Below are 284,180 nucleotides of genomic sequence, written 5' to 3'. Positions count from 1 at the left end.
GAAATCAGCTCCAAGCTTTTGGTTATAGGCTATTAAAACAGTTTCAAGGCCAATTGTGCAGTGAATTTTAACGAGTTTATTGGGGTTTGGATAAGTTCGACTGCTTTGCTTCACGCTGTAGTCTCATAACTGACAGTTCACCCTGCACAGACTGGGGTTAAATGTTATATTTGCATCTTGGTGGCAGATTTCAGACCCCAGATGGGAGCTTTTTTGGATTCCACATTCACCATGGGATTTGGGGTCAAGGTGCATTTCCTGTGGAGCAAAGAGTGCAGAGCGAAAACCTGCTCAATGCTCGACCTCGTCTGGATCCACTACACACTTACGGTCACATGTCTTCAATAGCATACGACCCAGAGGGGGTTTATAGGCCGTCTGTCTGCATGTTTCCAAGGAATTTTCCTGCACCACATGGGAAGGATGTAGCCGGGTCTTTCCTCTGCTAATGCTATTAATCAAACCACATGCATTCTCAAGTGCATGTGCTTGCTGCGAAGCCTCTCTTTGAAGCCAAGGGGGGCTCATACTGCACTGTACTGCGAGGGTCTACGAACATGTGAGTGTATTAGCTGTAAGCCTGCTCACAGGAGCAGCTGCAGTTCGTCTCATATAAGCGAAAGCAGCTTTGAGTAAACAGATACTGTGGTAAAAGCAGTCAGCGGGCACACCTTTCCATTCAGTAGCTGTGTGGGTGGAGCTCTGGGGGGGATGAGAGGAGGGAGGGAGGGAGGAGAGAGGAGGCAGTGAGTGGAAGAAGAGGCTCAGACAGAGGAGCTTTCAGGTCTCTGCACAAAGAGAGCGTGTTCAGGAGGCCATCCTTTGTCACATTGTCAACCTGGAGTCAATAATTTATCATCACTGGCCAGGATGGTGCGTGAGCTATCGAATGACTCCGCTCTTAAGCCGCCTCAGGGTGTTTCCCTCCTGCAGCATGCTTGGTCTGTCATTGTGTGCGGCACGTTACTTAAAATATAGTAAATTACTCCTCAATATTAAAGTAATACCATTGCTGAATTGTCAAGATGGCAGCGCTCTAGTCAACGTCTCGAGTTTTTGGTTATTTCTGGTGTGGTTGGGTTTTTTTGTGTGTGAAACTTTACATTCAGTAGAGCATTGCAAGCTGTTTTATTGTACTTATTTTTCAGTCCAGTACAATAGTTTCATGCACATGTGTATATATTTTTAATGTGGGTTTTTTTTTTTTTTTTTTTTTTTTTTTTACATGTGTCATTTCCCTTAGGGGATCAATAATGTGTCTCTCTCCATCACTCAACAGGAAAGTGATTTTGGGAAATATCCTCACTGGCTTTCTGAGACGACTGATACGTCATATCTGTTAAATGTAAGGCTATAGCCAGCAGCTGCTTAGCTTAGCTTTGCTTAGCTTAGCTTAGCTTAGCTTAGCTTAGCTTAGCAGAGAGGCTGGAAACTGAGGGAAACCTCGCAGTCGCCAGACAACCGGCATAGACTTCAGGAAGTGACAGCTCCTGGTCAAGAAAAAGTCTGACTCATAACCACGTGTGAAACAGCAAATTGTCGTTTTCACACTTTTAAAATGGGTTAAATCAAAAAAGATATAGTGTCTTAATTAGTTAGCTTTAGATGTGTTTGTAGGCCGATTTGTTACTTCTGGACAGAGCTAAGCTAACCGGCCGCTGGTTGTTACCTTATGGTCAACGGACAGATCCAAGGGTGGTGTTGCTTTTCTTTTCTTAGCAGGAAAAGCAAATCAGCCCATTTCCCTCAAATATCAAACTTTTCCTGAAACATTGGAGGCAATAGAAGTTTTAAGAAGCAGACAGTCTCCTGTTTGGTGGCGTTTGCTGTCCGTCATTAGCTGGCTTAATGTTAGCTCCTGTGACTGTGTGTCCTGAACACACAGCATGTAAATACGATAGCTGTGGTACCGGAAGGTGCAGTTTCTCCTCTTTTGGTTCAACCAGCGTACGTTCAGCAGCGTGTTTCTGAATGTGCTCCTAATGATTGTTTCTGTGTCTGCTCAGCCGCGGTGGCCGTAACTACCCAGCTCTTCTTCTGCTGTTTATCTAAAATCAGCCACTGCCGCTTCTGTCGGAAACTTATCAACGCATCGCTTCCCATGTGGCACAAAAGTTCTTCCCCGGAAGAGTGAAGCTGACTCTGGGAGTGCAGAACTGAAAGAGCCTCAGTGTCGATCAGTGGTGGAGAGTGAAAAACATAAAATAGAAGTGCTAATAAAGTGTCTTCTTGCTCTTTGTCTTCACTGTCGATCTGCACGCTGTGTCTGAGCGGCTGGGCTGCGATTGTCGTTGAAGGAAAATGTTTTCTCTTGCATTAGCTTTAGCTTTAGCACACCTCCCTCCAGCCTGATCAGCCAGCCTGTCTTCCATTGCACAGAGGGTGCTGCGTCACTATTGTTTGCTCTGTGAGTAATAAATAAGCAGTTGCAGCATTTGAAGAAGGAAGACAGGAAGTTTTGTAGGCTTTTATTTACACTGGAGGCAATTAAATGTAATTCAGAGGGAGCTGAATTCAATGCGGTGAATCAGCCTCCCTTGGTGGGCAATGTTACAGGCGAGAAGTGAGTAATAAGTGCAGCCGTTAAAGCAGCGGTGAATGGAAAGGAGATAAAACCAGAGTTCCCGTGGACCTCGAATGAGGATGATGTTGGAAATAAATCAATCCATGTGTTTGTGAGAGCTTGGGAAGAGAGTGTTCTGATGAAATCTGAGGCCAGAGGCTGTTCGTTCTGCTGCGCTCGTCCACTTTTCTAAAGTGGGACAAGTATTGAGCGTCTGAATTTCAATCAGCGGCTGCTATTGATCGCCTGGTCCGCTGGCGCTCGTGGTCAGTTAAAGTTGACTCCCCGCAGGCGAGTTGCATTACGCGCTGATGACTCTGTGCTGTTTGCGATACACTCCGCGCAGTTAAACTCTGCAGCAGCGGCAGCAACAAACACTGACCGACATTTCTTTCCCCTGCGCTACTTTCCCGCCTTTGTTTACCGCTGCAGGATGAGCCCGCACGCCCCCGACGTCACAGTAAACAACAGCAGCCACTGTGAAGTGCTCACGGCGGATCTCATTACAAGTTGTAACGGACACCTCCCCTCGACAGCCCCACCCCTGGTAACCCAGCACGAGGGGAGAGCCGGCCTGCTGCTCGTCAGTGTGAAGCTGAGAGCCCTTGGCAGAGCGGCGGGGCAGCAGAGTGGTTTGAGCCGTGTGAAGTGCTGGCAGGTGCTGTCGCTGGTGGACGGACACAGGCGCACAGGCGGACAGACGGACGGACAGGGAGGGTGAAGCAGCAGCACTGCCAGCCAAAGCAGCTGATTGTGCAGTTCATTCGAAGCTGTGGTCGCTCAGAAAACACTGAAATTCAGAGGCTGCGATGTGAACTGTTCCCATCGTCGTCCCTTTGCGTTTCCCTCTGACTTCTCCACGAACTGTTTCCTCCTTCTCTCTCCCGTCGTAATTACAACCTCCGTGACCTTCCCCTGCTCCGGCTCAGAGAAGAATCGCAGATGCCCACAGGATTTTTCTTTGTCCAGTAGAAAGTACAGTTCCCCTCTCAGAGCCTAATGTTATGTTTCTGCTGTCAGTCAGAGTCTGTTCTGGGTCAGGTCTCCTGTGAGGCTGTTACTGTGCACCTTTGGTACCCTGCAGCATCCTCTGTACAGTCTGTTGGCAGGAATAAATAACAGGAGATTCCACCCCAAAACTGAAAAGAAGTCAAATCTCATGCTTTTTTTTGATTCATCACCACAAGGGGAACATAAGATGAGACCGATCAGTCAATCATCTGCTGATCTGTGTCAGATTGATCCTCCTGAGTTTCATCTCAGTGTTAATGTGGTTTCTAAACAGTCGCCTCACTCTTTAAAAGGCCTCTGCTGCGTGAAGCTGAGCCTCTGCTAGCTTTCCCTGCAGAATAATAAGTCGTACAGATGTTAAAATTTCTTCTGGTGTTAGTGGAGACGATGTGACTTCAGGTGAGACTGGCTGCCTCCACTGTCACACCCTGCAGCACTCACTTCCTGATACAGCACCTCTAATGCCAGAGAAAGACACCATCGTCCTAAAAGTAACAGCACCTTAAATATATTAAGACTCTTCATGAGTTTGAGTTAAAAAAGAAGAAAATAAATTCTTTTTGTCAGATTGATCAAGACATCTTGTCTTAATCTGTCCAGTCGGTCAAATGACGCCCAATTCCTAATCCCTCCTACCAAGCTCTGATTGGTCGATTGTTTATCCAGCTGGTGCACACAGCAGCGATTCAGAGGACTTTAAGAGGATAGTTTTCACATGATCACAAACCAGAGTTTAATTCTGTGTGTGAACATATATATATATATATATATATAAGACATGTCATGACTCAAAGTCCTCAAAGTGTATTTTTGACATCATCACGTCCACTGGATTTTTCTCTATAAGGAAGTAGGAATTTCAAACACCATGATGTGTTTATAAAACAGGGTAAAATGTGTTATTTATGATTAAACAGCCTGTTTGCCTGGTTGTTACATAAAAGCATCACTCTGAATGGATGTTTCGTATCAAGGCCAGAGGAAGTCAAGTCGCCAGCGGAGCTCAGCTGAACAGGTGACTCACGATCAAGGTTTCAGTTTGCTTCACCTGGACTTCTGTTGACGCGTGCGGCCCCTGAAACCAGCTTTCATGTCGGGTGTGTTTGCTGAACTGAAAATGTTCCCGCTTCTGTCTTCGACTCACATGCGGAACTGATGATCAGGAAGCTTAATTTTGTGTGTTTGGTTTTCAGAAGGATCCCACGTATAAACAACACTGAGGCCAAAGCAACAAGCCCCCCCCCACTCTGCCCTGTCCACACAGGCACATATTCTGCATATCAGATCTAGTTTGACAATACGTGCTGAAGTGAAGAATTGAATGTCAGCACGTTCATTCTTGACCTTTGAAAGTTTAGAAACGACCTCACCACACGGTCCATTCAGCTGCTGTTCTGGAGCTCTCGCTCATATCACATGAGCTTCATCAGTAGGTGGAGTTTGCCCCATTGTCAAGGAATAGTAAGTCAAAGTTTCTAAGCGCTTCTCGTCCATGGTGGCTTTAAATCTGAGACAACTGTGTCTGCTGATGAAGCCCGTTAAAGGACTCCAGAGCAGCTGCTAAATAGACCTGATGGTGCTCGTTTATCGTGGAATTGTTAAAGAACAGAAAACCTCTGAGGCGTCCTGGTACAAGAAAATAATGGACAGTTGAACCTGCAGTTTAAAATATCTCGTGTGCAGATATAGAATATGTCCTGGTTTACAATGTTAATGAATGTTGGCCAGTCAGAGCGTAACATATACGAGCCATGATGCAGAAAGTGTTTTAACTCCTTTGTCCTCCTGTGTAGTGGGAGACGTCTGGTTTGGAGGAGCCTGTAAGTACAATACGTACAATGGCCTTAACAGGACACGTACAGTACAGTTGATGTGTGGATGTGTTGAAAGCATCCTTTGTTCGAGTGCGCTGTAACTCCTCCCAGCTCAGCACTTCTCTGAGTCAGGTGACGGTCAGCAGAGAAAAACGCTGCTCCGGCACAAAGCGGCGCGGCGTCCGAGCCGCACGCTTCCCATCACACGACCGCTGCGGGCAAACCGAGCTCCAGCTGACTCATGACTTACTGTGTTATGACTCGGGTGAAGCGGGCCACTGTACTTCCCATCACACTGTTTAGATTGGCGTCCGAGTGTTGTCAGAGAGCACAACAGCTCGGGCATGACTCAGGAAATGCGATTGTGCTGAGTCGCTGTGGTAATAATTTTGTGCAGTGGAAACATGCAAATCCCTCTGTCCATTTTAAATAAAGTTCTGTTGAAACTGATTAATACTTTGAGCTTACAGCGTGGGACATCTCGTAAACTAATCAACATACTTACACAGTACAGTCTGCCAGCAGTGGGCACCAGGTTGGCCCATAAAGCCGAGCTGTAGCTTGAGTTTGGACACATACGGGACAGAGAGCAGGCGTCTCTGCAGGCTGGTCTCAGCGCAGTGAGACATTCCTGCTTACAGCCGGTGAAGCGGGGAGATACATGCTCACACTGGGCTTTTGAGTGACTTGCTGCTCGGCATGGCCTCTTTGATGCCTGCGGTCCATTTGAATAGCATCCGCACATGGATTTGCATCCAATTTGTGTGCTGTGAGATCACCAGAAATGCTGCATCCTATCAGCTTTTGTCAAGCCCAGTTAGACATTTGTCATGGACATATTTGGTTTTGTTCGCACCAAAGAGCGAAGCGTAATGGAAGAGATGCAACATCAGCGAGGCTTGAAAATCCTTGACAGTTTGAAAAAAATAAAAGGGTTTTCAAGTTTTTTGTTTTTCGATGAATGGGTAGCGACTATCAAAGTACTTTGTTTTCAGTGTGGAAAGAACTACTCTGAAGGAAAGCTGCAATACCACAAATTCAAATACTGAAGTATCACCAAAATGTACTTTAAGTATCAGAAGTAGAAATATTTATTATGCACAATTGTTCTTTATTAGAGCTTTCTGTTATATGTATAGTTGGATTATTTTTATTATTAAAATGTAATATTTATACAAAAGTACAAGTTTAAGTGAATGTATTTAATTAACTCCTTATGGCTGTTCTTTATTAAAACATACCACCAAAAAATCCAAATCTGATGGTTATCTGATCCAGAAGCAGTGATTCAAACCGTCCTTCGCTGAGTTTGAGGTGCAGGTGAGCAGCAGAGGAAACGACACGCCATCCCTCGCCGTCGCAGACGTTTTTGTGTTGCGGGGGGAGGCGAGCGAACGTGCATGTGTAAGCTGACATGTTGGATCCCAGCGAGCGCGCGGGGAGCCGCGGACGTGGGTTTTGAGAGCCTCGCCGCCGCCTGGCTGTTTGTTTGTGGGTCTCCAGGCTTTTGTGGTTGTCATAGCAACCGGCCCAGTGTTAGGTGCTCTGCGGCATTTTCACAGACGAGCCGCTCTTTGTTGAACGAGCTGAGCCGAGGAGTGAGCCGCTGCCGCTGACTCCACGCTGTAGCACACACACATGAATATGCATCAGGGCGGCTCTGGGCCACGAGAGAGTAAATATCAGGGGATTGGTCACAATGGCTGCCGTTCTTTGTCAGACTGAACTTTTTGGCCGGCGCACTGCTCCATCAGCACGCGCTTGAACTGTGGAGAGTGTGCGTGCGTGTGAGCAAGTGTTCCAGTGCATTTGCTTGCATCTGCAGCCTGTGTCTGCACGTGCACACGCTGTCTGTCGTGTTTCTGTATTAGCATATATATTTTTTGGTACTTTGTGTTCACGCTCTGGGGTGCATTTGCTTGCACGCACTCGCACTCGTGCACACGCGTGTGCTGAAGCAGCAGCCGAGGCGATAGATAAGTGTAATGGGATGACTGTGCTGAGTCGGCAGTTTGCAGAAACTGCCTGTTTGGACGGATGCTGCACCTGAGAGACTGTGTCGCACTCCATCATGGCTGCAGGAAGGAGAGCTTCCTCGTCTCTGGTGGGCAGGAGAGCTGCTATGGGACACTCTGTGTGTGTGTGTGTGTGTGTGTGTGTGTGTGTGTGTGTGTGTGTGTAAGTGTGTGTGGTCTGAACCGAGATCGGGGCAACAAACGATGCAAGAACAAAGAAAGAGAAGCAATGTTAACAGCTTCATCAGCCCACCTCATTGTTCTTGCTGCTTCATGACTGTGAATTAAATGGAAATTACTTCTTCTGTCTAATTTTATGCACATTAACTTCTAAATTAGTGCAACATTTTTGATATCTTTCGTTTAGAATAAAGAATAAAGTAATTGTAAATTACTAAATAATGAAGCACCTTTTGACGCAGTTTTGAGGATAAAACCAGGAACATCACCTGGAACAGGACTGGTTATCAACCTCAATGTTTTTTTTTCACAGCAGAGACTTTGAAATGAGGACAAAACAAGTCATTTGTGGATACCACTATGTGCTCTGGAGAACAGTGACGAACATTTTTGACTTTTTTTTTTTTTTTTTTTGCCTTTTTCGAAAAGGAAAATCAAAAGTTTGTTCAAGTGCTAACTGAGTTCCTGGTTGGCTTGTTTACTTTTCCTTTGTTCGTATTTTTCCTGATTTAAATCAGAAAACTATTCTAGCTGTAGTCTATGTATTTTTTTTTTTTGGCATAGTTTCTTATTTAACGCTGATGTATTTAACAGTTTGGCATATTTGTTGAATTGTGAAAGGGGTTAAAACACGGTTATATAAACTAATTTGTCAGCCTGTCTTCGAAAGAATAAAAGATTTTCACACTTGGCCATCCAAATTTGTGGTGGAAACCGGATAAAAAGACGTAACACTGAGAGCAAAAGACAGAGAGAGAGAGACGTCCAGCTGTGCTGTTCTTGAAGGGAAAATGAGGGAAGCCAGAGAGCCGCAGTCCTGGAATTATACTGGCCAGTGTCAGCTAACTCCACCAGCTGCAGTGGGAAAGAAAGAGTGGTCCACTCGCTTCATCTCGCCCTCCTCTGCACGCACGCACGCATGCACGCACGCACGCACGAACGCATGCACGCACGCACACACACACCACATCTGCCTGGCAGCCTCAGCTGAACCTCGTCTACTTCTTCTGGCGCCGCAGACATGTGTGTTTTGTGTGTGCGTGTGTGTGTGTGGGTAGTCAGGCTGTATCCTCCAGTGAGCTTTTAGAGGAAGGAGACAGGGAGGGATGAATGATGACCTTTGACCCTTTCTGCACTCTCCCCTTGTTAGTTGGCAGGTCCCCAGACTTCTGTCCTTCCTCTGGTACAGAGGGAGCATCTTCTGGGCTGTAACTGAGAGAGGGAGGCAGATATTTCCCCTTCACCCCTCCAGCATGTCAGAAGAAAAGGTCATACCGTTCTGTCCATGACTCACTCTGTGCACGATAGACGGAGCAGTGGCGCTTATTATGCGGCGGCGTCGCGCTGTTCGTGCTCGAGGTGTAAATGTGTACATGTTTGGGCGCCTCTGTGGACGTTGGTCCGTCTCTTTCTGTTTGTTTGTCTGACTCAGGGTCAGATCTGCGATGACTCGTGGCATTAAAGCCTCCTAAAAGGCCAGTGAAATAAATATTGTGGTTTATTCTAGCTTGGGTGTTACTTTTGTGGTTCTGGTCATCTGTGGGTTTAAAGGCCCACGGGAAGATTTTTCATAGAGTTCATTGTTTTCGTCATTGTAGACACTTCTCAATCCTACTTTTGTCCGCTGCAAGCCACTGTAGGTGATTCGTAGGAGACTCTTTCCAGTGTTTTCTTGGACAATGCAGCTTGAAAAGGCAGAAAACATCAGTTTTTGAGCCCTGTTGTTGCGATGTATACTATGATTTATTTCGATCAAATTCTGTAAGAAAATGAATTTACTTCCTCACATACAGTTAAACAGTGTGTGCTGGAAACATGGTGATGTGGTGACTGCTCTATGTCGTAACAGACAATAAGTTAATGCAGGGTTTTATAAAATGGTCCAAATGTCCAATTTATTGCGAATTGTGGAGACATGTTGCAATAAATTAACTTCATGCTTCATAAAAATGGAGCTCTGTGCCAAGCTAAGCATGGGCTTTCTTTGCCTTCATGAGTACATCCACTGATTTCTCCGGCTTCATTTGAAAATAATTGATTTTGGTCGGAAAATTTGCAGTCGTGCATTGTGTCATTAGACAAATTGAGCGTTTCTTTGCCAAGAAAAAGTGCATGGTACGTTATATTAGAGTTCAATAAGACTCTTGAAAACATCTGATCATGCTGGGAAAAACAAAAACTGCCTCAGAAGTGATTTCTTTTCGTCTGTCTGTCTGTCTGTCTGTCTGTCTGTCTGTCTGTCTGTCTGTCTGTCTGTCTGTCTGTCTGTCTGTGTTCTCATCTGTCTGACTCTCTGAACATATGCAGCAGTTGTTCTGCCCTCTCCCGTCACTTTCCTCAGACTTTGCATCACATCTCTGCTCTCTTGCCTCCCACTCAAATGCTGAGATGGAATTTGTGTTTTGAGTCTCTCTTGTTTGCCAGATGCACGGAGCCACAGCACAGCGGTGTGCAGAGCATCCAGGCAGCAGCTCGGCCCTGCATCCTGCACGCTGCGCCTCCGAAAACTGAAGGCAGCAGCAACCTCAATCCTCTTCTGTTCACGCTGCCAGACTTTCATTGTCAAGTCTTATTCACCTCTGAGTTTTTGCTTTTTGGATGACAGTTCGTTTTTATTTTAGGATGTAACCCAATATCTGATATGTATATCAGCCGACAGCGGTGTCAAAAATACTTCACACATGAGCTTTTCAGGTACTTTTCGAGCTTTTTTTTGGAAGTTGTTCTTATTCTCTGTCCTGTTTCTGGCTCAGTCGAGCTGCAGTAGGTGTTGAAAGTGCAACTTTATTGTCCTTATAAATTGCATGTAGGTTGCTGGAATACAAATGTGCCACATACGCTTGAAGTGGAGCTTAGACTAGAAACAGAAACTACGTTTTGTTATTAAACTTGATTAGAAAATCACATTTGTATTCATATTCGTTCAGGTCTAAATATGGGGATTTTTTTGTTTGTGTCCAACTTCTAAGACTTTGTCTTAAGCACCAAAAGTCATATGATAGAATTCTGCTTGCTAAAGGCTTGATATAAATGACTGTGCCAGTGAGTGATATGACTTCATAATAGTACTTATTATGGTATTAATATTGCAATATTACAATATATGTTTGCAATAACAGTAAGAATATTGTGTTACATAGTGCTTCGGCTCCTCTTGTCTGAAGTTTAAGGCTTAACACTTGATCCTTTTTGGATCCAACTCAGAAACTATGACTTCACCTTCAACATTTGTTTCTGTATGTAGCCGTGACATAAATATGTTAAGCTACATAACAGTCATCATCATAATATGACATCTTTTTTATTTCATGAGGATTCATACCAGTATTATCATGAACAATATGACATGTAGTGACCACTTGCGGGGCTTGTTTCTGAACTGCTCCAGCCGAGCTTACTGCTAACATGCTAACTAGGCGGGAACATGCTTGCACCAGTCAGTCACTCCTCAGATCTTCTTTTTGTTTTCTCTGTACTGTGCTGTTTACATCTTGCTGGCATTTTGTTCTCAGGATTGTACGTTTGTTCCATAAAGAGTGATTCAGAGGGGGGGAAAGCTTTCAGAGCCAGTGAGCTAGCCATACTGTTAGTTAGCGAGCTAGTTAGCAAGCTAGTTCGCACGCTGTTTGCTAATGCTTGATGTAGCTGATGATTAAGTTCACACTATATTGTGGTGTTTGTAGGTGTTTGCACCATGTCTGCCTGTCTTAAAACTGTCTAAAGGCATCTTTTGTGAGGTTAATATTCCAGCAAAGGGAAGGGGGGTAAATAAAATGTGATGTTTGCACAGCTAATAAGATACGATAGCATCCTCCATTTTAGGCTCTCTATTCCCTTAAAAGTCAGTATTGTAAAAATGGCTTCCTGTTGGTCAGTTGCGTAAATTTGTGTGTCAAAATCCACCAATTTCTTCATAATGTTTCATGTTTAAAACAGGACAGGGCTAGAATGCAGCGATCCAAACCTCCAGCACAGTCTGGAAAGTCTGAGCAGCAGAAACAAACGAGAGAAGTTCTTCCCTTCCTTATCATTTAACGCTGATCCACCCTTGAGCAAGGCATGCCTCACGCACAGCTCTCCCTTCCCACGCAGCCGCCCCTCCTGGATGCCATTTTAAATCAGAACACGCTCTCCGTGAACCCGTCTGGTGAAACGCCTAATCCATCACACATCAGGAAGTCATCTGGGAGTCTGGGAGGGAGGAAGGTGCTGTGGCTGTTAGCAGCTCTGTTTTCCTGGCACACGAAACTCTTTCCACCAGCAGTTTCTGGCCCCCAAGAGCCTCAGTGAGACAAAAGCAGCAGAGATAGACTTAACAGGAGAGAAACAACACTCTTACCCCCCATGGGCTGATTTCCCACAACTCAACCAGACTTTTATTCTCATTACGGCTCGAGCTGTGGGTGGCACTGCGGTTTTTACGTTGTGGATGTGAGTCTAAAGAGAAATGTTTTCCCCTCTTCAACCTTCACTCGGCGCTTTCCTCCCCGCTTTGTTGAATTTTCTGGAGGAGACGCTGGAAAGATATTATTTCTAGGAGTTTTTCTTGCAATTTATCTGCCTGTTTCTGAGGTTTCATCGGGACATGAGAGGCCCTCTGGTACCCTGGGCTGGAGACTCGGGCTTAAGAAACTGGCCGCTGTGTTGAAAACCGCCTTCCTGTGTCAGACGCTCTGCCAGCAATGTCTGCCTTTCCTCTCTCCCCTCGACTTGTCCGCCTGCCTGTGTGTTCGGATATGGCAGCGGCTCGCACTCATGAGCTGGCTTGTTTCAGTAAAAGGATTGTACTAATATGGAACTGGCAGAGAGGCAGGAAATATTTTCCTAACTGAGGCTGATTAATGGGGTGGGAGGGAGGCGATGGTGGAGGAGGGGGGCAGGCTGGGAGCTGAGTGAGAGGTGGGGAAAGGAGCAGGAGCGTGGAGAGGGAAAAACTATATGTGATGGGTACCAGCAGGAGGAGGTAGAGAAAGGTAAAGCTTGTCTGAATTGTCTAAGATGGTTTATGTAATGAGGTTGTGCGTTATGTCAAAATTTTCCACATCGGCTCAATAGCTGGAGATTGCTGATATACTGGCGCAGGTGTGTGTGTGCGGCGCCCCCCCCGTAGAGTCAGCTGGGAGATGTGGAGGCGTTTATTTATTACAGTAATAAATAAACAAAATAAACATATAAAATGTCAAGAAAACGTTATTAAACAGAAAAATACAACCATACGCCTTCTGAATTCAGGTTTCTATCTTTCCCTGAACCAATACTAACATTACCTTTAACTCATCATAAAATACACTTCATTCAAGCTCGACAGAAACCAAATAAATCTCACCAAACCATGTTGGTTAGTCTTTCCATTGTTCCAACAATCACTAGCTCTGGTTTGGTGGGAATAAACCCTTTATTAATCGAGTTGAATGTGAAAATATTCTGTCTCTAAAGGCTGTTTTTCCTTTTTTTTTGGTTAGATTTGATTGAGATTTGTTGCCTCTCTCTGGTGTTTTTGGCCTCTTTATGCTTCTGGCTTAGCTGAGCCAATATATATTTGCTTTCTCTAGAGCTTTCAACAGTGCAACACTGTCCTCGTAGGCCTTTAACATGAAAGATCAAGATTGAAGGTTCATGCTTCACTTTAAGACAGCAGGCCTATAAGGTGCTATAGATGAAATCCGAACAGCTTCCGAGCTTGAATGTTTTATCTTCTTAGACATATGATGCTATCTTTGGCCAGGGCTCCCTTGAAAATAATATTTTGTGATCTTACCTGGTTAAATAAAGGTTTAACTATAATGTTAACAATCCATCTCCATTACAACTGAGCGATTGCTGATGAAGATTGTGTATAAATCAGTGGAAAAAGCTAGAAAGAGGACCTTGAATTGGGATTGTTTTGACAGCTCCCAAAGCCAAGAACAATCCTTCATGCGTCATAGTTTTTAATGGGAGATATACTTAGATACACTTTTTCACTTTCTTGCCAACAGTCAGAAATAGATACCAGGCTCATGTTTGCATGGTAAATATGAGCTAGAGCCCACAGCCGGTTAGCATAGCTTAGCGTAAAAAATGGAAGCAGCTAGCCTGGGTCTGTCCAAAGTTAACAAAATCAAGCTATCAGCACCTCTGAACATCAGTAATCAACAAGTTATGGCTTATTGGTTTAATCCACACAAGAAACGAAGTATAAAAACGTGGTTTCAGGGGCGCTTTGTGCCAGATTACATGGTATGCTAACTGGTGTATTTAGCGCACAAACACGAAAGTCGAATCATCTTCTCATCTTACGCTTATCAAGTTAGTTGATAGCTAATTTTTTTATTACACAAAAATTCCAAACAACCACCAGTTTCAGCTTCTCCAGTGTGCTGCTTTCCAGTGTTTTGTGTAATTGTTAATTAAATATCTCTGGTTTTGGACTCGTCAAGCAAAACAAGCAATTTGAAGACATCACCGTGGGAATGGAACATTGCGATGGTCATTTTTCATTTTTTCCTGGCATTTTTATAAACTAAATGATTCATGTGTTTGTATAAACGCAGTTAAACACACTAGTGAGCACTTATATAGACAGCCTGAGCAGAGAACCAGGGCTAGCTGGCTTCAGGTAGTGTGCTTGCTGAGCTTTGCGTTCAGGGGTTGCCATGGGAAAAATGTAGCTGTAATGACGCTGACTGGCAGCTTTCCCTGAAATTGATGCGGAGCAGATTCCTCCTGCTCTCGACCCCTGTTGTTTTTGCAGCCCGCCTCAGTTCTGGGAGGCTGAGGCAGAGACAAGAGAGAAGAGGAGGCCCTCAAAATTTACGACCCTCCAGTTCCCCCCGCGGATGCAGTCGGCCGCGCTTTCGCTTAGCTCCGTTTACACATGTTGTGCCGAAGCTGAGACAGACTGTGTTTAAGCCGCGGTAATGAGAGTGATTTTCACTGGCACGTTGTGGATGAACAAACTCTGTGACTGTGGAGCAGAAGACATGTTAACAGCTTACAGAGCTTCACAGCACATACTGTACTGACACAAATTGTACAAGGATGACATTATCACACAGAGAGTGCACATGGATCACATGACACGCTCCATACACAGTAAAGCACTGTATGCATCACGCTGTAAGCTGGAGGTAGTGTCGGTAAACTGACGTCAGATTGAGATATTCTCCATGCAGCACAGCTACCTTTACTTTATAGGACCTACCTTACCTTCACAGCTTTCACTCACGAGACCTGCCAATTTGCAGCCACCTTGGAACAATTGTGCAGACAGAAACCTAATGCAGAAGAGACAGAGAGACCGATTTCTCCACCATCAGCAGCCTCAGTAAACTACAGAGCAATGCAGCTTTCAGACAACTGGAAAAACTCTCACTTGTGCTCTTACTAGGGACGTCCTGATGAAGCAGTTTCAGCCCAGATCCTGATCCTTAAATGTTAGGTATTTCCTAAACCAACCCTGATCTGATGCTTACCTAGATGTTGATTAAATATGTATCTGACACATTGAAATGACAGCTGCAGCCGACTTAATCTGACAGGGATTGGCTCGGACATCTTTAGGTCTCACTGCTGATTTTGTTGATTTTCACTCCAGTCCTCGGATTTGGAAATGTCACAAGTTATTCTCTAAAGTTCAGGTAATTCTAAATGAACACAATTAGATAAATTTGGCTGGACAAAAGTAGGTTTATTAGTAATTCATATTTCATATTAAAAAATCCATTTGGCTGCTTCAGTGGATGTACCTAACTGAATTCAGTTACATCCATACATTTGCCAAAGACTTCGAAGTCTTTGGCAAATGTATCTCTCTCGCGAAACCTTGCAGGCATTGTTTTAGTGTAAGCCTCCCAAAGTTTGTTTATATTCCTCATACTTTTTGTGCAAAGCACATCATTTAGAGATTTAGTGAGATTAGATTTTCATCCTAATGCCCTGTCGGACTGTCCTGCTCATGCAGTAATCTGCCGCTGTGACCGGTGGACCGGTGACTCAGTGTCGTGCCCTGCCAAGAGCCCCAGAACACCTGAAGGGCCTGGGAGTGTTGACCATAACACAGCCTGCGGGTCATGTGACCGTGCAGGTGGCTGCCAGCCTGGGCAGTGCGCTGCTGCCAAACTCCACAGTGACCCAGAGAGCTAGAGGAGCTGCAGGAGGGCCGGCTAATTCTTGTCAGGAGGAGGCCTGTCACCCAGCCCCGAGCAGCCAGACTTACCCTCCTTCCAGCACATTTAACAAGCTAACATTCCTTCTGTGAACTTTTAGTCGTTTTCACAACTGTGCTCTTTGCACTGTGGAAGCCCAGATAATTTCACTACTACAGTAAGAAGAGGTCAAGGGCTGTCTTACTCCTTAAGATAGCACAGTGTCATCAAACCAAACCTGGCCCTGACAGAATTCAGACAAAGCAAACTGAAGAGAAAAGTACAAGCATTTTGTTTTTTTTACTGTCTTTATATTTACAACTTCTCATTTGGACTGATATCAGTTTATTTATTTTCATGCTAATAAAATAAGGTGAGATAAGATAAGACTTTATAGATCCCACACTGGGGAAATTAAGTCGTTACAGCCAGCAAAAACAGTGGCAGAGAAGGGTCAAGATTAAGAGTATACAGGACACAGAAAAAAGAATCAACTATACTCTGTATCTGCACATTATGTACAGATTATAAAAATACCAATTGGCATAAAAATACTACTGCAGTATTCTTATGAGAAAACTACCAATGCCATATGTGGAAATTGCACTCGAGAAATCCTGTTGCATAAAAAGAACATTGAATTGCACGAGTCTGAAGAACAAGAACCCATAAACATCAGAACAGGAACAAAAAGTCTTGATGTTACACCTGGTGACTCTGGGAAAAGACCTGACACATGATCACATGGGAGAAGTAAGCCTTTCCAACACGTGGTTAACGTTGTGAAAGGATCTATTTTAACTCCAACCATGATCTTTTCCGAACATAACCAAGTTGTTTTGTAGGTTATACCTTCATCAACTTTTTTTTTATTTAGAAAGGATTGACAGGTGATATGTAGATGAGAATGGCCACTTCAGAGCTTCAGAGTCTTTGAAAATGAGTCGTCCGACGCTGTTTTCATTTTCATTCTCAAATTGTCAGAAATGTGCCTTTTCATTCTGTCACTTCAGTGCATGTTGATAAGTAAATGTATTTTCAGTAGACTGGCAACGCTGTTTCTCTCATTGCATTCGAATATTGTCCACTTCAGAGCAGAATAAGCTTTTCCGTTTTCATTTTAATATGGTCGCCAAACAAGCATATGAGGAAATGAAAATGCACATTGGGTTATTGTGTTTTCATTTTAATTATGACCCAAATAACACACGCATAAATGGAAAATTGTAAGGCTATCATGGAATTACATTTTCATTTTCAAGTTTGCATTATCATTTTCAATAAAGTCCCCTACGGGCTTCCATATTCCACTCAAAGCCTTTTAACATTTTCAGCTGTCCGGTCCTGTTAAGGCTGCACTAAGCAGGAGTTTTAAGTAAAGATACTCTCATTGTATCTACTGAACACACATGTCCCGCTCGCCTTCATACCTTCTACCTTATTTTAAATTATGGTATAAGGAGGTCTCTTTCATTTTGTTATGCTTCTGTTCAAGGCTTTGTGCAGTTTGCTGATGGTATGGTAACAGGATATCAGTGTATTATAGGTCAACGTTTTCTGTTACCTCTTGCGGGCATTCGGGGTTGCAGAGTTTGCAAGAGTTTTCCCTCATTTTTTTAAGGCTATTTGTGTTTAATTAAGTGGTGGGAAACTGAACGAAAAAGGGAAGGGAGAGAGGAAAGAATCTGACACATGTCAAAAATTACCTTGTGCACTAAAAAACAACCCCAAAAAACACAACGCTGTGAGAACCTGATTCAGCAGAAGCAGAAACAGCCTTATCTCAACACTTGATTAAATGATACAGTTTTCATGTTGGCTGCTGACACCACAGCCCTGCCTCAACAGTTTAAAATCTTTGGCAAGCCGCTAAAGGGACTATTGATTAGGATTAATTGAAATATCTTAGTGCCTTTTGGAGCTTGTCTTAAATCATGACAAACTTTAGAGGAATACAGAATGTTTTAGAGGGCGTGTGCCTGCCAGTGGTACATAAATCCTCAGTGCTGGTCTTTTTCTGTCAGCTCTAACCTTGGAGATAAAACACCATGTAATCTGCCCTTTTCCCTCCACATCTTCTACAGTATCCTCAGTTTCCTTTGGCTTTTTCATTGGTTGGAACTCCACCACATGCCAGCGCGCTCGTACCCATCTGAAAGCCGGCTCTTCCACACTCCAGTTTATTGATAGTCGTGTAAACCTCATGCCGCTCCACTTTAAGAGTGATCTCATCACGGAAGTTCCACGAGTGCTCTGGACCAGCTCGCCACTGACTTTTAAGTGGCTGTTGTTCCCCGGCAGAGGAAGGCAGGCCAGAGAAAGACAGTGCAGGCTTTCATAAAAGCCTGGCTCTGCTCCTGCAGGTCCTCCTTCGGCTCTCTGGTGGAAACATGGTGCCTGGTGTTTCGGCCCTGGGTGTAATTAACCCGGGAACTCATAAAGAGGCGTTCACAGCAGGGTGCATGGCGGGCCCACTCCTCATGCCAGCTCCTGTTGGGCAGCTGAGATCCTGCTCCAGATGTTTTCCATTAGCATGTTTGCATGCCAGCAATGCCAGAGAATCCCAGGCCTGCTACACCTACTGTATACAGTACACAATGCTCCAGTGTGCTAAGCTTGTTAGGAAAGACTCCCATGAAAGGGCGGGAGCATGTGAATGAACCAACAGGAAACATATTTATCAGTAAATAGGCCTGGTTCAGTGAGCTGGTATTGATTTAGTGTTTTGGTAAAGCAGAGATTTTAGCTCGGCATGGTCAGTCAGTCAGTCAGTCTGAAATATGTCATCAACAACTGGATGGATTACCGTGAAATTTGGTATTGATGTTCGTGGTTCTCAGACAGTGCGTCCTCTTGACTTTGGTGATCCCTTCATTTGTCTTGTAGCACCACCATGAGTTTGACATTTGTAGTTTTGAGTTAGGTTGCAAAGAAATCCTGATATTATCCCTCAACTAATGACATCCCCATCAGTCTCAGCTGTGATTAGCAGATGTAAACATACTAAACTAAAGTGGTGAACATGGTCAACATTGTGCCTGAAAAACTTGATAAGGCTTGAAGTCTCATTTCAAGCTGCTACCCTAATGTTTACTGACCCAAACATAATTCTGCCTTTGATGAGGTCAGCCCTGCTGGGCTTAATGCATTGGAGTGCTGCCATTGTCAACAGATTGTAGAATATAGTGTGAAACTGATAACTCACTATCAACATAAAGAGACTCCGGTGGCCTCACAATCAAACTTGGCTGCTGCAACAGATGATATGACTTTTAAGTGCAGTGGCTGATGATTGTTGTTCTCCCTTTCTTCCATCTCTGTAGACATTTACAGCTTGGTGTAACTCTCACCTGAGGAAAGCAGGCACGCAGATTGAGAACATCGAGGAAGACTTCCGGGATGGACTGAAACTCATGCTGCTGCTGGAGGTCATCTCAGGTAAACTCTTACTCAACAGGATTACCTGAATGAAAACAGTTTGCATGGACAGTACTGTCCCATGCTGAGTTTGGATTAGCCTTAAAGGAAATATGCTCGTTTGCTTTCTTGCTGAAGGTTATAAGAAAAGATTGATACCACTCTCACATCTCTGTGAATCTGAATTTACATCTTTAGTTTTTTAATGTGATGCATTTCTAAGTGAAACAGAACATCTAGGCATCAAATTTCAAATGTGATTGGATTACTGAAAAACAGGTGTGACTCAATACACACATCGCCTACTGTGATATACCTACAACTCACCAGCTAACGGTCAGGTGTGGTTTTATGTATATGATGGCTTGAGTTAGCTAGTCACCCCAAATCACATTAGATTCAAGAAATGTATGTTCACTATTCAAGATGAGTCATCAGAGCTATTTTAAGTTGTTTCAGTGTGTCTTTGAATATGAAGCTGCAGCCAGCAGCCAGTTAGCGTAGCTTAGCACAAAGACTTGAAACAGAGGGAAACAACTGTCAGGCCACCAGCACATCCGAAGATCACTAATTAACACATTATATCTTGCGTGTAAGTGTTAAAAAGACAGCTGATAGCCTGACCTATGGACAGAAACAGGATAGCTGTTTTCAGTCTTTATGCTAAGCTAACAAGTCGTCTCCTGGTTGTAGCTTTATTTTCTCCGGATGGATGTGAGAACGGTATCAATCGACGAAGCACATTTCCCAAAATGCTTTAAAACAACAAGAAATACCATGAAATGTTGAAAAACTTATGCTCGTTTTGAGGAAAGCTGTGCTCCAACATAGCCTACAATCTAATGCATTTGGTCTTAGAGCCATTTTTTTTTCTGTTTGATGTATTATTCCAGAACAAAATCTTATTGGTGTTAAGGACGAGCACTTAGAGAACCTGCCGGACATGCCAGCCATCATCTATCTGTCTGCCTTTTTGTGTTTTCCTGTCTAGGCGAACGCTTGGCCAAACCAGAGAGAGGCAAGATGAGAGTCCACAAGATCTCCAACGTTAACAAAGCACTCGACTTCATCGCCAGCAAAGGAGTGAAGCTGGTGTCCATCGGAGCAGAGGGTGAGTGATGTCACACCTGTCTTATAGTGACATTTCCGTCAGGAGATGAAGGTCAGGGATTTTTCACAAAGTCACCTGACCTTCTCCAAGTTTGTTTACATCTCAGATGGCCACCTATTGATTTTAGTGAGGCCATCAGCCACATCAGTCTCTACCAATCTGGTGTACATAGTTATGTATAGCGTAGACTCTGGCCCTCTCTCTCTCTCTGTCGTTCCCATGGCAGTGACACTGGCTGCTGTGCAGTTTAATGAGATCCTTATTCCAGAGTGTTCCGGCCCGGTTGTGCTTTGCAGTGCATTTTCTGAGAGCAGATCTTAGGATCAGCAATCCCCTCAGGGGCTGAAGCTGCTCATTGTTCAGCACAAATAACTTGGGGATGTCCGTCCTCCTCCCATCGGAGAGTAAACAACTCTTTAGCCGAGTAAACACTCCCATTTCCCTCTCACTCTCTCTCTCTCTCCGTCTTCCTCTTTCACAGCCACACACACGCCTCTGGCATTTTCTGGAATTGACAGAGTTTGCAAATGTGTGTCGCAAACAGAAACTCCCAACTGTCCACTAAGTGATCTCTGAATATTTAAATGCTCTTACGGGGTCACTTGACACAATATACATGTTTTTCTACTTACCCCTTGTGGTATTTAGCCATGCAGATATTTTCTGTTTGAGTGCCAAGTTTTTGAGATATCGGTCTCTGAGATTTCTTCTGCAGCACAATGCAGCAGAACAGACATTTTATTGTGTTGCTCAAAGCACTGAAAGATGACATTTGAAAAACTTTGCAGGAATTTGTGTTACCAGAGACAACGTCCTGGTTTCTCTGGACAATTCAAACCTTTGCTGACCACAATCCCTGCTGGAACTACTTCAGCACATGTAAGGGAGGAAAACATGCTTCTTTGGAATTTTTTGTTGAACTGAGCCTTTAAATAACCTCTGACCCATCTAACGCTGCTGTTCAGAGGCTTTTTCTGCATCTTTCATTGTCAGATAAAACCATGACAGAAGAAATCCTTGTAAGGAAAATGTTTTGATAACAAATGCTGACCTGCAACTGAAAAAATCTGTAATCCTTCACATATTTTTACCTCTGCGTGGATTTATGACTCTCCTGTCTGCCTGCTCATGCAGCGTGTTTGAACAGTTTTGTCTATTATTAAGTTTTTTGTCTCCAATTCAAAACAGTATTTTCATATTGTTTCTAATCTAGCCACCAAAAATTTAATTTTGCCAATTTTAACTCCTAAAGGAAAAGCCTCTATTACGGTAGTTTACATGTACATACAACATTGAGTAGCAAGTTATCGTTTTAGTATCGTTACTAAAATTCAGGTATCATATTGACAATATTATTGACAGATTTGAAACGACAAAAAGCTCTAATCTTGACAGAAGTCAAAGGAAGTCAACAGAAATGGCTCTTTAGGACTTCATCATTTGATCTATAAAATGTCTGAAAGTAATGAAACATCTTCCCAGAGCCCAAGGAGATGTCTGTATTCTCCAAACAACACACCAGTTTTGCCTTCTTAATTTTTTCTATATCTTTTAATTTATAAGGACACCAGACCAAACTTGCAAATTCAAGGTTAGATCTCACACAGATAATTTCCTTACACAAATTTTCAAAACTTCTAATATATTATTATAATCTTTTCTGAAATATGGATGTGGAATTCAAGTAAACCGCTCACACTAATTGCTCAGGCCATGGAGGTGTTCTTGTGTCCGTGTCTTTAGTAATTATTCTAAATATTATTATGGTGCTTGCAAAAAGAGAAGCATCTGATGAGCAGAGGGCAGAGGGCCCAGCACAGATCCCTGTGCAACTCCAGCAGCACAAAAACTACAAACATTTCAACTACTATCTCAGTGGAAGGCAAAGAAAACCAGCAAACATTCACATCTGAGACTGTTTGATTTAATTTGAATTAATTAGATTTTAACTAAACATTTCAGCTACTTCATTTTTTTAAGATTATTCTTCTAGTTTCCTTCACTCTTTTTTAAGAAAACAAGACTCTTTGGCTCAAAAAAGGACAAAAATTACTTCATAAAATGGAGATTATTTTGCAGTGCACTGAGGCCAGTATAAAAGCTCCTAAGCCAGACCAGCATTCCAGACAGATTAGTTGCCTGGAATCCCCTCCTGGTGGATCGGCCCAGCAGCCAAGCTCCCTGCTAGCTGCGGCGGTGGGATGGGGCTAGTTGAAGGCTCAGGTTCATGCGACTCATCAGGGGGGTTTGTTGTGGGTGAGGGATGAAGGAGGGTGAAGGGGGGGGTTGTAGTTTGAAATGGATTTAACAGGATTTGTGTTCCTCCCCCAGGTTGATCAGTCATGTTCATTAGGACTAATCTCAGCATGCATCTGCATGTCAGGCCGAACCAGCGAGCGCAACTTTTTCTGCCTCCTAATTCAATCTGAGCTGTCTTTCACAGCGCGTTACACGTACAGACGTCTGACTGACAACTCGCAGTCCAAGTTTGTCCATCACAGTTGAGCGGCTGTGGAGCTGCCGTGCCCCATGCCTTATTGGATTAGAGGGAGAAACGAATGATTATTGAAGGCGGGCAAACAGAGCGACCTGTTAGAGGGGATTTTCATTATCGACAACACAGAGAGGACTGGATGGAGGCAGTTCATTCACAGCCTCCAAGTCCAGGCACACAGCTGATCGACAGCTTAACAGCCTCGGCCTCAAATGATTGAATCATCACACGTTTCATTCATAAGAGCTTAGCGCTCACAGTTGTAGTTCCCCCTCACTGAACCTGAGCCTGTGTGGACAGTAGTGTACTATACAATGTGTGTTTTGGTGTTGAATTGACAGATTATCGGAGTGCCAAAAGGCCTGTGAAAGGTGCTCTTTAACACATCGTACAGTTTTAAAAACATGGCTGTAATTTTCAAGAAGATGCTTTGACAACATTACGGACACGTTTTCTTTCACATTTGCTTTCCAAAAGTTGTTTTATGCCCATATTTGTGTATTGGGGCATTATTTCTTTCTCCTGCACTCGTTGTTGTTGGCAGTAATAATTAAAATCCAGAAATTTGAAGTTACTCTACCGTTCAACATATGATAAATCTCTGTGGAAAAAAGTCAGCAGTGGTTTTCATGTCAAGCGTCAGACATTAAAACTAGCATTGGACATTAAAAGCTAGCTAGCTAGCAATGCAATACATATCTGTACACACTATTATGTACTATCTGTCTTTCTCTCTTCCTGTTCTGTCGTCCTTCATCCTCCACCAGTGTAAAGACACAGCATGCTCACAATGACAATGCTAACATGCTCATGTTTAGCAAGTATAACGTTTGCTCTGTTCAGCATCACAGTTTCCCATGTTAGCATACAAACACTAAGTAGAACTGAAGACAGGGTACAGCAGAGGCTAATGGGAATGTGATTAGTTTCGCACGTATTTGTACACAAGCCAACCAGAATTTTGACCTGATGATGGTGCTGGATGAAAATTCAGGACATGACCTCGATTGTCTGTACAAAATATATCCATTAAATACCTTAGGTGTGAGTGTGAGTGTGAACGGTTGTATGTCTCTATATGTTGCCCTGCGATCGGTTCAGGATGTACTCCACCTTTCGCCCAATGACAGCTGGGATAGGCTCCAGCCCTCCTGCAACCCCGAAAGGGATAGTCGGGTATAGACAATGGATGGATGGATAGTTGAGACGTTTCAGTTTGGACCAAAATATGCAGATCAAGGTGCCGTCTCAGCCCGCATGGCCAAAAGCCTAAAATGTTATTGCTTTGCCCTTCTTTCAGAGATCGTAGATGGCAACGCTAAGATGACCCTGGGAATGATCTGGACCATAATCCTCCGCTTCGCCATCCAAGACATTTCTGTGGAAGGTAGTGTGAGTGTGTGTGTTTGTGCGTGTGTTTGTGTGTGTGGGCACGTTTCCACATGCCTCTTATTCATTCACTTGATTGAAAAGAGCTCCCGCTTTGTGACGCATCTCACAGACCTTAAGAAAACAGCACGGCACCACATACAGACTCGGGCTCATGCATGTTCATTTGAATGTGAACGTTTCACTGCTTCTTCCTCTGGAAGTGGAAATGTTTATGTTGTGCGCCTCTCCTCCGTTAACGTATACTGTATAATGTGCTTACGATGTAATCCAATTTAAATGTCAGGAGTGATCATCCTTGATTTGTTAAGCTTTAGATTCCAATGTAGTGAGTTTTGAACTATTTAACATTTACTGTTTGTGTACAAACCAATACCAGACACCGCTCTATGTCCCACACGAGAGCATGAAACATCCCAACAATCACACATGCTCCCCATTCGCTTCACCTCCACTTAATCCACCACTAAACAGGGATTAGCCGACAGTCGGTCAAAGTAAAAGCCTGAGAGTTTCTCCAACTTCACAATGATCCCTTTTCTCCAACCGCAGAGACATCTGCCAAAGAAGGCCTCCTGTTGTGGTGCCAGAGGAAGACTGCGCCCTACAAGAATGTCAACATCCAAAACTTTCACATCAGGTACGGCTTTGGGGAGGAAGACATAATGAGCAACTGAAAAGGTTATTTTACACCACATGCCGAGACGCAGTTACACTTAACGAGGTGAGAGTGTGGAAGTGTACGCAAAGAGGTCAAATATCCGCGTCAAGCAGCGAAAATTAGACCGAAGAATGTGAAGAGCAGGGGTGCATCATCTCACCTGAAGTTTTATTTGGTCTGAACCTCCTCACTTTGGATGGGAAGGCCACAATGAGCCAGCGGTTCAAAACAAGCAAGGATATATGAATGCTTTGTCTTCAATATGTAACTGCTGCATTATGAGCCACTAATCCAATAATCACCGAATATTTTAAAGATTTTGTTTTTAGCATTTTTTGCCTTTATTACACAGTAGATCAAACAGGAAACGGGGGTGTTAGCATCCGATCCTAGCATCCATGTTTCACCCCCGTGTGTCTGTTCCTTTTGCCACAAGTGGGTTTAGTTCGGCCTCAGTCGGCGTCACAGGAAGCCTCCATGCGTGTTGAATTATTGAAAGAAGACCACTCCGATCCTCAGATGTGGATGAAAGCTGAGGCGAGAAGAAAGGTGGAGGGGAGGTCATTTGAGAGGAAGGTAAAGGGAGAGGCCTGATGATCCCGGGGCAGACGCAGCGGCCAGGCCTTTGATGTGGCTCCTCTCTGACAGACGAGAGCGGCACATTTAGTCTTTTTTATCCAGCACTCAGGTGCTGCAGCTTCAGGTGTCAGAGCCGCCTTGTAAAAGAAGCCCCTCTCTCTTTTTATGGCAAGTAATACATTTAAATAACCCATCCCACTAATTTGTTGCCATGCGAGCAAGAGAGCGCCAGTAAATCCTCCAGAATGCCTCCAAATTGAGATTGAGATCGCACTGCACCATCCCATCATGCTGCGTTTACAGACAGACTGCTTTCAGCATCAAGGCCATTAATCAATGAACCGCAGAAGGCTGAACTAAGAATATGTCTTCCATCTAAATAGACACATGATCGTTGATGTCAAGACGAAATTTGATTTAACAGTAATGTTCTTGACCTTTTGGCAGATTTTAAATTTAGCGGCTTCCACATTTAAATATACATTTCAACATTTACGAGTCAAAACGAGGACTGACATTCATAATTCTTGTTGTTAAACTTGGCCGCTCTCCCATACGTCACATCTGGTTTGTCTTTTTTGAGGCGTAAATAAAACTACAAACACAACTCCAGATGTCACTGCAGCGTATACTGTATATTTCCCTGCACATTGATTCACTCGGGTCTCGATCCTGCAGGTTTCTCTTCAAGCACTGAATCTATCTTTCTTAACCTTCATTTCTGCAGATGGAAATTAGTGCTTAAGCAAATTTTAAAGCTGCTACGATCAGTATTTTTATATTAATAATAAGTTAAATCACCATGTTTGATGTGAAAGGTGTCGCTTATAGTGACGAACCCACAGAAAATTTGCAGCTCTGAGCTTTTAAGCATCCTTTAACTCTTTGTTTTGGTTTGACAGTGTTAGATGTTTTGGTTGACTCTCTCCGCTCTCATTGTGTTTTCGGCCACAGCCGGCTGCTGTTTTTAGCTCTGTACACTTCCTGCTCAGCATCAAACTGCAGACAGACACAGCTGGTTATAGGCCTGTGAACAAAGTGGAGCATTTAGCGGCTAAAGATGTTGATATTTTCCTCTGGGTTTGGCGGAGACCAAAGCGGAGCTTAAAGGGGAGAGAATGTGGACAGAAACATGGCTTCAAATTAATGCTAATGTTGCTCTGTGTCTGCTGCATGTGGAAATGGTCAGCTGTTTTGTTTTATTGTGTTCCCTTTTAAGGTGATGATATGTCAACATTGTGTCTACGCAAGTGACCTGAAAAAAATCACTTAATACATCTTTAATTTTCTGGCAAAACACAGCGATGTGTAGTATTAATGTCCAAAATTCACAGCGTAAAAGTGTTGTGAATACATACAGCAAATGTCTAAATAAATATTGTGCTGGAGCTGAAGCATTCTGAAAGAATTGGATCACATCTGTAAGTCAGTAAGTCGCCCTGAGACCACGTGCCAAGAAAATTACTCTGGAAAATGAAAGTAAACCAGTCCCCTAGTAGCGTGTCTGTTCATTGTACAAAGTGGCCGAGCAAGAATGTCTTTGTCTCTGAACGTGTTCCAGAATCTGGACCTCAAAAGCCAAATGATAGCAATTTACAATTTATTCATGGTCCTTGAAAATAATTTGAGGGGTCAGTTTTCCTTCTTCCAAGAGTAAAACACTGATTTCCTTTGACATCGTAGACTGTAGATTGAATTTCTTCCAAAACACTCACCAACATTGTCTTGTTTAACATTAGACCTGGATGTCAAATCTATAGATGTCCAATAACTGCGTTTTTTCTTAAAATGAAACAAAGAATGCACGAGGTGAAGAAAACTTGTCTCTTGTCAGAAAATAACTTGACTCAATTCAAGAACTTGACCTCATCATGACAAAGCATCTAAGGCATGTCATTTCTCCAGCTTCAGAGTCTGTGGCGCAGCTTTAATTGGAGACTTGGACTGTGTGGTACATTAGATAACCTATCCTCCCTCATTTGTGCTGATAGCGGTCAGCTTCCCGCTGTGTTACAGTAACACACCGCGTGCTGCTGGGAGGATGTGGGTGTGTGACTTGAAGCTAATTAGGGAGACAGATGGAGGGGAATGATCTCGATCAAAGATTAAAGTCAGATTCCTTTTTCCTCAGCTTGGTGTTTAACTTTTAGCCTCATCGCAAGTGTTTCCCTCTGTGTGTGTGTTTCAGCTGGAAAGATGGTTTGGGTTTCTGTGCACTCATTCATCGACACCGTCCAGAGCTCATTGACTACGGAAAACTGCGCAAGGTGAGTGAGCGTTATGGCAAACACACGGAGAAACCACAATGAGTTCACCACATTTCAAATGGTTAAAAGTGAAACCAACACAGGCACAAAGTGGAAGAGCTCCTCTGATCAAACCAGGGGAACAACAGCTGTCAGCTCTCCTGTCTTAGATTATCCTGCTGAGACACAATCAGCTTCACAGAGATGCATAATAATGTTATTATCTGACTGTGAAGTCTGTGCCCCTGAGTAACCCCATGTACAGTATCTGGTAGCAAAATCATTAATATGTTGGTTAAAACTGAGCGTAAAGGAGCACAAGTGCTTCATTTTGTGAGATTTCTGTCATCTTTGCTACCTTTGAAACAGCAGATACAGGCAGTAAACAGTGCTTTGATTATTAAAACCAAAGCGTTCATCCTGGTAAATGATAAAATATGAAAAGGAAAGAAAAATTATTTCTCATTCATTTATATTTTCATTTTTTTGTCATTGCACAATTGCCCATTTGTTTCTTATTGAGTGAATGTGCTCCTACAAAACAAGTCTACTGCAGATTGTTTTTATTATTATTTCCTCAATTAAAAAACTGTTTGTTTAAAATAAATTGATAAAACCTGTTCTGACGTCCTCACACTTTATCTGACTAATAGTCCAAAGCCCAAAGATCTTCAGCTTACTCTCATAAAACGAAGAGAAGCAGCACGTGGAAATGGACACTTTGCCATTTTTGCTAGAAAAACAATGACAAATCAACTGACTGATCAGTTAATTGTGAATTGTTAATGATCAGTTTGTTAATTTTGAAAATGTATTTACAATAAATAGCTCTGTTGCTTAAAATGTGACAGGATTTTATTGAGTCTATGAGCAACAAAAAGTAGAAAAACAAGTTTATCTTTTCCAAATGACAACTTGCTGCTGTAAAACGTTCGCTCTTTAGAGCCAGGCTGCTTCAGTGACTTAAGTCTAAAGGTGTTGATGGTCTGCTGTTGACAGGACGACCCCATGACCAACCTGAACACGGCCTTCGACGTGGCGGAGAAGTACCTGGACATCCCCAAGATGTTGGACGCCGAAGGTGAGCAGGCCGGGAGGAAGAGTGTCAAACGATGATGAGGAGGAGAAACATTTTCCTGTGTTCAAAGACCAAAATATACTCTCTCAGACGTGCTGTTCAGAGGTCTAAAAGGTGATGAAAACCTCCTTTCAGGATGTGGATGAAGCCTGCACCACCCATTTTTTATAGCTTCCTGAAACCTACAATCTCTCAGCCGCGCCTGTTTTCCTGCAGCGATTAGCCAGGTGTGCATGGGTGTGAAAATGGGCAGAGCCTCACTTTACGGGTTTACTGCTGAACCGCAACAATTGCCTCTGTCTATGAAAACAGACCCAAAAATTGACCTTGATGAAGTTCTGAATATTAGCACCAGACACGTGATGCCAGATGACAGACGGACTCTTGCAGCTCGCTGGTCTTCGGGCAGGTTTCTCTGAGAGGTTATATTCTGGTCTTAGCGCTCAGACAGGCGGCTGTGCACACAGAGGGAGACACACACATCCTTTTTTCCATTGAGTGTAATGATGCAGTTCTCGCCTTATGAATACATGAAAGCCTGTAGACGTTTCTGCTGATGTGTGTGTGTGTGTGTGTGTGTGTGTGTGTGTGTGTGTGTGTGTGTGTGTGTGTGTGTGTGTGTGTGTGTTTCTGTGTTGAAGGCTGCAAACGTTAAATCAAGTCCTCCCCGTTAGGCACATCTGGACAGTGACACAGCATGTTTTTCTTTCCACTCTGGATATTGTTTATGTGAAGAGCTGAACCCCGGCTCTACTTCCTGTGTCTTCATTTATCAGCGCTCTGTTTAACAACCTCAACCCCTACCCCCACCCCCCCACCCCACCCCCCTCCCTGACCTCCTCTCTTCCCCCGCAGACATTGTGGGCACTGCCCGTCCGGACGAGAAGGCGATCATGACCTACGTCTCTAGCTTCTACCACGCCTTCTCAGGCGCCCAGAAGGTATCCTGGATGCAGCGTCTCCCTCTTCCTCCTCCTCCTCCTCCTCCTCCTCCTCTTCCTCACCCCTCGTTTCTACTTCCGTGTGTTTCTCCTAACAGCACCCTTCTCTTTCTGCAGTGCACAACGAACCCCCTGCAGGGCTCACCCTCTTTCACTTTCCGCATGGTTCACGACACCAAATGCATGATGGGACCACAAACACTCTGTTCCTAGAGGCAATGAGCACAAGCGTATCTCCAGTAGACCTCGTTACGGTGCTGCAGGCCGCCACGTTCACCCCTGATTAGGGTTTTGTTCGGCTGAACAGAAGCTGAGCGGAGTGGGAGGTGCTGCGAAGTTTGTCTGATAAATGATGATGATTGCCCGTGATAAAAGCCATGGTGGCTGACGGAGAGAAACAAATTAGCCTGAAGTTTGGCGTGCTGGGGGAGATGTAACCATTTAAATGGATGGTTATGTTCAGCCTTGAGAGCGACAGCTTAAATGGAGGGTGGAAGAATGAACGAAATTAAAACCGGCACTCCAAAGTCGAGCAGAAAGCTGTCTTTTAATTTTAATAGCTACGTGCTGTCGGGCTTAAGTGGGAAGTCTGTTTCCTTGTCCCTCTGCAGAAAGAAGTGTTGTGTCGGGGAGACAATGACTGATTGTCTGTTAGCTTGACGGCTACTTTGAAGCGGAGCACGAACACTGAGACTGTGCCGCCAAGTTTATTTATGGAGCTCATTTGAAAACAATATGATTTGACCGAAGTGCAAAGAACAATGAAAATGTGAGAAAATGAGTGAAGACGTTGGGTGGCAAACACAGCTGAAGCAATGACAGTCAGCTGTATGAGACTGACAGAAGGGCAGAATTCAGCTGGATGCAGATGTTAAGGAATAAAGGAGCGGGTTGTAAATGAGCTCAGGGAGGGGGGGCGGTCGAACAGAGAGTGGGAGGTTGTTCCAGGGTTCACCACGAAGGTGCCGTCACCACTGAGTTTGTAGCTGGATTGTGGGATGGAGTTGGGGCTGAGGGTGTTAGAGGCCAGTGGAGGGTCATCCAGCCTTTGTTGTTCTGTGGGATTCCCTGAAGCAGTTTAGGTCTGATGGGCAGCAAAACACCTGTTTGGATCATCCACAGGTAAACAGGTTGATTGGTAACAGCTGATAGTGTCATGATTGGGTCTGAAAGGGGCATGCTGAAAGGCTCAGTCACTCACAAGCGAGGATGGAGGGAGGTTCACCGCTTTGTGAACACATGATTGGATGAAGGATGTTACTGCATGGACTCAGGAACACGAGTCCCAACTTTTTTGGAATTGGGTTTTATATTTCTATAAGATTCTGGAGAGCGGAGAAAAGGATTGGACCGATTGTGGCCAGACCCTGTGCGTCCTCTCAGACAGTCAGGGGAGAAGCAGAGCATCAGAAAGGAGAGGTTATATAAGAGCCAGGTTCATTTAAGAGGCCCAGCAGCAGAGAGAGCATTTCAACACAGCTGTGTTTAAGCAACTCAGATCAAAAATGTCTGTGTTTATAACTGCTGCGAGTGGAGAGGTGTGGTCTGCCTCACTGAGAGCAGCCAAGCAACAGCTGGAGTCTGGATTGCATCATAGATCCGAGAGGACGAGACATGACTGGGTTTTAAATTAAGCTGGACTGAGTTCAGTCACAAAATACAAAATTCAAAAAGTTATCCCTCCGCACAAATTGAATGATATCACAGAATTGTAATTTTGGCCGCTGTTCGACTGAGTTAATCCTCCATATTTTACAGTCACTGTCAGATATTTGAGAGCAGATCGTTGGCTGTATTTTTGCTGGAGGCACTTTATTTAAACTGCATCTTGAGCTGACCCTGAACTTCTCGGCTACTTAAATACTCCTGTGTGTACACATGAATATATTTATGCAAAACTCACTCCACTTCCCACTTAAAATTCATTCACTTTTATCACAATATTTTGTCCGAAAAATGAAAACCGACTTGAAGGCAACCTGTAGGTGGACTGGAGATGCCTTGTGCCCCCACTCTTGCCTCCTCCTGTGATTACACCCCCTGCTGGCCCTTTTGTCTCTGCACTCTTTTACTCTTGTGCATTTTTCTCTTCTCTGTCCTCCCTCCCCTTCCTCTGTTCTCCGGGCAGATATCATTAGCACCTTGAGGCCAGATGAGAAGGCCGTCATGACTTATGTGTCGTGTTACTACCACGCGTTCTCAGGCAAGCAGAAGGTGAGAAACCAAACGCAAAAAAAAGAAAAAAGAAAATGTCTAAACAATAGCCGGATACCTGCCAAAGTGGCTGGCAGAGAATGACAGTTGTTTCTGCCAACAATCATTTTTTGGCTGCTGACTAGTGATACCATAATTTGACTCTACAACACTGTATGACACCCAAAATGACCATATCAGGCAGTGTAATACCTGAAGTGCTTCTTTATTGAAGATTCCTTTTGTTTGGATTTGTCTTTTCTCGTCTATCAGCAATTCTGTTGATCCTATGAAGTGCCAAAATCTAATATATGACACATTTTGAGGACTTGATGTTGGTATTTATAGCTGCTATAATAAATATTTTAAGATTAAATATGAATCAGATGGCTGTCTAATGTCTGAGGGGTCGTGATGAAACCACAGACAATTAGCATTTTGGACTCTTTCAGCTTATTGTTTTGGTTTTGCTGTTGAAGGTAAATGTTTCGGTTCACTCTCACCGCTCTGAAAGCATCGTTCCAGCTATAAAAAGCTTCAGTAAACCCGCTGAACACTGCCTGCTCAGCTCCAAACAGCAGACAGGAACAGTTAGCACAACTAGCCGGTGAACATGGTGAAGCATTTAGCAGGTAAAGTGGGTTATTTCACTTATTAGGCGGTGGAGACCAAAAACAGAGTTCAAAGCGAGGGAATATCAGACTTACATTCATCAAGGGTGACAATGTTGCTTCATAACTGCTGGAGCAGCTGTTTGCTAATAAGTTAACCAAATCAGCTTCATAAAGAATAATCTATAAATGATGTGTTTCCAACTGCAAATCGAACGCAGACAAGTTTGGTTCCTGCAGTCAGTGAGCTGATGGGAAAAAAGTCGAGGTACCAGTGTGAGAACTGGTCAGTCAGGGAACAGCTTTCTTTACCATCAGACAACGAGTGGAAATGATTTAAACGTGTTTTAAACATTAATTGGACACGTTTGCACTGCCGTCATCTGCAAGCAGACCTTTCATTTTATGTGCCTCAAAGTGCTGTAACTTTACATTTTTAGTGTGAGCGGCCCCGACAGGAAACCAATCCCTCAGTTACTGGGGACCTCCTTATCTGCCTTCCTTCAGCAGCGTATTGATCCCTGATAAAGCACACCACCTCCTCCTCTGCCAGCATCAAGTTCTTCCACCCTCAGTGGAATACATGATGCCAGGTCCAAGATCTCTGCAGAGAAAAGCCGAGACTTATCCCACAAAGTCTCCTGTGCTTAAAATCTTTATTAGGATCCGGAAACCGCTGCCGGCTAGCTGCTGGTGTTACAGCACTGACATAAATTTCACCTAGAAACAGGCGGTGGAGAAGCAGTTACTCCTCCTCTGTCTAATAGCTCAGATTGGACCCTCCAGGCCACCATTGTTCCACTGTTCCTCCACTGTTCCTCACTTTAACTTGACAAAGGAAAGGTCGGCGTTCACCCCAGTGTTATATTAACTTTACAGTCAATTTGAGTCAAGATTTTAATTCTTTTTCTTTCTGGAAGTTAAATTATTATTTCTAAAGTGTAGAAAAGGCAGTCAGAAATGAAATGTCTCCTCTCTGTAGTAGTAAATACCAGTGAGGTCACTGAGGTTGTGTCTTTGGAGATATCTCTGGGAGCATGGGGTGGTTTAATGAGCTTCACTTCTACATACTCAACATGTTGGGTGCTGTAAAGCTGATTCTGGTATTTTAACTTCTTGAAATTTGACTTGTTTTTATGTGAAACAAAATCAATTAATGGAAATTAAAAAAACTGGATTCAGTGTTTTCCACTGTGGGGAACGCTTTGAAACCATATTTAGACAACCATGTGGGGACCATAGAGCAGATAAATCAGGTGAGATAAAGTGGCTATCATCAGTATGTTTCTGTTTTATTTTACCTGTCAGATCTGTAAATGATGCAAAAGAAAGTGACACAACTACAAACTGGCAGTAGTCTGACACTGACGGAACAGGGAAATAATGAACTTCACTATAAAGTGTTTTAGTTGCATTACATTAAATGTCACCTTAAAGCTACTCTAATCAATGTTTTTAGGCAAACAATGAATCACGTGACTACTTTTATGTGAGAGAGACGAACCCACAGAATTACCACCATTGTTTCTGCTGCGGCTGATGTCAGGACGAAGTAATTCATGACGGCGGTCCCGGCTGTCCGGGCTTTCAGTAAAGCGGCCCAGCGTGCAAACATCAGCTCACAGAAGCACGACCTGCACATCCTGGCTCTCCTTTTAAGGCAGCTCTCCTGCTGCTCCTGGTGGAGCCCCGGAGCATGTCTCCGACCGAGCCAAGTTTACCCCGTGATCTTTTGACAGAGTGGGCTGGAAGCCGTCCTCTGAGTGGGGTGCCAGTGTCTGAGCTATGAGATGCAGTGGGAAGGAGCTTCAGGCCTGTCTTACTGTGTCTCTGTGAAAGGACACTGCTGCGAGTTGACTTTTAAATGGACTCATTCACTTGTCCAACCTTTTAGAGGGACATCAGTAATCTGGGTTGATCCGTGACAGTTGCAGATCTCATCTGAGGCTTTTCAACGCTCTGAACTACTGCTGCAAACTTTCACATCCAGCTGAACACGTCGCATTTCTGCCACACTTTGTGCATGCTGCTTGAATTTCTCTCTTCGATTTCTCCTCCTCTTGCTCTTGTTTTCAACGAGCTTTCCTCAACACATTTACTCGTCTTGAACCCAACGGGTTAACTGACTACACGTTGTCATGGAAACTGCTTCACTCATGCATCGCCAGCCCAGTGATGAAGACTGACAGGCCATGTTAAGGAAGTGTTGTGTCATGGATGAGCCCTCCCGTTATCCCCACCGGACATTTTTTTTTCCTCACCGGAGCCTCGCTCTCCATTTCCCCGCCGTCTGTGTGTAGGTTGAGAGGCTAAAATAACCCACGGTGCACTGCTGTTCTATAAAAACAGTGGTGCAGAGGGAAAGGTGCCCTACACCTGGCAACAGGTACAATGTGGTATGTCCTTGTTGAAGCTCACTGAGTTGTCACTGTCCCCCTCCAGAGTCCCTCCTGTGAGAAAGAGACATTCGATTATTAATCTTCGGTGATATTTAGGTGACATTCACCGGGCAACACACAAGCCCAGACAGAGACACAATCAAACACTCGCTGTCCTCTTCTTACTTGCTCGTTTGATCCATCACTTCATCCCCAAAATGACCCATTAGGGAAATCTTTGCCGCCAGCATAGATGGATGCATGCATTTAAATGGAGGAAATAAATGTGAATGTAAAAATAACCGGTCACAAGTAGACGTCTGCTTGAGTAAGAGGAGCGAAGAATTAGCAGCAAAATGTTCTGCAGCCAGAAATGTGTTTTCCTTCTTGTTGAGTTGAATGTTTGCGCTTCGCTGTGCAGAAGGATTAATGTGCAAAGTTTGACACGAGAAGGCTGTTTTCACATTCATTGCTGAGGGTGTAAATTTTGCTAATTGACAAGCTGATTTTAAGAGGCGGGCCTAGGAGCCTGATTTGTGACATCACAGATAGTTTGGAAGCCGGTCCAATTTTCAGCATTACACAAGTGTGAAGCCTCCAGTGCACAAACAGTGAGAGCGGACTTTACAGTGAAGTAGCACATTCATATATTCTGCAGTTTGTAATGAGGGAGGAGGAGCGGCTGCCATTTTGAGGATTTTAATGTGGTGATCACACTTTTTTCCCTGCAAAAACCATGTCAGAGGCAATTTTATGGGTGCCTTAATACATTTCTGCCACTAAAGATATATCGCCGTAACTTCATAGAGCTTTCAGTACATATCCATCCATTGATCAGCACAGATGACTGAACACCAGCAAGCTCTCGCTCAGCTCTGCTTTCACACTGTTTCTCCCCTCGTCCTCGTCATCCAGGCAGAGACAGCGGCCAACAGGATCTGCAAGGTGCTGGCTGTCAACCAAGAGAATGAGCAGCTGATGGAGGACTATGAGAAGCTGGCCAGCGATGTGAGCACACCCTGATTTTTCCTATAATTGTCCTGCGCCTCCTCTACCCCTCTGTCTCCCCGTTCTCCTTTTAAAGCTGCTCCCTCGCCTCCCAGCCCCCGGGGGTGTTTGTGCTCCATACAGGTGCAGGGTCAGGACCACGAACAGGGTAGATCCAGATGAAAAGACAGACTGGAAGTGTTGGTTTCCAGCACAAAACAGTATCTTGCTAGTAATTTTTATGTAAGACTGTGTTTTTGCCTGTTTTAACAGCAACGCTTGATTTTAGATCAATGTGATAATAAAACAGCGGAGACATAAAAATCAATTGATAATAGCAAACTAACAGATAACACAAAATTAACTGGAAACTATTTGGATTATTGATAAACCATTGAAGTGATTCATGCAGTAAAAATGCCAAATAGTTGATTGTTCCAGCTTCTCAAATGTGAGGATTTGTTGCTTTTGTTCGTATTAATCGATGAGAAGCTTTTCCACTTCTGTTTGAACTAAATAAGATATTTTCAGACATTAGGTTGAAATTCTGACTTTATGCACCAAACAATTAATGAATCGAGAGAAGAATCTGCAATTTAAGTCATGAAAAGTCAGTGTTTGAAAAGACTTTAGTGTGGTGTGTTTAAGTGTCTGTGGGTAGCTGAATATCTGAGACCCAGCACTTGAACACACCAATTAGGACTATTTTTCAAAAGCAATGCCTGGTTCAAGCTGCACTGTTATTCAAACTAAATGTTAAGTTAAGAAGAAAAAATGCATTTTGATTGTGATGGATTAGCTTTTACGAGCAAGTTTCAAAATCGACGTGTTGATTTTTATACAAAATTCCTCTTGAAAGAGTTGTTGCATGAAGTAGAACTGGCAGCTATTAATCACAGATACTGGATATCAGTAAATTGCTGTAGAAAATGTGAAAGTTATGTTTAAGGTTTTTCCAAAAATGTCTCACTTAGTTCGTAACAAAACAAATTTAATGAATTTTCATTAAAAAAAACAGCTTATGCACCTTTACTGGATTTAAAAAAAAATCCTAAATATCAATATTGGTATCAACCTCAAAGGTCAGGCATGGGTCAGGCTATAGTAGTTTGAAGCAGCTGTTGGTTCTAAAAAAAAATAATATTTTCTCTGGAAAATGTTCAGAATCAATGAGAACAACACACAAATTGTGTTAAGTGGGATAAAACATGCAAAAACGAAGACATGGTCCTTTTAAAACTGCCATAAAATGTTTTTAGAGTTAATTTTGTGACAAAAATGATCAAGAAACCAATTAGCTAACCAATTCTCTCAATCTTCTTTTGCTGACACACATTAATTTCATCCACTACACCTCCCTCACCTCCTTCTCCCTCTCTCCTTTCATCGGCATGGTTCTCCATTTTCTTTCCCTTGAATGGTTTCTCCTCCATCCCCTTTTTCTAATAACTCACCCTTTAACACACACACACACACACACACACACACACACCACCACCACCAACACCCCAGCTGTTGGAGTGGATCCGTCGCACCATCCCTTGGCTGGAGAACCGCCTGCCTGAGAACACCATGCAGGCCATGCAGCAGAAGCTGGAGGACTTCAGAGACTACCGCCGCCTCCACAAGCCGCCCAAAGTGCAGGAGAAGTGCCAGCTGGAGATCAACTTCAACACCCTGCAGACCAAGCTGAGGCTCAGCAACAGGCCCGCCTTCATGCCCTCGGAGGGAAAGATGGTCTCGGTAGGTCGAAGCAACTCGTGCAAAAGCTTTTTTAAAGAAAAGTTTGAGATGCACTCCTCCCCCATGAATGACTGTGAAACTCTTCTGTAATGATTGGTGGTAGTCAGTGGCCAAAGCGTTACCTCAGCTCCATGAATCATGACGGCGCATGCTGCCAGGGAGCGTTTGAACCCATTTTTAACCTACGTCTCGCTTGGTTGCTAGTTCGCTTTGAAATGTCAAATTTCAAACCTGCAGCGCAACCCAAATATGGTGGAGAGTCGTTCCAGTGCAGCTTCTCCTCTTTCGCTCCTCTTCCTCTTTAATTTAAAAATGTACAGTATGGAGTGAATTATTGCATATTTCTTTTTTGTAAAGTCTCCAGAAATTAACAATATGGACTATTTGCAGATATTTTTTTGTAACTTCCATCCAATTTAAAGCTGCGATGATCAATAGTTTTATATTAACAATGAATCAAATGGCTCAGTGTGATGTGAAAGGGTCTGCTCGTGGAGGAAATTATCGCAGGACTCTGCAGTTCCCCTCGGCTCTATGCAGCGTTTCAGCGTCTTTCAGCACTTCTTTATTTACTTTTTCTTCAGTCTTACTGCTCCCATCAGCGTTGTTGTCAGACGCAGCAGTGAAAAATCCCACCGCATCAAACAGCAGACAGACAAAGTTAGCGACTAGCATTTAGCTAAAGAGCCAGATTTTTCCCTAAGAAGCTGGTGGAGAGCTAACGCAAAGCTAAAAGCAGAGTTAATATTGGAGTTGCATTCATTAGATGTACAGAAACACAACTCCAAATGAATGCTAATGTTCTCTGATAATGCTTGGTATGTAAATAAGTTTGCTAACAAGTTCACTTCATTAACTGAAAAGGTGGAAATATGTTAGCGTTCAGCAGCAAAAAAATCTGTAAAAGCAGCTTTAGTTTAAGTTTAGTGATCATGCATGTGTGACAAAAGCACTCAGCATTTGCAACAGATTTTTGCAGCCGGAGCCTGAAGTACTCGTGACGGCGTCCTCATGTGTGTCTCTCCCTCTCTGCTTTTTCCAAGAGTTAATTCTGAAGTACTCTCCTTTGCCTCGTTCAGGACATTAACAACGCTTGGGGAAACCTGGAGGGAGCAGAGAAGGGCTATGAAGAGTGGCTCCTCAATGAGATTCGCAGGCTGGAAAGACTCGATCACCTGGCGGAGAAATTCCGCCAGAAAGCAGCCATCCATGAAGCGTGGACTGAAGGTACGGAGCGTTTGAGAGGAGCTCACAAACACTCGCTGTCTGCATACAAAGATCCAGCTCCTGTGTTTTAGCCTCACGCTGGCTGCTCACGGCCACAACAAAGTGAAATGGAAATTACAGCCTGTAAACATTTTTAGGATGTTGGCTTGTTATAACGCAGTATGTAATTGTCCTTTGTTTTAGTATCACTTAACAAGCACTCTAAACAGACAAATGACGCTGTTGATAGATTTGAGATACATTTTAATTTGATCTCAGCTCGGCCGACACGTTAACCGCGTCTCCCCCTGCAGGTAAGGAGGAGATGCTGCAGAAGCGTGACTACGAGACGGCCTCTCTGTCGGAGATCAAGGCCCTGCTGAAAAAACACGAGGCCTTTGAGAGCGACCTGGCCGCGCACCAGGACCGCGTGGAGCAGATCGCCGCCATCGCACAGGAGTTAAAGTAAGAGATGATGAACAGGAGGCAGGACCGTGCTGCTGCCCCTCTGTGGATCAGTAAAGCATAAAGGAGAGTAGGAAAGGTTGAGGGCTGCTTGTAGGGGCATTTAAATGTTGTTCTGCCTCAAAAACAATGAAAAGGTGGACAGAAAACCTAATGAGTGAATCAAATGAGACACAACAAACAAAGACACAGCAGGGTCATAGAGGCACTAAAGTGCATCTGAAGAAAGGCGACCATAAAAACCACCCAGTGATTAACAGCAGAAGTGAACAATGTAAACTGCCGTGATGCAGATAATTATAATGAAGCTCTCTGTTTGTGCTCCAGTGAGCTGGACTACTACGACTCCCCCAGTGTAAACGCTCGCTGCCAGCGGATTTGTGACCAGTGGGACACGCTGGGAGCTCTGACCCAGAAACGCAGCGAGGCTTTGCAGGTGAGACGAGTTAAGAAATAGACTGTAACCCCGAGAGAACTGAAAATAAATGAGTTACTGGGGAGTCAAATTTCTACCCTTCAAAATCACTCACTTTGTTATCCTTGTTTTTAAGTTCTTTTGTCCTTCTTGGTGCTGGTTAGAGCAGAAATAATTACACATTTAGACATGAAAGAGGTCTCCTTCACAGTGAGAGGCTGTGAAGAGACTGTTTGATTTTCAGGATTCCCGCTGTCCTTGAAAATCCTTTCAAAGTTTGGAGATTTGATGAGATTGTTATTTGTGAAAATATGACCCCAATGCCGTGGATATGCCACAGCTCTCTGGAAGATCACAAATAAAATCAAGCCGCCAGAAATTCTTTGCCCAACAAGACTTTGAAGGTCAATAAAAAGCCTGTGACTTTGTGTGATAACCTTGTTTTTGTGCTCGACAGAGAACCGAGAAGCTGCTTGAAACCATTGACCAGCTGTACCTTGAGTTTGCCAAAAGAGCCGCTCCATTCAACAACTGGATGGAGGGCGCCATGGAGGACCTGCAGGACACCTTTATTGTCCACACCATCGAAGAAATCCAGGTGAGCACAGAGCGGACTGACGGGGACGGAGGAGGCTTGATTTACCCTAGAATCAATAACAGTGCTAACACGCAGCGTGTACAGCTGTGGGGTTTTATGCACTTTAAAAAGATTTTGCTGAGAATTTCAACATTTGACATTTTTGGAAATGTGTGTATTTGCTTTCTTGAGTTCGATGAGAAGATTGATGCCTCTCTCATGGGTGTCTGATAAAGGCAAAGCTGCAGCCTGTTAGCTTAGCTTAGCATAAAGACTGGAAACAGCTGGCTGTTACTGCACTCGGTCCAGAAATAGTCTCTTGCAACTCCCAAAAACGTACTTTAATTCAGAGGTGTTGGTTGCCTTTTTTAGGTTTCTCCCTGCTGCCAGTTTATGCTAAGCTAAGTCAGCACATTTCAGGCTGTAACCTTACATTTACTGGACAGACACAGGAGGCATTGATCTGCTCATCCAATTCTCAACGAGAAAGAAAAAAAACATATTTGCCAAAATGCTGAACTTGTCTTTAAGTCAAATGTTATGTTGAACAGCAGACAACAGACATGGATAACTAACTTTTATGTAGCCGTTACGTACAGATGTTACAAGGAAAGTACTGTAGGTTGAGAATATTCTATACATGTAAGTGAATATAACTAAGTAAATTATTGTTCCAAAGCATGTGACAGACATGAAACAACAGAATGACCAAGAATATGTACAGTAAATGTATGAATTATGCCAAACTGAATGTGTGCTCAGCTGCCTCTTTTCCACAACTAAAGCTATAATTTAGCAAACCGTTAATTGTTATTAGTAAGTGTATTTCTCGTTTAGATGTAAAAATGAAAAAAGCCTTCATTGTTGTGTTTGTGGTTGAGATTTTAACTTTGTTTGTGTGTTGCGTCTCAGGGATTAAGCACAGCCCACGAGCAGTTCAAAGCCACGCTGCCAGAGGCTGACAAGGAGCGCCAGGCCATCCTGGGCATCCACAATGAGATTAGCAAGATTGTGCAGACCTATCACGTGAATATGGCCGGCACCAATCCCTACACCACCATCAACCCACAGGAGATAAACAACAAATGGGACAAGGTAATCAAAGGTGTTTTTAATCTTTATTTATCCATCGAAGATCGAGTCCAGCAGAGAGGGGCTCAAGCTAGCCCGGAAAAGCTTCCACCTTCCAGCAGTTAGACTGAACCCAAGGGCCGGGCATATACTCTTCAAGGGAAAGTTCGACAGTTAGCAAATAATTATTCACCATCTTTCAGAGAGTTTGATGAGATGATTGATACCACTCACATGTTCGTACACTGTGAAATGCTATCAGCGGCAGCCGGCTAACTTGGTTTTAGCGCATAGACTGTAAACAGGGGAAACAGCAGGGTTCATCAACATTATGACGAAAGGAAGAAAGAAGTAGTTTCTGTTTGAGTCTAAGTTTCATTGTTCCGTCCTCATAAGAGCCGCTTTAATGTGTGTCCACACGGCTCTCCTGCCCGCTGTAGGTCAGGCAGCTGGTGCCTCAGCGCGACCAGGCCCTGATTGAGGAACACGCCCGGCAGCAGAACAACGAGCGTCTGCGCCGACAGTTTGCCAACCAGGCCAACGTCATTGGGCCCTGGATCCAGACCAAGATGGAGGTCAGTGTGAGCAGAAATGACCACGTTACAAGTTCAGAATGAGGCCAGCGTGGCGACGAGTGCTGCGCTGTCAGTACATTACAGTGTGTAATTGAGTTTTATCGCGTTTTTGTGTTGAGTTTAGTCTCAAATTGAAGTTTAATCACTTCCCGGTCCTTTCCAGTGAAGAACTTCAGATGCAGAGAGTTTAAAATAAAAATGGTAAAACTTTGTGTGTGGTTTATTCAATCTGAACCCAGACTTGATAAGCAGAAAATTAATATTCAGTTTCTCAAAAAGTGCCATTTCAAGTTCTGCAATGCAGCATACAGCATATGACAAGAACATCTCAGTATGACAGGGTAGATTTTGGTCTTATTACAGGGAGTCATAACGAGCGTGTGTCTCTGCAGGAAATCGGCCGCATCTCAATCGAGATGCACGGCACCCTGGAGGACCAGCTGACGCACCTACGCCAGTACGAGAAGAGCATCGTCAACTACAAGCCAAAGATCGACCAGCTGGAGGGAGACCACCAGCTCATTCAGGAAGCTCTCATCTTTGACAACAAACACACCAACTACACCATGGAGGTAAAACCCGGAGCCAAGCTTAAAGTCGCGTGATGTGATGAGGAAAAGATTAGTTCATATCCAATATTTCTGCTTCCCCTCCTCGCTGACGTCTGTTTGACGTACTCATCTGACCCCCCTGAACACTGCATGGTTGTGGTTTGCCACAGAGAGCAAAGCAATGGGTGGCAGGATGTTCAGACAGCCGCAGGGGAGTTTAATACTGAACTTTGGTTACAATTCACCCTCCAGTCTCCAGTGGACATAATTAACTTTTTGGTTCATAAGCCACATGCTGAAAAAAAAACTAGACATATGACTCTTGTTATTGGGAATTCTGCACAGAGCTGTTATGTAGGTGAGCGTCAGGAATCAGCTTCTGTGCAAATCAAGTAATTACAGTCTATTGAATGTAATTGAAAATCCCCGGCGCGGGATAAATAAAGTCTTTTCTTAAAGTGACAAGAGCAGATTTAAAGTGTAAATGCCAGACCTGCTGATGTGTCCATGCAAAGTTTTTGTCTGCATCTTTCTTTTTGCTGCCCATGTGCACCCCGTCTGTTCAGGTTTAGCCACTAAGTGAATACATACAGCAGCATGATTCTCACTGTTGTGTCTTTTTGTCAGTAAGTTTTGTCTAGTTTGTATTCATGCGACTCCCACTGGTTGTAACTGGATGCTTTAAACCTGCAGTTCAGAGTTTTTGTCTCCCCCTTCTGGCAGTGAGAGTAATTACATGACCAGCTTGTGACGCCATAGACTCTGCCATACTCACCGCTTCTGTAGCCTGCACCGCCTCAGCTCTGACAAACCGATCATCAACGTTTGATGTAAAACGCATCACGGAACAGACGTTCATTCATATCTGAAAGTCTCATTTTTCCATTTACTTCCAGCAGTCCTCTCTGACTTAAATGTTAGCATGCTAACTAGTTTCATGGATGCTTAATCGCAAATGAGCTTGTTTAGGTGTCTCACCTGTTTGTGAGGTCATTTGCTCCCGAAACACAAGAACACACAAAAACAGAATTTATACACAGCATATAGGTTTTTCTAATCAAATCATCATTTTGTTAGTTTTTCCAAATTAGCTTAGCCGCTGAACATGTTTCCAGGTGCATCCTGCTGAATGATGGTTTAGATGAGCCTGAACAACAGACTCGTGTAAAGAGTCTGACTGATTGACAGTCATCATTTTCTTTTTTCCTCACTTGTTGTGCTCACAGCAGCTAAAGACTAATCTGTCCACAATCAAAGCATTCAAATTAAAATGTCTTCAAATGTCAGCTGTCGGTCGACGTAAATGTCAGAGCATCATAAAATCCCAGTCATCTTTTCCTCCCTGCAGGTTAGAACAAACGTTTTATTTTCAACCACCTGAAGCAAAGACCAGTTCCCCCGAGGCTTCACTCTCCGTCTCTTCCTTTCTCTTCTTTAAACGTCCTCTGCCTTTGTGTCTCTCTCTCCTCTGCAGCACATCCGTGTGGGCTGGGAGCAGCTACTCACCACCATCGCCCGCACCATCAATGAAATCGAGAACCAGATCTTGACGCGAGACGCCAAGGGCATCAGCCAGGAGCAGCTGAATGAGTTCCGGGCTTCCTTCAACCACTTTGACAGGGTCAGTACTCGTACTGAGTCACCGCGCAGACACACAGGCGAGCAGAGGTGTCGTAGGTGGTTACTGCTCATTAACGTCAGCCGCTTGGATTTGGTTTGCGGGCAAATACACATGCTGTAAACTAGATTTGATTAGGAACAAAAAGGTTTTTAAGGAATAGTTCAACATTTGGGAAATAGGTTGCTGAAGAGATGGACACCACTCTCATGTCTGTCCCTTAAATATGAGGCTAAAACCAGCAGTTCGTTAGCTTCGTTTAGTTTATGTTAGCATGAAAACTAAACCACATTATTTCCTGGACTTTGCCTTGAGATTGCTAAATGCTAAGCTAAGCTAACTGCTGGCTATAGCTCTTCTCACCTAACTCACAGCAACAAAGCAATTAAATGTCAAACTACTGCTTTAAAGGTGGATGTAAACCTTCCTGGCATGTGGAGTCACAAGTTTGTCTTTCATGTATTTAGACTGCACCAACAAGGCGAAGAAGTTCAGGTGAGAGTGCGTCATTTCTGGGTCTGAGCCGTCGTGTCACGCTGCCTGAGGTGTGGCTAACGGCAATCCTTTAACGGTCCTGTAACCGGAGCGTGCCGAGCGCACAGTCGGGCTGTGTGCTCACCGCTCGGTTGAAAGGGGACTTTCAGTTCAGTGACACGATATTCACCTTTAAAAGCTCAGACGCTTTCAGGCATATCAAGGAAAATGACAGCTAAACCCTTCTATTGTGATACAGAGCATGTGGAGGGAAAGTGAGGATCTGGTTCAGATACGTCTCCATTGAAGGCTTTCTTCGCCCCCCCTCCTGCCTCCAGAACTTAAGCGTTTACACTGGGGCTCATGTCAGGAACAGCACCAATTATGGATGAGTTTTTATTTAGCTGCCTCACCTCCTCCTCCTCCTCCTCCTCCTCCTCCTCCTCCTCCTCCTCCTCCTCCTCCTCCTCCTTACCCCAGCTCTCCTGCTGACTCCACCATTACCTCATGCATTTTTCCAGAGCTGCCCTATCGTTAATCAATACCCAGGGTTGATGATCGGAGTCCACAGAAAGACAACTGTGGACCTGAATTTGTGCTTTTGTTTCATATTTCATTCGGGTTAATCGTCCCCTTTGAAGACCTTAAGCCAGACATTTGTTAGTCGGTGTGAGGGAAAGGAGTCATTTCTCTTTTCAGTTTTAGCCTGTTTAGCCTCTTTTAGTTTATAGTCAGTGCCAGAGTTGAAACAATTAGTGGAAGCAGTTGGTCAAAAAGTAATTTATAAAGCAAGTAGGTCAAACATTTGCAGATTCTGGCTTCTCAGACGTTGGGATTTACTCGCCTTCAATGTGTTACATGAGTGTAAATTTAATATCTTTGGGTTTTGTCTCGATATGATAAAACAAGCTCTTTGACATCGGCTTGGTTTCTAAAGAAGTGGAATGTACGTTTTCACCATTTTCTCACATTTTATATAAGCATAATCAAACAATCAGATTAATCCGTAGTAGAAATGGTCATTAGTGGAGCGAAGAAGATCAATTGCTTAATCAGTTAGTCAATTTATGGAAATATTTAAGAGATTTTGGAAGCAAAATTAGGAAAAAGTGATATTAATTTGAATATATTTGGGTATATATATTATATTTTAAGATGCCTCCTCTGGGAGCTCAGAATCAGTAAATGAACTGGTCATAATCAAATCTACGTATTTATGTTAATGTTTTATGCCTATATGGGAGGATGAATGTGAGTCACGAAGCCTTTCACTTTGATGCTGTACAGAAAAGGTAAAGAGATACTTTTGCATCCAAAGGAGCATATTTTGTGCCGTCAGTGATATGAATAACCTCACCACAGGGCCTGTAGCCTGCCTGCCACACTGCACATTAACGCCTCTGAATGCCCTCGCCCAGCATGGCAGCACTGCTGCCACCGTGTGTTCACCTGCCAGATCCTAATGAATATGCACTGTGTTCTCTGTTCTCTATCTCGTGCATGGCCCTCTCCCTTCACCCCCCTCACCTCCCGTTCCCTCCCCGTGCATGGTGCACTCCCCCCACCCTCCTCCTCCCCCCCTCCAACACCACCTCACCCACCTCCCCGTCCCACCTCATCCACCCCTCTCCGTCACTGACACCGCTGTATGTGTTGCTGCATGGCCTGTGGCCCCCGACGCCTCGCCTGGCACTGGCCTCCCACACCCCAGGACCACTCGGGCACTCTAGGCGCGGAGGAGTTCAAGGCCTGCCTGATCAGCCTGGGCTTCGATATCGCCAACGATGCACAGGTACATAATCGTAGCCGCTCCCCCGCTGTGAGAAGTTTAACTGGTTTCTTTTTTTTTTCTTTTGTACTTCCCCCCCTCGTATTTCTATCCTTCCCCCTGCTCTCCCTCTGTTCCCTCCTGTACTGCCGATCCCTCCTGTCTAAATGTCCTCTGTGATTTCCCACACTGTGAAACGTCCACATTGTGGATTGCTGCGGCTCTCCTCCTCAATTCTACTCCTTATTCATCCTTTACTCTCCCGATGTTTCTCCTCCGCTCTCCTCCACTCCACTCTTCATCTTTCCTCTCCTCCTCCTGGCATCCTTTGCCCATCGCTGACCTTGTAGAAGAGATCAGGAATCATGGACGCTGAAGACTTCAAAACCTGCCTTATCTCCATTGGTTACAACCTGGTAAAACCATGCGCACTCTTCAAGTATGAACATTTGTTTGTGTGTGATTAACGAGACCAGTCAGAGATGGAAGAGGACAGACGTAACCTTGATTTCATTATTTTCTTTATGTTTATGTTTAGACTTTTTATGATGATCCAGGTTAGATGTTTCCACTCAGCAGCGCCTCAAATGCATTTACAGCTCACTTATGTAACATGAATTTGTGCTACGCAGCGACACGTTATCCCAAGTTACATCACACCTTAAATCTCGTTATGGACAATATACGCTATTTGCTCTTTGTTTGTGTTGCTGTGGAGACTGTCACCATGGCGACGGAGCTTCACCGTCCCTCTCTGTTGTCACCAGGGTGAGAACGAGTTCTCCCGCATCATGAGCATCGTGGATCCCAACAGGATGGGCATCGTCACCTTCCAGGCCTTCATCGACTTCATGTCCCGCGAGACGGCCGACACGGACACCGCCGACCAAGTCATGGCCTCCTTCAAAGTGCTGGCCGGGGATAAGGTACAGCCTCGTGATGTCTGTCACCAGAGAAAGTAACAAGAAGCAGAGCAGAAACATTTCATAGGAGATTAAGCTCCATTTGGTGAATAGATGAATATTTGATACACTGTTAGGGAAGCAGAAAAGAGATAAGAAGAATTAAAAATAAGGGCTTTAAAGCGGCACATTTTAAGCTGCTATAATCACTATTTTTATCTTAACAATGCACTGCAAGTACAATCCGTAGAGTGAAAGTAGTTGCTTGTAGTAAGAAGAATCGCCCGCCTCTGCAGGTCCCTTCAGCTCTGCAGAGCTTTCTGGCATCTTTCAGCTCATTGTTTTGGTTTTTCCCGGCCAGCTTTCCGGTTTTGGTTCACTCTCACTGCTCTCTTCAGCAGCAGCCAGCTGTCTGTGAAAAAGCTCTGATTCACCCACTGAACACTACCTGACACGCACCAAATGGCAGACAGACAGAGTTAGCAACTAGCTGGTAAACATAATGGAGCATTTAGCATCTAAGGAGCAGATATTTTCCTCAGGAGTGGTTGAGGCCCAAACAGAGCTAAAAGGAGAGTGAGTATTGAACTTGCAGACACAGGTTTTTCTGAACAGCCTAAAAGGTGATAATGTGTCCATGTTGTGCTTACATCTAGTTTACACCTGCTCTCACTGTTTCATGATGTTTTGACGTCTTACATCTGCGACTCTAATGGAAAAATTCATAATTTCATTGTTCTCACCCTCGACAGAACTACATTTTAGCCGATGAGCTGCGCCGAGAGCTGCCTCCGGACCAGGCCGAGTACTGCATAGCCCGCATGGCCCCTTACAGCGGCCCCGACGGCGTGCCCGGGGCCCTCGACTACATGTCGTTCTCTACCGCTCTGTACGGAGAGAGCGACCTCTGAACACTCTGTCGTCAGTCGTCCTGACTCGGGACCACCAGCCTACCTGCTCTGATCACCGCCACGTCCTCCGACTGCCCCCTCACCACACTCCTGTCCTACTACGCTCATTTTTTGTATGTCTCTGGCCTTATCTTTTTGTCACTATCCTCTATCTCCTCCTCCTCCCACCTCTCCAGCCTCTTCACTGCTCCCTCACACTCTGTCTCCGTTGTATTTGCTCCCCACGCAATGCAGCAGCTCTCCAGGTTTACAAAGAGGGAGAGAGAAAAATGTTTGTTTCTGTTTTTATTTTCTTGTTGTCATTGTTTTTCTTCATAAAATGAATAAAGTTAACATATTTTATTATACTGAACAAAAAAAGGTATTTTTCTTCACCTGATTGAAAATAAGAGACAAAAATTGTAATAAAGAAAAATTGCTATACATTCTCTTCTTATTCTCTGTTATAAGCTTATCGCTTTAATGCATTTACATGTACAGTTTGTGATTCGCCGACTCAAAAATAACACTAGAAAAATGGCAGTATCATAAAACCGTATGTACATATCCCTTTGGTCCTGGAAAAGCAGGTAAGAACTGGACCCACACTCAGTAAAATGATTATGGTGGCCTAAATATATGACGTTAGTGACTGCCTGCATGAAGAGAGGTGGGCTTGAGGAAGCTTGAGGATGCTGGTGGTGTGTTGTATCTCTGTATGATGTTAGAACCAGTTTTAGACCTTCTGAATGAAACCTGGGCACATTTTCTTCAGTTCAGGACATACCAGGGTTTTTTATATTCTCTGCAGGTCAAATATTTAACATTACTTTTGACTATTTTCTAAGCCATGCCTCAGTTTTTAGACTTTGTAAGTAAGTTTTGAGAGATGAAATCCAAGTTTATCTGAGGCTAAACTGAGGCTTCAGATGTATTTTTAGTCCAAACTTCTCTCTTCACTATCTTTACTCTCCCTCCAAAAAGACTTTGGAAGTTAATCACTTGATTTGATTAGGATGAAAGCACATTAGGAAAGGATCTCTTAAAGACCTGTATGAGCAGGAGGAATAATTACAGAGCACAAAACCTGTTTAAATGTGCATATGGCCATCCAGTTATTGTTTCGAGACAGAAAAAAAAAGAATAAATAAATAAAAATGCAAACGTCCATTCAGGAAGTCCTCTACAGCTGATATACTGCCAGTTAGTTGCCACATAATGAACCTGGAGAATTGGGCACAGAGGCAGGTGTCTGCTCAGTTGGTAACCCAGCTTTGGTACCTTCCTTAAAGGCACAAAAAACACCTGATGTCATTTTGGCACAGCACACACTCAAAAAGTGCTGCGAGAAACTCTAATCAGGCAAAATGATTGACAACACCTGAAGGGGCCAACAGACAGGAGCGTCAACTGAAACCAGTGGCTGCAGAGATGGTAGGAAAACATTAAAATGTGACTTTTGAAATGGTCAGCCGTAGTGTAACGTGTGTGTACTCGAGGTAAAACATGCAAAGAGACACCGATGTAGAAGGTGAAGGGTGTGACTGTGTGTGCAGACAGCATACGGCCCACGTTAGTGCTCTGATATGTACAAAAGCTGTCAATACTGAACTGTTAAAGGTTTTACGAACTTTCGGTGACAATGAAACACTCGTCCACCGTTTTCTGTTATTTTCTGTTCGCAATTAAAAAAAAGAAAAAATCACCATCGCCAACTTTGAGACGGACACACACACCGGAACCTTAGTCGTGTCTTGGCTATACGGACAATTTACAGCGCCGGACCCATTCAGGAAACGCGTCCCAGCTATGACCTGCTCGGTGTTTGTCTCAGGAAAAAGGACTTGCACCTGGAAAGAAGAGTCATGTTAAAATTAAAGGCGTTGCAGAAAAACAAAACATTGAGATATGGGATCCCGATGCTTGTAAGTTACTTATATATTACGTTTTTATCGTGTTTACTGAGCGTTAATAAGGGCTAACACCTTTGCTAGCAAGTTAGCACTTTCATGATACATAACGCCTCTGTCAAACGTCAAGGCGAGATGATTTGTCAGCTTGCTCAGGTTTTGACCTCACAGCACTGAGTGATTCTTCTAGTTTCCCTAAAGCTGTGTTTTAAAGCACGGTTTAGTTAGTAGCTTTGAGCATTACAGTTGAACATTATCACGTTTAATTGGAGTACAGGAGTGTGTGCTAAAGGGTTTGTCTGTTGAGGAAACGTCTGCATATCCAGTAGCTTCAAAGCAATGTGGATGTTATTCAGACCTTCAGTGACCAGTTCACCAGGTGCTGAGTTAGTTTCTCCAGCACTGATTGTTGTGTCAGACATCCCAGTGACAGCCTTCACGCTCTTTAAAACCCACTGTCAGATATGTGAAACCCGAACAAAATCCGATTTCACTGCGTTTTCTCCATCCAGACATATGCTTGTCGAACCTGAACTTTATTAACAAGTAGATTTCAGCAGTAAATGTTGTGTGTTGAACCTTCATGAAGGTTATAATATGAAACCCTTATGGTCATTTAGAGGCTGTACAGTAGGTTGTGGTGATGTGAGATTTTCTGAGATGATTGATGCTCTAATTATAAATCATAAGCGAAAGTTACAGTGGTTAACTGGCAGAGTATTACTGTGATATCGTGTTTGCATTATTCAGAAGAAACGTCCTCCAAGTGGTCTGCACTGTCCTAACATGAGGGTTTAGGATGAAATGGACTAACCATTTCTACTTGAATGTTTTTTTCAGTTGCTCATAGTTGGAGGATCCTTTGGCCTGCGAGAGTTTACAGCAATTCGGTATGAAGCCCAGAAGCACAGAAGGAAGGTTTGTGCTCCATTAACTCTGATATCTCACTTATTTCATGGCGTGTTGCTTCTGATAAATGTAACGGTAGATTAAGTTTAAATCCTCACATCTTCACCATCATATGAACCTTGTGGAAAGAGCCTGCTCACAAGTGCTTCCAGGGTCAGACACAACCAGTGTGCAATGACTCCTCCTAGTGGTTAGACACAGAATTGCATGTGAGAATCAGGATTTCTTCCAACCTAATCGTGTAAAAATAGCACACATCTAGACATAATTTCTCGATCTGTGAGGCTGGAATTTCACACTTCAGAGTGGTTGATTTAGGCTTATTTGTATACATGTTTCTAAAGGAACCCAATTAGAGTATTTTGTCTGTTCATGATTTTAGACACTGCAGGCATACAGCCATGACAGGCTTTTGTAATTCATCAATACAAGAGCAAGAAGTGAGAACAAGCTCTAATAATTCATCAAATGACAGACCCAATTGATTAAAACGACAGAAGACTGGGCCTTTGTTAGAAGCCATTACAGTCTGATGAGCTGGCTGCGAGCGGTAGTAGCTGTTTTGTGATATTTTACTCTGACATGCCGATGCACATCATCTGGGTGGGAGCCAGATGGCAGGGGCATCTTTTCTTATTACCGTCGATGTGAGGCGGCACTAGACTGTGGATGACGATGGTGGAGGGGAGGCCTGCGCCCCTGGCACCACGCCTGTGCAGCTGCCCCCACACTGCTCGCTCTCTTCCGACGGGGCCCGCGGCACACCGAGCCTCTCTCCTCTCAGACCCTGTGGAGCAAAGACTCAGCTCTGCTCAGCGTGTGTGTGCGCATGTAATTTAATGCATGGCATATCTAAACAGTTGTCAAAATGCACATGATTAAAAGCATTCTTCCAGTTCGTACTTGGAACCGTTATCAGCCGATTCCATTACTTTGTTCTCGCAGACCACTTAAATGATTAAAACCATTGTCTGAGGGTTAAGTCACTGTGTGATCCAATTAGCAATTTCTCCTCAACGGTTTCATTTAGCCTAGAGGAAGAGATGAACCTGAAGGCCTTTTGTCCTCCCTGTGCAGGTTTTGTGAGTTCTTGTTGCCTTTGATGCTCCCAGTTTGTTTTTGAGGCTCGGGTTTGTGGTGGTTGAAGAAAGCTAATAATACCTCCACAGCAGGTATCACTCTAATTATGTTGGCTATTAATTCCCTGGTCTGAAGGCTGTAAAACATACCATATATTATTTATTTGCTGTAGTAATGTAGGTCTAATTAAAAATCAATCATGGAATTATGAAACTCATCAGTCAGCTAAGTAACTGCGGCGTTATTGCTATGAAATATTAGAACTCATTAAAAGTAATGATTCAGAATGGGATTCATTTCAGTCCTATTCTCGGGCAAAATCAATTTGAATTGCAAAACTGAGATACAGTAGCTCCACTGGACTCCATTCTCTCTCCCAAAACCCTCTGATACTTATTTTTTTGTTTTTTACTTTTTACTTACTTTAACCCGGTGATGTCGATGCCAAACCGAGCAGAATAATTTAGAGTGAAAACAGGGTGAATTGGATCCTCCCTCTGGGTTTGGAGAGGCGAGACTTTGGTGAGAAAAGCCTCCAGTGCTGATCTCAAACTCACAAGGTTAGCGGCCCGACTCGAAAACTGCTTCATTTCTTCTGCAGATGTCATCATTTATACATTAAAGAAATAATGCACAAAGAAGGGGAGGGGGAAATGCTGCCTGAAGGGGCTTCTCACTGCTTCGGTTGAAAGTTGCAAACACACAAACCTCATTAATTCGTTATTTGTATTTTCTTTTGTAACACTGGTGACTTTGTTTAAATGTCGCTACCCACCGATCCATCTCTCCAACAAGGAGTCCCCTCCACGTCTTTGCCCGTCCTCTCGTTGGCTCTCACTGTCTTTCATTTCCTCCGTGTTGTCGTGAGCGCGACTTTCTGCCAGAACGCTCCGTATGGTAACATTTCTTCTCCTCCGCTCTCGCTCAGCTGGATCCTTCACTGGAGGCCAAAGTGAACGTCGAAAGGCAGTCAATCATACTGGAGGAGGAGTACGAGGTAAGGAGAGACAGGCTGGGACCCGGAGGGGGGGTGGAGGAGGTGAAGGAAACTGACCGGTGCGGTCTGTGTGCAAGAATGTGGTGCTGATGAACAGAATGAGCTGTTAGAGGACGTCAGCAAAATGCTTTTCAGAGTGTTTAAAAGAGCACATTTTCTAGATATCTGTAAACGTGCATGCTGGCAGGTTAGAGAAGTAAAAGCATTGATTATATATGAAAATGAACACAATTTCATTTTAGATATTTAGGAGAAAATTGGGACTGCAGGCATTTGAGTGTTTCAGCCTTTGGTCAAATAATATTTGCAAATGACTCAAAAAGATTGGATCAGCGGTAATAAGCTGCAGACTTAGCTTTTTTTTTTATCTTTAATACATTCAACAAATTTTCTTTTTCAATTCAAGTGTTTATTTGTTTTGATTTTAATGAATTTAATATAATTCATGTAATATTATCAAGTATATTATATCAATATTATCATCATCAAGTGAGTGAGTGAGTTGGGTTGGGAGGGTTACGAAGCTTCTCGACCATCTGACGTGCTGCCCTGAGGAAGCACACTGGCAGCTTCATTCTTGCCTCCCCTCACCTGCGTGACGCAGCAGATGGTCAGAATCTTCCACATCTGGACATTTCAAAGTACATCAAGTAAACTGAGGAAAGTGTCCTGAATTGGCTTTGAAGCGTTTGTGTTCATGCAGACTTTTTTTTTTTTTCCCGCCTCTCTGCAGAAGATGAAGCAGTTGAATTTGGCGGAATGGAAGAACATCCGTGGTCCTCGTCCCTGGGAGGACTCCAGGGAGTACCAGGAGCAGCAGCGCAACAGGCAGAAGGAGAAACACTGAGGTCCAGAGCGGCAGGCGGAGCAGACCGGAGTGGACGGAGTCTGCGGCGAAGGTGCTGCTGAGCCCAAATTTCCACTTCATGGACTCAACTTGTTTTGGCTTGTGTTGGACTTTAAAGTGGAAATGTACCACAACAGCACTGGTTACTGCTGCTGGTTTAATGATGCACATGAGCCCAAAACCTTTAAATAAGTTAAGGTCGGTCCTAAATTTCTGGTTTTATACACATGCGTGTAAATCGCTCGGCCACCTGTCGACAGCTCGTTCTCCACTCTGTTGATCAGGAGTTTGTCATTAAAACCAACCAGCAGGTGGCACAGCTGTGTCCTTTCCCACAGAAAGCAAGGAGAGAAATATATATCAGAGTATGATTTCCATGTCCTGATAAATTATGTACTATTGATCCAAATTGTTACTTTTACTTTTATTTTGTTTTTGACAAAGGCTCGTAGATGTGGTGAGTCTTTGTTTACAACAGTGTTGCATTGATTTACCCGTTGAAAGTATAAAAGAATAAATAACACAACAGTCCAGCGTCTCCTCGGGCTTTATAGGTCTCGACAGTAATCTGTTTCTCTGACAGTTATTACTTTGCAATGCGGTGGATTTATTACGTTTTTAATGGAAGTAGTATTACCTTTTGCTTTTTTCGTCGTACAAACCGAAAGAACATGATTTTTGCTGCGAGTCTTCAGATTGTGAGTAATGTTTGGGTGATTGACAGATAATGCATGTGCTGCGTTCCCTCACGCGCTCTGCGAAATGGGATGTAATGAATACTCCTCACATTTGGAGGTCTGGTCTGTATGAAAATGTCCTCGGATACATTTTCCACAATCACATTTTTTTCATGTTCGTGATTTCACCCAGCGTTTCTCGGCCTGTGGAATTTATGGGACACAAACAGGAGCTCCTGTGTGAGGGGTGAGCTGCCGTGAACGACGAAGCGCAGTAATCAGGACTGGCAGATCAGATGTGTGTGCAGAGAAAAGTATCTGGTGTATGCTTCTGTCTGAAGAGGCCTCTTTAAATTTAGAGCAGCCACATGTTGGTGCATCTGTAGTCTTAGAGGTCAGTCACACACTTACAGGCTGCAGTATTAAGACTTCAAGGCTTGCATTCAAAACCTTAAGTGCCAGTCATTCAGAATTGCACTTCAGTCCAGAACATGAGTAAATGCGCCTGCTTTAGTTACCTTCCACCACCAGTTGGCTTTACTTTGCAGCACCGTGCAGTTAATAAACATTAACACTGTCTGAAGTGTCCTCGAGCTCAACGCCGAACACCTGCCAGCACCAAGGAAGCTGTTGTGCACCTGACCTCTGACCTCTGGACAGTTCTGCAGGAGCGTCGGCAGGTCAAAAGAGCAGTTTGGTACAGAAATTGATCACGTCTCAGTTATTTTGTGTGGTTTACAGCAGATGTAGGCGTAATGCTGTGAGCACGTTTTCACATAATACACATTGATTTCCCTCAGGTGAAATCAAACTTTGACAAAGCAGTGAAACTGACTGCAACAGTTGCAAACTAATAAAGGTGTATTGGAGAAGGTGGGTTAAATTTGTGTTTCAGTGATTATCAGGCAAGCAGCCAAAAACACAAAAGTTTTACTGTGAGAAAAGCAATAATTTTATTGACATTTTTCCTTAAATGCAACATCTGCACAGAACTTACTCCACCTGTTGTGGTCAAGAATATGGTAAAAAAAAACAAACAAAAAAAAGTATTCAGTGCAATAAATAACTGTGTGCATGTCAAGGTAGGCTGTGTCCACTGATGGACATGTCCATACAGGCTAAACTCGTCCGTGTCACACACTGTGGACGTCCAGTGAGTATCATTTCAAAAGAGGTAACTTGAGTAGCTCAAATAAAACTACATGGAGCCACAGCCAGAGGGACACATAACTCAATGTACACTACTGACTGGCAGCCGAGTCCATCTGCCATCAAGTGTCACCATTAAAGGACCCCCGGATCTTTGCAAATTTACAGTGTGAGACAGATGAGAAGCGCCGAATCTCCTTTAAATAAAGAGAGGAGACTTCATCACTGAGCCACTTCTTAAAACACGGAGGGGAGGCAGATTTCCGTTCTCTCAAATAACCCTTTTAGCTTTAACTTTGCGAGACACTCAAGCCTCTCGTGGAAGTTTAAGGGAGTTTTCAGAACAAGTGAACGCTCTTCAGATCTCCCAATACTGTTAGTAAGTAAACAAAGCATTTGACACAGGGCACGTGGCTGATTTAAATGTTGGTAACCTCATTTATTTTGCTGACCTTTGACCTCATGCACATTACATTCACCCTGCACATTGTGCACATCAGCAAACAGATAGACGATGACACAGCGTTTGTTTCATATGACTCACTCGAGCTTGTTTCGCATAGTTGGCAGTACATTCGTTTCTATTTGCAGCGCACGTTCAGTTCTGCTCCGTGGACGCTTTAGTTTGCTTTAAGTGGTTCTAATTTCTTATTATTTCTTGAGTTGCTGGTCTGGAGGATGCTCACCTCAGAGCCTGGCCTCCACCTCTCGGTCCAGCCCGACCCAGCGACCATCAGGTCCAGAGAGGTGGAGCTGGACCACCCATGTGGCTCTGCAGTGAGCAGTACTTGCTGCAGTGGGGTCATCTTGACAGGAAGCACAGCTGCTAAATACAGGAAGTGGCCAACTGGACTGTACCAAGTATCTGCCACATCGGGGGGGTTATATGAATTTCTAGTTGAGAATTTGATTTCTTTAGATTATTTTAATTTCTTGGTGTTTTGGTTAATTATACAATAAAATATGATGTACAGTATACAATATAATATCTAGAACAATAGACCAATTGTCCTGTTTTTGTTTTTATTTATTTATTGTAGTTTAATTGAGGCTCACTCTCCCGGTGTGGCGTGGAAGAAAAAGACAGGTACATGTTGGTGCTCTGAAAACACCGGGAAGTTAGTTCGAGTTGACCTGCTTATCAACACGGTCAGCAGTTGGAGCTGCAGCAGTGGCTGTGACACACAGCTCATGGACGATATAAAAACACTTAGTGCCCTCAGTGCTGCAATTTGCATCAGCATTTGCACTCCTTCCCAGAGTCATAACTCTAAAAAAAAGTGTCCATAAATCCACTTAGAAATCCTAGAAAAAGAGGCTTCCACAGAGTCAGACTTGCTGGGATTTTACGGTGGAAATCTCCATATTCTGCAGACAAACCTTTGTGTGACCATGGTGTGTAATATTCCACTTATTTAGACATTTCTCTATATGTGCACTGTGTGGGATTTATTGGGTTGTGTATTTGGTGAACCATCCGTAACCTCACTAATTGTGCAAAGCCATACTGCCTCACAGCTCCTCCACAGAGCCCGTTTCAAATGAACCATGTGAAGGAGTCTTGAGAGCACTGAAGCAAAAGATATGCTAACAGCACACTACAGTTCTAGTAAATGGCGCGGGTGTCGTCGTCAGAGGCCAGCTGGGTCAGTCCTGGAGGCCTCGCCATCGTAAGTGAGCCGTCAGGATGCATGATAAGTTGGAGTCCTAATTTCAAGAAGTCCTGCCCCTTCACGTGCCGTTGAATTTTTCATTTGTGAATGCAAGAAAACGCCATCAAATATTCATTGGACACGGCTAAGAAAAGAGGAAATCAAATTCAATATTTACTACGTCGTTCTACGAGAGGGAAGACTAATGAGGATCTGAAACACAAGAATCATGTAGCTGGTTCAAATTCAGGGCCCTGTGACAACTGGGGCTTTGAAACACTAAGTAACTATAATCCCTCTAATCTCTCAGGGGCCCTTTCCAGCTCTGGAGCCCCAGAATCTGCGGCCCTGCGAGTTGGTTTTCCCTGAATCAAACTGGCTCTCATGTGGGAACACTCTGCGGAAGAACCAGGCAGCTCTCAGTCTTCTTGGCCCTTGATGAATGAAAAATCCCTCCTCCCAAACACACTCACACACACTCCAGATGATGATTAATTATTTCACAAGAAGACATTCTTCACAAAGATTAGCGACACGATCAGTCAGTTCCACAAGAGAAATTCAACATATTCGATCACATTCTGGGAATCAGCTGAGGTTTCCTCGCATTTCTTACTTCCTTGATGTGAAGTGTTTCCTTTTGAATCGGGGTGTTGGGGTCCGACAGTAGACAGTGAGGCGTCAACCTCGACTGTAAACCAGCATGTTAACACAAAGGGATGACTTCATTCTCAACACTGAAGAGAGAATGTTTCAAGTGATTTCTAGTTATAATTCTTAAGAATATAAAACCTTCAGTATAAAATACATAAAACCATGTTTTGATCATATTTGCTGGCAGCATTTGATCATCTACAGCCATTCAGTGTATCTGCATTCTGTCATTTCAACCCTATATAGTAGCTGTCAGTGTTGGTGGCGGAGTCCGCCATTGCTGCCCTGGATTCAATCTGCCTCCACATGCATGGGATTTACAGGAAACAATGCATGTAACATAGTGTTACTGTAATTTTATCTCTCCTACAGCCGCATCACACGCTTTGAGTTACATGTATACATTTAAAATGATAACTGAGATTAACCAATCATAAGACGAATCCTTCGGTGCAGGTATAACCTTCTCCCTCGTCCCAGATAAGCCGATGAAGCTGCGGTCAGTGAAAGGCTCGACCTTCACCACTGACTCACTTAAATGTCACTTACAGAGAGCTACAGACTCAAATGACAAAAAATAGACTTATTCTACATGCAGGAGGGGGGAGAGAGGGAGGGAAGTGAGCGGGGAAATGGCCCCTGTGCTTATTTTATTTCCTCTCTCTCTCTCTCTCTCTCTCTCTCTCTCTCTCTCTCTCTCTCTCTCTCTCATTTCATTTCTATAAATAGACAGACGCTTGGCAGCTGAGGGGTAGTCCACGCAGAACAAATGCACCCCCTGGCTGTTTCACTTCATTCCCCACATAATGAGCCAGACGGAACGCGTGCAGATCGCCGCCGTCACTTCCACTCTTCCCAGGACCCAGGCAGGGGCCACACGTTGCCATGGAGACGTGGCTGTTGGGCAGAGGGGCCCGGGCGGCGTCGGTCTTGGCCACGCAAAAGGCGAGACCCTCGGATGAGCTGCCCTCTCCGCCTTGATCTCTGCCTCATCCTGCCTCCCCCTGCTTTTCGTTCTTCCTCCTTCATCCTTCCCTTCCTCCTCTGTTTCATTCAGCACCATGAGGCACGGGGGGGGGGGGGGGGACGAGGAGATGAGTGTGGAGTCCAGTGTCCTACACTCGACTTCTGTGTCTCTGATGTAATGGAGTCGGTGCGGGTATCCCTCTCTCACCCATCTTCCTCTGCAAATATATTCCAGACCAGTGAACCACTGAATGCTCAGCTCCAATAGCTGCAGCTGCAGAAGGGGCACTCTCCATAGATGAGCTATACTGTACATGTGCAATACTGGTCTCTGTGGATATTATCTGAGCTGAAAGTACATGCAGAGTGGAAGCTTAGCCCTGAGCTCCTCTCCATCTGCATTTCTCTTTGTATATTTATGAACTGTCACGGTTTTATCTGAGATATACTGGTACAGGATACCCAATATTATGTAGCATTATGCATGTATATAAGGTATTACCAGCTCTTCTCTGTATGAATATGTGCATATCCACCTATAAAGCCAATGCATGCACATCTGGGATGACGATGGTGTTTGGTTAGATACCACGAGCGTGTTTTCTCTCTTCTGACCTTTTCGGTGTGTGCCCCCTGAAAAAGAAGCAGCTGTTTGTTGGAAGTTACGGTCTGAGACTTGACAGGAGCTGTTAAAAGTTCCTTCTCTCATTTTGTTTGTAATGATTTTTATACACTGGAGGGGGAAGCTTAAGCTTAAAGAAAAGAGGAAAGTCAGAAAAATTAAACATTTTGTCTGATGTTTCTTTTTAGAAACCAACTACAAGGAACTTTCATTTTGTGTTGATTTTGGCGACCCCTGTGGACACATGTGGTAGTGCATCCCAGAATGAAGGCTGCATTTCCCATGAGCACCGCCACCTCGCGTCGTAAAGATCTTGATCTGACAAGTGATGTATCGTGATGAGGTTATGTATCCATTTGTGACTCTAACTGAAATATGATGATGATACAACAAAAACATTTTCTTTTGCTCAGCAGTAGTAATTTTATTGAGAAAGCTTAAGTTAGACATTCTCCATATTACATTCCTGTGTAGGAGGAGGAAGGTCAGTTCAGGATCTGCCCTGAATCCTTTCCTGGTGAATGACCGACCAAGGCTGACTCGTTCTGTCTCCTGTGCTCAATCACTATCGCTTTCCTTTGTTGAAAAGTCTTGTCTTAACTGTCTTACGTCACTGTTGAACTTCGAGGGGAATCAGACGTGGTGACAGGCATGAGGAATAACTATACAGATTTCAGCTGAGATGATTTCATAAGCAGTTAAAAACTCCTTGTAGCTGCTTTAATCATCTTCTGACCCCCTTCAGATTTATCTTGGGGCCCCGTTCAGAGGAGACCATCCCCAGGTTGGGGCTCACGGCTCTAGTGATCTGCTGCTACAGTGGTCTCTGGTTTTGGTTTCTTTTATCCAGGTGAATCTGGCGGGTTGATAAATGATAGTAGAGCAGAGGCCCGGTCACGCCAACAGTGGATTCTCAGGCTGAAATCAAATAATTTCAATTCTTTGCACCTAAAAGTTAATCAGTGCAGAGCTTTCCGGCAGTTTGAAATGTGAATTTGTGCCACTGACCAGCGACAAACCACTCTGGCCGACCTTTGAGGGAACAGAAGACCTGAGAATCCAAAATTTAGGATGCTATCATAGTAGCTGCCACTCATTTTCATACGAGCCTCCTCTGCTGGAGTGCGAACAGCCTCTGAAGAAGGTGCAGCGTGGTTTGCAGTCAGTTGTGCTGCAGGAATCGATGCATGAATACAATGAAGTTAACTGTGGTGACTTAATGTCCTGCTTGTGGCCAAAGCTTCCAGCACCAACTTTTCACCAGGATGTAAGTGGAAAAAAAAGTATTATAATGTATTTTATCAGATTTTTCTCGTGTAGTACTGCAGTTTTACCTCTTTAGGGTCTTTAAATTATTCAGAAATCCATCTTCAGTTGAACTGTTGACAACAAACAAGCTGTGACAAGAGGTCTATGAGGAAACTATTTTCCCAGACTGATTTTGTTGTTAAGGTTTTGAGCTCCACAAATTTAATTCCACTCGCTGGCCTCACACCGGGGTAAAGGCACAAATCTCTGAGACAGACGTTTCCAAACCTGAGCAAATACACTGTTTTCATGGGCAGCTAGCGCCTGGTGAGAATTTCTTTTTAGAATTTGGGTGAACTGAGCCTTTAAAAACAGCATTTTCATCCATCTCAAATACTTCATGTATCTTTTAGACCTGAAGGGACTTGGTGCTTCGCTCTGTCTGACCCCCACCACCACACCACCCTCCAAACACGCACATTCACCAGTGACAGGAAGTGGCCCTGCAGCCTTGAGGCCTTTAGATCCTGATACGAGGTGACTCTTTACCTTTCTCATTTCACAGCTTCACTATTCATTACTGACCGTCATAAGTGGACGTCGCCCAGGGGGTGACGTCAGCACTGACTCCCCTGACCGCCCCCCTCCCTCCCTCTCTTACCATCCTACTGTGTCATTGCCCGACTGTTTTTTTCCACTGAAGTTGTTGCAACTCGAGCCTACAAATTATCAGCATGTGCAGAGTGCCGAGCGCAGCACGGGGGGGAGAAAATACAAATCACAAAGTGCGAGTGCAGCACTATTCTCTTGTGCTATACTGTATCCTTCCCTGCTCCAGATTCTCTGCTGCTTACACGCCAGGCGTTTTAATGAAACTGATCCAGGGCCGCAGCCGCCATCAAGCGTCCCTGTGAAGAAAATTTAAAATAAAAAAACAGGAAGGAGGAGAAGGCAGGAAGGAGAGGAGAGGTGAAGTTGCTTTACTCTCGGAGAATCGATGCAACCAGTCAGTTTCAGGGCTACCGCCGTCAAGCCGCCTGCCCTTGTGTGTAAGTGCTGCTGCTCTCAGTGGGTAGCACAAGCAGGCCTGGTGTGTTGATTACAAGTATAATCCATTAATCATCACTGAGCGCATGGAGGACTTTGATGCGAGAGGCAAGAGCAGACATTGAATTCCAATCATATGATGCACGCTGGCTGCCGGTGAACTTAAAGAGCCTGCACACCAATCTGTCCAGTGCCTTTTCTGCCTCCACCCTTTTTCCTGCAGATAAGAAAACTTCATTAAAACATCCAACCATATTCTCCATACTAATTACAGCATTACATGGAGAGGAGCGGAGGATGGTGCATGGGAGCGGTGCCTGTGGTGGTGGTGGTGGTGGTGGTGGTAGAGGTGGGGGCTGACCAGATTGGTCCGTCTCATCCTCCCCCCACCTCGCCGTCCATTTGAGAAGTGATTGTTTTTGAATTTCATATTTGAATTTAACAAGCGTGGAAATCTGAACAGGCTAATAAGATTCTGTACCACAGTGCCGGACTATGTAATTAAAATCGGATCCAATTGATTTTTTCCTGCTTTGCATATAGGCTCCATCCCAAAAGAAAAGGGACTCTGCACACTGCAATAAGATGACTGCTCCAAGTCTCTCCATGTTGGTTCTGGGTGGATTAATGATAATTCATTATTGATTAATTGCTAATTAATTTAAAAGACTTTTAAATACTTGTATTAATTTTACATACAGTTGGCTTTGCCTTGGGACTTTCAGAGTTCCTTTTCACGCCGCTTCGGGCCTGTATGATTCTGTAATTAGAGGTGGTGGCAGTGTCAACATCCTCCTGCTTTGCTCCGGTCTCTGGGGCTTTGTCTGTCTCGTCAGCGGCAGTTATGGGTGATTGTGCTGCATCAAGGACTGCGTGCCCAGTCAAGCTCATTATCTACTGTAGTAATGCATCTAACTGGGGTTGGAAGATCACTGTGCTGTGCAACGCTACTGCAAGACTGGACACAAAGAAATGCAGGAGGTGGCGAGTATTTGGTGATGTGTTTAAAGGAATTATTAGACCTTTTGGAAAATTCACTACAGGAGAGGAGAGAGAGAAGATAAATACAACTCTTATTTCTGTAGCCTGATGCTAAATATGAAGCTTCAGCCAGCAGAGCGTTAGCTTAGCTTAGCACAAGGACTGGAGGAAGGATCGAACTGCTAGCCTGGCTCTGTCTGAAAGTAAAAATTGCATTCATGTTAAATTACATTAACATGTCATATGTGTCGTTTAATCCGTTCAAATAACAAACTGTGGGCTCGGGGGATTAATATGACTTTGCTTGGCGCGGTGACTTCCTGGAGTTGGTTGTCACTGTCACTGCCAGGCAACCAACAACAAGTCCATATTAACTTTTTATACTTTGCATGAATTAAACAAACGAGAGAAAAGTTTAGAGATGCTGGTGATGACAAGGCTGTTTCCCCGTTTCCAGTCTTTGTGCTAAGCTAAGCTAAGCTAACTGGCTGTAGGTGGCAGAGGGTAGTTATGACAGGCCCAAGTGCATGCTAGCTATTAGTCTCATCATATGATCGAATAGAGACTTGATATTGGACATTAGTCATTATGGCCCCCGACTGTGGAACAGCCTGCCGGAGAACCTCAGGGCCGCAGAGACCGTTGATGTTTTTAAAAAGAGGCTCAAGACTCATTTCTTTAACCAGGCTTTTAATTGATATGTCTGATTTTTCTCATTCCTTTAATCAGGCTTCTTATCTTATCATATTTTAGTTGTATGTTCTTACTACATGAATATTTACTATTTATTTCATTTACTCAGTTTATTACTAGTTTATCTATAGCTTTCATTTATAGTTTATTTACTATTTATTCCTTTTATTCCTTTACTCATCTCATTTCACTCAATGTTCATGTTTTATATATTGTATTATTTTACTCTATCTTATCTACTCTACTTATTGTCTTATGAACTTTTCTTCTTTTAAATGTTTATTTATTTATTTATTTTTTCAACTTATTTATTTATTTATTTTTTAATTCCAGTGTTTCCTCGGTGGGTCATCCACACTGAGAGATGTGTCTGATCTGTTGCAAGGGGGGCTGTCCTCGGGCCCTCTTGGCCTGGCTGGTTGGGGGACTCCCTACCTTGGTGTGGGGCCCACCGGTCTGTCGGGCTCGGGTGGGCCGGGTGCGGGTGCCCCCTGTGCTCACAGTCCCTGATGTCTCTCGGTGTGGACGACCCGAAAGGTGGCCTTTTCCTCAGTCATTAGTGCCGTGCCATGTCTCGTTACCCCTGCAATCGTCTGCAGTAAGAGTGTGTTGTGTGTGTGTGTGTGTGTGTGTGTGTGTGTGTGTGTGTGTGTGTGTGTGTGTGTATGTATGTGCGTGTATGTGCGCATGTGTGCGTGTGTGTATGCATATAGTTGAGGGTGGGTGCTTGTACATACGGAGGGTGGGAGGGATGGGTTTTTATTGTTGCTTTATTTTGATTTCTATTGTTTTTAAATCCTGTGAAGCACTTTGTGTTACATTTTATTATGTATGAAAAGTGCTATATAAATAAAGTTTGATTTGATTTGATTTGATTAGAATGAATTGTCATTTTGATAGATTTCTACTGTCTATCTGACCAAAAAGGACAAAAAGAAGAGAAAACCATAGTGGAGATGGGTTTGCCTTTTTCAGGGTGTATATAACAATAGCACCAGTTATCAGGGCATGTGCTTTCTTTGAATATGGGCATACTTTAGCATTAGCAATCTCAAAACTCACATTGTCTTATTCTATATTGTAGGAGGGCCACAGTCCATATTTATGCCCCTGGATTAAAGCCTATTTTCCAAAATGTCAGCTTATTCTTTTAACTGGCACACTTAGCCCTCTACATGCCTTTTGTGTAGCAGCTTCCGTCTTAGCTTTATTCATCATATTTCTAACACTTAGACAAGCACTAACCTGGTTAAAAATATCAATTAAGATGCGTTCGATCACATAACTCCTCTGTGGATTGACTGCACGGTCTGGGCTCCATCTGATACTGGTGATGCAGAATATGTTTTAATGTGCATTACATGAAATCCTACAGAAGTTGCTTATTGATGTGCCATTTTTGCACTCTTGTTTGTGTGTTTGCATTCGGTTAGAGTTTCTCAGAATACACCTGCGTGTGTGCGAGTCAATCTTACATCAAACTCCATCTTTTGTGAAGTGTGTGTGTGTGTGTGTGTGTGTGTGTGTGTGTGTGTGTGTGTGTGTGTGTGTGTGTGCGTGTGTGATATTTGTGGCATGTGGCCGAAATAAATGTCAGTGACTCAGTGATCATCTTCCTCCTGTCTCTTATTATTTCTGTGTCTTGAATTAGCAGCGTGTGGCCAACAGGGCATCCTCATCTCATGGAGGTAAAATAGTGGGTGATACCTCAATTCCAAGCTTTTTCCTCCTCCCCCCTCCCTCCCTCCCTCCTTCCCTCCCTCCTCTTGTGAACATTTGTCATGGTGGGCTGTGGGCCTGGATGATATTCATGGTTTGTGGTGCAGGTTTCTTCTCTCAGCCGATGGTGACGTAGTTGCGCGCCTAACCGAGCCTGTGTGACTTTTAAAAAACGGGAGGCGGAGGGCTGTAGGGCGCAACCATTTCACACCTCTGCCGGCGTGAGAATATGCCTCAAATTAATAATAATTCTCCGAGGATGACAGCTCATCTCCAGCGATCGCTGTAAGCTCCAGAAACCGACTCGCAGTCAGCGCAGAAGAGACAAGTCTTGGTCATTCCGATGGTGCGCAAAGTCCAGCTGACAGCCTGGGTAACTTAAAAACCGGTATGCACAGCTGAGCGCGTTTCAGGCGTGAGGCGGTGTTTAACATTGATTGCAGTGCCGTTTGTGCAGAGAGGACAGCCGGGAAAGAGGAGCTCCACGGCAGCCTACCTACAGGAGCGACATCATAGATTTCCTGCGCTATCGCGGCGGACAGAGGGGGGGGAGGAGAGCGCTGATTCACGGCTTGCAGGAGGAGGGAGAGCCGTGCGGACGGGCTCAGAAGATCCATCTCTTATCTTAAAATACCGACCCCCCTCCCCTCCCCTCCCAACCTCCTCCTCCTCCTCCTCTCTCGTCATTGACAGCTTTGCGACCCGGTCAATCCGTCAGACAGGGAGGATCTGGGGAGGAGGGCGCCAAGGCAGGAGAGGACGAAAGGCGATCACCTCTGGCCGGCTTGATCCAATCGCCAATACCGAGCAGGCTGGAGACCTGCCTCTCCGTACATGCGGACGACACAGTGGCTTCGCCGGGGGGTTTTGGTTCGAGGAGCAAAGAGATCCAAACAGCCAGAGTATTCTGAGACTGCTGGCAAGCTGATCTGAACGGCAAAAACAATAATAAAGGGGGCGGACAGGAGCTATTTAGCAGCATCTACATAAACTCCAGAATACAAATCCAGGTAGGTTAAAATAACGCATGATGCAAACTCAGTGATAGGAAATAACCAGTGTATTAATGCGTGATGCAACCCGGCACACCATCAGCGATGAAGAGCAAGACTCAGACAGGCTTTCTAGTGAATGTGTGACAGATGATAGAAACCATATTAGATGCATTTCCAGATCCATGTCGCTGATATGGTCTGACATCCCGGAGCGCACCGCTCTGCTCAGGGTTTAACCTCTACCCGCGCTCACTGCTCAGCATTGTGCAGATATGATCCATTGCAACGCGCTGAAATGGATTCGTGATACCGTCTAATGGGTGTGCCATTAAAATAATTGGCGTCCGTCAACTCAAGTATCGGATTCAGCCTGCCGAGCTGCTGATTGGCTGAACACCTGGATTTCCAGTTTTTATACGAGCCTCTGGCCCCTGCTGGTGTGTTCTGGCGTGTCCTGCGCGGAGCTGATGTTGGAGTGTTTCCTCAGGTCAGTGAGGGCTTTTAGTTAAAGAACATAGGCTCGTGTATTCTGTGCGCGTCTTTACACGTAGGCCTGTGCGCACCCGTCAAGTCAACGCGCGGGCCTGTGGGTGCTCCAGCAGGGATTCCCCCCTCAGGTAGCTCTGACATCGGCGTAGCGAGCGGCGAAATGATGATTAATCAGCAACAGCTGAGGCTCTCCGTGTGTCTGCTGAGTCCATGTTTACGTGCATCTCAAATAGCCTCCTTAAACAAGACCCCTCTTCCCTAAATAGGAAAGTGATGTGTGAGCAGAGCAGCCGCTCTCACCTCTCAGCCATAACGCTGTCTGCATCAGTCCGAGAGCGCAGGAGGGTGGACATGGTGACCGCTTCAAGACGCTGGAATCAGACATCAGTGTGCGCTTTTCTCCTCACAATCCTCCGTCATCCAGAGTCAGACTGGTCAGAGCGGCTGCTGTCTGTCAGATGCTGATTTTATTGATCAAACAGAGCCATTAAATGTCCAAAAATATTTGTAAAAAATTCCCAAAGTCAGGGTTGACATGGAGATGGCTTGAGTGGTCTGACCAAGAGTCCGCAGATAATGTTCATTTAGTTTAATATCAGGAGAAAACCAGGAAATATTAACATGTTCAAGGTGGAACCAGAGATTTTTTGTCATCTCTGCTTTAAAAAAAAAATACTTAAACAAATAATCAGGTATCAATATAGTTGCTGATTAATCTTCTGTCAATTGATTAATCAATAAATCGGCTTATCATTTCAGCTCTAAGACTGATCTGTCTGGCCATTCATGAAATGAAAACTAAAGTTCAACCAGTTAGGCCTTAAATAAGAATATTACTGTCAGCTGATGATGGTCTCAATGATGTTTCAGCCTTTTCCCATCTGGACAGGAATGGAAATTCATGAAAAACATAATAAAAAATAAAGAAAAGAAAAACTTTTTATGTTTTACTTGTGAAACTAGTTACAAACTACATGTAGATTCAGCATAATTATATTTGCACCGGTGCCTCCTTAAAAAAATCAGTGTGTCCCACTTTATTAATGATTTTTTTTATTGCTGGGAGGTACAGTTTATTAATAAACAGCATTATCATGATTAATGTATGAAAGTAAAAATATTTTGCTGTCTTTAACTTTAGAATAGTAATAATAATACTAATAATGTATTATGTCCTCAATAGTCTGATATTGTGACATAAATTCAAAGATTCTGTGATATTTAGTAATATCAGTGAGTTCTACTTATATTTTCCAAAGAAAAAAGTGGTTAAAAGTTATGTTAATAGGGTTTAAGTGGGTTCACCCTCAACTATTTGTGGTTGAGGGGGTCAGTGTTGGAATAATTGGAATATGTCAGAGCTGAACTCCACCCTTAATTCAGGAATGTCAGTTGAAATTTCATGTGCAGTTTTTGTCAACAGCTTTGTCTTTGTCAGTTGATTTTAATGCTTTCTGGTGATTACAACTCTAAATTATAACTCCAGTGATGGTCCGCCCCTACATTCACAATGCAAAACACAATAATTAAAACAATAATTAGTATGCAAATTGCTTTGTGTAGCGCCTAATTTCAGGGTCATGGCTCTAATGTTGGTACACGTGGAGAAATGGAATCGTTCGCTCTCCATCACCTGATGGCGCCTGATGCAATTTGTGTTGAGATGGAAAATCAATTGAGAGGTCATACACCTGAACAGTCTGTCTGAGTGCTTCAATGTAATTATTTTTATGAGCTTTACATTATTGCTTAAGACTCTGTGCTTGTGTCCCTTAAATGGTTTCTCAGTCCATCAACCGACTAATCCATCAGTCAACCAGTCAATCAATCAATCAATCAATCACTCCGTCCCTGTTGGCGATATTACCAGTGTTTTTTGTAATATTAAGATTTTCTTAAAGGGCCACTCATGATATACTGGTGTAAAAACAGTGGTGTGATGTCTTCTTTGTCTCTGGAGTCAAGAGAAAATAAACCTGGTGACGTCATAGTGATGTCATCAGGGTTATCTCAGATTTACCAATCAGAGAAGGCCAGGTACACCGTGCTATCAGTTGCATTATGGGAATCGCAGGTTCCAGCATTTGCTTCGCTACCTCAGATTTTACATTAACATGCGATCTCTATCTGGATATCATATCTGGATGAAGGCATTCTGCTTACGTTACTGCATGCAGGATGCATTGTGGTCAGAATGCGACGATTGGCTACAGCACATCTGGAAGCGGACTGGTATAAATGCAGTTTGTACAACATGACTTCACTCTTAAGATAAAAATCCAGCCAGTAAGTTAAAAGGTCACTTAACTCCACCTCCTCCTGCTGCCTTAAGCTGCATAACAAATCCTGCTTGTAGTAGCAGTCGCTGCAGAGTCTTTCCTCACAAAAAGTGAATTGAAACTGAATGACGTGCATTGATTTTCTTCACCTGGGACGTGGCGTGCTTGTCGACAGCTCCGCCAGCCCTCCCCGAATGATTTGCATGTGGAGATCAGATGTGGGCAGAATCGATAAAAACAGAACACTTACTGATGCCAGGTGTAAATGTCATTATCCAGATAAGTGTCCCGATACCGATCGCATGTTAATACCAGGCGTAAATGGGGCTTTTAAGTCGGTGTATAGGTGAATAATGCTTTAGTTCTTGTGAACAGAAGTTGTATCGGATGTCGTTGACAAAAAAAATGAAATACATTGTCAGTCTGTTGTCCTGCTACTTAACATTTCCTCATTATGCTGATGAAAAGATGGCATCACGTTTCTTTTAAAACTGAAAATTAGTGGTACTCGCAGTTTTTTCGGGGTCTCACTGAGGTGAAATTCAATTGAGGATTCGCATTTTTAAAAGTGATTAAGACCACTCGGATCAATGCAAACGTGTCTTTCAGGAGACCCAGAAATCAGCACAACTAGTTTACAATTACAAAATAATCTTTCTCAGCACAATTTTATTCCGCTTGTAAAATTTATATGTCTAATGGGACGAGGCAGCGGGTACTTACGAGGCAATTGACTCCCTCTGTCCAGCTTTACTGTACGGCCTTATATCTTTAAAATTCTCCGTGCCACTCTGGTAGTTTACTCTTGGATTTATGGGTATTTGGCTTGTTTGCCATTTTGTTGTACGTCTGTTTATCCAGCGTAGGCTGGCTGAGCTCATTTACTCTTTTTCATCACTGTCCTCCTTCCATGCTCTGATAACACACATTCACACACTGAGACACAAGAGCCTCCAACTGTCTGCATTAAAGCTGCAGGAAATTACAGTGAAGTGTTGGAGGGATAGGACAGTTCAGCTCATTTAAAGCTGCTGTAACCAATATTTTATTATTAACAATGCCTCACATTACTACCTGCATGCGAAATAAGTTTGCAGTGATGAAGCCAAATCTCCTCAGCTCTACAGAGCTTTGCAGCCTGAAATTAGCTCTAAAAAAACAAGTGCACACCACCTTCCCATATCAAACAGTAGGCAGACAAAGTTACATGTAGGTATTGCCAGCAGATGAGCATTATGCAGCATTTAGGAGCTAAAGAGACAGATATTTCCCTCAGGAGGTGGAGACCAAAACAGAGCAAAAAGAAGTTAATATTGGATTTACATTCATCATGTGGACAGATGCATGACTAAATTAATGCTATGTTGCTGTATGATGAGGTGATAGTATCTCAGTGTCAACAAAAAAGAGTAATTGCATGATAAATGGAGTAATCCTGAATCATGTTGCTTTTTAAATGCCCAGTCAAAAAATAGTGAGTTTTGAACCTGCTTACAAATGTAACTTAACCAAGTATAAAACACTTGAGTTGAGTTTGACTCCACACTTTGGATTTAGGACCCTCTTCCTCTCGTATATCACCTAACAATTAAATGACCAGTCATTTAATCATTCCCATGCCCAGGTTGTCACATACTGAGAGCCTTTAAATTCCGGATGCTTCGCCTGTTTCTGCCTCATTGCAGTTTCTGCCCATCCAGCCCAGCTAGCCACAATGCAATAAAGAAGACAGGGAGAAGATAGCAGGTCAGCAGTGCTGCTCTGATTCTAAAACAGGAAGGAACATTTCCCTTTGCCTCCCAGTGCCTTCAAAAACTTATCCCTGTTGCCAGTTTCTCAAATAAAACTCATTTACTGTACATTGATAAAGGTTTATGGCTGCAATTTGAGCACTGCACGCATTTTCTTCATTCCCAAAAGTTTACTCTTGCAGGTGAGAGTCTGTGTTAAACTTTCAGACGAGATACAAATGCCAAAAAAAAGCAGCTCCAAAATCCATAGTTTTCAGACTCAACCTTTCCCTCATTTGGTTACAACTTTATCACTCAATTATTTCCCTGTTGTTTTTGTTTGTGCTCAGCGCAGCTGGTTCTCACAGGGATTGTATAGCTGGCTCCTGTCCATATAAATGGCTCTGCTGATTCAGTTAAATTTAAGTTCCTCATCTCCCCGCTTCTGCTGTCATCCTTTTCTATCTCCCACATCAGCATGCTGCTCTGCAATCCACATCTTTTTTTTTAAGATCGGAGGAATTTTATTTCAAGCTGAGATATTCTTAATTTTTCAGTTTTATCACCTCTAAGAAAAGCACTTCTGGGACGACATACCTTTCTGAAAGTCATCGAGGTTATGATCCCTCAAAAGACATCATAAGAATACTGCCAGTGATGCAGTTACTGTATGTGTACCTGTGAACCATAAAATTAGAAATATAAGGAATCACTTATTCCAGAATAGATGAATCGGTTTTGTTAATGACTGAATTTGCGCACAAGACGTTCATAGAAACTTTGCCAGGTTTTCTGCAGACATTAGGTGTGTGTTGACACCGCTCAGACAATATTTGGCACTTAAATTGGCACGAGGGCTTCAAATATGCCAGCTCCTGTTTGACTATCCACACCTCCATTGAAAATTTTGTCAGCCATCCAAACTGGCCAGTGGTCTGTCTGGATGATAGATATCATTTCCAAAAATATCACCTGGGAGCTCAAGTGGTTGGAGTTATTTTAAGCCTTCAGATCCAGTGTAGTGCATAAGAGTTAAATCAAATAAGAAATCTGCATTATGCGGCATAACATATGCCATTTAATGGATGCTTTTATCCAAAGTGCCTTAAAGTGCCAGGAGAGCGTACTGTACACATTTTAGTGCAGGCGGCCACAGAGGTAATCAACCCTTTAACCAGAAATCAGAACACAAGAATGCACTTCTAGGTACAAAATGTGGAAAGACTTGAATTACACTTAGCTCAACAAAAGCAAAGAGAAACAAGTGTGACAGTAATAAAAAATTGCAATTCTCCAGCGAATTCAGGCCAGAATGATTAACTTACACGCTCTGTATCTCTCTGAAGATATTATTTTAATTCAGACTAAACTGGCTGTGTGTCTCAGGGGCCCAGAGGTGTAGTGGAGGCTGCAGAGAGGCCCCACCCGTCCTCCTGAACCACTGAATAATCACAGGTACCACTGAGAAGAGAGCCTCTATAATAAATCCCCTGTGTTCTGTCTTTAAGCAGCTCACATCTTCAAAGTTTGGGCTGGTTAACTTCACGCTCCCGTTGCCTCTGGCCTCAGCTGTTAGCATCAAAAGAATTGTCAAGTCCTGTCTCATAAGAGCTGAAGAGGTGCGTAAGATGCTTAGTCTGAGCTTTTATGATTTTGGACAATGTCTGGATTGTTATTGTAATGCTGCTTTCTCTTGCGGAAGTGGTAAGTGTGCATTTAGCGCTCGGTATATAATGAATGTGGACGGGACATCTGTAGCCTTTGTTTCAGTTTGCCTCTTGACGGTCTCCTGCCTCCCCTCTGCTGTTTTTTTGCCAATGCGACATTTTGGACAGTGCTTAGTTTGGCAACATTGCACGCCTGCTGAGCGAGCTGTTTGGTTCAGAGCTGTGTATTACCCCCGAGACTTCAGACAATCACGCTCAAATCCACATTACTGGGCGCACATAGCCACATCTGAACTGAAATTAAACTTTATGATAGGAAATGAGCCCACAGGCTCTGATTTTATTTAATAATTGTTATCTACATTGTTCACACAGTGGTTTACAGACCTCTAAGCATAGGGAAATATTTTCCGGCCCGCCTCTTGTACATAGCATAAAGGTCTCATGACTATGCTGTTTGTAAAGCAGCAGCAGTAGCTCAGTGAAGTCTTACAGAAGGACAGTGGGATAATTTAAATTCTTGCACTCATATAAAATTCAGAAATTCTTCTCTTGCTTCAGACACGGTGTGTGTTTCTCTCTGAAATGCAAACACACAGTCTCAAACTTGGGATTTAAAACAATGTGGAAGTACCCTAAGGTTGGATAACCATCCCATTATGTGATTCCATTAATTATTGAATTATTATGTGACTAAAAATGACTGCATTTTAAAACAGTTCAGTATGTAATGCATTAAGTAAATACAATACATATTTACTGATACATTTATGTATCTAGTAAATAGATACAAAGCAACATGATGCAGTTGTTTTAACACTGCTGTTCCTGTCTGAATCTATCATATGAGACTAAACTCTTTGTGTCTTGTCATAAAGATATAATATAACATCCTCATCATCTCTGTTTCTGTCTGCTGTGTTTAGGTGGTGGGTGGAGAAAAGCACAGCCCAGTGCTGGATCCCAGAGGGACTCTCAGTGTGGTAAGGACCCTTGAGACGAAGGAGGGTGCATGGAGGGTTCAAAGCCTGTAAAGCCAGGGTCGTCAGCCTGCCTCTGGTTGGGGCTGGTCTCTGTGGCTGTAGCCTTCCTTTGTACAGAGGCCCGGACCACTCCGAGCCCTCCGGTAACCCCCAGCAATGCGACCTGTTCGGGAAACTCCAAGTGTCATGAAGGAATCATCCTGCCCATCTGGTATCCTGAGGATCCCTCCATGGGAGACAAGATCGCACGGGTCATTGTGTATTTTGTGGCAATGATCTACATGTTTCTCGGAGTGTCCATCATCGCTGACCGTTTCATGGCGGCCATTGAGGTCATCACCTCACAGGAAAGGGAAATTGTCATCAAGAGGCCCAATGGAGAAACAACCACCACCACCATCCGGGTGTGGAATGAAACCGTCTCGAATCTCACCCTCATGGCCTTGGGCTCATCTGCCCCCGAGATTATGCTCTCAGTAATTGAGCTTTGTGGACATGAGTTCAAATCTGGTGAGCTCGGGCCCTCCACAATTGTCGGCAGTGCAGCCTTCAATATGTTTGTCATCATTGGCCTCTGCGTGTCTGTCATTCCCCAAGGAGAGGTACGCAAGGTCAAACACCTCAGAGTGTTCTTTGTCACTGCGGGCTGGAGCATCTTCGCTTACATCTGGCTCTACATGATTCTGGCTGTGTTTTCTCCCAATGTAGTCCAGGTCTGGGAGGGTCTACTCACACTGGCCTTCTTCCCCATATGCGTACTCCTTGCCTGGGTAGCAGACAGACGACTCCTCTTCTACAAGTTCATGCACAAGAAGTATCGTACAGACAAGCACAGGGGTGTCATCATCGAGACGGAGGCCGAACGCTCCAAGGGGATTGAGATGGACGGCAAGATGGTCAACTCTCACTTCATGGACGGAGGTGCGGCAAGCAATCTTGTTGGTTTGATCGAGAGCAAAGAGGTGGACGAGTCCCGGCGCGACATGATCCGCATCTTGAAAGACCTGAAGCAGAAGCACCCAGAGAAAGAGTTGGATCAGCTGGTCGAGATGGCAAACTACTACGCTCTCTCGCACCAGCAAAAGAGCCGTGCCTTCTACCGCATCCAAGCTACCCGCATGATGACAGGCGCGGGAAACATCCTGAAGAAGCACGTCGCAGAGCAGGCGAAGAAGAGCACCAGCGTGCAGGAGGTGCATGTGGAGGAGCCAGAAGAGTATGTGTCTCGAATTGCGTTTGAGCCTGCTGTCTACCAGTGCCTCGAGAACTGTGGCGCTGCCATACTGACCATCGGCAGAAAGGGTGGCGACATCAACAAGACGATCTACGTGGATTATAAAACAGAGGACGGCTCAGCTAACGCTGGGGCGGACTATGAGTTCACAGAGGGAACAGTAGTGTTCAAACCAGGAGAGATGTTCAAGGAAATAAACATTGGCATCATAGACGACGACATCTTTGAAGAGGATGAGCACTTTTTTGTGCGGCTCAGTAATCTGCGCGTCCTGGAGACTGAGGACGAGGTTCTGTCCGCCAACAGTCTCCCGTATCCAAAGGCCATGCTGGGCTTCCCCAGCGTGGCCACGGTGACCATTCTGGATGACGATCATTCGGGCATCTTCACCTTTGAGAGCGGCTCCGCGCACGTCAGTGAGAGCATCGGTATAATGGAAGTGAAAGTGCTGAGGACTTCTGGAGCAAGGGGGACGGTCATTGTGCCTTATCGCACCATGGAGGGACTCGCCAAAGGAGGAGGAGAGGACTTTGAAGACACATACGGAGAGCTGGAGTTCAAAAACGACGAGACCTGGTAAGACTGCTTTTGTCATGATAATTGTGTGGCAGTTCCTTTTTGTTAACGTGCCGTTAAGCGATTTTCTTCTTGGCTCTTGCCTGATTTTTAGTCAACCAAGGTTATTGAACATGAAGTGCATTTAGTTTAGAGTCATAAATAAGATTTTTTCTTTGTGTGCTTGTTTTTGCATCCCTTTGATCTGTGTTTTGTTTTTGAGTAGCAGTTTGATGGCGATAAACTGTCAAGAAACGATAGCTACAGTATATATGATATGATAGCTAGCTTCAAAGCTAGTCAGCAATCTGCCAGATAGTGTCTCATTTAGCATTTGCTTTTGATACAAAGACTGTTGTCTTCTTTCCTCCTGACATCATTTAATTTCGAACATACTTTGGTAACCTATTCATGTGCTGTTTGCACTCATGGCTCTGTGACTTTTAAAAGCATTTTTCTTTAAGTGGTTACACACCGTACCCTCTCATCTGAGCGTGCACTCTATATCCCCTTGTTTTCCTGTCAAGAGATTTTGCTGTCATCAGAGCGCAAACCTGTGTGTGTGGCATGCAATTGGGATTCAACTTTAGGATTCGTCACACAGCTGTGGAAACACGAAGTCCTGAAGTAACCCCTCCTTGCTTCTTTAATCCCTGCTGCTTTTGTTTTGTTGAACTCTGGATTTTTGCTCTTGTTCTTTTTTGTTGTTGTTTCTGTGTCAAATCTGCATCAACTGAAAGGAAGCAGTATGGGAGACGGTGCAGGATAACAAAAGGAGAGAGAAAATTTCAACAACAAATGTCATAGGTCGGGCTCAGGCCCATGTAGTAATCAGAACATGCGAGACTCTGAGGTTGAGTAGGCAGAACAAATGATGACGAGTGACAAGAATCCTTTCGGGGGCAGCCATGCTAATAAAACATGCAGTTTGTTGATAAGCATACATGAGTAATAGTGAAGTTTTATGTAAATTGTGTTATGTTATGTAGCCTTGTTAGCTGTGCCATCTGTGTACAATACTGCACAACAAAACACATAGGCTTACAGCTGAGTGGGCAGATTTGGCTGTGTTGCAGTAATAACAACATACTGTACTGTAGTACAAATAAGACCAGGGCTGAGTATTGTATGATACTACAGCCTTTTGCCCGATGCATGTCCGGAAGTGCTCTGGGGTACTGGCATGTGCACAGGTCTATACCTCTTGAGAAATATCGATTTGTTTATTTCACAGCTTGCATCCACTTGCATCTCACACATTGGTCTGCAGGCGCTGAATCAAAGTGACATGCGTCTGTGACATACCCTTCTCGCACCAATCAGGACCCTCTCAGTGTGCTGTGGCTCACTGGCATGGGCTGTGCTCCAGGGTGTGGGTTTCTGAGGGCTGAGGCAGCCCAGGAGACCGGCGGCGGGGGAATAAGTGTCGGGGTGATCAGCATGCTCTCGGGGCCTGCTGAGCTCTTAGGGTTTTGCTTGATTTATGTTAGAGATGCTTTATGGGCCGGGCCTGACAGCTGCCGGGGGAGTCGAGGGGAGAGATGTGGAGAAGGACTATCATTATGAGACTGCTGTGATGTTGTTGGCATTGTGAGGGAATGCTGGGCTATTGATCTGTTCATTGTGTTGCACATCGTGCTACGAGTTAGATGTTCTTACAGTGCAGCACCGCTCCTTTGTGAGAGTGCACAACTTGACACGCTGTGAATTGATAAACGCTAGTATCAGTACCAGTAGTGATGTGATGGAAGAATCAGACTTAATGGCCAAATAATTATCACATTAGAACATTTCAGAAAACACTTGGGACCTGTGTTAAACAAATCTAATTGCCTCTCTTATTGAATCGTGTCAGTTCCGTCATCATACGTCTCATAAATTTGAAAATTACTGACACCGAGTCGTTAACATGAGTAATCTGGAAGAAGAATCAGAATGCAGATTCAAATAATTAGTGCTTTAAAAGAATAGACAGTTTGGGAAATGTTTGCTTTCTTGCCAAGAGTTAGATGAGAAGATTGACACCACTCTCCCACTGGTACGGTAAATATATAGTTGGAGCACTTAGCTTATATTAGCTTAGCATAAGAACTGATAACATCTAACCTGGCTTTGTACAAAGGTAACAAAATCCACATATAATCACCTCTAAAATCAATAATTAACACTTTATATCTGGCTGGTTTAATCAATGCAAAAATAGAAGTATAAAAAGGACATAGTTTTTATTGATTTGTTATTATGCTAAGCTAAGCTAAACGTATGCTCGCTGTGGCTTCATATTTCTTTACTTCATATTTAACGGGCAGGCATGAGAGTGGTCTTAATCTCCTCATACGCCTCTCAACAAAAAATTCATTTTCCAACATGCCGAACTATCCTTTTAAACCATCCCAAACCAGGGAGTGGCAGCATGAGGTGCGTGAAGGCATGTCCTAGCTCTATGTTTTAGCTCTGTTATGCATTGAGGATGTGAGGATTTATTATTTAATCAAAGTACTGCATGTAAATGGATTGTTGACAGTCGGGTGACAGACTGAGGTTAAGGGCCGGGCCAAAGGTCATAATGTTTCACCTTTGATCCTTTTAGCAAGAACTAAAATCGTACTGTTGCTTTTTTATCAGCTGTAAATATAAACCATGACATTTTCATTGACATTGAAGAGGCTGTGAGATTACACAGGCTGTGCTATTACAAAGAAAAAAATAATCAAAATCGCCATCTGTGCAATAAAAGCAAATGTTCTTGTTGACATATAGTACGCGCAGTCATATTGACAATATACATTTTTATAGTCTGTTCATGCAAAGGGACCTCACGAGACATACTGTGCATATTGACTAAACATACAGTCAGTGTTGATTAATGCGCTGGCTGTAGAGTAATGATGAATATTATATGATTTCTCAAAACATACAGGACATTATTCATCTGAGCAGTTAAAACAATGAAAATTGTTCATATGCATGAACACGCTTGAGTATTAATATGAAAATCTTTCCTTCCCCCTTCAGAGACTTCTGGATCTTTTGTAGAAATGGCAGACTGCTGTTACAGAACTCCCAACAAATCTCCAGAAATTTCCATAATTACACTCGGATAGTGATGAATTAGATTCCGTGTGCATCCATAAAAAAGACAAAGAGGAGCAGTGGAAGTGACAGCTTCATCCAGAAGCATACTAGAAGATTCATGAGAACATTTCCATACACAAAACAAAGGGGATGAACGTGTAGAATATTCACTAAAGGCATAATTACAATGATGTTTCTTCCACTGCCTTGAAAGCTCTCCTCAGGGTCGTTTTCACACTAGCGACGAGAAAAAACACAGAATTTATTTGCCTCCATTGCCTTCACATTCGTATTCCAACTCTGCTGTGCATGGAAATTGACAATGGAAATGTTATGTTTATTTCCATTTTGCATAGATGTTGAAATAACAGAAGGATTCCCGTCTTGGCACATGCTTAAGACAGTTTTCCTTCTTGCTGCTCAGTCAGTGTTAATTGCGACGGCTAAATGAGGCTGGAGTGTGCTCCCCGGTTAAAGTGCAGGGGCTTTTTTGATGTCCTTTAGGACAATTAGACCTCATAATGCTTCAGCCCTCATGTTCTTCCTTTCTCTCGTCCCCTGTTTTATGAGGCATTGACTCTCAATCTCTTTTGACACACTTTGGGTCCATTGTTATCAACCAGAGTGGAAATTTATTACAGTCCTAATCTGGAGCTCTGGAATACATCACTCCAATTCTTAGCCAGACAATAGTTCTCAGCACGAAGTTTAATAGTTTCTTGGTGGCGGTGCTTCTTCTCTGAGCTAATGGATGTGAACCTCGTTGAGGCACCGTGAACTCCTTACATGTACACTTTATGATGGTCAAAGCTGTGAAGTGGCTCTTGAGTTAAAAAGTGCCTCCTTGCAGGTGAGACGAGGCTAACAGGAACACATTTTCAGGTGGTACAGAGCAGTGGCTCCTGCAGAATAAAGGCTGTGCTTGGATTTTTTTTTTAACACCGTTACCTCGAGATAAGGAACTCATTTTCTTGTGATAATGGGTTAATATATCTCGTTATCTCAAGAAAACAAAAGGCAGATTTCTCGAGATCGTAAGATAATTTATCTCGAGAAAACGACTTTTGTTTTATTGGAATCGATCGAGAAAATAATCTGCAGATTAATCAGAGGTGAAAATAACTTTTTTTGTAGCCCTAAACTCTTTGTAATCCTCTTGTGACCCTTCAGATTTATTCTGAGACCCTTTGGGGGGTTCCGACCCCTACGTTGGGAACAACTGGTACAGAATATGTTTGCCTCTGACACAGTAAAAAAACTGAAGGTTGCAGGCTTCTGTTTCCTTTGACCCAGTGACGATAACACAGCTGCCAGGTGGAGAAGCTCCATCCCCGGGGAGACGGATGTTTAACTAGGCGCTGATGGGTTCGTAAACAAATGAGTGGTGTGCAGCAGACGGACCAGAATCAGCTAAAGTAATTGCCACTGCAGTCACGCCTGTATGAGCACGACTCTGCCGTGCTCGTAAACCTCCCGTATGTTTTTTTAAAATAGCGTGACATAGGCCGCTGCATTATGGTCACGGTAAGATGCACGGATTTGCCCTTTCCCCTCCTGTCTACCCCACCTCCTCCAGCTCAGGCAGCGCCCTCACCCAACCTTTTTGCTTAATATCTCTTGAATGTGTAGCTGTCACCCCTCTGGGCATCATGACTGACAGAACACATGTCCACGCTGATCCTCGTCCTGCTGACCATACAGCTTTTCCCCCTGCCAGCACTTTTCCAGACACCCTGGAATAGACCCATGAGGTTTACCTTACCGCCCTGCAGCCAGCCCTCACACACATCCAGGACCATCTCAGGCTCAGCTAATCATATTCGGTGCTGTACTTCTGTTGTTTTATTCATGCAAGCCTCATACTTTCTGTCCTCTCGATAATTGGAATGTGTCTTTGTATTTTTACTGTGCCTCGGGGTGCAACCACACTTTGTTTTCTTTGGTAATGTGGTGAAGTTTGTTTTGTAGTATTTTTGTGTTTGCTTCATGACAGTTTGGTTCAATTTTAAAGTGAACCAGAGCTCATAATGTTATACTGACTCACATGTGGCCCAATCAGGTCTGAGGTTTTGGTAGACAAGGGATCAAAAGAAATCAAATTCCAGGTGTACCTGAAGAAAAGCATGATGGACTGATTTGACGACTTGCAGACATTGTCTTCAGTTTTTGTACCTTTGAAGAGCACACAGAGGCAAAGCTGAAGATGATATGAATAACTAACACGACTAAGACCCCACAGCCTTGCTAATGAGGCATAGTGGTGCTTTGAGCTTAATGCTAACATATGACCGTGCTAGCATGCTGGTGATTTTCTGGTATTATGTTTACCAAGCTTGCAGTCTTAGTTTAGGAGGTTAGCATGCTAACATTTGGTAATTAGCAATTAACACAAGGTACGGCTGAGGCTGATGGGAATGTCATTAGTTTATGCATCTATAGAAAATTTGATGCCAATCCATGTTGTAGATGTTGAGATGTTTCACTGGACTAATGACAACTTTGACCTGCTGGTGGCGCTAGATGTAAAGTCTCTTAATCATCAAGATGATAAAGATTTCATAGCAATCCATCCAATAGCTGAGATATTTCGAACTCGAGGAAAGGCTGTAGGATTAACATTGAGCAGGTTCATCCTCTGTGGACCATGAATGTCTGCACAAAGTTTGGCACCAGTCCATGTTGTAGATCTTGAGATTTCACTGAACAAATGATCAACCTTTGACCTGCTGGTGGCGCTAGATGAAAAGTCACTGGATCACCAAACGCAGTGGGATTCATCCTCCATCCACCATGAATTTCTGTACCAAATTTCATGACAACCCATCCAGCCGATGTTCAGTCTGGACCAAAGTGTTCGTCCATGGAGCCGCACTTCCACCGGGGCTACAAACAAGTGAAGTGAAGGCATCCTTAGAGGCAATTACAGGCCATAAAATGGCATGAAATTGTTTTCTGTATCACCAACACTTTCCCCTCTGCTATCACCTGAGATCAGTTTGTTAACACACACTCATAAAAAAACAGAGTGTCTCACACAGGTTCTAACACATCCACAGACATACAGTACTGGAAGATTCATGAGAACATTTCTTATCTCAGCAAACTTATTGTAGCTTTTGCACTTTGGCTGCTGCTTACAAATACTGTACAGAAACACACACACACACACACACACACACACACGTACACACACACGCACTAACTCACACACAGGTTGAGTGGCAATAAATATGCTGGCCCTGCGTTTGTTCCTCCCAGTTGGGGGAATGCAATTAAGTTAAAGCTTATTTATAACACAATTCAGTGCAGGGCATGTCGCCAGCTCCGAGCCTCCCCCTGAGTGTTTGTGTGTAAATCTGACTGGGGATCATATATTCAGGATCCCCAAACTTTTGACAGCCTCTCCAGCCTAATAGAGTTAGGATGGAAGTAAGTGCATCAGTTTGACCCATTTGACTGTTTGAGTGTTTGGCTCCAGTGTTTTAACAAATAAACACGGCGTGGTTTTATAATCCAGTTTTATTCTGGAAAAGATGACTTACAAAGTGACTGATGGTGCAAACTTTCAGTAAGTTGTAAATGGTAGTACTTCCACAGACTGGATCCTCTAGAGAAGTTGTATTTTAAGGATCTTTTTGCCTGAACTGTATGAGTCTGCTTTTAAAGCGTTTCAAAAGGTTTAAATAATTGAGAAATATACTTATTAATAACATGATTATTTGGCTTAAAGCAACCGGCTGTTGTGAATTATCCTCATCAAGGGAAAATGAAGGTTGGCAGTGTTTCTAACTCCTTTCATGTCTCCATTATCCATTAAATGAATGAATGAACTCAGCCGACGCCAACAACCAGTGTTACTACTCCATATTGAATTACGATGATTTCACTTTACCTGTTCGGTGAACATGCTTCTTTCTTCTCTCTCGCTTCCAAAGCGATGTTGATCATTTCTTGATGGAAATTTGGAAACAAATGTACTGTGTCTGGGGTTTTTGTAGTTGCTGGCCTCAAAGGAAAATGGGAAGTGATCTGTTTGTCTTTGCGAGATAGAGCGCCGTCAACAGTGTCAGAGTTGTCTCTTTCCACTGTAATATGGTAAATGTTACCTGCTAAACCTCAGCATTTTAGCTTTGTACTTTCATCATGCTACGCTAGCATTCTGACAGTAGCATCCAGTCCAGCCTTACAGCTTGTCTGCAGACTCTTAATGTAATTTTTAGTGCATTGTATTTTGGTGGGGGCAGATATCTTAAAACCTGGGTAAATGAACCCAAATGTATCAGCATTTTTTATTTGTTATTTGGTTGAACAGACTTTTTGAACAGCATTCAGCCCCAGAGGATAATTCTTCTCAGTTTTTAAATGGTTGCATCTGCCGATTGATTCTGATCCAAATCCTGCTGAAATCTTCTCTATTTCTCTGTTTTACGGCCCTGAATCCAAAACTCCTTTGCAAAACACAAACGTGTCGTATTCGATGCTGTAACACCCGCACTGCATCAGGACCTGTGCACTGCTGATGTTGTGATCATCGGCAGCCTGAAACCTGAGCATGCAGCACAGTATTAGAGATGCTTCTTTAATTAGTGTGAGCTGGTTTGTGATGATGCCTTCAGTCATATCAGATGTGCTGCAAATAGGAACTGCCTGCTGGGAAAACTCTTCATTTCGGCCTCCTAGAGGTGATGAGTAGGATCTGTGGGAACTTCTCATTGGCAGTGATATCTGCAGCTTTAGTTAAAGGGGCGCTCCACAGATTTGCCCCGGTTTGGAGGCTGCATGTTTTTAGTACAAAGCTTGTATTACAAACTGGAGGTGTGGTGTTTGAAGGGCATGGGTGTTTATGCTTTGTTTATGTTTTTGAGGTGCACTATGGAAAATGTAGGATCCAGAATTTTGGGAGCTTACTAGAGACTCAAAGTCAGGATATCTCGACCTCTGCTGCTTTGATTTTGACTTTTTTCAAAAAATATGTTTGTTGTGAGATGCCTGGCTTTATGGAAGTGCAGATTAAAGACACATCCTCCTTAGTTTTAGAGCAAAAAGTGTTTCAGACGAGGCAACAAGTTAAAACCCAACAAAAATAAAAGCAAATTTTGAAGGATTATAGAAGTGATCATTCACGGCTATTTATGGTAGACAGTGGTTTGGCCTTCAAGCTGAGGGGTGTGTTTGAAAAGGAATTGATAAGTAAATTTATTAAGTTGATTGATAGAAAACATAATCAACAACATTTTTTGTGCTCAACTAATTGAAAAAAGTTTTAGATCGAGCAAAAATTTTTTAGTTTTAGCATCTACTAGAACTAAATATGTTTAGTTTTTGGATTCTTGGTCGGACTGAGCAAAGAATTTGATACGTTACTTTGGTCTCTGTGAGATAGTGACTGACAAATAATCTATAATCTAATCTATGACAGAAAAATGTTTTAAAATGCTGCAAATAACAGTTTTTTTCATTGTTTTCACGGTTAATCGATCAGTTATTTGGTCCACAGATTGTCAGCTTATAGTGAAAAATACAGATCATAAGTTGTTAAAGCCCATGGTCACCTTTGTAAATTGATTGTTTTTTCCGATCAACAGTCAAAAACCACATTTGACCAAAACAAAAACAGCAGATCTGGTCATTTGAAAAGCAGCAAATAATCAAAATAGTTGTCAATTATTTGCCTGACAAGTGACTGATCAAATAATTAACTAATCATCTCAGCATTAATCAGATCTCTAACCAGAGTAAGTGCCTTTAAGAGGCCGGTCTCTATCGCTCCCCACAGCAATTCTCTTTGGTTGCACTTCGGCTTGCACTTGAAAGAGAGATGAAGAGGGTGCGTTCAATACAGGTCGCTGCTCTCATTTCATTCCCTGCCTGCCAGGGTGACAGTCTGAGGTACCAGTGGAGGTGCCCCTCCTGCCCCTGCACCCACATCCAGCATCTGCATACTTTGATAAAGGTCAGTCTCGCTCCACAGCACCTTCCTCCATGCACAGTGCAGCAGCATTAAGACGAGAAATCGATGAAGCTCACAGCGAGAGGCTGCACCGGGAGTACTGGGGGGGGGGGGGTCTCGGCAAAAGGCTGCAGGAGATGAGAGACGCTGTCGGCTTTTAGGCTTTTTATTCTCTGCTGTTGTCTTATTTTTCACGCCTGGAACAATAATAGAAAAGCATATGAGAGCGAGGGGTTATGTTTGCAAATTTCCAAATGCTGAATGGTGATTAGAACGTGTGAATTCAGCTCATGGCGCTTGACGCCTGACCAATATACGAAATGCTTCAGTGAGCAACCCTGAAGGAAGATGAGCGTCAGTAAAGCTGAATGAATGAATTCGAATGAGGATCTTTTTTCAGTTTTTTTTATTTTTTTATTTTTAAATAAAAGTCTGTGAGCGTTTCCGTAAAATATTAATCAGTGTCATCCCTTAAAACTGAGGCTGCTGAGTGCTCATCGCTGCGGCTTTTTCACACCACGTTTTAGTGTAGGTCATTCATCGAGCAAAAATGTGAAATATTTACTGGCTCCAGCTTGTCAGATGTGGGGATTAACTGCCGTTCTCTATTTATATCATTGTAAATTGAACATTTTGGTAGAAAATTAAGCTGCAATTTAACAATTCTGATAATAAATTAATTAGTTCAGGTCATTTTTCAAAGTGACAATTCCAAAGTTTTTCTGGTTGTACCTTCTGAAATCTGAGGATTTCCTCCTTTTCTACTAATATGATAACAAATGAAATATCTTTGAGTTTTTCAAACAATTTTTGAGAACTTGTGATGGACATTTTTTACTTTTTATAGCCCAAGCAATTAAAAGCCAAAGGTATTCATTTAAAAGTTATATACAACAAAGAAAAGTAGTAAATCCTCTCAATGAAGCATCTGGAATTTGTCTATTTACTTGAAAAATACTTTAAAATGATTAATCGAGTATCAACATTATTGTTAGTTTGCTGTCAATCGTCCAACTGATGAATCAAGTGCATTCAGCTAATTTATCTCTAATTAAAGTGATCGTTAGCCTAACTTGACTAAGTTACCTCTGAGAAATGTTTCGGTGTTTTCTGTCATTTTAAACTATTAGTCTGCAATTTATCATAAAATTGACCATTTAATCAGTAGGAGAAATAACCATTAGTGGCCCTTCTTACTCATTATTTAATTTTATATTCCTTTAGAAGACTCATAGGGACAAAAAAAGGACATGGACCTCAAGTTATGCCTTTTTCATTTTCTAGATAGAAAATATTTCTCTCTGTTTGCGGTCCTGTCTAATCCATCACTGCTCTCCTCTGGACCAGTCAGTCAGTGGGTGACATGCAATAGTGCTGTGAGCCCTGGAGCTGATGCCCCCCTCCGTTTGCCCTTTGACCCCAGATGAGTGTCGTGCATTGGTGCGTCTTGTGGAGCGTTTAAAGAAGCTCCCCGTTCAGCTCTGCAAAGTGACATTTTTTTCTTTATATGATTTGTGGACTTGACAAAAGAAGGGTTTGAAAGTCAAAGGAAAGGAGTCAGCGGCTCCTCGCTTTGTTCAGCGTTAAATCACAAGGGGGGCTTGTACCACTCGAGGTTTTTTTTCTATTTCCCGTCTTTGATTATCAGCCTTGTAGCAGCCTCCTCTCTCCACTGCCCTCCATCTGTGCAGCAGGGGTGTTCTTTCTCTCGAAACACCCTGAGCCGATGCTCGCTGTGATCTCACTCCAGTTTCATTCTGTGCGCTCTCCACTGTCCCAAGGCTGCTCCTCTCCTCTGCTCTGCTCTCTCGCTGTGTGTCGGGCCGGACCAGCATGCTCTGCGGGCAGCTCAGGGGACCTCCTTCAGGGGGAACTCGCTTCTCCATATTATTCCCAGGTTGCTGCAGCAGAAAATGCGCCAGAATGCATCAGTAGCTCCTCGCTACGCTTCCCTATCCTGTTCCTGCATGTCACCCCCGCCCTTCATCCCCTTTCCCCGTGCCTCCTCTTCCTCCTCCTCCTTTCTTTCTCATCACTTTCCTGTTGGGGCAGCACCTCTGTGGAGCAAAAGCAGGCATGGATCTCAACATTCATGTATCAGCTGTTTTAAAAAAACCCTTGATTTGTGTTTCAGAGCTGAATTAACTCTCGCTTTGCAGGAGGACTTCTACAGAGCCAGCAGGAACCCTGACATGACTTTTTTGTTTAAAAAGCCACTTTTATTTGCAATGTGGTTTCTATATTTAGGTTGGCTGTTCGGTTCAGATCCGCTTATCGTGGATTCGTTGCATTTGCTGAGAAACATCTCCCGTCTTTGATGAGCGTGTGTGATGGTGTGTCTTAAAGAGAGCAAACGCAGCACAGACACAGATGAATCTCAGAGCAGGGAGGCTCGTAATCAGTCGAGGGAAATCTTTATTTCGCATCCCTCCTCCATCCTTGACTTTTTTTCTCCGTCTGTCTCGACTTTGCCTCCCAGAGGAAAGTCTGGTCCTCGAGGCACAAGCTAGCCAAACTCTCTCCCCGGTGCCTCGAGGACAGAGTTGAAGACAGGCTGCATGCTCGACAAATATTGGATGCTTGTGTGTGTGTGTGTGTGTGTGTTTCTCCTTGATGCATCTGTGCTGGTGGGAGTGAAGGCTTCACTCAGGAGAGGAAATGGGTCTTTTGTGTTCCTCCTAATCCTCCCTGTTGATACTCGAGTGGCAGACTTATTAGGCGACTTATGCTCTGCAGCAGGGGAAGGGTTACTCTCAGGGCTTTCCATGCTCTCTTGGATGATCATATTTACATCAAACTCAAAGCGGTGGGTGCAAAAGGAGGGGTCCTTTATGCAGAGTGCACATCCCTTAAGAGGTTGAAAAATGAATGTGGTAATAGCGCAGCAATCCCTCCCATTTACGCTCACAACAGGGGGAAGGCTGTCTGATAACTTCGAGCCCGGAGGATTTTTGGCAGACGGCACAATGCAAATCATGGCAGGAGAAGTTGAGCGCAGGATGATGTTCGTGGCATCTTGACAGGAAGACGTGAGCAAAGGCTGCAGGGTGGTGTAATCAAGCTGAGGTCAAAGGTTAGGCCAGAGCTCTGCAGAACAAGAGGATGATGCCAAAAGTCCCAGCTTAGATCGGCTTAGCCCTCAGAGATTTTATCTGCTTCACCTGCCGCAGGTGTTGGACATCCCTTTTTATCTGTTTGGGATTTTTTTTTGAACGTCGTCAGAAAACAGGAGCTGAATGTATATCTGTAGAGATAAAATGTCTGTTTGTTCCCCATCTGTTGTGCTTCTTGTTTGCTTATGATGGTTTTGTCAGTTTGCCACTTCTTTTTTTTTTAAGTCTATTTTCTTTTCTGTTTTTTGTAAATGCTCTCTGGGTTATTTTAGTTTGCCCATGCAGCCCTTTTTTAAAAGTAATATAACATCAGAAGAGTCCAAGACCTCTGGATTCTTCTCTTCCCCTGCATCAGGTGTTACACAAGGTGCGCTGAAATGCATCTGTGTCAACAAAGAACTTGCATCTTGAGTTTGTATTTGCATATTGCACAGCAGAAAAAAACACTTTATCGCAGCATATCTGTGCATGCTTCAGCCTCAAAATCCTTTTTTCTTAAAACACGTGAGAGTTTAGCTGGTAGAGAACAAAACAGAGTTGAAAGGAGATTGAATATCGAACCAAATGAATGCTTATATAATTGAACATTCACCATAACAGCTTTTATAAAGTGACAAGGAGATACGGAAATATGTCAAAGATTGTTTACAGTCTGTCTCTTGATTCATGATAAAAATACTTAATAAATAAGGCATTTTTTTCAGTGTGCCTTTGGTGGTAAATTGTCAAATCAGTGAGTGAGGTTTGGTTGGTGCCTATGTGTGACATTAGCTTCTAATAAATGTCAAATGACAGATTCCAGTGCATCTATGACACATTGTGTCAATGCAGTGGTTTCGGTCTGGAGTCCTTCTAGGTGTTGGCGAACCTTTGGCCACATGTATGTTTGAAGGCCAGATATGCCAGCGGCCTGGTAATGGAAGTGGAGGGTGGGTAGGAGGGTCGTAGAGGGTCAGTTTGGCAAACAAATGTGCCCACGCTGCCCCTCTGGGGTCCAGAGATGGGTAGAGCTGTCATGTCGAGGGAGCTGGCGAAAGATGAAGAGGTTACGCTGCTGGGATCACAGCTCTGCCAAGGCCCGCGGGACCTCTTTCTCTTTACAACACTCAACCTAATCTCCTCCACTATCGCTCCTTTCATTTCCCTCTCCTTTTCTTCTTTTCATGTTCTTCTGTCCCTTATCGTGTCAGGGGCCCTTGTTCCTGGCTCGCTTTCACTCTACACCCCCCCACCCCTGTCGCATTTTTGCCTTGGCTTTATCTCTCCCAGTTTATTTTAAGGCAACCTTTCGTGGATTTTTAGCCTTCTATTTTCTCTCCATCCTCCCCTCCTTTATCTCAGCCGTAATTTCTTTTCATTTCAATCGGTCTAATTCCATTTCATTTCTTCTCAACCCCCCCCCCCACTGTTCATATTTATTATTTAAGCCCTCAGCAGTGCCTCCGTATGTGCTTCCCCCACTTTATAGATGTTGGCCTACTTCTGTCTAAACCTGTAATTGCACTTTGGATTGAGAGTGTCACAGCATCGGGGCTGAGGTGTCAAACTTGTGGGCTCCAACTGGTCGTGCACACTTGACAGAACGGATAGTTTCATCATCACAGTAACATGCACGGACGGCTGTATATATATTTTAGGGATGACCCTGTCCTACAGCTTACTTTTGGATTTTACAGTATTTACCATGACCTAACATTACTCAATTTTTAAACTGAATTAGTCATTCTGTGAAGTTAATGCTAACGTTAGCCGCACCGGCTCCCTCAGAGCTCTGAATCTCGACTCATTTCAAACTATGAAACGTGCTTCCTGAGAACTCTCCTCTGCCCTACGAGCCAAAATGCATTAATGACACATTTAGTCAAGATTCAATAAAAACCAGAATCTGACTTGACATTTATTTTTCCATGTGAATTTTTCAAAGCCATAGAAATGCATAATTCAAAAGAAAAAAATGCAGCTAAAAAGCAAACCAGAGTGCCAGCTTCACTAACTAAAGCAAGAGAGGTCTTTAGCGTAGCCTAAGCTAAATTTACTTGCTTATTACAAGCTGTGCCAGTAGTATGAAATGATATAGATCTCCTGTCTGCTGAGTGGGTGTGGTTGCCTATTACAGATGGCCTGTTGCTTTCCATGTCAAAACAATACAACACCTGAGCCAGTCCAGATTTAAAGTTAGCGGCTTATTTTGATGCTCGCTCCAGATCCCACCTCAATATTTGCTCCAGTGACAAGGAGTGAAATAATGCCATTATCCGCACTCATGGTCTTTTCTCCCATTGGAATAAATGGACTCAGCACCTGCTGCTGGCAGAGGCGAAACCCACGTGACACAGATACAGGAAATGACTCCCAGTAATCACTCACGGCTGTATTTAGTATGCTATGTTAGAGATGGAGATGGTCAAAACATGGCTACACATGACAAAATCCTAATTTTTGATTTCACATATTTGACATGGTTTAATTGAAGTTGTTTTGAATCCAGTGGAGTTTCTGTATGATACTATATTTAGACATTAGTCACATGACATTACTCATTATATATTTTTCACGCTGGTGAACTAACGACTAAAAAAATGTATTTTAAAAGAAACTTGCACTGCAGCTTCATACTTTGACTGAAGAATTTTCAGTGGATTCGCTCAAAATACGGCATCTTTCGCCCATTTCTGTTTCCTGTCAGTGACCAAGTAAAGCTTTTTACTTTTTAAAACACAAACTTAAAAATAAACTGCCTCACACACACAAAAGGATGAAAATTAATGAGGTAAAAAAAACACATTAGAAGTATATTTAGTATTTTCTTGGACTACGATCTAAAGGAAATAAAGCTGCTCACATGTGATGTGCTGGGATACATGTGAGTCGAGCAGGCTGTTCCCAGCCCATCTAACATTGGAGTTATTTTTGAACCGCGGTATTTATAGGGAATAAAACCTTTCTAACCTTCGTACCGACGCCAACAGAAATGAGAGGGTGTCACTTCTAGATGTAAACTCCAGAAAATACATCTGCCTTTACATTACAGTCGTGGAACCTGTCATGTCAGATTTTATCCAGCTCAGTGTAGCAGCGTCCCCAACATGCCACCGACTGAGGCAGCGACAGGACAGCGAGGAGGAGGAGGAGGAGGTGAAATGAAACATGCAGGGAGCAAGAGGAGATGGAGGTGGATAAAGAGGGAGGGAGGCAGACGAAGAGGGAGATGGCGAGGCAGAGAGGGTGTGCGGCAAAGACGCGGCATCAGAGGCAACAAGGTGCAGGAAGATAATGATGGAGAGCCAGAGAAAAACAGAAGGAGAGAAAAGAGCGAAGAATGTGGCTAAAGAGAGAAAAACAGCATCTGAGACGGAGGGAGAAAATGAGAGGAAAAGAGCAAGCGGGAGTCAGATAAAGAGAAGAGTGAGAGCGAGTGAATAAGGAGGGAGAGAGAAAATGAGACCCCCAGATTTCTGTGCAGCGTGCTGGCAGGTTTGATGAGGCTTGACCAGGTGTGTGGAAGAGGAGGAGGAGGAGGAGGAGGAAGGGCCTGGTTACTCTAGAAGGGATTGAATTTCCTCACGGCAAACACTGATGATAGCAGCCAGCGCCGTGAAAATGTCCAGTCGTGGAGATAAGAGGAGGAAGTCAAGCCCGATCTGTGTGCGAGATCAGCAGCATAATGTGTGGGAGACTGTTTGGTTGAAACAAACTGAAAAGAGGAAGAAAACAATAAGCTGAACACCAGATTGATGCACCATATTCTTTATTTAAAAAAATCACCACCTACTCAAATGTAATAATTAAAAACACAAATCCAAACACTTTATAAGACAGTGTCTTAATTAAGCCTTTGGTTGATGAGATAAAAACACTTATGTTTATTTCACATGTTCATATTTTTAAAACATATAAACAGCTTAAATGGAACGAAGCCTTGAGCTAGTTCAGGCACAAAACTCGTGTATGCTGCTGCACGCACGCTCAGATGGCTGCAACAAATATCAAAGGAAGTCACTGCGAAAAAACATCTATTTCAGTCGCAGATGCTCTGCCTGTTGTTTCATTGTGTTATGGAGGAGCTCTATGCTTTTGCATGACCTCCTATAAACCTGCATGCACACTGCAAACTGCAACCCAGGTAACGACTGTCACTGACTTCATGTGGCTGCCAACGCTGCTCATTATGTAGCATTTCATGAGCAGGCTTTAACGAGCAGATCATTTTGCTTTGGAGCGACGTGTGTTAGTGATCCTTCCTGTCGAATTCTAGTTACCCACCCATGGTTAGATGAAGGGTTGGGATAAGTTTCTGGTTAGCTGTGGCAGAAATGGCTGGATGGGATTAAGGCTGAAGTGTGATTTTGTAGATTCAGCTCTAATATTTTACCCATAAGGCTTCACTGCAGTCTGTGAGGTCTGTTCATAGAGTGACTTTTTGGTACAGAGGTAAGATTGGTTCAGATTCGGAAAAACTTTGCTGCAGTACTAATTGCTCAATGAACAGTTACAAAGAAGGATGAAGATACTTAAAAAGGTAAAAAAATAATAAAATTGTTACATAACATTAATAGTACTAATAATAGTCAAAAATGTGCAAATGTGTGTGTGCCAGAGGTAAATGCAAATGCAGTAAATTAACAATAATTTAAGAGTGAAGATAAAAAGTAATACAAGGTAAGAGCTCTACTTCATAATCGAATGGTTATGAGCTAAATGCTAGCAGCAAAGATGCTAGTCTGTTAGCCCCTCAGTATCCCCTGAACTTCATGACAGTAAGAGTAAACAAGTTTGCTGTTCCTCACCAATCACTTGTTTACTCAAACATGAAGCAGTCGACGCACATCCACCTCACCGTACCGCGAGTGCGTTCATTTGTACCACAAGTGGCTCTGGTGGGGAATGAATGCGGCGCGCTTCCCATTGAACTATACAGGACCGTACCAAAGTGGGTGTCAGGAAGGAGCCAGGTCTTTGAAAGCTGGAATAGACAGGCAGCACGTGTTTCTTCCTCTCATTGTCAGAGACCTCAGAAAGAGAACGCGGCGAGGCTTTAGACAGGCCTAATTAAAACTTCCAATGCTGTGAATTCTCTTTGATCTCTCCATACAGTCCCAGCGGAGAGGCTTCAGTGTCACATTCCCCTCTGTACTTCTGTCCTATAACCCACTATTTTTCCTCTTGTACTAGTCTCTTTTTTCCTTTATTGTCATCTTCATCAGAGTAATATCTGTCTGCTTCTTGCTGGGGAAGAGATTTCATAAGAACATGTGTTCAGAACGTTTCTGTTGAATTTTCCAGAGAACTATATATCAACATTTTTACCAGTTTAAGCGAGCCCCTTAGGATGCTCGCAACATCAAAGAACCTCTCACACTAGATCTGTTAATATTAGCATATCATTTTTTCTCCTAACAAACTTTGTACAATTGAGCGCCCGACTCTTAAAGCATAAGTGTGACATTGTGGGAATTTTGCTGATTCGCTTTCTGGCGGAGAGTTTGGATGAGAGGATCTGCACCACCCTCGTATCTGTCCGTTAAATATAGCGAGCAGACGGGTAGCTTAGCTTGGCACAAAGACTGGAAACAGTGAACAAAAACGACCGTGCACCATCTCAAAAGCTTTTTTTTTTGTATGGATTAAAGAAACAAGATGTAGCGTGTTAATTAGTGAGATTTAGAGGTGCTGGGAGGCGGATTGTGTTAACTTAGCTGCGCCCCCGTTTCCAGTTTTTATTCTAAGTTAAGCTAACCGTGCTGGCTGCGATTCATATTTAACCAACAGATAGATGGTGGTGGTACCAATCCTCTTATTTAACACTTAGAAAGCAAATATGAGTGTAGATGTTCATCTGCTTCTTTAAAATGAAAATCAGTTTAAGTGCAATAAAGACCAGAAGTATGAATGCCCCCATTCTCAGCCATTTCTTTATAGATTGATTGTAATAATTACAACTTCAGGATTTTTTGAGTGGAGGATAATTTACTTCCCAAACTACAAAAAAAAGAAGTGACCCTGCTTTTTTCTAACGATGACATTTGTTTTCTGTGCAAACTGGACATTTTAAATGATGTCATTAGACTTCAAACTTTACATGATAAGTCTGAATCTTTTTTTTGTGAGACATTTTCATGATCACTGTTCAGGGACCGAATTAGAGGAAAACAAATTTCCCCTCTCAGTCACCAAAAATAAAAACTGCGATTTCTGCTCCTACACGTCGAGATCAAAGTGAGCGGACGTGAAGGCATCTCTCATTTCTCACATGTTGGGGGGGCACGCTCAACCTTCACCCTTCGCGTTCCCTCCAGATTTTCACGGCTCTGGTTAGCGAGTGTCAGTCCTCAGAGACATTAAAAACAGCTCGTTTTGAAGCCTGCCTTGTTTTTCATCTACCCTCTTGTGAAAATCCGTCCTTTGATGTTTCCACGCCCTCAAAATTGCTCTAATTCCGTTTGCCACTATTTATGAAACTGTTAATTGAGCAATTACTGCAGCGTCGATCCGTCAAAATTACCAGTTGTAATCCTACGCTTTCCCCTTTCTTTTAGTTTAGTTTAAAGTGTTCTGGCTCCTCATTTGAGCGAACAACCAAGCGGACTCTGACAAGGTAATTTGGCGTCAAGATAAAGGCAGAAGCAGACACTTTTAATCTTGTGATGTTTGAAGTTTGGCCTGCTTCTGAGTCAGCCCAGATTAAAGATGGAGTACAAGTGTGTGGATAGAAATGTGTGTGTGTGCGACGGATGAGGTGGAGGTGCTCCTTCCTTGATGGGTCCTGGTTAAACATGGTATATCTTGTCTTCAGGAAGCAGCGCCCTGCATGGCAGCCCCGGCTAATGGGAATCTGCTGCCTGTCATCTGCGGCCAGGCCATTTCATCAGAATGTCAATAGGGGGGGGGGGGGGAGCAGTATAGAATTTCTGTTGCCTACTGATGAATGCAGCATTGGTCGAAGCAAAAGGAGAACAGAACAATTGTGGTGCCTGAAGGGTGTGGAGGGCCGGCTCCGACTTTGGGGAGATATAGATTGATGAGGGATTGTTCACTGGGAATGAGATTTCATAAGAAGCTGTAGATTTTCTCCCTCCAGCTGCAGGTATGAAACAGAGTTGTGTCACAAGAACAGTAATACAACCCCCCACACACACACATGCACGCACGCACGCACGCACGCACACACACCCTTGATGTTTACCATTCAGCACACCGACAGGCCTCGGCCACAGAGGAAACTCAGACGTTTACTGGTTGTGTGTGTGTATGAACTGATAGGGCTCTTTTGCCTCTGACTAATAGATGAAAGCTTGAAAGAGCTGCAGCTGAATAATTGAGGTCTTATGTAATGATAATTGCCGCCCATAAATAGGGATTCACCTTTGGCAGAGCACAGACTCCATTTCCATTTCCGTGTCCCCCCGTTGTGAAGCCGAGCAAACTGTTTCCGTCTGAGATCATTCCCTTTTTGGCTAGACTCTCTGTCTCTCCTTCATCTCCTCTTTATGTCTCTCTGCCTGTCTTTATGTCTTTCAGGGGTTTTTTTCTTTGTCTGTCTCAGTCTTTGTCGGTTACACACAGACAGACGCACACACAGAGAAGTGACAGTTTCAAAGCAGTGCCTTGTGGAAGAGCCGGTATTGAACAGGAGCCTCAGTGAGATTGGCTGCTTTAATTGCTGTCAGAGGCAGGATGGGAGTGGCAGCGAGCTGGAACAGCTGAAAGGTTTCATCCAAAACGCTGTATAGCTGTTTCATAGAAGCAAAAAAAAAGTCTCAACACCTGAAATTCACCAGCAACGGTTAAAAGCACAGGACGAGCGACTGCAAGCTTTAAAGGGTTGATTCACTCAAATTAAAGTCCGTCTCACCATCATGTCCGTCAGCCCCCTCAGTTAACGTAGCAACACCTGTCACGATGTCCATTCTGTCATGTTTACAGTGATTACCACTCAAAATTCGTAATAATTTTTAAAACAATGGTCCTTGATTTCACACAGATACATACTGGATAAGAACTAGCTTCCCAGCTCACCTGGGGACATCTGATGTTGTTGGCTGCAGTTGTAGCGAGCAGGATTTTATCATAGCTAGCTAGCTAATCAAGTTAACATTAGCTCCATGATTTGTTGAGAAAAAAAAGAAAAAAAAAAAGACCATTGAGTGACTTCTCAATGTTTCCTACTGACCCCTGAAAAAGGAGTCTTGAAATATACACTCAACGGCTAAATACATGAGTTAGGCTAGTGCTAAAAGCTAAAAGGTCCCAGGGAGAAAACCAACATCTTCATCATGAAGATGTGAAGACAAACACAAGACATTGTCCTTTTATTGTCGCATTGAGTCAGTCTTATAAGCATGAGGGCAAATGCAAGATCTGACTGTTATTCCATTGTAATGTAATCCAGTTTAACTTTTTAGCTCACATATCTGTAAACAACACAGAGGCTAGATTTATTGAACGCCTTATTGTTCCTGTTTTTTTTTAACAGAGTTTCACTTCTAACCTCACAGGAAAAGGCTCTTAGATTGAGGACTAAACACTGTGTTTGTGGGACCTAACACTATCTTGTTTAATGTGTTTTGTTGGGGTTGCTGAGGTGTTAACAGGTCCAAATACAACAAAGAGCAGGGAGGGACTGCTAATGTTAGCCTATACTGTGGCATCTCCCACACAGTGGAGAAACACTGGTCACAAGGTGGAAGCGTGAGTCGTAAACAGTCATAAGCAAATATTGTATTAGCTAATTATGCCCTTTTTGGCTTTGGAAGTAATGCCTGGTCACTGCTGTACTGTAGGTAGGAAGCTAGTTCGCCGGACATGCTAATGTTTGCAGCTTACATTAGAGCAGATAGACAAGGTCTAATCCAATCCATACTGTACTTTTTGTTTTTGCTTTTATGAAGGACAAAAATGTAGTATAAATTAGGAAAGGCAAATTAATGCACAAGTCCATCCACTAGTTATGCTGTTATTAGTTTATTAGTTATAGATTTGTCCAGATAAACTGGTGGTGCTAGTTTTCTAGTCCGGTGCCATTAAATCATTGCAGAAGAAGAAGCGGATGCAGCAATCTGTGAAAAGTAACAATGGAGCCTACGTCATAATTTATTTGTTGAGTCTGTTTCCATCGCTCTTTGTCACATTTTGCTTTTATTGATGCATTAACTATTCCACCTCAGCCAAGTGTGAAAACCTTTTTGCGATCCTGTGAGGACAACAAATGGAATTTAATTCATTCTAACGCACTGAAATGTTTTAATAGTGACCTGCTTTGACGTGAGCCTGTAATAGTTTTGTAGAAGGACTTTTCATTTTTTTCATGTCTTGTTTTGGCCTCTCTTCAGCTACAGCAGCAGCAGGGCCATTGTGTCTGACCGGACGCCTGCCGGGTCACTGGGTCTTTACCCATCATGCCCCACTTTCTGGAGCAGTTTGGCAGTGTGGCAGGGATGTTCCTCCCGGCCCTCAGTCTCCCAGTACTCACCTTTTTGCCAAAAAAATATCAGAGATGTGGCCTTGATGGATGTCTGGTTCATAATGGTGATGTGACTGAAGGACGGGGGGGTGGGAGGGTGGGGGGGGTAATGATTTAATCGTCATATAATGGATGGAGGACATCATTCAGGCCCGGGTTAGTGCAGGTGTTTGCCACCCCACGTATACTCCGGCTGATGAATCTCATTGTCGGTGCTGAAAGTGATGGTGTGGTTTAATCTTCACTGTGAACTGCAAACACAAGCTATTTTTGAAGTGTCAACGATTCATCTCCGGCAGCAGATGCATGAGAATTAGCTCAATTGTTCATTTGTGGAGGCATCTTGAGATCAGCTCGTACACTCGTACGACATTTTATTTGACTTTCAGTTCTGCGTCTATGCCAGCAAATAATGATTATTTTCATTATTGATTAATCTGTCTAGTATTTTCTCAGTTAATTGATACATTGTTTAGTCCATGAAATGCCCATCACAGTTTCCCAGAATTCAAGGTGAGGTCTTCAAAGTCAGATAATCCTCACTTTTGAGAAGCGGAAACCCAAAAATATTTGACATTTTGCTTGTAAAATGAATCAATTATGAACAAAGTTATTGATTCATTTTCTGTCGATTGACTTATCTGATAAATGAACGGATCATTTTAGCTCGAACTGTTCCAGGTGCAGTTGTGTAAATGTCCAGGAAGGATTGAATAAACTGCATAAACTGTACAGGTATGACATGTGTGACAAGAAAACCACGTGTCTACAATTCAGAGTGTTCCTTTGTTGAGAAAATTCTCCTACTTCCTGAGTTACATTAATCATTTAAAACCCCAGTGGGTTGGCGGAAAAGTGCATTGTCACAAAGCTGAAAACAAGGCTGCTTGTCTTAGCACTTGAAAAGTTGACATTTTGGATGGTTTTAACAGGACAGCGACAAAATAGTGAATGACACCCAGACAAAACAGGGAAAATCTGGGTAAAGGCTGTGGAGTCCAGCATGCAATTTTTATGGATAAGATGAGCTTTCTGCCTTGATTTTGTTAGAATAACCAGTTGGCTTACATTTAGGGTTTTTGGTTGTTCCTACACACATTTCCAAAAAAAAAAAAAGTCTTTTTATGTTACACTTACATATAATGTGTGCATGAAAGCAAAGAAAGCAGTTACAAAGCCATATAAACTATTGAATCTGATAAGTTGTAACTTGATGCAGTCAGTGATCATTATCCACCATAACTGAAACTTAAACATGGTAAGAGGATGCAAATACCTCCACACCCCCCAAATACTGAGGACACGACCTCAGTTTTGGCTATAGCCAAAAAATGAATTGTTGCTAGTTCACTCAAGAATGAATATAATGATGAGCTGCAGCCTGAGTAAACACTTTCATTCTGAACTGGTGAATGCAGCCTGTGTTTGTGAGCAGAAATCATATAAACAATATACATTTCTTATTATTTTTGACATTTAGAGTTTTCAAAGATGTTGTGCCATTGTTGAATTGAAATGATTTCTTCCTCATTTGTGGCATCTGTCATAAACACTCTTGCATACAAACAAAAATACATTATGACATGCGCCATTTCTTTTTTCTTTTTCCCGTCTCTGAACACCCACTCTCTCTCCACTTCACACAGAAAAATAGAATAAAACAAACATGTAAGACTCCCAGTCAATTCTCACGGGCCTCAAAGTCATTTTGGGTAAAAATGAATGGAAAATGAAAGTCTATAAAGTGCTCTTTGTGTGAGAGTCCGGTCTTTGAACGTGGCTATAATTGGAGAGCTCGACAAAAGGGATGGAACGACAAGGGAGAGCTCGCAGGACTCTCCAGACTCTTGATTTGGTTTGGAGACGAGCTTGTGTGACAGGGCGGGAAACACAGGGAGAGAGAAAGGCAAATGTGTGATGTGATAGATGCACACAGATACATAGAGATAGGAAAAATAAGACCTGCTGGTGGGGTACAAGCTTCCTCCTCAGCTTGAAGTTTCCATGCCAAATCAGGTATTTTTAGACCATCTGCGAATAAAATCTAAGCGCCTATTTTCTTTATTTTTGTCAGCCTGTCATGATGTCAGACAAGCCACGTCAACTTATGCATAACAGGCTGTCTGCATTGTTCACAGGCTGTGAAATCCTCTGAATGAATAGCTTCAGATGGAAGGAGACGAGTCGCTGTATCCTAGAAGTACGTAGATGGCCTGCGAGTGCCTCTGTCTGCGCATACTGCCGTGGCAGCATTTAACAGTCTGTAGAAGAAGACACTTTGGGATGAGTAGTAAAATGTGTAGATGGCTGGCCATGTGAGAACGGCTTTGAGGTGCCATGCAGGCTTTTACTGGCAGCAAGAGATGAAGTGGATTTTTGCAAGGTGAGCCGCATGGTTCCAGTTACAGGGTGTGTAAAAAGAGGATACGTGTGTGAAGGCCTGTGAGTATGTAGACATGCCTACAATGTGTTTGTCTGTGAACTGTATCTGCATAAGTGTATGTGCTTAAGTGAGTCCACAGGCTGAAGGAGTAAACTCGGCACATTCCACAAATGTGGTCCAGGGGCCGCCTCGGAGGCTATAGGGTTACAAGCCGTCCAGAGTCGCCCCGTGACCAAATGTGGATGAGTTCTCAGTGTGGATTCATGCCGAGGCTTAATCATATCTCCTGAGGATACATTATACGCTACGAACATCATCTGTGGTATGTAAAGAGCAGAGAGTGAGCAGTGAGCAAACATGGTTTAAAAAAGCATTCATATACTGTGGGGAAGCATATATTACAATAAATAATGTTTTTCTGTCACTTGCAGGTTTATGCATTTCTTTATAGGAGGCTTTTAAGCCATATAATGTCCCCTCTGGTGACATGAAGGTCCTAAGGTCTGGGCCAACAGTGACTGTCAGTGTCAGATTGTGTTACTTAACTTAAGACGTGGCTGTCTAAGGAGAAAATTGCATTTGACGTGGCTAATTTCTGCGCTAATTTAGCCTGGAGCTTATCATTTTGCTGCTGACACATCTCATCAGAGCTGATTTGATCATTTTACCCTGTTAGCAATGTTAGCTAACTATCTATTAACTAGTCAGTGAAGATCATCTGATTCTGTCCAACTATAATATCTAGCAGAGGGCATCGCTGCAGAAGTGCTAGTGTTCGTTCAATGGTGGTTAAGTGGCATGTTGATGTAAAAGGATGTGGCTGGTGTTATTCTATCATTTATTTTTGTCAACAGGTCGTCCCATGAAAAGACCAAAACCAGCCAAGTGTCTGCTCTGAGGCCCAACCCAGTGTTTCTTACTTAAGGCATAAATCTTTAAATCTTTCAAATTATGCATTAGTTGAGGACTATTTTCAGCCTTGCGTTTTGTGGATTATAATGAGTCACGAATTTAAAATGCCTTCTTGTAAAAAATGCTCTTTATATTCCAAAAACAGGTGGGCACAGTAGAGTAAACAGTGAATTTGTCGGGACTATTTTCATCCTCGGATTAATATGAATTTGATACTCTTACGCGTATTCACAGCAGCAGGATGTTGGATGTGTCATCTCAGCATCAGTGGACATGTCCATCTGTGCCACAGTGTAATTTATTGATGTGTTTTTAATAGATTTTGGACAACAATGGAGCTCTGCGGCACAGAGGAATAAGAGTATCAGGCCTTGGCTTCACAGACAATCCTCGTTAATTGGATTATGTCTTTGTTTTTTGGTCTTTTTGTGGATTTTTGTTTCAGTAAAAAAAATGTGGATTATCACCAGACTTTTCCTTTAGCATGTTGCTTTCCGACTAAATTAGCTCCCTCTGGCAGCTGGCAAAGCCACAACAGTTAGCAGCAGATTCCGCTTAAAATACACCCTAAACAACAGTTATTAAGAGATTGCTCTTTTTCTCGCCATATTTTTATATATTCAGACATTATTTTGAGTGCGGGCAATTTTCCAGTGGACCTCCGCGATGTCAGCAGCGCAGCAGTTGTTGCTAGGGAATCTGTGATGTAACTGCAAAACCTCTATAAAGTGAGTGTGTGTAAATATAGGCTGTGTGTGAGTGTGAGACAGAGGGGAAAAAAAGAGTGTGAGTGCATCTACTGTACGCGCCTCATGATTATTTTTGGGGAGCGTACATGCAGAGCAGTGGTTTCCGGATGTGAGCGTTGGTGTTTGTATGAATGCACGTGTCCTCATTTTGGGGAGGAAAAAGAAAAATCACCTGGGACCCAGCTAGTGTTTGGGTCACTGCTCTGTCGCCACAGCTCCAAATGTCAGCTGGATGGTTCACATGTTTCCAGTAACAGTACCCTTCCCACCCAGCCTCTGCACACCCTCACCTTCCTCAGGCGTCCTCCTGATGGAAGTCGATGTGATAGGGTCTTGGGCCGCAGGAGTGGCGCTGCTAAAACAGATGAAACTGGCTCTAAGAGGCCCTTGTCTCCTACCTGCCAGGCGCTTATAGAGATGGATGGAGGGGAGCGCACGAGCACCACATGAGGCGATTACTGATGAAGGTGTTGAGCGGCAGCCTCACAGCCTCATCTTCAATTCTCTGGTGGCATCGCAGCCTCACCCCGTGGCACCCGGCCCCGAGCCAGCGAGGCCTCTCCAGAGGGCGGATGATGGGACTTATGAGTAAGCGGGGCGGGGGCGATCAAATAAACACACACAAAAGGAAAGAAAATGAAACGCTGATGACGCCATGAGAGGAGGAAATTAGACCGAGAGAGAAGAGAGGAGCAGAGAAGAGGAGAAATACTGAAGAGCGAGGAGAAGGGCAGGGAGGATGATGTGATGCATGCTGGTCGTGGGAGCGCCTCTGCTCTGCTCTGCTCTGCTCTGCTCTGCTCTGCTCTGCTCTGTCCCTCCAGGAAGTCATACCGCTTCTCCTCTCCATCTGAAGGAGGCTATGTCGCCATGGCAACCAGAGAGAACCTGCGCCGGTCTCCTGGCTCGCCGGGCTGGGCTGTACGTGTGCACGCATGAATGTGTTTTGCGCAAACACATCGGCTCATCGCCCGCCGCATGTGTGCCTCCGTCTGATGCGTCACTGTCATTCAGTCGGTGTGTGTGTGTGTGTGTGTGTGTGTGTGTGTGTGTGTGTGTGTGTGTGTGTGTGTGTGTGTGTGTGTGTGTGTGTGTGTGTGTGTGTGTTTATGAGCGTCAAGTGCAGGCATGCGTGTGCGAGAAGGAGATACACACTTGTGCAGACACGCAAACATACACACACACACACACACACACACAGCCTCACATTCACAGTTTGTACTGCAGGCTTTATTTTTAGCACGTGGCACTTATATAATCAGGGTGACACTGGGGGGAAATAAAAGGAAGGGGAAAAACATCTCTTGCATTTTCTTTACCCTCTATCTGCCGCTTTTACTCTCTGTTTTTCCTCTTTTACATTTTCCCTCTCTTGCTTTCTATCTTTCCCCTCTTTCGTCTGTCTCTTCTCCCCGGTGCTCCCTGCCTCATTGTATATTTGACTCCACATCTTCTCTTCCCGTTTGCCACTCCTTCTCCTTCTCCTTCTCCTTCTCCTTCTCCTTCTCCTTCTCCTTCTCCTTCTCCTTCTCCTGCATCTCTGTCTGTTTCCCTCACCCGTCATCTGTCTTACTCTTTTCTAGCCTCACCTCCATCCCCCTTCGCCATGACACTCTGCAGCCATGGCAGCGAGAGGAAGGGAAGTAAAGAGGCAGGGCAGAAAGACAGAGAGGGGAAATGTAGACAGAATGACGAGCAGAGAAGAAGGAGAAAAGACAAGAAAGATGCAGAGAGAAAGGAAGAGAGACTGAGGAGAAAAGAGGTTGAGACACAGCAGCAGGAAGAGAAAGAGGGATGTTCAGAGGGACAGAACCCCTGAGCTCTTCTTTCCAGAAGAGGAGAGCAGGAACCCTCTCAAACAGGATTCCTCGCTGCGCTTAAAGACTCAGATTCCCAAGTGGGCTGTGCTCCAAACTCTTGTTTAGCCCCTCTTTTTCTTCCTATTCTCCCTCCTCCTCTTCCTCAGTCTTGGCCCGCTCTTCAAGGTAATTTGAGAATAGATGACATGTCAGGATTACTTAGTGGGATCGGTGCGGAGTTGGCTTCTGGAATACTGCTGCCAAGTCGGCGGGAATAACCCGCTCGGCCTTTCTCCTGTTCCATTCAAAAAAATCACAGCTTCACTGGCAAACGGCCTCCCTGTGGATTAACGTCGAAATAGCCGACACGTGCTGTACTATATAGCAAAGATGTGCTTGACGTGATCAAGTGCTACACAAGCTGAATGCCACATCTGAGGAGTCATCAAAAAAGAAACGGTCTCTACTATATGTACCGCATCCTACTGCCGCTCTGGAAAATTGCTTACGCTATCACCTCTAATTACTTTTTGCTTGACAAACAATAGTGCCAGTATCTCCCATGAAGTGAGTGAAGCACTGTGGTTGGGGAAACGTAAGCATCTGCTGATGTGCAGCTATTTTAAACAGCTAAATTGCATACAGTTGCATTTGGTAATAGAAGAGATCTTCACGTGATCGCAGCATGTATTAGCAAAAACAGTTGGGATGCTGTTTAAAAGGTAAATAAAACAGAATGTCATCACTTGCTAATCTTTTTTTACATCAATTGAAAACAGTACAAAGACAATATATTTAAACGTCCTAACTTTTTGGGAATCAGAGAAGTCTGTGCTTCTTGGACAGGTCTGATTTATCTGTGATCTGAAATATCAGCTCCACTCTGCTTCTCCACCATGCAAGCCATGTTTTTGAACAAGCAATTTCCTCAGCTAAAGGACAGGACTGGCAATATTATATTTATTTTTTATAGTCAGCAAATCCCATGAAAATCTCTCAACTTCCCCCAGCCAGTCTGTCGCTCCCAGCCCCCCGCCCACTGGCTCCTACTGAAGACGTAAACCTTTAATAATGAGTCACAAATATATAATTTAATCTTTTAACAAGGCTCACTAATTTTCCAAAAACAGCTGGGCGCTGTAGTTGAGTAAACAGAAATAAATAGTGAATGTTTTGAGGGCTATTTTCATCTGCTCATTAATGTGTATCCTAGATATTTGCAGCAGCAGGATGGTATAAGTGGGGTTGACTTAAAATAAACTACTGTGTTCATTGTAATGAAGGAACAGGTCAGCCTGTGCAACAGTGTGGCTCACTCACTGAGACACAGTGGGATCATATAAATCAGGCTCTGTAGAATCAAATCATTACTTTGGGTCTTTTCATGGGATTCATTGACAAGAAGAGAAATATATAATATCATCAAGCTTATCCATTAAACAGCCTTTTCTTACCTAAATCTGCTGCAGTAGTTTGAATCAGCGACTGATGAGAGCAAAGAGTTTTCCCCTGCTTCTTAACACAAGCTCAAACTGTGTAATGGGGCAAGATTTGGGAGATGATTTTTTGTAATTATGTCATAATAGATATGAATGCATTTTAGTAAGACCTGTAGATCTGCTTCCAAACCTGCGTATGTGTGTGTGCAGACGTTAAATATCCCCCTGTGTGTGGTTGCAGGTGTGTGCAGCTATCAGCATGAGTGAGTTTGTATGAATGTGTGCCGACATCTGTGTACATTTATGTTTGTGCTTACATGTGTGGTTGCATGAGCTTCGTCCAGCACCTCACATATCCGAGACAGCAATGCGTCGGTGCCTCAGGGAGCGCGTTTCACTTCGCTTCCTCAATGGCTGTTTGGTCCAGCCAAATGCTACCAGAGCACAGAGGGAATCCTCCGCTAGCTGCCGTCCCCCATACACTACTGTGACTGCAATATCTTCAGTATGAGGGACAAAAATCAGTTTTGTTCAGAAAATGTACCTTTACCCAGTTCATAAATACTTTACATATAGAATATACACATACATACATATGGTAGCTGTCGATTCAGCAGCATATAAATGACAGTATTTCAATTTGAGGTCTAAAACCATTTTCAATCATAGTTTGGTCCAGTTTTATTTTAGATGTCTTCTTACCAGAAAATCATCACACGTTGTACCTCATGCAGTGCAGGAAACAGTCTGTATTTGAATGCAGATAGTGTGGATCGTACTTTAATGGATTGGGTCTTTGGAGAGGTAAATACCACGTGTCCTGCTCCTTTGAACATTAATTCAGGTTTTTCATTTTTCTCTTTTGACACAATTCAGTTAAGGTGGTTTTAAGCCCCAGCCGGCGCAGCGATTGTGTCTTTGCCAAACTTCTACATTGCTGGCTTGGAAGCCTGCCTCTTTCATCATTGTTGTCTTACCCAATGTACAGACCTTGCATGCCTGTCACAAGCTCTCAAATCTGATAATATGCAAAACTATCTCAGGTCAATCAGGAAATTACACCTGGCACCAGTCCAGGGATTACAATGGCAGGCGTGGACAAAGCAGTCTAGTATTATTGTTGATCTTGGATTGCAGAGCGAGGCAGCAGAGCGATGACCTATCACGTTGTTGTTGATACAGCTTTTTGGTAACGGCAGTCCTGCTCTGGCCTCTGTTGTACACACAGTTATTTCATCCGGCTCAGTCATTGTGTGAAGCCGCGGTTGATGTTCACTGTTGCAGCTGAGTCGATGGAAACCGCCAGTTAGCGAGCGTCGTGGAGGGGTGTCAGCGTCAGTGATGTTTTGTCACAGGCAGCTGCAGGTGGAGTTGTGTTGTGTATAATGCATAGGAGATCGACACATTATGGATACATGAGTTGGGTTTGCCTAGTGAAAAGCAACGTGAAGCGCATGAATGTGGATGTTTACTTGCGTGTGTGCAGGTGTTGTGCAGTTTCTGGGGGACTGACATGCAGCCACAGAGAGGGTTTTCCAGAGGCTGTAGTTTTTAGCCTGACAGCCCAGTGACACATCGTTACATATTGCTCAAGGCAGTGCAAGCAGCATTGACCTTTTATGCTGCTACTGACTTCCCTGCATGTGTTCTTGTGTTCATGTGTATGTAGGTATGTGTGGGAATGCTGCTGTATTTGTGCATGTATGTGTATCATGCACTTGTGCTGTCTGCTCTTTAATTAACTTTCTCGGTTCATACCTCCTCTGACATTCACCACTGTTTGCTGGTGTGTACTATGAGTGGTTCGGCCATGTGTACGCACACACAGCATGTTTTCTTGGCAACCCAATCCCAGAATCTATTTGCCATTTTCGCATTTAGTTTCACAGCAGAACACCGTTCTTTTAAAAGATATTCCCTCATTTGGTGTTGTGATGATGATGGTGGAGAGGACTGTCAAGGAGGACTGCCACAGTATTCATGGCTAAAGCTCCTGCCATCCTTACCCCAATAACAAACCTTTTTTAATGTCATAAATAGCTGATCCATCCTCTCACCATCTTCATCTAAAATCCAGGTCAGTTGGGCCTGCTCAGCATTGCTATACATGTCACTGAGCATGACAGGATTTTAATTGCTTAATTGTATTATGCACTACCTCTGTATGGAAGCTTCTGTATTTGTTGTGTTTCTCACCCATTTGTCCAGGTCTTCGTCTCGCTGCAGAGCTCAGGGTCGAATAAGGTTGATGAGCAAGCTAATTGCTGTGAAAAAACAAACAAAAAGTGTCTATATTAACTGAATTAATTAAGCTAGCACTTTGCTTTAAATACATGGGCCCACTAACAACATTTACTGATGCTATATTTATTATAGTTAATAAAGTTGATAGGTAGAAAATTCTCTTCAGCTGGTGTCATGACACAAACAGCTTCCCAGCTTGCATAAGGCTAACAACGCAGGTAACAAACCCTGCCATGTATAAACATTATGATGCTAGCTCCAGCAGCTAGTTACTGTAGCTTAGCTAAGCAGAAGGTCTTGAAACAGGGGTGAATAGCTCTGCAGTAAAACACAGTGTTTTGTTTCTATGCTTAGATTTTTGCACATATTAAACGAACAAGGTGTAAAATGTTACTTAGTGAGCTCTCATGGTGCTGGTAGGTGTATTTTGTTGCCTTTGGACAGAGCCACTGCCAGCTGTCTCTGTGCTAAGCTAAGCTAACCCTCTGCTGGCTGCAGCTTCATATTTACCAGACAGGTTTGAGAGTGGTATCAGTCTCCTCAGCTAACTCTCAGCAAGACAGCGAATAAGCATATTTACCAAAATATCACACTATTCCATTAAATTAAAACAAATTGATGCTAACATGTGCGAGACAGTTTATCACCACAGCACAACTCTCCCTACGGGCCTCTCTTTGCTCTCACTGGTTTTTACACAAGGACGTTATTGTCTTTTTTCTTTCAGTCCTTTCATTCAAACAGGATTGACCTAATATTTTGGATGTGAGTGGTCTGGGATGGCATCCTTTGTCAAAATTCAAAGCGCATTTGTGTGTTTTCCCCCCTCTCGTCTGACTGCGAGGCAGGGCAATATCGAGCAGAGAAAGTGTTGACTCAGGGGGAAGGAAAGTGTCAGATTAATAACGAAGACAGGCCACGAAAGCCAGTGCAGGAAGCAACAAAAATTAGACAGCGTGTCCTCATAGTTCAGCCGGCTGAGGTGTGTGCCATGCAGGTTTAAATCAGGTTCATATAGCTGTTTGTCATCCGGCGTCCCTCCCTTTGCTCTTGTCTTTTTCCCCACTGCGCACTGTCTAATGAGAGCGAAAAGGCAGACAACATTTTAATTTTTAATAACAAAGATGGGTCATGACAGGCAGTGGAGGAAGTGGGGAAATTAGGTGAGGAAAGAGTCCCTGGGTGAGGCAAGAGGGTGGAAAGGGAGAGAGGCAGGTAAGTTAGAGCTGTAACCAATGATCATTTTCATTACTGATTAATCTGTCACCAGTGCTGGAAAGTTACTAAGAACATATACTCCAATACCAAACACTACTTAAGTATAATTTCGAAGTACCCATACCCTGTGTGAGCACTTTCATTTTACAGTTCTTAAAAAACCTCTCTGTTTCTGTGAGAAATGCCACACTTTTTTACCGCAGTCCTTTTATTAATACTTTGCTTTTATTACTCTATTCACAGTCTTTATAATGTGGCAAAAACATGACAATGACCAGTGCAAGTTCCCAGAGCCGAGAAACAGCAAATCCTCGCACTGAATGAATTGGAAGTAGTTGTTGGTAGTTAGCATTTTTGCTTGATTAATGACTTAATAAATCAAAATTGTTTATGAAGGGTACGAAAGACGTATCAAACAGAAGGACGGAGGGAATGAAGGTGGAAAGAAGGACAGGGAGGAAGTGATGAAGGAAATGTGGAGGAAGAGGAAATAAAGCAGCAAGAGAGAGGAGGACGACAGCATTATTGGATAGGTAGACAGTTGAGAGAAAAGAAAAGAAAAGAAAAGAAAAGAAAAGAAAAGAAAAGAAAAGAAAAGAAAAGAAAAGAAAAGAAAAGAAAAGAAAAGACAGGACCTAAGGGAAGACAGAGTGGGAGGATGGGTGTGTGTGTGTATGTGGCAGTGGGGCTTGGGGGTAGGGGAGGGTGTACGTGACACATACCATCAGACAGGATCAGGCAAAAGCAAATGAAGTACATGGCATCGCTCCCTGCATCCTGCATTATGCTAATGAGCCTTCTAATGCTGCTGCTGCTGCTCCTCACTGAGTACATGGAGTGAATATAGCATGAGCACACACACACATATATACACACATACACACACATGCGCCCATCCTCCCACTCTGTCTTCCCTTAGGTCCAGCAAGAAGTCCCACCTGAACATGTATACAGGCAAAGATACGTGCATGCACATGTCGGCCTCAGCAGACAGTCTTATATAATCATGCATGCACACCTTTCGCGTGGTTGCACACAATTTGGTCAAAAGAAACAACAGTCCACCCCGACCCCTTCCTTCACCCCCTCCACCCACACAGCTTCCTTCTAATTTCTTTTTTTTTTATGAGATGTCTGATTATCAGATACATAGTTCATTACTCATGTTTGTTAATAGAAAAGTCAGTCGCAGTGACATCATCCACCTCCTCCTCCTCCTCTTTGCCTTCCTCTCCCTCCTCCTCCTCTTTACCATTTTGCTGTTGGTCACATGACGTTGTGTCACTCTCTGAGTCAGGATGTGCAGTCACAAGCCAGATTTGTTGCTGGTCAGAAGCAAAAAAGCTAATTTTTTGTAGTTTATAAGGTTTGTTTTTGTGAGTGGCCCACATACTGTGATGTGTGACTTAGGCAGCAGGGATTAGTGTATCTTAAAAGTCAAAAAGATCACATATTTACACCGCACAATGCTCTCATATGCCGTACAGAAGCTGTTTACTTTTCCCTTTACGGTAACAGATATACTGTACAGGTATTCTGGTAATCATGCAATAATAGCTGGGTGTTTATGTTGGGGGCTGCACGGTGGCGCAGCAGGTAGTGCACATGCCTCACAGCAAGAAGGTTGCCGGTTCGATCCCCGGGTCAGACGGGGCCTTTCTGTGTGAAGTTGGCATGTTCTTCCCGTGCATGCGTGGGTTCTCTCCGGGTACTCCGGCTTCCTCCCACAGACCAAAAACATGCTCATTAGGTTGATTGATGACTCTAAATTGTCCGTTGCCCATTGTAGCTGGGATAGGCTTCAGCCCCCCGCAACCCCGAAAGGGATAGGCGGTATAGATAATGGATGGATGGATGGATGTTTATGTTGGGTTGTGCCTTTATATAAAGAGAAATACTAACAAGATACAACTGAATAAAGGATAACATATGTATACGCCAATTTCACCCATATGCAGGAATAGGCACAACATAATCAAGCGTGATACAAATGTGACTGCATGTCTCTTGAACTCCAATAACTACAAACACAGGAAGTAATCAAATGGCTCCAATCACTCCAAGTTACTGCTGATGTTGACGTAACACTTCCTGTTGTCTATGACTCGTGTTGAATATTCCCGCGGACGAACCGGCAGGATGCTTTTATTGTGAAAACCCTCCAGGCATGCTATGTTCTGTCACCGAGTTAGCGAAGCCTCAATAACAGCACAGGTAACAATACTTGACACCAGCCTCTTTGTATTTAGCTCAACGTTCAGACACTTAACAGCGCTAACAACAAGCAATAAATATGAACATGTTTCAACTCGACATATTTCCATCTAACGTGGTGAGACAGATGAGCCGAGGGCCATAGACTAGCATGCATGAAACGGATATACTTAGCGTCGAGATTACACGGCTAACTCCTAATCGTCATCCACGTTAGGTACAGAAGTTATCTACAGCTGCATCAGTGTAAGGAAATACAGTACCACAATCACATGACCAACCCCCCGAAGCCACATGAAGGGACAGACTTGCTTCCCCTTTCTGTAATTGACAATGTGTTGGGTGCCATGTGTTTGCCCATAACATAGATTTTATGTAGATTTAGTCCCTAATTTGATCCAGATTTCATGAAGGTGCTGCTGAATGTATTCACCAGGTGCCGTTCTGTTGCTGGTTTCATTGAGGCCAGAGATAAGAGGGCCTGTGTCCATGTGGTCGTGGTGGTTTGTTCAGATCTTGGTCATGTGGGCAGCAGCGTTTGTTCAGCTGTCAGAGGGAAGCTCCCAGTGAATGTTCATTCATATCCCGTTGGTCATATTAACAATTTATGCCAGAGCGTTTTTTTCTTTTGCTTTCTCAGGCTGAAAAAGGTTGACATGAATATTGACGATAGTAAATGTGGGGTGTGTGTGTGTGTGTGTGTGTGTGTGTGGACTGGAGAGAAAGTGAATTACCAGGCTTGTTTGAGTGAATGAGTGGAGTTGGCCTTCTGAAACGTGTGTGGCTGTGCAGCGCTGTGTGGATGGAGCTGGCTGAACCTGCATCACAGTGGGAATTGGAGAGGCCTGGCCCGGTCAATCACTGTGTCTTACACAACTGACAGCCAAAATATGGAGGCTTTGGACAGCTCATCCAACAGAACCAGGGGTATACTCAAAGGCTCACCCATATATCTAAAATACCTCAAATATTGTTAATCAACTCACATTAGGAATCATAAATGATCACTGTTCCTATTTTATAATGAAAAGGTGGCCTGGTGGTTAGCAAGGCTGCACCATTTTCTAAATCTGACACGTTACACATGTTATTTCAGTGTTAACAGAGTTGTCTGGTTGCTTTAGCATTAAAGACTGAGTTGAGTTGATTTCTATTCTAAATGAAAATTATTTTTTTACTTTGTTTAAACCTTGCAAACCTATGGTGATCATGAGCAAGATAGAGAGCATTCAAATACTTCAAGGTGACCAGCAACCTTTACTGTCAGCAGTAAAAAGAAAATATTCCCAGTCACACACATGTAATATAAAGAAATGCGTTTTATACCATTGTTTTATGCCAGTGTGGTGGTGTATCTCATGTGCTGCGTGGTAACAATGCTGCCATTGTTGTGGTTTGATTCCCTGCAGAGATATTCATTAAAATAAATTGCAATTCTTTGGAAGAATTGTTCACTGAATGGACTGAACATGTTTGCTCAGTATCTATAGTGCTGTTGAGTCCAAGAGGGAAACAACTTTGAAGGACAAACTCTCCGCCCTGATCAGATGACACTCATTTAAAACATGTCAGCTAGCTCTTCCCCGCCGGCCACCTTTTTGCCCGCCATGTTCCTATGTCATTTCTTTGCCTCCTTGTCACGTGTCGCCTCTGTTTGTGTTGATTTGCATCAGTATATGTCTGGCGGCCTTCCTGCGGACAGGCAGACAGATAACTCTAATAGTTACTAACTAATGACGGCTGGCTGTGGATTTGGCTCAAATTGAATGAATGAGGGTCTGTGTGCGAGGAGTGGAAAATCCAAGCGGCGGTTGCATGCCAGACGGATATAGCAGGCAGGCGGTCTGTGCACCTCCCCAGCAGATTGGAAGAGGAGGAGGAGGAGGAGGTTTGGATGTGTGAACAGCTGGTGACTGAATAAAGAGGGGTTTGGGACGATGGTAAGGAAACAGTGCAGAGAGGAAGAGGTGAGAGGTCAGGCACATGAGCCTGCTCTGTCTTCTTTCTGGGCGTTTGGGCTTCTTCAAGGCTACCAGCTACCAGATACCATCACAGATTCTGACAACAGACCAGCAGGTCAGAAGAAGAAGAAGAAGAAGAAGAAACATACTTTTATTATCACATCACACAGTTAGTTGCACACTACATGCACACGCCATGCTTCTTGTGAAATTATTTCTCCGCTTTTAAAACCATCCTTGGTCCGTCCTTCCTCCACGGCGACCAGGAACGGTGGGCTGCCAGCCGACAGCGGGCCCGGGGACCCAACTCTCTTCATCACCATTGGTCAGGTGCATGTTTTTAGTGGGGGTATATTTTATGGAGGATAGCCCAGGTAAACAGGTGGGGAGAACATGCAAACTCCACACAAAAAGGCCCCTTTCCTTGAGCAACAGGCACCGAAGGCATGGTGGAGGACATGCCCGCGGCTGTGCCCCCACAGCGAGAATCAAACCCAGGACCTTCTAGCTGTGAGGCGACAGTGTTACCACCGTTCCACCTAACCCTAACCCTAACCCAGGAGGGGCAGGGACTGCTCATGTCTGCCGGTGTTAGTCCTGTGGTGGGCCGGCAATCTGTCCAAGATTCCCACCTGCTTCCAAGACTATGAAAAGGATCAAAAGTGCAAAGACAATGAATGAATTACACTCATTACTACTAACATTTAACAATGATTTTTGCAGTGTCTGAGTGTTTTAGGAGTGGTTAGTTAACAAGGCCATATCTATGTTAGCATTTCTGTGAGGCTGTACATGGGCACAGCAGTGTTTTGAGCTAGATGACTGAAGTGGTGTTACAACCAGCCGACTGACGACTGACATTGTTGAGTTGTTAGCGTGGCTAAAAGCATTGGCAATGACAGTTGCGTTTAAATGTAATCCATGGTTTTGCAGAATCATTCCTTAAATATTCTGTTTGATTTGCCAGTTTTCTTTGGCAGCAGTATTCAGGAAACCTTGTCGTTACACTCAGAATCCAACGATTAATGTGTGTGAAGGCTCTTTTGCATAACGGCAGATTAAAATTGTCTGAGGGAGAAATTTTAGTCTTGAGAACAGACTATTTTTGTCTTGTGATGCCGGTGACTTTGACCACAGCGGACGTGCTATCAGTCAGGAATAAACTCACTTCCACACCTTTATTTCCGACTCTTGTCGTTGTTCCAGTGGCTCTGACATTGACCCTTTTTTGATAGAGGTTAATCCCTCAAGCATGCACACTGAATGAGCCATCTCCAGCTGAGTGGCAGGTTCCGCTGTGGGGGGTCGGGGCAGCTGGAGGGGGCTGACTTCCTCACTTCTTCTCCTCCCAACTACTTTCTTCCGCCCCTGACATTTCCCCTCCCTCCTCCCTTCTCCGCCTCTGTATTGGACCCAGCCGGCACACCTAGGGGGCTGTGAACAGGTGTTATTCCCCTGTCAGGGGCCGCACTTAAAGGAGATGCCGGGAATGAAGTTGGCATGTAGATGACTGGGAAATCAGGTCAGCATCCCGAACTCACACACGCAAACATAGCTACACACTGCCAAGAGTGTCTAAAAATAACGATGTCACCAACAGGGGGTGGACAGGAAAATGAAGTAAATGAAAGCAGAAGTATTTGCTGAAGTACTGTAGAGGATGTGATGAGCGCAAAGGTGGCCTGGAGAGCAAGAGATATGAAGGAGGGTAGAAGATAAACATAAAATGAGAGAATGGAAAAGGAGGAGGTAGAGGAGAAAAATGAGACTGGGGATGAGGACGGAAAAGGAGAAGCTAGCTGGATAGGGCATACCATGTCCCCCATGATTGTGCCTGCCACACCTTGTTAAGGCGTCCTGCTGCGTCCCCCCCACCCCACCCCCCACCCCAACCCTTCCTCTTTCCCCGGGCACTGACACACTGTGTTCCTGACAAACACAGTTGGGGGGACATGGGGAAAAGCACAGGAGCGGAGGAACAACGGCTGCGGGATGCAGTGCCGTATTGTTCAGGCTGAATTGCACGGTCACGCAGGGTGGGCAAAGAAGAAACTTGACGAACAAGAGAGGAAGGAAGAAGACACATACTGTAAAGAGGGATTAGCTCAAACAGTAGGGGAGGGGTATGAATATGGAAAAGAGTCAGGCCTGGGTCAGATAGTATTTGCAAAAACTTCTTAGCGTTTGCTTCAACTTGCACGATGGGTGGGAGGCTGCTCGAGTACCATGAGAATGCATTTATGCAGAAAAGAGCAGCCTCCTAATGCTATAAGTGAAACAATAAGAGGCAGATTGCACTTTTGAACTTCAGAAGTTTTTCCAGGAACACAGGAAACCTTTTACGAACTCAGGAACTATGTATTTGACTGGAGAAAACACAGCTTAAATTTATTTGTTGCCCGACAGTTAGTCTGTCAACAAGGGGTATTACTTTGTGATGGCCTGTAGGAAATATGGGAGCCATCCCGAACTTGCTGAGTATAGACCTCAAGACTGCTGCAAGCCTGTTTGGTATCAGCATTCGGACAAGGAACAGCATTATCTTGTAATGCAAGGGAAGCAAGTGGAAGCGAGGGGAAACGGCTAACCTGCCACAACAACCCACCGATCAACACCTTCTAGTGGGTGTTACATACTGTAATTGCTACTTGGTGAATAGTTCATGAGAAATAATTACACGAGGAAACATCCTTTGGCCTCTGGAAGTATTTTTGAGCTGTGGAGAAAGCCAGACTAGTTCTTTCAGTTTTTATGCTAAGCTAGGCTAATCTGCTCCTTCCTCTAGCCATGCACTTAACGTTCAGAGATGAGAGAGTTTTCAATCTCCAGGAGTGAACATGAATAAATGCACTTTCCAAAATGTTGAATTATTCTTCAAAGGGAAGCTGAAAAGCAGACTCATTAACTGCTCTGAAACACAGTGGGATAAAGAGAGAGAGAGCAACATAAAACACAGCTTTATTTGCTGATGTTTCGAAGTGGTTATGTACTAAAACAGAAGAGAATCACTCAAAAGTTCATCACCCGATTTGAAATGGGGCATCTCTCCTTCCTGTTTCTGCTCCTGCAGGTCTCTTTTACGACATCAGAGCCACACAAGAAAAATGACAACAATAACAACATTATGAATCACTATTGTCGTTCATAGAAATAAAGCAGTACTTCGCTTAATCTTCACAGTGTCTTCAGATGCAGCGGAACCACAAACAGCAGTGCACAGAAAGGGACTTGCATGCAGTTCCTGAGTCTTGAACGTGGAAGATGCAGTGATAGAGAGATGAAGAGAGGGTATGCTGAAGGAATAACAGAGGTGAACCAAAGCAAAAGATCAGGCAGGCATCTTAATTGAATAGGCATGTACAGCTGTAGAGCTCTTCCCCGAGAGGTTTTCAACAAATGTCACAGGGAATGAGGAGAGTGATGGAGGACAGGATCGATCGTTTTAGTTCCCACTGATCCCCCCTACCCCTCTCCTACCCTTCTCCTCTCTGTACCAGAGAACTTAAATGCCCCTCCGCTGTGAGACCAGAGGCCCATCTGACTGACTGACTGACTTACTGACTTACTGACTGACTGACTTGCCGGCTGATCTGTGTCTCCCCTCTTCCCCCCGGCTGGGAGAGCAGCGTTAGACCTCTTCACTGCCCCTCACTTCCTCCACTGTGAGTCCCTGCCCTTTGCATGTTTCTTCTGCATGGCTTACTGTTTTAGATATCTCACTGCACACCATCTAGCCTTTTAGTACACTTCCCATTTAACAGCAGCAAAGAGGAGGTTGTCGAAAGGCTTTAATGGTCAGGAATTAGCAGTGGATCTGCATTGAGGACTGATAGAGCAGATGGACAACTGGGCTTCGTGCTAGTTTCTCATATTCTGCTCTTAAAGGAGCACAGTGATTCATTGCGGCTCGGCTTTTATTTTTGTTGCTTTGGCTGTCATTTCTGTTTCTTGTGCATCAAACTGGTGAGATGTGGCAGCATGGCGACATTGCTACAACCAAACCTAACAGAGCAAGAAACACATCTGGTCAGATGATTGTAAATGAGCCATTTTTGGAGGAAGAAAGTAAATGTACCCAAAATATTTGTAGAAATTCCTCTATGCACAGGACCATTGAGAGTGCGCTCAACTACAGCAAGTACCAGAGGGCAAAGTTGACTGAGAGTTTGGAGTTTTGATTGTGGGAGACTTTAGTGTGGAAAAGTTCACAAATTACCTGGACGCTTGATTTTAGAGGGCCTTGTAGGTAAATTGGGAGAATCTTGAAAGTGATTTTATATTTCACGGACAGCTGGTGAAGTGAAGACAGGATTTAGGGTCATGGGAGTTCTACAGCTGGATTTTCAATCGACCATGTGGTTAATAATTTTACAGTTCACCAAATAAGTTTTGGTAACCTGAGGGTTGTTTAAAAACTGTATGATTTGTGCATCCGGTCAGCCTAGTGGATGGGATAATATATTAAATGACTGCAAGCCCTCTTATCTTGTTCTCTGTTTCTGTTCTGTATCACTGGTTTTCTGTCCAGTGAGGGTGGAGACAAAAATAGGATCATCTTGCATGTGTCCCATTGGATCTCGCCATGCTTCCAGATCTCAGCTATTTATATGGTTAACATAATGTTATTAGTGCCAGTGGAAATGATGGATAAAACCACAAGAAATAGAATAGATAGTTGTCCTTTAAAGGACCATGTGGGGTGTTTTGCAGGTGAACAAATTGCATTGCGACCAACTTCAGTTGTTGCCAGTCCAATAAAAAAATAATATAATTAAACAAAAAACATGCTATTTGATGATCGCATTGAGGACACATGTTTTCTTATTGATAATATGAGATGAGGCTCATGTGAGGTGTTTGCCTGGACTTGGATGGATCTCAATGGTTAACTGAAATGTTACTGATTTGACATGGCATTATGATAAACTGTGATGAACGCTCATGATATCAGTGGCTTATCAGCCCATGCAGCTCATTATTTTTAATCAGCCTCAGCTTCCAGTATTGCCGTCATCTGTCAACTGCTTGCACCTGCTGATAATGATAAGCTACAAGGCCCTCGCCTTTCCTAAAGAGGTACAATACAACACAATGACCCCCTAGGTCTGTGCTTAGTGGACAGATTGCATGACTCCAGCATCCAATCCGATCCCCTGCACTGTTAGCTAATGGTAATGAGGATTGGGGAGGACGGATGATGGCAACATGCTCCATGGGATGGAATTAGCGCTGAGCATTTCAACTTTCCCTGTGAGGCAGTGGTCCTTTTATCCTGTCATTATTGGTGGAGACAATGGTGTGGTTAATCTTTTTAAGACAACACAGCAGAGGGCCAGGAGGGAGGGAGGAGCCACCCAATAATCTCATCAGAGACCAGAGGACATACACTGAGATGGAGGAGAGTTCCTCCCTTACATGTCAAATCATCCTCCTCTCCCGTTACTCCGCCGCCTCCCCCTTCGCTTCCCTGTCACTGTGCGTGTGTGTGTGTTGGTCTGAAGCTGTGCGAGCAAACTGGGAATACACCATGCAGTCATGTCTCCTCTGTGTGTGTGTGTATGTGTGCCAGCATCCTTCACTGTATTAAAGAAAAGTGTGATGTGTCAAGGGAGCTGTAAGATGTACAGCGAACATGCAAGGTGAATGTGTGACGGTAACTGAAGATGTGCGAGTGTACAAACTGCAGGTTGTGATGCCATACAGTGAAGACAGTGATCAGCATAGGGCAGATTTCTTCTCAATAACCACAAAACATCAGAATTTCCACATTTCTCTGCATGTTTCAATGCATGTATTTTCACCAAACACACTATAAATAGACAGGTGACAGGTGACAGGTGGAGCAGCCATAGGCTCTGACAGGCTGACAGCGAGTTTCTTAACTCGTGTCCAACCATTTTCAAAGGCACACAAGTCTGTCCTAAATTGTACTGGAATTGTTTCTACAGATGCCAAATTATATGGTATTTTTATAATAATGTGTCTAACATGATGCAGAAGATATCGATTTCCCTTCAAAGGAATGTTATGTATGAAAACACAGTCATGAGCCCCAGTGACCCCAGTGAGTATAGAGGAAAATGTTCAGGCTGAGCCTCGAGACTTCATGCAGTTTTTTAGTCCTCCAGAGGACAGAAATGAGACTGCTCTCATAAGCCGGTCAATGGAAATTCATTGGCAAGCCGCGTGACGTTTATAGTGGTTCTATGCAGCCCAAAGGCCATTGGAAGACGTTCCACAGTCATTTCTGTATAATTAGGAATTTATCAAGGGACCCATTTTAACATCAGAAGACACTGCATTTGTTGCCAGCCCGAAGGTTGGGAAACTGTGATGTACTGTAGAGAATTGCAGTGTAAAACCTAGCTGTAGGCGTGTTATGTATGTGTACTGTGGAGCGTGTATGGGAGCATTGTGTGTACAGGACCCCAGGCTGTGAATAGTGATCATAATTTCATGGTGTGTTTTCACTGTGTTTTAATGTGTGTGGCTGTATTATGTGTGTATACGTGCAGCCATTAAATGGCGGAGAAGTTGAGGTCTCTGGATGGCACACAAACAGACACACGCACACACACACACAGTCTCACAGCCCCCCCAGAGAAAATCCATGTCCCTGCCTATTTTAAGAACTGGATGTCTCCTCCTTGTGCCATCCACTTCTCAATCAGCGATGTCTTTCTGTCTCTGCAGCAAATCAAATGCACCCCCCACAGCCAACCAATCACACGTGCACACATACACATGCACACACACACTCGCAATTCTACACAATCCCAGTGAGGACCTTAATGCATTTGCTAATAGTGGTTCCCAACCTTTTTTTGCCTGTGACCACTTCATATAATGTTATGTCTACATCAACCACCAACTGAGGCCTGCAGAGGTAAAACTACCAAATATTTTAAAGAGAAAAAAAAGATTGTAGACTGAAAATTAAACACAGTTTTGTGTCGGAGAATTTTTTTTCCTTCTTATTTCGCAGCCCGCGTGATGGTCCCAACACCTAAGCGGGGAACTAATGTCCTGTAGATGGAGGTTAAACTGAAAGTGACATACAAAGTAATTATTCGCATCATAAAAGTGATGGGCTGAACTGAAAGAATTACAAGAAAGGCCCCAAGAGCATCTGCAAAGTGGTTTAGAATACCAGAAGAGAGGATTTTAGGAGAAAATATAACAGCAGGCACAGAATAGAAATACACTGTTCATGGTACGAATGACAGATAGTGCACATATTTGATGACGTTTCTGTATCAAGACCCTTGCTGCAACCTTAATAGCCTCAATGAAATAAATGAGGAGGCTGCAGACGAGGAGCAGCGCTAGCGTTGAGCTGAAGATGGCCTCAAGCCATAACCTTAAGTCTTATGTCACATTTCCAGTATATCATATGCGATGGATGGTAGAGAGGGGAAAGACTCAAGCGTTCACATTGTGAGACACTTTCTTACTCTTAAAGTAAAGTAGCACACATGCAAACACACACAGTAACGCACGCTCCAACCCCTCCCCCATCTGCTGACTCCACTGTAACTGTAAAAGCGGTGACATCCGCCAAACGCACAAAAAGACATAATGCACAGGAACATTTGCACAAACTCACACATTCTCTCACACTCATGAATGTGCTTTCTGTTGCTTGATTAGAGATTCGCTGAAGCGTGGCGCTGTGTTTTTTGTTTTTTTTTTCTGCTTCCCTGCTGAAATAATAGAAGCATGTGTAGTAACACCAATGTGCAGAGCAGATCAGAAGGGCTGTGGGATGCGTGAAACATGTGCTGTGGCTTGGTCAGCTGCCCGGGTCCTGTGGAGAGCAGAGCAGCCACAGAGAGGTCACTGTTACAGACTGCGATCGGACTGTAAGCTTTAATTCAGACAGAATATGTACTTATTATAGTTTTTCGCAGTGACAGGGTGACCTAGAAACTAGTATTTTAACTTAATGACCCAGATTTAGGGCTCATTGCTTTGGTTTTTATTTTTAAAATCCAGAAAGGGGGGCAGTGAAGTTCATCTGAGCATCATCATGAAAACACAGCCGTGGCAGCAATAGGGGCCACTTGCAGAGCTAGTTGACCTACTGTATCTACAGTATCTAAGCAAGCCAGGAACATGCTAATATTTCTACTCAGGATTGTACATGATTTTGCTCAGTACATAGCGTATGAGATAGAGTATGATCAGTGTCAACTTCTGGGTTTGTGTGGACACACAGTCTGGGTGAAAATGTCAACCTATCTTTAAAAACAAAACAATGTGCTTTGCAGAAAAACATCTTAAGTGTCCTTGAGCAAGTCATCACTCTGACTGTGTGAAAAGAGTATTTCTGCACAGGCATTGATAATATATCGCATTTAGCCCCTCTGGGCAGTATCATGACCTTTATATTTGGTTTATAAATTACAATTTGTGCAGCCGAGGTCAAATATGTTGGTGCAGTAATGTTTTATAGATAGTTATGGTCAATTTCAATGAAGAATTGAGGCCCAGAATGACGAATGAGACAACATGTTGCCTTTTATCTGGTATGACAACTGTGATACTGACCACGACAGTGTGGAGAAGTGATTCTCAATCAAGTGGAATTGACGCTCAATGGCCTGCAAATTTATATTCCAACCAAACACTTCAGCAGCTCATTTAACTTCTTACCACACCTTCAACCAGAAAAAAAGTAATTAATTAGTGAAATCAGCCACTGTAAAATTTCGGTGGAGTGAAAAACCACTGCTTCTTCAGCCATGGTGTAACATGGTGTAAAGCATTGCTGTATCTTTACATGAAAAGCGTAGAAAGAATTAAGTCCATGGAAGCTGATAGGGCTTCAAGGCTAATGAATGGTGAGAATATATTAGAGTTATTACTCTTCAAATAGAGCTTGTAGGACAGAGTGACATATATATGGGGTATATATGATTTATAAATCATACAGGAGGTTCTAGACTTCAGACCCCAAGCCACACATAAAGTTTAATTCACTCCTCTGTTAGAAATGAAGAAGAAGAAATAAAGTTCTGAAGAACTCAAGTCAGAAAAGAGATATCATAATGCAACACTATGAATATCCTCCAGGAAAGTCTGTCTGTTATGCTCATTTTTAAATGATTATCGCGTCTCTCTCCCTCTCTGAGACGCCCATCTTCCAGTGAAACTTCTCAAAACATTTTTGCCTTCCAGCGAGGTCGAACAACTCCTCAAAGATACGTTTTAGCTTCAGCCAGCCTTCGTGATGTGTTATAAGATATATATTAACTGTTTTCGCATGCATAAATTCGATAGATCCTGAGTAACTACTAGCTAGTTTCACAGTGATTTACTGAAATCAGGTTACACCATAGGAATGTCTTAGCGAGTGAAGACTTTGTTGGTTTGTAAATGTGTTTCTAGAAATCATCTGAGGAACCTTCTGAACATATGAAGCAACCAACTACTTGAAGTCCTTTTAGCATCACTAGCTGCAGCCATAGCAGTCATAAATAGCAGTTTTAGGTGCCACTAAAAGCTAACAACTAGCTAGCTAGCTATGCAGCTCGTACAACTGTTGGTTACTCATAGTAAATATTCAATCACAGCTAATCTCCATGTAAGAACTATCGTGTGGACCAGCCTTTATTCATTTCTAATCTCGATTCGAACACTTTAACTACGGTAACAAGGCTAACGTTACAGCTATGCTTAAAAAGAGAAGGAAAGAAACGTAAACCTTCATGTCGAACTACAGTCCCACAGCCTGCTCTCTATTTTTGGAGCTTCAATCGTTTGCCTTGTTTCTATACATGACAAGAAGAATTGTGTTTCATCATTTTTTCTATTTTATTATATTTCTGAAACGCCTGGAGGGAATTTCATTACATCTGGCACTAACATCTGCTTGGACTCCGGGATGAACTGATTAGATTTTGGCGGTCAAAGGTTAAAGGTCTCAAGAACTCATATGATTATTATGACAAAATTTCACAGAAATGTCTCATAGGATAAAGGCCAATGTCACTGTGACATCATAATGTTCTGCAAATACAATTTTCTGCCCATTATTTAACTATAACTCAGGAACAGAAGGGAAGATTGTGGCCATATTTCACATTTGGTCAAATACTGAATAGGTGACGCTAGTTGTGGGCGTCCATCTTGAAATTGTAGAGATCTCCTGTGCTGCCAGATTGAGCATCCACATTTTACAATCTGTAGCTCCTTTGCAGAAGCATCCATATTTGAAGCATTATAGCCCACCACAAGCTGACCGGTTTAGCTGATGTTGAGCTTCAGGTGATTGTTGTTGCTCCATGTGATGATGCCCTCTATCAGTCCTCTGTGCTCCTCTGTAAAAATAGTCTCCAAGTCTACTTATTACATTTCTAGGGGAGCTTGTTGTTCTCTTAAGTCATTCATATACAGTATGATGGCGTTCGTCATTTGGCTGCAGGCAGTTTAACTTGGCCAGCGCCGGCTCTTGACACCCAGAATAGCCCAACCATCTCTTTTGGCCTCACCAGGGTTGTACTCTGGCTTTCATTCTGGAGGCCTGACTGCATCCTCTATTACTTCCCTCTCTTCCTCCTCTCCCTCCCTTGTCGCCCCCTATCAGACACTTCATCTCTGAGTGTTTTATTGCATTGTGTCCTTGTAGAGGAGGACCTTTGGGCTCGCTCCAGACATCCAAAAAAATATAGCTCACTTTTTTCCACCTCCTCCTGCTCGCCTTGCTCTTGGCTCAGAAAATATGGATCATGGCTGTCTGTTTTTTCAATTGCTCCCCCGTCCTCTCGCGTACCTTTGAGTGTCCTCTCCGTTTTTTCATCTTCTCCTTTTGTCTTTTTCTCCTTCAGCACAGCCAGTCAGTATGTTTTTATGGAGACTGTGTTGCAAGGGTGCATGACAAGTGAAACCAACCAACTCCACTCCCTCCTCCCCCCATAGTCGGGCCTCTCTGTTTAGATCAGTGACAGTCTCTTGCCTCTCTAGAAAGTAGATTTTATTCTCAGCCATGCCCCCCATGTCTTTAGTATTCCGGGTTTCACAGAGCTCTCTGTGTCTCTGCTTTCTGTCCAAAATTCTTTCTCTGGTCTTCTTTCTCTTTTGTATTGGAAAGTAATTATTATTGTATGAATCAACCTGTTTCATTTCAGATGGGAGGCATTTGCCACAAAGCGTGAGGGGATGAGTTTTAAGACCGGAGCCACGGGAATCACACGAATGTTATCAAGGGCTGCTAGTAGCAGTTATTTTCATTATGGATCATTCTAATGATTATTCACTCACTCCATTCAAGATATTCACAGTCATATGTGGCGTGTAGTTACGGATGTATATGGCAAAAGAGAAGAAGCCGTTTGGCCATTTTCCTTAAAAATTCTTAAAACTATTCCATCATCACAATAGATATCAATCAATTTTCTCTCGATTTGCTTGGTATAAACAGTTTTAATTAACAGGCACTCTGTTGGGTTTTCTTATACACAAGTTTATGTTTCCATTCAACGTTTCTCACCAAAACACACTCTGCGTATCCTTGAGGTGTGGAGTACATTTCCTTCCAACATTTGCAAAGCTATTTTGAAAGCTGCATTGTTTACATCCGGGTTTATTTGCCAGCAGTCATCTTCCCTGCCTTTTGTCGTCGCTTTGCTGTGTTACTGCCACCTGTCGATCTGACAAGTGATGTAAAACCGCTGGCAGAAATGTGTATAGTGTCACCTATGTACCTCCATGTCTTCATGCATGTGCACAGGACAAACGAAACACTCAGGTAAACACTGCTGTTGAGCACCACAAGTGGCCAAAAACTCAACAATGTAAAGTCATTTTTTGATTAATCTTTCAGTGTTTTTTGATCCATAAAATAGCATTAAATGATAATTGGATACAATAAACAAGTGACCGTTTTCTCAGAAGCCGAGGTGGCATCTTCAAATTCTTTTCGGTCAGCGGTCTAAAACCCAAAAACATTCACTTAACAAAGCTACTATAAAGAGCGGAAAAGCAGCAAATCTCCATACTGGAGAAGCTGGGAAGAATCAAACTTCTCCTGATTAATGCAAAAAATAGGCTGAGAGGGCTTTATCCTCTGCATCCCCTTGTTGTTCACTGTGTTATGAATCCTTGGGGTGAAAGGGATGTCCCTGTTGGACAATGAGAGAGTTACAGTTGCGGCACAAAGGCGGGATATGCACAGCCGTTCTCCAGTGTTATTGGCGTGTTTGAACAATGGCTTTCAGGGCTGGAGTACCACTGTGTAATGTGACAGGACTCAGGAAGCGAGCTGCCACGGTGTGATCTCCTCGGTCGTCCCTTCCTCCGCCTGCACCAGGTTTATGTGTGTGTGTGTGCGCGTGGGTTTGTCAGAGGAGTGTGCAGATGAAGTAACAGACTGTGCGTCAGCAGGCAGAGGTAAACCTGTTAGGACGCTTTTATTCCCTCCAGGGACACTTTCATTGTGCTGTTTAGCTCGGTGCAGCCGAATGAATAGAAATGAATGGAAAAGGTTGAAGTTTTACGGAAAGTCGTCGCGTGTCATGTGTCGCATTCAGAGAGGGAGCCGGGCTGGTGAAAGGGGTTTTGTATCCATGACAACAAGTGAGGGAGCGAGAGCAGCGAATGGGAGCGGGTCGGCTGCGTTAGAAATCTGAGCCCCAGACCTGAGAATGTGAGAGATCCACGGGATCAGGGGGGTATCCTGTCACTGAGGGCACATTCGATCATGCCCCTCCTCTCCTAAATCTAACCCACACTGTAATCTGAGTGGCTGCCCACTCGCCATGATAAATGAGAGATTTACTGTTCCCACAGAGATGGATGCAGGTTGGTGTGTCAGACCACGCGGCTGGGTTGAAGGAGGTGAGACGGGCTGAGGAGGGACAGCTGCAGTCCTGCCTTGGAATTCGGATAATTTGATTCCTTGTCCAGCTTCGTGACGACCCATGATTCCTCTGCGCAGCAGTATTAATAAACCTCGCTGTGAGCTCTCATCGTGAGCTACACGTCTGTCAGTAGCAGGAGCACGCACCTCACAGCGAGGCTTCACCTTTCCGTCTGCTCATGTGTATCTGCGTGTTTATGTGAGTCTCTGTCACCGTCGTAACCCCGATGAGACACCCACCGCCTGTGTCCTCTAACTGATATTGTAAAGTCATATAATACTTTATTGATCAATCTGTTGCCGTGACCCTTCACCCCTCCTCCAGTGTCAGCTACAGCTCTGTGTCCCTTGAGCTCGTAGCGATTTAGGGGTCGATTGCTCAGGCTGAAGGCTGAACACACAGCGTTTTTTCTACTGACAGTAAATAATAGTGGAAGAGGTGAATGTGACATCAACCACCGGTTTCTAACTGATTGTTTTGAAGCCGACAGACTGTATTTATCGTCGCTTTTTGGGAGCCAAAACAGGCAGAATGAAGCCAAGATCAGAGACAGAGGAGAGGGAGTGAATCCAGCTCAACGTGGGGCTGCAGCTGTTTCATTATTAGCTAACATGTCAGAAGTGAGTCAAAAATGGCAATCACAGTTACCCAAGATGACATCTTTAAATTGCTTGTTTTATCCAACCAAGTCTGCCTTTTATGTCTTATGTAAAGATCTTAAATTGCCTCGTTGTTCAAAGGTGCTATACAAATAAATTCCCAGGTATTACATCCATATCTGCACCCCATGAGCCAAAACAGGAAGTAGTGTGCCTCACATGCAGTAAGGCAGAAAGTTGACTTTCAGGAAATGAAAGTTTACCCCTTAATTGAGTGTTTAAGTATGTGTGCACGTACAAGGAATCTGACTCCAGTTTAAAGATTTCTCTCAGTGGACTTGCACAGATGAAAAGGACATACAGCTCGATGAGGACAAAAAAAAAGACGACTGAACAAGTTAGAAATATTAAAAAATATTCGTCAAACAATATATGCAAAGAACTGCAGGAAGTCGGCTTATAACATTAAACATTAAATAATGTTAACATGAATCATTCAAAGGTTATATTAGCTTAATTGTAATGACTAAATATTAGATATGATATCACTGTTGTTGCTGCTGTTTTCTCTTTCACAGCAACTCTGCTTAATAACGCCATGAAGCGAAGGCTTTGTATTTAGTTAAATTAATGTTCATGTCTCTAATGAATCATCATTAACAGCAACTCTGTCGGAGAGCCATTTTTCTTATTTCAGAATCACCACAAGTCCCATCTGTCGCCTGATCTGATTGGACGGTAGATACAAAACAGTGAGTGATTGTGAATTGATTCATTTCTTCAGACTCCAGACGCAGAGACAGCTCACAAATCAATCGCTCTAAAAAAAATAAATAAATAAAAACACTCCCAGTGTGATCGCACCCTTCACAAGCTGCTCAAGGACACTTCAGCGGGGAGGATTCTTGCCAAAACGGGGGGCTTGAATTTGGGCGGTCTGGATGAGAGATCTCCTCTTTCAGTGCGAGGCCACCCCGCCGCCTCAGTGTGACTCAAGGGAAACTTAAATCGGGTCTTGAATATTGGTACATTTGTGATCATAGTGCATACGTTTCCTGCGTTCTCTCTCTGGGTTGGGCATCCAAACTGGAACTCACTTTGGCAGACACGTATTATTCAAACAGCATCTGGCGCCTCTGCGCTAACGCTCCTTCTTTTCGCCTTAAACAACTCGTAATCACAGCTTTCGCATCTGGCTCAAGCTTGGCCATCAAATTTGCAAGTGGCCAAGCGGAGGGTTTTGTGTGATTGCGTGACTCATTTTCGTTTGGTTTATGTAATATTGATGTCCGACTTCAGCAGGTCGGCCGCCGCCTCGACGGGGATTTTACTTCCCTGTTTTGAAAGTTTTACCTCTTTGTCAGTTGGTCAAGTGTGCTTTGATTTGTTTGCCTCGCCGGATGAAAATAAAGTAGATATGGAGAGAAAGAAGGCGAGGGTGAGGGGAAGAAGCGGCGTGCAGGCCTTGTGGGTGTGGAATATTAAATCTGATGTGAGTTTGTCATCAGATTGGCAAGAAATCATTGACAAATGTGTTTACTGGCTTTTTTCTGTGATTGCTGGGGAAAAGCAATAATCAGGACTATAATGAGCGAGGCACATAATCCCTGCGCTTGGTGACAGAAACCAGGCCTGCTTAATTAAGGCACTGATTTCCCACGAGGCACTGGGGCCTTTTTTTCCCCTTGTCCTCTTCCCGTCTTTATTGGCTTGACTTTATTCTGGATTTTGAGTGGAGTCGTTGCCATGATCTGACTCGGCTGAAATGGTTTGAGATTGAGTGGTTGCAAAGCTGATGATTCTTGTGCTGTTTTACGCCACAACATTTTCTTTTCTATAACTCCTTCCTGGCTTCTGTTCAGGCCGGTTTACTTCCAGCAGGATGCAGGTGATGTTTTCTACCAAAACTTTTGAGGAACAGAACTCCACGTAATCCCGTCGCCATCAAGACCTCCTTACTGTGGTGAAGTGAAAGCAGTGCGTGCTGTTTAAAACCCATGCTTCAGTCCCTCCACACGTGCTTCGGCAGCGGTTAAATGCAGTCTTGCGTGAGAGTGAAAAGCAACTGAAAAGCCCTCGGTAGATTAAGGAAGGAGACGGAGGCAGAGGGAACTTTCAAGAGAATTTGAAAAGGTTGTTCTTAGTTCAAAACAGAAAGCCCAGGGCCCAGGTCAGCGGCAGCAGGTGTTTCCTGCAGACGACCAGCAAGAGAGAAAAGAAAGGTCAGATTTAATTGCAGCACTTTCAGCTGCTGCTCCTACTCTAGCCTGGAGTACATGAGTCCTCCTAGTTTTTGTGCAAATCCTCACAAAAAGCAAAGGCTTTGCAGAGCGAAAGCTGAGCGATTTTAGGGTCACCAGCAGAGGAGACAACATTGTCAAGCGGCGATTGGATACAACACATATCACTTCCCCGGATGTGTTACTCCACCACAGTCGTCTCACACTTCTAGCGGTTACACAGCATTATTTAGTGTTTGTGGAAAGAAAGCCAGAGAGGAGACCAAAACAGTAAATCTGCTGTCGAAGAAGAGGCATCGGAAAATGGAGAGGAGGCGAGGAGCTAAAGCAAATTTCAGCCGCAGTGTGGTTTTTGGCCACAGAACAGAGGGAGAAAGAGACACTCTGCATCTGCCTCTCCATCTCTCTCCTGCACCACCTCCACTTTCATGTCTCACTCCCTCCGCTGTTTTCGTCTCTTCTTCCTCCTCCTTCTGCTCTGGACTTGGAGAAGGCAGAGGCCGCTGGCTGCAGGCAGCCCAGTGCAGCGGAGGTGTGAACCCTCTAATCGCCTGTCATTACCCAGTGGCTCTTCCCACACTAATGCTCAACTTAAGGGTGCTATGTCTAGCATGTTAGCATCAATAAATCATTAGCACGTTCATTTTGACACATTAGTGTAATTCGGTTTAACAAATGAGAAGATTGACATCCTTTGGGCTTCTTTGTGCTTGCTTTTTTCTTTGCTGCAGGTTGGATTTTGTGGGATTTTTTCAGCAGTCTGCTGAATTTCCTCACAGCACAGAGGGCAACTGCCTGATGCCATCAAAGATTTTAGTTTCAACCTTGTGTTTGCTTCTTGTGTTCAATTTCATACTGGTTCATATTATATTTTACCCTTCAAAGTAAACACACTTACCAGACAGGAAGTGAGAAGAGATGAAACATCTTCTCTGCAACAAGAACTAATGGGACTTCTGTCCTCGGTTCTCAAAAGATGCTACGCATAGCATCCATAAAGGAACAGCTGGACGTTTTGGGAAATGCTCTTATTGACGTTCTTGCTGAGAGTTAGATGAGATGATTGTGTCACTCTGTCTGCTGCAGAGCTGAAGTTGGCTAGTGTAGCTTAGCATAAAGACTGGAAGCAGGGGGAAACTGTTAGCCTGGCTCTGTCTAAAAAAACTGTCCATTTCTGCCTCAGTGTGGATTAATTTAGTTAATAATTATGCTCAGCTATGCTCCTGGTTACACATATCCAATCAAAACAGCCTTTTCTCCTAATACTGTAACACCTGTGTCCACCTGGCAGAGGAGGGGATGCCCTTAAGTCAGGCATGTCCAAACTATTGCACAGGGCCAAGTGGCTGAAGGTTTTCTTTCCAACCAAGCAGCAGCACACCAGACTTGACTCATTTCATCAGCTGATCTCAGTCTGCAGACAGCTGATTGGTCAGGCTGCATCCTCTTGATTGGTTGGAGGAAAAACCTGCAGCCACACAGCCCTTTGTGGAATAGTTTGGACATGCCTGCCTTAAGTGATACCGTTTAGCTAAAATAACAGATTAAAGTATGTAGCTCCTCCACCATACCCTCCTCTGGCTCTCTTTACTCCAGAGTGGTGCCTTTTTTCCCCATGTTGTCCCTGAAACTGTCTGTTACGCCTGTGATAGAACCAATATCACAGCAGCTCAGCTAAGAAATAGCTAAAAAATAAAGAATATCAAGACACGGTAAATAAAAACAGTGAAGTGGAGAACTGTGTATACACCTGTGAACCCGGGTGAGCATATATGAGCACGCCATCTGCCGCACACTGTCACACCCTCTGTGTCTTTTCTGTCAACACACCACAGTGAAACCGTTCGTAGTACGCTACCGTGCACCGCAGCAGCAGCAGCGAGACAGTCCCTGTAAACACTGCACTGTGATTTGTGTTTGTGTGAACAGCAGGTGTTTGATTGTATCCCTATCACTCCACACACACACACACACACACACACACACATGCACACACACTCCTGCTTCGCTCAGATTGGCTTTCTGCAGCTTCCACAGCGGCTGATGCCAGATGTTGGGATGGATGGATGAATTATTGATGTTCGTCACAGACAAATGCAAATGTTGCTTAATGTTCCCCACGCACTGTTCCACGTGTGTGGCCGTGTTTGCTGAGTGTGTGCGATCGCAGGCGGTTTGTGAGTGGTTACGTTCATGTTGTGTTCATGTTGACTCTTCATGAGGTACAGCTGTACTTGACAAATACAGCGCATAAGACTACCGGTGTTGGAATGTAACTGAGTACATTTACTCAAGTCCTGTGCTTAAGTACAAATTTGAGGTACTTGTACTGTAGTCTTTTCTTTTCATGCCGCTTCATACTTCTGCTGCACTACACCTCAGAGAGAAATGATGTCTTTTTCCTCCACTACATTTATCTGCATCTTTATTAACCAGTTGTTTTTCAGATTAAGATTTTTGCACACAAACGTATGAAGAGTGTATAAATATGATATTTTGTTGTAAATTTAACTACGCAACAGTCAATACAAGCACAGCTCAAACCATTACTCCAGTAATGAAAGAAACAATTAGTCCATTACTCAAATAATCAGTCCATGAATGATTAAGTTGATTGGCGTAACATTAATTGCCAACTATTTTGATAATCGTTGTCATTTTTCATGTAAAAGTATGTCATGGTTCCAGCTTCTTAAGTGTGAGGATTAGTTGTTTTTGCCTTATTTTAACCAATTTTCTTATGAATTTGTTTTAATTTTGAGGTTTCGGCTGTTTGTTGGACAAAACAAGATTTGTGAATGCGTCACTTTGGGCTCTGGGTAATTGTGATAGCATTTCTTACTATTTTCAGAATTTTCACAAATCAAACGATCCATCAATTAATGGAGAAAATAATCAGCAGATTAATCCAGAAAGAAAATAATCAGTAGCTGCAGGTATACAAATATTCGCCAGCAGCCTGGGTTTTTGTTTTTGTGCATGAGATTTAAGTCTTCTCTAGACTTTCTCTCTCACACATGCACTCAAATGGACAGCACATCAAACTTTGCGGTGTCAGACAGAAACAAAATAAGCACTTGTGTCATGTCGTTGGATTTTTTTTCTATCACTGTAATCTGTCACAGTCAGTTAGAATTACAGAAAGGCTTTTCCACAGCAGCTCTGTTAGCTTTCTGTACATCATGGGGACAAGTCACAGGTAGCTCGGCCTTGTTGAAGTGGAACACCGGAGTGTAAAATGTAGGTGGCAAGTTAATTTATGTTGTCAGGCTCCAGAGTAACATCACACAAAGGTGCAGCACACTGGTGAACTCTGCAGCTGCTTTAATATATCCACGACACAACATGCCTGTTGAGTATTACACGATTGAGCCCCTCTGTTAAATTAGACCAACATCACCAAACTGCGGAACAGAATCAGATCTAATTGGCCTTTTATGGTGTTGAAGATATTGTCACCGTGTTAAGGTAGTAAGCAGGCAACTGCCCCGGGGTCCCTGAACTCAAGGAACTCAAAAAGCCTGTGTGTCAACTGGTTTGTGCTAATTTAATGCAATGTTTATGTGCATCACTATAACACAAATATCAGCTGACATGATAATTGCTGCACAGTAGGTTCTGCTTTATTACTCTATCTTGAAGCCTTGTCTTAAAGCTGCTCTAATCAATATTTGATAGTGACAGTGTATTATGGATTGTGTGAAAGAGAGCACCTCCAAACTCTGCGTATCTTTATAGCATCTTTCAGCTCATTGTTTTGGTTTTGTGGCCCACAGCTTTACTGGTTTGGTGCGCTCTCGCTGTCATGAGGAGGAGGCTGCTGATTTCAGTGAAAAGCTTTGATAAAAGCCAGCGGTCACTGCCTACCTAGTTAGCAACTAGCTAGTGAATATAGTGGAGCATTTAGCAGCTGAAGTGCAAAATATCTACATAACAGGGACCAAAAACAGAGCTGAAAGTAGAGCGAATTGCACTTAGATTTGTCAGGTTGATCCAAAGACGACCCCAAATTTATGCTACTTCTGTATCTGCTGGATGTGTAAAGAGACCGCATGCCAACCTCTGAATGCTGTGCTTATTTTCTATAGCTGTGTTTAATCAAATACAGCTAAGGCATACACATACACATTGCACAGAAAGGGAAAGGAACCGTTAATAAAGGCCCAGCAGTTCATTTTTCCCCAGGGCGCCTCCAGCAGGTTAATCAGCCATGTAGTTAAGTGTATGCCTGCTTTTTGCATGTGTGTATGGCATTACATAGTGATCGTGTGATGCTAGATTTGCGGTTCCTCCGTGCCCACATGCATGTCAGGCGAGAGCGCCGTTCCTCACTGCAGCCAGGCGGTGAGTGTTTGCCAGGTCCCACTTGTCCATTAGCCTCCAGTGCTTCCTCTTCTCAGTCCCGATGGCGGCGGCGGCGGCACTGCAGACATCTCGCCCAGCAATCTTAGGAAAGCCCTGCCGGTGGGATGTGAAGACAGAGAAAGAGAGATGGATTGCTCTGCTGGGTGTAGTGCGCTAACATGATCTCAGATAGTCGACCTCCCCCTCAGCGAGCAGCATTTATATCCAGAACTACATGTACGCCGGCCAGAGAAAGGGATTTAACTATGCATTACAGCAGCAATAGAAATACATTTTAATTTCTCTAGAGATGCTTGGATTAATAGTATTATTTGCATGGTGTGTGCGGTGTGAGCGTGCACGCGTATAAATATCCCTGTTTGAGTTTGTGTGGGTGTATGAGAGATTGTGCTTTTGCTTGTGTGCGAAAGTGTGCGTCAGTGCTTTGACTGACACCAGCCACGCTATATGTCACGGTGCTGGAAGTACATCAGCGCGACGTCAGGGAACGAGCTGCTTTTTGACTCGATACATGATACATGAGCAGCTATCCATAATAAATGCTGCCGTGCCACTTATCTTATTAGCAGAAGTCCTGCTTTCCAAGCACCCCCCCTAAATAACATGCGGAAAAATGGTGTTTTTGCTTGGATGAAGAGGAAAAGCGCCTTCCCATGCGATGTCAGACGCATAATAAAGTATGTCATCCCCATTTCAGGCCTAGCTGCGCCCCTGTCGACTATTGTTGCCTTGTCTGCCGCTCGCAGGGAATGCTTTCTGAGGCCTAAGAGAGCGGATGCAGCGATGGCTTGAGCTTTGTCGGCTTGTTTTCGTTTGCATGAATCCAATTGAATTCAGCGAAGCTATTCCTCGAGGAGTTCCCGCTGTGATATGGCGAGGCACGGAGGCATCTGGGTACCTACTGACCACTTAACTGCCTGCACTCGTCAATAACTCTTTAAAAAGATCAATTAGGGCGATCAGTGGCGAGAACGCCGCCGGGGCCGAGGTGCCATATTGAGCTGTTGCTGTGAGATGATGTCACACGCGGCTCCTTTCCAGAGAAAGAGCCTCACCCCTCCAGACATTTGACTTCATTAAAGGGGTGTTCTCCTCAAACCGGAGCAATAAACTCGGCAATAAGCTGCCTCTCTCTTATCTGCCTCGTCTGTGCCTCGAGTGGAGGAGGTGGGGAGGGGGAGTCCTCGCAGTGTCCAGCCAGCCGTCTCATTGAAAGTGTTCTGACTGAAACATCGAGCCATAAAAATCGATTTAGATAGCGACACTTTCTTTCATTTATCGTTCGCTCACCTTTTTGCCCTTGTGAAATGTCCGTTTACACATTTTACAACCTGATTGATTACATGCTGCTGTTTTCACTTCATTGTGTTCTTTTATCCTCCCTGCCACGGAGCGCTTTTCACCCTCCGTTTCGCTTGTATCAGACGCTGTGATAAATGTGGTTGTCATGACACCCGTGGCAGCCAATGAGCTCACTGGAACCCGCGAGCGTGTCGAGTCCAGCCGGTGACAGACAGGCCGGCCCACAGCAAGCTGACCTTTCACCTCCTAACCTTTCTTCCATGCTGATTATACTTACAGTGCACTTCCTGTGTCCCTCCATCACAAATTAACCTTTCTCTTCTTCTCTCTCTCCCTCTTCCCCCTTTCCTTTCACGCCCGTTCCCTTCCTGTTTCCTCCCCTGTTGTTCTCCCTCTTGCAGCAAAGTTATTCACGTGAAAATTATTGACGATGAGGAGTATGAGAAAAACAAGAACTTCTTCCTGGAGCTGGCCGAGCCTCGCATGGTAGACATGAGTCTGCAGAAAGGTGCAGTAGTGAACCTATTTCTTTCTCTCTTATGTCTTTGTCTCTCGCCCTCACACGTTGTCACTGTCTTTTCTCTTGCTGTTAGTAGCCTCCCACTCTCCCCAGGGCTCCTCTTTGCCCAGTTCCTTTACCTGAACTCTCACTCTGCTGTATCTTGTCCACCTGCGCCTGCCTCCCTCTACTTTTACACACCGCTGTGCATCCAGGGACTCTACATCTTACAGCCATGTTTTCATATTACACCCAGACGTCCCGCACAATCAAGCCACAAACACTCCATTCCCAGATGATGCTGTCATCTGCATAAAAAGACAACAGGGAGTCGAGGAGCTGCTGTGATTTTCCATCTTAAGTAGCCGTTATTATATAAGATAAGACACCTTTTACCTAAATGCAGAGTCTAGTAGCTATTTTTAAGTTTGTGCGCCTTCCTGGGTGAAAAATTCAAGCAAATTGCTTGAGATTATTGGTTTATTTTTTGCTCGTCAGCCGTATAACTCACTGTCTGAATTAAATAGTTCGTATGAAAGTCTAACTTCGCGAACCTCTTTTTCTGATGGTATCTTGTGTGCAGCTCATATTGAGGTCATGTGTTCTGTGGCAGGGGCCATGTTACTCACTGCAAGATTATTCCTCTGCACAACAAGCTTGTCTTTAGGCTTTTTTTTTTTCAGCTAGGTGAATACAAAAATAAAAGTAGGACGTAGAAGAATTCAAATCAGAGCAAGTTTTAATCATAAGTTTTGTTTGTTTTCTTGTTTCCGGCTTGTCGTTGGTAATGTCTGCTGAAAGAACCCAGCAGGCATTTTCTTAAGATTTGTGCACGGTTATCTAATGCAGTGTTATCTAACCACGCTCAGGGCCAGGGGATGGGAGAGGCTCACAAGCTGGTGCGGAGGGTGCAGAATCTAACACTTGGCTTTTGCCTCCAAACATTACAGCTCATTATGTTTACGTTATTGGGTCTGGCAGCGCTGTCTGACTAGTGCCGGCTCCCCGTGTTCTCAGAGTCATGATGAAGAGCAGCTACTATGCAGGTCTTTATGAGTGACGGCTGCATCACTCCAAACACTCCTCCGCTGCTCTGTGATGCTTCTTGTGTTTTTCATTCTCTGTCTGTGTTGGGTTAGGGTTACACGCATGCTGATAAACAAACACGCGAACTGTCTGTCACACTTCTCTCTTTGGCTCTTTGTAATATCAGTAAAGTCTGAATTCGTGCAAGAGTAGAAAACTTAGTGGTGTCTCTGATCTAAATCTAAGTTCAACAGGTGTAAATATAATCACATATAAATGCATTCATATTGTTTTACTATGCGGTTCCTTATTGGTCATTATATGTCCATCCTCAAACAACTACCTATAACCAACCTGTTAACTGATCTCTGGCTTTAGCTTTATGTTTATAGCTCAGACTCTCTACCAGAAACAAAATAACAATATTTTCCAAAATGCCGAATTTTTCCTTTGACACTAACCTTGGCCTAAACTTTAATTTAGGTCTGATCATAACCTTAATGCCAAGTCTTTAATCTCAATTAACTTTAGCACTCCCCATAACTCAAAGACTCTCCTGCTCCTGAATATAAAAAGTTGAATTCATAATAGAAAAAGAAAGCATGCCTTTGTTCAATTCAGCACGCTTACAGTCAGGGTTACCTTACTGTACCTACTTGGTTGCACTTGGTCTGGTATGGCCAGTAGCTTATGGTGGCTAATGTTAGCTAATGCTTGCGAACTTAAGACAGATATTCGCTGTGTACTCGATTACTGAGTCTGTTTACTGACTTTATTTTACTCTTTATTTGTGCTGCCGTTAAACTACAATTTAGAAATTATTAATATGTCATCGGACTTTTCATGGAAAAGTTAGAGGATCTTGCTTTAAAGTGAGACTATGAAAAAACGAAAAAACACAATCTCTCTTCTACAAATGAAATGTTGAATTAATAATTACTGAAACACGCCGTTTGATGCTACAGCCTTTATTGGTCTGGTTTGATGAGTAGCTCGCTGATGCTTCTGCTGTGTGACTCACATTACTGAGTTATTTTTCTGTCTTTTTCACTCTCTCTGCGTATGCTTACTGTGTCACAGATAAACATTTCAGTAGTTTTATCACAAAACTAAAACAAGAAGCACACATCTCATGCCAATTTGTGTCACATAATTGCCATTTGTGGCCACAGGGGCTGTTGTAAAGCAAAATGTCTTCACTTCCACACTCTTCGAAGAGTGTGAGAACATAGATACACTAGTCACTGATTGATTTGGTCTGCAGTGTCTCTCCAGTAACCCTGAAATGCTCCAGAAATCATTTTTTTCCAGTCAAAAAGTGAAACAATCACATCAAGCCAACAAAAAAAAAAAAGAGCCGCACAGCGAAAACGCGCTGCATTCTTCATGAGCGCCCTTCATTTCTTGCAGCCATCGAGGTTTCTGCAGCAGGATTGTTGAGTTCAGTGCACCGAACACGAGTCGGGATTGTTACAGACAGGAAAGGTGTAGAGGAAGAGCAGGAAGAGAGAGATCTCTGCTCAGACGGAGGGAGAGATGAAGATAGGTAACGACAGCTGGAGCTAAGGAAGACACATGCCAATGGCCAGGTTTAGTCTGAACAGATCAAAACAGCTGCTTTGTTTGGGTCATACACTGACAGGGGAAAGAAAGTGAAACCTTGTGTGTGTTTTTGGCTCTGGGAGCTCAGACGATCCTATGAAACACTGGATTTCAAACTGCAGCCAGTTAACATAGTGATACACCTTTGCACCTGTTGGCATAATTATGTATATTTACTGCAAAAACTGATTAAAATGTTGCTCAGTCTGATACTAGAAAGAAGAAACACAACAGCGCCTCTAATGACGGCGCAGCCAGTGTTGACAATGAATAATACGTCCACTTACTTTTTTTTAATGCAGGAGGTAATGAATGTTTGATCAAGGGTAATAAATGTTTGATCTATATATGATGAGGAGGTAATGATAAAGCTATTCTGTATTTTTTCCCGTGCAGGATAATCTTTTATGAATGCGCTGATGAAATCGCTTCGATTCAAGATTAGAGAGCGAGCCCGTGTTGAGCACGAGGGTTACATATATCGTCCCGTTGCCACAGTAGGTGCTGCTGGATCGCAGTGACATGAATGATATGATAATTTTTCACTTTTCATATAATGTGGCGATTATATTGTTGTTCATAACCGCTGATGTGGGGCTGATTGGGTTTGTTTTTCTCCTTATTAAAGCCGGAGTGGAGCAGCAGAATTGATGAATATTCCATGAGAGTCTTTGTTTTGTTTGGCTTTTTTTCATATGCAACAGCCTTGCTCCATTTTCCTATGCAGCCTTTCCACCAATGATACTTTGCAACCAAAGAAAATTCTTTCTTTACCTATTATTTTCCTATTATAGGAACACAAAAACAACTGTCAGGGCTCATTTTAACTATCTGGTCTTTTTTATTCATTACCAGCCGTTGCATCATTCATTGCAGCTTTTCTGGATTTGTTCATGGGACGCTAACAGCAGAAACCTGGCAGATGTGAGCAAGTCTTAAGCTGGCAGGTCTGACTGTGGACACTGTTTGAGTAATGAAAGCAATCAAGCCAACAGTCACCCTGACATGTCAGTCTGGAGTTGTTTACTGTCGGCTCCATCTATGCCCTTCTCTAACTTATACTGAAGTGGTCAATACCATTAGCACCTCTGGTGAGGTGGCCAGGCAAGCTGCTCCACTGCTGCCGCAGCTGAAGAGTCACAACGAGAGCCACTGCCAAGTCTGGACATGCCATTATAGGACTTTATTGTGGTGACTTTGGGACATGTTGATGCTCATGCCAGATATGTTTTGGATGTTTTATTCATGAGACATTGATTTTATTCTCTTGGTTAATTTGGACAGGTGACAACATTTCCATTTGGCACCAGCTAAACTAAGACTGCCTGAAAATGAGTTCTGAGCAAACTGTGGTGCAGTGTATTATGGAGGGACAATATAATCGGAGCCAACTGCATAAAATAAATCCAAAGCACATTTTGTTCATACAAAAGAGTGATGTTGACATCTGGTAGCCAGCAGTAACTCGTGCCTAGAAAGCGTTGCATTACAGTTGAACTGAGCACAAATTGCAGCCTGCAGTGGTTCTTGTATTTAGCAAAGTCTGAAGGAGTTTTGAACTGGTGTGAATACTAAAGAAGTAAATTCAAAGAGACCACATAAGTAGGTTTCAACTCACACTTTTTGTGACCAAACTTCCATCAAAGGGTCACCAAAACAATCTATGAGGCCTTGTCACAGTTAAAACAAACTGTGGTTTTCTTGTTGGGGGCCAGTTTTAACCAGATTTGGCCAATATGCAACCAACTAACCGCTGGGATTATAGTGTGGACAAAGGAAAGCAAAGCGTGGCTTTGATTTTGCTTTAACCAAAACTAAGCCTGACACATTAAGTGCAAGGACACCAGGACAAGACCTCATACATACACAGACGATATGTTATTTTACATGTATTTAATACAGAGCGGCACCATTGAGGATTATCGTTGAACCAGACAAACAGGGTTCATGCCCACGTGTCAGCAACTATCTATCCCGCTGTAGTGCCCTCAAGCAAGGCAGTGGACCCTGCAGGGGTACTGCTCTGTGTCTGACTGTGACCTCTATCGGACAAAAACAAAATTACCCTTCAGAGAAATCAATGAATATTCAATAGCTGCATGAGAAATGTGGCTTAAAATGTAGGAGAGTCATTATAGCATTAATTGTTAAATTGATAAAATGTGAAATATTGAGAAATTACCATCACCTGTCCCCCATGGTTAACTCAGAATAGTATAAGAACAGGAAAAATCTTCACATTTTAAAGCTGAACCGAGTGACTGTTTGGCATTTCTGCTTGATAAAGGATCAACTAATCAACTGATCGACTAATCTTTTTAGCAGCCGAGATTAAAACGTCCTGAATGACCGTCATTTATTGTTCTAGTTTGTTATGAGCAGGCGATATTAAGTAGAAGAAGATGCGGTAAATAAATGATGAGAGTCCTCTTCCTGCGGATGAAAACTGTCATGGTGAGGTCTGAGGTGCACACAGTTGTGCTGAAAACATGATAAGAATGGACAGATTGAGAAAAAGAGGAAAGAAAGGACAGAGGAGAGAGTTGCTCTACAGTGTCGAAACAGATCAGGAGATGAGGGGAGGGGACGGCTGGGGGGATGGAGAGGATGGGTCGGAGATGTAGGACCTTCATATGACACTGCAAAAACTGTGCTACAAAGCAGTCGTTGGCAGCGTCATCATTCATGCACGGTGGAGTGTTAACGCTGTGCCGTGTGGTTCTCGTGCACTTCGGTGTGTTTCCTCCGCACACGCATGAAGCCGAACGAGGAGCGACACTAAAGTGAGTCTTCTGTGCACCAGCGTGAGTGTTTGGAGGTATTATATTATCATGTGCGTGTGTCTGCATGTGTCAGTGTGTTTGTGCATGCGTGCGTGGCTGTGGGATTAATGCCCCTCTCCCCCTGCAGTAATCCATCTCCCACCCTGCCACTTTCCATTCAAGTCATGCCTAGCGTGGGGAAATGTGCCACCCGTCAGGCCCCTCGCTCAGAGTGAGCTCTCGTGGCAACTAAGGGCACTTCTCATGCTGTTGTTTGAGCTCAGCCGGGTCCTTGTCCCAGTCCTCTCCATGTCTCTCTCTCTCACACACACACATACACACTCATTACCTCTAAATGAGCCGTGAGTCATATTGTTGGAGATTGGGATGCTAAGCCAAAGCAACTCTGAACTCCAGGACTGATGGAAGTTCGAATTCATCCAGAAAACTCACCGTAAGACAGTGAAATGATTTAGATGATGCCTTCATTACAGAACATCCTCCTGTGGGGTAAAAATAGGTATTCAATAGGTATTTGAATAGGTTTGGGGTCATTGTAGTGGGTGTAGACCAAAATGACTCTGCAGGAAATTAGATCGGCCTTCAATCACCCAGAGCCACGACTGCAATTCAGCACCCACCGAAATGTTCAAATGACAGCGCTGCTCATTGTCATCATCATCTACACCAACAGCCATCGTTCACTAATTGGTGCAGGTTCCAGATACGACTGCTTCAATCTATTCCCAGTAAACTGTCTCCAAACTAATAAACAGCGGTCAGTGCATGGTGGAAGAAATATTCAGATATTTTACTTAAGTAAAAACAGCAATACTTACAAGTAAAAGTCCTGCATTGCATGCTTTCATTTTGCCACTGGTGTGTATTAGTAGTGTAAACCTGCAAAGTAACTTGTAACTAAAAAGTGTAGTAGAAAAAAAAAAGTGCAATATTTGCTTCTGAAACGTGATGGATGAAGTAAAATGGAAATACTCTCCAAAAAACAAGTGCTTCAGAATTGTTCTTTAGTACAACACTTGAGTAAATGTACGAAGTTACATTTAGGCAGTAGCAAAAGCTGTTCCTGTGAGGTTTGGGCTAGTTTCTATGAGGCTAACTAGCAAAAATGCTAACAGTAGTAGAAGTAGCTGCAGCTGTTGCTGGTATAGAGTAGTAGTAATAGTAGTAATAGTAATAGTTGTAGTCATTGTAGTAGTAGTAGTTCTAGGAGCAGAAATAATGGTGTTAGCCATTAGCAGGATGAGTGGCAGCTGTAGCATCAGTAGTAAGCGTTTGCAGTGCTTTTGGTGGCAGTGGCACAAATGTAGGATCACTCAGAGTAACATCAATACTGCTTACAGCACAGGCAGAGGTAGTAGTATAGCAGTAGTGGTAGTAGAGGTGGCAATATTAGTTGTATTTCAGCGATGGGAGGCCTCACAAGTGAGCAGATAATTGATTTCAGCAAATGTGTGGTGTTGATCTTGTCAATTAAATCAATTTATAACCAGAAAATCCCATAAAGTGAAACCGATTCAGGAGATTTCCCCCCAGGGAGCCAGAGACGGCGCCTTCATGCGGCCGCTGCCCGGACTCACCACATGCATGAGTAAGTGCGTGTAAGTGTAGATGGGGAAGGCTTAACCACGACATTTCAGTATTAAATATTGATTAGATTTTAAAGAAGCATGCCTCTGAGGTTTGGTTTACTCTCACACCCTCAAGAAACCGCTGGAGGTTTCATGTGAGCCTCCACACGCTCCCCTCCAGCTCATCAGCTTATGAATGATGTCTGCCCTCTCCAACGTGATTGGCCCAGGAGCGGACCACGTCTGAGCTTAGAGCTCATTACCTTCCCTTTTTGCCGGGGTCACGGGCTGCATAAATCTCTATGACTCAGAGAGTTTCATGAACCTGCCCTTTGTGTTGCTTTAAAAGTCAAGTTTCTCATCCCTTTGTCCACAGTCAACCTGAATTTGACCTCCAATGAATCTCCTCCTTTCAGCCTTGTGTCGGTGTCAAGGAAAAGTGCTGTTTGCTTCCTCAGAACAGAGAAATGGAGAGTTAGTGGTGGTGTAGGATTAGCACCATGTTAAGTGAAAGGCCACCTCCTCCACTGTAAATAGTGCTACTCCTGTGGTTGCAAATAAAGCTTCAATACATCAATAATTAGTTGGTTTTAGAGGGTTTTTTTGAGATTTGGATCAGGACAAATTTGCCAATAGATCAATATTTCTGCCTGAATTGATCTTCTCTGATAGAAGACAAAAATTAGTCTTTTAAGTACAGTACTTTATATAGCATTTTGCTATTTCCCAGCACTGGAAAATATTCAATAAATGTAGTAAAACTTTATTTTTTGGATCCCGTAGTTTCCTAATAATTTCCAAGAAACTGATGTGTTGCTCTAAATCCTTGCGAAGGTTCCTGGATATATAAGATATTTGGTGATCTGGACTTCAGTGCTAATTACAGGAAGAAACAGAGACAGTGTTCAGCTGGCACACTTCCAGTTAATTAATTGAAATTAAATGATATAGTACAACCAAGAGACTGTTTTAGTGGGTGTACAGCAGGTCAGCTGAACATGCAACAATGACAGATGTGTCTGTCGGCAAGCCTGCAGCTATTAAATCAACGCTTCATTGGGTTTAAGTTAGAGTCAGATTTTAGCTTTTAATGAAATTCTTCCACTGATAGTAATTATAGAATTTTGTGTTTATTTTTTGTTGTACTAAATTCCATTTTTCATTTTTACTAATGGAGGAAACATCGAGGAAATTTATAAAAAAAATTGCAAAATGTGTAAAGTTCAGGGTACCCATAAATGGAGTGTCAGTTTTTAGCTTTAATTTTCAGAAAATTAAGGAACATCATCACAGCAACTGAATGTCTTTGGGTTTTGGACCTTATTTTGGGCTCTGAGAAGTTGTTTTGTAGATGCTTTGTAGAATCAATCAATCAATCGATTAAGAAAATATATATATATCATAATACCAGCCACCCCTGTGGAATTGTTCATTAAATGAACTATGTGATTGGGTAACAAATTTCTGTAACTATCAGATTTATCCCTGATGTAATTTATTAAGTCATTAAGATTCTTTCCATCCGGATTATAATCTGCAGCCTTTGTGGGGTCGTACACCCTCCCTCCCTGGTTGCTGCCCTCCAGGGAACTCATGTCTGTTCAAAGGGCTGAAGTGCTCAATCCTGGGCCTGGAGGAACTCTAAATGACTGGTATTGAATCAATTAGCTGCCTAATTGGGCTGAGATAAAGACTCCATTTCCTTATCACCGGCCCCACCAGCCATTACAGATGCCACTGGGGATCTCCCAGTGGATGTGCCAGTGGGTCATAGTGAAGCTGCTGATGGTTTCGGCAACCTCACTGTAATCCAAGAAGGAGGAAGTATGCACTGAAAAACAGTGGAATCAACTATTTTGCCATTAACTTAAATATATAAGTTTTCCTAATATCAACACTATTCAGTATTGGCAGACTTGCCAGCATGTAGTGTTGGAGAGTTTCTCCTCGTGGTTGTTTTGTTTCATAATGAAAGCTAACCGTGATGAAGGTCAGCGTTTGCCCAGTTTCATGTTTCCAACTTTGAACTAATTCTTTCACTTTTGCTCAGTTATCTCTCATTTTTAAGGTAGCGGGGACATTTTCAATCAGCTTAAAACACTTCACAGCGTAGAAATGTTGAGGCAGCGAAGTAGCACAGGACAACAAACGCTGGATTAATTCATGCTGACCTCAGTCGGTTTGTCTGGAGGACAGGTGGTCTGGAGGACGCTGTCTGCTGTAGATTTTCCACAAAGTACTTCTGTGCTCCCTTCTTTTTGTGTTTTTATAAGCTCATCTGATTAAAAAACAAGACCTCGACTGTAGCATCCTGTGTACTGGTTAAGTGTGTGTGTGTGTGTGTGGGTTGGATTACAGTACCATTTACTTGATGGTACAGTGGAACCTCCCACAGCAACACCAGCGTGTAAGGACACATCTGTTACCCTGCATCCCGTGGGAAAGGTATGGAGACTGAGGATTTCTGCCATTTGAACAGACATGGAGAGAACAAGCTGCTGCAATCCTCACAAGGACAGACAGGAAGTGGTAATCTGGAGATCTGTGGATTAAATGTCATTTGCTGATCAAATGACACATTTCACGTGGGTCTCACTTTATTCAGTATAGGGCCTTTTAACGAGGGCTTAGCATCATTACACTACAGACCCTCCCACTAAGCAATCCATCATTACCTGAGCTAATGGCACCGGAGCCACTCATCTCCTCAAACCTGCCGTTTTGTCAGTCCCCTGGTGCTTTTACCATCAGTTTCCAGAGGCTCGCCGAGTTCTGCCCTTGTTTCGGCAACTGACGGCAGAAGCACAGACACCTCGGTGAGTGAGCGATGGGGAACAGCTGTCGCTCCCCGCAGGAGCAGCGACCTCGCCGCCTGCCGGCAGACAGTTCAGGGACGTGACCCCAAGACCTCGGCCTGCTTTTGAGACCACAGCTCAGTTTAGGAAGAGCAGAAAATGGGATGGTGGATGGACGGTGACATTGGGCTGACAATGAAGACTTCCGAAGATATCTGGAAAGTTGAGCAATATTTTTCCAGATTTTTTCAGATATAACATTTTTCTGTGCGGCATCGTGTTTTCAGTTTAATATGGAGAAGTGCAGCACTGAAGGCAGCTTGTATTTGAATGCTTCGAGCAAAAGTTTGACATTTTGGGGAAATGCACTGAGAAGATTGATGCCACTTTCATTTCAAGATCACAGCCAACAGCCGGTTTGCTTAGTTAGCTTCCTGAAAGCAAACTTCAAGATGCCTTTTCTCCAAAGCTCATCAACAGGAAGTTACCAACTTAAAGGAATCGTTTGATTTGGAGTTCTTGAGGGAGTTTTTTTATTTCTTTTTTAAAACAATTTAGAAGCAGCTGCTGATGGAAAACCGAATGTCTCGTCATCGCTGCTGTGTGTATGTCTGTCCTCTCACCATTATCTTGCTACAAATTGGTGTCAAATCTGACTTTAGATACGAATTAACACAAGCAGACCTTCAATTAAATGGCTATGAGCTGTAATTTGGAATACCATGTAAAGGTCTGCGGTGTGACTGAAGCCTTTAGTTGCTGTTCAGTCTGAGAGCTGGTCGCATAATAATTAAAAGCCAGTTTCCCAATCTCAGTATTAAAATTTTGGTTTTCAGGCACCAGATTGTCTCGGACGCTGTGCGGCGCAAACTTGATCTATAGTTAAAAAGACATGTAAGGTACTCAGGTTGTTTGCCAAGAAGCGCTTTGTAAATAGATAGAATGCAGAGCTGTTCTCCTCTCACTGCCAACGACTGCCATCTAACTTTCTCATACAATAAACAACAGTGTGCTCTAAAAGCCGTCCCCAGTTATGAACTTAAGGGCAGAATGATAGACTGCATCGAGAGGTTTAAGACTGGAGGAAGAAGGATGCATATAAATTGTGTCACCGTTGTCCATAAGGGGTAAAAAGGTTCACTTGCCCTCTGCATATCTGGGTGACACATGCCTTATTTCTATTAAAAAATGCAGTTTTAAGGAGCAGTGCAGAGGTAGCTCTTAAAATTGAGTCAATTAACTCAAATGCAATTCAGTTCTTTGAATATTTTGTCTTTCTCTAAAGCACTACTTTGACATTTGAGCTTAGAGAACATCTCTGATGAACTATTTTCTCTTGTCGTAATTGGCGGGGATCCGTGTTGAACGTTGCACACCTGCCTCATGAACTTGCGTCATTCCTGGTGGGGGGTTAGCAGTTTGCTCCCAGTCTAAAATCTGTTAAATCTCTTCTCTGTTGTCAGCAGAGTCTCCGGGTTCGTTCTCGGCTTATTTTCAAAGTGCACAAGGCTCTCTTTGAATACAGATGACACAATTAATACTCAAATCTGAGAGGGATTACCTTAATATGTCAAGAGACTTCCAAAATTAGAACGGTGTGACAGTGAAACTATTCCCCACGCGAGAAATGGATTTAAGTAAAGATTATGCAATTATTATGCAATCGTAAGATATGCGCCCGTAGGACCGTGTGTCACAGGTGACCTGCAGGATTCAGTCGGTGAGTCGCTGATCTGGATTCAGGTTTGTTTGTGTGTGTGTCTGTGTTTGCTCATGTGTTTAATTGCAAATTCTGGAGGTGTATGTTCCTCTTTTCACTCCTCCTAATAGGAAACGAGTGTAGAGAAGCCACAAACACATCTTACTTACACGCTCTGCTTTTCTTTCACTCTTATCTTTCCCAGTCAAAGCTCACGTTTTGCACTGGATTTGGAGTCGGTGGTCAGGGATATAGGCAGATGTGGTGTTCACCTCCCTGCCTGCTCCACCAGCCATGGCACAAATGTCACGACTCAGAGGGCCTTCGGTTGCCTCAGTACCACAGAGAAATCACACTGGCACGGATGAATAGATTTAATTCAAATGGGGGCCCAGCGCTATTCATGCATTCGCAGACCCCGACTTCATTAAAGCTCCACTTCTTCCTGGGGTCACGGGGAGGAATGTCAGAGGCGGGGTGTGACATGATAATGAAGGTTATGAAGAGTTAAAGCACTTTCTTCATAACTGGACTTCCTTTGATTGAAAATGACTCATTTAAAAGCAGTGTTGTGCAAGCTAATGAAAATAAGTAATTAGTTACAGTTGCCAGTTATTTCGCTCAAAGTAATTACTTAAGAATTACTTCACCAGTTACTGCATATAAAAGTAATTAGGTAGGAGGGAAAGTAACTTTTGTGTTACTTTTAATTGTCGGCTTCACTTCTTCTTGTTAATGCACATATAGCTGTATTTTTTGAGCTCTGCTGTAGCACAGTGTAAGAGACAAGAGAGCGATCAAATTTTATATATCATTGTACCTGTTACCACCATACTGACAGGAGTTATTAATACTCCAGACTCCTGCCCATATTCAGTTATTAGCCTCCAGGTGTTTGCTTTTGCTGTACAGCTGCATAAGCATTAGTAATAAAGTAATATAGCTCTGATATGGTTTAAAGAGAGCGAACACTAAAATCAGTAGATTAAGTTAGGCTGGATTACATGCACGCCTCATTTCCTGTGACTCCTTCATGCAAGGCTTTTTGAATCAGCACAGGAATCGTGGCCTCCTCCACTAGCAATGAGAACTACTATATAAAGTGAGTCACTAAATGGCTATGAAAAAATAGCCTTAAAATAGCATCAAAATGGGGATTGGTTTCATGAAAATATTATAACCTCAACAGTATTTCATTATGCATGCTGCTTTAATGGCAGCAATCATTTTTGCAAGGGTAATTGTCACTTTTTGAAAGGCAGATGTCCTGTTTTGCAGTGTCATTCTAGTGCAGAGAAGAAATCCTGGGTGCTTTTTCTCCCTTTGCTAGCGCAGAGCTAACTGTCAAAGCAGCATTGATTGTATCAACATGCAATTAAATGGTAATTCAGTGATGCAGTGTTATTGTGGGAAGCATTGCATGAATAGTCCCCTTAATTATCCCTGATTGTGATTATAACCTTGCATATTGACGTTGTGCATCTTCATATTTATGTACATTGTTTTCCCAACTTTCCACGAATCAAGACAATGGTGGAACTGCAGTGTAGGCTTACAGCAACGCCTCCCAAGTGTAGAGGTCAGAGCTGACTTTCTCTGCTGTGATTACTGTGGTGTTGTACAGTAGTTAGAGTAGGATGTGAGACGACATGTTGGTGATTTAATGTGTCTTTACTCTTTCTTCAAGGACAGCCGTGAAGTAGGGCTATTTCAGCCATCTCTGCTGCTGCTGCTGCTGCTGCTGCTGCTGCTGCTGCTGCATTCTTACCACATTTCCTCAGCATCATGCTCGTGTTTTCAGCAGATAGGGGGGTTACAGGGGCAGCCGTGCACCGGGAATGGCAATCGAAGGCTGGCGTATTGTTATCAAATTAGATTCATCCCTGTGCTCCGAATCTCTGTAACGCTGCTTTTAAACAAATACGTTTCATTCCTTCAGCCAAATGTGATTTATGCTGCGATCGCTTCCCCTCCCAGATTGAGGTCGCAGTTGAAGGACGGGACCCGTCACTTAGCGAATGACACAAGCGTTTACGTCAAAACGCCCCGCATGCCTTCAGTGCATCTCCCTGCCGCCGCCGGCCTCGCCGTCGAGTCGCAGCGAGATTGTTGTCTAGTAACGGTTACCATGGATGCCACACTCTGTCAGGGGCTTAGGTGTAATGGATTTAAATTGAACTGTTGAATTCGGAGCTGGTGGAGCGGCAGAGAGGGGAAAGTGGGGAAGGAGGAGGACGGCTGTAGAGACAGAGGGAGGAGGGCGCGACGGAAATAGTCTGAGCATAAAAAAAGACAGAGAGGTGGAGAGAGACAGACACAGTCAACCAAAGAGACAATGAGCCGCAGATAGAGGAGAGGAGGGAGAGGAGGGGTGGGGGAGTCGCTCTGAAAGCCCTCACCATCTGTGATGAGGAGCTGGAAGAGCAGTAATTGTTCCTGAGAGGTGTGTGGGGGCTGTTCTCAGCACGGCGATATGGATGAGCCGCGCTGCTCGCTGCCATGCCGGTGGCACAGCACAGTGTCAGGCCTGTCTTAACGCACAGGTGAGGGCCAGCAGGGACACTAACCCTCTATGTGGGCTCTCATTAGTGTCGATGTCAGTGATGACCTTCTCAACCCCCTCCCCCCGATAACAACCTCGCTCCACACTGACACACCGAGCGCTCAAAGGAGGGCGAGTCAGCTGCTTTGCATCTTTCTCACAGGTGGAAGTCCATCTCTTTCATGCTGGACACCTCCCAGTGATGGTTTGATTCAGTTTATTTCTGGGTGGCTCAGCAGTTGCCTCCGAGGTGTGAATTGCAGTGTGTGTGTGTGTGTGTGTGTGTGTGTGTGTGTGTGTGTGTGTGTGTGTGTGTGGTTGTTTGTAGATAGATTATTGAATGGGTGTACAGGCACAAGCCAGAGCCTCAGTCTGAAATGAAAGTCACAGAGCTCAGCTAAAAGTACTGCGTCAGAATCACACTTGTCAGTCATAATACAGGACTACATGTATACCTCTTATGAATTCCTCAGCGTGAAGGTCATTCGAATACAGCATGGGAGTGGCGGACTCCGCCACTGACAAACCTACCCTATAGAGAGGGAATTATTGAATGCAAATACATTTAACCTAACTCAAACCTTTACAGATAAAATGCAAATAGTATCAAGAAATGAGGTTTGACTTTGTGAAAATTAAATTAAAGGCTCTCCTTTTAGAGCTCCTCTGGTGCTACGGAGCTGTATCTCATGCATGTGCATGAGGACGCACATGCACACAGGTAATGCAACACACAATGGTTTCACACTGTTCCACTGATCCACAGGTGGCAGCAACAAGTCGAGATATGTGAAAAAAGCACCAGCAGAAGTAGGACTGCTCGCAAGTAAACACGGATATAAACAATGCAGGTTTAAAGGTACTTTAAAAACTTCCTTTGGAAATGCTTTATCAGGAAGGAAGCACATTGATCACATTTGTTATACAGAGCACCTTTGATGATTATAACTTAATCATTAAAAAAAAATTAGCTCACGAATAGCCTCATTGATTTTCCATTATGTGTGTTGCTTTAATACCAGCAGCCATTTTTAAGAGTCTCTTGATGTTCCCATCAGCCTTAGCTGTACTCTGTTTTTAGCACTAATTAGCAACTATTAGCATGTGCAAAACTATAATAGTGAATATGGTAACCATTATACCTGCTAAACATCAGCCTGTAAACAATTGTTTGAATGAGGCGTGTGAATCTGATGTGGTGAAATTAGTCATTTTGCCTTTCTTTCAGTGTCATGCTCCCATGTGGGAGCGGTGGGGGGCTTTCACAGAAGCCCACTGTCTCATAATCTGTCCATGTGACAGGAGTAAGTAGGTAAAAGGATGAGTTTGTCCTTTTTGAGAGTCATTGTTCAATACTTCTGGAGTAAACAGTCGAGTATGTCATGAAAGTGGTTATTATTGTGTCAACAAAAGACTTACATTGCTTAATCATTTGTTTTAATTGTGTGGTAACAGCCATTCTGGAGGATGTCCCATTTAGGAACAAAATTCTTTAAATACACACGATGAAATATTCATATGCAGGCTGTCTCGTACCCAGAGGGTGAGACATGAAAGTATTAACAAAGAAACACATCCACTGCAGTCCTCTGTGGAGAGTGGATAATAATGTTGAAGTTATTAATGTTGCGTATGATAAGTGGATATTGAGGGCTTCAGAAGGATCCTTGGGGCCCTGCCTCTGCGAGAAGCCGATGAGACGACTCAGAGGCGGCCGTGGCTTTCTGTCTGCGCGCCCTCGGCGGAGCAGGGCTGTTAATCAGCGCTCAGGGTTACATCAATGATGTCAGCGCAGTGGCCGCAATACATCACGCTGAGCGGCCGAGAGACGCCTCCCCTCCTGGTGGAGTCCAGCACAGCGTCCCCGGGTGGAGAACCCCCCTGTTTACCTGCCTGTCTGTGTGTGTCACAGAAGAAGATATACGAGAAAACAAACATACCAAAACTTCATTTTTGGTAAGACTGTTGGTCCGAGCTAAGTCCTCACAAGTATAGTGCTGCTCATAGCCAGTGGAAGGTATAGACTTCAGATTATTTTTTCTTTCATGGTCACCTGGATTTCACTAAAATGTTTAACATTTGAGGGGCAGGGGCAATTTTATTTTACTTTTTCCGCGGCTTTATCCCCAGGCTTCCTCCTGATGCTGGCACACTGTATGAGATTGATGCCAAATACACAAATACACACACGCAGAAATGCTTAAACTTTTTTGTGTTACAAGCAGATGAGCACGTGAATCTTAGCTCTCACCCCTCTGCTCTGTTAATTTAGTGTGTCTCTTGGCTTTGCAGCATCTATGTGCATTTATGGGCAAAAACACTACAAAGGGAAGCAGGTTCTGGAGCAGAAATCCAGAAAACATGCGTAAGTGGACAGATAATCCAAAACCTGTCACACACACACACACACACACACACACACATCAGAGTGCGTTAACCAGCTGTGTGTGACAGCATCAGAGAGAAACCTGATATTATTGTCTGAACTGCATCTTATAATCAGAATAATGGTGGCAGCAGTGGCAGCAACAATTGTTATTCTGATATAATATTCTCATAATAGTAAATTGGTCCAGAGGGTGAAGGGGCACTTTGGCCTCTGCGTGTGCACATTCCTGAATATATTGTCTATTTCACCCAATTTGAAATCATTAACATTAACAAAGAGCTGGATGTCAAACTGGAAATAATGTAATGAACGTCGGTGTGTTGTAAATTTCAGGGGAAGTGAAACATTTCAGATGTTAATCGAAGATGATCCTGTGTTTTGAATGTAAAGTCTCATGCAGACTCACTACAGTAGAACTTCAGCACAGATCTTTGTGTCTGTCCAACAGAATAATGGTGTAGGCCTGCATACAGTATGTGAGTAAGTGTGAATATACCGTACGTGATGGTGAGTAAGCAGTGAACCTGTGAACTGTGTAAACACGTGTTTATTTGTTTGAGTGTGTACTGTATATGCGTGTTCACCGTGTGTGTATTTGTGTGTAAGGCCTGGTCTGATGACATTATCAGGGTTGGTAATCTGCTCTGTAATTGCCTGCTGCTGACACAGCAGTGAGGCTGATACGGCTGCAGAATAAACAGACTGCTAACAAGTAGAGGGAGCTCGTCTCCGCTTGATCCGCACAGCGCAGCGTGACATCTGGACTGGACGAATCAGGGAGAGGAGAAGAGGGGGAGACAGACGGACGCTGGGAAGCAGGGAGGGAGAGATGCATAAACACCAGCAGAGAAATATGGTGGCAGAGAGGAGACAGAAAGCTTGTGAAAGAGAAGAGGTGGTGGCGAGGTGGTGGAATTTGTTCAATTTTTATATAAACTATAATCATCTCACTAACGTTTCCTTTAAATGTAGAGGTGAAAAACTAACACGAATAACTAATTTGGTTTCTTTCCACCCATTAATTGTGTATCTGTATGTAAAGGAGGATGACAGAAAGACTGCAAAGTCAAATTGTGGACAACCACTAAGTCAGCTGATCTGTGATCAATAATTCTTTTAGTAATTTTTCAACCAAAAATGCCCAAATTGTTCTTGTTGCCATTCCACTGTGATGATTCCTGCCTTTTTCTCCATTTCATATCACTGTAAACTGTACATCTGTGGGTTTTAGGCTGTTAATTAACAACACAACTGATTAATCTAGAAAATGATCGGCAGAACGCAAAATTAATAATGAAAGTAGTTGCTAGTCGCAGCCTGAGTGACTCTGAATAGATGAGCCAGAATTCTTCTAAAGAATGATCCCTGATGTTTCATATGAGCGGTGTCTTCTTTTTGAGAAAATTGACCAAAATAATTATGAGTATCACTGTTATGAAAATTGTTTTCACCCAATGCTACTAGGAAATAGAGCCAAAGAGCAGAAGGAGAGAAAGTCAGGAGAATAGAGGGAAGAGGAGAGGAGCAGAAAGACACGGGAAAGGTTACAGAGAGATAAAGAAATGAGACAGAGGCTGGGAAAGAGAGTCAGGGAGAAACAAAAGGCCATGGAGGCAGAATCGCCAGAGAATCAGGCAGGAAAAGTGAGAGGAATGAGACTCTCGTTAATATGAGAAACTGTCCCAGGTGAAATGCAGCATATGGATCAATTAGGAGTCTCGAGTGTGTCTGGGGTTTGTAGGCTTTCCCAAGCAGCCAAGAGAGCTGAGAGACAGATAAAACCAAATATATAATCTAATGGCAAACTCATTTCTACTCATTTTCTATTGGTACATTTTATGTTGATCTTGATGGGATAGTTTAGAATTTTGTAAAATATGTTTAGTTATAATAATTATATGAAAACTACGGGCATCATTCAATTAGCTTAGCTTAGCATATAGGCTGGAAATAGGGGGAAACAGCTAGCTTGGCTTCTTCCAAAGGTAACATCTTTAAACCTCAGTAAGTAATAAATGACATCTTGTTTATTTAACCCATTCAAACACAGAAATCTTTAAAAAATGTGGTTTTACATGAGGTTATTTGGGGAAATAGTGTAGTTGTTGGCCAGTGGTGACTTCCTGGCTAGCTGTTTGCCCCTCTTTTCAGTACTTGTGCTAAGCTAAGCTAACAGAGTGCTGGCTACATATTTAATAAATAGACATGAGAGTGGCACCATCTTGTCTCAAGAAAATGATAAAAAAAATAAAAAACAATTCTTAAGAGAGGCCAAAAACGGCAGCAGACATGCCCCAGCAGAAAAGGGATGCAACACGTGCTCCCGTCTGCAAACTGCTGTCCAGAATTCAGATGAGAAAACAGCTTTAGAGTGGATCCAGCTTTAGCTCCCTTTGTTCTGGAACAAACAGTGACCTTTTCCGGCTTTGTCCTGTGAAGCAATCCACCAGATTCCAACTCAACTCTCTGGCGCACAAAATAAAATTACAGCGTTGTGTCTGGTAGAGGCTGCCAATTTTCCTGGCAATGATTGTATTTGTTTACAGTAATCACACTAATATCTCCAAATGAACGTGTTAAGGAGTTGTTGATGTCAAAATGCTGCATGTAGCGGCTTTAATTGGCTCAGCAAGATTAAAAACATGACTTTTCAGCTGTGAAAGACCTTCAACGGGATGCTCGAGTGAAATCATCCAGCATTCAGTTAAATTATCAGTTCATTCAGTCTAGCAGCGCTGCCTCAGAAGATGAAGTATGGCGTGTACTCAGCATTTTGACGCCTTCCGATTCCATGCCGTCAGAAACATGGATACAGCATAACAAGATGATGGACGCGTTACACAGCCTGCATATTGAAAGATAATAAAGGCAGCTGAAGCATCCGTCTCTGTCATCTCGTTTCTCTCGCAGTGTGTGTTTGGTGCGAGATGAGTAGCGGTGCGGACCGGCGACGCGGCCGCTCAGCTGCAATCCTGAACTGTTATTATTTAACACATCACTCCGAGCTGCAGGAAACACTCTGATTGTCTGCTGAGATCCCAGCACAGCGTGTTTTCACTACACAGTTTGTGCTAATATGTCTGTAGGTGGATGTACAGTACGGGTATAAATATCCTCAAACATGCATCTGTGTGTGTGTGTGTGTGTGTGTGTGTGTGTGTGTGTGTGTGTGTGTGCCTTAAGAGGCCTGATGACTCATCATCACTACAGTAGATTATGTCTTTGTAATGACGCTTCAGGATTGGACAGCTGCAGAAAACATCCCTTATCCCTCGATGTCTGTGTCTTCATTTATCCACACTCATCCATTCGCTCCTTCTTTTGAACTCCACCATTATTGCACTCAACCATCACTTTATCCTCACACTCATCTGTCTCCATTATTACATCCAGGCTCTATGAATGACAGTGTTGGTCAGTGATGGTGTCTTACAACCCCGATTCCAAAAAATGTAGGATTCCGACAGCAGTTTTACAAAGTGACATTGACATATAGACATTTCCATCGGCCTCAGATGTATTTTGTGTGTAGTGCTAATTAGGAAAACGTTAGCATGCTAACATGCTAAACTAAGATGGTCAACACGGTCAACATGGTATCTTTCCATCCTTCCATGCTGAGCTCTATCTGAGCTTTTATGCTTCCACATATCAGTTCACCCATCTTTTCCTTGTTCCCCCCAGTGTCTCCCACATTCCACTTCATGTTCGCACAATATGAAATCCTTTTTCCATCATCCATTCTTGCATCCTTCTGTCCTCCTTCTTATCTACCCATCCATGTGTCCACGGATCAATCCACTCTTCAGTCTATTCATCATCCGCAATCTCCCTCCTTCTCAACCACTTTGATCCGAACACCAATCCCTGCGAGATCAGTTCTTCCTTTCCTCTTTTTCTATGCTCGTCCATCCTTCTGATCACTATAAGCTTCCATCTGTCCATCCTTTTATCCCAATCAATTCATTCATTCCTCTATTCCTCTACATCCTGTCATATTCCTTCCATGTTCCTTTCTTGCTTTCTGAAGTGTGTTGCACACTGAACCCCAAACTGCCCCTGATAGTTTGGCCATCACCTTGCATGGTAGCTCTGCAGCCATCGGTGTGTGTATGCGTGTGTGTCCACTTACTGTAGGTAGAAAAGCACTCTATAAATGCATCCATACACCATTCCTCAAACTTCTTCCTTCTCCCGTCTCATTGTTCCTCCATCACCTCTCCTACCTCCACCAATCCCTGCATCCTCCCATCTCTCGATCAACCATCCATCCATGTTGCGATCCGTCTGTCCCCATATAAATCTACTTACCATTGCTCCACTCTCCATCCCTCCACATCCACCCTTCCTTTAATACTCCTCCTATATTCAATTCTTGCTTGTTTTATAACGTCTTCTTGCTCTCCCATCAGTCCATTCCTCTTCGTCTCTTTGGGACAGCTTCCCCCGTTATAGGGAAATCAGATCTATATGCCTCATGATCTGCTTATTTAGCAGAGGCCTTTACACCAGACCCCTCCTCATTTATTGGGACTAGCAGTCAGGAATGCACTGTGATCCGGGCGTCAGTGTCTTGCCCAGGGACACTTCAGCACATTGACAAGAGGAAGAACCACCAAACCTGTTGATCAGTAGATGCCGCTGACGCCCTCGGCCCATTTCTCTATCCCTCCATAAATACCTTTCCTGCATCCACTCTTCCTGTCAGATATTGATCAGTGCTTCCATCCATTCATCACTGTCCATCCCTTCCTCTTCATATTTACCACTCTTTTTTCCCACAAGCATCCCCTATTTGTCCCCCCCCATTCCATCTGCCACCCTTCTCCTCCACCACCCCTCCCATCAGCCCTTGTTTCTATTCCTCGATCACTCCACAGATCCATTGTTTCATGCATCCACCACATTCTTCCAGCTTCCACACATGCAGCTCCGGGCGCAGGCCCAGATCTGACCAGAATAGCCCTGATAAGTCAAATGATGAATCTGTCTTAATGAGCTGTGGAGGGAGAAGACGTACATTAGCGGCGTGTTGACGCTGTGACTCAGAGCCAGAGGAGGACTCGCTCTTTTGTAACGAGACAGATCTGATTCGGCCGAGCACGGCGGAGAACGCGCTGATGATGACGACGGTTAAACACAGACATTCCCGCCCTGCCCCTACACACACACACATGCACATGCACACACACACACACATGCACATGCACACACTCCTCCACCCCTCCAATTACACCCCTTTGGTTAATCTTCCTTATCGCAATTGTAGTGCTGGCAGAATGACAACCGTCTGTGCAATGAGTACTATGAGTCTGCTTTTGAAACACCTCTGTGTGTGTTCCTCTGCTCATATTTTATGTGATGTCTGTTTGCATCTGTGAGTGTGCGTTCATCTGTGTGCTTTCCTGTAGAGCTGAGACTATTAGCTGATTAATAGATTATTGATTTTGAATCAACTGAAAATTGAAGCTACCCTGTGGAGTTTACTCCACAATCATCACAATCAATCATGTTTTGTCCGTGTGCACATATAAACAACATTTTCAGCTCTGTGATTGGGTGTTTCATGCCAAAATGCACATAGGGAGTTGTAGTTAAGTTTTTTTTTACACAGGCTTGTACCTTTAAATAAAAGAACAAGATATTTTCTCTCCGTTTTCAATCTTTTGTATTGATGAGCCAACTGAGAGAATTTCATGTCAATTCAAGCCACTGATGTGCGCCGTATTGTCTTGGGAAAAATACAATGAATGACTTTTATTTCCAGAACCAGGAGCCCAAAATAGCTTCTTTTTTTTTTTTTTTCACCTGTGTGGGATACCATACCATGATGCAGACGCATCCCATCACAGAGCGGCCCAGCAAAACAAAATGAAACAAAAGAAGAAGAGAAGTGCAGGATCATCTCGCCAGAAAGTTAAGCGTTGGCTCAATTTTTGCCACAGAACAGCACAATGACATCTGGCAATGCAATAAACAAGCAATTTTGAGATATCACCTTGGAAACTGAAGACGCTGCAATAATAGTCATAAGATTTTATTATTTTATCCTTTAACATTAATCAAAAGATAACAGACTAATTGAAAATGAAGACAATCAGGAGTTTCTGTGCTTGTTAGCTTGCGTATGTGTATTATATGTGTATTAGTAGGTATTTGCTTGCCTGTGCCTTCGTATGTGCGTGTTCTGTGTGTGGTTTGTCTTAATCTGTGTGTGTGTGCCGCTCCCTCGCCAGCCTTTATTAAATGACATTCTGTTATCACTGACTGGGGTACGGACACTCAGGCTCACCACAGCTGGGTTTTACACCACACTTGGCTTCAGCTCAGCACGGCTCGGCTACTACTAATGATAATGAAGCAAGTCGCCCACAGCAATTAATGCACTTAGCTACTAATGATGATTAACTGTGGACTGTATTTGATTTAGGAAGTTGATAAGCTGCCTCCGAACACAAACAGGTTAATTAGTATCATGTCTGGGTGAAAGAGGCTTCAGAAGGAACCAGACCACTCATGGAAGATGTGAGCTGCTTCATTTTGTCCTTCAGAGCCTCTGATCCCAACGAGAGTGTGAAATCTTTGTCCTTGTTTTATGAATGTAAGGAGAAATTACGATGAAGACGTCAAAAGGAAGCATTGTCAGCGTGAATCTCCGGAGGCTGAAAGGCGTGAGAAGCCTTTCTCGTCTCTCTTCATCCACTCACGGCGTATCCTGTCATGTAATTATCTGCCTCGCTGGATGACTTTTTGAGCCTCTTTTTACTCTTAATCATATCATTTAGTTGTGGTTTACACTTTGCCGAGGGCATCTGAGCGTGTTGTGCTGCGTCACTGACTGCTAACAATCAGGCATAATCAAGTGGATCAAGAGTCATAATCCAAATGTTAAGAAAGGGGCATGATAGTTGTTAGCATCTGCATGAGGCACCTTCATCATCAGCAGCAGCATTTTTTATGTTACAACGTGTGGATGGTTGGTTGTAGCTGGATGATTATCGGCCCTGGCAGGTTGTCAGAATACCAGATCTGACAGAGAAAATGTGAGTGAATAGAAATCTGCTCCCTTGCTGAATGACAACAATTGAAGTGCATCTTTGATTCACAACCTCAGTGCACTCCACTGAAGAAGTCAGTATTTATAAGGGTTAACAGGCTTCTTATCTTATCTTTAGTATTCTTATTCACTGCTTCAGTGTGCCCGGATTGGTGCAGTTTGTTCCATTCTTCAGAAAAGCTGGTTAAAAAAAATAAACTTGAATTTAAAAAAAACGTGTGATATAATTAGTCCAAGTGAAATAAGTCTGTGTAAATGTGTGAATGTGTGTGTTCCTTCCCGCTGCAGATAGGTCTACTTCTGTTTTTTTACTGATATTGACTTTTGAAAGCTGCTCCCAGTAGCTAATATCGTTCTTTATTTGTGAATCTGGTATTTTTAAGGTCTCTAATAATTATTAAGATTCTGAAATAATACAAGGATTCACTGCTTCGTCTTTAATTCAAAATATCTACAGGATAGAAGCAGCCTTTTGGCCTCCGTGAGACACTAAAACTCTCTAACATGCTAACAGTTTTTCGGCTGGCTGGCCGGCTGAAGCAGGTTTTGTTGTTGTTTATAAGCTGGCCCCCAACTGAAGGTGTCAAAAGAAATCCTGTCATCTTCACCTCCGCCATATTGACAGAGGCATCACAGCCTCTTACATAATACGAATCCCACCAACTGTTAGATTTCAAGCTGTGTAAATGTCCCCAATCATTGTGATTTTTGTAAAGAAGAAGAAACAATTTAACATTTGTTTTATACACAACAGCAATCTGAAAAATTCATATTGTAAATCCATATTTTCCACAGCTGCTCCTTCTTGAATTTGGAAACTCTGTCAAGCTTATTAATAATGATAGATCTGTATCTATAATTAATCTGCTTCACCAGTTATTTAAAGAGATCTGAGCAAGATGTTGCACTTTGTTTAAATAATTCATTAATTTGTATCTACAATATTATCTTTCTATTTCTGTTCATCTTTGACATTTAGGGGTTTATTTATTTGAATACAAACACTATGATTTTGTTTTATTTTCATATTACGATCATGACACAACGGATGAGAAATAAAAGTAGCTCAGAATCTTCATTATTATTATTATTATTAAAGTTTCTGACAAGTGCATATATTGTCCCAACACTACTTTTATGCTGAGCTTGCTGTATAAGGCTTTATGTGTAATTATTACCTCCAAACTCAGCCATCTGACAACAGCTGGGAGTACTAAAGCTGTGAGTTAATGTTATGCTCATAGCTGGAGATCATGACGCAAAATATCCACCCATTGTTTGATTTCTGTTGGACATTTTTTTCCCCTAATAAACCTCGATTATGCCTTTGTGCCCATAAAAAAAACTACAAAATGCCATCTTCATCCCACTACCTCATCAAATTGATTAATCAGTGCCACATATATCACACCTCGGGGTCAATACCCAGCCATTCTGTGAGGCCATCGCATTTTTCTCCTCCTTATCAACCTGCTTTCCTCCTTCTCTGTTGCTCATGGTTTTTTCTGTTTTCTCCATGCCTTCCACCTTCCCCTCCTCCTCCTCCTCCTCCTCCTCCTCCTGCCTCTCTTCCACAGCCCTGTTGTTAGCTGACGGTAAGTTGTCCATCCCTCCTCTAAGCATCTCCACTAAAATCACCTCGTCTGTGTGTGCCGTGGTTTAATCACCAGCTGTAAATCTGACGCTCTCGGCTGAATGGTGTGGAATCAAAGTCGCTCAGAGGATGACAGTTTAGATAGTTTACTTCTTTGAGTCAGAACTCACATTTTGAGAGGTTTGATATAAATAAACTGCATGCCAACGCTGTTTTCCTCCTCTGTCATTGTTACAAACACATGCTCTTTTGCTGCTCTCTCCCACACATAAATGATGGATTTTCACGCTAATCAGCTGCTAAATTAATCACAAATCCATGAATTATGTTCTCCAGTCAAGAGCGAGGTACAGACACTTGATAACCATCAAGATAAAAGCTGCAGTTCCGAAATTAGAAATTTAATTACCTTTGCCGGATTGTGTTAGTATTTTTTCCCCCCTTTCCTTGTCAAGGAAATTGTGTCATGTAGTGGTGCAGCACAGAGCAGAGGAATGGCTGGATAATCAAATTTTAAACATGAGCAAAAGAAATCCTGTCAGGACTTGAGGGTACACACTGTCTCGGGTGTGTAATTGATTTAGCTTAAAAGTGTGCATGTGTGTGTGTGTGTGCAGGCACTCTTGCGCTGGCATATTATGCATGCATGCATGTGTGTGTGCGTGCGTGCATGTGCGTGCCAACACGCCCTCCCATCAAGGGGACTTGGCTGTGATCTTTAATGGCAACGTTAATATTTAATGGTAAGCGTGTTGTCAGCAAAGAGCAGCAGGCTGGGACTCGGGGCTCGTATAAAAGATGACAAGGTCCCTGCACCAGGTGGCTCAGTGGGGGTGTCACACACAGAGCAGGATGAGAAGCCTTTGGATGCACAACTGCTCCTTCTTGATAGAGTTTGACAGCACAGAATTGATGTTATGGCGCTCTTTGTAGTGTGCAGCGCTCTGTGAAGCTCTGTGAAGCATTGTGGCGTCTCTCTACACAGAGCCAACCAGGACACGTCTGATAGGCAGATAGAAGACTGATCAGGGCTCACGCAAGGCCTGAAAATCAGTTTGTATTTGAACAAAGAAAAGCATAAGGCCTTAAAGCGGGCTGGCGTTGACTGAAAGGCCTTAAAAGTATTTGATTTGTTACTGTAGGTCCAAATTTAATGATTATGCTTCAGCTCTACATCAGCACTTCACATCCTTATGATGGCGATCTGTGTTGATATTGCAGAAAACGTCATGCTGTGTCCGCTTACTTGCTTTTCCAGAGCTTTTAACCTTATTACAAGTTGGTCCACCTTCATGACAACTGAGCAAACTCCATTCACTGATGAAGACCATCAGCTGTATGTCAACATGCAGACAGTTTTAGTTTTGGTTGCACAGGTTTGGAGATATCTGTCTTTCTCCAGTCCAACATTTCTTGATGAACTCATCATTAAAGTAGGAGCTCTCTGTGACATGTAGGACCTTGAAAGTCACTGCAAACTACAAAACTCTTAGATCAAAGTACAAATAACAAAGAAATAGATCTGCACTAAATATTTGCCCTCGCCATGTTTGTGTTTTGTGCCCGATTGATCAAGCATGCAAGTTTGACCAACCTTTACATAACAAAGCTGGACCACAGAGACGCTTTAAAAAAGCAGCTCTTTAGTCTGCATTACTGCAATAAATCGTATATTAAGGCACACATATTCACCATTAACTGGTGGCTTATTAGCATGGTTATTAGTAGCATATTGGCTCTTTATTATTCAATAGGAAGCCAATATATGCATCCGAATAAATAACTAGTTAATGGTGAATATGTGTCTCTTAATAGAAAGTGTTAGCTAGTTACCTATCTGGTACCACTGTGCACTGATCAAGAGTGACAGACGTGACTTAAATACTGCATATAAAACAAATCTCGTCTCTTTGTGAAGCCTGAACATTAATAAAGGCTGAATAAATTTCAACTGTTAGCAGCGAGGCAACCCTCTGATGTTTTGTTTGTATGCTGTGAAGTACAACACAGCATGCTAATCAGCTGAGCATCCCCTTATTTTGATTGCTATCTTTTCTCACTGTGATTTCTTTTTGTTTTGCTCCGTCTCGCCCTCGCCGCTCAGATGTACCAGACAGGAAGCTGACATCAGACGAGGAGGAAGCCAGGCGGATCGCAGAGATGGGAAAACCGGTGCTGGGGGAACACTCCAAGCTGGAAGTCATTATTGAGGAATCATACGAGTTTAAGGTGGGAAAGGTTACTCTTCAAACAGAGCGAACGCAGCCTGATCATTACAGCTGAAACCAGTGTTTTCCATGCAGCCACGCAGATAGACTAACTTCTTCAGCTGCCACCTTACAAGTAAAACAGCTACATATTTCTAATGTTAGCATTTCTGGAGGAGATACGGTTCATATGCATCCTCTAACCTCCTCAACTAAAAATACATCCACCATATTTGTGTCTGTTCTGTGGATTTCATGACAAAGAGGTTTCTGCTGCCTGGAACTTGATGCCACTGCCATCATGTGGTGAAGCTCATGTATTTCTTTTTTTTTTGAAGTGGCCTCCACTCATGCAGATTCCAGTCTCTGGGTATAAATAATGGATGGATTTCATTCTTGTGTCGGCATTGTATCACACAGAGCACAGTGGACAAGCTGATCAAGAAGACCAACCTGGCACTGGTGGTGGGAACGAACTCGTGGAGAGACCAGTTCATGGAGGCCATTACAGTCAGTGCAGGTACTGTAAAAGCACACCTCCGTTCTGACTCTACAGGGCTGCACATAATTTCACTGGACATCATTTTCCTCAAGGTTTCCTTCCATAAACAGCTTTGCTGCTACTGAATATAAGTGATAGGTCATTTTGCCAATACAATAGCATTTGTGCCAGGTTTTATTATCCCACAGACTTAACGCTAATTTGGAGGTTCTTTAAAAGAATAACTTTGCATTTTGGGAAATATGCAAATGTGCTTTCATGCTTGCACAGTAAATATGAAAGTACTCCCAGCAGCTTTTTAGCTTATCTTAACAAGACCAGCAGCTTTTGTACAAATGAAACAAACAAGATATAAAGATATATACAGCCAGGCTAGCTGTTTCCCCTTGATGCTAAGCTACGCTAACCATCTACTAGCAGTAGCTTCTTATTTAACAGAAGACTATGTGAGTGGTATCAGACTTTCCATGTAACTCTTTGCATATTGAATGTCTGAATATCAAAATATTGTCTATCACCTACTTCATCCCAAAATGTCAGTATGAGCCTTCAAAAACTCCTGGAATCCCCCCGGAAAGCAAAGCTCTTGAAGCTCTGGAAATATCTCGTGTACGTAAGAGAGAAGTCATCCATCATGTCAGGCGACAGCAGCATCAGATCACCCTGCAGCCTGCAGCACAGCTGCCGCCCTGTCCGCTGCAGTCACAGCCACCATGTAGCGAGCACCGTGCCGGCCTCAGTTCGTCACTTTGGTCCTGAAATATTTAATCCAGCGGTGCTCTTTATTTTTTCATCATCCACTCGTGGCTGAAAAGTACATGCAGCTCACATGGCCTGACACTTTGAATCAGCACAGCGTCCCTCTGGATCCCCCCCACTCCTCCACCTGAGGACGGTGACCAGTTACATTTAGGTTTTTAGAAGAGTGTGGTTCAGTTTCCTGTTCAAGCTCACTTTGACAGGACAAACGGCTGGTGTAGTGACTGAATCTGTGGATTTTAGGTTATGGGAAAATCTCTGTGACCACTTGTTCATCCTGGCATCAGTGTGTGAAGATTTAATACTATTTTTGTTTTCTAAAATGTTTCTGGAGGTTAATCATCACTGGCTTTTCAGAGCTGTGAGCCGCTCCTCCATTTCCTTTGTGCAGTGCATTGTGGGACTGCAGTGTCCATCAATTACACTCTAAAGTTAAAAATAATGTATTACAGTGTGTTTACTGTTTGGCTTGAATATACTTCATTTTGTCACTTTTGCAGTGGAACACACACTCAAAAATTATGGAATAAGTCTGTATTTTGGACTTTTAGATGAGAAGAGTTTGAGAAATCAGGCTGGATGGACTCTGTATTATCAAATGAGGTCGAAACATTAAAGTGCAAACTAAAGCAAATTTAAATATATGTCATCTTCATCAATTAAAAGAAGTTTTAATGAATTAAAATGAGTCGTGCCCTGCAGCCTGTATATTAATCTATGTATCTATAGCACATTTAAAGCTGAGTGTACCTCAGTAACCTCAGGCTGTGATAAGATGCCTCACCCTGAAAAATAAGTCAACGTGCCATTTTTAAGTGAATATTGTTCTCTTCTTTCCCCTCTCTGTCATCCCTTATCTCCTTCATCGATCCTGTATCTCACCAACGTCTTCCAACTCCTCTCCGGCTCTTTACCCTCTCTGCTCTCTCTCGACTTTGTGCTTCATCATCTGTCTTCCTTTTTTCTTCCCGTCATATTCTTTTTTACTTTCTCACCTTCCATCTCTTTGTCTTTTTGCTTTCTGCCTTTTCTCTTAATATTTACTTCCCCACCTCCCCCCTCTCTTTGTCTTTTCCCAAATCTCTTCATCCTCCCTGCTGCTCCACTCTCTCCTGTCATCCCATTACTCTCCAATCTCTCCCACTGTTCAACCCCTCAACTCCCCCGCCGTCTCCCACCGCCCCGCTCTGCCCCAATTCTGCCCAGAAGATGAGGACGAAGAGGACACAGGGGAAGAACGTCTGCCGTCCTGCTTCGACTATGTCATGCACTTCCTCACTGTCTTCTGGAAGGTCCTCTTCGCTTGCGTTCCTCCCACAGACTACCTAAACGGCTGGGCCTGTTTCGTGGTCTCCATCATCATCATCGGCCTGCTCACGGCCGTCATCGGGGATCTGGCGTCTCACTTTGGCTGCACCATCGGCCTCAAGGACTCAGTCACCGCTGTGGTGTTTGTGGCGCTTGGTACATCTGTTCCAGGTGAGTCCTAGAACAGTCGAGTGGGCCCTTTTCTAAAAGCACGTCATTGTCAATCTATTCATGTTTGCGATGTCAAAATCTCTCCTCTCAAGTTTTGCATATTCATGTGCTTCTTTCGGAATAATGTGCGGCTTTTGCGACCCTTTCAAACAGCAAACATGCTTCATCATCAAGATGGCTGATATTCTCATTTCCTCCAAACTGACATTTTCACCCAGCAGGAGCAATGTGTCACCAAAAACCTTGACTCCGTCAGCATATTTGTTATTAAAGGGCCGACGTGCAGCATTAATAAATCAGCATTCATTTTGGAAAAAAGGGGATTTATAAATATTATAAACAAACAAAGACCAATACAGAGAAGATTGCCAGCCTCCACTGGGCTTCACAGTTTATTCTTTGAGCGACAGGTGGGTTTGGCAGGAAGTGGGAAACATGGAGATCTGGTAGGAATGAGATGAATGGTAAGAGGAGATGCGAGAGTAGTCGTCTCACAGCACTAATCCTGTTGATGGTTTGTTTTGGGAAATTAAACTATGAATTATACAAGAGTAGAGTGATGTTTAAAGGCCCTGTGAACCAGTTTTGTCAATCAGCTGTGGGCCGTACGCAGCCTTTCTGCCAAAGTTTGAGCAGCTTGGTTGTTTTAGATGAGACATTTTGGGTGCTTTTGTTCTGTTTGTCCCCCTCTCAATGGTTTGAAGTGGGCGAGACTCGGTTGGAGGAGATGATCTCACAGTTTAGCAACAGTTGAATCAAAATGTAATGACAGTCGTCGGGTTGGTTGTCAGTCAAATCTGATCCAACCACACCCACACAGATCTGATGAAGCACACCAGCTGAATTTGAAGTGTAAAGCCTCTAACAATTACTAACGATGTAAAAACGTTTCAGACTTTAACTGCTGCTTATTTAGTCAAATGAACATTTGAATATTCATGAATATTTGATGTTATTGGGGCGTACTTAAGATTTAAGTTTACAGTGGCTTTAAAGACCTTTTTTTCTCTTAGTGATTGGGTCCTACATGAACACTGTTACCTGATAGAGGTCGAACCTGCAGGTTATTTCACGGGAGAGATCTTTATGTTTTTGTCTGAGCTCCTCTTACTGGCTTGAAATGGGCAGTATTTCCTGCCATTTAAAGGGCACATTATTCAGATAGTAAGATCTTTCCATGCCTGCTTCACCTCAGGGGGCTTTGTTGGATTCCTGCTGCTCCAGGAGATGGTCTGCTCGCACGCTTTCACATCACACATGAGTTGATCCGCTTCTCCAATTAGCTGAATCCTCCATTTTAATAGAAATGGTGGATTTTAACCAAATTGGAGATGAAACTCATTTAACTCATGTTGCACACAAACACACCTATGATTAATTAAAAGACCAAATACAACCCCTTTGCACCTTGCACCTTACTTTGCATCTTGACTATCTCGCCAGCTGTCCAGGGGCTTTTGATGATATCATATGATCTTCCTCAGCAGAGATATTAAGCGCAGCAGTCATTTTGTGAAATATTCTTATCGGCTTTCTTGCCAAGATTGACATTGATGCCAATCTTGTGTCAGCAGCATTAACATGCAGCTGAAGGCAGCAGCCAGGTAGGTTAGCTTAGCTTAGCATAAAGCCTGGATAGGATAGGTAATAAACTAGAACTAGCCTGGTTCTGTCTAATGATAACAAAAAACCTCCTACCAGCACTTTTAATTAACATGATATATCTCATTGATCCATACTAAGGCAGAAGTGTAAAAACATCAGTCTCTGCAAGGCAGAGATGCTTATCCTGTCCTTTTCTGCTCAGGGCATAGTGGATAACAATGAGGATAATTAAACAGCCCCGAACAATCACATCATAAATGCTTGACTTTGAGATTGTTTTGTCATCTAGGTTAGAAATAATCTGATCAAAGTAAAACAGAAAGGATAAATGACCTCTCTCTCCCCAGACACCTTCGCCAGTAAGGTATCAGCAGTCCAGGACACCTACGCAGACGCCTCCATCGGGAATGTGACCGGCAGCAACGCCGTCAACGTCTTCCTGGGAATCGGCATGGCCTGGTCGGTGGCGGCCATCTACTGGCACATCCAAGGGAAGCCGTTTGTGGTGGAAGCCGGCTCGCTGGCCTTCTCCGTCACTCTCTTCACCATCTTCGCCTTCCTGGCCATCTCGGTGCTGCTTTACCGGCGCCGGGCCCACATCGGAGGAGAACTGGGCGGGCCCCGGGGACACAGACTGGCGACAACAGCCTTCTTTTTCGGCCTCTGGTTTCTTTACATCCTCTTCTCCAGTCTGGAGGCCTACTGTCATATAGAGGGCTTCTAAAGGGAAAAGACCTCAGTGTGAGAGAATACACTCATACAGGGGTTTAAAGTACAACTTCAGTGGTAAAAGAGTGAATTCTCACTGTGGAATTTGGGTCAGTCTTATGTGGTATAAAAGGACAGAAGAGGTAAACCCGGGGTTTTCCCAGACACCCCCCTCCCTCTCCCTCTCTCTCTCCCTCAACCCCTTCTGTAAGGATGCTTGGAGGTGTGTATACTGCCCTCTAGTGCCGACAGGCCTGTTCGCCTTGGCTATAGGAGCTTGTGCTAGTGTGCTTGCAGTTGGGATTGGGTTACCACCGAGTCCAGATGATGCCGATCCCGGGGCGGTCCTGCATTCCACTGGAAGAGACTGCAGTCTTATATCCGGAGAGAGTTGAGTTAATCAGAGGTATATATTTTTCTCAACATCTGACGAGAACGACTTTTTTTAAAAAGTATTTTGGGGATAAAAATGCAAAAAATAAATAAAACAAAAAAAAAATAATAAACACACACACACACACACACACAAAAAGAGGAGTAAAAGAACTATTTTCTGATCTACGTTAAGGAATAACAAAAGATTATATCGTAAATGGGAATATGTTGTTGAGTGACAGTGGGATGGATTCATAGTATTTATTTTTATTTGCATAGTTCCCTAAGGAGCACTGCAGAGTTCTCAGAAATCACACAAAGAAGGAGAAGAGGAGCGACAGTGACACTTCATACTGGCAGATGAATCCCCATTCAAACAGGCGAGGAGGAAGAGGTGGACACAGTGAACATGGTCAAACTGCCCTGAACATTACTTCTGTACTCTATACGTATCTATATATAATATATTTCCATATTTTCTGTATATTTTGAATATTTGTTTAAATGTGGTCACCTTCTGCTCTAACAACAGAGGATCGCTGTGGCTAAGCGGGGGGGGGGGTCAAACTATTTACTGGAACGATGTCTTCACATTTCTAAGAGTTATGTATCTTGCCTAGGTAAAAGTATGACATTGTATTTTATTTATTTACTGATATCTTGGTCTCACTGGAGTTTTCACCTTTTCAATCAGAAATCCGAAAAAAGATTTAAAAAAAAACAACAACAACGTGTTGCTGCAGAGGTAAATTCAGAGGTATTTTTGTACTGTCCCTTCCATGCACTTTGCTGTATAGTTCTATTTATGGAGACTTCTACTTGTACATGTGCAAAAGGCCAATATTAAAGGTGTCACTATGGACTGAACAGAGTGCCTGTGGAGAGAGGCCTTTGCTGCCCACACCAATGAGCTTTTGGCTCAGCTGAACAAGTGAAGAGTTTCTTCCTAAAATGGTGCATTTTTCAGTCTTTAAAGCTGAGTTAATAGATTTTTGGTCACCAGGGGGCAGCAGAACAAGCTTACAACACAATCACTATCCTGATGCTAGCTGTTAGCTGCTATTCTGCTAGCTTCTTTATCTCAGTGCAAAGATGAGGGTTTCTTTCATCTGGATTTATTAAAAAATCTATAATTTCCCTCACATTACAATGTGTTAGCTTACGTCATCATAACTGGTTTCTGTTTCCCAACTTTGTAGGTGTAATTTCAGCCATCTTTAAACATCTACACCCTTCAGTGCTCTGATTACAGCAAACCACTCGTCACGCTAGCCTCATTCTCAATCCGAGTCAGAGACGTTTAACTTGCAATGGCCAAGGGCTCATGGGAAATGGAAAGCCACTGAAAACACAAATATTAAATTAAACGTTATATTGTTGATTTTTTATTTTTATTTTTTTAAATGACCCTCCCTGTCTTGAGAATCAGGGTGAACAGCCAAGGTCTACTATCAAGCTAGGACATGTTCCACAGCTGAAATAGAAAAATTTACATCAGTGCAAATGTTGATATGATTGTGAATTAGGTTTTCTCACTTATGGAACAGAACACAGAAGTTCCACTGTAATTTCAGCTCTATATAAACTTGCCATGGTGTGCTAGCTAGCTAGCAAACAGTTGCTAATTACACATCCAGTAGATGCAAAGCAACATTAGTATTTATTTTGAGTTGTTATTTTGAAGACCTGATCATCATAGTCCAATATTCACTTGCCTGTTAGCTCTAATCGAGAGATTTGGCTCTTTATCAGCTACACTAGCTGGATGCTAACTTGTGCCAGGGAGGTAGCATAGAGTGGGGTTAGTTAAAATTGCTAAAATACTTTATGGAACTGCATAGTTGGGTGTTGTAACTATGAGCAGCACCTTTCACATTATACACAGGCAATTTATCCACAGTTAAATATTGATTAGTTTAGCTTCAATACAGTGAAATCTTTCAGAAAATCAAGGTTTCCAGTATCGTAGTTGTGGGTGTTTCACTGGCATCACTTCAAAAAATGACTCGTAAATTACATGTTTTTCCATAATAACATTTACTTTTGGTCATGATATAAAGAGTAGGTGTCGGTGATGCTCGTTTTGGATGGAAACTCTTCAGTGAAGAGGCTGTGTCAAGAGCCTGGTGTGGGTGTCAGAGCAGCAGATAGCTCCAGGTTGAATTCCAAAGCAGGCTGGTATCAATATTGAATGCTGTTTAACACACGACTGGTGCTTTGTTTTTAAAATGAGAGAAAAAAAAAATACAGATTTGAAACTCCCAAAAGCAGCGGAAAATATGTTTATTACTTAATTTGCATAAAAGTGTACGTTAGTATATAATCGGTCAATTCTTGGCTAATTTAAAAATCACCCAAGAGATTACCAAAGAGGTGGGATGCAACATCTGTTTTAAAAAATTAAGAAAAAGTTAGCAAAAAAAAAAAAGAAGTGACAGTAAGTGGCAGTGACACTGTATTTCCACATGGGGGATGTCAATCTCCAGTCCCTGTGGTCGTCCCTTCTTCTACTTCTCTCCTCAGCACTCTTCCTCTTCCTCCCCCTCCTCCTCCTCAGTGTTCTTTCTTCGTGGTGAGCAGTGTTGTAAATACGTCTCGTGGCTGAGTCGGATGCCTCTTCCCTGGCCCTGGACCGCACCTGCTCACCCCACTCTGCCTCTATCTCTCTCTATCTCTCTTACATGTAAACACACACACATTCGGAGGAGAGCGATGGGTCCACTGCTGCACAAGTGGGAGGACAGTTTGGCTGACTGTCCCGTTCAGAGGCGACACAAAACCCACATTATGTACATAATTTTCAGTGTATGTTTACATAGACACAGTATAGGTGTCCTGGGGGTGGGAAAGCATGTCAACACGACTCACATCTCATCTACAGGTTATCTGCAGTCGCTTAATCTGAGCCAGTGTCAGTGGAAGTGTGCAGTTTTTATTGTTTTATTTTTCGGGTCAACAAGGCTCAATTTGTCACCCTTTCCCTTGTTAAAATCCTACAACAGGAACTATTTTCAGTCTTGAGTTCAGCAGGTATTCATGATGTCAAGGAATTGCCAGTGTTCTCAGTTTTATCTTGGCCTTTAGTGGCTATTTGTATTGTTTATTTGGTTGTATTCTTGATCTTATCTGCCGGGATGTGTTGAGCAGGAACGTCGGCCAGTGTGTGTTGGTGTGCTGTGCATGTTACCGTGCTGAAGCCAGGCAGTGCGTCCTCTTCGCACTCGTGTGCACAGGCTCTGTTGTGGTTGGTCTTCACAAGGGCACGGCTCTAAATTGGTTCTGTCATTTTGTCTTAAAAATACATGTCTTAATTCTGTAAAAGATGAAAAATATTTATCATACACATCAGCCTGCGGGAGGGAAGTGAAATGTCACCGTTCAGTAATTGGACTTGTGGTTGATGATGTTGTGAGACACTGAGGAAAGCTTCGATGATGCTGTTCTTTTAACTTTCTTTTTTCTTGTGTAACAGAAAAGGGGCACATTTTACTGGATGGGTATGTTTTTCCTGGCCTGCAATGAGATGTCAAAATAAAAAAAAAGCAAATTTCCAAAGCTGTTGTTTTTTTGAGATCAAGCCGTTTTGTTCTTTTGCTGTGGAATAAAAGCAGCTCTCTGGTTCATAAGTAAACACTGGTTGCACTGACTTAAATAAGGCCTGACTAATGTGTCTTTGAATCCAGCAGTGCGTCTGCTTGTAGAATTTGAACTGTCCTCTGTTAATAATATCATATTGTCACAGATAAACTTTTCAGGAGTGAAGGAAAGTTGTTTACAGCCTGACCACACTGTACTTGTGACATGATTGGTTTTCTGAAAGGTTTCCACAAGCAAACCAGAATCCTTTTAAATAAAAGATAGAAATCTCAAATTTGGTGTTCAGGATATTCATGAAACAATGATGGTTTGTGTCAACATGTTGCAGAGAAAAAGCACAAGTGTGTTGTCCCAAATTGGACACATGGAGGATTTTTTTTTTAGGATACAGGGTTGCAGGCATTGATGAACTGAGACATGTTTATTTGTAAATGACTCCTGATTCTTGCTTTTCATCTCATAATCTCATATCAAAACACCTTTTTCTCAGCTTGCAGATACTTTTGCTCATTTTCTGTGAAACCAGTCCTCTGTCTCGTATCTTTATATCAACGATCTCCATGTCTGTTGATCACACTTCACTGCTTATCTACAACACTATAAGCAAAGCCTCCCGGTTGTGTTAATCCAGACTACGTTAGGCCTCTTATCTGTGGTTTTGTGTGCTTCCATAATGCTGTCAAAGTAGCCAAGAACAGTCTGCAGAGGAACCTCTTTGTTTACATTTTGCACACAGCAGAATATTCCAGACTCAGATTCAGAGACTTTTTTTTTCAAACCAGCACTGAGGCGATGGTCCTATAAACTGCAGAGACGTAACCTCAGGTCGCTGTTTTAGCTAACATCTGGAATTTATTCAGGCATTTTGTGGTACACGAAAGCTTAATTGGTGATGAAAGGGTCTCATCTTTCTCACTTTCTTTCTCTTGCACTCACAGGGTTACTCAAGTCTCTATTTGATGCCTGATGATAAGGCAGCCTTTCAAAATGATTTCCATTGTGACAGTGTCTGATTGAGGAGCTCAGCGCCTCTAAAGTAAAGGTCAAATCAAAAGCAAAACAAACCCTCAACTGTTGCATGTATGGAAGAACATTTCTGCAAGAAAAAGGGAGAAAAAGTCAGAATAAAAACAAAAAATGTACAAGGTGAGTCAAAAGTACAAAATAGTCATTCAAAACTATGAGATAAAAAGTACGTTTTGACTAATGTTCACTTAGCTAAAATTAAGACTTTTTATCTCAGAGTTCTGATCTTTTTTTTTGACTTAGTGAGATAATATTTTGACTTACTGTCATAATTTAAGTCAAGTTTTTCATATCTCATAATTAAAGTCCCACTTTTGACCCACTCTCATAATCTATCCCATAATCTCATAATTGTTTTTATCGTAGTAACTCAAAATTTTCAATTATGAAGCTAAAACTTTGACTTGTTTTTTCTTCCATACACGTCACCTTGTCTGTCACCATCTTCCCCAGCGCACTTTTTATTTACCGCGTCTGTGTGACTACAATGATCATATCCTGCATCTATACATAGAAATTCAAATACCAGATCCTGGTGAAATGTGTCAGGAAGTGGACTGAACTGACCGTGGAGTCTTCCTTGATTTCTCACTCGTGCTTTTCTGCTTATTGATCATTTTTATTCATGCAGATTAAACATGTGAAACACTGTTATTATGTCTACCTGAACTGGCTGAAGCTGTGCCACACAGTATTTATGGTTTATGTTTTGTGCATTTCACAAACAGGTTGACATTTAATCAAGTTAAAACAGAATGGAGACTTTTTGAATCTTCCCAGTTTTCAGATGGAGGGACTATTGTTTGGATTTCATCCACACACACATGCACACATACCTTATCCTCTCATCACTTCACTCAAATAGTGCGGACTGTTCATTTGATTGTTTATATTGTTTTTTACCTTGCTATGGATTATGTTTTTATTTCAGGGAATTATGCATGGAAGTTATCCTTAGGTTGAGTGTTTTGTTATGTTTGGGTTGTTTATTTGTTTTTTTTCTTTTTTAGGGGGTCAATAATTCAATTAAAGAGACAATTTGAAGAAAACAAACGCCTCCCTGTGTGTGTGATTAATTGAAATGGGGCAGGTTAAAGCTGGAAGAAAACGGATGACCCGCATTTGACGCTGAGAGGAGGGTGGGAGAGACACTGTTGCTGACGTGCCTGTGCACCAATAGGAAGCCGCGGATGATTCGCACGTTGGCACAATTGGCTTACATTAAACACTAGTGCGTCGGAGGAGTTACAGCGATGATTGGTGAGGGATTGTGCGTTGCAAACCATGAAGCCGGATCTGTGCGTTTGATAGCAGCCAGCGGGGACTGAAAGGCAGACGATGCAGCAGAATGGTGCTTCCAGTTCCCTGCGGTGTTTGTGTGCGGGATTAGCCGCGATTTAGCTTTGTGTGTGAGTGTGTGTGTGTGTGTGCAGACGCAGGGCGCACCGAGCCGCCAGCCAGCCGCGTCAGGTGGATGCGCCTGCAGTGATCCAGGTCGGCCCTATGGATCGCGTCCATGGATGTCTTCAAACCCGCTTTGGACAATAGTTTGAGTCCCAAGGCGTGCGTGTCTTCATCGGAAGAAGCAGAGGCAGATGTTTTTCGCTGGCCGACACCGGAGAATGGCATTAGAGCCGCGCCGGATGCGGGACCCGCCGCGCCGGCTTTCTGGACGGCTGTGTTCGACTATGAAGCGACTGCGGACGACGAGCTCAGCCTGCGGAGGGGGGACCTGGTGGAGGTCCTGTCCAAAGACTCGCTGGTGTCGGGAGATGAGGGCTGGTGGACCGGTATGATAGCAGACCGGGTTGGCATTTTCCCGTCTAATTATGTGAGCAAAGGGAATGGCATTCCGGAGGAAATACGGGACACCCCAGAGCAGCAGTACTCAGTGCCTCCTCTGCACCGTGAGTATCCCATTGTGCTTCATGCCTGGACAAATGAAATCACTGTGCTATCACTAAAACACAGCACAGGTCTTCCCTTGTGCTTTGTCTGAAGGCCAGAGAAACCCACGTTGAGAGTGCTGTGTCATGGTCGGCGCAGTGCACTCCTGTTGGCCTAGAAACAGGCTGGTCCAGGCATCCTCACAGCTTCAGGACCATTATTCCTCACACTGCCTGTCAAACAAACAGCCAGCTGCGGTCAGTGATGCACCCCGCCTCATTACTCAAATTGCAATGCACAAGGTGTGCTGCATCCTCAGCAGAAAGACTATTTAACAGAGTAGGACATCCGAGTCCTGCACATGCAAGATTATCAATAGTTATATAAACCTTAATTATGCTCTCTGAGGAAATGCATCAGCGTGATATGCATAAAATATCACGGTGGCTGGTGGTGTTTGCACCAAAACTGTGCAGCAAGAGAGAAAGACATGCTTGTAGAGACAAAGCGTCTGCAGCAAAATGTGCAGCCAAGGCCTCAGACAGATGCAGTAAGCAGAATCAAAGCACCTATAGTGCACTGCACAGTGACAGCTCTTAGTTCTTATCAGTCTGTATGAGCAAAAGGATGCCCTGCAGCAACATAACCAGCTTTCCCCACAGATGGTAAATGTATGGTAGCGTAAACAAGCCGATAAAAGCTGTGTTTTAAGGCCATATGACCCACATCTGCCCCGGTAGCTCGGGTGGGCCACACCACCTCAGCTGCCTTTGTTGGCTGTCTCAGTCTTTCATCTCTTCATATTCAGCAGCAGCTGGCCTACTTTCACATACCATCCCACCTGAAATATTCATCAAGGTCAGTCTGCTTCATAGGCTGTTAGAAATCCACACTGTGAGAGTTTACAGCCACAGACACAAAGGTTCCTGTTTACATCATCAGACAGCACCTTTCATTTAAACCCCAAGTGGAAAGGATCATCCGTCCTCCCTTTCTTCCTTCTCCTAACATCCCAGATGTAAGGACAGATGCTCACCCTTGTGTAATAGCAGGAGGGGTAGTTCCACCAGATCCTGTATTTGGGGCAGCAGGGTGGCTTAGTGAAAACATCCTTCAACAGAATGACCTCGTTTTCAGATCCTTGTTTGCAAGCATTTGCCTTACTAAAGAGTAACACAGCTCCAGATGGGCTGACCCTGACCTCAGATGTCCTTCAAAGGGTGTGTGCAGAAACGTAACAGCTCCAAAGAAGAATATGGTGTCAGGATATTGTAATTGTTTTAGAGGAATACACGTTTGTGTTTTATCTTTATCTGCCTCTAAACCGGTGTCCTCTTTTCCTGCATCTCTCCTCAGTCCTGGAGATTGATTTCTCAGAGCTGACCCTGGAGGAAATCATCGGGGTGGGTGGTTTTGGAAAAGTTTACCGTGCAGTGTGGCGGGGCTCAGAGGTGGCAGTGAAGGCAGCACGACGGGACCCCGATGAGGACGCGGAGCAGACTCTGGAGAGCGTGCGCCAGGAGGCCAAACTTTTCGCAATGCTCAACCATCCCAACATCATGGCTCTGCTGGGGGTGTGTCTGCTGGAGCCCAACCTGTGTCTGGTCATGGAGTACGCCCGGGGTGGCCCCCTCAACCGGGCCCTCGCAGGGAAACGCATCCCTCCGTGCACGCTGGTGGACTGGGCCGTGCAGATCGCCCGGGGCATGCTCTACCTCCACAGCCAAGCCATCGTCCCCATCATTCACCGGGACCTCAAGTCCAGCAACAGTAAGATTCCTTCTTTATTGTCAACACATGGTTATTCTACAATGTAAAAGAAGTTCTCCTGCATTGATTAGCTAAGTGTATTGATTGTAGTGTCCACAGAACATTAATCAACTCCAATTTTAATTATCATTTTTTATAAAAATTGCATGTAGGGCTGCAGCTAACAATTGTTTTAATATTGATCCATTTGGTGATTATTTTCAGGATGTAAAATAGTGAAATTGTCACATTTGAGTAGCGACAAGTCAAGAGTATTTGACATATATAAGACCCTGTTGATTAACAAATCGTCAGACATAAGCAAGCAATTTTAAAACACCACTGTGGGTTTGAGCATCTTCTGATGGCCATTTGTTGACATTTTTGACAAATTATAGGGAAACTATGAACTGATGGATCAGTATTGGTAATCATTGTTATTTACAGCCCTAGTCCTTAGCGTATTTACTGTTTTTTGAGGGATTAAGAATTTGCAGCTTCATCCAATTTTTCGGCAAAACTTATTGTATCTGGTAATGGACTGTAATATAATTATGGACACTCATAGCAGTCATTTCTGTCTATGAAAAAAGGTTTTTCCATTGCTGATTGCGAGAGGGGAAAGTTGTTTTCAAACCAAATACAGGCCAGAAAGTTTGTTTTGTAAAGCATGGGTCTGGAAAAGTAAAGACTTCCTCACTGGTCTAAAATCCCCACAGATGGGTTACGTTTTAACTGTGGGATAGTAAGAAAACTCACAGTATTACATAAAATCAACACCCTGTTTAGTCCACGCTAAACACAGTGTGACACTGTGACTCTTCAGAAATGAGAGCAGAAAGCAAAAGGAGTTTGCATGTATGTTTGTGAAGCAGTTGTAATCTTGCATTTTACCCAACTGGATCCCCTAAATCCCAAGCCTATTACTGAGGATTTGCCCAATGCTCTGCCCCAGCCTCCCTATTGGAAGCTCAGACAATACATACAACCAGCTTCTTGCCTGCCATTGGCCTGTTCTCTGGTGATCAGCTCACGCGCTCCACTTCCAATAGGCTGCTTTAAAGTGTTAAGTCAGTCTAACTAGTTGCCATCCTGGGCTCTCGGGGGAAAACCCATGCTCTCATCACAGTACAGGAGCAGCCAGAACGCCAGTCTACTCTCTCACAAATCCATGCAAATTTAGGGTCTAAGAAGTACGAGAACTCTCCGTTTGTGGGAGTTGTTTGTGCATTGTATTCGGTTAAATTATCACATATTTCACATCTATTTGATTTGCGTCAGTTTAAGAAATCTCCCATGACCCCGTCTTCTTGTTGAGTGGGTCCTTGTGCGATCCAAACTCAGGTGAGAGACTCTGGTCTAATCGGTGGTTATGGAAGTAGCTCAGGATGTACTTCTGCTGTCAGGAGAAGCAAAAATGGCACCACTGTGCTCTCACACCCATTATTTACAATGGCTTACACTGCACCATGATGGCTTTTCACTGCATCAAGCTGAGCAGCGACTGCAGCCCAGCATGGCGCTCAGAATGAATGGACAAACCGCTAAAATCAACAGTGAGCACAGCTCAAATCACATTGAGTCAAAAAGGCCTAAGCATCATCATGAAGTCTACATTTGTGGATTTAAGTTAAGCGACTCAAGAGCTATTGGATGAATCGCCATAAAATTTGACACATCCATGTCACCCACTTGACTACTTTCAGTAACTATGGTGATCCCCTGATGTTTCATCTTGCACCATCATCAGATCAACTTTTGAATTTGTCCAATACTTTTATGATCAAATACCTGCAAAGGTAATAACATTCCCATTAGCCTCAGCAGTACTTAGCACAAGTTAGCATGCTAACACACTAAAGTAAGATGGGGAACATGGAAGATGTAAACATCAGCATGTTAGCATAGTCACTGCAATCATGTTAGCATGCTAACATTAGGATTAATGTCAAAGCCTGTGCCCAATGCCAGGATCAGACTACACCATTATTTTGTCTTTGACGATGGTCATCACGTCAGATCTAACAATCACAGGGCCATAAACTCCTGCCATGTCTCGGTCAGGGGACTGGCAAGACTACACGTATGACCCTGACAAATCACAGCAGGTCTCATCTCATGGTCAGGCACAAGTTCAAATGTCATTGGAGAGGCGGGTGAAGCAATTGTCAGTCAAACTGGCAGAACCATTGTGTGTGATGCTGGTGGTCTTGTATACGGAAAGAAAAGAAAAGAAAAAAAAACAGCCAGCTACTCGTCCGGCTGATGAAGTGCTTCCGCTATTTCTCCCTCAAGGAAACGTCACATAGACAGGGGTGCTGTTGCCACGGATCAATGAACTTTTCCTCTCTTTCGTTGTCCCACCTGACAGCCGCAACCTCAACATCCTCCTCCTCCTCTCCTCCTCTTCGCCATGGTTACCTGACTGTGCTCTGGAGAGAGCACCTGATGCTCAGGAACATGTTGGGGGACATGTCACACTAGATGTGTCAAGACAAATAAATTCTGACATGCTAGTCTTTTTGTCCGGTTGTCGTGGGGCCTCCCAGACGCTGCTGATTGTCGTTCATGATTGGCCGTGACACTTGTAATTGGTCAGCCAAAATCGGCTCAAAATAGGGCTAAAATCGTGTAGTCTGATCCCGGCATAAGTGAAGCCTCACAGAGCAGCTGCCATGGCTGTGGACAGCCTGATGAATGCACCTGATCTAAAAGCCTAGTTGTGCACAACCTCTTGGTGTTTGATACTCTGCTGCTCCCTGTGAAGCCGAGGTGGCTGAGGTGTTCTCTGCAAGCCTTTCTTTGATGGAACCAAACACTTCACTTTCATATTTTTATTTGTAAGCCAGTCAGTACTCTGCCATTTAACAGTCCTAACCACTTTGTACCTTCAACCTTTCAACTATCCCTCCTGCCTCCCTCTCACATGACATGCCATTTAGTAGATACTCTCCTCTAAAGCACTGTGCATTATGGTGAGTGCATACATTTGGAGTTTGACTGGCCTCAGGGGGAATCAGCTGTGTTCATTTCGTGTTCTGCTTCTTAAGCTACACAGAGGCAGGATTTGCTTTCGCCACATGTTCGGGTTTAGTTTCTTTGGAAACTGCGTCTGTAGCCACATGCGCAACAGATGAAGGGGCGCTTGATGTGCACCGCAGCCAGCCGACACACCCTCTCCACTGGGCACAGCCGCGGCAGATGGCCTGGCATCGTGGAGCTGAATGGGGGAGCGAGCATGTGGTTAGGAGGAGCATTACTTTGCTCATGCATGCTGGGAATGGATTTTTAGAGCCTATCAGAGCAAATGGGTCCATCATATTAGGCTATTTCTTCAGTCGAAGTGTAGTAGTCGTGTTTGTTTAAGTGTGTTGTAAAAATACGCAGTGAGATCATTAGCATTGATGAGGCTGCTGTCTTTCATCTCTGCTTTCCTCTGTTGTAGTGGCTCACTGTTTCTTGGTTTCTCTGTTTGTTCTGTTTTTCTTCTTCTCTGCTTTTATCCTTCCAATCCTTTCATCATGGCCTCCCACCAACCGCACCCTGTTTTGTTCATCCACCATGTGTCTAATTTTTGCGTTGCCTCATGCATTGTGTTTTGTCATGGGCCTGATGCCCCTGCTGCTGCTGCCCCTCCCAACATTACAATCCTGGTGGTGCTTACCTGAAACCTTTTACTTTACCGTCAACCCACCTGCCAATCTGCACTTGCCCACCCCCCCTCCATATCCTCCAACTGAAATCCCTTCATCACCTCCACCATTGCCGACCACTCCAGTCCTCATCCTTGAGAGGGTTGAGATGGAGGACCTCAGCAACAAGACACTGAAGATCACAGACTTTGGACTGGCTCGAGAGTGGCACCGCACCACCAAGATGAGCGCCGCCGGCACCTACGCCTGGATGGCTCCCGAAGTCATCCGCTCGTCTACGTTCTCCAAGGGTAGCGACATTTGGAGGTGGGCAGAGGAGCGGCTTTATGCAGCAGACAGGCTGCAGAGCCAGAATGAGAGTCAGTTTTTCCACCATGCACACGAAAAAGTTCAGCTCGGGCCACCGTTGCCATAGTAACAAAGAGCAGACTGGCACATTGGAAAGAGAACAGAGTGTCGTGTAGCATGAGACGGTACAAGAGTACATAAGGCTAAAGAGTACATGTACATTCAGCACAGGCCTATGTGTTCGTCAGCATGACGAATCGTCACAGAGGATCTCGTCTGTCTCTCATATTTATTACTTATTAAAGATTGAACATGGACTTAACACAGCACACACAATGCAGTGTGATCACAACTTGCGCCAGTGCACAATAAAGAATAATAATAATAATGAGAGCAACAATAAGAAATCTAAAGCTAAAGAATCAAATATGGCAAAATGTAAAATATACGTAACAGAAGCATTAAAATGCTGAGGTGCATATTGGCCCAGTGTCACGGCTGGCTAATGATATCACACACTCCAGTGCAACTATCCAAATGTGCAGGGCTGTGCAAAGGATTCACAGATGACAGTTTTAATCCAATCTAAATTTTTAGATCCACTGTATAAAACATACAGTGGAACCTCTGCAGAGGTAACCCTCATACCTGCAGACACACATGATTTAATTTCCATATTCAGTGTGATTGTAAAGGTGTGATATGTTCAATGTGTGTTCATTTTAGTCCTGATGGTTATGACCGCTTGACTAGGCAGCTGTTTTGATTAAGTCATTTAAAGCAAAAATGCCTATGATTTTAGGATTGTCTCATATTATAGTTTGCAGAATATCATTGAGATTTGGACTGTGTGTTGTGCTAAAAAAGCCATTTTTATAGCCCTAACCATTCAAAGATTAAATAAGAGAATAGTCAGTAGATTAATCAGTAATGTAAATAACCATTAGTTTCAGCCCTAATAGCAGGATAAACCTGCATTAGACATTTAAAGAGCACTGGAGCCAATTCACTTTTTCTCTGCGCAGCATATATGGCTATGTGGGATGTTTGACAAGTTCAAATCAAAGAATTTGGATCATTAGAGTTTGAGAGCTCAAAAGCAAAAATGGCCCAGCATATGTGAATATCTAACACAAGTATGTAATTTATGTGATTCATTTTCAATGTGCAGTGATGTTATGACATGGTTTGTTTGCTTTATTGCCATGTGTTTTCTCTGACGATGAGTTGCTACGGCTCAGCTAACCCTGACTGAATGTGGCGTTTGTGTTAAAGTGTGATCAGTGAGAGAGCCAAGAGAAGGCAGCATGCAATATAATAATGATAGAAAGACGAATGTAGTGTGCTGATCAGGGAGGGAAATTACTTTGTCATTGTAATCAAGGCTTCTGCACTAGAGTAGAATAATACTTCAAATTATAAGACAAAATAATGTCAAAATCAGTTTTGGGGTTTGAAAGTTTATATGAACTCTGAAACTTTACTTACTTTCTTTAAATGATACAAGTTACAACATTTCCAGGTATTATTGATCCCTGTCTGATACAGTATCTAGAACTGAGTTAATGGGTTTATAACAGAAGCAGTAACCCACAAGCCAACAGTACAGAATCCGTGATATTCAGTCATTCCTGCTTTATTTGATTTGTTGCTGGTAACTGACTCTCAGTTCATCAGTGTGCGGCTGCACAAAGACTCACAAACTTTCTTATTGTGACCTTTTCTCTCACCTTGGTGTAACGAGCAAACTATAATTCTTTCCAGATCCATTTAGCACCTATTTTCTATGTTTCTCTTTCCTTTTTTCTGAACAACAAAGTTATGGCGTGCTGTTGTGGGAGCTGCTGACGGGAGAAGTTCCATTTCGGGGTATCGATGGCCTCGCAGTGGCTTATGGGGTGGCAATGAACAAACTGGCTTTGCCCATTCCCTCGACATGTCCTGAGCCCTTTGCACGTCTAATGGAGGGTAAGAGGAACAAAATCATTTTCTACTCAAGGCGAATCCTCCAAATTGGATGGAAATTATCACATCGTTACAGACCAAGTGTCAGTTTATGTGCCAGACAGATACTTTTGAACATTTATTATTAAAAATGGGTTTAGTAACCACAAGATTCCTGTTTGTTTATCCACTGCACCAAGAAAAGCCTCTGAAATAGAGCTGAGAAACACCAAATAAATAAACAGAATATGTTCTCACTTTCTGGAACCACTTTAAGGGCACTGAAATAATTTTTTGCTGAGGCAAAATTGGCAAGTTTTAGAGAGTGTTTTTCATCTTTTGCCACAGACTGCTGGAGCTCAGACCCCCACTCCCGACCGCAGTTCAGAACTATTATGGACCAGCTGACAGCCATCGAGGAGTCAGGCTTTTTTGAGATGCCGGCAGAGTCCTTCCACTCTCTGCAGGATGACTGGAAACTGGAGATTCAGGAAATGTTTGATCAGCTAAGGACCAAGGAAAAGGTAACAGGGGTTGAACCTCACACTGTGCTCTAGTGACATACATATTGGACTCTATTAGGAAGTTTAAGGCTGTAACTTCAATGCGGCTGTTCTTCCGGTTTCATTAGCTTTTCCTTCACCTCTTCTTCCTGCTCCTACAGGAGCTGCGATCGTGGGAGGAGGAGCTGACCCAAGCAGCACTGCAGCAGAAGTGCCAGGAGGAGGCGTTGAGGAGGCGCGAACAGGAGCTCGCCGAGAGGGAGATCCACATCCTGGAGCGAGAGCTCAACATCATCATTCACCAGCTCTACCAGGAAAAGCCTCACGTGGAGAGCCGGCAGGGCAAGTTCCGCCGCAACCGCCTTAAACTGAAGGATGGGAACAGGATCAGCCTGCCTTCAGGTACAGCAAACACACGGTCACGATGCAGTCAGCACTGTGCACGTTGTCACACTGAGTCAAAGTCAGATTTGGGATATTTTGATGGAATTTGGACTGTAAATATTTTCTGGAACATGTTTTTTAAAATCCTGATTTAGATTTTCAGCACAAAATCACAGTGCAGGCGTCTCCCTCACATGATCGGCGGAGGAGTTTGCTCAGCAGCAGCTCCAGTCCTCAGACCAGTCCACCGATGCTGCCCCGCCTGAGAGCCATCCAACGTAAGCACCATGAAGGACTTTGCATATTTTCCAAGGACATCTAAATTCACTGGGGTTATTATTCATCACAAGCTATTTAATTTTTGCCCTTGATATTGGCTCTCATAATTTATTCTTTTTAAAATGCCTCCTTTTGCAGTCACTCCGGGGGAGGGATGTACAGCCTGGGGCCGCAGCACAGGTTTCCAGCAGGATGAAGAGGAGTGCGGAAGGGGGTCCAGGAAAAAGGGCAGAACTCGAGGGTGTGGCCCCTACAGGGAGCACAGCGCTGATGCCAGGTAAGGTGACCGGAGGATCTAGAAATAGTCCTTTTCTCCAGATATCCTCAATATTTTCTGTTAAAGTTTTCAGTTCACATTAAGATGACATATTTTACCTACAGTTGTACCACACAAAGATGCTTTTAAAATGGAAACCGTCCTTTACAAAATGAAATCTGAGCCTGTTTTTCATTCCTTCTGTCTTTATCCTGTCTACCTGACAGTGTAAAGCCTCCCCATGAAGGCAGCAGGCAGCGGTCCTGCAGCGCCCCAAACCTGCGGAGGTCTCCGAGACACAGTCCAGCAGTGCCTGGAGTGCCAAGCCTTGTGGAGATAGGTAAGCAGCACCAGCTTATTAAATCTATTTTGCCACTCCGTATAATAACATAGAGAACAGCTGTGTCCAAAAGGTTGGCAAAGTGGCAGACTGGAAGGGAAAACATGGAAGGGGAAAGTGAGTGTGTGAGATATTTCACTCCCACATGGCTCTTAGTGGTTGACCTGAGAAACTAACAGATGTGCATGTTTGTAGCTGTGCGAATGTAAACACACTTGCTGAAAAAGCATCAAGCACACTCAGCAAACCAAACTTGGATGGTTGGAATTCAAGTAAGAATTCTGCAGTAGGCCTGAAGCTGCTCCGTGTTTTAGAGGAATAGTTGAAATTCAAGGCAGCATGAACTGTCTGTGAACACATCTACGAATACTGGTTTTCTATGTATGTGCTTTAAATATAACTAAATGTGACTAATCCTGTTCAAAGAAAACGAAGACTGCTGCTTCACTACTGAGCCAGGAAGTGCTTCTGGTCAGTCCTACCTCTGCATCCCCTTCCATAAGGAGGACCACACAGCTGCTGCTGCTGACGGTGATGGAGATGAGTACTGCCCCAGCGGCCAGGTACCAGGAACGCCGCCGTGCAGGAAAAGCCCCGGTGGGGGCCGGCGGTCTGAGCTGGTCCTGCTGGGCTGTGGAGCTTTGCTGGCTGCCGTCGGACTGGGCTGCAACCTGCTGACTTTGGCCCAACCGGAGGAGAGCATCAAGCCGCGATGGGAGGGTTTCTTCCACAGAACAGGGGGCCAGAGGCGGAGCACCAGCCCCCCAACTCGCAGACTGTTCCGGCGGGAAAGTCCGCTGAAACCCTCGGCGCCCTCGCTACCCGAGCGAGGCCTGCCCTCCTCTTACACGCTGCTATCCTTATCATCAGTGTCTGACTGCAACTCCACCCGCTCTCTGCTGCGCTCTGACAGCGAGGAGTTGTTGGTCTTCCGCCCTGCCTCACCGCCTCCTGTTTCACAGCATCAGGCCATCCCAACTCCAGTGAACCCGCTGGTCAACACGCACCTCGAGAGCTTCAAGCGTAACCCCCGCCAGTCTCTCACACCCACACATGTACCCTCCGCCCCAAGTTCCTCACGTAGCCTGCGTCGAACACCATCAGATGGGGCCATCAAGAAGAGCTGCCCCCCCAATAATCTGGAGCCATTGCCAGAAAAAGCAGCATTAGAGAACACAGGTAAAGTCTTGTCTTCTTTAATTCCATCTAGACGTACGGTCATAGTGAGTTTTTGAGGGTTAATACTGATACAGATGTTTTTCAGTTTGTTTGATGATATTCACTTTCCATATTTAGCCATATTTTTGGTTTCGAGTGAAACATCTCTGCAACTCTGGTTGATCATGACATTAGATCAACATATTCGTGTTCCCCTCAGTGTGAATAGTGATAATTTGGTGTTTTCTTTTCCTTTAGCACCCCCACAATGTAATAATTTGAATTTGTACAATATTTTGGTTTATGCGAACTAGTGTCATTCCCATCAGCCTTAACTGTATTTCATGTTTTGTCCTAATGTTAGCATGCTAACCTGCTAAACTTAAATGGTGAACACAGTAAGCATTAGACTTCCTAAACAACACGTTAGCGTTGTCATTGTGAACATGTAGCCAAGCTACCATTAGCATTGAGCTAGAAGAACCGCTGTACCATAGTGCAACCTCACAGATCCGCTAATGTGGCTTTAGAGTCTCAGGCCATTTATTTTACTGATGATGTACAAAAAACAAAAAAAATGGCATTAAGCCATCCTCAAAAACCAGAACCCTCCATTGAATCCCAAATAATCAAAAATACAACTCAACACAGACAACTTTAAAAAACAAGTTTTCCTAAGATATTAAGCATTTTTTAAAGAAGAGTAGAAAAACATGAATAAATCACCAGTACTAGCCGAAAAACATCCAGCCAAAGTTTTGGTCTAACCTAAAAAATTTTTCTGGACTTATAATGTTGGATTTTCTCTGGACGTTCAGGTGGCTTCAGAGGTTTAAAAGAAGAGTGTTCTGAGGTTCCCCGGCTCCCTGATCCAAATCTTGTGTTCCCTCCAACTCCCCGTCGCCGCTGTGCTCCTGAACGCCCCAAAACCCTTGACTTTGTGGCCCGGCCACGGCCTTCGCCACGGGCACGCTGCGATGTGTTTTGGGCAGAAGCAAGGCCCAGGGGAAATGGACAAAACCTGGGTAACAGTGAGTCGCCCGCTCACACATCCAGCACAGAGACTCCTCCAACTGTAGAGTTTGGTCGAGACCCAGCGGTGCTGCCCACCCCAATGGAGGCCCCAACGCCCTACTCCCCCCGCAGGAATGAAAACCTGTTGGATCAGCTGGATGAGGGACAGTACAGGGATGGAACCGTACCACTCTGCAGACCGGAGATCAGCTTTCCCAGAGACTCACCTTACCGCTACAGACCTGGATTCTGGTCCTAAATCAGCCCCGTGTGCACACAGCCCCAGCCCTTCATTGTCCAACACAAGAAGGGGACTGTCCCTGCTGCTAGCCTTTGGATTGTTACAGGTCTGGGCCAATTAGTACTTAAAGGGGGTGGGTCACGTTTCCTCTTGTACAATATTGTCACTAAATTACAGAATGACATTTATTGTGAATATTTTACCTTTCTGACAATTGTTGTATTGCCATTTGTGATGAAAATCATCCAATTCGGCATCAAGTATTAGAAAATCTTATTTGAGCCAGGTCTGGTTGTTAATGCATTAGAGGGACAGAATAACCCTTTTCCTTGATTTCTGTCACTTACAGAATCCCTGATATTGTCATTCAAGAGATAAAGGCTTTTTTTCTTTGGGAATAAGCAGAATAATGGCTTTATAGCAGAATGGCATTGACAGCTTCACAAAGCTTTACATACTTTTCTTAATTTCAAGCTTGAGTTCAAGATTGTGCATTTAGTGAAGTGCACTTTTGGAAAGCGTCATGAATGTAAAGCTTCAGGTTTTTTCCATCGTCTAAAAACACAGTCTCTGATTATTTGTGGGTTTGTCTGTAAAAAGCATTGCGTTATTTGAACTCATCTGTATAATTCACTCTCCTGTGTTAGTGGCCGATGGACTCCTGTTTTGTACTGAGCACCTGTCATCACCAATCACTTGTACAGAGTATATCCCAGGGATGGGGGATGATGTTGTATAATATGAGCACTCCTTTGCATTAGCCTTGAAACAGTATCGGTACAGTAATGTTTGACTCGGTATCGAGCCCTGTACGCTGAACTGTACTAAAAAGAAGAATGTCAATACCGCTGAGGTTTGAATTGGGATCAAAACACTGTCAGGAAATCACAACCAAATATATCAAAGAACTCATTAATTCCCTGTCGAGTTCATTCTTTGTTTGTGACCCTGTCAGAGCAGCTTGTTTGGATCCTGAGCCGCCAGTTGAGAAACTTTTCTCCAAACTAAAAAGGGAACTTTGTATTTGTAACTGTGTAATTTGTTTGCCTCATAAATTGTTGATCAAGACAGGATGAGGGGTGTAAAGTATGTATTTGACTATGTAAGCATCAAACTGCATGAGTGTTGAATGGCACACAAGTGAAGCAGGCCCTGGTGGCATGTGGAAGTTCACTCCTGATTATTTATATTTGTAATAAGTTATTTAATTTTATTTATTGATTAATTTGTCATGATGGTTTATTTTTATAATTCATTGTATTTGCCTTGATTTTTGACAATTTTGTCCATGAATGTTTTTAGAGTCAAAAGTGGCTTCCAACAAAATGCAGTCACATTTGACTTGCTTCATATTCATTTGTTTGGTTTCATGCACTTCAAAAAATCTTCAGGCTGCTTTTTTTGTTTTTCTGCTGCAGGTTTTTCTAACATCTTTAACAAGGGTGCAAGTAGTTTCAATCCAACTAGAGACCAAAAGCAGGCACGATTAGACCTAAAACAGTTGATTAATCAAGAATTCAATTTGCTTAAGTCATCTTTTCAGTAAAAATGCCAAATGTAATTTAGTTCCAGCACCTCAATTAGCAATTTACTGCTTTATCGTATTTGATAGCAAACTCAATTTTAGGAGGGTTTCAACAGTTGTCTTGGCAAAACAAGCGATCTGATGACAACAATTTTGGCTTCAGGAAATTTGGAGCGATTCTTAATTTTAAAGGGAATTCATTGATTGAGAAAATAATGAATAGATTATTCAATCCATTCATTAGTTGCAGCCCAAGATCCAACAGTCAAAAAGTTATTTAACTGAGCAACTTCATGGAAACTGGGTTGTGCACATTGGTTATTTTTTGTTTCCACATTTTACTTGTGTTTGTCTGGCTTAGACTGGGGTTAGATATTAATTTCAAATAATTTACTGTTATTTTAACCTGTTTGACAAGGAAATTCACAGTATATGGGGAATTTCAGGTGTCAGGTTACTGGTGCTGTCAGAGGTGGTAAATCCTACCTATTAACCGTTAAACTAGCAGGTAAAGAAAGAGCTAATTAATCATCAGTTATTTGAAAAACACTATCTGACTCTGGTCTCCTAGCCTGTTTCTGAATTCATTTTCAAATGTCAAGTGACCTCTCAGCCTGGAGTACCACGTCCTCTGAGATTTGACCTGTCTTTATTCCAAGTGTGACCCAACCTATGTGTAAATGTGAATGCTTTTTCTCTGAGGACTGTGCAGAATGTGATCATACTCAATGTACAAACTCAGTATTTCAACTAAGGGTGCTGGTTGAAACAAAGCTCTCGCTCTGAGGTGTAGCCAAGGTATCATCATCTGTCTGAAATGTTACCACGAATAAGCTGATCTTACTGTTACTGAGGGACGTTGTTCACGCTGGGAATAATACTCTTACTGACTGACTTGTATTTGCACTGGAACACACTGATTTGAGTAAAATCATAGTAAACAATCCAACTGGGTCATCATTTCTTTTATAAGGCTCTGCGTTTCCTTGTTGAATTAATGGATATAAAAGTAGCCAGAAGCTATATTTTTACTCAGCAGTTCCCCTTTGTGTTTCTTTCAGCTCATTGTTTTTATTTACCCAACAAGCAACAGTTTGTGCTCCATAATTATTAGCATTCGCATCAGAACTATGCTTCCATTTCTCAGAGAGATAATTCCCTGGCAATGTTTTAACAAGACTTACCATTGTTCGATAGAAAGAAATGGGTGGGCTACACAGCACCAAACAGCAGACAGAGGTAGCCATTAGCAGGTGAATGTTCTGTAGTGGAACATTTAGCTAGCAGCTAATGAAAGAGATGCATAATATCCTTGGGAGTTAGTGGAGACTTGGAGCAATTAGTTTCTTATGTATTAGCATTAGCATTACATTTGGTCACAGAGCTATGTATTAATTTCTCTGAAAGATAATTAGGCTACTGGGCAATGTTTTAACAAGACTTACCACCATTGGGTAGATAGAAATGGTGGGCTATCCAGCTTCTAGCAGCAGACAGATTTAGCAGTTAGCTAGTGAACATTCTGCAGCAGCACATTTAGCTAGCAGCTGAAGAAAGAGACTCATATTTCCCTTAGGAGTTAATTGAAGAACCTTGTAGGCTGTTTAACCAGACTTACTGCTGGTTAAAAAGGTATTGCCAGAATCCCTAAAGACTTTTTTAACCATCTGAAATGGTTATATATATATCAGTCTGCCACTCAATGAAAAATGAAAATGATTTACCTGGGAAACAGGTAAATCATTTTCATCAGGCTGTGGACAGAATATTCTTTCATCCAGATGGTTAGAAGATTTTTTGACAAATTCAGAAATATCTTCAGAAGTCCCACAAGTGAGAAATGGTTAGGTACCATTACATTTAGCAGCTAAGGAGCCTCATATTTCACTCAGGAGTAGGTAGAGAACAAAAATAGAGCTAAAAGATTGAATATTGGACTTTCATTCATTGGGTGGCCAAAAACATGTCTCTGGGTAAATGCTCTATGTCAGTGCTTTAAATGGAAACTGTTCGTCACATAACTTAAAGGGTTCTATTTTCATAGTGTTTTGTTCACAACCAGTTTCCACTGCCCCCAGGTGCTGAAAAATTCTAGGTGAAAAGGCATATGTAAAATCATTTCAATCAGCTTCACTTATTTGCACATGCTTTCATCAGCATTTCTCCATAGATCCACTTCAGCTCATTAAAAAAAGGGGGAAAATGAAAGGGAAACTGCTGCAGCACAACAAAAGTACTTCAATCAATAGACACATTTATTACACGCATACAGTAAACATACAGTATTTGTTGATACAGAAAATGCTGTAAATGTAGTGCTTTGTTTTGGCATTAATAAACACAAATAGCTCGCTTCTCCATTATATTTTCCATGATTCCTATAAAGTAGCATATTTACATTTTATGATATGTCTCTTAAGTCTGTACTGCAATTAGCAACCGTGTGCTTGTGATGTCCTTGCCTGTGCACTTTGCAAAACCTGCTTACTGAAAGCACCGTCACTTCAGATATAATCAGAGTATAAAAAAATCATTATCTTTTGTTGCACTTTCAAAATCAAAGTATGGTGACAGAAGTGTAGGTGGTTGTTACTCATTTATGCCATGCCATTGAAAAGACATCTGGTGCGAGGGCATGTGCTAAATTACAGTTACACTCGCCTGCAGACATGCTGGATCCACTCAAAGGATCTTGTTGCTCCTGTCTCTATCACAAGTGTTGGCCTGTATGTGCAATGTTTGGACTGGCAGTGCATCAGTTTGTAAAGGTTAAAAAATACTCAGGATTCTTAATAGATAAATTTGGCGGTTTGGAGACATAAACTTGGTATCAAGTACAATTTTTAAAAAAATGCTTCAAGCACACAATGATGTAGTTCAATCACATAACTGGCCACCAGATGCTGTGCAAGGCAAAGCAAACAAATATTGTGTGAAACCAAGACCTCTGACTCATGGTGCGTAAGGCCGGTGGCACACAGTCGGGCTTAAATTTATGACAGGTGAGAAGTCATCAGACAGCAAGTGCTTATGTTGCCTCTTTCTTGTCCCTCTGGGCATTCCGGCGAATCTTCATCTCTGTCAGCTGGATGTAGCGGATGACATTGGTGTCTGGAAAACAAAGACAGGAAAAGACTGATTTATTTCCTGCCTGGGCAGGAAATGTGCATCAATGTGCTCATAAATCTTCCACCTAAACTGACCTCAGTGGCGCATGTGACATTGTAAAGTAGCAACAGGAACTAGTTTTTGGAAATATTTTTTCAGTCATTATGAATAAACATGATCTTGTTTCCACATACAACGCTGGATCAACACTAACAAATAATGATGTTATAAATCAAGTGAAAAATGACCAAAACTGCAGTTATTGTCCATTTTCTATGACTGCAGTAAGCCATTTGAACATCTGAGCTGAAGAGAGCTGTCATAAAGAATTTTTCCCGAGGCGATGAATTCCACTTTCACATTGAAAAAGGAGGTGAGTAGGCCAAGTCCTATTTCTCTCAATAAATTGAATAATCTTTCATTGATTATTATGTTTCCAATACCCTGATTAGCTCCCCGCCATATATACCTGTCCCTTTGCCTCGGGTCCGTGCTGGAAGTCCTTTTCTCTGATGACATTTTGACATGTCACAGCAGGTCAAGCAGAGGTCTAAATCCTAAAATATATTATGGCTAGATTCCATTTAGCTGCTTCAGTTTCATGGTCCTGGTATTGTGCATGCCAGCTCAGTGGAACACTGTCAGTAATCACTGGGCCACAGAAAAGAGTCAATGCTGATGTTATTAGTAACACCTGTCAGTCAAAATGTATTCTGTCTTAGCATCCAGACTTCTAGTTACCAGTTTCTTGCTGCTTGTTAGGACCTCTTGCCTGTCTTTTTTGCTTGACCTGTCCTGACTGACCACCTGATAACAAACCCAACTTTGAAAAATCAACACAGTAAACATGCCTGTGGTTTGTGACGTTCACCTGAGTCCTTTACCTGTCTCACTGAGCCTTTACATTCACCAGCTTCAAGGTGGTTAACACTACACTTTCACAGGTATGAGATAGAGCTGAAACCAACAACCGTTTTTATTTTATTTATATTTTTTCTTTGATTAAAGCCACTACGTGTAGAATTTTTCTATTTGTTTAACACAATCTCAACTAAATTTGGTGCAGTCTGAGTGATGCTTTCAGCCAGCTCATCTCAGTGACCCCAGGTCAGATCCGTGGGAATCCACTGATACCACCACCAATTTCTGCACATTACTGAGTCATTGTTTACTTTACTTACTTGCCCACAATTAACACCCATCACAAGCTACTAGAACACAGACTAATACCTTAACGATGCTTGGTCAAATATCCAAAAACAGTGCTCTAACAAGTATTCAGATTCTATTCAAAAGTAGCCATACAACAATGTCAAAAATACTGCATTATCAGCTGAATGTGCTTAAAAGATTAAAACTTAAAGTACTCATTATCAAGCAGAACAGCTCCCGTCAAAGTGTTATCATATATTATATTGCTGGATGATTATTACTAATGCATTTCAATGATGAAAGCACCGTTTCAATGTTGTGGCTGGTTTAGGTGGAGCTAGTTTTAACTACCTTAGATCCAGTTTAAAGCAGTAATCTCAAACAAATGAGGTCCAAAACACTCCTACAATTACTGCTTATCACCGTAGGTGCCGCCAAAGGGGATGATGAAAATCGAAGATTGTTGCTTTAATTTATAGCAAAAGTCTTTGTTGGCTATAACTATATCTATAAATACATTTAAAGTTGTGAAAAGTATGAACTTTATAGGCTTAGATTCTTTGAGAACATTCTTTTTCTCCTAGTTTTTCATTCTCATCTTTATTCTTCTTTGTTGCATATATTTTGTGGTTGTCTGTATGTTTAAACTGCTACTGCAACGGAATAATTTCCCAAATTGGGATCAATAAAGTAACAGTCTAAGTCTAATTACAGTACTTCTCTCTGAAATGTACTGAAGTAGAAAGTGTTAGAAAATGGAAGTATTCAAGTAAAGTACAAATTCCTCAAAATTGCACTTAAAGTAATCATCATCGAGTACAAGTATTAAGTATTGAACAAGTATTCAGTTCATAATGGTATAAAATGGGTAAAAGCAAGCACTTCTTCACATTTGTGCAGAAACCAGCTTGTGTTTTCAGTTAATTTATCTAATTCATTTAATTTTCTGGCAATCAATTCACTAACTAGTTAAATCACCATCAACATAAGAGTCTTAAGCAGGTCCACGAGTAACACCACAAAGCGCTGTAACCTGTGTCAGGGACCAACACAGGCGATTCTGGGGCTCAGTCCTGACCTGATGGTTCCTGTTTGTGTGACTCCTTCAGGTAGTACAGGGCCTTCTGGAAGTCTCCGAGGTGGTAATAGGCCACGCCGGATCGGTACAGAGCTTTGAAGTTCTTTCCTTCCTTGTGAAGCACTTTCAGACAGTATTCCTTCACTCGTTCATAGTTCACCAGCTCCATTTGCAAAAGGCAGGCTTGAGCAGGAGAACATGAGGAGACACGAGGGGTGAAAAGGTTATTGATAAGGCTGAATGAGCCAATGGTAGAATTTCACTGTACAGCAGAAGTACTAATGTTTGACCTGTCAGGCAGCAAGATGGGATGGATTCTTTGGTTAATTCTTTCATATATAACAAATATAATGACTGGATTTGCCATGGGGTGAACAAATGTAATATCAATATGAAGTGGATATAAAAAGAATGTGAGGAGGATAGTGGGGTAAGCCTGAGAATGACTCATACTCTATATGAATCATTCATGAGCTCTGGAGTATTCCCAGTATCTTTCTCCGTTGAAAAGAGAACAGATAAGTGTTGTGTAGTGTGTGTGTGTGTGTGTGTGTGTGTGTGTGTGTGTGTGTGTGTGTGTGTGTGTGTGTGTGTGTGTGTGTGTGTGTGTGAGACAGAAACGTCTCTTACCGGCCAAGCTGTTGTAACACTCCAGCTCCGCATTCTCCATGGCCCCCTTCTGCTCATCTGTCAGCGTGCTGGACTTGCTGATGGTCGGCAGGAGGGGGGACGGGGGCTTGGAGCTTGTGTCCGGATCCCCCAGCACCCTGCACAGCCCCTTAATCTCCAGCAGAGCGCGGTGATACTTGCCAATCGCCTCCCGGTACTTCTTATCCTTGTAGCACTGGGTGCCTTGGCACTTGAAGTCCAGCGCCCGTCTCACGACGTCGGCTGGCTCGTGAGATGGTTGTTTCAGCATCGACCCACCATGATGCCTCTGCTGCTGCTGCTGCTGCTGCTGCTGCTGCTGGAGCTGCTGCTGCTGCTGCTGGTATCTGGCATCTTTGGTCCGGCTGCTGCTGCTGTTGGGAGGCTGAGCGCACGGCTGGAGCCTCGGGGAGCCGCCGCTGTTGTCTGTGTGGCTGCCTCTGCCGCCGTCCACCCTGCCGTCGTGCCCGGTCTGGATCACGCTCATTTTCGACGTTATTTCACTGTAGCTGCCCTGACACCCGACTGTAAATTAGCAGCTCAGTAGAGGCACCTTCACTGCATCTTCTCGGCCGTTTCGACTCGCCAGTGTCGCAGCTACGTCTTCTCTGTGCGCAACCCTGCGCGATGCGCGCTCCTCCGTTGTGGCCTGTTCTTCACCCCCTCCTACGAGCCGATTGGTCGATAAATTCATGGCCAGTGGTCCCATGGGGGTCCTCCACCAGGAAGAGGAGAGGTACGATCATCAGTTTGTTCGGCGATGATTTCATTATTATTTTGTTTGCAAACTGGACACACTGCTTTATTTAAAATCAGACTGCACTGATAATGTTTTCTTTGCAGATATTTTGGCTTGTGTTTTAGTCACAAAGGGAAATTGCAAGCATATGTTCGGCGTATTTCTTTTGAACTGACAAAAAAATCACATGAGAGTTTTTTTTGTTTTTTTTTTAAATTATAATTAAAATAAATATAGCCCTGCCTCAATATACATCATTATATTTCCTGCTCCTTATCTTGAATGACTTGTGTTATTACAGGAAAATAAAAGCCATAAAGCCTTTTTTGACTAATGAGCAGTGACTCATTTTATCAGATTTCTCTCTGCCTCTCTGGGCTTTCCATGCGAGTTCATTTATAAATTGGCAGTATTTCATCTTCCTTAAACGAAATATCTTAGAGTAAGAGAATATCAACCCCTCCTTCCACTTAGATATCCCTCCCAGTCTCTCCCTCTTATCTCAGATTGGAGGAATGCAGTCATCTCTGCTCTGATGAATCAGATAAAGATCATCCAACCTGTCGTCTCTTGCTCGTGCAGCCTGCTGTTCCCCCTGATCGCTCGCGTTGGACAGATTGATGACAGGCTAAAGTCCCTAATGACAGGCTATGATGTCATTCGGACCTGGGTTTAAGCGGGGTAATAGTGTTATGAGCCTCTATTATGAAGGGGGGAGCATACAGCGAGGTGATGAATACGATCGTCCCTGTTGCCCTGGCAAAAGAGCCTCTCATTACGACTACCATTTTATCAACAACACTGGAGTGCCTGCAAGCTTGTGTATTCACCATGCTTAAATCCATCTGTCCCGTCACACTCACAGGGCAGTGAACAACTGTCTGGGTGTGTCTCTGGAATTTCAGCTCTCTGGAGCAAATGCCGCTGATCAGAAATAAAGTCCATGAACCGTGAAAGCTATTACATATGGCTGTTTGCGCAATGTTTCAACTGATGCTTGTTTGCAAGATCTTTAATAGGGTTATAGAGTCGATAGACAACATAACACAACATCTCTCTGATGCAATTCAGTTTAATGGTTTTTATATGAGATGAAAGTTCGTATACGATATTGCAATAGTAGTTGAAAAAAATACTATATCATTTAAATTAATGATGACATTTTGAATCAGTGTCAACAGCACACTGCATGTGTGTAAATGGGGATATAAAAGACCGAGAGAATTATAGTTAGTTGAAATGCGCCTTTTTGTACATATTTTCTCTTATTTATTCTACTTATTCCAATTTAACTAATCAAAACGCTTGAGCGGACGTCATCAATGTGCGACCTGAAGCATCGTGAACATGACGTACAGCATGTGAGACAATTTGTTTACATCATGGCGGCGGTGGACTTCAGAGGTAGCTAAGTCGCCGTTTTTATTTATTTGGCAGAACGTCCTTAGCGGTCGTGTTTTTTCCTGAAGTGACATTCAGTAAACTTGTAATTTACGTGTTCTACCTGAACGCTTGAGCTAAAAACTTCTGTGTGTATTTGCTGTTGGCAGGTTCCACATTGTTTTAGTGCTAAAAGCTAGCGTTAGCAGTGGTTAGCATCTCGTCCGCTTTGATTCATTTGTCGGCTAATTTTGCTAATCCTGGTTGGCTACTAGAATGGTTTGTTTTGTTTAGTAAATTAGCTACTAAAGATACAAATTATTAGTCTTACTTATATTCCAGCATTGTTCATAGGGGAGGAGGATAATTAATGTCATACAAACACGGTCACCGACAGCTCCGTTACTGATAACTACTTACAACGGATGCTAATAACCTTATTTCGCAAGTTGTTTTTTTTTTTTTTCTAAGACGTGGTTTTTATTATAGATTTTAAACAGACCCATACACCACAACCTGAGGCTGTGATACATGAAACCACTGTAAATGTATTAAAGTTGACCAGCCACCAGTTCAGGATATTCGTTACATTTTTCCTTCAATTTGCAGACAACCTTCTCGGGATATCCTGGGTGGACAGTGGCTGGGTACCAATTCTTAACCCTGGAAATGTTTTGGACTACTTCTCTGAGAGAAGCAACCCATTCTACGACCGAACCTGTAACAATGAGGTAGTGAAGATGCAGCGGCTTACCCTGGAACATCTGAAGTAAGTTTATCCTACATAGTGCAATTTGGTGTCACTTCAAAGAGAGTTGCACATAAATTCAATTTAAAGAAATTGAAAATAATGTAATCAAGTGTCACATTAAACTAGGAGTAGTATCGGCTCAAATAAGATAGTGAATACATTGTAGGATTCATCAGTTGATTAACGTGGAGCTTCTAATAAACAAAACCAAATAAAACACAAATTTAGTTATTAGGACTTGTTCTGTTTTGAAGGTCAAATGTGTTTTGTGGTAGTGTGTGACATTTGGAAAACAAACATTGTTTCTGTCTTATTTTCAGTCAGATGGTGGGAGTGGAGTACATTCTTCTTCATGCTCAGGAGCCAATTCTTTATATAATCCGTAAACAACAGAGGCAGTCACCAACACAAGGTGAGCAATGCAACGCCTTATTGAATTTTCAGAAACTGCAATTGTGGAAATGTGTACATCGTGCATCTGTATTACTGCTTAATAAAGATGACATTGCCATATAAGCATCCTAGCAGTGATACAGCTGACCACAGGTGTCCTCCCTATCATTATCCAGCTGCGTAAAAGTGATCACTGGTAACAAAATACCCGTAGTACAGCAATCTGAAAGAGTTAGAGTTATTTTATTTGAATACCAGTAATTAGAATTGTGATTATATGATCTGATAGTCATTACTGTCACAAAATGGTTACACACATACAATCTTGCATGTGAAGAGCTTGTTGCCACTTCTGCTGTATGTTTTCATACTCCAGTGGTTCCCATGGCTGACTACTACATCATAGCAGGAGTTGTGTATCAGGCCCCAGATCTGGGAACAGTCATCAGCTCCAGAGCGGTGAGAATTTCTCATATTATCTTGTAAAATACGCTCGGAACCATGTGTTCTAAAGGCTGTTAATAAGGGATTTGTGTGGACTTTATTGAAAAGGGCTTTATTGTGAGTGAGTCAGTCATATCTGTTTTAGCTCTCTGCTGTCCACGGAATCCAATCTGCTTTTGATGAGGCCATGTCATATTGCCGCTATCACCCATCCAAAGGATACTGGTGGCACTTCAAGGACCACGAGGAGAGAGGTTGGTTGTGGCAGTTCATTGAATTAAGTTATAGATTAAATAGTTCCTGTATTGACATCGCAACACTGTGATCAATGTGATCAACAAAACTCTTCTTTACAGAAAAGGCCAAGCCCAAGTCGAAGAAGAAAGAGGAACCGAGTTCACTGTTTCAGAGGCACCGTGTTGACACACTCCTTTTGGACCTCAGGTCCAAGTTTCCACCAACATTCTACCAGGTACACTGTTACTGTTACACTGACTCGACAGAAATCTACTAGAAATCTAGTTTTCACTTTAAATGTCCTAGAATTAAAACGATTTCATGCTATTGAGATTGGATCTAGGTAATATTGTTTTTCTTTCTGCAATTTCAGCCAAAGCCTGGTGAGAAGCCGATTCCAGGTATGATCTTGAAATAGTTAATTTATTAAGAGTTAATTTAATTTATTTAGATTTGAAATCACAAGTAGACGGTGTTCACATGTTGATGCTGTTCTGAAGATGATAGCATAATATCCACAAAATAAATGACTTCTTCTCTAAATGTATGATCTTGTATTGCAGTTGAGGTGAAGAAGGAGCCTGAACCTCCTGCAGAAACTGTAAAACAAGAGGAAAGGGAACCAGCCACAAAGTCCTCTGCCCCAGCTCCACCGAGCAAACCGCCTCCTGAGAAGAGAGCAAGGCTACAGTGACATCATTCTCACACAATGGGAAGATGGAGCAAGGGCATGTGGGCAAGTCCTACAGCACTAACTGAAAGAACAGCTTGGGAGTATTTTTGTTCCCTTTCCACTCTGCTCGCTTGATCAGTTTACAGGATGCTAAGAATGAACTGCCACAAAAAGGCTCATGCAGTTGCTTGTCCGAGTGCCAGGACTACTCTTACACTGTAACCTTAGTCTTGCTCACTTGATAGTTTTGGCATCATGGACGTTTCAGGCAGCTGTACTATGGACAGGGGTTAACTGCTTGATGTCAGCAGGCATTTAGCAGTATTCGCTAAGGATGAGGTTTTCTGATGATAAGCTGACCTCAGCATCAGTGTCGGTTTACTGTTGACATCAGCATAATATTTGCGTTGTGGTGACTTCAGAGGACAGTTTAATTTCTAGTGTGCTTTACAGGGGGATGTGTCATAAAGCATTATCTCATCTGAAAAGCAAAAAGCATCTTGACTCGAGCACCTCTCTTTAATTACAAACACTTTAATCTGTTTTTCTTGTTTGTTTGTTTGTTTTCAGGAATACTCTGTGTGTTTTTCCATTAAAATGTACCAGCTACTGTGTCCTGATTTGTTTGGCTGTTGACAAGCAAACGTCGTTGCTGATCACAGTTTTTCCTCACAATCTGAACAAAATACCATCTGAAATAAAACACATTTGTTGCTGACTCATACTCAACAGATCATAACTGAAGGCATTTCTATCAGATCTGAGGTTAATTCAGCCTTTAGTGTCTAACTACATTCACCAAACATGATGATCCTCAGTTGTGAAAAGTAACATTTACTGTACTTAAAAACCATTTAGAGGTACTTGTACTCTGAGATATTCCATTTTATGTTCCTTTATACTTTCACTCTATTCCAGAGGGAAGTATTGTAGTAAAGTATTTTCACTCCTCTACAAATACCTGACTGCTGAAGATACTCATGAATTTCCAAATAAAGAAAAATTTTCTTATGACAATGTATTGTTAAACATAAATTTGGTGGTTTCCAAGCTTTTTGGCTTGTGACCCCTCACAGAAATAGCTGCGTCTAGTTGAGGACCTTGTCATGTTTCAGATGGATATACATTGTTTGCAGTACCACTGAAGAGACATTTCTCTTTGAAACCTTTCACTTGGTTTCATTTAAATAACATTTATACTTTCATTGTTTACTTATTTGTCATATGTTGCTTTTTTAACTGATGCTTCTCGTTACTGCACTTTTCCCTTTGCTACTGTAACACTGATATACCCTGCTGTAGGTGAAGAACCTATTATTTTATCTTATTTTCCAAAAAAGGCAAATATTAGAGAAAGGTACAAAAGTATAAAAATGTAAGTAGGTTTTTGAATGCAGGGCTCTTACTTTGTAACGGAGTGTTTTTATATTTGTGCATTTTACTTAATCTGAATTCTTCCAACACTGATAAATTTTGGTTTTAAACTTACAAAGGGATATAAATTACGCAGCAAATGATTTAGAAAATGAGAGTATGACCAGCAGGTGTCGCCATTTGGTCATGTTTGGCCCGAGCTCCTAATTGCCTAAAAATCCGTTTTATTCCATGTATTTGTGCTCTCTGAAATCACTGCGTGGAGTCAAGCTCTGGTCAAACGCCCACAGTCGCGCAGGAAATCAGTTTTCACCATCAAGCGGATGACACAAAGGGCGAAGCCCATTGCAATGTTGCATATATATTTTAATAGATATTCAGTGTGGACAGTGGCAGCCGATGCCACGAAGAAGAACTTTCTCGCAGGGCGTGGTGGGATAGGAGTCTCCTCTGTGGAGGACTGGAAACAGTGCCCCAGCTGGCTGGCTAGCAGCAGAGAAGATGGCTGCAGAGGGGATTCTCAGGCCAGTGTCTGAAAACATAGCACCGTTTGTCATGTTGAACGACGACTAGCCAGCGTGTCACCCCGGTTGTTCCGTTGGTCGGTTCCGCTCGGATTCGTCGGAGGGGATAAAACAACATGGGGTCGCAGACTCTACAGATCCTGAGGCAGGGGGTCTGGGCTTCAGTCACAGGCGGATGGTACTACGACCCCGATCAGAATACATTCGTCAACGCTTTACATCTGTACATCTGGCTGTTTCTGCTATGTTTCCCCTTCACACTTTACATGGTGAGCCGTGTTGCCTTTTTAATCCCTTTATGGTCCCTTTTGTTGTGTTTTTGTCATGACTGTTGACAACGCAAGTTGCCAAGTGTCCGTTAGGTTAGCTGCCACAGGATACTAACGGTCGGTCTCAGTCTATTATCTGGAGCGCAGACAATGTAACGTCCCGTTAAACTAACGAAACGACACGGAATATTTTAACTACACTCAAAATATTTTGTAAAACCAGAAGCTTGTCTGAATTCTAAGCAGGTTAACCGCATGTAAAGGACAAATTCAACAAAATAATCTTTAAATGGCTGCCCCCTCAGCTTTTACCATCCACCAACTAGATTGGACCAGAATGCTCTTTTGTTAAAACTATGCCTTTATCAAAGTGATGCGGTTAAGGTCCGTTAGGGTACGAGCAGTCGATTACATTGTGTCAGACTCTAATGTTAATCAGTGAAATTCACCCCCCCACCCCCTCTTATCTAGTTGTTTTCCTCCTGTCGGTAGTGATTTGCGGTGTCACCGGTTTTCAGTAGCTACCAGCTGTGGCTGCAGGAGCACAGCTGACAGGGATGTATCAGTAATCTGGTAACTTTAATGTCCGAGCAGCAGACTCAATAGACTGGCTGGCTGCTATTTGCTCAGTCCATTTGCCACAAGAGGTCTTTGTTTGCCTGTTTGGTTTGCTCTGTGTTTGCTTTTGCTCCTGTGATAGCTTCTAAACTACTCAGAAGGGCTTGACATATCAGTTTGAGTTACAGTCCACTTGTGTGTCTTCCTCATGTCAAATGATTACTCTTTATCAGGCTGTCAAGTCCAGATTCGTCACAGAAGAGAGTGAAATGTCACTGTGTTTTTCAAATACACCTCTACAAATGTACTCAGGTCAGGAAATGGCATACTAACTTCTATACTGAGGTGCTGATGTTTCGAATCAGTTCGTGGTTTCAGTTCTATTCTTGGATTTGGTCAGCTTTGTGGTTTATATTGAGCCACAGGTTTGAGTGGTGCCGCTGTTTGTAATAACTGCAAACAGATGCAGCGGGGTATCTCAAGGACAGCGGAGCATAGAAGATGGAGCTCAGACACCATGTGGTAAAATGAAGCCTGCTTCCTTGGCAGCTTCCCCATGAAAATGATAATTGAATGCAGTAGTTTTTAAAACGCTGCCGGTGTGCGTCATAAATAACTGGCACAATGGGCGCAATGATGCATTTCATTTTTTGGTCAGCTGTGTTTAGAGGAGCTAACTTTGATGCAGTAGTTGGTTGCATTTCCACAGGTTTGTTTCCTGTGTGAGCTTCATCCGTCGACTGCCACTCGTCATGACCCAGTGTCCTTCAAACAAGACATTATTAAAGTGCCTACCTGATTTGTAGTCATTTGTCGGGTGCAGAGGTTTTTTTTGCCTGTGTTCCCACTATGATATTAAAGATACCCCTCACCAGTTAACTTCTGCTTCTTTTTCTAATCCCAGGCCCTGCAGCCAACCATGGTGATAGTGGGAATCTACTGTGGTGTGATTGCTGCCATGTTCCTGCTGCTGAAGACGGTGAATTACCGCCTCCACCATGCCCTGGATGAGGGGGAGGTGGTGGAGCACCAGGCCAAGGAGAGTCAGGGCAGCAGAGGTGGCACTGAGGGGGCTAATGATGGCGGTGTCACCCGTGGGGAGGACAGCAATGGCCCAGGGTAAGTTCATGTCTTGCACAGCCAAGCGGTGGATTTGATATGTGGAGATGTGGGACAAAGACGTTCCATGAGTGTGACTAAGCTGCTCAGATGATGAGGCAGACGAAGTATTCTGTGAAGGCTGTGTAGGAGCATTATTAGGTGGAGGACATCATTCTTCTTGATCAGTGATGGTGAGAAGTCACATGGGGCGTGGTTATGGAGTGCGTTGATTCATTTAAAGGTGACGTAATCGGGAGTTGTCTGTTGTAGTTGAGGTCAAAGGTCTGGTCTTCAAGTGGTAACATGTGAGAAGACGCAGGCTGCTGCATAGAGAATCAATGTATTGCTTTAAAGGATTTCAGTAGCAACAGCAGCAGTGATGGGGAAAGTAACTAGTAACATTATAATTTCTTCCTTTCACCTTCATCAACTTGGTGTGTAGAGAGAGAGAGAGATATCATAGGCAACAGATGTTTGAGGCTGAGTTCAAATTATTAGATGATAACATACCATGCAAGTTGAACTACCAGGGTATATCTGGAAAAAAGTGTGCAGAATTTCATGAAAGGAACACCTCTTCAGCTATCAAGCATGGGCGTGGATTGATCATGCTTTGGGCTTGTGTTGCAGCCAGTGGCACGAGGAACAGTTCAGTGGTTGAGGGAAGATTGGATTGAATTAAATAGCAGCAAACAGTGGCTGCAAACATCACAGTGTTTGTAAAAACAGCTGCTGCTGCAAAGAGACTGGCCTCTACAAGAGGACAACGATCCTAAACACGCCTCAAAATCCACAATGGACCACCTGAAAGGTTTTGCCATGGCCCTCACAGTCCTCCGACCAACACCATCACCGTCACCATTGTTGAATTGCTGTAAATACAAAGCATTTGTCAACACTACGGGTTGTGCTAAGAAGTGTGTCGTTGAGCTTTGTTTTAAAACGCATTACAGTTTTGTTGCTTGGCTTTGACACCGAACGCTGGCCTCATTTGTATGAAGTACCCTGTGGAGTTTTCTTGTAAACAGCGTTTCTGTTTACATTCAGTGTTACTCACCAAAACACACTTGTATCCTTGAGGCTGAACAAATGAGTGGAATGCATTGTCTTCTTGATGAAATATTTTCAAAGGCAATTTATTGTTTTTTGTTTTGTCTCTACTTAATTCTCAAACCTGCGTTGTTTACATTCGTGTCTATTTGCCTGCAGTCTGCACTTGCTGGTGTATTGCTGTCTTTCCTGGTGCGTTACAGCCACTTGTAGGCCAGTGATATACTGCAGTGTAAGGGAACGTGTATCACATCACCCACATCCTTGTGTGAAAGAACAAACAAAACAGGGGCCCACTCATAAAAACATCCCTCCAGAGCACCTCTAGTGGTCAGAAAACTCCACAGGGCACCTTTAAGGTCCTTTCTCTCTCCGTTGTACCCAGTATGCTGCTGGTTTTTCATTTGTTCTTTTAATGTCCTGCTCTGCTGCCATGGCGCTCGCTATGCAGAAGCTAACCTTGTTAGAGTGGTATGTGTGTCTTTTATGTCCCTATGTGTGTGCGTGTGTCTGTCCGTGTGCGCGTGTACAGACACATGAATACTGGCTCATAAAATTACGTGATAGAACTTGTTATTGATCTCATGCTACAGGTTTCTTTGTAGAGCAGATGATCTGAACAGAGTGCCTTAATAGATCAGGAAAGACTGTTTTTTTCCCCAAAGCCACTGAATATCCTCAATGCACAAAGATACAGAGTTTAATATGCAACCCATATATTTAGAAAGCCAAGTATGGTGACAGTGAAATATGTGCAAATTAATGCTTTAATCAGGGTAATTATGGATTTCTTTCTGTCGTATAAGAGGTTAAGTTTTGGTATTGTAGGAAGTTGTTCCTTTATCTTGTGTGTCTCATCTCAAAAACGAAACAATCTGGAAGAACAATAACATCAGCAGCTAATGAATTACACATGTTAAAAAAAGCAATTTACATCAATCATGTCATCGGTTACCATTACGTAACAAGTACTGTTCCTTATTAAAAACGGACAACATAATGCGTTACCCCACCTCTGAATGCCAGGCCTTCATCTTTTCTTCAGTCGAGAGGTTTAGCCCTCATTCAGAAGGAACAAAAGCCAGGGAGGTTCCAGCATTTCAGTGCCCATGACTCGAAGAAGTGACTCATATTCACATTCCAGAGAGAGTGCTTAGCAGGATGCTGAGAGAGGGGAAAGGCAGCGAGAAGAATGAGAGCCCTCGACCACACGGGCAGACGCAGTTGCAGCGTTGCCCACACATCTGGAGTTACATTCCAGGTTGTTTGAGTTTACAGTAGAGCAGACAAGTCAAGCTGAAGTTGATTAAGGTGTTTGTGCACCACCGCCCACTCATTTTCCCCTGACTGGTCCTTTTTTCCAGTCTCCGTTCAGCCGCCCGGCGTGTTGGAGTTCATTACTTGGAGTGTTTGTGTTGTGGTTTGACCCGTTATGAAACGGTTTTGGCATATGGAAATGATTTATAGACAATCCCTGGCAAGTTGTTTGTTTCGACATACCAACTGGTTAAACAAGCACGTCCGGGGCTAAATATAGACCTGGAGAAAATCTACATGGATCCTTTCATCTGTTTTCACTCCTTCAGTTCATTTTTCAAAACCCTTAAAAAGGATATGAGATACACGCCTGGTTAATAAAGTTACATAAGTTTTCCTCTGAACTGAGTCAGGGCATAAATGACATATAACTCAACCTACTGTACTCATCATCTGAACAAGATGAATGGCACCGTTCACTTTAAGGGAGGCAGTGCACTGTGCCTGTGCTGATGATACAAGTCTGTGCATGTGTTTGTGTGTCTGTACAGGGACCCGGGAGGGGGTATCGAGATGGCAGACTTCATCAGACAAGAGACTCCACCAGTGGACTGCAGTTCCAGGAACTCCTATATTGGGATGGAGTCTAACCAGCAGGTAAGCAGAGCACTGGCCTTATGCATACTGCATACCGCGCTGTGTACATAAGACTCCCCTTATTATCATTCTCACCGGATGACAAGGCAAACAAGCATCGTTCTAACATTCAGGCCAACTGTTTGTTGTTTACTGTCAGGGTACTGTTTCAGTTTACTGTCAAACTGTACATCTTGTCTGCACTTAAAGTGAGTCTGTGTTTCAAATTACTCCCTGCTTCAAATGAAATGATCGGTTAAATGATTAGCTGCTCAACAGAAAATGAATTGTCAGCAGTGTTTTTTGACGTCCTGTATCAGGCCTAATAAGCAAACACAAGATCTGCTTTGTGATTGGAACATAAACAGGATTCTCATGTTAAGTGAAACTGAGTCCTTAGGTCATGATTTAGTTTCAGAGATTGTGTTTGTATTTCAAATGGAACATCTGGATCATCCCAAAGCTTCACTTGCTGAATGTTTATTCAAGTTGTTCTGTGATTCACGGCTTGTGTGACAGAGGACAGAGGAAATCAGTATACTACTGCTACACACTACTGGGAACAATATTTGATTATCCCACAAAAAGCGTCATCTGCTGAGAGTTTTTAAGCTGCCTCCGAGATCAGTGTGACATATACTGCGCTTGCTTGGCTTGTTCCCATCGGAGACCAGGTCACATATCGATGATTGGACAGATGATCAACAGCTGGTTTTTCCTACAACTGTATCAGGGTGATTTTTAACTTAACTCACTATCACAACTAAGATGTTAATAAAAAGTTCTAGAGTCTGTGCCCTACTGTTCATTTAAAGATGTTTCTGGTGCAGCGACATGTCCCGCTGAGCCCCAGTGAATTTTAAATCCTTAATTACGCACCAGTTTGCCGTCACTTTTCCACGGATCCGACACCCTGCATCTCCGTTCTCCATGAGCCTGCTCGCCAAAACTCTGCTCTGCGCTCCATAAGAGGAGTTAAGGATGTGATTTGGATTGTGATATTAAAGATAAGATAACATGAAGCCGTCATATCGTTGCACTTCGCTGGCATCGTTTCTATAGCTTGCAGAGAGGCCATATAGTGTCCTCAGGGTGACTTTGGCATCAGGGTAAAACCCATAATGTTCATGAACACAAGTTTGAAGATATTATGTTTTTCTGGGTCACTAACACCAAGTCATCCATGCTGGCATTTTACTGGCGTGCTGTGACGTAACTACCTCCACCCCCTCCAACTCCTGCCACCCGTTCAGATCACCTGTCAGCAATCTCGAGTAACCACGATTGGACGATATGAAAATAGAAATGATCGCCCAGCCTTAGTGCTGACTGTGTCCGAACAGAAACGCCCACAAATAGCTGAGACAAACCTAAGGAGTAAAAGTCCAAGTTTAAAAATGTCACTTTTGTTATTGCTTGACTAGAAGAAGGAGCTCTCTGTGTGTGTGTGCGCATGTGTGTGTCTCTGTGTGTGTCTGTGTGTGTGTCTGTGTGTGTGTGTTTTTTCTTTTAGGAATGGCCCTCACGTAGCTTGCTGTCAGCTGATATCTCCTTCAATATTCAAAGTTATTTCGCTGTTTTATTCTGTGAGATATATTTAACCTCTGAATCCCCATGGGTGCTGTGTTCTCCGTCTTTGCACTGTGTGTCCTTGAGTCGCTAATCAGCCAGCATGTTCTCCTCAGCTGCCGTGTACTGAGTGGGAAGACAAGCCAAAAGTTTTCTGTGACAGTGAAGAGGCGCCGGCTGTTTGTAATACACCAATAGTTTCTTCCTTTGGACGTTGTTTTCTCTGATGATCACTCGCCTAGTCGGTTTGTCTTTGTGAACGTTTTGCTCCAGAACTTTTCTTTTGATACCCTGACTGTCTGTTTCAAAAGACAAATGGCTTGACTTATCTTTTTATTTGAATTTCAGATTGCATCCACTCATGGGAGAGCAACAGTAGCCAAAGGTAACTATGACTGCCTTGTCATGTACACTTAAATCATTGTTCTCTGTGCGTATGTTTGCTGGGTCCAGACCTCTGAACCCACCAGCTCCACCGATTTGACTTATTCATCTGAGATCATGTGATGAAACAGCGATTTCTTGTCTGAAAAAGCACACGATCCAGTGAACACCACGGGGGACTTAAGATAAGGCAGTCAGGGCCACGGGTGGGACTAACACCATCATGTTGTTGTTTTTATTTCACTTCACTACACTCTTAAAATCCTGGCAAAACCAGTGCGTTCGCATCGTTACACATCAGTATCAGTGGATACGTTGGGTTCTGGTGATTGGTTAGGAAAAATCAAATCCCCCTCCTCCACAGAAATCAGTTAGAGCGGACTCAGTGCCAGACTGAAGATGGAAACAGAGTGGAAGAAGCTGACAGTTTTGTCTGATATCGTCATTTCCTGTGTAACTTTTTACAGGCACATTACACTGTTACACTTTTGGCTTTACAACCTTCTTTGCGACTGTGATGTATTTCCTTTTTACGGGATCGCCACATCCCTGACCATGATCACCCCAGCTGCCTGGGAGATGTAGTCTGACTCAGCGCTATCATGACCTCAGCAGTCACACCAAGATGAGACGGCTTTAGATGGGCACTGCTGATGTGGAAAAAAAAAGTATTACAGTGTAAGACCCAGCATGGGAGTCATTCTACAGGAACTCTTTATTGGAATTCAGAGAAGAAGATAATAAATGAACTTGTAGCTTTGCTTTGGGACTATTGTACCGAGTGTTAGAGTGAGGCGACTGCGTCGTCTGAATAATTCAGTCAGTCTGTTCGATGCCATTCTAATTAGCTGACAGTTTGGGATGACAGGAAATGGTATGAAGTGGGACGAGGACTCTGCTGGGGTTTAGCATTTTAATCCTCTTCCCTTCAAGGATTCCTTCCTCTCAGACTGTCCGTCACAGACTCCCGGGAATTATGACCAAGCAAGACTTGCAGGATTTGAGCAGCAGTGATTACAAAGAGCATCATTCTAAACCATTACATCATTGTTCAAAGGTTATCTTGTACAGCCATCAGGGCATTATCTTTCCATTATATTTGGTTGTTCAATGCATGTGCACCTCCTCGAAGTAGGGATTCTGAGATGAAGGCACGGGTATCTATTTCTTTATATCCTCTGTGTAGGCCAGGGTTAGTGGTTGTGAATTTATTAATAGTTGATTAAACATGTCATCCCTTAAATGCGTTCTCCCCATGTTTGCAGGAGATGCGGGAAAGACTTCAGATGACATCAGTTTGACTCTTGTTGAGAGCTGCAGCCACGATCATGGTAAACCAACATGGCGTTCACATGCAAACAGAAATCGTTCCCATGTTACTAACTGTGACATTCCTGCACCATTGTAATGTTTGTTTTCTCTGTGTCCATTTAGATCTGCTATCAGACACGAAGATGTACTGCCTTGTTCCCAATGACTCCTTTGCCTCCTTGCAGCCGTCAACCTCCTTGTGTCCTTCCGAGCTGTCCAGGGAGCCTGCTGATCTCTGTAACTCTGCTGCTTATCACTTCAGCCTGTCACACTCCTCCTGTGACACAGAAGTGACCACTCATGCATCCATGCAATCTCAGACTTTTAGGAAGGAGCTCCGTTCTCGGGGCCTGCCTCGGACATCTAGCTCGGCGGGTTCTGCTTTCCCCGACCCATGTTTGCCAGACTTTGCTCTATACCCTCCGCCCAGGAGAGGCGGCCTTGACCCTGTGTGTGAGCTGGAGACTGCCAGACCTCACAGGCCAGGGCTGTGTGGCCAAGAGGGGGCAGAGCGGCTGTACCAGCAGGACCAAGCTGTGCCCTCCACCTCGGGGATAGAGTGTTATAGGCACAAAGAACCGCGCAAAGTAGCCCGTTCGGCCTCCAGGGAGGCAGGGGAAGGTAGCTCAGGACTGTACCAAGTGGAGGTGGGTGGTGGGGGGAAGGGCTCCGGTGGAGGAGGAAAGTCCCAAGGAGGGGAGCGCAGTGCTGATAGCCTGAGGAGCCTAAGTACTCGCAGTAGTGGCTCCACTGAGAGCTACTGCAGTGGCACAGACAGGGACACCAACAGCACTGTCAGCAGCTTTCACAGTGAACAGACCAGTTCAACACACGTGGAGAGCCTACTCTCGCTTTCAGGAGATGAACGTGTACGGGACAGAGTAGATGCTGTATCTGCTCCTGCAGGCGGCAGGACTTCTAGCCTCGGCAGTATTAGTTCTCGAGGTCTCAGTAACCTTCCCTCCAGGGAAGCCAATAAAAACCCTCATGCCAATGAGCTGATTGCTAAACAACCTGCTGACACACCATCCTCTGCAACCCAAGAGCTGGTAGAATCTGGCAGGTGCCAGGAAGAGCCTGGCATCAGGACCAGTGCTGACGGCTCTACAGGTGTAGCTGCCATGGAGCAGGAGCAGGTGAAAGTTGACATCCAACCAAAGTCAGCCAACATTGTTCAGAGGACTTCCTCCCTGTCAACAGGGCGCAGTGGACGCCGGCGCACCGGCAAGAAAAGGGCAAGTAGCTTCGATGCCAGCCGTCACCGGGACTACATATCTTTGCGCGGTATGGCCAAGCCTTGTAGTGCTGTGTTTACGGGAGGTGGAGAGGAAGACTCCAGCGATCAGAGTGAACTTAGCTGTGCCTCAAGTCTCCACTCCGGCCACCACCTAAGCACAGACAGCACATCTAGCACCACCTCCCGCTCCTGCCACTCACCAGAGGGCTGCTACAGGGCCCCAAAAGCCAAGCACACTGCAGCCAACCCAGCCTCCAACTCCTCCACAGTGAAAGCTGCGGCAGGATCTGAGGCAGGAAGGGAGAGAACCGGAGGGAAGCGGCGCACGTCTCGCCGCATCCCCAGCACAGGCAGTGCCAAAACACATGCCAGAGTGTTGAGTTTGGACAGTGGTACGGCTGCCTGCCTTAATGATCCCAGCCGCCTAGGAGCTCCAGCTGGGCCTCGGCCCCTTACCACCTCCAAGTCAGACCTGGAAGCCAAAGAAGGGGAAGTCCTGGATGCTGCATCCCTGCTGGGTCGGGCCTCCCAGCTGGAGTCGGTGACCCGCTCCAGAAACAGTCTGCCCAACCAGGCAGCTTTCACTGAGCCTCAGGATGCCACTGCTGCTTCCCTGCGGGGTATGTACCACACACAGCGCTCCAGCATACTGTACACATTGCAGTCTGTCTCGTTTACTTCGAGTCTTTGATGACTAGTCCGTCACTGAAATGCATCACAAGAAATTTTGTGTTTAATCCTATACACATTTACCGTTAGTGATTACTCTCATGCACTCACATGCGCTCTATTTTGTGAATAATCAGCAGAACTGTATTACACTGATGTGGTCTTAGATAGAATATAGGCACCATTATAAGTCTGCTTTTGTTGTTTTTGCTTGTTTTGCAGATTTGGATTGTTTAAGTGATAACTGAATGATGCTTCTGATGTGTATTGCACACACTTTAGCTGGAAAACATATATCATGCTCACTTTACCGGATAGCTGCTTTCTGGAATATTAGCAGGAACATAATGACAGGATTGATAAAACAGAGATTGTTTTTGGTGCAGTCATCCAGACATTAGCCTTGCTTCTGTGTGTGTGTGTGTGTGTGTGTGTGTGTGTGCGTGCGTGCGTGTGCGTGTGTGCGTGCGTGCATGTGGGGCTGCATAAGAGATGTTGTCTGACTTGCTCATTCAGTGTAACCATGGTGAGTTTCCATGGAGTGACAATTCTGACCCAAGCATAGCGTTCCTTGTGTATATCACTGTTAGCATGATGGCACAGTGTGTGCTTTGTGCTGAGGTTAGACAAACAGCAGCTCTCTTATTAGTGTCATACACACTGAGTCAAGCAGACATTCCCTACCCCCACACTCTTTGAACTTGCAGACTCATTTCTTGTTTTTTTGTCAAAGTTCTTGATATGGTTCCTGATGTTTGGCTTCTATAGAATGTGCTGTGGACATTTTTCATTGTTTTTGTTGATTGCTTCTTAGTTTTCTTGATTGTACACCTCCTGGGATGAACAATATTAGCAGCAGGATACGCCTAGGCATGTCAACTGTTGGCTGGAAAACATCATAATTAGTGTTTGATTCTCATTTGATTCCTGCTGCTTGGGCTTTTATGAACCTGATTCCTGCAGGGTCACAGTCAGGTCCATATTGGGGAATTCATTGCATTGGAATAGTTGAAAACTGTCTTTGACTGGACTTGAAGTGGTCAGTAGTTGTCAATTTAATATACATGAGAGCTTTGTCACTAGAGCCTGACCCGTTGACACACTCCAAGCTATGATTAGCTAAATTTAGCTAGAGTTAGCTAACATTTACAGTCATTCTGGTGCATCTAGTAGTTTTTCTGTCCATGCTTCTGTTACCCTCTGCTTTAGTGTGTCACAGATATGAAATGTTTTTTTATCACAAGGATAAATTTCTTTTAAGTTCTTCTGCCTTCGGTCCCATTGGAGAAGCTCTCCTCCCTCCTGGTTGCTCAATGGTAATGCTTTAAAGCAAGTCTGTGTAAGGTTTGACAGGGTAATGGTAAATTCAAATTCAGCATAAGAGAAGCACAAGAGAGTCATGCAGTCAGCAGACTGATTCAGTCATGGCAGTTAAACAGCAATATCTAATTAAAGTCTGCTAACATTAGCCACCATGAGCTTAACCCTTGTATGCATTGAATTGGGATAGTGTGTTTTGTTCCTTTTGCATTCAACTTTTTTTTTTTTTTTAAAGGAAGAATGGGTTATTGCTGCTTTCTTTTTTACTTTAAAGGAACTGACTCAGGAGGATATGTGGAAATTCGGGGCCGTCCAGCAAAAGTCATAAAGCTTGTTTTCAGTGCTACATATCTATGTCAGAACATGTGTCACAGACATATTCAGACATATGTTTCAGTATTGTTCTCAGATTATTTGTGTGGGATTTGATAGTGAAAGCAGAGACAGGAAATGAGGGAGAGAGCGAAGGGCATGATGTGTAACAAAGGCCCCCCAGCTAGAACGGAATTGGGAGATGTTATTGCTCACATTTCAGCCACAAAACCACCAGTACAGTGCACCCTGTTTGGTGTTTTTGTGTCAGTCATGTTGCAGTGTGAGTCGCATTTCTGGAGTGAAACTCCTCATTAGTGGTTTAAAGTTCAAGCAGCAGATTTTGTAACTGCTGTTGCTTTGTTTTTGAAATGTCGCTGCAATTCTGCATAACACGTGGAAATATCACCTCACACTAATGTCCACATAAAGCTCTCAAAGAAAGGAAACGTCCAATCTGACTGGCCGATGATGTCTCTCACCATGACAGCCCCGGGGAGTGAGGAGACGGTCATATTTCGGCGCGAACGTAGCACGTTTCGTCGGCAGGCGGTGCGGCGGCGACACAACGCAGGGAGTAACCCCACCCCACCCACCTCTCTCATTGGATCTCCTCTCAGGTACGCCATGCATGGAGCAGGGAAGCCTTTCTGTCGCTGTGTTGCCTGGTATGAGCATGTTACCAGCTGGCGCTCTTTCCTGTCCCACTTCAGCACCAATTTGCGTCTTCTGCAGTGCATGACCTCAAGCAAGACATCATTTATCAGTGGATGGGTGTCTCCACTCTACATGTGATATCTTTCGGCCTCCCTTTCTCGAGACTTCACTTTTTCATCCTGTTATCATATGATCTAATCTCATAAGTATCACATTTTGAGCATGGATCAAAGAACGGAGTGTTGACAAAACTCAGAGGCACAAGGCCACAATGTCTGACGAATCTGCTTGGCTGACATACCGTCTCGCCTCAGAACTGCACATGGTTCGTTCAATAACACAGATGTCCTGCTGTATCACATGGCTTTGCCCTTTTGAGCGACCTTTCTAAAGAGAGAGATGAAGATGATATTGATCGTTTTAAAAATCAAAGCCTTAAGTCTGTCCCCACAGGAATATACTGTGTTTTGTTTTTAATGGCGAGAGTCCTCAGCAGCTCGTTAATAGATTTTAAGACACCTCACACCTGCTGAAGTAATTTTGCCTAAGTTGAACACAATAATTCACAGCAGAGATATTTATTTTTATTATTTCAGTTTTTACTTGTAACATACATTTTCACTCATTTATAATGGTGAAACACCTTTTTTTCCTGTTGTTTCCAATCTCATTCCTGTTGCAGTATTTTCATTTATTGATTTTTTTATTGTGGGTGTATCCTGCCTACTTGCACCCTTTTAATGTACTACCCATCAGTCCCTGTCATATCCTTATGTGGGATCGAACCTTGAACACCTCAGTCCTCTTTGGACAGACTTGTGTTTTAATCTTTGCTGTCCAAGATGACAGTGGCCTGACGTGATTGACCACTGCCCTACAGAATACTTCAAATGAGCTGTCACTCCTGAGGTTGTGGCCCGATTAGACAGACCATGTCATAACTGGAAGGTCATAGGTTCTGTCATGGCAACAGCTTGTGTGTCGCTTCCTGTCAGATCAGCAAAGCATAAAAATCCTCAGAGGTGTATCTCACTGTATTATGTAAAGTGGCAGTTAAAGCACTGTTAGCTCTACAGACATAGAATAACCAAAGCTGAATGTGCTATGCTGTGGATATACATCGGGTTCCTCAATTCCTGAGGTCTGTATAACTCCTCCAGGCTTGTTGTACAGCTGCCAACAGCTACGTTTTACTGCATCTATTTAGCAAGGTCACATTTCTAAATGCTGAGCCTTGAAAAATGTTAAGCAAGGAAAACAAGTGTGCACCTTGCCAGCAGTCAATAAACTTGCAAAATGCAAAACTGTTCCCTCTTCCACTGATCCCTTCACCTTCCCCCGTGCCTTCACTCCAGATACTTTTTGTACTTTCTTAATTGTGCACTGCACGTCTCAGGCTTCATCAAATTGTTTATTCATGTGTCTTATTTAAAATATTAGCAATTTAAGTAATCATACAATTAACTCATCTGCCAGCGGTGCAGTTCAGACCCTGTGGTTCCACTCTCTGATTATATTCCCCTGTGTTAAGTGCTACATAATACTTTCCTTAACCCTAAACGTCAGTGTTCCTCTGCTGGCAAAAACATGCATTAGCATGCTGTACCCCGAGGATACAAACACTATTGGTAGACTTTTCTGAAAAATCACAAGCACAGAGAGTCACTTCTGCTTTATAGCTTTTAGAATTCAAAGGAAGAAAAGTCTTCCTAAACATTTTATGTACAGGATTCAGAGATCTCGTCCATAGCTGGTGCCATCATGGAGGTCTGCCTGCAGTGTGCACCTAAATGTGGAACATGAAAAAAAAAAAAGTTAATGTTGACTGTATGAAGCAACGGAGTGATGACTGCATACAAATGGCATGGAACCAATCAGGTGTATTTGCCATAATGTCTGTGAAATAGCAGACAGGTATAGGGGACCTCCACTCTGACAACAGGCTTGTGCATCACATCCCCTGAAATCCTTCTATTGTGAACTTGCTGTATGTGCGTCACCCTCCTCCCACCTGTCATAATGTTGTATATCAGCAGCACCCCTCTGGCCTCCATCACTTTTCATTTCCTCCCCTTCTCCCTTCTGCTCCTACAGTCTTCAGGAGGCGCTCAGCCAGGCCTCCCAGCCTTCTGCTTCCCAGGTGAAAAGTCAGCCATCCAGAACCCCGTCCCAGGTGACCGTGCTGAGCACAAGCGCCTCCCTGCTGGCCAGGAATGGAAGCACACACCTGGAGGGTTCTCAGGACAAGGCCTCAACCGTGGGCGCTACCAGCTTGCAGGATGACTTCGGTAGGGAGCTAAAGAGATGATAACAGAAAGGAGTTTCTCAGGGTAGAAAGTTGGATTGGTAGCTTGTGCAGAGATGGATCCGTATGACATATTAACATTTTTCACAGTTTTTGGCTGTATGCTTCGGTTAGAAAGTTGCTACAGTAGCTTTGATGGTTTGGAATGGCTTGAAGAGAGCTGGTCACAGATATGGCTGTTGCAGTCGGTCATAGCAGAGCACGGTTATCCACGCTCAGTGGACTGACGCAATCAGTCTAAGCCGAGCACAATTATCCATGCTCCATTTATCTCTGTCGTGATATTGTGTCTGTAGCTAATACTTGACCTCGCTTGGATGTTACCCTTTGGTCACAGCATTTCCACCCCCACTGCTGACAGCATTGATTATGTTTTATTGGTATTCTTAGAACGTCAACAGTTGTAAAGGCAGAGGTTTTGTAAGAGCTGTTTTACATCCTTCCTCTGGGCCAATGGTAAATGGATTACTGCTCCTACTCATAATTTGACCCAGAGCAGATTGCTGTTGTGAGAAACTTGGTGGTCGGACTGTTTGTTTCTATGCTTGCAATCTCCGAGCGTTAATAATTCTTGTCTATCTTCTATCTTCTTCTTCTATCTTGTCTATTCTATCTGCATATGATTACAGTGCTTTGACAGGCTCTGAGTTTATGTACAACTCGGATGCCAGACATGGGTTTATTCAACACCTCTGCCTGGTCGCGTTGAGCATGTTAAGAACATGTTTTCCTTTGTAGTTCTCTCATGACTTCATCAGAAAAATGCCCTGTGCAAATTTAACCTGGGTCCTTATCAAATCCCCACATCCTGAAGCAGAGTAGTTCATTTTCAGTTGTGCAATCATCTTTGTAATGAAGATAAGGAAGTATGGCTTCTTTTTTCAGTCACAGATAGGAGGAAGGGACTGTTTTGAGATACATTTTTGTGTTACTTATGATTCTTATCATATTTGTTGATTCACACTGGGCAGTATTTTGGGGTGATACTGACTGCACAACATAGTTTCTCTTGGTTTATTTATGTATCTAACAACTCAAGAGTCTCCACTTCATTCCAGCTCAGCCTTCTTGTTGTCATTTTTCTTTAATGACCAAACTATTAAAAACATGAACAGCATACAGAGTTTGGATCGCACTCATGGTTTCATTAATCTGAGTGGGAACAGCGTTACCATCGCAACTTTTTACATTCCACCTGGACTGCCTGGAATCATGCAGTGTATTAGGAATTTTAAGAATCTATTTCAGATGTTTCTAGCAACACATAAGCACATTAGTTTGGAAAGGAAAAAATAACTGTGTGACAACGCAAAGATGTTCTGTTCAGTCAGACAGGTTGTTAAAGGTGTAGTACCCTTATCGGTCCCTGAAGGTCGTAATGTCACTTCAATTATTCTCTATGAGGAGCTGTGTGGAGGATTCGTGGATTTGAAATGAGCCTCTCCAGCTGTTGAGCTTCGTGGCTGCTACATTAAAGTCCTGCTTTCATCCTCTCATCACAGGACGAATTACAACAAAGTTCCATTGAAGCAACAGAAATACAATGGGAACGACCTTATTGTTGTTCAGGACGAGCAGGAAATGACTGACTTGCTTATAGGCTCTTTGGGAGGAGGCACATCCACTCAGTGATCCCATTAGCCCAGATGAAGACAGCAATAATACCAAAGCTATCTAATTCCCTGCATATAAACCTGTAGTTTGATTAAATTACTCCCACAGACAAAATCACTCTTTGCTTGTGATTTCCGTGCACTGACGCTGCTGCTCTCTCTCTCTCTCTCTCTCTCTCTCTCTCTCTCTCTCTCTCTCTCTCTCTCTCTCTCTCTCTCTCTCTCTCTCTCTCTCTCCTTTCGTTGTTTCTTTTTTCCAGGAAAGCTCACACCCTCCTTGTATGAGGTTGGCGGGTGTGACATGTCCCTGGTCAATTTTGAACCTGCGACCAGACGAGCCTCCAATAATGTATGGTTAGTGTCAAACTGAGAATTCATCTAATTTGTTTAGAGAGATTTCAGATGATAAAACACACTCTCTGGCTGCTGTAACGGGCCTGTTGTGTTTTCTCTTCACACAGCTACAAATGTAATGTAACAAATGTAATCAGTAATCTATCTGAACTTATTCAAGAGATAGTTGTTGCATATTTTGCCATTATTGTTGCTTTTTTAGCAAATAGCTTTTTGGCTATTTAGTTTGAGGTCACCAGGAAATGAATCATGATTTAATACAGTAAGTGCAGCAGGTGCTTTTGTCTCATCAGTGTGCTCATTTTGTCTAATGCCCTGCAGGGACACCGACTCCCACCTCTCCAGTTCTACCTCAGTTCGCTTCTACCCTCATGACCTGGTGAGTACCCAACCAGTGAGCGTGTGTGCGTGTGTGTGTCTGTGTGCGTGTCAGAGAGAGAGAGAGAGAGAGAGAGAGAGAGAGAGAGAGAGAGAGAGAGAGAGAGAGAGAGAGAGAGAGAGAGAGAGAGAGAGAGAGAGAGAGAGAGAGAGAGAGAGAGAGAGAGAGAGAGAGAGAGAGAGAGAGAGAGAGAGAGAGAGAGAGAGAGAGAGAGAGAGAGAAGACTGATGGACTGAAACATTGGACATACAATGACATTTTACCTCAGACTAAAAACAAATCACATTACACCAATTTTAAAAGCCTTTACAACCTGTCACCTACATTCTTACATGATACGTTTTATATGAGCAAGAAAGGTGAATTTGATCATCTGTTGCTTGCTTTTAAACCATTTTTGCAACCAGAATCCAGATGGCTGGGAGGAGTTGGGGTGGTGGTGGTGGTGGTGGTACAGTCTTTATCCTGTTTAACAGCCAAAACACCCTCAGTGGAATTTAGAGAAGACATTTTATTCTAATACCTTCCCTTTTTATCCAGTCTTAACTGTTCTTCATACCTCTGTTTGCTGTTGTTATTTAAATCACATTTGGAAAAACATGCTGAGTTGTATCATTGATCAAAATGCAGCATAAGTAAGTTTCACTGACCGTGAGACAGATCTCCCTCCCTCAGATCCGTCTGAACCGTTTGCTGACGATGGACCCAGAGCTCCTGGAGCAGCAGGACGGAGATCTGAGCCCGGAGCTCCAGGACGCAGCGCTGGGACAAGAGGACCCCGGAGCCACCGCTGCCGCTGGCAAAGCCAGGCAGTACTATCGCTTGTGGCTTCTGCCCTTCCTCTGGGTCGGCCTGCACTTTGACCGGCTTACCCTGCTGGCACTATTTGACAGGTAAGAGCACCCAGCTATCGTCACCGTTTTTCTCTCAAGTTTTGCTAAGCCTCAGTGACACTGGGAGACAGCTAATGCAATTAGTGGTAAAAATTGAGATACCATTGCTTATGCAAATTTGTATACATGCTTCTTGTAATTACAGCAATCTTCAGATTCTATTTCATATTGAAATTCTTTTCAGCACAACACCAACCATTTATTTAATCAGGTCAGTCCCACTGAAATTAAGGACAGTCCAAGATGGCTGCGACACAGTTTTTCCAAAAGAAACAGAAGTCTGAGACAGCAACGTAGAGCAAGCGGTTCCTAACACATTAACCAACCGTACTTTAAACTCATGAATATGTAGAGGCTCCTTAAATGTCACATTCCTCTGGAGGTTGTTCAGTGGAGATAAAGGATGGATAATATAAGCTGTTATATCCGCCTCTGTCTAAGCTTAAAAAGATGACGTGAATCAACAGAAATCACTCATCTGTATGAATTAGACTTTAAAAACATAAGCATGACCACATGGTGTCTGTGTTATTGAATGTGTTTCGGTGCAATACACCTCTTACATTTTAACATTTCACTCATTATTCTTCTTTTTGTTGTTCTCCTTTGTAATGTACTCACAGGCTAACTTTTCTGCTTCGTGTCACAGGAACCGTGAGGTTTTAGAGAACGTGCTGGCCGTAGTGCTGGCCGTCCTGGTGGCCTTCCTGGGTTCAGTGCTGCTGGTCCACGGCTTCTTCACTGACATCTGGGTCTTTCAGTTCTGCCTCGTCATTGCAAGTTGCCAGTATTCCTTATTGAAGGTGAATACTTGACTTAGCAGCACAACATTGTTCAACTTTCCCCTAGAAAGTGAAAGAGAGAACTGTTGTGTCCAATAAGCAGTTTGTCACATGTTTGCTAGAGGCATGTCCAGACATTAAGTATGAAATAGTCAACATTATTAGTGAATTCACCGGCGTCTTTCTTTATTGACAGAGTGTTCAACCAGACTCCTCTTCCCCTCGACATGTAAGTAATTATCACTCATAAATCATTTTTCATGCCGACACTTTGGGGCCATTAAAGTGACTGATGTGGATGCTTATATTCTGAGCGGTGGTCTTGCTTGAGCCCACACAGTGAACAACCGATGGTCAACAGCGCAAAACATTAAAAAATGTCAACGTTAGACTGAGGGTAGACAAATAGAGAGTCGGTTTCCTGCCATCTATAATGTGACCTGTAGTTACTCTTAAGTATTTTGTTTGTGTTTGTGTTTTGGTTCTTGACAGCGATGTTTCTTTTCCCCCCATGAGTCTTGTGCGTTCCCCCTCCCTTGCATCAGTAGCCTGCTCTGAAACGGCGTCTTTTATTAATGCAGCTCCTACTCAGCTGCAGGCACAAGCTTTAAATAGCTGGCCAGAGTTTAGACCACAGCTCACTCTCTCACTCTTTGTCTGCGTCTCCCTCTCCCCCTCTCTCTCCTCCCCTTCCCCTCGTGCCGTCCCCTTTCCCATCACCTGATCTCACCTCGAGGACTTCTTTCCTTCCCCTTTCTCGACACTGTTGAGACATTTTGAGCAAACCTGGTCTCTTTAATCTGATTGTTGGTGTGTAAACTTGTCAGCACACCCTTTGGTGAAGAAGCAGGGCAGCTCTTAGCCTCTTGGGCTGAAACCTGCACACTGCAGACTCTCTCTCTCTCTCTCTCTCTCTCTCTCTCTCTCTCTCTCTCTCTCTCTCTCTCTCTCTCTCTTGTGAAACCTTATACTTGATGCTATTTCTGTTTATACCTGTGTCACTGTCCCAGGGCTCGTATGACACTGATAGCATTGAATGGATTCTTTCTTTAGGCGTAGTTCTTGTTAGAATGATCATGTTATTGAGTTGAGCAGTTGATGTTATTTGTTGATATGCTTTTATCCACAGTGTATCACGAGGGCACACATTTTTAGTATTGTAGGGCATGGTGGGGAGTGACTCCTAATTTTGGCAGTGTCATGCTCCAGAAATAGGAGGAGAGACACTTGCAGTCTAAAAAGTAACACAGACGTTCGTTATTGTCCCCTTTTTTAAATGTTCTGAATATTGATCTGGACTGGACCACAATGGGAAGTCCAGCTTCTGTAACGGACCATTTTTTGTTATCATCCCCATGTCTCTGCAGGGCCATAATCGTATCATAGCATACAGCCGGCCTGTCTACTTCTGCCTGTGCTGTGGCCTCATTTGGTTGCTCCACTACGGCAGCCTGAGGACCACTTCATCCCGCTTCACCCTGTACGGAGTCGCACTCACCAGCTCCCTGGTACTCGCCTCTGCCAGGGACCTTGTCATTGGTGAGTGTACACCTCTGTGGCATTTGTGTGCAGTAATGATATTCATAACATCTCCCTTTGTTTGTAAGGCTTTTTACAAAGTGTGATACAAAAAAACCCACCAAAACAATAAAATAGCAAAAAGGATGAGGCCAGTACAAAGCAGTTAAGGGTGACAGGGTACAGAAAGAGCACTTAATGCAGAAATGCTACTTTATGAAGAGGAGTTTGTAGTTTGGCTCGAGATATATTGTTCCAAATGTTTGGTAATGAGTAGGAATTTATGCTGAAAACACAAAAATGATACGTCCACTCTTTCACATTGTTTTCTCAACGCAAAGACGAATCAAGCTGTGGAAGATCAGAAGTGCTTCCACCAAAATGGTCACAAAGTACAATACGTATATGAGCCAAAATCTCTCTTCTAAAAGCGACGATTATTTGTTCCGAGGCTATTAAAACCACCTTTCATCAAACCGCAGTCAACATTAATTGCTGCAGTGGCCCTGGAGACATGCAGCTGCGCACCGATATGAACCAATAATATTTGTAGCTCACAGTCATAAATGCAGAACTATAAACACCAAGTCATCGTTCTCTGCGTGGATCTAAATCCTGATGTCTATGAATGAAAGGAAATGTGTGTTTGATTTCGTCTCGCTGTCATTACTGTCGTGTTGTGTGTGTCTCCCCGCAGTCTTCACTCTGTGTTTTCCCATCATCTTCTTCATCGGGCTGCTGCCACAGGTCAACACGTTCGTCATGTACCTCTTTGAGCAGCTGGACATCCATGTGTTCGGGGGCAATGGTAAGTGGCTTATGGATGTGCGGCTTCTCTGCAGGAGTGACTTTGACCTCTACAGAACGAGACAATAAACACTCCATACGCTTGCCTTATATATTATGATATGGCAGGCTTTAGAGGAGTGCTGATTTGCATTCTGCCTGGCCTCGTGCCTGTCAGGTTGAGTGCCCTCGTTGCTGACATCCTCTCTGTGCTCTCTGCAGCCTCCACAAGCCTTCTGTCAGCACTGTACAGCGTCCTGCGCAGCATCGTCACCGTCGCTCTGCTTTATGGCTTCTGCTACGGAGCTCTGAAGGTGAGCACAAAGCCAACGAAGATGCAACGTCATGACCCAAATGTATCATTCAGCTCTAATTAAATGCTAATCTTATGGTAGAAATGCAGTATAGAATTATGGCTTTTACAGCCGCCACTTCGCTTCCAGGTTTTAAAATTAGAAGACCTCTAATTATGTCATGTGTAAAATTAAGGTTTTTGAAGACCCAGCAAAATTCCCTCAGTGTTGCTGCTTTAATGATGTCGGAGCAACTTGTTGCCAAGAAATATTCTTGGCAGAGAGCAAAATTTGTTTTTTCTTTTACCTCACTTTGATTGCTGTTCTTTTGAGTGATACCAACAGTTTATTGCCAACATATTGGAGATGATAAAAAACGATATCGTCTTAAACTTGCTGCCTCTGCTCACCAGGCTGTGTTTGCTTTAATGTACAGTAAGCTTCTGTTCTGTGGATGTAAACAAAAGCTCAGTAATTCAAACTGGAACACTGTTCCCAAAGACGATATGAACACGACTAAGACTCTAAGATTTTTAGCAGGACAAGGATACGTAACATGTAGAACATCACTGTGTATCTTCTCCAGAAGTGATTATACTCTTCAAAAAATCTGAAGATATCCAAAGTCATATATCAGGCCACATGTTTTTATAATATTTATGAAGTCTTTTTGGCCTTTTTAGAGTGTGAATATGTACAGTGACTCTTTGGACTAATCACATTGGCATGTTAAAGTCCGACAGTCACTGTAGTAAAAAGAATGATAGAAAATTAAAATATCAAATATCTTTTCATTCTGTGTTTTTCAGGAGAGCTGGGAGCCTCATCACATCCCTGTGTTATTTTCTGTCTTCTGTGGCCTCTTGGTGGCAGTGTCTTACCACCTGAGCCGGCAAAGCAGCGACCCTTCTGTCCTCATGTAAGTTCACAGCTGTGCACGACACCTCAAAGGTCCTGGGCTTTGCAGTATCTAAATTGTTGAGACTTTCCAGAGAAATAAGTAATGATGTTCAGATATTTGCCTTAGTGTGTGTTAAAAAATTCTGCCGCTGATTCTCAGCTGTGGTGAAGTCACCCTTTGGCACATAAGCAGGCAGAAACAGATCATCAGAAGTATTTTCCATTACCTGCTTGACCCTCGTTCACTAGAAAGAATAATGGGGACTTTTCTACTCATTCATAATGCTGTGGATTCCCTCAGACAGGGATTTTCAAAGCATTTCAAACATGCACAGTTTTAACCGTTTGAAGCTGCTTCACACAATGGTTGCAGTGTTAGCAATGAGTGATTCTACATTCCCTCTGAGATAAAACACCCTCAGGAGATTAGTGCTGTTTGAGCCAGCTTATTTTTTTTGTATCTCGCTTTGTAGTTCGCTGATACAGTCAAAGGTTTTGCCCAATTTAAAAGACAAGAACCCAGAGGACCCGCTCTCAGAAGTGCAGGACCCTCTACCTGAGAAGCTGAGGGCCTCGGTGGTGAGTTGACCTTCAACATTTATCTAATTAAAGCCAGGACAGGGCAGTTATACTGGAACTAGGATCTGTTGCACAGTTCCATTTGTTAAAGCTGCTTCTTTTTCCTTTGTGTGCGTTATTGAACGCACAGAATGAGCGTCTGCAGTCTGACCTGATCGTCTGTGTGGTCATTGCTGTCCTGTACTTCGCCATCCATGTCAGCACGGTGTTCATTGCACTACAGGTACAGTAAAAACATTTTACCATTGAAAGGATGATCTCAGTTTCTTGTTTTCATAGAAACTTTCTGTTATTTTTGTATGGATGTGACACACAGCAAGAAAAGATCATGGTGATATTGACTCTGTGTTCCCTCAGCCTTTCCTCAGTTATGTCCTGTATGCACTGTTGGGGACGGTGGGCCTGCTCACCCACTACCTGCTGCCTCAAGTCCGCAAGCAGCTGCCCTGGTACTGCTTCTCTCACCCTCTGCTCAAGACGAAGGAGTACTATCAGTTTGAAGTCAGGGGTAAGCAGTTTGTTCAGAAAAGCAAATGAAAATCGATCGATTCCTTTCATGTTTTACGTCTGCTGTCGGTATCCGCTGTGCCGTACCTCAGAGTGATGTTAACTTCTCGTGTCTCTCTCGTCAGATGCGGCTCACGTGATGTGGTTTGAAAAGCTTCATGTGTGGCTGCTGTTTGTGGAAAAGAATGTTCTCTACCCGCTCGTCATCCTTAATGAGCTGAGTGGCAGCGCCAGAGAGCTCGCCAGTCCAAAGAGACTTGACACTGAGTGAGAAGTGTTACTATTTTCATACAGCTTTGTATCTTCCTCCTAGTTTATCATATTTTATAGCTTTGATATGATCTGAAAATGTGGATCATCTCCTTCACTAGCATGCTTCACTACTTGTATCTGATTCAAAACGCATAGTTTGTTAGGCTCGCTTTTGCCGCCCGTTTCCAGTCTTTATGCTAAGCTAAGCTAACTGGCTACTGGCTCTGGCTTTGTATTTACTGTGCACACGTGAGAGTTGCATAGTTTTTCTCATCGAACTCTCATCAAGACACCAAATATCCATTAGAAAAAGAGATAGAATGATAGATAGAACGACGGCCAAGCAAGAGAGAGAAGAAAACACAGAATTTGTCAAAAAAGAAGCCTATTAAATATGCATAATTGTAAAAAACAAAAAAATACTTAAGACAGATAGAGAAAAAGTCTAAAAAGTTCCTAAAAATATGAGGAAAACTTGTCTCTGTTGTAATATTCACAGGAAATTATCTGCTCAAAATTCCTCCAAGTCACTCACTTTATCAGTTGTTCTGTGCTGTTAATATTTCACTCAGTCAGTTTACTCGGTGATAGAAAAGGGGTCTCTTAAGGAGAACGGCTGGAAATCACTGCTGTTATTGACAAGAAGCTTACAACTAGTATATAAATAGTTCAGAATAGCTTTGAATATATTTGTAAGCCTTAATGGTTTCATCATGACACGCGCGACACCCACACACTGATGTTATTCAAAACTGTCCTCCAGGGTCGGCGCTCTGATGATCACCGTGGCAGGCCTGAAGCTGCTTCGTTCCTCCTACAGCAGTCCAACCTACCAGTACGTGACAATCCTCTTCACCGTCCTCTTCTTCACCTTCGACTACCGCCATCTGTCCGAGACGCTGCTGCTCGACCTCTTCCTCATGTCCATCGTCTTCAGCAAGGTGAGAGGAATAAATCATATATATATTTAGATATTGTGCATGTATTTAATGTCATTTAAAATATTGTAATGTCGAACAAGTAGTTCATGCTGCCCACTTATGTTTGCACTAGTCAGGGGAAAGTATGAGTCTTTTTATTATGCAATCAAAGGATTTTGTAGTCAAAGGCTTTATATGCGTCAAAATAATTATCTGTACTGAAGTTCACTGTGTTCTCTCTCTGATGCATGTTTCTTTTTCTTTTTTTTAACAGATGTGGGAGCTGTTCTACAAGCTGCACTTCGTCTACACCTACATTGCCCCCTGGCAGATCACATGGGGCTCAGCCTTCCACGCCTTTGCTCAGCCCTTTGCCGTGCCTCGTATCCTTTCCCCACCCCGACACATATGCTGCACACTGACTCACCCGTTTCTTAGCTAGAGCTGTGGCTCTGCCGTCAATCCTGCCTTTGTGAAGCTGATAACCCTGTGTTGTCGTCCCCCTTCGTGTATGGAAACGAGGGTTAACAAATCATTAGAGAGCCTGTTTAATCAAGCTCACCTTCAGTACATGGATAGCAGACGCTCCTTGACGTGAGCCCCTTCAGACTCTGCAATGCTGTTTGTACAGGCTGTAGTATCAGCAATCTTCTCCACTCCCCTCAACCCCTTCCTGGGCAGCGCCATCTTCATCACCTCCTACGTCCGTCCCGTCAAGTTCTGGGAGAGAGATTACAAGTAGAGAAAAACGTTTTTAAATATTATTCCATGTTCAGTTCTAGTACTATTTCTATGAATATGCTTCAAAATTTGGTTTTTCAATCTTCTCTGTCTGCAGCACTAAGCGAGTGGATCACTCTAACACTCGGCTGGCGTCACAGCTGGACAGAAATCCAGGTGAGGGCATCACTTTTGCCTGTTCAAGTTTATTTTAGCCGCACAAAGCAGTGGATACAACTGTTAGGGTTGAAATAACTGATTGTTTTCAGTAGCCAAACATCATCAACACCAGAATTTAACCTGTGGGAGAATCTGTTCTCATATCTAAGTCATGACTAGTTTTACCTATCTGCATTCTTGCCCTCTGCAGGCTCTGACGACAACAATTTGAACTCCATCTTCTACGAGCACCTGACCCGCTCCCTGCAGCACAGCCTGTGTGGGGACCTGCTCCTGGGCCGATGGGGCAACTTCAGCACCGGGGATTGCTTCATCCTGGCCTCCGACTACTTAAACGCCCTGGTGCATCTCATCGAAATCGGCAACGGCCTGGTCACCTTTCAGCTCCGAGGGCTGGAGTTCAGAGGTGAGAAGGTCTATGTGTGGCACAGATGGAAGAACCTGGTAACGTATGTGCCATGTGGAGTTTGGCTAAAATTAATTCTATTTAATAAATTCCAGCACCTTTTTTTCCCAAGTAGGTTAAACTTAACCCCCCAAATTGTTAGCTAACTACTTGACTTAGATCTGGATTTTGAAGAACAGCCTCTTCATTCATTGAAGAAGAATGAGGATCACTAACCAGCTGCCCCTTATTTGTGCCATGAGCATTCCAGCATATTAACCCAGTTGTGCTTTATCGTCCTGTTAAACACACCTGTGTGTGCTTTATCAGCATGACTTCAGCCAATGGCTTTTTGCTGCACAGCAAACCTGCTGAAGCAGCTGCATGTGACACGCTGTGAACTTTGCGCAGGATTGGAGGCAATCTTCAGAGCATGACCTTCATCACCAGCCCATCAGAAACTTCTCCACTGAAAATATAATCAGTTTTTCTTTTTCTGTGTCAACATCTGTATTAAACCAGTTTATATATGAGATTCAGACGGGCCAGTGGAAAAAGTAATCAGTGGGATTTTCTCTCAGTTAGCCAGTTGCTATAGTTGCTGTACAGTTCATAGAAATAACCTGGAGTCTTTTGTTGTGTATAGTATTCTGTCCATATGAATCTGTCGATAATTTCCCACAGGAACCTACTGCCAGCAGAGGGAAGTGGAGGCCATCACTGAAGGGGTGGAGGAAGACGAGGGCTGCTGTTGCTGCGAGCCGGGCCACCTCCCTCACATCCTGTCCTTTAATGCTGCCTTTGGACAGCGCTGGCTGGCCTGGGAGGTGCTGGTCACCAAATACGTGCTGGAGGGCTACAGCATCACCGATAACAGCGCCGCCTCCATGCTGCAGGTGTTCGATCTGCGACGCATTCTGACCACCTATTATGTCAAGGTCAGTGGGATGAAGCCAGACTGTCAAACTGAAGGTGTAGCTTTTTAAATAGATCACATCTTATTTATATATGCTCTAAGCGCATCATCCCTATCTGGTCCCAGGGTATCATCTACTATGTGATCGCTTCACCCAAACTGGAAGAGTGGCTGGCTAATGAGACCATGAAAGACGGCCTGCAGGGATGTGGAGAGAGGAACTACGTCGACCTGGATCCCACCTTCAATCCCAATATAGATGAGGACTATGACCATCGACTCGCGGGCATCTCCAGGGACAGTTTCTGCGGCGTCTACCTGGGCTGGATCCAGTACTGCAACTCTCGAAGGGCCAAGGTAATTAGTGAATTATTGTTCCCCGAGTGGCAGCGGGAATGCTGTGGATTAGTCTGTTACTTTCGCTGGCACTGAAACATATAACGTTCACAAGTGAGGTGAAGAAATACATAAGAAAATAGACATGATATCGTTTAGATTTTCAGGTAAACATCAGCACCACGTGGGATTTGAGTGTCATGAATCTTCCTCCTCTCTTCTTTGTTTGTAGCCTCTGGACAGTGAGAAAGACTCGGCTCTGGTGCTGCTCTGCTTCGGCCTGTGCGTGCTGGGAAGGAGAGCTCTGGGAACAGCAGCCCATCATATGTCCAGGTTATTTAGTAATCTTCATTATCATAAGTTAACCTTTTATAAAGCTTTAAGGGCTGAGTGAGAGGTCACTTATGTAGGCCAGCAAGCAGACGCATGGTCGTCTGTGTTTAACCACATATGCACACATGCATATAGACACATTTTCTTTCCTTCTGTCTGTCTGTACTTTGGGTATACTGTTTTTTTTAAACCTTATGAGTAATGATTAAATTATATGTCCCCCTCCGACCTCTTCTTTCCATCACAGCAATCTGGAGTCTTTCCTTTATGGACTTCATGCATTATTTAAGGGAGATTTCCGCATCTCCTCGGTGCGAGACGAGTGGATCTTCGCAGACATGGAACTGCTCAGGAAAGTGGTGGTGCCTGGAATCCGAATGTCTCTCAAATTACACCAGGTGAGACGCAGCAGATCTTGGGATTGAGGCCAAAAACTTCCTTTAGCCTCCTTCTCAGTGTCAGATCCGACCTGTAACAAAATGTTGTTCTTGTAGGACCACTTCACGTCCCCAGATGAGTACGATGAGCCTGCGGTTCTTTTCGAAGCCATCTCCACACACCAGCAGAACCTGGTCATCGCTCACGAGGGCGACCCGGCCTGGAGAAGCGCTGTGCTGTCCAACGCCCCGTCCCTCCTCGCCCTGCGCCACGTCCTCGACGAGGGAACCAACGAGTACAAAATCATTATGCTCAATCGACGATACCTCAGCTTCCGTGTCATCAAGGTGAGAACTGCAACAGATGAAAATTAGTCTCGGATTCCTCGATTGTTTCTGTTTTCTAAAACACAGTATTTACTTGACCTCCGTGCTGCAGGTGAATAAAGAGTGCGTCCGAGGCCTTTGGGCGGGGCAGCAGCAGGAGCTGGTGTTCCTAAGAAACAGAAACCCAGAGCGTGGGAGCATTCAGAACGCCAAGCAGGCTCTGCGAAACATGATCAATTCTTCTTGTGACCAGCCCATCGGATATCCCATCTACGTGTCTCCGCTGACCACCTCGTACTGCAACTCGCACCCCCAGCTCGGACACATCCTGGGTGGCCCTATCAGCATCGGAAATATCAGAAACTTCGTAGTCAGCACCTGGCACAGGTTTGTTGCTTTATGTAGTTCAGTGTGGCGCTCGCACAAACACAAACTGGTAACACAAGTGGTAAATGTAGTAAAATAACGTTTTCATTCTGTGACCTGTCGATGTTTTCTTCTTTCTTTGTGTTTTTTTATCTTTATTAATAGATGATATTCAAATTTTCTTTCACAGGTTACGGAAAGGCTGTGGTGCTGGCTGTAACAGTGGAGGGAATATTGAGGATTCAGATGCAGGCGGGTTATCCTGTGGCAGTGGGAACGGGACGGGGGGCGACTCTCAGCAGAGCTCGGTGTCGCAGGGTGGTCCCTCTGGCCCCGCCCCCTCACACACGTACCAACCGCACACTCTGGGTGAGAACTGCTGAGCCTGACAACAAACTTAGACATACTTGTTTTGAGTTTTGCTCAAAGTAAATTTGCATCAAGGCTGATCGTCACTCGTCATGGTTAGTACTGCTCAGTTTAATGAATTTTGAATTTGGGATGTGCAGTTTAAAGGTGGGGGTATTTTATAGGCAGTAGACACTGAGTTGCATGATGGGAAATGTAGGATCCAGTGTTTTTAGAGCTTGACCAAATCCAGGCCTGTGCTCCATCAGCCTCTTGCAAGTCCCCACACTGAATGAGTTTCAAAGCTAAATCGCTGGAGTCCTCCTTTGATTTCATACAGTCTCTGGCTGACCTCTCCCTGTGTCCAGGCACCAGTCAGAGTTCCCAGTCTGTTCAGTCGGGTTTGGTACGCCACTCTCCGGCCCGAGCCTCTGTCGCCAGCCAGTCATCCTCTTACCGCTACAGCAGCAGCCGCCACTCCTCCCTGCGCACCTCCACCACAGGCCTGGAGCCCTGCCGACGTTCCTCCACCAGCCAGCTGTCTCTGCGCACGCTCCCCACGTCCCTGCAGCTCCGGCTGGGCTCCACCTCTGACCCCGCCGGCCCCTCCGCCTCCCTCTCCAGCCACAGCATCCCTCCCTGCAAACGCCACACGCTGGTGGGCCTCCTGGGCAACGACGGCCTGTGCAGCACCGTGACCGATCCCCTCAGCCAGCATCATCACCATCACCACCACCCGCAACAGCACAACCCCACCGTCTCCACCGTGCGCAGAGATGACATCTCCTACAGAGTGCAGGTTTGTTAATATTATGTAAAAATAAGATGGAATGAGATCATGTCCAGAACACAACAAGAGTGCAAGTGAAATTTTGTAGTTTAAGTGTACAAAAGAACTCTGTTACACTTTTAGATGCTTAAGTTTTCACTTGAACATCTCAGATATCAGACATCACAGACTGGCTTCGATAATCTCGGCTTTTTATCTAGAGCCACCATGAGGTCAAAATTTCATTTTCGTCCTCATGATCCTTAGCTGCAGTCTGACACTAAACCAACTCAGCAAACATAGTAAATAAACTTGCTAAACATCAACATCATCATCAGCATTTTAGAATGCTGATGTTAGCATTTAGCCCAAGTACAGCCCCACAGAGCCTCTAGTATGGCAGTAGACCTTTCTTCTTGTCATGTATGTAATTTAGATATTGCTTGTTTATTGGATTTTAGTGCTTGTATTCCTTCTTTATACTGTAATTACAGTCATACTCTATTGAGATCATCATTTTGTCACAAGAAGCACAACTTCCATTCTATTCTGCTGATTGAGTTCATGTCATCTCTCTCCCCCTCATTTTTTTCTCGCTTCTTATGTTCCCAAAGATGACAAATAAAGGCAAAAAATGAACCAGCTGCACTTGTGATGTTATTAAAATATGTTTAGAAATCAGTCATCTCTTTGAGTAACTACCCTCTGTCCCGCCGTGATGTTAGTTTCATTCTCGCGCTTCTGTGGTGTCGCTCAGATCGTGGACGTCGGTCATGTGTTGGAGAACATCAACTTATCAAAGCGGAAGGAGCTGCAGTGGCCCGATGAGACGATGAGACTGAGGGCAGGACGGACCTGCTGGAGGGACTGGAGCCCCTTAGAGGGCATGGAAGGACATGTAAGTCTTTATCAACTGCTGACTTAAGGGCAAGTAAATACCATCTGTTCTGATGTTGTTGTTGGTCAGCTAACACACACACACATGCACGCACACACACACACTGCCACTCTCTGACCTCTCATGCTTTAAATGTGATTTTTGTTAGGATTATTTCGTTTGTACTCTTGTCCTGTTTTTCTGGCTCTTGACACCCTCTGTGACCTACTCGCTCAGTCATAACTGCTTCATAAATTTGATTGGATGCTTCCCCTCACAAAGCTGCCTCCTCTGTTGCCCTGTGCAGGTGATTCACCGGTGGGTGCCTTGTAGCCGTGACCCAGCCAATCGCTCCCATATCGACAAGACCATCCTGCTGGTACAGGTGGAAGATAAGCTAGTGCCCATTATTGAGACTGGGGTCATTGAGTTGGGTGCAGAGGTTTGAGATGAGCAAGCATACACACACATCACGCACTCACACATGCACACACACACACACACACACACAAGACGAAGCCAGACCTCCCTGGCTTTCAGCAGGACACAGGAGCCTGCAGACAAACAGGAAATGGGAGCTCTCCCCCCTCCCCTGTTCCTTATCGCTGAGGGGGAAAGGAAGCCAGGGAAAAGTGCAAGCAGAGGCAGAGCATACATTCATCCTCAAGATCCTTTACTGCATCAATACACATCCACAGTATCTGCCTTGCTTTGCGTCTCAGAAATGCTGCATGACAGTAAACAACCCTTAAGTTAAGTTAGTTCTTGCTACTGGTAAATAATTTCTATGCATTTCATCGACTATTATGTTGGCAATTCTGACAGAGCTGAGTGTAAAAGAGCGTGTGGAGATTTTTTTTGTGTTTTGATTGTCTTTAAATAATTTGCCAAATTAAGCCTGGTATTGAATATCTGCCATGGTCTCACACACGAAAGCTTTTTTTTTTTTTTTTTTTCCTGCTGCCAAGACTACAGAGAACGTTGTGGTGCAGAACAGAGTGAGGTCGGAGACCTGACGGCGCTGTGCTCCACAGACTCCTCTGTTTCATTGTTGTCATTCCGTTTGGATCACTTTAAATTAGCAAGATTACTTTGCGCAACGAAAAAAAAAGAACTTGCACTATAATTTTTGTTTTTTAAGTTACAGCGATGCACTACACTCTTTAGATAATATCACATTTTATTTATTACAGACTCTGAATGGCCATGGTTACCGATGCCTTGGGAATGAAAAAAAATGCAATCGTCATTCTGTTTTCAGCCATTTTTATTTACTATTTTATGTTTGATAAACTTGAAAATAACGTTTTACTGTATATGATTATATCTATATCTATATATATATTTACACAAATATATATATAATGTCAATGTATAAAAGATTTTGTTTTCAATATTTATTACTGTGAACATGGTATTTACACTTTGTTACTTTTTTTTTGGGACAAAGGATAATGTATTAAGGACCATTGGTTGAAAACAAGATGCCGAATTTTTTGATGGACTGTTTCACTATTTAACTTAATTCTTTTCTATATGGAGAAATAAAAGTTTGATTTATTGCTGACATCTTTAATACGCCTCCTCTGATTGTTTATGTATAATTTTACTGCATTGTCAGAATTTTCTGAGTCTAACAGACCAAAGTGAAAAGGACACACCAGGGCACACTGAGCTCAGCCATCAGCAGGGACTTGTGGTTGTAGGAGAGACAAAGTTTAGAATGGAGCTTGTGATTAGCAGGTGCAGTGACAGTGATCAGGGACTTTATGGGTCACCTGCTGTGGTTTATAATATTTTATGGCACAGGTGCATCATGTGAATCGTGTGTCATTTCTTTATTGTGCCCACTTTAAAAGGTAATGAGGAAGTGTGGAACATGCTGCCAATTTTACTGTTTTTTCCATCTTATAATTTGAATTACATGAACTCTGGATACAAATACATCTAAGCTCGTGCTAGTTTATCATGCTTTGGTAGCAGAAATCTATATTAATACTGTGCATCTCCAGTCAAATGTTTTTGAACATGCTACATTTAGGCAGTGAATTGACACGCAGATCATTGCCAATAACTGATTTTCAATCATCTGTCATGATGACTGTAATCAGCTACATATCACACATACAGTACACATACATAAGACATACAGTATATATAGTATGTCTTAATGCTTTGTATGAGTTGCCAGACGTTTCTCAGTTTTCTCTGTTTTGTAAGAAGCCGCAGGGCTCGGAGACACTTCCTCTAGAAGGCAATCTTTTATTACCCGAAAGTAACAGCTGGCATTTCAGTTCAAATAAGCTCCATTTCAAGATTTCATTTAACTCAGAAGAATAAATGAGGAGTTTCTCTCAGGTCGCTGTGGACAGATGCATATTCTGCTTTCTCCTTAGTCGTAGGGAAGTTTAGCTTCATCTGAATGATGGAGTATTTCCAGATGTTTCTCTGACATTTGCGCCCTTGATAACGACTGACTGTCTCCACTGCTGTGCTAAACATCAAAATCTGTGCACATTTCGGTAAAGGTCAGCCAGTTAAGACAGATTTCTTCAGAAGCTTTGGCCACATCTCAAACTGACGTCACCCTCCAAAGAGGGCCAGGAAATGCAGTACACAATCCAACAAAATACAGACTCAAACATTTCTCATTTGACTAGCACGTTTCTTGAATGTGTTTTCTAATAGTAATGTACAATTACCTTTCTTGAGATTTAAGCAAAACAAGCTACATTCGCCACAGGATATCAAGAAAGTCAGGCTGCAGATATTTTCTGTTTTTCTTAATGTCAACAAGTCCAACGAAAAGACCAAAACCAACATAGACTTGATCCCACTAACAAGTCTGTGCAGTTTACTGCTGTAGTTGGTCTCAGAAAACAGGTAACCTCATACATGTTGCTGCTCTCCAATCACGTGATTGTTTACAGTGAAGCACCGCCTCCCGAGCCCTTTGATTGGCTGCTGCCGGAGAATTCCTATCAACTGTTTTTCCCGACGTCAAATATAAATGTCCCAGTGACTTCTGCGGAGCATGTTCATGTAGTTACTTTACAGCGGTCTCCTTCGTACACCACAACAGAGGTAAGGTAAAAAAGCATGTCTCTGTCTGTTTAAAATGCTGCAGGGATCATTTTTGATAGCTTTGTCGCATTCTCGGCTTTTTTAAAAAGGCCATCGCTTTGTTAGCTTGTTATGCTACCTACAAGCTAGCTAGGTTCCGAGAATGGATGTCATCATGTGATATCCAGGCAGTGAGGTGGCCTGTTTGTGTCATTTTTTGTGCTTACCTGTCTTTATTTGTCCAGCAACAACAGCAACTTCATGCTAAGACTGACTTTAACAAGGGGAGCTTTTAACTGTCACTGTCATCCATACAGGACTCCCACACAGGCGAGGATATGTACAGTTTGCTCTCCCTCGTCCTCGGCCTGAGTCTTGGGCTTGTTAATGCATTTCCCTCCCAGGAGCCAGAAGGTGGGAAAAACTGGGTGGTTATCGTCGCCGGCTCCAATGGCTGGTACAACTACAGACACCAGGTGAGAGGTGTGAAACAGGGAAACGACATGAAATTGTTTCCACAATGTCAGCTTATCATGCGCAAACTGTGCATGACTCAGTTGTTTTCTTCTATACTGGTTTATGATAAGACCCAGATAAACCACTTCCCTTCGCCATGCATGCTCCACCTGAGTTTTCCCGGCCTCTGAAAATGTGCAGCTGACCTCCAGTTTAATGCTGTTTCCCATCTCTCAGGCCGATGCCTGCCATGCCTACCAGATCGTCCGCAGAAATGGGATCCCGGATGAGCACATAGTGGTGATGATGTACGATGACTTGGCAGAGAATGAGGAGTGAGTTGACATTTTTATTTCTGTGCTGCAGATGTTTGACACTTCTTCTTTCCCCTGAAGTCTTCAGAAAAACCCCATCTTAGTTTAGTTCTGTTAGTGGCCAGCCTCAGTTTTGTTGAACATTGTTCCTGAATGTCATGTGCACAGCTGAATCGTGTGAGATAAGAGATAAAATTAGATCTACAGGGTTTTAATCACTAACCTTAAATTCTATATTACTGTATAAGCCTTCCACACTACCATGTGTGTGTTTTTGAGGTGCTGCACAGTACAAAGCACTGAAGTTGATGAGGATGATGAAGAGCTTCTTTAATTATCTGTTAAAATTATGTCAGCTATGTGTATTTCACATATCATTTACTCACCTGTGAGTGAAGCTAAAATGGCTAACTGTTTAATCAATTAGTTTGACAGGAAATTAATCTGTAGCTACTCTGATAACTAGATAAATTCATCTTTAGTTTATTAGTTGATGGTTTTGACCCTGAGTCCTTTACTATTGAGTATCTGCTGATGCCAAGTCTGATCCGATAGTTGTGCTTGCTTAAATGTCGATTAACTATGTATCTGACACACTTCAACAAGAGCTATAGCCGGCTAAATCTGACACAACTCGTTTTTCAATGAGCTACGTGATCCAGATACTGGAGGCCCTGATTCAAAAATATGGTTTTATAAGCTTAATTATCAATATGATAAGTTAATGTGTAACTGGATGAACTGGCTTCAGGAAACTGGGACGGGCGTTTTTCTCTATTTTCATTGACCGAACGGTTGATCAAGGAAAAAAATCAGCAGATAAGTTGATAGTAAAATGGCAGCAGTATTTGTAAACCACAGAATAATCACACACACATGTTGGCATGTCTCATGTGGCCGTGGCATGTCGGCCCTGTGCAGGCAGGCCAGGCAGCACCAGTAACAAGCTGTTAAAGAGACCTATTGAGAGGAGTCACAAGGAACTCATTTTGGTGCTTCTTCAGGACTTTGACTCTGACTTCTGTTACTGACATTGTGACTGGACAGGAGCGCAGCAGTGATTCATCTGTTTCTGTCAGAATTAGGATGACTGTTACACAGTGACATACAGTAAGACAGTAATGATTGTACTTCTGCGTGTTGTCAGTGTTGACGTGGACAAGTTCACCAGTCAGTTAGCGACTAATCCTCAGTCATTTGCATTTGACATTTCACTTTGCTCCTGTGTATTATGAACTTAAACCTTTCCTGGAGTGTAAATTCCTGCTCATATGTATGAAAAAGGTAATTATATGTGTCGACAAAGGCTTAAGTTTAGAATTCAGAGGCAAGAGGGAAAAGATGTTAGCTCTGCATGCTAACAAGAAGAAGAAGAAGAAATCCGTTTATTTGTCGCAGCACACACAGAGTTACAGGGAACTGCACACGCCATGCAAGTGAAATTCTCTCTCCGCTTTTAACCCATCCTGGAATGTCGTTCCTCCGCGGCAGACTAGGAGCGGTGGGCTGCCAGCCAACTGCTGAAAAAAAGTCAGCGAGACCATTAGGCAACCATTAGGCATATTCTGTTGGTTTCTAATGGTTCCTGGTGGTTTTGTAATGGTTTCTAATGGCTACTTATGTTTTCCTAATGGTTCGATTTGTTTTTCTAATTCTGTTATCTCCTACACAAATCTACAGGACTTTAACTGGTCCCTACTAATGGTTCCTACAGGAGTCTAATGGTTCCTACAGAAGTCTTAATGGTTCCCCCAGGCGTTTCTGTACCAGTCTAATGGTCACTACAGGGTGTAGTGGTCTCTAATGGTTCCTAATGTGATGGAGGAACACAGTTGTTATAGCCTTCTTGAGCGATCACATCTGTGATTTCTAGTGGGTCCTTGTGTAGGTTATACAGTGCACATATGTATAGATGTGTCTTTGGAGCCCAGTGTTAGGACTCTGCTATAATTTCTGTTGCAGCAGTAGGTTTCTGATTGTTTCTAAGTAGGTTTCTCAGTATGTTTTTCTAATAGTTTTAGATCCTAATGGAACCAGTAGCTTTCTAATGGTATTACATTCTAATGGGACCAGTAGGTTTCTAATGGTTTTATATCCTAATGAGACCAGTAGGTTCCTAATGGTTTCTTCTAATGGTTCCTAATGGGGTTCCAATTCCCATTAGACCATTAGAAACCTAATGGTTCCTAATGGTTTTTTAATGGTATTCTACTGGTTTCGTTCCATCATCATTGGTCAGGTGGTGATCTTCTTGCATGTTTTTAGTGGGGGTATTTTATGGAGGATACCCCAGGTGAACACAGGGAGAACATGCAAACTCCACACAGAAAGGCCCCTTTTTACTCGAGCAGCAGGCACTGAAGGCATGGTGGAGGACATGCCCCCAGCGGCCACAGCGGGAATCGAACTGGGACCATCTAGCTGTGAGGCAACAGTGTTACCACTTGTCCCATCGTGCCACCATCTATCTACTGTCACCAAATACTGAACTACAGCTGCACCTAACAACAATTTTCTGTCAGTTGATTACACTGCAGTGAAAAATGCCCATCTACGAATATGTTTTTCGGTGGGAATCTGCTTGTGTGTCCACAGACGCTGCAGATTATAGATTGTTTCCACTGCAGATTAAATTAAGAGTAAAGATAATAAACTGAGTAATTGGGCTGTTCGCCTATTCTTAGTTGGCTGATGGGTCCATCAATCGAAATACATCAACAAAATGTGGGTCAAGTTTTAGAGAGAACTTGTTTTATAGCCTCATCGACATGACGTGATGTATTGAGTTTGTGGTTAATGGCTAACTTGTATTAAAAAACAATGCAGGCAAGAGTGCAGCTCACCAAATCAATGGCCACTTAGAGCGATATCAGAGGCTTTTTCAGGTTTTTCTTGGAATGTTTTTCATCGATTTTTATTAGAAATAATTTGCATGAGTTTTGGGCTGCGACTCAGTTGATTTGTTCAGCATCAGCCTCTGACAGCCTGAAACTGAAATGTGTTCCGTTCACAAGGCAAAGAAAAGTTTCAGCTCTGCATGAGTTACTGTAACAGAGCAGTTTCTTACGTGCTACAGACGTTGTTGTTGAGAGTTACGGAAAGCAATGGTGCATTGAAAGAGGAAAAAGCTGATGTGTTGTGGAGCTGTCACCTGATCAGTGAATCATTCATGTGCTGCCCTGTCAGCGTGACGTTCTGTGTTTTGTCAGCCATTTGCACTTCCTTCTGTAAATCTGAATCATATTTTGTTTCCAGGAACCCAACCCCTGGGATAGTGATCAACAGGCCCAATGGCACAGACGTCTACAAGGGAGTTGTCAAAGACTACACTGGGGATGTGAGTGCGTTGGTGCAAATATTTGTATTGCAGTGCGAATCAAAGCTCAAAGCTGATTGCGCAGTGCTGGTCTCATTCAGACTTTCTGATATTCTAACTGGGTGTTTTTCTGCAGGATGTGACACCAGAAAACTTCCTGGCAGTGCTGAAGGGTGACTCCTCGAAGGTCAAAGGCGGCTCTGGAAAAGTCCTAAAGAGGCAAGACATGGTGTCATGAAACTCCTGAAGAGATGACACCAGATATCACAAAATCTGGTTCTAACTTTGATCTCTTTGTCTTGGCAGTGGCCCCAACGATCATGTGTTTGTGTACTTCACTGACCACGGGGGCCCTGGTATCCTGGCCTTTCCTAATGATGATGTGAGCGCTTTTCTGCTTCCTGCTCATGCTAATGTTTACTCATGAGTTTACTGCACCACAGAGATAAGCTAGTTTTCAACCATGAAGATAAACCAGGAAGTAACTATTCTTATGTTGCTGAACTTGTTTGTGTTGTTTGATGATTATCTCTGTCAAAATCAGTCATGTGTCTTGTTATGTACTGGACTACCTGACTGTATGGAGACACACATTTAACATCTGATCAAAAATAGTTGATGCTACACCAGAAACTATGATGGAAGTGAGGTGACGGACAGTGGCCATGTAGAAGATTGAGCCACGTAGTCTTTGAAACATCATGGTTATCATTTTAAATTTGTCTTGTTTTGATAAGACACCAAGATACCAAAATTTGTCCTTTTTTGGGCTAACACACCAAGCTAAGATGGTGAACAGGGTAAACATGATACCTGCTTAGCATCAGCATGTCAGCACTGCCACTATGAGCATGTTAGCATGCTTACATTAGCATTTAGCTCAAAGCAGCTATGTCCCTAAGTCCAGCCTCATTACATCACCAGCATGGCTGTGGACTCTTATTTTTGTTTTCATCGATCACAGCACGTCCAACAATTACTGTACATGTCTTGCATGTGTCTGTGGATACAGGACCTTCCATCATGGTGCTTTACCTTCTCTGATACTGTTCAATTAAACGTCTCATTTTTGTCCCTTCTCTGCAGCTTGCTGTTAAAGACCTGCAGGACGCCATTAAATACATGCATGAAAATAAAAAATACAAAAAGGTACGTGGCGACATGCAGCTGTGTTGTATTTTTTAGGCCTATATGTTGATTTGATGACCTACATACTGAAGGACATGCATGCATTCAGGTTATGACGTAGCTGTGCTGAAAGATAAGATAATAAACCTGTTTTGGTCTTTTTTTTCCACTATGCAACATCCTTCCTGTCGCACACACATCCACAGATGGTGTTCTACATCGAGGCATGTGAGTCCGGGTCAATGATGAACCACCTCCCTGCTGACATTGACGGTGAGTTGAACTTTACTTCATCAGAATCACTTTCCAGTAAAGCCAAGAGATAATGAAGCCGGACCGATCAATACAAAGTGTCAATCGATAGACTGGACTTAAAACCTCCACAACATGAACTTTGAGGTTGAATTTAAAATGACTAGAAGGAAAAACTCAGTCAAGAACCAGCAGTAAGTCCTCGTGGGATTTCTTTAAGGAGGTGTAGCGCTTTTTTAGCTTTTACCTCATTTATTTTAACATCCTTTGTTGTGTCGAGACGTGACTGAAGTCAGCACCTCTGTCATGTGCTCGGCCTCATGTGATCAAAACTAACAGGACAGGACAGGACTGCAAGGTTCAGGTTTTATTCTGTTTATTCAGAGTTTTTACACACTTCCCTCTGTGGTTTAAATCATGACGAGATATCCATAAGCCGAATGTAAAGCTGCAGTTTATTTTCTGGACTATATTCCAGTCTTTAGTCTGTCAGAGTCATGTTTAGGCTTGCCCACTGGAAAAGTTGAATTTTCTACCAGCCTATTAGTCAGTGTATGATGAGAGTGTCTGTCCGTGTTTTTCAGTGTACGCCACCACAGCAGCCAACCCTCATGAGTCCTCTTACGCCTGCTACTATGACGAAAAGAGGGACACTTACCTGGGAGACTGGTACAGTGTGAACTGGATGGAGGACTCTGATGTGGTGGGTGACGTCCCCGCTGTCGCATTTGAATCGCAGTGTGTTGTTATGCAGAGTATTCAGTCTTGTTTAAATTATGAAAATTGAAATGTCGTTGGTTATATTTCACTTGGATTATTATAATATTAATCCCAATCTTTAAAATGTTACTGCTAATTTGCTGTGACGGCTTCACATTAAATGAAAACTGTGATCTAGAGAGGTAGTTAATGTGTTGGTGGCTCCTGTTGTTCAGGAGAAAAAGCATAAATAGAATCAAAAATGGGATTTAATTAGGGATTGTAGCTGATTATGAGTGTAATGTGTAAAGAAACTGTAGACTGTAAAGAGACAGTGACACGTTCACTAAAAAAAACTAATTTTCCTACAATTATTGAACAGTTGCTCTCATCACGTACAGTTGAACTCCCTTTCAAGTACTTTGATCTCTCATTTTTTAAGCAACAGTTTGACTGATATTTCGTCTGCTTTCAGCTCCTAATCATCAGAATGTCAGTTCAGCTACTTTCGCTGCACAAATTCAAATCGACTGCCTGCAAGATAAAACAAAATTATCTTCAGCAGTTACGGTCCAACTGACTTCAGCTGCAGTCGCCTCTTTGGGCCTCAGTTGAAACGCTTTCAGTGCTTCAACCTCAGATGACCCTTGCATTGCTTTACCATTGCATGCAAAGACATTTTATACATTTTGTTATGAGTGAGTACTGGAAGTAAGTCAGCAATTCAGTTTCCTTCCTTCTTTTCCAGTTACCAGTTTTCGTAAGATTGAAAGCTAACTGTACCACTCTGACTGGTGACAAACTGACATTAAGCAGTTCAACAACAACTCAGACTGTATGAAATCCACCAAAGGTTTATTTGCTGTTCCACACACCTGCCGTCAGAAAGGCAGGAAAAGGAAGTGGTGAGCGTTTCCAGCAGCAGCCACAGGGGTTTGTTTTTAACTAGCACAATGAAAACTGGGTGGGTAGTTTGCATAAGCAGTGATGGTACTTGTGGCTTTGTCATATACAGTACAAGCATCCCAAAACGGAAAACAAATAAGTACCAGACACTGTTTCATTCGTGATTTCAGAAATGTTTTGACAGATTACTTTGCACTTTGTTTTGGAAATGTTTTATTGTTTATTTTATGAAACATTGTCCTCACATTGTGCTTCCAGGAGGACCTGACTAAAGAAACTTTGCTGAAGCAGTTCAAGATCGTGAAGAGCCACACAAACACCAGCCACGTCCAGCAGTATGGAAACAAGGTGAGCGAATGAGTGAAGGAACACTTCAGCAGATTAACTTCCCACTGTGAGCTACACACCTGTGATTTTAATGTGTGTTGCTGGTGAGTTTGGGTGACGGGCGTCACTGTTTATGTGACGTCCGGATGACTGGCAGAAGGTTGATGTGGAGGAGAAAGGGAGATAAAAATGTCTGTTTTTCTGCCCTTATTTTGATGCTTGGGGCTGCACGGTGGCGCAGCAGGTAATGCGCGTGCCTCACAGCAAGAAGGTCGCCGGTTCGATTCCCGAGTCGGGCCTTTCTGTGTGAAGTTTGCATGTTTTTCCCGTGCATGCGTGGGTTCTCCCCGGGTACTTCGGCTTCCTCCCACAGACCAAAAACATGCTCATTAGGTTGATTGGTGACTCTAAATTGCCCCTAGGTGTGAGTGTGAGTGTGAATGGTTGTGTGTTTGTGCCCTGCGATTGGCTGGCAACTGGTCCAGGGTGTACCCCACCTCCCACCCGTTGACAGCCGAGATAGGCTCCGGCCCCCCCGCGACGCCGAAAGGGATAAGCGGCATAGAAAATGGATGGATGGATAGATTTTGATGCTTGGGTTTCTTCCTTTCTATGCAGACGATGGCCCACATGAAGGTGATAGCGTTTCAGGGTAAACACAAAGCAGACAGCCAGCCTGCTCCTCCAATGACCCTGCAGCCAATCACAGATCTGGATCTGACCCCGAGCCCCGACGTTCCTCTGGCCATCCTCAAGAGGAAGATGATGGCCTCTAATGATATTGCAGTTGCAAGGGGGCTGCTGATGGAGATCAACACCCACCTCAAGGTAAAGACTGACAAAGCCCTCTGCTGTTCTGACTGTCGCTGGAAGTTGCTCCTTTCAGGTCCTCCGTGGACGACTTTTCAGGCATGCCATGCAAATTAGATCATCAGGAAGATTTAACTGCACAAACTGAGCATTTGCCTTGGCGGCTGTCACGCTACAGATTTCAGCGTGTGAACATTTGTGTGTGTGTAGGTCAGGGAGATGCTGGCTGACACCATGCGCCAAGTGGTTGAGAAGGTGACCGGCAACGTTCTCAAGGCCGAGGAGGTCCTCAACGAAAGAGCCGAACTCTCCCAGCATGGGTGCTACATGGCTGCACTCAACCACTACAAACACAACTGCTTCAACTGGCACAAGACTGAGGTACGCTCAAAGCAGACCGGGGCCATTTTTGTCTACATTTAGAAAGTGTTGGCTTTCATTCATGACGGGTGATTAGTCACAGTTTTGGCAGGATTCATCTGTCGCTAGTGGTTGAAACTGACTCACATGTCGAGGGTCTAGTTCTGCTTCAAATGAGGAAACACCCGATCTGTTTCACATGCTGTTCATCAGCGGGTATTAGACCTTCATTTGTCTGCGTCTCCATTCAGCTGACTCTAATCCAGGGAGACCGAAAGTCAGCAGCAAGTGCACAATAAGCTGGAGTTCGTACTTCATGGAAATTATATTATTAAGTGTTAACACCTTAACACGTAAGAGAGAACATTTTTTATCTTGTTTTAAACTTTTTCCTGCGAGTACTTATGTCGGATCCACCAAGCTGTCTTAACTGCACAAACTTTTAAATCATTTATTTGTTTGTTGCTGTTCTAATTCTTATTTTTCTAGGACGTCGTCTTTGGAAACTTTTTGGAAAGGGCAGATAATTTTAAAAAATACTGATAGGATGAACCGTCTGTCTCTGGCTAACTTCAGCCAATCAGATCAACAAACCGTATGATGTTGGAGGACTCTTGCTAACGTCAGTCAGGAGAAGATTGAAAACATTTTTACATGGAAAAAAGACTTCAGTGCTGCTCTTTGCTCTTTAAATAAAGAAATACTCTCCACTTCTGATAAAACTGATGCGACAGCAGCATCTACACTCACCTCTTCAGGAGCCGCCATGTTTCTCTCGCTGTCATCACACCTAAACCAGGCCTGTAGCTGCCAGCAGATCCTCACAGGACGCTGATCAATCACCAATCATTCTAATACTGGATCATTATTATTGATGCATTAACATGTAAATGGTACTTTAATGTTATAGCTGGTTGAGGTGTAGCTAATATTAAATGCTTTTTACTTAAATCTTCACAACGTTTAACGTTAAGTATTTTCTGCGCTTATCTCGTGATTTGTGTGTAAAATCTTGATCTGAAAAATAACTAATAACTAGGGAGTAAAAAGTACAATGTATGTCTTGGAAATAAAGGGGAGTATAAGTATAAAGTAGCATAAAATGAAGTAAGTACCTCAACAGTGTACTTAAATATAATACTTAATTACGTGTACATAGTTATTTTCCACCACTGCGTTTCAAAGAAAGATGCAAATATATAAAAGTTAGAGTGTTTTTATTCTTTTTTTTTTTTTTATCTTAGCTGTTAGCTTAAAGCTAACACTTCCTCGATCGTGTAAATTTATTACATTTCCTGGGTCTTTTCATGCAGCTGTTGGGTTAATTCAACAACATTTTCCCTTTTGTCTAAAAGTGTTTGACATTTCGAGAGCCACAAATACATCAGGGGGAAATGAACTGTGGTCACGAACACGTTACTGTCTCACTGCGGGGACATTTCTGACCCATGTAACGTCTTCTTGTGATTTCAGTATGAATACGCTCTGAGACATCTGTACGCTCTGGTGAACCTGTGTGAGAGAGGATACTCTGCAGACAGGTACAGTGTGGTCTGCTTCCTATTAATAAACCACATTTTTTTCACTATTTCTCTTTGTGGGTTTCTGGTTGTTATTTAATAGCAGCGCTCTGATTGTGTTGCATTCATAGGTTTCAATTTGTCTGGACTGATGCTTTTAAATGTTTAATATATGTTGAACTTCATACAATTTTAAGTTGAGGTAACGAGATATTAGATCATTTGACCTTAATGGGTGAGACTGATGATATTCAGTACTTTTCTTATAGTCAATAAATCCCATGAAAAGCCCAGAACCAGCAGTGATTGGATCAGTATTGTCTGTGTATCTAAGCCTGATGTATCTCATTCCTCTGTGCCATGGAGCTCCACTGTTGTCCAAAAACTATTAAAAACACACCAGTGAGCCACACTGTTATACTGGGTAACACATTCCTTTATTAATACAAGGAACTACTGTGCTGTAGTTTATTTTGAGTCAGGCCCACATACGCCATCCTGTTGAGTGAAATGCTTACAGCTGTGTATTAATCCACCGCTGGAAATAGTCCCCTACGACAACTTCTTTTTAGATCGATTTGCTAAAACCTACAGCGGCTGTACATCCTGTACAGGACTAAATGTGCTGACGGCTATAAATGTGCTGGGGAACTGGGAAGTATTGAGAAATGGACGAACACATTGCAGGTTTTTGTTTTGTGTATTAGATTTTTGACAATGAGAAGAATGTAGAGCATGTTCAGCCTTTTCCTTTAGAGAAAAGGTTTGGCCAGTATTGACTGTCAAGAGAACACTGCTTTGAATTTTAGGCAAAATTGGTCAATATATGCCCAATTTATTATTATTATGATGATTATTCTTATTATTAGTAGCAGTAGTAGTTGTTGTCGTAGTTATTTGAGTCAACAAATTCCAGAAAAGGTGATATTACTGCAAGGGGGGAAATGTGATTCAGAAAGTGATTCACTGATGGTTCCATAAAATTGTGTTTAGACAATTAATGAATTTTCAGCTTGTGCATTAAAAGCCACCATAATTATACTTTTTTTTTTTTAACCCCATTGTAAACTGAGTATCTGTAGGTTTTTACTGTTGGTCAGACAAGAGGAACCACTTGAAGATGCCACCATGAGCTGTTGGAATTTATGATTTTTCATTGTTTACTGCCGTTTTATGCGCTGCAGCCTCGTCATTCCCGCCCCAGTTAAACTAACTTTCCCCCGTTAAAGCCTTTTTTTTTTTTTTTTTTTGTTACTTCATAGAAACTTACTGCGTTTTGTTGTTTCGCTCTGCAGCATCCAGCTGTCCATGGACTCGGTGTGCCATTTCCGCAAGTAAAAGGGCTTCTTCAAATCCATGAAAGGAAGTCTCACATGAAACTGCTGCTTCCGTGTGGGGACACCTGAGAGGACGGAGCTTCTCGTTGCACTGCTTAAGAATCAATCTGACGTGGAGTTGACGTTATTTTATCAGCACACTAACACTTATGGGGGTTTTTTTAAAACTTGTTTTTATTTTCCTGAGATTTTTTTAAACCTGTTTTCTGATGAGTTGCACTGTTGGTGAAGGGCTCGCGGATGATGTTTTACTGATTCTGATTGTTTTTAGGGCCGTAAAATGTACAATTACAACGTGGTAATCGTGTAGATTTGTTTCGCTCGCAGCATGAATGAATGTTTTTGATTGACAAGTAAAGGACATACCACTATAAACAGTGAATGTTTGTCGAACTTCAAGAGACTTTGTTGTCACACAGGGATCTTGAAATAAATCAGACCAAAACTGCTGAAAAATGACTCATATTTCCTGTATTTTTCCCTTTGTGGATATTCAGCTTGATGTTATTCCTTAATATCAAAGTGACACATTTTTTGGGATATTTCGCACGGTTGTATTCTTTACACGTGACAGTAGGAAGTCTGCAGAAGAGGATTTGTACGGTGTCCAAATAATTCCACCTAAGCCTATTTTCCTGTGATCTAAAAGCCTTTTTTGACCCAACAGACAGTTCGACCCACACACATCCTCCAATACCACCAGCCGCTGTCAGCTTTATGGGGATTTTGGCCTCCTGTGAGCTTGTTTTAACACCTGATACATTTAACAGAATATTTCCTTCTGTCAGAGGGATTTTGAAGCCTGATCCAAACTCTGAATCAGGCTTAGCCACGTTAGAAATATCCTCCTTTTCCCCTTTTCACAGTATGATGTCTCGATTACATCTTAGAAGGAAACCATCCACAGAGTGAACAGTTTCAAATGACAGACAAATAAGACATTTATGCTCTTGTGATGGCGTGATGATAAGGTGAATAACCACCAATATAAATAAGATTCAAATGAATATGAAAAGGCTTGCATTGAATTTTAATGTTTATTTTGATGGCTGATTTGCTCTAGACACAAAGTGCAGCAGAGGCTCAGGTGGATTGCCATTAAATGTACAGATATTCACCAAGAGGATGGATACAGAGTGACTTTTCCTCTAGCACCACCATGAGGCTCACGTCTCTGGTTATGAGTGAAATCTGACTGACCGGGTGGGTTGCCATGATATGTGCATCATACATTTCCCTCTCTGTCAGGATTAACTGTAAAAACGTTGCTAGTCCCTTAAGTTTCCATCTAGCACCATCATCAAATCAGAATTTCAATCAGTCTACTCACTTTCATAAACTGTTATTAATGACCAAACACCTGCAAAACTAATGGCATTCCCAGCTGTACTTTGTGATCACTTCCTGTGCCACAGATCTGGCTGACTGGCTTGAGGAGATTTTGACTGACTGGTGCACAAAAACACACACTTCAAACAAATGCGGTTCTTGGTAATGAGAGCCTCTATGAACTAATAGAACAGCGACATCTAGTGACCATATTTTGACCTTCACCTTAAATCTTTAAAAACAGCGTGAAGCTGTATTGAATCTGTGTGGAGGTTCTTTTTTTTTTTTTTTTTTAACGTTTCCCGTTTATTTACAGCGTTTGCGCCCCCCCCCCCCCCCCCTTTTTTAACCTGCAGTATGTATTTGTCAACTGATATTTGACGTTTTCTAATTAGATATAAACATTCATAAGTTGATATTAGGCTTTTCATTATTTGTCCTGAATATTTATCATTTTGCTGCTCAGAATTAGTTTTCTGTAAGGAATCTGACTCCATTTTTTCGTTGCTCTCGTTCTTGCACATAGTTTCAATAGAAATAGATGGAAAAGCTAAAAACAAAGACAACAAAGATGAACAAAGATATATAAAAGATAGACATAAAACTACACATACAAGTATGTGGAAAAAATAGTTGCGTACATAAATATTTATAAAAAGCAACAATGATCAACAAGCAAAGTCAAGCAAATTGTAAACAAGTATGTGGTTATGTACAGTATATGCATGTATGCATGTATACATTTACTGAAAATTTGATTATTAAAATGACTTTCACATTCATAGATTATATATTTTTACATTATCGATTTTAAAAAGTTGATTTTACTTTTTGGTGGGGGGGAAAAAAAAAACAGACAAATTATTATTAGGATCAGGATATTTGAGGAATTTTAATCAGGCAAATACTCTGCCACCCAACTCCGTGGAGACCGCCCTGGCAGGGAGGCGGCCGGAGGCGGCCCCTTTCGTACCAGCCCTCCTCTTAAAACAGGAAGACAACCTGACCGAAACCTGGATTGGTAACATGAAAACACGACCCACTGTAGTATCGTTATATCTCGACTAGCACAGCTTACTACCCACGGAGCTCCATCACCAGGAGGACCGTAAACGGCCGCCTGGATTAAACTCTAGCTGTCACGGCGTTGTTATTCGCCAGCTGCCTCACAGAAAACCGAATAGTACGAGCGGAGCAGCTTTTTAGCTCGCGACGTTAACGTTAGCTTGTTTGCTAATTTTAACACGGATCCGGATCGAGACCTCACAGCTGGTTTGGTTGCGCAAGACGACTAGCAAGTCTGCTGGCTTTTCAACACCCTTGAACAAATTTCACAATGGGGTCCAGAGCGTCCACGTTACTCCGAGAAGAGGAAATCGAAGAAATCAAGAAAGAGACTGGCTGTAAGTGGAGCTCAGGCTAATTCCTGCGATGAAGATGAAGACTGTCACACATTAGCAGCCGACTGTAGTTAAACATCTATTAGCCACCGTTCACTGCGCCTAGCCAGTTAATTATTTGAAGCATTAGGGTTTTTATTTTAGTAAAATCCCCGAATCATGTAACACGATTAAAATTAGCATTTCTTATATTACTTCCATCGCTGCTGTGTAACAGGGTAAAAGTGCACACCAACTAACTGTGAACATGACAGTTATTATCAGCGACTTCTGGAGGTGTAATGAGCTCCAGTGTTTAGGTGAAAAGTAATCTTGCCTTGAGCACGGTATACCTGTTATCTTCTGTCATCTGGTAATAAAGTCATTGATACCTTCCCTTCAGTCTCCCACAGTCAGATCACTCGCCTGTACAGCCGCTTCACCAGTCTGGATAAAGGTGAAAACGGCACACTCAGGTAAGCAATAAGACATCCACATTAAATACCAACCGCAAGCTGTAGCTCATTAGTTTGGTTCTTTTACCTGACGTTTTGATACAGACAGACTGCCAGGTGAAATGACAGGTGGCTTAAGTTAGTTTAAGTCAGTTAAAACAGACTTTAAGTATGAATTTCCTCACTTACAGCTTTGCAGATTGTTTTTAAATTGAGATGTCTGCAGGTTATTTAGCCTCGTACTGGCTCTGTGTGCCATCATCAGGTACAGAATTGCTAGAAAACAGCAGGCGCAAAAAAGTTTTTTAATTGAACTGATGCTGATCTTTGCTGATCTTATTTCTGATCATTCTATGACAGTAATAGGTATTCAGTTGAGTGATGACATTGTATTGTCATCAGATCAGCGCTGTCAGCCACAAACCACTCATCCTCACATGGCTTTCACTGTGACAGATAACAGATCTTTCACGTCGCTTGTTATCTGAAGGCAATCAGATTTTGAGCATTCAGTTGTAACCTCAGTGTGACATTTCTGTGGTTTGTGATTAACTTCTTGCTCAAACCTTCGTCTGAGCAGAACAAGCAATAGATGATGAAAAAAGTAATCATTAAGGCACAGCCTGGCAATAAGAGTCCATTTGCAGATCAGTCTGTCAGGGGTTAAAAAAAACAGGATCTCCCTGCAGATCTTCTGAAAGACAGTGTGTTTACACATCACACACTCTGGGTTCTGCTCGTTCTTGCTCCAGTGCTTTAAGTCACAGCACACAGCAAGCTCATTTTTCCCAAGGTGACTTTCTTATCGTTCATTTAGTGTCACAACAGTGAATTTAACACCTCCACTGACCAACTTCAGGTCCCACTGATGCACCAAAGAACCTGGTTTTAAATAATGATGAAGCCGTATCAGCATTGTACTATCATATGTTTTTGAAGTTGCTCACAGTCTAAAGATCTGTGGTGAATTGTTGTAAGGATCTAAACTAACATCTCTTCTGGTTTCATTTGTTAACACATTAATTTTGATCACATCTCCTATCTGCAGTCGAGAAGACTTCCAGAGGATCCCGGAGTTGGCCATCAACCCGCTGGGAGACAGAATCATCAATGCGTTCTTTCCTGAGGGGTGAGCTGCCCCTGTTATTTGTCTGCTGTCTTTGGAAAGCTTGTTGTTGTTGATTTTTTTCCACAGGAGTACGCATTATAGGTTTGAGTCACAACCACCACAAAGCCGAGCGAGGCCGTCGGGCTTGTGGCCGCTTGACTGCCGACTCGAGAGGCTCAGTCTTCTCTGCCAAAGTCACCCGGGGTTTTTGACCACCGCCGGTTCTGTCTGTGCGTTTGGCAGCTGCTCGGCCGTTTTATCAGTCTGAAAGTTGAAAACCAGATGTTTTCAGATGTATCATTAAAATCCCAAAAAGTCAGATGTGTAGGCGTCTTAATTTTAGCCGTGGCGTTTAATGGTTTTCGATGTGTTCCTTTTTGCTCTGCTCTTGGTTTGCTTGCTTCAGGACAACATGGGAATAAAGTTGGAGAGCGTTTTACTCTGTAAAATGGTGTTGGGTTACGACTTGTGAGTTTTCATTGTGTTGCTCTGGCAGCTGATGAGTATAAAGGTAATCTGAGCCGCCGCAAAGAGTCGGTGATGGTTTCTTTTGTGTCTGTTACCCAGAAAGTTTGAGTAAATCATTTGTGCTGTGTGGTGATATTATTCTCCGCCTCTGCTTTTCAGAGAGGACCAGGTAAACTTCAGGGGCTTCATGCGGACTTTGGCTCACTTCAGACCAATTGAGGACAATGAGAAGAACAAGAACTCTGCCAGCGAGCCGCTCAACAGCAGGACGAACAAGCTGCTCTGTGAGTGTACAGCTCGTTCACACGGGTCATGACCATTCGCAGGCTTTCATGAAGTCACTGACATGTACGTTTCATTTTCCCAGTTGCTTTCCGTCTGTATGACTTGGACAGAGATGACAAAATCTCCCGGGATGAGCTGCTGCAGGTGAGTGGATCGGTTTGTCAATAAGACGGTGAGTCACGGTACAGTTTGTGGAGACAACTGGTTCACATGATAGTCAATCAGCCAGAGGGTGAATAATTCGATTTTTCATGGAAGTCCATTATTTCTACCTCTGAAAGTATTTGCTTTTCAGTCATGTCACACGGTTAGCAAAGGAAGAACGCTTTTGTGCAGCATCCGTCAAAATGCTGAACAGCGTGAGGGATTTCCATGTCGATGAGAAGGCTTTGACCTTGTGTCGATGATGAGGAGATATCTCACCTTAACTACAGGCTGATTTTCCCAGACGCTCTAATGTCCTGTATTTTGGCTTCCCTCTGTGTTATTTGTTGTCCCTCAGTGAAGCCATCTCGGTTTTGGTGACATTGTGTGACCTGTAATTACTTAAAGCTCGAGGTTAAATGACTCAGACAAATCTCTTGTTTTGTGCAAAACACTTGCACATAGCCAGCCTCGTGATGCCTTTAACACTCTGAACGTGCAACTCAACCTAAGAGTCGTTCATCAGTAAATGCGTCTTCACTGCAGCATGGCTGCTGTTTACTCGCTGTAATAACTACAAATTATCTTGTGTAGCGCTTAAAGCTTCAGCTTTAACGTTGTTGTATTGTCTGGACAAACCTGACTATTAATCTCTGCCGGGAAGCGCTTTTCACTGGTGTTCATTAACCACGAAGGGATTTTTTGTTGGTTCTGTCACAGGTCTTACGGATGATGGTTGGTGTAAACATTTCAGACGAACAGCTTGGCAGCATTGCTGATAGGACCATACAGGAAGCGGACACAAATGGAGATAACTCCATTTCCTTCAATGAATTCATCAAGGCAAGTTTTTGGGCATCTGTCACCTCCTGTGTACTTATTTATGCTGCTGTATTATTTGCTTGAAGTGCTTCTACTAAACTTTTTGAATGATGCTTTTAATGAAAAGCTCTGACCATCTACTATGACCACGAGGGCATACTGTACATTTTTAGCGTCGGAGGCCCCAGTGGGACATAAACTTGAGCCCAGTAGTGGCCACAGACAAGGAAAAAAAATATTCCAAGGACGCATTTTACTCAGTACAGGATGGCTTTGCATGTGCGTAAAGCTCTGGTTTTCATTACTTTGAGCACACAGTTTCTTCATTTCTGTGAACAACAGCCGACAAGTTAAACTGTTTCAAATCAACTAAGATATTGAAACTGATCTGATGACTTCAGCTGTCGTTCCATGTTACAGAAACAGCGATTCTTCGTATCTGAACGCGTTCTGCTTTGTCTCCTCAGGTGCTGGAGAAGGTGGACGTGGAGCAGAAAATGAGCATCCGGTTCCTACACTAAACTGATTCTTATTCTTCTTCTGTTTTTGTTTTTTTCTTTTTTTTAAATTAAAATTTGAGTAGAGCTTCAACACAGCAGTCAGTGTCAGAACACAACCTCATCCAGCTTGTCAGCAGGCTGCTGTGGCCCACACTACGAGTTCACGGCGTCAGGCTGAGCGTTAGGTCGACGATGTCATAGATCTTGAGTTTCTGCCTTTGCGCTGCTCTGTAAACAAAGGGAAAAGTTGCGTGCCTTGGGTTGTTTTATGCAATGTCACTTCACTGTGTGGAACATTATTTATTGGAAAACTTTTAGAAGGTCACATTGCTGTTCTCCTTCCTCATGAAAAATCATGTTATAGCACGGTACGTTAAGGCTTCTTGCTATTGCAGTGAGTAAGTTCATCCTAAGTTTACTCATGCTGTTCCATGGATATTTAGCACATGCTGTGTGTTTGTCCTTATACATATGCAATGGTTCGAAGTGAAACTTGAAAGGTGTGTGGTTCCACTTGAAGACAGACAGTGTTTTTAATGCTAACAGGATTTTATGACTCCTTTTTCTTTGGCTTGAGGCAGAGCAAGTCAGAGCAGCCAGACAGGCAAGTTTGTCCCTTGAAGCAAAGCAGGACTGGCTCCACAGATTTTTGTGTTTTACTCACTGAAGTGCCATGACTTTGGTTCCCCTTTGTAAGTTATTATCTGAACAGTAAACAGGAACCTATGGCTTTTTGTTTTGTTTTGTTTTGTTTTGTTCATATGGGTTAACCAAGCTACTGCCAATAGATTGTAATCATCTGTTTCAGTTGTTGGACTTCAAACCAAAGCAAGTTTGACACTGTTTCAAAGCCTGAAACCACCCAGGGCCTGTTGGAGCCACTGCTGATTCATTGTGTGAATAAACTAAAGATTGTGGTGGTAAGAATGAGGATTTCACAAAAAAAGTGCTGCTATCTTACTGATTAGTGTGTGCGTATTACGAGTTAATGCCTGTTCTGGCATTAACTATAATGCTTTTACAAAATGGTATCATGAGGCTTTAGCTGCCCCTGTGGCCTACTTTCCAAAAGTTTTTCCGCCTGATTGAATCCTAATAAAACCCCGTCTCGCAGTGTCAGGCCCTGTGGTGGAAATTGGGCTGCGGACCAGTTAGTTTCTAGACTTAAAACAGGTAAACTCATGATGATGTGCTATGCTTCTATTTATATGATTGGTCTCTTGTGGCTCAGAAAAACATGTGCTTGATCATTTATGCACCACATGACATTTGTCTTTCAATTTCTGCCCCCATTGACTAATTCTAGATGCTGAGGAGAATCAGATGCATTCAAAGTATATTTACTGTACAGGCCTGTGTACATGAACTGGTGTGCAAATGTCTGACCCTTTAATCTTTAATGTGAGTTTGTTAAATCATTACATGGACACCCTCCAGCAGCGGAGTGCAGGAAACACAGCTTGACGAGTTCATCAATCGTTATGTGATTATCAGTCAGATATGTTTCACGGTATGTGACGTTGGTCGAGTTATTATCAAAGTGATTCATGAATTTGATTTGAATAAAATAAGTGCCATGCTTGCTTTGTGTCACTGATTGTAGCTGGGTCTGTTTTTTCTTAGTTGCCCGCTTCATTTTTGAGATGAAAGAAATTCAGCTTGCACAATAAAGACATGGAAACATGCAATAAATGCAAACAGAAGCCAAAACTAACATGTTGATACTGTGGTACTTTTAGCTGCATTAAAAACCATGAGTCTGTAGAATGTGGCTGAACTAGAATAGGGTTACAAAGTCATTTCCATTTTTAATTATTAATAGTGGAAATAGGTTATTGGTTATTAATACTCAGTCTAATTGCCTCTAGCAGTCAGCTAGACCACCCAAGTTAGCATATCACTGGCAGGCCTCTAGCTAAAGTTTAGCGTTATATTTTAATCAATATTTTACTCTTACAGGAGCTGTTCTTCAGAATAAGTGCTTTTAATAGTGAAGTACATTTTGTGTTGATACATAAACCTGCGCTACACTTAAAATAACTTCATTAATGGACGGGTTATGGTTTTTCCAGTCAGTCTTCAGTACACTTAAGGGCAGTGAACGCACCACAAAGTTGATTGATTAAGGGTCACGAAAGAAGAAGCGGTACGTCCGGGGCGGGCTTTCATTTTGATTGACAGCTCTCCGACACAATCGTCGCACTCTTCCGTTGGCTCGTAGTAACAGAGCGAAAATGGCGTAGAGCGGAGAGTGTGCGGAGAAGGGGACGAGGGGACCCTCTCCTCTCCGGAGTGGAAGGAGGGAGGAAAGCGGGCCCGGAGCTTTTCGGTTTATTCTTCTCGGAATGTGTCCTCACACGGTGCGGCCACTCTGCCTCGAATAAAGCCGCCATGCGTCCAGCGTGAGAGACCTAAATGTGTCACCGTAGAGGAAGAAATCCCCCCTGGCTTTTGTTTACCATTATGAGCGCTGCGGCTCGAACCACAGCGGAAATACCTCTGCATCGTTTCGGACCATCGCTCACACCAAGGTCAGTGCTTTTCACTCATGCCAGACCTGTGGACCAGCTTTAATACATATCCCTACACGGCTTCCTCATTTTGGGAATTGGCAATGGACTTAAAAGGGAAAATTCACTCTTACATTAAATATACATAACGCTATTCCGGTGATATCTATAACCTAAGACAACTCTCATCCTGAGCTGGCCGTCTACTTGGCCTGTCATCAGTCAATATCACCACACTCCATTTATTTTAACAGGTTTCGCATTTTTTGATAAATGATAAGTTAAAGTAATTTTTCAAGCTTAAATACCAAACATCTACTCTCAGCTTCTTTACTGTGGATATTTGCTGTTTTCTGTATTTCTAATTGTTTTCTTTTTAATCAAACAAGACATTTAAAGATGTCACATGGGGCTTTAGGGAATTTTAACATGCATTTTCACTATTTTCTGACATTTTATAGACCCTAAGCTGTCACCATAAGCAGATGTATAGATGAGATCATAGATATGGTCTTGTCTATCAGCTGCTCAGCTCTGGGAAACTGGATAATAATACAGAAATAAAGCTTTAATTTTTATTCTAGGATGGACTTTCCGGCTGAAGCACAGACTGGAGGGAGATCCCCCTTCAAACCAGCCCCAGCGCCGACGACAGATCACTTCCACGTCCACCCAGACGTGTGGAGGTAAAGAACGAAGAGTCACTGTGAAGATGACCTCTTTTGGGCTTTTGGGACACGGGTGTCCTCCTTCCTGCTGTTGCTGGGACACTGGCCCTCTCCCCTCCACAGAATCCCCCACTGTCCTGGCCTGTTTCTGCAGCACAATTATCCGTCAGGACATCTGCTAAGATGGCGGGCTAACGTGACTTCCACTACGCACAATCTGACCACGTCTACATGTAGCCAAAAGCTGGCTTTGCTGTCTCTCAGTTGTCTGAAAGAAGAGATGCACCAATCCATTTATTTCAGTTCTGATTCCAATACCTGAATTTGCATTTCTGCAGATCCTGCTACCAGAGCTCTTGAATATCATTATTATTGCTGTTGGTGGTAGTAAACCACACAGCACCTCTTAAGAAAAGAGCAAAAAATAGACAAAAATGCATTAAAATGTAATGTATTCCAAAGCAATTTATATCCACTGTAGGCTAAGGAAGCATCACACACAAACAGGTGTAGGAGTGCAAATTGCTTTGGCAGCTCCTTTAATGATTTTGGAAAACTCAAGTGCACAGCAATGCATCATCCACTCCTACTGAGTAGATTTCTATACAGTCAAAAGTTCAAAAATATCCAGAAAATTTCAAGAGTGCGATGGTAAATTGAAAATTTGTTTCTGTGTAGAGAAATAAACATCTACACTATCAAATAAATTCAATCAAGTAAGTGAACTATAAGCAGACTTTGGAATCTGGATCGGTAGCTGGATCAGTGACGTCAGCATCGGGGCCAGACACTGATACTGGATCAGATCGCTTCCGTCTTGATCTGAAAGGCTGAGGTGTCTGGAAGTCTCCCATCATTTGGTCATTTTCAGTCAGATTTGGGTTAGACTGTTATCAAGCTGCATGTAAACGTAGTCACTGACGCTTCCTGAATAAGTCAAAAAAAAAAGTCCCCACACGCTCTGATTAGATCAAAGCAGGTTGATAATGAACAAACTGCTCCCGTTTCCTGGGAAGACAGTAAAGACACAAGATACTGTAGCAAAGATCAAGGCCTGTGATTAAATTAGACGCATAGGGTGTTTTTTGTTGTGTTTTGTTTTTGCACTACCTCATCGCCGTAACAAGTCCAGCAGGAGTGAAAGGGAGCGCGATCAGTACAAGGAGCTGAATGGTTGTCAAGCGCCACAGCAGTTTCATATCGTACATGATTCCTGGATGAATCTGGCTTCAGTTTTAGAGCATTTTTTTCCCATTCACACTGTGGTCCCCTATGCATCTGCTCTAAAGGAAGGTAGTAATGTTTTAAGTCCATGCTTTAATTTTGGCACTTTGGGTTTCTTGCGATCTCCTTTATCGAGTCTGCAGGTTTATTCACAAATTGCAGGTGGAGACAGATTTGGCAGCATTCCCCCTCTGACTTAATCCTTGAATTCCTAAGATTCGGCAACTTACAGTATTTAAAGTTAGTCTTTTATTTTGAAAGTCTAGCTCGCTCTTCCTCCTTCGGTCTTCTCTTCATTTGGTCTTTGTCAGTCTCCTCCTTTACTTAGTTTTACTCAGTCTTTCCCCCTCAGATCTGTTCTCATTCTGTCCTTTCAATGCGCTAACAGGCGTCCTTTACATGCTGCAGGTAGAGACAGAATCAAAGTGTTTGATTCCAGACAAAATAATCTAAAAAATCATGCTTTGTCTCTACCTGCTGCTTGAATATGTCCAGTAAGCTGAGTGCTGAAAGAGCAGCTTTTATTCCTCTAATTGAAGCTTATGGTGGATTTGTCCTAATCTGAAGGAAACCCTGGTCTCATTCATTCATTTTGGTTCCTTTTCACATGATTTATATGAAAAAAAAAATCACATTTACCGGGATTTGTGCAATATTTGATCTTAACTGTCATGTTGTTGACCAAACTGTATATTGTATAAACAAGTGACAAGTTGTTTGAAAGCAACAAAATCACCAATGTCTTCCATTAAGATATGTATAGACTCATGTGCATTAGCTTATTTAGCGGGACTGTGGTGCCAACATTATAGTAGCCGTGCATGACCAGTAGTGATGCTTGCTTCATGAAGAATAGTGAAATCAACTTCTAGGCTAAGCTGGAGCGCAAGAAACCATTTGGGTGAATTGAAAGGACGGCAAATTGACGTACATAAATACGCCACATTTAGCCCTAAAATCGTAGACTAATGCAAGATCTCCTTTGTGTTCCTTTTCTCGGGTGTAGAATAAGTTGCATGATTGAAATACAGTGAAAGTGTGACACAATCAGGGTATGCAGTACTGATTCCAGTCGTTTCATTCAGGCGTACGTGCTCGATATAAGTAAGCGCTTTCTAGCAGAACTGCTGCGTGTTCTTTGGATCGCTCATGAAAAAAAAAAAAAAGAGATGACCTAAATTGTATTCATGCACTCTCAAGCATCAGAAGTATTTATTATGCAACAGCCAAAAAGCTCCCAAAAAAAGGCGTCTCAGATGTGACAATGATAGAAAATATTAAGAGTAGTACTGCAGTCTTAGATTTGGATAGACTTGCTCGGGATCCGACGTAGTGTTTTAGTCCTAGAATTCAGATCTCACCGTGACATCGTATTGTACATAATACCTCATAGTTTTGGGGATTCAGAGCGATATATTTTAATCCATAAAATTGTATTTGATTAGAGTTTTAGAAGCAATAACCTACAATAATGCATGAGTTTAGTGCCAGGGTGTAAGTGTTAAAAGGTCATGTGGAAAGGATTTTCCCTCCCTCCCTTTTATGCCTACGGTAGCTATCTGTTAGTCACTTTTGTTTCGGGAGTCGTATAATATTTGGCTTTAGAATACAGTATCGCTTATGGAGGTTTGGGATTCTTCCTGCAGAACAACGTACACGTGAGGACAGCTGTAGCATTGTGTTATTACACTGACAGATACACTAAATACGTATATTTTTCACAGACTAACTTCCCTGCCTTGTACTCCTTGAACACCAAAACAATAATGTAAACCAATCGGTACATGAGAAATGCTTTAAATATCAGTTCTTGTAGCATTTTTGCATCAAAACCCACCCTTCCTGTAGAGATGTAGACTTTCAGTAACTCTGTGGCTGCAAAGGACTTACTGAAGGAACTCGACACTTGTCTGAAAAGCACTTTCTCTCTATGTACTGACTTGCACCGTCATCATCACCATCCTGTCTTGAATACTGTGTTCTAAAAACCCTGTAATGCTCTCTGTGGGGATTTATAATCACAATTTATAAGCAAGTAGGCGTCATGAATATATGGGTTTAAAAAATATGCATGATTTAGCAGAATAATGAATGATTTGTATTGCATGCAATAATCCAACTTTGTAATGTGAATGAGTGTAATTAGGCTAATGAAACGTTCCTATCAGATGTTCTGCGGCAAGGTGACAACTTGGGGAAGGTTGTTTGACACAACAGCAAGCATGCTGAAGCAGCTTTGATCATCAGCTGTGGTTTTTACTGACTGAAGTGCACCAAAAAATAAGAAGTAACGGAGAGGAGTTTAGAGTTTTCAGTGTTTCTGCTCTCACTCTCTGTTGTGCCAAACGCCACCCTGGCAGTACAGCCACAGTGCAGCTGGAAAACACCATTCAACCTTTGTTCCCATGAAAAAATAAGTAACTAAAGCTTAGGTAAGATGATTAATGACATTACTTTGTTGATCAACTTTTCCACTGAGGAGGTGGACTGTGTAGAAACTATGCACTCCAGAGGGAGGAAATGGGCATGCTTATTATGTGTGAGCCTCTTGTCTGGTTTTGTATGAACTGAAAAAAAAAAAAAAGAGAAAAAGAATCTGTATCAGAAATTCAGCAATAAAATGCAGCATGGTGCCAATTGGATGGCTGCGTGTTGATGTTTCCTTACAGTTTGGGTGCAGTGGAGCGAAAGTCTGTAGCTTCCCATGTGAGGCTGGTATGCTTGTTTTTCAGCACTGATAGGTCTGCAGCTAACAAGTGTTTTCATTATCGGTTAATTGGACAATTGTTTTGACAATTTATTGTGAACAACTCATTATTTAGTCAAATTGTGAAAAATTCCCCAGAACCCAAAGTGACACTTCACATTCCTAACCAATAGTCAGTAGACTCTTCTTTACATTTCAGAAGCTGGGACCAGCAAATGTTTGAGATTTCTGACTGAAAAATGAAACAATTATTCAATCATTAAAATTTATTTCTTTTATTTGACTAATTCTGAGTGCTTTTACAGAAACCTGCTGGTGTGAAAATGACATTTCCTGAAAAATAGAAGCCATTTCACAATGTAGAACAGTCTTTGAAATCATCCCTCCAAACACAAACAGAACAGTCATTGAGTCAGACCAAAAGTGTGGGTTCAAAACAGATGAACTATTGTCTCATCACATCTTTACAAGAGTGTCCCAGAATCTAATATCCAGTTTATATACAGATAACTAACTTACAATAATTTACAATGCGAACTGGTCCAGCAGAGGGATTGGAGAACACGTGCTCCCTAACCCCGGGACCAGGCACAGTCTTGACTGCTTGTGCACACTATTGATTTGTTCCACCCCTGTTGGCCAGTCTGCTCTTAATGTGCGACATCTGATCCAGCAGCACGTCAAACTGCTGTCTCACCTGCCAAGGAAAGAGACACATTTGTGCTTTCAGTAAAAGCTGTTTGATTTCCCTGCCCAAAGCATGCATCATTCTTCATCAGCAGCATTTCCCTGCCACAGTCGTCCTTTGTCAGGCTTGAACTTTTGAACATGTAGGAAAACATCTGCAGGTACAATTCAAAGGGAACTGGCTTTGCAGGAATGCTGTTTTTCCACTCGAGCAAAGGTCTTTTTCATTACAGCCGAGGCTGATGGGTTACAGCCTGAAATGTTGCTCTGGTGTCAGACTCAGGCAGAACTTTCACACTTAATTACCTGCTTCAACAGCTCGTACTCCTCGGGGGACCAAATTAGTCTTTTGAAGGACTCATCATTTACAATTATTTAATTAGTTCCATAAAAGGGGCCAGATCGTGGCAGGTAAATTACCCTGTTATAGAACAAGTACGTGCTTATCATACACACCGGCAGTACTCAGGTTATGAGACCACAGTGAAGAAGGAAGTGAAGCACTGCAGTCGTACATACAGGTATTCATCCTCGCCGTCAGAATAAACTGTTAGATTTCGTTGTCTCACCTCTTTAATGCTTTCTCTGACGGGCTTCAGGTCAAATGTAAGCGTGGATGCTTTCACCATCGAGCCGCTGTTGAGGATGTAACTGCACAGAAAAATATGAAAGGTGAGATCTGAAGGATCAAGTGACTGAAAACCTCTTCACACTAACAAAATCTGTAGAAAGAAAGAGGGACGGCTCAGCTATGCAACTTCTGAAAATGGTTATAAAATCGGCTGTTTGATCGCAAAGATAAGCTTTAGAAAAAGCCAGTCACAAACTGGACAACGCTTATAAGGCACTTGTTTATTTTAGCCTCCCCAGACAGCAGTAAGCCTGTACACAAGAAGTCAATATGCTTTGTGTGCTCACAGAAGCTGCAGAGCTTACCAACTGATGTTTGCTTTGTTGAGGAGAAAGATGGAGCGAGCCGGGGCCAAACGCGGCGGGGCCGAGTGAATGACTTTCCCCACAGCAGCTTTGCAGCCACGGCATTTTAGAGGACTGTAGATGCTGAAAGGAAACGACAGCAGTGAAAACAAGCAGGACGCAGACATCAAAAAGCAGTAAGCAACCTGGAGCTGATGGGGGAGCAGAGAGGGTTCATGTGTGACTTATGCAAACGGCAGACTGATGCATGCAAACAGTGACTGTGTGCCTTGCTCAAGGGCTCAAGTCCAAGGACTTTTCCCACAAGTTCCAAGAAGTTGTCAATTGTAACGATGCTTTTATGTTGCAAAACCATTTTTTCCTCACTCACCAACTGGCCATTTCCCCTTTATGTCTTGACTCCTTTGCATCACTGACGACCACATCATCGGTTACTCCTGAAGACAGGCAGCAGGTATCGATTAATATGAAACTGGGATTAAATGCTATTATCACTAATGTGGGGAGGGTACAGTAGCCCTGAAAAGACAAATTAAAGAATATACCAGAAGACAACTTACAAAATAACATTTCACAAGTAGTTAAAAATGCAATAGGGTTAACATAATAAAACAAAATAATAAGAACTTTAGCAAAAAACACCAGCCAACTGAGCTACCTCCATTAACCTCTATCCACTGAGAAAGACCAGAAGACGTGGTTTCAAGATGCAGAAAAAACAAGATTTTTAGTGAAAAGCGTCACTTTTCTGTGTTGTTTCTATTTGCTTTTTTGGCCCCTCAGGGCCACCATAATCTCGACCTGCCCACTCCTAGTCCACTCACTAAGTTACACCACATACACACAAGTAAATTTACAGACATGAGCTGATTTTTTTAATATCTAAACTACGCAAACAACTCGTATGTTTTTTAACGCGTCCACAGTAATCGATGACAGATGAAGTGAACTTACTGAGACACATGATGGCTTCCATGCACTTGATTTCCCCACATATGCCGATGGAGTCCCCCAAAACCGTGTTGCACTGCTGGCAGTGGAGAGTCATCCGCTGCTGGTGTTCTGTCTCTATCACCATCTTTACATCGGCCATATATTGCATTAAGAGGCTCCCGTTAAATTCCATGTCAGTAATGTTTTACTGAGTCTCGCTTGCTAACGTTATTTCCCCGCTTGTGAATTTGAAGCGAGGTGTTTCTTCTTCTACTGTACCTCTGCGCGCTGTAACGTCGGTTTGCTCGGTGTAACACTGCCACCATCTGGCGTAATGGGACAAACGCCGATATAATGCCAAAGGACCTTCGTTTCAAGTATTCAGGCTAATGCTAGTGAGTGCTGAATAAGTTTATGCTGAAATTATTAATTTTTGCTCATCTTAATAATCGAAATTCAAGCCAAAACATTAACCAGTGGAGGAAAAACAGCTCGATACATTAACAATGGGCAGAACGCTGGAAATGCTCCTTCGTTCTGATTGGCTGCAAGGCACATCCGGTCGTACACAGGAGCCAATCAAATGGCCCTGCTGCTGTGTTTTGAATCGGAGACGTTGTAACGGCCAGGCGCCTACACGGCTCACAGAGCGAGAGAGTCTAAACGTGTGTTTGCTGATTTCTCCTCACGAAACGGACTAAACTTTTACAAAAACATGGATTTGGACTCCATGAAATATGCAGAGTTGCGAAGCATCGCCAAGGAGCTCGGCCTTAAAGCAAATATGAAGGTAATGGAATCGGCATTTTTAAATGAACGTTGCGATGCTTGTTCTTTGCTGTGAACGGCTGTTGGATGAGGCTAACAGTTACTGGAAGGTACTGTAACGACATATTGTAAAAACTACCTAACATTTTTTGTTCAACAACAGGCCGACAAACTCCTGAAAGCCATCAAGCAGCATTATCATCAAGAAACGAACAAGGAGGAGGACGGGCAGGTAATCCTGATCAATGAGCTGATCAGTCTTCAGTCATGTATGTGTCTGTTCAGACCTGGTGTGTTCAAACCGATGTGTTGTCTTGATGCCCTCCAGGGACAAGAGAGGGATGTCACTGCAGTCCAAGATGACGACAATGCGACCCAAGACAATACTGAGGGAAATACAGAGGCTTCTTGTCAGGAAGCAGTTTCCAGCCCCGCTGTGTTTGTCAACACACGTCGAGGAAAACGAAACGGTGCCAAGAGAAAGATGTCTGATCCTGAATCAGTGACTGCGTGTGACGCCAAGTTACCTCCAAGTGCTGCAGAGGTGTGACACATCACGACATGCTCCACACAAATGCACTCACAGAACTACAACTGAATAGCATGTAATAAACTCCCTTTGTATGGGAAAAGATCATCTTGCAAAGTTTGCATGTTTTTGTGCACGTGTATCCGCCACTGCTCCACTGATTCAAATATGGATTTAAGACTTAAATGACTGTTCTTCCTTTAAGGGCGATGCATCCCGTGGTGCCAAGAAGAGAAAAGTGTCCTCTCATCAAAGTGGAGCCGAGGCCGCTGGCGGTGGACAGCAGCCTGACGTTAAGGATGAAGCACCTGCGGCTGGAGATGCAGGTCAGTGGGGTCGTTTGGTGAAGGAGGAAAAGTCACAGCTGTTAGTTTTAGAGGTGCAAGGATCAGTCGATCGAAAGGATTTGGACAAAAGAAGTCATTTGAAGGCTTCACGATGGGTTCAGGGAGATTGAGATGAGCTTGCATTTTATTGACGAAACGTTTAATCATGAAAGTAACTGGCAGATTCATCCATAATGAAAATAATCGTTAGTTGCAGTTGTGGTTAATGCATCCTGCTTTGAAGAGCCTGTTCTTTCTCGAGCTCAGTGTGTTGCTGTTGTCTTTCGTCAGAGATTCTTGACTTTAACACCAAGCTATTATTATATACTAATCCTTTATTTTACATATATTTTAAATGTGTGTGTCCAGAAAAAGCCCTGAAAGTGGCCAAAGCTGGTAAAATCCCTCGTTACCAAGGGCTCAATCTCAAGAACAAGGCGTTGAAGCCCGTCACTCCCAGTAAGTTCTTTCTTTCTTTTTCCTCTCAATCTCCATTCAGAGCAGTAAGGACGTGATTTTCCCCTAAAAACTCTCAAAATAACTTTCTCTTTTGTAGACTTCAAAAAGCTCCACGAGGCACATTTTAACAAGATGGAGTCGATTGACTCGTACATCCAGCGGAAGACCAAGCAGATGGAGACTTACAGGAGTTCAGTTAAAGAACTGAAGGTGCTCGAAAACGTCTCATCTGTCTGACTTTTTTTTAAATGTTGTTTCTGTAAGTGAACTTGATGTTTACTTTGGATTTGTAAATTTACATCCCATTTTATTTTCTAGAATCTTTCAGACAAAACTAAACTGCAGCAAGCTGACAGCAAACCTCAAGTGGTAAGCATCACCGCTGGCTGAGCATCCATAACTGTACAGACGCCGCAGCTGCAGCGTCTGAACTCCTGTATGTGTGCATTCTGCAGAAGGCAAGTCGTGCTTCCATGTTCAGCCCCGTCCCGGTGGATAAGAGAGCGGCGGAGGACAAGCGCAGACACACTTTGCTGTCGGCCAGCAAAGCTCCTCCGAACAAACCTGCAGGGAAGGAAGTCGTTCCGTTCAGACCGTCTGTCCTCTCCACTCGCAGGATCAACGTTCGGTGAGTCGCTCTTTCTTCCACTGAGGCAGCAATTCATTTCAGTAGCCAGATACTGCTCACTCCTCCAGGAGCTTTAACAAATAACCAGCCATCACCGCTAACGTTTTGAACCTCTCAGCAGCTCTTATTGGACACATTGCTTCCTGGTCAACAGAAAAACACGCTTATTCAGATCACTCTGGAGATCCATATTCAATTTGGCATTAATAACAAACACCGACATTCACTTTGATATTAAAGAATCTTTGTCTGTTGCCCAAAAGTCGCATTCAATCCCCTTTGATTCAACATTGCCAAACCATAAAACATGAAAACTTCCAAAGCTGCTTGAATGCTTCTCATTGGCCGTGTCTATGCAGTATTCAGTGAGACGCTTTCATAATCGAATGTGCGTGTGCAGGTTCTCAGAAGCCACGCATGACAACGAGTTCAAGAGGTCCACGGTGAAGACGCCAGCGCGCATGTCGCCCTGCGTGACCTCGAGCACCCCACAAAAACAGATCGCTGATGGAGCAAAGCCCAACAGTGTCAAGACCCCATCTCTCTTTGTCACAAAAGCTCTGGGTACCTTTTGCCTTTCTGATCCGCAGACTGATATCTGAATTTGCCTAAAGATGTGAACAGAGTGAGTGATGTTTGTATTGTTTTCCCCTGAATTTCCAAAGGACCGTTCATCTTCACCGGCAACACGAGTATGTCAGCAACCCCCGGAACGCAAAAGAAGTCAACCTTTGATCTGAAGGCGAGTCTGTCTCGTCCCCTCTCCTACAAGCCTCACACAGGTACAGAGCCGCTTTTTAATTCCTCTGCTTCGCCGAAATCCAGCAGCAGTAGACGGACGAATCTGTGATGGTTTATTGTTTTATAGGTAAACTGAAGCCGTTTGGAGAGACCAAAGAAAACACGGCAGAAAAGAAGCCGCTGACCGCCGTCGGCTCGCATCAGAAGAATTACAAACAGCACCAGGTCCAGACAAGGTATGTCTAACATGGAAGCACATGCTGCAGGATAATCATTCATTCAGCATCAGTCTCTTATGGGTGTGTGTGTGTGTGTGTGTGTGTGTGTGTGTGTGTCTCTCTCTCTTATTTTAGGGGCCATAGGAGGGCAAAACACATGGAGGACAGGAAGCAGAAGAAGGAGAGTTTGCTCGGAGCAAGAAGAGGCCTTGTCATGATGTAAACATGCGCCTCTTGTTTGTAGACGTTTGTACAGCCGCTTGTTGTAAATATTTGGCCGTCTGCAGCTGACCCGTTCTTTTCTCTCCTTTTGGGGAAAGTAGAGAAGCTCACATTTTCTGCTATCTAACTGACCGTGCAGTGTTTTTAGATTTGACTCATACACTAGAATAAACACTTCATAGCTCTGAATGATGCATTTACTGTCATGCGTAGAGAATCCACATCCCCTTTTTGCTGCATTTCAAGCTGGTGCTTTTGTTCTTAAAAATTTTATGTCCTTGTTATATTTTTGCTCTCTTTTTTGAGAAAGACTGTTAAAAAGACATTTATGTACAAGATTTTCCTTGTCTGCGTTCTCCATTTTTAAATTAAAATTGTTGCTGCAGCTTTCCAAAACCCTGTGTTCGAATGTTTGTGCCCAATTATGATTTGATGTTGAAACACGTCCCACAAAAACTGACAGTTCACATGAAAAATATGTTTGTTAATCAAAATCTGGTTGGTTGATGCATCACATGAGTAGAGTAAGAGGATTTGATTTTTGTTGTTAAAGAGCAGCAAAACTCCTGTAATTGTAAAGTCAAAGATGTCACAAGCAATAAATTATCCTTGAATTGCAATAAAACTGCATTTATGGGTTTCTGTAAGAAAAAAATAGCTATAGATGAATTTTGGGGGGTCATAATGGACCACAAACGTACTTGGAAACCTAATATAGATGCATATAAAGAAAAATTTAGAGAAAGAGTTTTACATTTTAGATTTCGCCTCACGTCATTCTGCATTGTTTGCTTATTCCTCCATAATTTACAGCACAGAGATGCACCATGTGATACTAAGACTAAAGCTTTGTATGAATGTAAGAGAACAAACCAACAGTTTATCAAGTCACATGGTGAAATATAAAGATTCAGTTCATTTAAATATATTAGTCACATAAAGCTAGAAATGGACTATTACCTGAAAATCTACAGAAGCTGTTCATATTAAAATCAAATGATAGAAGGAAGTCAAGAGTCTGTGTGCTGCATTACAGCGTTTCAGTGTTTGGAGCGAAACTGGGATTCTATGGATGACGACTTAAAATTAACTCCACGACTACATGAATAAATTGACCACATTTGCTTGTTTTATGACTAGAAACACAACTCCTTCAAGGTGTTTAGCCAAGTTCTCCAGGTAAGAAATGGCTCACAGTCAGTGACGAATCACAAGTACAAGAATCCAGACATAAATTATAAGGAAGCATTACCAAGATTAACTGATGGGGTGGAAGTGACAGAGGAAAGGGGAAGTTTCAGTATACGGAGCTATTATTCAAAAACAGTCTTCAATCTGCCTTTCAGACTTCAGGATTCCTCTTGTACACCTCGTAGGCGAAATCCTCAGTGTGTGCGTAATCTTTGCAGATGCCAATGAAGTCGATCTCCAGCTGGAAGGGACCTTCAGCTTTATCCCCCAAGGTAAATCCAATGGTGTTTACCTACAAATACAACAAGGAGTAAACATAAACAGGGCATGGGAAGTTAAAACGTATTTGTATGCCACAGTTAGAGGTTAAAAAGAATAATTTATTTATGTATTCAGTGCATGTCAGTGCAACTGTTCCTTTGCTCTCACCTTGTCCAGCCAGACAGGATGCTGATCGTCCTGAATCCTCCCGCGATGTGTCAGGAAGAACTTGGAGAAAGGTATCTGTAAATGAGAAACACTCGAGTATTACAACGACTGTTTTCAGAAATCCTTCAAATATCACGCAGCTTTTCCTAAAAGTGCAACAAATTGTCATAAGAATCGTGTAAGACCTTTTGTTTTTGATTATTTTTCACTCGCCTTGACATCTTGCCAGTAGGGTCCTCCCCTGGTGTACAGGAAATAACAGTACACGTCATCTTTCTGGTGAGAGAAGTACGTTTCGGTTGCAAGGGTGATCATCCACGGGCGGCCATCGCCACGCACGCGCAAGTGCAGGGTGTTGAAACCAGACCAGTCGTGGTGTGTTTTTCTATCAAATGCAGCCTAGGAGAGAGAAAAGGTTTGGGTGTTAACTTTGAGGGCAGCTGCAGCGATCATCTAACTGAAGATCAGCTGAGACCTTTCTGGACCTCAGGTGTGGGCCGGTTTTCAGTCCAGTACAAACTTAAAGCACAGAGGAGGAAGAGGGTGTACTCTGTAAATTCAGCTGGTGTGTTAGGACTGACAGCCAATAGCAGTTCTGGGTTTTGGTTACATGCAAAAGCGGCTGGTGGGAGATTCCACAAACCTCAGGAAGAAAAGTAAAGCGGAGCACTAACCAGCGGCTGCTGTGAGCGCATGGTGCAGTAACCACTGTAGCGTGTTTCTCCGTCCCGCGGAGGAGCACAGTTCAGAGTCCCGTACAGGAAACAGGTGTTATTGTTTTTGCCAAGCTTCAGGTAAACCTCGCTTTGTCCTCCTATCTCATGGTCTGAGGACAGCGTCCACTGCTTCAGGCACTCTTGGCCTCTGAACTCCCATATCACTCGGTTCTGCTCCAGCATGTGCTCAACGATCGGTTTGCCCCCTGGGCCAATCAAGGGGTCAGAAATCTCCTTTGTCAGCAGATTGAAATGCTTCTTTATCCCCTCCAGCCCCTTGGAGAGGTCGAAATTAATCCTCTGCCATGGGAACTTGACTTCTTTGGGCTTGCCGGGTCGTCTGTATTCGCCCTGAATCACAGCTCTTGTGGGCACAGTGAGAGGAGTGACGGGGGAGAGGAGCAGCTGCTGGCGCTGGAGGACGGAGCTCAGCAGCCTCGCTGAGGGGAGACGCATGATGTTCGGCGGAGACATTTCAGAGGTGATATGGACGAATCACTGCAGGAACACATCACGTAGGAAAGTGGTGTCAGTACACTCAAGTTACATCACTGGTTGTGATGATCATGTCCAGTCCTTACATCATTATTTGGTTTAAAGTGCTCTGCCTGTCGATGATCTGCTTATTTTATTGGCCCTGATCACACTTGCATCACTTCTGATTGGACTCTTGGTAACTGATCAAATGTATTTATTGTTCAACTTTTTGACTTAATGGCTTAGCAGACGGTTCAGCTTCACTATTATCTCCTGGAATATGTGTAAATTTGTGTTAGTCATGTATTGGGTGTCTGACTTGTGTCTCTTTGCTTTTGATTGTACAAACCAATTTCCCCACTGGTGATAAATTACCTGTGCGTGCTGAATAGCTGATCACTGTAAATCTATTCACATATAAAGAAGTACAAAACCTTAGCTGGTCTGAGCTTCACACATTGCAGTTACACAATTACTGAATAATAATAATAATAATAATAATAATAATAATAATAATAATAATAATAATAATAATACCAACCGTCAGTTACTGTCATGTTAACCCACATTTTTAAACCATTTCAACATTTAAACATATAGCTAACATATACCTTATGTTACGTAGACCAAACAGTTAATGTGACAGTGAACACAGTTAGCATAATCTGTCACTACTCACTCTGACCATGTTGTACCAGAACGGGAAGGATGGATGTTTCACCGACTTCGGTTCTTGTTTTAGTTTGACTAAACCATCAAGTTTGCTCTTTAAAACACGATTATGGATTGGACTAATTCATAAATTGACTGTGTGCACTCGTTTGCACTTCCAAGGTTGTTCGGATCCACACCGGAGAGCCAGCGGAAACACTTGTGCTGCGTTCAGCATACATTCAGAGAAAAACGCAACGCAGAGGCGATCAACCACATGCGAGACCAGATTTACAACAGTGCAACGTTAAATTACCATGGATCGTGAATGCAGCTCTGGTGCAGCAAAGATTCCTGTCCTGACTGACGCACTCGCCGTCAATATGTAGTTCTGCTCTCGGCTAATTGTCAATGTCCTCGTGTCCTGGCTCAATGTTTTTCTTTATTTAAATTCCATAATGAATTAATATGATAAGCACAAGCATAAATATACATTTTATTTCACAGACAGAGACATAAAATGTAGTTGCAACCATGGTAGTAATACGAGCGCGCATGCTCAGTACTGCCTTTGTGTGGTTGACTGCAGAGCCAACTAGCTAGGTAGCAACGGCTAGCCTCAAACATTTAGACGACACAGAGGTAGCTAGCAGGTTAGCCGTGCAGCTAATCATGGTGAATGTAAAGAAACGGAAAGGTCGGGTCGTGATTGACTCTGACTCTGAAGACAGTGCTAGCGACGATAATCTAGATCAGGTAGGTGCTCTCTTTTCTTGTTCTGTTTCAACAGGACTGCTTATTAAGTTGTCAACAGTTTAAGGTGAAGCTAATGTATGCTAACCGATTGCGCTGTGTTTGGCCTCGCTTGAACAAGCTGAGAGTGAGCCCGTTTTATTTACAATCTTTGCTTCCTCTGTCATTATACACGCCGTTCTCAAAGTCAAATAAATGGCTACGTTTTCTCAAGGATTTCTGATAGGTACTCAAGACCGAGGAAAGCGTTTGAGGTTGTTAAGAAAACAGTGTCTTAGCATAAACAAGCTAAGTTATGCTAACGTTAAGGTTACATTCCAAGAGGTGCACTCAGCGCTAGCGATCATGCAGTGTTATGTTGCCACGAAAATTCCGCGCCAAAGGCCTTTTACTGATTTCGAGCATAAGCTGCTTGACTACAGCCGTGGATTGTTGGGGAATTTGATTGTTAGCTCTCAGACTACACGAGAACGGGACATGTTTGCACGGACTGAAGCCGTAGTGGAGTCGCACTTGGTTTAGCTCGAAGAACCTTATCTGCTGAATGACGTCATGGGCGCAGAGCTGAAGTTCTATTTCTGTGTTGTTGTCAAACAAGCGTTGGCAAACTGACGGAAGAGCTCCAGTCTAACATGTCGAGCTGAAGAGCCGTGCAGGACTACCGTCTCAATGAATCTGATCCCCATTAAACCGCCTTGTATATTACCTGGCAGTGCACTGTGGCCTCAGGTGACAGGTGAAAGTACACTACCTAATAGCTGGTGCTCAGAGACAGCCCAGACACAGGTAGTGAAAAACAAATGGCTACAGGAATTGAGAGAGGTTCAGTCAGCTTTGTTTGGGTTTGTTCTCTCAAAGAGCATTTCAGTGCTGTGCAGATGCATATGCACATCAAATGTTTGCAGTATTAAATACGTTTAACTGCTGGAGTGATGAGTTTCTCCCAGCTGATACACAGCATTGATCTGATATGAATGCTCACTTTTTGCACATACATCTTATGGGCTTTGTTATTTATCTAAACATATGAATAGTATCGTGAGCTTCCTTCTGCATAAATCTGCTTATGACAAATTGCTGCTCACACCTGCCATCACAGTGTGTTTTGATGACTACTTGTGACTGGATTTTGCTTCCTTACTCATATGTTATTTTACCTGTGGGAAACTGACCGCTGTGAAATAAAAATACAGATTTGCTCCTGCCCGCTCAGCTAGTCAGTAAGCTCTCAAACCAGTGTCTTGCCAAACCAGATATGTTTTGGAAGTTTTTCCTGCTACATGCATATTGCAAAGTTGACTATGCAGTATTAAAATATAATCAGGGGCACCTTCACTCTATATATGCAGCCATATGGATCTCTGAATGTGTCTTGACAATTGACAATATTACTGGGTTCTCTTTCTGAATCTCATCACCTTGATCTTATTTTTAGGAGCTCTTGTCTTTGGCCAAGAGGAAGAGGGTTGACTCAGGTGAGCAAGAAGAACCAGTTAGCAAACCTGCAGCTTCTACAGACTCCGAGACATCTGACAGTGACGATGAGGTATGACTGTCTTAGATTTTGCTCTCAAAGACTTCACTTTTCACTTTGGGACATAATCAAACATTGAAAACACACTTTAACCATATCACACTTCTTATGTCGTTATCAAGCACTGAAGTTTACCAGAAATACACTCTTATCAAAAGAACAGACCACTCTTCTTTGTCAGTTAGTACTAATTCATAACCAAACATACATTCTTCACTCTTTTTGTCTAGTGGACTGTGGGTGGCACCAAAGGCAAAAAGAAGGTTAAGCAAGGGAAAGGGTCTGACAAGAAGAACGCTACGAAGAAGAAGGTTAATAAAGCAACGGCGTCTGGCAGCTCAGATGGAGACAGTTCAGCAGAGAGCTCTGCACCAGAGGAGGGTATGTCTTCAGCCTTTGTGGGGAAAACATATGCTATGCTCCCGGGTTTCTGTGTGTGATCATTTTATTTCAGAGAAACCATGAAAGCCGAGCATGTTGTGGTGGCAGTTGTCAGTCAGTTAACAGCTCACTTTGGCGCATCAAAAACTGACACGCATGACAGTGCAAAGCACACACTGGCGGAACATACTCTGAAGTGTGGATTACACGTATCACCAGGGTGCCATGTCCACAGGTATTTCAGGTTGCTGAGATTAGGTGACTCACTCACTCATCCCCTTTATCCCAGCTGGCACGCAGTGTAATATCTAAGCTGTTGTTTTTGTTACATTGTTCTGCGATGCACTGGGTTGACGTGGAAATGGAAAACCTGGAAAAATCTTTGAGGAAAAAGTTCTGGAAATTTGGTCAAAATCCAGTATAAGTATTCAAGATGATTAAGATGTGCTTGCAAGAAGACATAGCCCATATCTCTTTAATTAATAGTTAGTTTTAACAAAATAACAAAGGAAATGGACTGTAAAATAGTCGCCCTGACGCATAAACAAAGAGGATGATATTTAAATCACCTTCAGTTTGTGTTTCATTTCGGTGTTTTTATCGTATTAGTCATGTTGATAAAAAGCTGTTTTGCCACTTCATGAAACTTAGTCATCGGTAGCATAGAAAGTAGCTGTGATGCTGCCTTCACTTTCCAGTTTAAAAGCAGTTTGACATCAGTACCATTTCAGCCACTCGTTAACTGTTTAAAAAACATGCCTCACTGCCAAAAGTAGTACCTGAAATCTTTAAGGAGAAGCCAAAAAGTGTCATAGACAGAGCACAATGTGACAAAATAAAAAATTAGAATTTGGTTGGGCCTAATGGAGCTAATACTGATGGGGACACCATTACTCTATAGTATTGTGTTGGTGTTACAGCACTCTGCAGGATTGAAGTCAGCCGAACGATTGCCATTTGTGCCAACGAATCGCCCTTTATTTGTAGGCGAGGTGTCCGATTCAGAGAGCAACAGTTCGTCCTCCAGCTCCGACTCGGACTCCTCTGAAGACGAGGTGTTCAGGGACGGTTACGACGACGACTTGATGGGAGACGCGGAGGACAGAGCTCGGTTGGAGCAGATGACGGAGAAGGAGAGAGAGCAAGAGCTGTTCAACAGAATTGAGAAGCGAGAGGTGCTAAAGAGACGGTGAGTGGGGGTGATGTGAGCGAGGAGCGTATGAAAAGGTGTGGACAGAGACATAGAACAAAGTGTGGCATTTTGACATTGCTGCATGTGTCTCATTATTCAAGACCATGTTTGTTTGCTTTGACAGTTTCGAAATTAAGAAGAAGCTGAAGACGGCAAAGAAGAAGGAGAAGGAGGAGAAGAAAAAGAAGCAGGAGGAAGAGCAAGAAAAACGAAAGCTATCTCAGGTTCAAGACACACAAGTGGTGAGTTCAGAGACATTTTAAACAGTATTAGGCAGACATTGTACAACACTGACTCCAAAAAAGTTGGGACGCCATGTAAAAGGCGTCAGGCTAATGTTGTGGCAGTATTACACCTTCTTTATCCAGGATGTGATTGTGATACCCCCCCTCTGCAGGTCATGTCACACAACAAGGAGCGACGATCCAAACGCGACGAAAAACTTGACAAAAAGTCCCAGGCCATGGAAGAACTCAAAGCCGAACGAGAGAAGAAGAAAAACAAAACGGGTTGGTGTGATTTTACGTCTTCTGTGACACGATTGTTGTGTCATGTCAGTCTGGTCCAAAAGCTGACGTTTCATCTTTTCTCGCCGAGCAGCGGAACTGCTGGCCAAACGGCAGCCCCTGAAGACGAGCGAGGTTTACTCTGACGACGAGGAGGAAGAGGAGGAAGACGACGACAAGTCGTCAGTCAAGAGTGACCGGAGTTCGCGCTCATCGTCTTATGATGACGACGAGTAAGTCTGATTCTGCTGCTTGTGTTCTCAGCAGCACGTTCATCGCCTGTTCTCCTGATTTAAAGCAATGCCTCTGCTGTGTTCCACTAACAGAAAAGAAGAAACTCCGCCGAAGTCGCAGCCTGTTTCTCTACCAGATGAGCTCAACAGGGTCCGTCTGTCCAGACACAAGCTGGAGCGCTGGTGCCACATGCCTTTCTTTGCTAAGACTGTGACTGGCTGCTTTGTGAGGATAGGGATTGGGAACAGCAGCAGTAAACCAGTTTATAGGGTAAGCTTGGCTTCCAGGTAACATTTCTTGCACAGTGTTCATTATTGGACCTCAGTGTGCTCTTGTGTAACAGCGATGGTGATCTGGGACTCTTTAGAAAAAACGATTTAGTTAAATAAAGACAGGTTAATGAAGTTTGGTTTAATTTTCATCTGCCTTTGTTGTTGAAAGGTTGCTGAAATTGTGGATGTGGTAGAGACGGCGAAGGTTTACCAACTGGGATCAACACGAACAAACAAGGGATTACAGTTAAGGTAAGTTCACAGTTACAGATGCAGAATAAATCAAGATGCAGAGTTCATCTTCAGGCATTGATTAAACCCATAAAAACTCCTCTGTGCTGATCAACATTACATATTTAGAAGTTTTTCCATGAAAAAACTCCCTTAATGCCGTAGCTCAGCTTAGATGCACAGATCTAAGCAGCCCCCGCCGTTGTCTCCACCCACCCCTCCACCTCTCGCCTGCAGTTTTGACTCTGCTCGTCAAACACTCAAACCTCATCAGCAGCTTAGCTGTCTGTCAAATTGTTATGAGTAATGTTTGTTGTAACTTTCTTCATCAACACCCCTGAGCCATATAGAATGTCCTGTCAGCATTTGACATGAGTCATCATGTGACTCGGCAGGTTTGCATCGGCTAACATTATCTAGCACGCTGCAGATTTATTTGGACGCAGTCAGCGGATTAAAAAACAAGAAAAAATAAACTTACCGCCATGTTAGCTCATACTCGCAGTGTCTCCAGGACGAATGGATGGAGCAGCATCAAGTTTAATGTCATAACAGCACTCTGCTTATTTCACCCATGATGTGTGCGGTAGCATGTGACAAACGCCATGAGGACATGTTGAGGTTAAAAGCTTGATTTTCATTGGAAGGTGATTGTGTGTCTTCCTCAGGCACGGCGGTGACACGCGGGTGTTCAGGCTCGAGTTCGTATCAAATCAGGAGTTTACAGAAAGCGAGTTCATGAAGTGGAAAGAGGCGGTAAGTGAGTTTTGATATAACAAACGCGTGTCATATGAAATGTCACAGATGAGACAAATTCAAGTTTGTTTTTTTCCTTCCCAGATGATTGTTGCTGGAATGCAAGTACCGACTCTGGATGAAATCACCCGGAAGGAGCAGTCCATCAAAGAAGCTCTGAACTACAAGTTCAACGATAAAGACATCGAGGATGTGAGTCTGTTTCTCTGGCTGTTGGTTGAGTCTTCTGGCTGCATGCATTATGCAGTGTAACAAAACCTTTTTTTTGTGTGTTTTGTCAGATTGTTAAAGAGAAAGACCGATTCCGAAAAGCGCCTCCGAATTACGCCATGAAGAAAACGCAGTTACTGAAAGATAAGGTGAAGGAAAAATGTTATATAGAAGATGTAGTTTGCCCATGATGATCTTTTATATGTTAATCCACATAATGAGCAGCTGTCCCAGCCAACCAAAGCTGAACGAACACACTGACACCAGCTGCACCGCTCACAAATCCATCGTCTGACTGCTGTTCACTACTCATTTTTATTCGTTTCAATTGAAGGCCATGGCAGAAGAGAGCGGAGATGGCGAAAAAGTGAAAGTGATCCAGGATGAGCTGAATGAGCTGGAGGAAAGGGCAGAAGCACTTGACAGACAGAGGACCAAGAACATCTCTGCAATCAGGTACACAAACTACATCTGTGAATAGCTACTCTTTCCAATGAAATGCTCCAGCTTAAGGGGCATTTAATATTCTTATAAACTACTGGACAATGCAATGCAAAGACCATGGAAAAGAAATTTACCTGTTTTGAGACAGAATTGCTGTTGACTCTTAAATTCTGTTTTGTTTTTTATCATCCAGCTACATCAATCAGAGGAACAGAAGCTGGAACATCGTTGAATCTGAGAAGGCTCTTGTGGTAAGTGTCCATATTCATGCTTGTTTGACTGTATGGATTTTTAATGTTGAGGCTGGGGTTCACTGAAGGGAACTCACAGCAGTGTGTGTGTGTGTGTGTGTGTGTGTGTGTGTGTGTGTGTGTGTGTGTGTGTGTGTGTGTGTGTGTGTGTGTGTGTGTGTGTGTGTGTGGACCACAGTTCTGCGTGTCGTACTGTAACATGAGCAGCTGGATGTTCCCATATTATTGTTAGCTTAGCACATCGCTAAGCTGTGTGGTTCCAAACCACCTCACCTGTTGATTTTATTGCTCTTTTGATCATTATGAATTCTTTAGCATCTTCTAAAATAACCTATTTCTTGTTTATCTTCTCAGGCTGAAGGACAGAATTCCAAAAACCAACAAATGGACCCTTTCACACGGAGACAGTGCAAACCCACGATGGTGTCTAATGTAAGCTTATTTCTCAGAACATGTTCTGTATGAACAGTGTCGTGAACACTGCTGAGTCTGACTTTATCGCCGTGTTGATTTTGGTTCTTCAGGCCAGAGACCCGTCAGTCCACGCAGCTATTCTTGCTCACCTGAATCAGAAGTACGGCTCGGGGTCAGCGGCAGATCCTTCCAGCGCAGAGAAGAACAAACTGGTAAGCAGAGCAGCTACAGAGGCCTTGTTCAGACTGACTGAATGTATCGGCACTGATTTTAGAAAGTCTGGACGACTACAAACCACATAAAATATGATTTTTGCTATTTGGATCCATTTGGAGGTGGTTTCAAATGTGATTCCACAGCCTGGACAGTCTGGCAAATTGAATTTCCAAATGTGTTTTGCGTCCCTCGCAAGGCGACACACAACAAATTCAGCGTGACAGAGTTGCATCAGAGCGGCTGCTACCAAAAGATTGATACAGAGAACAACAGTCTTCTGCAGATGTGAGACGTTCGATCTCTTTCGGTTCCGTGTTGGACAGCTGAGTCGACCCATGCAGATGCATTGGTGATGCTGGACACACAAATCCAATCTGATCATCTGCAAAAAACAGTGCAGACAATCTGTCTTCAAGATGGGATTTGAGAAACAAACCTGGTTTGCGTGCAGTCTGAACAGAGTCTAAGAGACTCTCCCAGGGCTTTCATATAAAATGTTTGGAGAGTGAACGCTGCAGTATTTACTTCTTTCACTTGTTTGTCAGTGCCAAACCCCAGTTGTTACCTTTTTCCGAGCGTTATGTTATGGAAACAGGAAACTGCGAGCCTGTTGCACCAGCTGTCAGAACTAAATGCAGTCCTTTTTAGACTTTATTGGCCTGGTGGACAACAAGATATTTGAAGGCCTCAGCAGATAAAACTTCAATATCCATCAGCGAATAAACACATTTTAACAGCAGTAAAGTATTAAGTATTCTTTTATTTAAAGCATCTAACCTTGTGATTTGTGCTCTGTTTGTAGGGTCAACCAAACACGAAAGACAAAGATGTCCCCAAGCCAACCACTGACCTCTCAGAGGACTTGTTTAAAGTCCACGATTTTGACGTTAAGATTGACCTACAGGTTCCCAATGCAGGTGAGTCGATCTTTCCGGTGCTGTATTTCACTCGCTCAGCCTGGATGTGCGCTTCCCTTGGCTGTAAGACGGAGGTTGTTGTTCACGTTAACCACTTTAGAGACAAGGCGTGTTGATATTGTTCTCGTTTTGCAGAAGCGAAGTCACTGTCCGTGAGCTCCAATGCGCTGCCGGTGAAGGACGGCGCCCCCCGGAGGTCCCTCAACCTGGAAGACTACAAGAAGAGGAGGGGGCTGATCTGATGCGGCCTGTCCACCATTCAGAATCCACATTGCATGTGTAGTTGGCTGTGCAAGAGTGAGTGTGTGAGTGTTTGAGAGTGTGTATGAGAGTGTGTGAGTGAGTGAGAGGGTGAGTGTTTGAATGTTGATACAACAGACTGTTTATCCAAACACAGAGGAAATACTGATTGAGCAAAGACAACATTTTTCTCAAAGGATCTCTCTTGGAAACTTGTCCAGATATTTGTTGTTTTGTTATTTTTGCATAATCGCACACATACTCGTATACTGAGTAGTGTTTTTTTTTTTTTTTTTTTTTATGTATTTAACTTCTTTCGCCCCTCTTCTGGATCCTCTGGAGCCCACTCCTTTTTTTTTTTTTTTTTTCCCAAAAGGACACAGCTCTTCAGGATTGTTACTTTGAAGAAGGACACTATCTCAAGAGTCTTAGACTTTTGAGGCATCTTGATATGACTGGACTGGATGTCTGATGGAGCTGACCAGCCTGGCCTCATAATAACGATTACTGCTGTAAATCCATCCTTATTTTTAACAGCTTCGTGAGTGTAGATGACCACCATGTCTGACTTGACAGCGATGCCGGCCCTCTGTGACAGATGTGACGAGTTCGGTACATGTCAGCTGGACATTTTCCACTTTTTAAGTCTTTGGAACAACCCAATTTAAGAGGAACCATTTTCTATGGCTGGCCTGGTGATAAAAGTGTTGCTTCGTTTCTGTTATCTCTTGGTTGGTTGTTCACGGAATTACTCCCCTGCCCTTAACTCCCAGAGCAGATTCTATGTGTTATCGATTGTGTCCATAGTCAGTTCCTGTATTGATGTGGCATGCCATGTAAATATGCATTTTGGAGTGAGTGCGGAAAAAATAAAGAGGCACTGTTTCATAACGTCTGTGTCAGTCTGTCTCTTTTCTGATCTGGAAGTGAGACTGCGTTAACACAAGCCGCATGCCGAGGTTGTTATTTTGTCTTTGTAGTGAGCTGAAAACACGGAATTTAATTAACAAGATGGGAATAATTTCGTTTGACTCATGCTCAAGTAATTTTTTTTTTTTTTTTTTTCCTATTCAATTATAGCATTTTTTTTGCTTGTGAAGTAGGTAAACGTTAATAATGCACAAAGTGTAGTATTCAGTCTGCTGCTGTTTACATTTAAAACTAGATTTTTACAGTATTTGCTTGTTATGTGATAAAAGTGCACTTAAAACTAAACGGCTCATGTTGGTTGCTGCGCAGCGGAAACCTCATTGGTCCGTTTTTGATCAGGCGTTTGTGAGGTCGCTCTGTTGTGGGGTCCTTTCTTGCAGCGCTTCCGGGTCCACGTATTGAGAAGATCACCCATATCCTCTTTGACATATAATGACATTTGACCGTGTTAATCCAAACAATATTTGTCTTTCATGTGCACCAGTTAGACCCCGGCGGTAGCCTGGTGACCTGAGACATTTTGACATTTGGACGTCGTTTCAAACGGTACGTTAGAGGCTTTCTTTGAGGAGTCAGCTAGCCTGTTAGCTTTAGCTTTAGATGGACTTTAATGCTGTGTTGTTTACACTCGTTTTATGATAACGCAAGCCCAGCAGCCAATGGCTCTTGTAAGAGCTTTCATGTCCACGTATCTTTACCACGAACAATGCGGTGTCGTTATAATAACCAGCTGTTAGACTAGTTTTGACTGTTTTTAAGCTACCATGCTAGCTTTGCAGAAATTGTGTGTTCACTGGGGATTTTCGGTCCTCAGTTGAGTCTCTCAGGCTGCTCATAAAGACTGCAGGAGTGTCATCTTCAGCTGTGGCCCAAACGTTATCTTGACTTTAAACATCTGTCACTTGCTGTTCCCATCCTGTTTGTTTAAAAGGGTGACACTCCCAGTGGTGGATAGTATCTAGCTCTTGCACGGTGAGAATGCAATTTCTGGGGAACACTTAGGACAAAATCAACTGTTAAATGAATGAAATGTAAAATTAGATGCATAAAAAACAGATGTAAAGGGGGACAATTTACGATGCAGAGGCCCCAGACACAGCCAGGAAATACAGAATCTAAGTATTTACAATACAAATTTCACACCCTCACGTTCCCCGATGTAGCCTATATTTGTGCATGTTTGCATATTATTTTTTATCAGACTCTGTGCTGTAAATTTACCCATAAATCAGTGCTGCTACTTTGCAACAAACACATCTCACTGAATCATGTGGGCAAACCTTTCATAGGAGTGTGGAAGTTGTGCACAGCATGTTTTGTAGATATTGATTATAACCTTTATTTATGGGTTGAGGACCTTGTTCAAAGGCACCTCAGTGGTGGTAATGTGCTGTTATGTATCTGCCATTAGGATACAAAATGTCTTGGTTTGCTGACTTGGCCGGGAAAGCTGAAGACTTCCTGAATAAAGTGGACCAGGGAGCTGCCACTGCCCTGACCAAAAGTCAGACAAGAACATCCTCCTTTTCGTCATCCTATGGAGGAGAGTCAACTGTCAAAGATGAATACAATACTGCGGGGTACAAGACCAGTGCAGCTGTGACCCATCACACCTATGCATCCTCTGATGATGCACCGAGCTTCATCTCTGCAGCAGCTGGCAACATCAAGAGATCCAATGCAGCCCTGCTGGCTGGTACTGCCAGCATAGCCAGTAGCCCCTCTGGTTCTAGCAGCAGTGCTGCTAACACTGCCAAGACCTCATCTGGCTTTGTGAGGCCCAAAAAGAGCGAGGAGCATGTGGACGATGACATGCTGTTTGACTTTCTGAACAGCTCGGACCCTCCAGTCAGCAACAGGAGGGATTCGAGGAGAGAACCTGTGAAAGTGGCAGTTCCGGTTACAGAGGTCCAAAACCCAACACCTCCTCTTTCCACCACTCCCCATACCATCCCCTCAGCCCCATCGACACCCCCCTCAACCAGGGGTGTATCCAGGGCGTCTAGCATGAGCTCACTGTCTGCTCACAGCATCAAAACGTCAGAGGAGAGCTCTGCGAAAGAACAAAGCCAAGGTATGATTAATGAGACCCGACAGATTACAGTTGATATGTTTTCTGTTCCTGTTTCTGTTCTATGTTCCTTTTCAGGCATTTTTATCTGAATTATATTTTTGCGTGTTCTTGGCCACCACAGACACACCTGAGAGTTCAGACTCAGGCTTGGCTGCCCCTCAGGAGTCCAGCAGCCAGGAGCCTCCCCCTCCTCCTCCTCCTCCTCCTCCCACAGAGGAGCCACAGAGCCAGATCATGTCCAGTCTGCGTCTGGAGAACCAGCTGCTGCACAGTGAGGTGGCCTCCCTCAACCGGGAGATGGCCTCAGTCATCCAGAGAGCAAAAGACTTACAAGATGGTAAGAGATGAGACAGGATGGGAACAATGATGGCTTACATTACTGTACCTCTCCCTCTGTATTGATGAAGTGGTTTTCTTCTCACGTAGAATTGAACCAGACGCGTCTCCGTGCTGACAAATGGAACTCAGAGCAGTCCCAGACTGACCGGATGTTACGGGAACTTCGGTCACATGTTGATGACCTGACAGAAGCCCTCTCCGCCAAAGACGGTCAACTCGCAGTCCTGAAAGTCAGACTCGATGAAGCCGATCAGCTGCTGAAGTCCCGCAGCGCTGCGTTAGATGAGGCCCAGAAGGAAAAGTCAAGGTACGTTCCTGTGAACACCTTTTGAAGTAGAGATCAGATCCAGCTTTTCACGAGTTGGTTTAGATATTATTTTCCTTGTTGGGTTTTTAGAATTATGCAAGACCTCACAGAAGGGAGCAGCATGCAGTCCCAAGCTCTTGAAACGATACAGGCGAGGCTGCGAGAGGCTGAAACAGCTCTCAGGAGGGAACAGGACAGCTACAGGCAGATGCAGGTGCACATGATGCCGTTCATCTTTCTGTGTATATGATATTGTTAGGTCTTGGCTATGCACACAGATATTTTTGGACTCCTCTTCTGAATTCTTCTGTTCTTGTGCAGAGTGAGTATTCTTCCCGCCTGTCCAAAGTGGAGGCTGAGAGGCAGACCCTCGCAGAGGTGGTGGCTGCAGCAGAGCGGCGAGGTGGAGAGGAGAAGCTCAGGGTCGAAGACCTCCAACAGCAGATGAAAAGTGCCAAAGCTGCAGCTGAGACGGCCAAACAGGAGTTACAGGACTACAAGCACAAAGCTTCGCGCATCCTTCAAGTAAGACTTGCTGTTTTTTTCCACACGAAGCATCAGGGTTTATTAAACTGTTACAAACATTTTGTGTTTTCCTGTTTTTCTGTTGTTTTGCTGCTCTGCCTTTCATTTTTTTAGTAGGCCTCTTCTGTATTTAAGCTGTATTTGATCATGTTTTAAATGGTCCTGCAGTCCAAAGAGAAGTTGATCAGCAGTCTGAAGGAGGGATCTGGTCTGGACACTCTGGACGGCAGTGGGGCCATGGCTCTGGAGCTGGAGGATCTGCGTCACGAGAAGGAACTGCAGAGGGAGGAGATCCAAAAACTACAGGGGCAAGTGCACTCGCTTCGGACAGAAATACAGGTGAGATGCTGTGAATGGCAGAAAGGATGAGCAGAGGAGGTGGAAATCCAAAGTAATCTGATACTGTATTGATCCCTGTGTGAAAAATCCTGGTTGATGGCTCCACTGGGAGGTTTGTAAATGTGCCTGTCTGTGTGATATGAGGTGCTGTGTACCATCACATCATTTATGTTGTCTGTCTAACTGTGTTAGTAGCTTGTTTTTTTTCTGGATACAGCTGCAGCATCTGCAGCTGGGGTGTTATTGATTGAGCTGGACAAGGTGAAAAATGTTTTTCTCTCCCAGGATTTGGAGAATCAGGTCCTGACAGAGGCAGAGACGTGGCGGGAGCAGCAGGTGCAGTTTGAGGAGCAACTGGCCTTACAGAACAGAGCTAAGCAGGAGGTGGAGGCTGAGGTGGAGCGCTACAAGCAGGTGAGAAGAGAGTGAGGATTACTTGAAATGGTAGCTGTAGAAAATACAAACTGTCACTGACTTGTCTTTCCTGAACCACATTAATAATTTATCATAGGAGCTGCAGTACTTAGAGGAAGAGCAACATCGAGCCAAAGCTACTCTGCAGAGCAGAATCAAAGACCGGGAAGATGAAATTCAAAAACTCAGGAATCAGGTCAGTCACTTTCTAATTATTCAGAGCTCGCTTTGGGACAGAAAGACGCACGGCACATGAGAAACGCTTCTAAACTCACCCGTTTGACAAGCAGCCTTGATGATGTGCTCTTGCAGCTGACCAACAAGACAATTAGCAACAGCCAAACAGAGCTGGAGAATCGTCTCCACCAGCTGACGGAGACCCTGATCCAGAAGCAGACGATGCTGGAGGCTCTGGGCACAGAAAAAAGCTCCCTGGTCTTCCAGCTGGAGCGTCTGGAGCAGCAGCTGAAGAACGCTCAGGGAGGAGAGAGTGGAGGTCCGGCCATCAACATGGGCGGTCTGGAGGGACCAGGTAGGAGACGTTTGGATGAGGCTCAAAGGGTTTTTCTTTAAAACACAGATGGTTCTACATTTTCTATATATACATTCTTATAAATTCCAAAACAATGGACTATATGAACACACACACATTTATAACTGGACCTGCTTTTGTTTTGTCTTTCTGTGTTTTATTCTTAGCTCAATAGCTCTCCTGACTCGTTTTGTGCGTGTTGTGTTTTCAGTTGCACGACAAAGAAACACACCAATCCTGTTCAGTGATCACGACAGTCCGGGGGTGTACGGCAAAGTTCGCAAGGCAGCCAGCACCATCGACCGTTTCAGGTAACGTTTCGCTGGAGTGTTCCTCCTTCTCCCTCCTCGTCATGACTGTAATTCCACCGTTTTCCTGTGTGAGACGTGATCCTCAAGTGTTGTCATTTCAGCATCAGATTGGGCATCTTCCTAAGGCGCTACCCTATGGCCAGAGTTTTCGTTATCCTGTACATGGTGAGTATTTGGAAAGTGTTATTTTTCCATGTTTAAACTGTTTAATCAAAGAAAAACACGTCAACTTCTGTTCACAGGCGGTACTGCACTTATGGGTCATGATTGTTCTCCTGACATACACACCAGAAATGCACCACGGTCATCCCGACGGACGATAGGACGCTTGGATTTTGCAGTTGGGTGTTAAAAGATGTTTGTTTTACGGCCTTCAATGTAAGGATGACAACACAAGCTGCTAGAATATGGGCTCCTGGTCCTTACTCTCTCCATTTTGCACAGAAATGCAACAAATTCAAGACATTTCCTCTGACTTTTTCTTTGCTGTTTCCACCTGAGGATTGGTAGCTGACAGCTGCATTGACTTTTAAAATAATTACAAAGGGAGAGGTTTATCGTACTGGTGGACTGCTGAAAGGACATGAAATCAAACATGGTCTCACATCTGTTTTTTCACATCATCTGCTTTCAGACCTCTGTTCTCTTGAGAGATTGTATTTAACACTATGTAAAAAAGAATCTTTTAATAAAGGAGTTAGAAACAAGAAACAACACAGCTTGACCCTTTTCTGATCTGAGCAACAAAACGATGTAAAGGGGAACTTCACCAGCTTTTCACATAGAAGTCAGCTCGTGATTATTATTATTATTCTTATTGTTGTATTGTGGGTAAGATTTGCATCTGAACAGTCATAATTCATAACTTACACACTCAGAGCTGCCATTAGCAGACACTTCTGACATGTGCTTCCATGTAGTAAATATGTTAAAACAGCTTAATTTTTAAGACCTTTGTGTAGAAACAAGTGAAAGAAATAATTTACTAATATGAGTAAAGATTTACGCATAAAATATTTACGCAGAAATATAGTCACTCCATGACCAATATTGGATACTTTTGTAATCACAAAAATGTCCTGGTGATTAGAAAACACACAAACATTTAAGTTAATTTTGGTTTACTTGTAAACAGTCTTTTTCCCCAAATGTATTCAAGTTTAATTTACATGTGTAATCTGATGATAATAATAATAATAATATCATCATCATCATCATCATCATGAATAACAAAGAATATACCTTTTTTAAGTTAAACTCTTTTCTCTATGTATTCTTGTGTGCTCCTCTGAAACACATTATGTTCTTCAATGCATAATGAATGAGGTATAAATTACAGAGTTGTCATATTATAGTTTATTCAGTACATAAACATTGGTATGTGTTTAATTTCAGTGACGTCCTGCTAATGCCAGAGAAACCGAATTGTTCCTCAGAACAAAATTAATTTTAAGTACAGTGTATTAGAACAACGTTTCTCATTGGTGACAATTTATGTCCTGCTTTTATAACCTCATCTAAATACAAACATGCCTGTATGAGTCAAAATTAACACGATTTACATCAGTCTCTACCAGGGGCGGACTGGGACAAGAAATTGTCCCTGGCATTTTGGACCAGACTGGCCCACCACATTTGATAACGCACACCTTTTCCGTCTTTTCGGTCTCTTGAATGTGTATACCAACTGTGCAACTCTTTAAAACCACGTACCTTAAGCCATGCAATGAGTTAACAGGAATCAGTGAGATTGGACACATTGAATACTTCCAAAAAGTGCAATTTATTAACACTACAAAAAAAAGTATACTCCATCACAGTAGTAGTCAGCGCCGGAGTGTGTGAATCCTGTCAGAAAGGAGGAAAGCAGTCCAGCTTCCCGCAGGTCCCTGTTCAGTGTCGCCACCACCGCTGTCATCGGCCACGGGAGCTGATGAAGGCCCTGATGTGGAAAACTTACCAGAAATTTTGCGCATTTGGCAGCGTTGGCTTGAAGAGCCAGGTTCTTCTTGTGTCGCAGTTCGATTTTTTCGAATGCATTATGCCGGCTAGACCGGGCTGGATCCGACCCGGGACAAACACTGATGATAATAGTAATGATGATAACAGCTGAGTCGAGTCAGCTTGAATTAAAGACATGATCTGGGATCGGGATCTGACCCGACACACACACACACACACACACACACACACACACACACACACACACACACACACACACACACACACACACACACACCAATAATAATAATAATAATAATAATAATAATAATAATAATAATAATAATGCAAGTCGGGATCCGACCCAGGACACACACTGATGATCATAATAATGATGATAACAGCTGGGTCGAGTCAGCTTGAATTAAAGGCATGAATGAGTTTTTCAGCATTGACCGACCTGGTACCTACCCGGGTCCGACCCGGGACATTGCCGGGACCGACCCGGAAATTACCCGGAAATTACCCGGGTCGGTCCCGGTAAAGTCCCGGGAAATTTCCGGGTCGGTCCCGGGTAAATTTCAGGGACCAGACCCAGGTCCGACCCGGGACCAGACCCGGATCCGACCCGGACACGGACACACTAATAATATTACTACTACTACTATTACTACTACTACTACTACTACTACTGCTACTACTACTACTACTTCTACTACTACTACTACTACTAATAATAATAATAATGATAATAATAATAATCCGGAAAGGGATCCGACCCGAGACACACACATACTAATATTATTAATATTAATATTAATATTAATATTAATATTAATATTAATATTAATAATAATAATAATAATAATAATAATAATGATAATAATAATAATAATAATGGTAACAACAACAACAACCTGAGAATGAGAGGATCATCTGTGTCTTTTGCATTACATCAACTGTGAATTTACCAAGGAAAAGGGATGCAAGTAAAGTCATCCCCTAAAGGACTCCTCTTATAACAA

The 284,180-nt window shown here is 43.2% G+C and overlaps 14 protein-coding genes and 1 long non-coding RNA gene across 25 annotated transcripts in view; 12 read left to right on the top strand and 3 right to left on the bottom strand.

Moving 5' to 3' along the window:
• The window catches only part of actn1 (actinin, alpha 1), a 55,263-nt gene extending 6,769 nt beyond the window's left edge, over positions 1-48,494 (top strand). The window contains exons 2-22 of one of the 6 annotated variants that reach the window (XM_070978908.1): positions 19,033-19,147; positions 20,118-20,237; positions 24,032-24,118; positions 24,673-24,760; positions 27,549-27,627; positions 28,606-28,687; positions 31,754-31,839; positions 35,723-35,815; positions 37,307-37,537; positions 38,617-38,764; positions 39,058-39,208; positions 39,536-39,644; positions 40,081-40,221; positions 41,113-41,295; positions 41,712-41,846; positions 42,239-42,418; positions 43,872-44,018; positions 46,201-46,281; positions 46,608-46,673; positions 47,025-47,183; positions 47,912-48,494. In XM_070978908.1, coding sequence (XP_070835009.1) covers positions 19,033-19,147; positions 20,118-20,237; positions 24,032-24,118; positions 24,673-24,760; positions 27,549-27,627; positions 28,606-28,687; positions 31,754-31,839; positions 35,723-35,815; positions 37,307-37,537; positions 38,617-38,764; positions 39,058-39,208; positions 39,536-39,644; positions 40,081-40,221; positions 41,113-41,295; positions 41,712-41,846; positions 42,239-42,418; positions 43,872-44,018; positions 46,201-46,281; positions 46,608-46,673; positions 47,025-47,183; positions 47,912-48,070 — 2,640 coding nt within the window. In that variant the 3' untranslated portion in view covers positions 48,071-48,494. Of the gene's footprint in view, positions 1-19,032; positions 19,148-20,117; positions 20,238-24,031; positions 24,119-24,672; positions 24,761-27,548; positions 27,628-28,605; positions 28,688-29,539; positions 29,626-31,753; positions 31,840-35,722; positions 35,816-37,306; positions 37,538-38,616; positions 38,765-39,057; positions 39,209-39,535; positions 39,645-40,080; positions 40,222-41,112; positions 41,296-41,711; positions 41,847-42,238; positions 42,419-43,871; positions 44,019-46,200; positions 46,282-46,607; positions 46,674-47,024; positions 47,184-47,911 lie in introns of all 6 variants that reach the window. The other 5 variants (XM_070978907.1, XM_070978911.1, XM_070978912.1 and 2 more) reach the window with 5 other exon arrangements.
• A 1,329-nt stretch (positions 48,495-49,823) lies between these two features.
• Positions 49,824-55,493, top strand: cox16 (cytochrome c oxidase assembly factor COX16). Its single transcript, XM_070979828.1, has 4 exons — positions 49,824-49,974; positions 50,800-50,877; positions 52,877-52,945; positions 53,679-55,493. Exons 1-4 carry the CDS (start codon positions 49,915-49,917, stop codon positions 53,790-53,792), a joined length of 321 nt encoding a protein of 106 aa, XP_070835929.1. The 5' UTR covers positions 49,824-49,914; the 3' UTR covers positions 53,793-55,493.
• A 9,774-nt stretch (positions 55,494-65,267) lies between these two features.
• Positions 65,268-171,000, top strand: slc8a3 (solute carrier family 8 member 3). Of its 2 annotated transcripts, XR_011603032.1 has the most exons (8): positions 65,351-66,210; positions 73,287-75,153; positions 133,417-133,523; positions 160,674-160,798; positions 161,197-161,296; positions 163,247-163,516; positions 165,469-166,235; positions 166,484-171,000. XR_011603032.1 is itself a non-coding variant. In XM_070979051.1 (7 exons), the coding sequence occupies exons 2-7, from the start codon at positions 73,373-73,375 to the stop codon at positions 165,843-165,845; spliced, it is 2,760 nt and encodes a 919-aa protein (XP_070835152.1). In that variant the 5' UTR covers positions 65,268-66,210; positions 73,287-73,372; the 3' UTR covers positions 165,846-166,347. The 2 variants fall into 2 exon arrangements, 1 of the variants encoding a protein (XP_070835152.1); XM_070979051.1 differs by lacking the exon at positions 166,484-171,000 and having other exon boundaries at positions 65,268-66,210; positions 165,469-166,347.
• A 1,074-nt stretch (positions 171,001-172,074) lies between these two features.
• Positions 172,075-186,997, top strand: map3k9 (mitogen-activated protein kinase kinase kinase 9). The gene is made up of 11 exons (XM_070979517.1): positions 172,075-172,734; positions 174,071-174,484; positions 178,242-178,422; positions 180,224-180,372; positions 180,697-180,872; positions 181,013-181,253; positions 181,391-181,513; positions 181,653-181,791; positions 181,998-182,110; positions 182,537-183,289; positions 184,087-186,997. Exons 1-11 carry the CDS (start codon positions 172,344-172,346, stop codon positions 184,539-184,541), a joined length of 3,135 nt encoding a protein of 1,044 aa, XP_070835618.1. The 5' UTR covers positions 172,075-172,343; the 3' UTR covers positions 184,542-186,997.
• A 1,285-nt stretch (positions 186,998-188,282) lies between these two features.
• Positions 188,283-192,521, bottom strand: LOC139342572 (tetratricopeptide repeat protein 9A). The gene is made up of 3 exons (XM_070979761.1): positions 192,017-192,521; positions 191,387-191,569; positions 188,283-189,159 (listed from the first exon to the last, which is right to left on the bottom strand). Exons 1-3 carry the CDS (start codon positions 192,519-192,521, stop codon positions 189,077-189,079), a joined length of 771 nt encoding a protein of 256 aa, XP_070835862.1. The 3' UTR covers positions 188,283-189,076.
• Positions 191,908-197,666, top strand: med6 (mediator complex subunit 6). 2 transcript variants are annotated; one of them, XM_070979759.1, is made up of 8 exons: positions 191,908-192,770; positions 194,763-194,922; positions 195,225-195,316; positions 195,674-195,756; positions 195,887-195,995; positions 196,098-196,213; positions 196,352-196,379; positions 196,542-197,661. In XM_070979759.1, the coding sequence occupies exons 1-8, from the start codon at positions 192,662-192,664 to the stop codon at positions 196,670-196,672; spliced, it is 828 nt and encodes a 275-aa protein (XP_070835860.1). In that variant the 5' UTR covers positions 191,908-192,661; the 3' UTR covers positions 196,673-197,661. The 2 variants fall into 2 exon arrangements, with proteins under 2 accessions (XP_070835860.1, XP_070835861.1); XM_070979760.1 differs by lacking the exon at positions 191,908-192,770 and adding an exon at positions 194,139-194,177 and having other exon boundaries at positions 196,542-197,666.
• An 825-nt stretch (positions 197,667-198,491) lies between these two features.
• Positions 198,492-230,470, top strand: pcnx1 (pecanex 1). 2 transcript variants are annotated; one of them, XM_070979258.1, is made up of 36 exons: positions 198,492-198,818; positions 200,281-200,495; positions 203,336-203,441; positions 205,338-205,374; positions 206,639-206,704; positions 206,808-208,541; positions 210,713-210,842; positions 212,974-213,167; positions 215,058-215,151; positions 215,473-215,530; positions 216,206-216,423; positions 217,073-217,226; positions 217,402-217,434; positions 218,573-218,744; positions 219,421-219,531; positions 219,732-219,823; positions 220,612-220,721; positions 221,176-221,281; positions 221,412-221,504; positions 221,639-221,789; positions 221,914-222,055; positions 222,804-222,981; positions 223,235-223,343; positions 223,569-223,698; positions 223,799-223,857; positions 224,051-224,266; positions 224,930-225,183; positions 225,288-225,518; positions 225,730-225,830; positions 226,078-226,228; positions 226,325-226,555; positions 226,647-226,921; positions 227,091-227,269; positions 227,617-228,047; positions 228,775-228,915; positions 229,202-230,470. In XM_070979258.1, exons 1-36 carry the CDS (start codon positions 198,666-198,668, stop codon positions 229,340-229,342), a joined length of 6,996 nt encoding a protein of 2,331 aa, XP_070835359.1. In that variant the 5' UTR covers positions 198,492-198,665; the 3' UTR covers positions 229,343-230,470. The 2 variants fall into 2 exon arrangements, with proteins under 2 accessions (XP_070835359.1, XP_070835358.1); XM_070979257.1 differs by having other exon boundaries at positions 216,191-216,423.
• Positions 230,471-231,855: 1,385 nt separating this feature from the next.
• Positions 231,856-243,833, top strand: lgmn (legumain). Of its 2 annotated transcripts, none has more exons than XM_070979872.1 (14): positions 231,856-231,978; positions 232,275-232,433; positions 232,651-232,748; positions 235,983-236,064; positions 236,180-236,262; positions 236,350-236,425; positions 237,130-237,192; positions 237,378-237,444; positions 238,008-238,126; positions 239,287-239,376; positions 239,974-240,183; positions 240,376-240,546; positions 241,999-242,066; positions 243,341-243,833. In XM_070979872.1, exons 2-14 carry the CDS (start codon positions 232,296-232,298, stop codon positions 243,381-243,383), a joined length of 1,308 nt encoding a protein of 435 aa, XP_070835973.1. In that variant the 5' UTR covers positions 231,856-231,978; positions 232,275-232,295; the 3' UTR covers positions 243,384-243,833. The 2 variants fall into 2 exon arrangements, with proteins under 2 accessions (XP_070835973.1, XP_070835972.1); XM_070979871.1 differs by having other exon boundaries at positions 231,890-231,983.
• A 1,817-nt stretch (positions 243,834-245,650) lies between these two features.
• On the top strand, positions 245,651-251,465 carry chp1 (calcineurin-like EF-hand protein 1). Of its 2 annotated transcripts, XM_070979558.1 has the most exons (7): positions 245,651-246,114; positions 246,494-246,566; positions 247,594-247,674; positions 248,281-248,405; positions 248,489-248,550; positions 249,271-249,393; positions 249,840-251,465. In XM_070979558.1, exons 1-7 carry the CDS (start codon positions 246,048-246,050, stop codon positions 249,891-249,893), a joined length of 585 nt encoding a protein of 194 aa, XP_070835659.1. In that variant the 5' UTR covers positions 245,651-246,047; the 3' UTR covers positions 249,894-251,465. The 2 variants fall into 2 exon arrangements, with proteins under 2 accessions (XP_070835659.1, XP_070835658.1); XM_070979557.1 differs by lacking the exon at positions 249,840-251,465 and having other exon boundaries at positions 249,271-249,546.
• Positions 251,466-252,081: 616 nt separating this feature from the next.
• Positions 252,082-256,916, top strand: LOC139342763 (uncharacterized). The gene is made up of 2 exons (XR_011603053.1): positions 252,082-252,403; positions 252,967-256,916. It is a non-coding gene; the product is annotated as an uncharacterized lncRNA (long non-coding RNA).
• A 667-nt stretch (positions 256,917-257,583) lies between these two features.
• On the bottom strand, positions 257,584-259,765 carry oip5 (opa interacting protein 5). The gene is made up of 5 exons (XM_070979967.1): positions 259,559-259,765; positions 258,975-259,041; positions 258,605-258,727; positions 258,238-258,319; positions 257,584-257,678 (listed from the first exon to the last, which is right to left on the bottom strand). Exons 1-5 carry the CDS (start codon positions 259,728-259,730, stop codon positions 257,595-257,597), a joined length of 528 nt encoding a protein of 175 aa, XP_070836068.1. The 5' UTR covers positions 259,731-259,765; the 3' UTR covers positions 257,584-257,594.
• A 378-nt stretch (positions 259,766-260,143) lies between these two features.
• Positions 260,144-264,046, top strand: nusap1 (nucleolar and spindle associated protein 1). Its single transcript, XM_070980038.1, has 12 exons — positions 260,144-260,327; positions 260,469-260,537; positions 260,634-260,849; positions 261,040-261,160; positions 261,530-261,619; positions 261,717-261,829; positions 261,938-261,988; positions 262,075-262,247; positions 262,648-262,811; positions 262,913-263,029; positions 263,116-263,224; positions 263,342-264,046. Exons 1-12 carry the CDS (start codon positions 260,253-260,255, stop codon positions 263,427-263,429), a joined length of 1,386 nt encoding a protein of 461 aa, XP_070836139.1. The 5' UTR covers positions 260,144-260,252; the 3' UTR covers positions 263,430-264,046.
• On the bottom strand, positions 263,894-267,118 carry ndufaf1 (NADH:ubiquinone oxidoreductase complex assembly factor 1). The gene is made up of 5 exons (XM_070980039.1): positions 266,921-267,118; positions 265,723-266,262; positions 265,262-265,447; positions 265,049-265,123; positions 263,894-264,911 (listed from the first exon to the last, which is right to left on the bottom strand). Exons 2-5 carry the CDS (start codon positions 266,236-266,238, stop codon positions 264,771-264,773), a joined length of 918 nt encoding a protein of 305 aa, XP_070836140.1. The 5' UTR covers positions 266,239-266,262; positions 266,921-267,118; the 3' UTR covers positions 263,894-264,770.
• Positions 267,119-267,451: 333 nt separating this feature from the next.
• Positions 267,452-275,655, top strand: rtf1 (RTF1 homolog, Paf1/RNA polymerase II complex component). Its single transcript, XM_070980037.1, has 18 exons — positions 267,452-267,648; positions 269,081-269,191; positions 269,410-269,560; positions 270,548-270,749; positions 270,877-270,994; positions 271,150-271,261; positions 271,353-271,491; positions 271,585-271,762; positions 271,934-272,016; positions 272,664-272,751; positions 272,836-272,943; positions 273,033-273,110; positions 273,296-273,417; positions 273,599-273,656; positions 274,011-274,088; positions 274,181-274,282; positions 275,089-275,203; positions 275,339-275,655. The coding sequence occupies exons 1-18, from the start codon at positions 267,565-267,567 to the stop codon at positions 275,443-275,445; spliced, it is 2,034 nt and encodes a 677-aa protein (XP_070836138.1). The 5' UTR covers positions 267,452-267,564; the 3' UTR covers positions 275,446-275,655.
• A 1,081-nt stretch (positions 275,656-276,736) lies between these two features.
• On the top strand, positions 276,737-281,922 carry golga5 (golgin A5). Its single transcript, XM_070979901.1, has 13 exons — positions 276,737-276,919; positions 277,785-278,447; positions 278,569-278,784; positions 278,874-279,093; positions 279,184-279,307; positions 279,415-279,618; positions 279,787-279,957; positions 280,243-280,371; positions 280,469-280,567; positions 280,684-280,903; positions 281,115-281,214; positions 281,316-281,379; positions 281,457-281,922. Exons 2-13 carry the CDS (start codon positions 277,793-277,795, stop codon positions 281,535-281,537), a joined length of 2,283 nt encoding a protein of 760 aa, XP_070836002.1. The 5' UTR covers positions 276,737-276,919; positions 277,785-277,792; the 3' UTR covers positions 281,538-281,922.
• The last annotated feature ends 2,258 nt before the right edge of the window (positions 281,923-284,180 follow it).

This window comes from Chaetodon trifascialis, chromosome 14 (assembly GCF_039877785.1).
Source record: "Chaetodon trifascialis isolate fChaTrf1 chromosome 14, fChaTrf1.hap1, whole genome shotgun sequence".
NCBI lineage: Eukaryota > Metazoa > Chordata > Actinopteri > Chaetodontiformes > Chaetodontidae > Chaetodon > Chaetodon trifascialis.
Note: the sequence above shows the minus strand (reverse complement) of the source record. Positions and strands in the feature narration are given on the sequence as shown.

Excerpts from the sequence above, each read along its gene's own strand:
- nusap1 (XM_070980038.1), top strand. The coding sequence starts at position 260,253 with ATGGATTTGGACTCCATGAAATATGCAGAGTTGCGAAGCATCGCCAAG. Across the intron at positions 260,328-260,468 it reads GCCTTAAAGCAAATATGAAG|GCCGACAAACTCCTGAAAGC; the intron begins GTAATGGAATCG and ends GTTCAACAACAG. Across the intron at positions 260,850-261,039 it reads TACCTCCAAGTGCTGCAGAG|GGCGATGCATCCCGTGGTGC; the intron begins GTGTGACACATC and ends TCTTCCTTTAAG.
- cox16 (XM_070979828.1), top strand. The coding sequence starts at position 49,915 with ATGTTAAAATTAAAGGCGTTGCAGAAAAACAAAACATTGAGATATGGG. Across the intron at positions 50,878-52,876 it reads CCCAGAAGCACAGAAGGAAG|CTGGATCCTTCACTGGAGGC; the intron begins GTTTGTGCTCCA and ends GCTCTCGCTCAG. Across the intron at positions 52,946-53,678 it reads TACTGGAGGAGGAGTACGAG|AAGATGAAGCAGTTGAATTT; the intron begins GTAAGGAGAGAC and ends GCCTCTCTGCAG.
- golga5 (XM_070979901.1), top strand. The coding sequence starts at position 277,793 with ATGTCTTGGTTTGCTGACTTGGCCGGGAAAGCTGAAGACTTCCTGAAT. Across the intron at positions 278,785-278,873 it reads AGCAAAAGACTTACAAGATG|AATTGAACCAGACGCGTCTC; the intron begins GTAAGAGATGAG and ends CTTCTCACGTAG. Across the intron at positions 281,380-281,456 it reads TTTTCGTTATCCTGTACATG|GCGGTACTGCACTTATGGGT; the intron begins GTGAGTATTTGG and ends TTCTGTTCACAG.
- LOC139342572 (XM_070979761.1), bottom strand. The coding sequence starts at position 192,521 with ATGAGCGTGATCCAGACCGGGCACGACGGCAGGGTGGACGGCGGCAGA. Across the intron at positions 191,570-192,016 it reads GTGTTACAACAGCTTGGCCG|CCTGCCTTTTGCAAATGGAG; the intron begins GTAAGAGACGTT and ends CTCCTGCTCAAG. Across the intron at positions 189,160-191,386 it reads ACACAAACAGGAACCATCAG|ACACCAATGTCATCCGCTAC; the intron begins GTCAGGACTGAG and ends TTTGTTTTCCAG.
- rtf1 (XM_070980037.1), top strand. The coding sequence starts at position 267,565 with ATGGTGAATGTAAAGAAACGGAAAGGTCGGGTCGTGATTGACTCTGAC. Across the intron at positions 272,752-272,835 it reads TCATGAAGTGGAAAGAGGCG|ATGATTGTTGCTGGAATGCA; the intron begins GTAAGTGAGTTT and ends TTTCCTTCCCAG. Across the intron at positions 273,418-273,598 it reads AAGAACATCTCTGCAATCAG|CTACATCAATCAGAGGAACA; the intron begins GTACACAAACTA and ends TTTATCATCCAG.
- med6 (XM_070979759.1), top strand. The coding sequence starts at position 192,662 with ATGCGCGCTCCTCCGTTGTGGCCTGTTCTTCACCCCCTCCTACGAGCC. Across the intron at positions 194,923-195,224 it reads CTTACCCTGGAACATCTGAA|TCAGATGGTGGGAGTGGAGT; the intron begins GTAAGTTTATCC and ends TCTTATTTTCAG. Across the intron at positions 195,317-195,673 it reads GAGGCAGTCACCAACACAAG|TGGTTCCCATGGCTGACTAC; the intron begins GTGAGCAATGCA and ends TTCATACTCCAG.
- slc8a3 (XM_070979051.1), top strand. The coding sequence starts at position 73,373 with ATGGAGGGTTCAAAGCCTGTAAAGCCAGGGTCGTCAGCCTGCCTCTGG. Across the intron at positions 133,524-160,673 it reads AGACATGAGTCTGCAGAAAG|ATGTACCAGACAGGAAGCTG; the intron begins GTGCAGTAGTGA and ends CTCGCCGCTCAG. Across the intron at positions 163,517-165,468 it reads GCTTGGTACATCTGTTCCAG|ACACCTTCGCCAGTAAGGTA; the intron begins GTGAGTCCTAGA and ends CTCTCTCCCCAG.
- lgmn (XM_070979872.1), top strand. The coding sequence starts at position 232,296 with ATGTACAGTTTGCTCTCCCTCGTCCTCGGCCTGAGTCTTGGGCTTGTT. Across the intron at positions 236,263-236,349 it reads TCTGGAAAAGTCCTAAAGAG|TGGCCCCAACGATCATGTGT; the intron begins GCAAGACATGGT and ends TTGTCTTGGCAG. Across the intron at positions 242,067-243,340 it reads AGAGGATACTCTGCAGACAG|CATCCAGCTGTCCATGGACT; the intron begins GTACAGTGTGGT and ends TTCGCTCTGCAG.
- chp1 (XM_070979557.1), top strand. The coding sequence starts at position 246,048 with ATGGGGTCCAGAGCGTCCACGTTACTCCGAGAAGAGGAAATCGAAGAA. Across the intron at positions 246,115-246,493 it reads AATCAAGAAAGAGACTGGCT|TCTCCCACAGTCAGATCACT; the intron begins GTAAGTGGAGCT and ends CCTTCCCTTCAG. Across the intron at positions 247,675-248,280 it reads AATGCGTTCTTTCCTGAGGG|AGAGGACCAGGTAAACTTCA; the intron begins GTGAGCTGCCCC and ends TCTGCTTTTCAG.
- oip5 (XM_070979967.1), bottom strand. The coding sequence starts at position 259,730 with ATGGAATTTAACGGGAGCCTCTTAATGCAATATATGGCCGATGTAAAG. Across the intron at positions 259,042-259,558 it reads GGAAGCCATCATGTGTCTCA|GAGTAACCGATGATGTGGTC; the intron begins GTAAGTTCACTT and ends GCCTGTCTTCAG. Across the intron at positions 257,679-258,237 it reads TCAGAGAAAGCATTAAAGAG|GTGAGACAGCAGTTTGACGT; the intron begins GTGAGACAACGA and ends TTTCCTTGGCAG.
- pcnx1 (XM_070979257.1), top strand. The coding sequence starts at position 198,666 with ATGGGGTCGCAGACTCTACAGATCCTGAGGCAGGGGGTCTGGGCTTCA. Across the intron at positions 215,152-215,472 it reads CGAGCCTCCAATAATGTATG|GGACACCGACTCCCACCTCT; the intron begins GTTAGTGTCAAA and ends AATGCCCTGCAG. Across the intron at positions 221,505-221,638 it reads CGGTGTTCATTGCACTACAG|CCTTTCCTCAGTTATGTCCT; the intron begins GTACAGTAAAAA and ends GTGTTCCCTCAG.
- ndufaf1 (XM_070980039.1), bottom strand. The coding sequence starts at position 266,238 with ATGTCTCCGCCGAACATCATGCGTCTCCCCTCAGCGAGGCTGCTGAGC. Across the intron at positions 265,448-265,722 it reads TGCGCTCACAGCAGCCGCTG|GCTGCATTTGATAGAAAAAC; the intron begins GTTAGTGCTCCG and ends TCTCTCTCCTAG. Across the intron at positions 265,124-265,261 it reads CCTACTGGCAAGATGTCAAG|ATACCTTTCTCCAAGTTCTT; the intron begins GCGAGTGAAAAA and ends TCTCATTTACAG.
- map3k9 (XM_070979517.1), top strand. The coding sequence starts at position 172,344 with ATGGATGTCTTCAAACCCGCTTTGGACAATAGTTTGAGTCCCAAGGCG. Across the intron at positions 174,485-178,241 it reads GGACCTCAAGTCCAGCAACA|TCCTCATCCTTGAGAGGGTT; the intron begins GTAAGATTCCTT and ends CGACCACTCCAG. Across the intron at positions 180,873-181,012 it reads AGCTAAGGACCAAGGAAAAG|GAGCTGCGATCGTGGGAGGA; the intron begins GTAACAGGGGTT and ends CTGCTCCTACAG.